A 280519-nucleotide genomic window follows, 5' to 3' on the forward strand; every position below is an offset into this window, starting at 1 on the left:
CTGGCTAGCTCGTAACTTGCTTGGTCTATGGACATGGCATTTCCATAAGAAAGAACAAAATAGCATGAAATATATACCCATGGCCTGGCTAACACGCAGCTTGGCCCAGATGGATATGGCGTTGCCATAAAAAATAACTACCAAAGTATGAAATGCTCATGGCCTAGCCAACGTGTAGCTTGGCCTGATGGACATGACGTTAATTTCCATCAGAAAGAGCAACTTGGAATTGAAAGCTTGTGGCCTATCTTGTGTGTATTTTAGCTTGATGGACATTACATTTCTATATGAAAGAACCTGCTTGACAGCACGAGGAGTATAACAATTGATCAGGTTTTAGGTTTGTTCTTAAAGATTATCAGTTCGAATTCTATAAATTTCAGGACCAATGGAGACTTACATGGTCGTTAACTTCAGGGTCCGTGGGATTAGTCGAGATGCATGCAAGCTGATCCGGATACCCATGTTAATAATAATAAAAAAAAACAACTTGCTTGAAATACTCATAACTTGACCAACATGTAGCCTGAATAACAACTAAGCATGAAATTTTCATGGTCTGATCAACACGCAGCCTGGCCAGATGGACATGGCATTGCTTTAAAAATAAAAGCTGAGTGTAAAATGCTTTTGGCCTGGCCTGCACGACTTGGCCAGATGGATATGGTGCTGCCATAAAAAAGAGTAATCGAGCATAATGAGCTCTCAGCCTAGATAGTGTAGCTTGGCCAGATGAAATATGACATTGTCATATAAAAGAATAATTGAGCATGAAATACTCATAACCTGGCTAGTGTGCAGCTTGGCCATATGAACACGACATTGTCATTAAAAAGAATAACTCGGTATAATTAAGGAGATCATGATCAGACTAGCGCACAACTTAGCCAAATAGTCATGATGTTGCCATCAAAAGGAACGATAAAAAACAAGTAGATCGTAGCCTGGCCAGCACGTAGCTTGGCCAGATGAACATGGCGTGATCTACAGGACCAACAACCTAAAAGAATCCGAGCTTAATGAGCTCACATATATATTGACCATTGATATATATGTCGGCTGGCCAAATGACCTGTAAGGGATTCGTGGATTTTCTTTTTCTCTGTCTGTGGTAGCCGTGTGTCTATTGAAAAATTACGAGAGTATGGCATCTGTGCGCCAATATTTCCATGGTCAATGGGAAAACAACCACTATTGATGTAGTCCCAACTCCAATGGTGCTGTCTACAAACAAGAGCACCGAAGACAAGACAACAAGAATGTTTTATTATTGACTTACAAAACACAGAATCTCTTCTCATGATACATAGTTATTAGAGCAAATGGAATGATCAAAAGGGCTACTTTATATCCAGTACTCATCATTGAAAAAATCAGAGATGTTCCCAATATCCATATAGGCAATTTCAACACTGAAAACTTATAAATTTCCCAAGGGTGGGAGAGAAAAACTGCTTGGCTTGAGTTTTATTCAATTAGGCTGTGAAGGGAGCGAAAACGACAACAGAATTGTGTCCTCCAAAGCCAAATGAATTTGAGATACCTGCAGTGAAACGAGGGAATAAAAAATTAACTACATCACCCTGCAATTTATGGATGTTACTTTTTTTTTTTTTGATAATACAACACGCATTACATTAGTAAAATATATCGTCCATATGAATACATATGCTGTATGACATTTTTCCTTTTCATTGCTGGTTCGACATCTATCATGTGTACATGTAGAGAGAAGAACAGAATGCATACCAACATTAACTTCATGTTGCTTCTTCACATTGGGAACAGTGTCAATTGTAACATCAAGCTCAATATTCTGCAGGGTTGAGTAATACAGAACATGAAAAGCATTAGGAAATATTGGAGTAAACTAATGTGGAGCATGACACGAGTAAGAGAAACTAGGATGATGGTACATACATCTTGATTGATAGTTGGGTGAAGCCATCCAGTGTTGATTGCTTTTATAGTTGCTATGGCTTCTAATGCACCAGCAGCACCAAGACCATGTCCAATCATTGACTAAGACAAGAAAAGACCAAATTAGCTAGCATTAATGATGTTCTCCAGCATGATCACTGTAAAATGTATTGGTCAGGTTGTCTTCTGTAGATTGTACAAAACAAAGCTGCTGGAGGAGGCTATCTTGAATCCTAGTTTAGCTTCTATTTGTAGACAGTGGAATTTTTCCTAGTTTGCTTTGTGACCAAATTCTGGTTCTTGTTTTTGTCGTAGGATATTCTCCTACTTGTTCCTATTTGATCAATGAGACCTTTTCGTTTATATATATAAAAAAGGATTTCTGTAAAATCCAATTCGTATTCGCTGGGATATTGCAAAATCTAGCTGCACAGTATCTTACCTTAGTCCCATTCATCTTGATCTCAGAAGTGTTCTTAAAGACTTTCTTGATTGCATTAACCTCAGCCAAATCCCCTGCTAGTGTTGATGTTGCATGAGCATTAACATAGTTCACCTGTAAATCAGAAATCAGGCCAGCTTCATAATCGGATCCAGAACAGCGGGGAAGATAATTTATCTCAAGAAAAGTGTACTTCAGGTTTCCTTCCAGTCAAGAAATTTACTCCTACCTCCTCAGGGGAAACTCCGGAATCTTCCAAACTTTTGGCTATGCAAGTTGAAACTCCGAGGCCATCTGAACGGGGATCTGTCATGTGATGAGCATCACAAGTCACAGCACCTCCTAAATATTCTGCTATTATATTAGCTCCTCTTTTCATTGCATGCTCTAAGCTCTCCATTATCTATTACCATAGAAGAAAAATAGTTCCAATAAAATTCTGAATGATGAAATGCTATTGATATGTATACAAGCCGAGTGAATTAATAGGTACTCAAATACAATGGAGTATGTAGTTGTACAGATTTACCAGCACTCCAGAGCCTTCACCCATGACAAAACCATCACGATCCTTGTCCCAAGGCCTTGAAGCTTTCTTAGGGTCTTCATTTCTTTGAGACAGTGCTCTGCAAGCTATAAAACCACCAACACCAGCAGGAATGACTGAAGCCTCTGTTCCCCCAGCTACCATGATATCTGCTTCACCTCTTCTAATGTGATTAGCAGCCGAGTAGAAGCAGTAATTTGCAGTCGCACAAGCAGTTGAGATGGAGTAATTAGGGCCCATTAATCCTGTATCTATAGCTAACAATGCTGAACCCATGTTGGTGATGGAATAAGGAATGAAGAATGGAGACATTTTCTTATATCCCTTCTGGACAAGAGATTCAACTCCATTGCTAAAAGCGGTTAAGCCTCCCATGCCTGTTCCCACCAGCACCCCAATTCTTGTTCTGTCCATCTGAAAGGCGTACACGTTCAAAGATTTCATATTCACAGCTTAGGGTTTGTTCCCTCAAATTTTGATTTTGATTTTATTAAAAATTATTTTTTTATATTTTTAAATTGTTTTAATATGGTGATATCAAAAATAATTTTTAAAAAATAAAAAAAATATTATTTTAATGTATTTCTAAACAAAAAACACGTTAAATCACAACCATACCACAATATCAAACACACCCTAACTCTAAAATAGGTGAACCACATTTAGCAAAGAAAAGAATACGGCTCACATTTTCAAGCACTTCAGAGCCAAGGTTGGCATCTTCAAGGGCCCTCTTGCCAGCAACCAGACAGTACCTCCAGCAATCATCAAGACGGCGATCATTTTTACCATCAATGTATCCTTTGGAAGAAAAATCACGAATCTGACCAGCGAAACGAACAGAGAAACTCGAAGCGTCAAACCTATCAATTAGGCTGATCCCACTCTCTCCTTCCAGGAGCTTGTCATAGAATGTATCGATGCCACTACCAAAAACTGAGACTAGTCCCATTCCTGTAATGACAACTCGTTTTTTGGGATCTTTTTCACGCTTGGGAGCTGAAACAGTTTGAGATACCATGGCTCTAATTGTTCTTGATTTTGAAGCTGAACATGATAAATTCAGCAAGAGTTAAATCTGATAAAAGGTCAAAGTGAAAAAATTGAAAATCATTTTGAACAATACTAGGCTTACTAGTTCATCCACCAACTTAAGGTAGAAAAATTACCAGGAAGATGGACCTATGACCAAGAAAATTAATAATCACAAACATAATTTCCAATTCTAATCATGCGTCAAAACATTGTTATAATTGGGGTTTTCTTTTCCAACTCTTGGCAGAGGCATGAGAACAATCTTAGTCCTGACATTTTCTTTCGGCTCCTATATTGCTGGCTGCATTCTATAGACTATCAAAACATTTCTAAGTAGCATCATGATTTTTCATTTCAGGTGCATTGCAAGGCAGGAAAAAAAAATGAAGCACAGATAGACTCATACCTGAAGTAGAAATGGACCCACTTGGCCTCCTCCCAGTTGGAGCCAGTTGCATGTTTTCAACTGGTCTAAGCCCCCTGTACTGTGCCAGAGAAGCTCCATCGCTCCCTACTTCTCTGCTTCCAAAGAGTACATTAGAAGAACAAGCTGCACCAGCAATGCCTGCCATGTCTCTCTCCTCCTCCTCTGTAAAACTTGAGTGATTTAAAAACTAGTTCAACTTTGGGTTATCAGAGGCAGAGAAGGACTTAACAAAGAACGAGTCTTGTTTGCTGGTTTGATTTAAGATTGGAGAATCCGCCACCAACAATTCGTGGGCGGTAGAAGCCAAAACAGTTTTAGTTTCTCTTTCATTTTGTTCAAGCCGGTTAACTACCCTGAACAACTAACGTTTGGAACTTTGGCTGGCACTTCCCAACTGCTTTGTCCATTGCTTATCGTCGATCTTGTCGGAACCGGTTAATTACATCCTCCACCTTTTTTGGGGTTTTGGTAAAAAAAAAAAGGGAAATATCGAAGTATCATCATTTTATATTTTATTGATTTAAATCAAGCCAACCATGCTACCCGATAATAGTATATTAAAATGGATATGGACGTTTTATTTTAATATATTATTTTCACTTTTTTCTAGATCCTATAAAATATAATAATCTTAATATAGTTGTCGATCAATGCATGTAATTTAATTTAAAAAGATAAAATACAAAGTGCTAGATATTTTTGGAACATTAAAGATATTTCCTTCGGATAACATCCATTATAAAAAGTATCAATACCCATAAATAGTTGAAAATAGACACATACTTGAAATTCACAAGATAAATTGAAAAAAAACTTAATTAAATTTGAAAATTAATTATACCAAAATAGGAAGAATTAATCACAAATAAACATTCGTATTCTGCCTTGTAACTGTAAGATTAATAGGATCGGTAAGCCTATGCGAACCCGTCGATTCCACCTATGATCAAATTCCGATTTTATTTTGGATAAGGATTGATTTCTGCATGCAGGATCTTGACATTCCTCCTCTTCTATGTCATCCTACAATTTAATGTCACGATCTTGACAACTGTGGACAGTATAGCTCCGGGTCAAGGGCCGGCTGCCTTGACTTTCCTGAAATGAAAACCCATGGTGTTTTGATTTTTATATATATATTCTTGAATTAATTTATAAAAGAGAACACCAGTCGTCAAATATCCATGTTATGTTAGGTTATGGGTTGGATTTGAAGGGTCAGGACTGCATTGGCTGGGAGAGTGGGATTGCGCGCCTAGTCCACGTGAGCTGAGAATTGAGACCCGCGCACTTTTTTTTTTTATTTTTTATTATTAGTGTGTCATCTGCCTTGATATTTTTTTTTTACAATTAGAAAAAATGATATGTCATTCATCTGCCGTCTTTTTTTGTCACTAAAAAAATATCTTTATTGATTAAAAAATTGAGGTACCAGATTTTGAATCCTGAAAACCAAGTTCCCAACTGTTTTTTCATCCAAAAAATAAAATAAAACAACATCTCATAAACCTTTATAGCATTTTTTTAAAAATATATTCCAATTAGTATAAAAACTCATAATCAAATCAAATTAAAAAAAAAACTCCCGGTCAGTGACTCTCTTCTCTCTCAAAATCTAAGAACTAAAATGTAAAACAAATAAAGTTTGAGATCTAAATAAAAAATCCAAAAACATAAGGGATCAATGTAAAAAAATTAAAAATCAAGAAACTAAAGAATAGATTTATGCGCCTCTTGAACAATAAACATGGGAAAGATTATTTTTTGTGGAGATTAATTTTTTTAGATTAACGTGAGTATCCATGCCAACTTATACGCACCTCGACTAATCTCACGGGTCTTGAAGCAAACGACCATGTAAATCTCTAATAGCCCCGAGATTTGTGGGACTCAAACTAGTGATCTCTAGAAAGCAAACTCAAGACCTGACCAGTTGAGCTACGTCTCTCAGGGTTGGAAATCAATTTTAATCCTTATTTTGTTTGTTTCAAACACTAAAAAAATATTAAATATGAAATTTACTATCATTTTACCTGAAAATAATTCCTGACTCCTCGTACACCTGATAGCACGCAATCCAATCTGAAGAGAATAAAAAAAACAAAGGACAAAAACATCAGAACTTCTCAGAATCAAATTGAAAGAAAATGAAGATCAATGACCAAATCAAAAGAAAGTAATAACTCAAGGGACCTAGGATGGAAATTTGCACAGTAAACGGCGGGATGCATAGGAGTGTTTCGATGTGAACAAGCCTCCCCGTTCACGGAGAAGATGGCAACAATTTCTCATTCCAGAAAAAAAAAGGAAGTAAATGTCAAAGTCATACCACTTCTTCAAGTCAACGCTATCTATCTTCACCACATGCTATGTAGCTTCTTGCCATGTGTGATAACGCGACTTCTGTGCCACCAGAAGTGTCAAGATTTGAACCTCGGGCTCCATTCTCCAAGAATCGTTAGTTCTCCTTCTTCTGTATATTTACATTTGTTTTTTTTTTGTTTTGTAAGAATCATTTCCATATAAAAATTGTAGATTAAGTTAAAAATTGTGGAATCATTTATTTTTATTATTAGCACATTAAAATAATTTTTAAAAAATTATTATTATTATTATTTAAATCAGATGCTACCGTGATACCAAACACCATCCATACGTAAAATTCACGTGTAAACTAACTATATCCCTAATCCAACTCACAAGCTCAGCAGTTTCCTTACTCAGAATCCTATCCTACGGAAGAGGAGCTTAACGCTTATGCCTTAGCCAATCTTCTCTCTTTCAAGCCTTAACACCTAAGCAAATACAAGAAGTTTCCGAAAACTCCCCGAGTCCCAAGAGTGTGAACTAAAATCCACTTGGTAGAAAATCACCTTCTAGAAATTCCACAAAAATCAACTCCCTTCTCTTTCCTCCACCTCACCCCCTACCCCACCTCACAACCGCGTTTTTGCCGTCTATCATTATTACGTTTGCTAACCCTCACAATCAATACCAATAATTATTAATTGCAATTACTTATCTGTAAAAAAATAAAACACCATAATATTTAGCAATTTTCTTTTGGTTTAGAAACTAAAGAGGTGTCCACGTTGCTTTTCCTGTTAAAATTAAAAATAATAATTAAATCAACCTTATATAAAAAAAAAACTTCACGATCATATCAATGCATTCACGAAATATTTCCAAACTCTCTTAAATGCTAAAAATTTCAAACTTTAAATAAAGATTTTTTTTTCCCGGTCCAAAAAAGGTGTGAGCATTGTTAATGTTATTTTTATTATAAAAAGTTTAATTATAAACTAAAAAATTTATACATGTATTACTTAAAATAAATTGACAATTATATATATGAATAAATAATAATAAACTTATTGATTCCAATAAAAAATTGAGTCATGCAATTAAGATAAATATATTATTTTTTTAGAAAAAAAAGTGGTTTAATAATTTTTAGCTTGAAATTAAATACTTAAAAATTTTAATTGGTTTAAAACAATAAATTGAATTTTATTTTATCAAATTTAAACAACGTTAAAACTTATTTTTAATTTTGAGAGAGATACAAAACATTAAACTCAATCATTTTTAATTTTGAGAGAGATACAAAACATTAAACTCAATCCTAAGTAAACTTAGCGTGAAACGATTAAATTGTGAATAAAAAAAGTTTGAGTAAAATAAGATTACAAGTAATTATTACAACTCAATGTGGATTGTGTCTTTTTTATATGTTGTATTTTTTTAAAATATTTCTTTCATCTCACGCTGTCTTGCATGCTCATGATTCTAAATACTATTTCATGATTTATCAAATATTAATTTTACCAAACCATATTATAATTATTAAATGAAAAGTAAAAGGATTCAATTAAAAAAAAGATGAGAATAAGAAAAAGAAGTTTGACCTGTGATGTATTTTTATTATTTTGTTTTATCTCACGTGTTCATGATTCAGAATATTATTTTATGGTTTATTTATTATCAATCTTGTGAAATTAAATTACAATTATTAAATGAAAAATAAAAAGATCTAATAAAAAATATAAAAAAATAAATTGAGTCAAATTTATGTAACGAAGTATAATCCAATTAAAAAAAAAAGATGGGAATGAAGAAAAGAAAAACATGATTTTATTCACTGTTTATATAAATAATTTTTCACACAAATTTTTAAACTGTATCGGTAATTGATAATACGTGTATTCACAAAAATATAAATTCTTTTTACCAGACAATATATGAGATTTTTTCTCTTGATCAGAAGTATAAATATCTGTTCTGTATTGTAATTTCACGAAACCAATTAAATATCCCTTTTGTAATAGTTAACATGTCACCACATCAATATAGTCCACAGTCTACCATGACTAATTAAATTCGCAGATGTTTATAACTTTCCTCTTTGACAAATCCACACGCAATCTTCGAAAATTATGCCGGACAGTGCAGTCAAAATGTTGTTTATTTAAAATTTAATTGTTTTTTTAATTATTTTTTTAATATTAATATATTGATATTAAAAATAAATTTTAAAAAATAAAAAATAAATTTTAATATATTTCTCAAAAACCAATTGTACCGCAATTCCAAAAAGCCTTGTAATTTCCTGGAAACTTCCACCTTTTAATCTAATCTTCACCTATTAATACTCCCTTTCTCACCCACTCTATCAAAAACCAAACCTTCCACTTCTTCTGCTATCTCCAGTGTTTCTTACATCATAATATTTACACTCAAGCTTCTTTATTCCTATCTTATCTCGTAAATCCAGTTGCCTTTTTATTGTTTTTGATTGTTTCTCAAGGGAATTGAACTTGGAAATGGAGAATAACCAGCAATCATTTTATCAGTTCAGTGATCAGCTCAGGGTGCAGACATCAAATTTAGCTAATCTGTCACTCAATGATTCTATATGGAGCAATTCATACGGGTCAAAGAGGCCAGATGAAAGGAGGAATTTTGATATCAGAGTTGGTGGTGAAGTTAACAATTTGAAGCAAAAAGGGTCTGATTTGAATAGTTTCAGTGATGGATGGAATCCTATTAATGATATTAAGCAGAAAGGTTCTGGTTTGAATCTATTCAATGATGGGTGGAACTCTGTTAATGATCTGAAGCCGAAAGGGTCTAACTTGAATCTGTTCGATGATGGGTGGAGTTCTGTCAATGATTTGAAGCCGAAAGGGTCTAACTTGAATGTGTTCAGTGACGGTTACAATCTGAAGCCAAAAGGTTCTGACTTGAATGTGTTCAATGATGGATGGAAGATGGGGTCTAGTGCTAACAATTATGGGGTCAGTCCAATTGGACCTATTGGTCACTTTGTTGGTGGATCTCAAAAAAATATTGGGATCAATGGAGGTTTCAATAAAGGGATCTATTCAAAGAACAATAATATCCATAACAGTAACGTTAATGTTAGTGTGAAGGGTAACAAGAACAAGGGAGATGATGATTTTGGAAGCAAGAGTAGCAAAAAGAATAGCAGCAAGAAGAGTAATAGTAATGAAAATAATGATAGTAAGAGTGCTGCTGATAAGAGGTTTAAGACACTGCCACCATCTGAGTCTTTGCCTAGGTATGAAACAATTGGTGGATATATCTTTGTCTGCAACAATGATACCATGGCAGAGAATCTCAAGAGAGAGCTTTTTGGTATGTTTGTCAGATTTCATTTCTTCTTGTTTCTGTTTTGCCTGGAATGTTTTGATCTTTTAATTTTCTCTGTTTTCTTTTACTAAGTTCTGGTCTTTTTAAGGTTTCGATCTTACTTCTTTGCTTTTGTAAACAGGTCATAGATTGTAATATCATGCAGACTAGTCTAGGTTTTTAGGTGCAAAGCTTTTATAGTTGGGAATTCTGTGCCGTAATTAATTTTAGGTGCGAAATTTGTGGTTCTTCTAAGCAATCTGGGTTGTCAATAATGAGAGGCATAATTTGATCTGCTCTACAAAATAATAAGATATGAAATCATTGCTTAATCGTTGTCTGAACCTAGTTGATTTTTTTTTATAAATCTCTTCCTTGAACTTTTTTATTCCTCTGTGCATCTTTGATATGAGCTTTTTGCTGGTCTTGAATTCTAAATTGTTGCTTGGATTTTTTTGAAGGCTTGCCTCCCCGATACCGCGATTCCGTGAGGCAGATCACTCCAGGCTTGCCCCTTTTCCTCTACAACTACTCCACTCATCAACTCCATGGAGTTTTTGAGGTTGGTTTGTCAGTTCTCTACTTCTTTGCATAATATCTAAGCAGTTTTCACTTGTCCTTGGGTTTATGGCTATGTTTACAAAAGATTTAGCGATACTTCTAAATAAACTGAAGGTGTCTTTGATGGTATGTATAGGCTGCAAGTTTTGGAGGAACAAACATCGATCCCGCAGCCTGGGAAGACAAGAAATGTCCCGGCGAATCACGCTTCCCTGCTCAGGTATATATGGGGAATCTGCTGTTTATTAGTTGGATAAATTAAATACCTGCCTGTGATTTAATGCCACTCTGTATATATTGGATCATTGAAGGTTTAACACTTCTGTTTTTTTGTACAGGTGAGAGTTATGACAAGGAAAATCTGTGCGCCACTTGAAGAGGACTCTTTCCGGCCAATTCTCCATCACTACGATGGCCCCAAGTTCCGCCTTGAACTCAACATTCCAGAGGTAATTTCATTCCGACGGTGACCAAAATGAATCCGGCATGATGTATTTGTGAAAATTCATTGCATTTCCTTAACACATGCTCTGAGTTCTGAATTATTTTTCTGATGGATTTTCAGGCACTGTCTCTCTTGGACATCTTTGAAGAACAAAACCCTTGAAAACAATATTATCCTATACAGGCAGAGAGATACACATAAAGTGAAAAAGAAGAGTTGACAAAAGAATAGAAGATCAAAAATAGTTGTTTGGCTTCAATATATTGAAGTTTTAAGGAGAGTTCGGCGAGGAATTGTGGGAACAGGAAAGAGGCTGCTCATAAGGCCTGTGTGATGTATAATCTTTTTTAATGGAGGCTGTTTTGAACACCCTCGTTTTTTTTTTCTCTGGTTTGACATATAAATAAAGGGCTTAAAAAACATAAACTTTTATTTATGAGTTGTAATCAAGTGAATTAAGGATGTATTGCTGTTTGGATATCTTTTCATTTGCATGAGAAGCAATGGAAATAAATGGTAATTAAGGAACGCGATGATTTTAAGCTCTTAGCCGTGGTTTTTTCATGTCTAAACAAGAAGTTCAGTGGATGTTCCCACTCCATTATCTTCAACACCTATGCAGCTCAACGTTGAGTGTGTAAAATGTTGTATAATCCACAGAATCCTACGTTTGCTACAGCCCCATTTGCGTTTGTAAGTTACCTTATTGTCTTTATATTTTCTTTCTCTGAATAATAAACAATTACAAGCCATCTATCTGCTCAACAAATAAATTAAAGCTCTGTCTTTTCTTGAATTTGGCTGGCTATAATAAGAGGCAAACATACAAAAATGCTTCGGCAAAGGATAAGGGTGATTGGATCACCTACTTCAAACTTTGTTTCACCACTCAAAGAAGGCAGTATTTTCAATGGGCAGTTAGGTTATCAGCCATGGAACTTCAACTCAACCCACAGATGGGATGCTGCACCGTCCTTTTCGATTATCCATGGTCTTCACCTGTTACAAGGCTGTTGTTTAAAAGTGCGATGGTAAATGGTTTGTTGTTTAGAGATTATCAGTTCAAGTTTTATAACTTTTATAAATTTTACGATCATTAAAGATTTATATGGTCATTAACTTCAGGGCTTGTGAGATTAGTCGAGGTACGTACAAACTGACCCGAATATCTATATTAATAGAAAAAAATATGATGGTAATTTGTTTTTTTTTAGAAATGTATTAAAATAATATTTTTTATTTTTTAAAATTTAATATTAACATATTAAAACATTTTAAAAATATAAAAAATTAATTAAAACTTTTTTTTTTTTAAATTTTGACCGACCTCTACTACATCAATATCAAACGGGGGGCTGGGGGCTGGGGGCTGGGAATTCAAAATGTGCCGACATCATGTGGATAGATTCTTAAAAAAAAGAAGTAGAAGAAGGAAAGGACATGGACTGTCTCTCAAAGGGTGGTGTGATTTATCTGAACCTAATAATTAGACCTATTCAAAAGCTGATTATAGTTCTCTTATTGGAATATCTGTCAAGATATTGTTAGAACAGCTCAAATCGAGTGGCAAAGAAATGATTAGAGCTTGCTAAAATCGAATGCTTTAGCAGAGTAATTCTCTATTTATTACTCAAAATCAATGTTTTTTGTATTCGGCACCGCAAACCCAATTGGCCCACATGTTGACTGTGTTAGCAAAATTGACTGGTTGGTTTTACAATTTCTTTTTAGGGTTTTGATAAACCTTCCAGCCCCAATTAATCATTCCCAGAAGCAATTCTTTCTCGAAGAGAGTCAAAAGTTTTATTTTTTATCGTAAAAAGACTCGAGGGGGCAACTCCAGGTTCTAATTTGTTCTTTACACTAAGAAGTTGGTGGGTCTCATTCAATTTTATTTACCTGCATAAATATCTTTCATCGTCGTGGCACCGTTGAGATGAACCATTGGAGTGTTAATTGTCGGAAAGGTGCAAAGTAATGATGATTATGACCGTTAACCAATAATTGCAAGCTCGAAGCATGGTGGTTGCGTGGCGGACGAATATTTCCGAGCAGGCATATTTTGTGTTCGACTCTTGTAAGAACCGTCTAATCAAAATAGTCTGATTAAGCCCATCTCGGACACCAATCTAACTTTCTCAGTGTCGCAAAAGAGGTTTTTGGTTGAGTTTTTTTTTATTATAATAGTTGTTTTTCTTGAAGTGATTTTTTTTTTAAAGATATATTAAAATAATTTTTTTAAAAAAATTATTTTTAATATAAACATGACCGGAAAATATTAAAAAAATTAATTTAAAATAAAAAATAATATTTTTTAAATATTTTTAAAACACAAAAACAATAATATATAAAAAAACCTCTCCCTCACGGGTTGTCCTTGGCTGTTGCCAAGATCAACTCGGTGAATGATCGTTGATAAGCCCTCGGAAAAAGAAGGGGCCGTGCCATTTTGTTATTGAACACTTGTATGCAATCAATTAAATCATCACCATAAACTATTCAGTCGACATTGAGGAGAAAATCATAAAAAAATAGAAAGAAAAAAACCATCATCGATCCAAACAATCACAATCATTTAATTTAAAGTTCCTTTATCTCTACTTCTATCAATCAAATTCCAAAACTCAACAATCACAAAACACATCAATTATTATTCAAACGCACCACCGCCACCCGCCAACCCGCCAACCCGCCACCACCACCCCACCCGTCTTTTTTCCCCATTATCACACCATATTCAAATTAGCAAAAGAATATATGTTCTTCTGAATTCCCGCTATGCTTTCCGTTATGCTTTCCGTTATACTTTCTATTAAAAGAATCGGATAAGATTATGATGCTTCACTATTCACATAAAGAATGAAGCAACCATTTTTTTTCACTTTTTTTTTTCCTTTTAATTATATCTTTCAATGACTTAATTAGATGGAATTAATATTGCAATTATGATAAAAGTACTAAATAAAAAAAAATTAAAATATAAAACACGAAGAAAAATAAGTTTGATTCAAATTTTTTACTAATGTTTATTTTGATCCAAGAATTCATTTTATTTATTTTTCGATCCCTAAACAAGAAAGAGATACATTGAAAAATGATTATAAAGAGAAAAAGTGGTTGGTTGTCTCGATTCATACCACAAAGTGATTCAGGTTTGGTGCTAAAATGTTTCATTTTATGAGAAGAGTTGGACGGTGGTGATTACTGACATTCAAATTTCATGAAAAAATAGATTGGGGCTTGAAAAGACATGGGGTTTTGGGTTGATTTTTTATTTGTTTTAACCGATTTTTTTGGCAAGTTTAAGGGCATAGGTGGGTTTATTGAGTTGTATATGTTGTTTTGCATATGTTTCTAGGTCAAAATTTAGTTGAAAATGAGTTGTTTTGTCCAAAAAAATGAAAGGAGAGATTCTATCTAATTTCTGACCATTTGGGTTGCCTAAAACTGGCCAAACAGACAGTGCATAATCTGCCTGAACAAACAATGTCTTTCGATTAAATTTTTTCAAAAAAAAAAAAATATAGGATGGACGACATATCATTTGTCTTCTTAATAAAAAAATAAAATAAAGCAAGGGTAAACACCCAAGCTCGTACTCTCGTGCTATTAGGGAGTCAAGTGCTAGGCCTAATCCTTTTATGTCTTTTTCTATTCTTTTTTTTTCTTATTTTTTGTCCCTCAAAATAATTTATCTTGTTGATTCACTTGTTTTTTAATTAGTTTTGACATGGTTCTTAAGTAATAATAATACAAATTTTTATTTGAATTTTAATATTTTTTTAATTATTATGTATTTGATAATAATAATAATAATAAATTGTTCATGAAAATTCAATTTATTTTTTTAAAAATTTAAATATATTTTGAATATGATTTTAGCACATGTATATATGACTTATTTAGCTTTCAACCACACAAAATATATGAACATAATATTTTGATAATATTTTTAAACTTATTTTAACTATCATATAATTTTCTCTCTCTCTATTTTTTTTTTAAGAAAAACAATGATTAAAGTTAAAAATCTTATACGGTAAGATAAATAAGTGACACGTTAAGAAAATTAATTTTAAATTTGAGAAATATATGTTTTGTGATTATTTAAATGATTTACATTTTAAAAGAAATATTATTCTATAATTAGATAAAAAAAAACTGAAAAGTTACATGCGACCTAAGATTATATATCCTAATTTGCATCTTTGTCATATTTTCCTCATTTAGTCTTTTTATTATTTATTAAAATATATAATTCTTGATTTATTTTATTAAATACATGTATTAGTTTTATTTTACAAAACAATTTCTTGATGAATTCTTTTTCAAAACCACTATATTTTCAGTAATAACAATGTCAAAGACACTCTTAGGACTTTGACATTTTTTTTTATATTCAAAAATATTTTGGTTCCTCGTAGCATAGCGTGAACATTGGAACTAGTTTTATATTGAATAATTTATCTTTAATAAAAGATGGATGTTCTTATACGCATCAAATTGACTGAAAAATACCACACCCATCGAGTTTTTTTTTTTTTAAAAAAAATCGAAAACTTCGTTAATGACAAGTTGGGCAACGAACCAACCCATTCTCATTGCACTTCCCACACCTCTCCTTGACCCCATCAACCAAAACCTTTCAACTCCCACCACATTCCAAACATGGCACAAACCTAGCATCCCCACATCCTTCACACGCTTGTCTTCCTTCAACTCGCTCCACGCGTGCCCAAACTAGTATCCTCCCGAGTCGAGCTGACTCATTCAACTCAACAACCTCATCAACTCCTCCTATGTACCTTCCCTTGATAAAAACCCTAGCTAGGCACACTCATCCCTTCTCCCGTCAAATCCCTCAACTCGTTCAAAAACTCCCCATGCAACGAGACGTCCCTCTCATAAAAAATTACATGGTGCAGCTCAAATATGGTCTTCACACGAGTACAATCTTCAAATGTCTTACGTACCCCTCGTAACGACGTCGTGTAAAGCACAACTGAGTTAGCTCCACTTGGTGGACTCTTCTCTTCGAATCCACTCAGTGGGTCCAACTTCTTCACAGGCTTCCCTCCCTTTTCCCTCTCTAACTTATCCCTTACTATGAAGATATTCTCCTTCACCGACCTGACAGCACCACCAGCACCTGACTCGATCACTGGCTCAGTCCCAACTCGTGACTCGGGCTTGCTGACAACCTCAACTGGCCGGTCCTAATGGACTCTGTTTTTTTCAACTCCTTTTCAGGTTTTGGAGCTAGTTTTGCTTCCAGCTCTTCAAGGGTATGAATAGAAACACTCTTTCTCGGTTCTTGCTTCTTTTCTTGGTTGGTTTTAGCAACTTGAGTTGGTGTAGTATAAGGCGCCTTTTGTGATGGTGGTGGTGGTGTGGCAAAAGGCGTTTTTTTACTGAGGGTAGGCTTAAGGTCTTTAAGTGCCTTACTAACCTCATCCCAAGAATGAGGAGCATCCGTTTCAAACTGGTTGAGCTTCTCTAGTATTGGAGCTTGCACATTTGATGGCATTTCTTGATTTTCTTGAACAGAATTGCCCACTACAAGCCATGGTTCTTGAATTGAGTTGATGTCGAATACTGCGAAGCTGGAAGGTGGTGGAAGATAGACATCTTCACTTGCTTCAATTCCTTTTGAAGAATTGCACCCCATTTTTTTTTAATCCGCGTCTTTTGGTTTCGGATGTTCAAGGAGACAATATATACGTAGTGATTTGCGATCCAAAGTGTAAAGGAAGATTTGGGGTATTTTTATTTTTATTTTTTGTGGTCGGAAAGTGGAATAATATGTGTGTGGTTTTAGTGGAGGCTTTGGTCTCATTATGTTTTGTCTTTTCTACTTTGAAATTGAAGAAGAAGTGAGCTTTCAGAAAATATTTGTGGGATAATGGGTTCTTAGCCTCAGAATTGATGTGTGGTGTAGCTGAGTGCCACGAAGAAAATGGTATCTTGGAACGCCAGCTGGTTGGACAATGCTGGTATGATCAAGTGGGTTGTGAGAGTACAAGACAAAGGGGATATATGTTTTTAGCTTATTTGGTTTTACTCGCATTTCTGGCTGTGAGTTTTCACTTACACTTTCCAAAGAATAAGAGTTTCTTTCAAATTGGGGTTTAAATTTGATTTTGTTTCGGGTGCTATAAATCTCAAGATTATTAAAAAAATTTATGATTATTAATTTTAAAACCTGTGAAATTACTTATGAACAAGCTGGTCTAAACGCCCCATTAATCTTAAAAACAAAAAAAAAAAAATTCTTCAAATTTCGTGGATTGCTTGTCCTTAGACAGAGGGCTAAAAGGGTGCTCTCTCACCTCTCAACTCTCGTCTATAATAATATGATTGGGTTTAGCTCATGGCTCAAATGTGGCTAGCTAAAGGTTTTTGTCCCATCAAAACATTTGGGCTTCAGGTTAGCTGGGCTCGATACAAAATCCAAAATCCAATCCTTCTAACAAAGAGTACTAGATTTGAACAATGCAACTGAAGAAGAATCCAAGCATGGAGGAGCACAAGAATAATTCCTGAGGCGCTGCTGACATGGGCATTACATCTAATGTTAAAACATTGAAAAAACCATTACATATATAGGTATAGGTTCTTGTTGCGGAGCATGCATATTTTTTGTCCCAAGTCATATTGAAAAGACAGCATTTTGTCACGGATTTTTAGAGACTACAATGCTGTTGTTACGAAGGAGTCAGTCACCAAAGGTGGTAAATTCATACCCCTCAGCGCATAAATTTGAAATTAGCCACATCTAAATTGTCGTTTCTTCCTCCTATTATTTTAACATACCATTCTACCTTGCATATTCTATTGTTTTGCCTTGGATCAACTCATAACTTAAACGCTTAAATAATCCTATCAACGGTCTAACATCACATGGAACCGATCAAGATTTTTGAATAAAGCAACACTGCCTTGTCCCTTCTGACATCTCTCCATTGTCTCCCCACTTGTTTCTGCTTGGATTCCTCAATTTCTATATATGAACTGGAGCTTGTGTGTCTGTGACTCATGTTGATGTAACAGAATTGTAGTAATGGGAAATTGCTCTCTCAAAGGGGTTATGGAAGATTGTCCTAACAACATCAGGGTTTTAACAGATTCTGGGGGTATTGTAGAGTTCAAGGGTCCTAAGTTAGCCAAAGATGTCCTTCGTGAATATCCAGGTTACAGCATTTTTAGGCAGGGTCATGCTTCATCTCCATTGTCTACCCATGAGTACCTACTTGGTGGCCAATTTTACTGTCTTCTTCCACCTCAGAATGAGCAGAAATTATGTGACACTAAAGTTATTAGCCAAGCTCAAGGCATGGGGCTGGCCACAGAGAAGGTAGCTATGGAGTGGATTAATGAGATTGAGCCACCAAAGATGTCATCCAGTACAGCAGCAATGGATTATGTAGACGACTTAGCAACCGGACCGGTGCTCGAGGTCCTGCCTGCGCTAGGGGATGGGGTTTGGAGAGTGAAGTTGGTGATCGGCACCAAGCAGTTGGAAGAAATTTTGTCTGAACAAGTGAATACCGAGGCCTTGATTGAGAAAATGAGAATGGCAGCAAGCTCAGCGAATCTGACGCCTCGGCGTAGCAAGAGTTCTTGGAAGCCAGCGCTCTCTAATGTATTCAGGGTTCCACATTAATAATTAGTCCGTCCTTTTCTTGTTGTGCTAGCAAATAGAGGATTTGAGTGGTAGGAATATTAGTGAACGAAATGCCTTAATTGTTTTAGACTTTTAGTGGCAAATTAAGCACTATTACTCTGTTACAGAAACGCTTTTCGCTTCGTCGTTTTTTTTTGGGGTCTAATGTCAGGATGCTTGAAGAATTGTCTTCAAGCGTCGTGTAGATATGCAACGAAGAGAGTTGTAATGTAAGAGCATATGCCTATGCTTTCACGGTTCATTGTTTTGTTATTTATAGTGGTTTTGGTTTAGTTCTTACTCTTTTTGATAACTTGTTTTGGTTGAGGTCTTGTAAGAAAAGGAAAAAAGACTTGTTGTTCAAAAGGCACCTGTTACTATGGTTTCAAATTCAAGAACGTGTGGTGTGTCATGTGTGTATCAGTAACTTGTACTGAAAAAGAAAAGAAAACAGTACTCTTGAAAGTTAGCTTGGATAGCAGTCGAGTTTGTTTCCCACTTCGTCATTCAAGAATCAAATTCTCGGCTGGTGAAAAAAACTAAATATAGATGGAGTTAAGATCTGATTAAGAAAAAAATTTACGAGCATTTTCTTGGCACTTGTTAGCCAAGTCTTAAAGGAGCAGAAAGAGTTGCTTCAAAAGCACTGGTTTTAAGTTTCAAGTTGCAATGGCTAGGTACCACTGTTTCATGAACATTGAACTAAAAAACGAATCCATAAATATTGATGGAATCCATAAATATCTCACTCCCCCCTTAATTCCTCTACGAGCACAACAAGAATATTTTGAGTCGAAGGGGTGATTGGAATGGATTGGCCATTAGTGGCTGTTTTTCATTTAATCAGCTGGGGTTTCTAACCAAATCTACTACTGACTGACGTTTACCACAAAAAGGACCAAAAGGACGTGGTCTTGTTATAATATCGTATATGCTCTTGAATGCAACGACTTCTTACCATATCTGTATTTTTCAGAAACCTCCACAAGCTTAGTAATGGAAACAAGGTGCAAGCTTTTTAAAAAACAGAATTATGTTGAAACATTGTGGTATTTTGAAACAGTTGGAATCAATAAATTTGAATGGTAACAAAGTGCTCCAGATCTCCTAACATTAGGCCATGGCCACCCAACAGCATTATCTTTTTTCCTTGCTCGTTTGCAACACTAAGATGCTCGCAAGGATCGACCAAGATGCTCATTTCAGTGGATCGGTGGGAAATAGTATGCACTCGATCAAATCCAACAAGCTGTTTTTCTGGAGCGCCTCTGAAAACTGTTGGCACTCTAGAGAACAACATCACCACGTGGCCTCCATCCATATTTCCAACATTCTCGACCAAAATTTGCATATAGAATCGCAATGAATCGCAAGATGTAATCTCGTTGACGTTTATATAACTTAATCTTTCTCCTCCCTGCTGTAGTATTCTCTTCCTAGAATTTGATGACAAAGAGCCTGACAAACTTAGCTTGCTTGGTGCTGACAAGATCTTGTAAGTGAAATTAGTGTAGCTTAAGCCTCCACCGAATCCATATACTCGGTTTCCAGTGTAAAACCGATAGGTTCTTCCTGGGTAACCACGAGAAGGATTAGGTCTCATGTTCATATCAGTCATCGATACCTCAGTGAATGACTCCGGATACCATGTCATTGGCAATCTTCCACCTGCAAATTTTGATGTAAAGACATTTAATGGGACTTCTGGATGAGAACAAGAAAGCATTGTTTTCTCTATGTATCAGTGAAACCAAACAATCCCAGACATTTTTCCATGGCACCTGATATCAGAACATATGTAATTTCAAATGGATTCTATTTTTTATACTTCTCATATCTTAACTGGTAACCTGCTTTCCTTAAAAAACCTGGAAATGAATCCATTCTAAATGATGAGTTTTAATAAAGGTAACTTCATGCTTTTACAAAGATGATTTTATTTTTATGCTGTCTCGCCTATAACAAATTGGAGTTTTCAATGTAGTGTCGATGAAAGATGTAGTAGGATAATTTCAATTTTTTGGAAGAGAATAGGAACTTGATGTTTGTACACATACCAACCTGGATTATATTCTCCAAAGATGATTTCTGCAAGTGCCTTTGCACCAGCTTCACCAGGGTACCCGATCCAAAGAATGCTAGCAATTCTTGGGTCTCCTTTGGCAAATGATACATCAAGTGGTCCTCCACCAGTAAGAACTAGAATCACTGGTTTTTTACTTGCTGCTGCAACAGATGATACAAGGCTCATTTGTTTACCAGGTAACAGAAGACTAACTCGGTCATGCTCTTCAGTTTCTTGTGATAAATCAAGCCCAGCAACAATAATTACAAAATCAGCTCTTTTGGCAACAATTATTGCTTTGTGGAACTGAGTATCAGAAACACAAGCTACATCAAGGCAACCGATGGCATAAGAAGTCTTCTTTACGTAGGCTTTAAGTCCCTCAAAAAGACTCTGTGGATCACATGGATATCCTACAATTAAATGTATCAATTAATAAATATATAGAGTGTTGAAGTTGAAGAAATTCTACAATGTTGACAAAACTCTGCAATTACTTGATGTAAGCGGATTTCGAGGTTTGCTATCAGTGTGATTCTGCAACTAATTTGGAAATTACAAATAGAATAATTGTTTGTTTACATCATGATAACCAGTCCATCATAGAAAGAAAACACTTCAGTTCAATGATTTTTGGTAACAATTTGCCAATACTTAATCTGACTTTTAGTTGATGAAACTAATTCACACAAAAGGATAGAATTTGAATTGAATAAGATATTATGTGCAGCAAGTCATACCTGTGTAGTCACCACCCAAACTGTTTGCCATGTTTGCCAGTGGACCAATAATAGCCAAGGAAGAAACAGCTTTTTTATTCAAAGGCAGTAATTTTTTATCATTTTTCAGAAGCACAATTCCCTGCCTTGCTGCTTCAAGTGCTAGTGTCTTGTGCTCTTTGGTACAGACATTTTTAGGTCCAAGTTTTCCAAACTGCCCTTTTCTAGGGTCTCCATCAAACAGCCCTAGCCTGAGTTGAACTGAAAAAAGATTATGAAGAGCTCGATCTATATCTTCCTCTTGTAACTTGCCCTTCTCGACAGCAGATTGAGCATTTCGTAGCACATATGTTCCACAATTAATATCCATTCCTACAAATAAGCATCCCCATAGTGACTATTAATTGGACAAACAGTGGTATTCGTTTGCTGCTAGTTATAGATACCTGCTTTAAGAGCAATAGCAACCGCATCCTCAGGGCTTTTGGAGTAGTTTTGATATTCAAAAATTGTGGCCACAGCATCACAATCTGAGGTGATGTATCTGTTTTTCCACGGGGACACGCAAATATGAACAATCAAATTCTGAATTTCGATTCTGCCATTGCATAATATAGAAAGAACTCTTAAAAACTTTTACCCCTTGAATCCCCATTCTGTTCTAGGTTTTTGTAAGAGATCCTCTCTTGCACAAGCAGGCACCCCGTTAACTTCATTATATGAACACATTAAGCAGCTTGCTTTGCCTTTTTGTATGCAACTACGAAATGGAGGCTGATACGTATCCTCCATATCTTGTTCTGTAACCTATTAGGAATGATAAACCAATTAAACTCACTTGAGATTGCAGTTAACATTCATTTTTAAGAAAGGCCAAAACACCAACAAATCTTGCTTTGTAATACCCTACAACTTATATATAAAAAAGTGAACTTGACAATCAAATATTGCTCCAGCAAACCAAAAGTCATGGGTTACAAAGAAACAAACTAAACCCAGTTAAAACGTTTCTCTATTACCTACCAACCAGTTACAAATTAAGCCAAGCCAACGGAAACCCTTTTGAAACTAGTTAACAATACTATCAAAGGAGTTCTCGATGGAGTCATCTTTTATCTTGTAATTCCAACTAACAATTATGAAAACCAGTAAAAATGAATTAACGAATTGGATTAAAAAACAAAAAACCAAGTTACCACAGCATTGAATGAATATCTGCTGAAATTGCCCCATTTCTCCAGGTCATAAGCAGTGGAATGTTTGCAACAAGCAGAGAGCATAAGCTTATCATCATTAATTTCGCCATCCTCTCCTAACAGTACCCTCTTCTGTCCAATCCCATGTCTATCAGTACTCTCAGTCTCAGTACCATTTTTCCAATGCCCACCTTGGAAACCTTTGACAAACTCAATAGCATAAGCAGAAGCCACCATAGGATCCTCACCAGGAGTTTCTTGGCCTCTCCCCCATCTGGGATCCCTAAAAATATTAATATTAGGTGCCCAGAAGGTCAACCCTGCTTGGCCAACATTGTACATAGCTCTAGCCTCGATGGCAATAGCTGATCCAATCAAGAACCAAAGAGTCCTATTAAAAGAAGCAGCGCTGACAATAACTTGAGGAAAACCAGTGGCTGAAGTAACAGGTCCTCCATTCTTAAAGGACACACCTGGGCCATTAATGGAAATTCCATGGAGAGACTCAGACCACCATTCATAGTGTGGGATGCCAAGTCTGGGGATCCCTGAGGCATTGTCTGAGAGTTGCTGGATCTTTTCTTGGAGGGTTAAGTGAGAGATGAGAGACTGGGCTCTTCTAGTGATGGGTAAGGATTTGTTACAGAAGGAGTAGGTGTTATGGGTTGGTGGTTTGCATGGAAACTGAGGATTTGCTACTGATTTAGAGTTGGAGGGGGAGAGGGAGAGGAATAATAGGAGAAAGAAAAGGCATCTCCCGTTGGCCACCATTTGCTTGCTTTTGCTTTGAATGTTTGTTAAGCTCAGCTAACTACTACGCTTCTGCTTTTATTTGTTCAACCATAAGCTTATCTTTCGTTCTCCAATCATACGTTTGGAAACAATATATTTTGAAATGTGATTCAATTACTATAATTATCAATTACGAAAAACATTAAATATTACATTAAAAGGTGAAACACGAAGATTTTAATAATTAAAAATTATAATTTATTTTCATAATTGTTTGATTGCATTTTTATATGTACCTGGATTATATATATAACACAAACAATATAAAAAATATATTAATATATAATAATAAACTTATTTAAATATTATCTTCAAGATTTAAATTTACAAAATTAAACAAGTTGTCAAACTTTCTCAATTACTTTTTATGCCAAAAGACATGATAAAAATCAAGGGAAAAAGAAGAAGAAGAAGACGTCTTATCTCGCTGAAATGAAGTGAAAATCCATGAAGTGAAAATATATTAGTAATATAAATATTATCTTATGACCATGTCAATACAAAATTAGTATTTTTATGAGGAAATATTTTTAATAATGAGATGAAGAAAACTAACAATCCATCTTGTAATGAAAATGTGAGATATTTACATAAAAATAATAAAATTAACCTAAAATGTTACAATTTAAAATCTAAAATTTAATTTGTTTTGTTTTATATTAGATTTTGAAGTATTTTATTTATGTTTATCTATAAACTTCAATTTAATAAAAAAAATATATAAAATGGGTTAGTTTAGTTATTCTATAAAATTATAAAGAGAGAATAACAATAAATATTAAAAAAAACAGAAAAAGTCCTTTATTAGAGTATTTTTCAAGTTAGATTTCACACAGACACTAGATCTAATACTAAAATAAATAAATAAATAAAAGAGCAAATATATTTAACCAACGGACTAACCTTTTAAGGTTGAAGCCATGCGGCAGAAGCATATAAGGCCAAACAAGAACAAGTTTTTTCCTTCCTTCCTTTCTTTCTTTGAGATGGGGCACTCAACTCGAGTTCTTGAGAAACCCACTTGGTTTTGTGGGTTTGGAAAGAAAGAAAATAAGAATTTATTAAAGATTAAATTGAAGAATTGAGTAACAAATCCATCTATTAACCAGCTAAACCCTTGATACATATCAAATAAGAATTTTGTTTGTTTGTTTTTATTGTAACATATACTAAAATACATCAGTGTGTTTTACTGTGGACTGCACATTATAGTCCACAGTAAAAAGGATAGAGGTTTTTTTTTTAAAAAAAAACTCTTTTTTTTCTTTGTTTTTTTAAAACTTTTTTTTTGTTTTTTTTAATGAATATTTTTTTTGTTAATTTTTTTTTCTATTTAGTTATTAAACTATCATGGCAGGGTTTGACGGGTTAATTATAACATATACTAAAACTGCTCAGTCATTTACTGTGGACTGCACAGTGCAATCCACAGTAAAAAGGCTGGGCTTTTTTTTTTTTTTTTTGCGTTTTTTTTAAAGCTGTTTTTTTTCTTTGTTTTTTTAAAGCTGTTTTTTTTTGTTTTTTTAATGAATATTTTTTTTGTTTATTTTTTTTAAAGTTAATTTTTTTTTATTTAGTTATTAAACTTTCATGGCACGGATTCCGGGTTTGACGGGTTAACCTGAATTTTTTTTTCTGGTTTTTCTTTTTAATTAATTTTTTTGTTTAATTTAGTTTGTTAATATTAATTTTTTTTCTATTTAGTTATTGAACTTTCCTGACATGGATTCCGGGTTTGACGGGTTAACCCGGTTAATTTTGGATTAACCCGTAAATTTGTTTTTTCCTATTCAGTTATCAAACTTTCATGACACGAATCTCAGGTTTGACGGGTTAACCTGGTTTTAAGGGTTAACCCAGTTAATTCTGATTTTTTTTCTTTTTCTTCATTAGTTTTTTTCTTCATTTAGGCTTTTTTTTTTCTTTGTTTTTTTCTTTTAAAATAATCTTTTTTTTGTTTAGTATTTTTTTTTGCTTTTTTCTTTTTTTTTCTTTTTAATTATTTTTTTTAAATTTAGTTTGTTAATATTAAAATTTTTTCTATTTAGTTATCAAACTTTTATAACACGGATCTCAGGTTTGACGGGTTAACCCAGTTAATTCAGATTTTTTTTCTTTTTCTTCATTAGTTTTTTTCTTCTTGTAGGTTTTTTTCCTTTGTTTTTTTTCTTTTTAATTAATCTTTTTTTTGTTTAATTTAGTTCATTAATATTGATTTTTTTATTTAGTTATCACACTCTCATGACACGAATCTCAGGTTTGACGGGTTAACCCAGTTGATTCAGATTTTTTTTCTTTTTCTTCATTAGTTTTTTTCTTCTAATTTCATCTTTTAATATTATAATTAATCCACAGTGAAAAGGTTGGGCAATTTTTTTTTTTGTTATTTTCTTTGTTTCTTTTTAATGAATTTTTTTTAGTTTGTTAATGTTAAAGTTTTTTCTATTTAGTTATCAAACTTTTATGACACAGATTCTGGGTTTGACGGGTTAACCCAGATTTTTTTTTCTGGTTTTTCTTTTTAATTTTGTTTGTTAATGTTAATTTTTTTCTATTTAGTTATCAAACTTTCATGACACGGATCCCGGGTTTGACGGGTTAACCCGGCTAATTCTGGGTTAACCTGTAAATTTTTTTTTTCCTATTCAGTTATCAAACTTTCATGACACGAATCTCAGGTTTGACTGGTTAACCTAGTTTGAAGGGTTAACCCAGTTAATTTAGATTTTTTTTTCTATTTCTTTATTAGTTTTTTTCTTCATGTAGGCTTTTTTTTCTTTGTAACCTAATTTAGTGGGTTAACCCAGTTGATTCAGATTTTTTTCCTTTTTCTTCATTGGTTTTTTTCTTCCAATTTCATCTTTAAATATTGTAATTAACTATAACTAAAAGACATCAACCTTTTTTCTTCCAATTTCATGACACGAATCACAAGTTTGACGGGTTAAACTAGTTGATTCAGATTTTTTTTTCTTTTTCTTAAGTAAGTTTTTTCTTTGAATTTCATCTTTTAATATCAATTTGATTAAGAATTAAACTTTATGATTTGTTTTGTTTATTGTTCATTAGATTATTGTGATCTCATGAGAGGATTTTACTGTACCCCTCCTTGCAAAGCTCTATTTATCAGAATAATGCTTTGCTTTATTGTTTTTTTTCTTTTCAATTATTTTTTTTAATTTCATTCTGTAATATTAATTTTTTTCCTTTTTAATTATCACACTTTTATAACATGACTTTGCAGCCAAACCCATATCCAAGGCTCCGGGTTTGATGTTGTAACTAAATTCACTTAAACTTTGGTCATGCAAGTTTGATATTATTATTAATATTATAAATATAACTTCTAGGTTAGACGTAGCAGACAAATTTAATTTTTTTAAGTATAGTTTTGTAGAAAAACCTAACACTTTTAGATCATTAACTATTTTTTCTTTTATATTTTTTATGTAAAAAAAATTAACCCCGCACCACAGCACAGCCGTGTTTCTAGTTTAAGTTCTAAGTGGACTCGGAACGAACAAGATACTGCTACATCGCACGGGATTTTCATCCTTGTGTTTATTTTTCGTCAAACTCTTACCGTCTTTTCTTTCTATGTATTGCCATGTTCTAGCAACAAGTGGCTTCCTTAGAAACGATATGGCCGCCTTGACAATGAAAGGCGAAGAACAAAATACCACTACTGATGATGGGTGTGTGACAGGCCTTTTTACTTGTTTTTTCTCTTCTTGTTTTCATCTAACATGTAGACACTCTAACCCTAAATGCATCACACGCATTAATAACTCGATAATTTTAGGCAGGTGACTTGCGATTTTATTTTTGCCCTTTTCGTTGTCTATAGGACTAGTTCAAAGAAGAGAAAATTGACAATGATCTCTGGATCATCCTATATTCCCATGGAAAAACTTGGGACGCTACAGGGCGATGATGCCCATTTTATTTGCGCAGAGAAGAAAACAGTTGGGGTGGCAGATGGTGTGGGTGGTTGGTCCCAACATGGCATTGATGCAGGAGAATATGCTAGACAACTCATGAGCAATGCTGAATATGCAGTAGTGAATGGCGAGCCAAACAGCAAAGTTGATCCCAGAAAAGTTCTGGATGCTGCTTATTCAAAGACCAAAGTTAAAGGATCCTCCACAGCATGCATTTTAACACTAGATCAAGACGAAGTACGTTGTTTATCCTCTTGAACCCCATAAATTCGTAATGTTAAAATTTCATGTAAATATTTGGTGTGTAATACGCTTTCTTTCTCTCGTTTTTCCTTTTCTTTTTCCTTATATAGGGCTTGACAACAGTGAACATGGGAGATAGTGGATTTTTGGTGATTAGAAAGGATGGAGATGTATACAAATCACCAATTCAGCAATATTCTTTCAACTGCCCTTATTAGTTGCAAGATAATGACAGGAGTAGAACCCCTAGTGGCGCACAGGTACGGTGAATTTCTATTAATTGTATTTATATTTGTATCTGTTAGTATCATTTTAGGTTTATTTTGTAGCAGGTTAACCTGAATTGCCAAGGATTTTTTTCAGCTTTTAGAAGTACAAGAACCAAAATTTCTATTGATTTTTTTTTCTTTATTGAATTTATAGGCTCATTATAATGGTGTTTTATAACATATTAATTGAAAACCACTACAAGTGCAGGTGACGACACTTCCAGTTGAAGCAGGGGACGTCATTGTTGCTGGCACAGATGGGCTGTTTGATAACTTGTATCCAAGGCAAATAGAAGAGCTTGTTAGGACAAAGATTGAGGGAGGCTCAGATCCACAGGATGTTGCTTGGGCAGTGGCTGGACAAGCTTACTGCACATCGATGGATAGAGAAGCTTTTACTCCATTTACAGAAGGTTCTTTGGAAGCTGGAAAATCAAGTGTTGGAGGCAAAGAAGATGACATTACCGTTATAGTTTCTTGCATTGTTGACGACAGTTTATGAAAGTTTTATATCAAAATTGAATTAAAATCCAGTGATTTTGCTAGAAAATCTTGTTTCCGAAACTATAAAAGTTGGGGGGGGGGGGGGGGGGGGGGTGATAATAAATAGATGCTGCAAACCTAGAGAAAAATATGCTGCAGAAAACATTCGAACACCCCCCTTGGTAATCCAACGTTTACTTTTCTACTACCACAATTTGAAATTGAATATTCTCAATTTGGACCTAATTGACAACTTTGGGGGCATGATCCATAGAACTTCTTCACAACCAATTGCATAAACGCACAGAGAACATCTCATATAACACAGCATACACAGAATTCCGAGCCACATGAGAGAAAGGGAGAAACCTTTAACAATGATATTCCTTGAATCTAAATAACCTTGGGCAGTTTGCAAAATGTATGGCACATTTACAAGAGATTTACAAACCTTTCAACTCTAAGTTCAACCAATAATGAGGTGCTCTGACCTCCCCTGTCCAGTAATCTGCACTGCAGAACAAGATGCCGAAGTATGTTTTGTAGAAAAGAAACTCTGTTTGCAAGGCTGCTCATTCGCTCAATAAGTTTCACTTCGCAAATCGCAGTGTCCACTCTGCAGCTAGTTCATCATGTTTTGCTCTATCTGCCAAGTACAAGTGGGCAATGCCAGGGACAAGAGGATTGTCTGCAGTGAGGAGAACACCCAAACGTTAGTAAAACATCAGAATATTTAATATGAAGGTGGTCTCTGGGATGCCAAACATAAATAGCCAAAAGGGTTTTCACATAGTTTTTACTGTACATATAAAACCTGAAAACTTGGTTTTCCGTTGGGTGTTCATCACAGTGTAATTGAAATCGGAAAGTGAAGACTTTCAACAAGAATATGCCCCACGAAATTTTTTTCCTTGACAAAAAGGTATGACCGTGGTTTCACAAGATTATATAAAATGTTCCCCATTGCCAACCAACAAAACTCCTATGGTCATCAAAATTGAACAAAGAAATACATATTTGTCAGAAATAATATGGAAGTAAAAATCAACCAGCCTGCAACTAAAATAGCAGTCATTGTAAAGGCCAGAACCCAAATATCTGCCACGAAACCCGAGCTAAAGGAAAAAAAAAAGAATTTATAGAATATTAAGAAGGCAAGAAAAATTACAGGGATCAGGGTGAGTGAAAATCGATCTGATTGCAAGTAGCACTTTAGTAATTGTAAGAGCTGGACTCCAACTATCCTTCAGGATGTCCAAACTAAGGTTGCCGGCAGAATCAACATTGCAATGGTAGATACGAGTCTTGAACACTACCTGTAAAATAATCTTATAAGTAAAAGAACGAACATAGAAAGTGGAGCATCAAAACACCTTACTCCTTTCACCATCACCAAAAATATGCTTTCATGCAGTTGTGCTTATATTCAATCTTCCTTGATATGGCTCAGAGTCAACTAATGATGGAATGGTTGGAAATGTACAAGTTAGCAGTCAAAGGTCCTAAAATCTAATACGATAATTCATTATATTATTAACAACACCTTGGCAATGTCACGACTATATTTGATGCGTAAAACATTATGTTAGATCCATGGATGTAAACTATACACAAAGGTTCATTGAACTGCTATAATTACATTTCAGAAAAGGAGTTCCTTTTAATTCTTAAATGTTCCATCTTCATGAGTTATCCTCGATTCTCTCACTTGCTGTCTTCTGATGTAACTAGAAATGCAGGCCATCAACAGAATAATTATCACAGAAGAGCGCACATAAGATCTAGGACTGCTATTTTTTGTAATCCAACTAGGCATCACAATGGTGCCACGGCCAACAGGGTCCAACATCACCTATTACTTCGGTAGAGTTAGAAAAGGAACCCTTGTGCTTTTGAGCTTCAACATAAAATTTTGAAAGATTTTGACTCCTATTTCATTATAATCTTTCAAGTAAGCTTACCGAGAAGTAGATCAACCACATAAATCAATAATCTCACGTCTAAGATGAAAAACTCAGCAGATATGTATATATGCATGGCAATCAACTAATTGGATGTAAATGCACATACCTTTGGAGGTTTGAATGGATAATCACTTGGAAACGTTAGGTCAAGGAAAAATATTCCGCCTTGGTATGGCGTTCCTACAAAACATATGAAGCATACCAGGAATGAAACCCTATAACATGGAAAAATAGGCAAAACTGAAAAGAGAACCCCAGTATGATGAAGAACAAGCTACCAGTTCCTAGAGGGCTGTTTAATAAGGAACACGATCAAATAAGACCTTCAATCTTATATCAAATAAGACCTTCAATCTTATATTCTCCAATTTCATTGCTAGAACCAAAAGTTGAAACTTATTTATAATCCAAACAAACTACATCCAAATTACTAGGAAAATAAAAAAGACAGTTTGATCAGTGACAGCTAGCTTTGTCTAAATTAAGCTCAGCAGCAATAACGCATGGAAGTTTCAAAAAGCATAATCCTCAAGACATACTCAGTTAAACTAAAGCTGAGAACTTTATAAAGATTAACAAAAAACAAGAAAAGCAACAAGAACCCATTACTCACAAAGACAAGAAAAGTAGTGTGAAGTAGAGGAAATAACCTGGAGGCCCGATGACGGTGGAGATCCAATGGTAAAGATTATCACCTTTGGGTCCAGCAGAGCAATCAGGAGGTGGGTCCATGTTAAGTTCAGTCATTTCTCGTTGTATTCTTTTCCCTGATGTTGAAACTGATGATGGTGATACCCAAGAACTTGTTGCTGTTGCTGATGATCCTCCACCTCCTGCCATTGAGATGCCTCCTTGGCTATTCATTTAACCACAAGAAACCTGACACTTCACAGAGGGGGGTGTAGGGATGGAGAAGCAGTGCAGAGGATTTTGTGAGGTGATGAATAACCCGACAGGTCGTTAATTGGTTACCTTGCTATTCATTTAACCATAAGAGCATCTACAATGGAAGACCAAAAGAAGAGCCAATTTTTTTTTATATTAATTTTGTAACTCTAATAGAATAATTAAGTAAAAAACTAAAATGATTTTTTTAAAAACAAATTCATTTCTATATATTTATAAAAAAATCAAAATATTAAAATAAATTATTTAAAAAAATTATTAATTGAATTTTTTTAATAGTTCTTTCTTTAAAAAAATTATTAATATTAAATATATTAAAATAAAAATAAATTATTAAAATAATTTTTTTATTGAAATGCATATAAAAAACCATATTTACATTTTTTTTAAAAAAATCATTTGACTTAACTTTCATGATTGGAGATGCCCTAGGAAACCTCAAACTTCATAGGGAGGTAATGGATAGCCGACAAGTCGTTAATTGTGACCAAAATGGGATTTGCAGCCGACCAGTAGGTTGATAAGGGAAAGGTGTATAGGAAACGGAAGCAAATATTAGAGTATAATTTTAGTTTTATTTAGATAAATATGTTTTTACATTCATACATTTTTAAAAATTTAATTCATTGTTTCAAATTAAAAATTATTATTTTTACCAATTTAACGCATCATGTGGCTACTTTGCTTTAGAAAAAAGATAATGCTAACTTCATGAATTAATGAAGTGAAAATAATATTATTCTAGGAAAATTAATACATTCAATAATGAAATAACTGATAAGAACAAAATGGAATACATTTTTTTATTGAAACAACTTTGAGACATTTGTCAAATTTTGCGTTTTGTCTACAAGAATATTTAACTAGAAACATTAACTGTGTTCGGTAACGTAATACTGTTATATATATATATATGTGTGTGTGTGTGTGTGTTAAATGAGAAGTGTAGTAATAATTATTTTCAATATTAGTATATAAAAATAATCTTAAAACATTAGAAAAAAATTAATTTAAAGAAAAAACATTTTTTAAAATAAATTAATTTTTTTCAAATGCAAAAATAAACAGGCTAAAATCTGATACATAGAAGGCCTAATCCTAAATTTTTTTTGGAGAGTCAACTTTTATTACAACAAAACAACCCTTCAAAATGATTTGACAATGTCTATGGACAACAAATCGTCATCAAATCAATCTGGAATGTAAGGAGAATTCTTTATGCTTTTTGGCGGTTTGCTTGTGAATCAAGGCAACAACGGTTTGCATTAAATTTTGGCGACTCCATAAACTGGAGAATTTATCAAGGCCAGTAGGGTAACATTGATTCACAACAAGCTGTCTACAGTAATATCACAAGAGGCACAGGCACAGGCCATAGCAGCAGTTAAATCTTGCAAGACATGAAGTATTTCAAGATGCCGACAACAGGCTGTCTGAACTTGATATACAGAAACAGTACAAAACATGGTGATAGTTAATTCTTCGAAGACACCTCCGAGCATTTGAAAACCCGGACGGCAGAATCACTCTCACATATCCCGATCCTGCATGTCCTTCACGGCTTTCTCAATTGCTGGTATATTCTTCCTCAAGGTCGACCATTGTTCCTCGTTTAAGCTTATTCCTGAGAGGAGAGAACAAGAAAGGGTTAAGCAAAACCTTCATATATTAGCAGCATGAAACACAACTGGGCTTAATGCTTTAAAGAAACAAAATAGTTATTCAACATGGCCTGACTTACACATGTCCAAGCATGTGTGCACAGAAAAAAAGAGCCTAATGACCATAATCCAATAAGGCAGAATATCCAAAGGCTTTATTGTAACAGAGTCTTCAACAAAATTTGTCAATTTTGTCACACATTTTATCTTAGATGCAGGACTTTGAATGAATATGAGCTGTGTTTCCAACAGAAATCCTTTTCAATACACACAAATGATAAAACTGACTCTTAGATAAAAAGCCAAAAACCTTGCACGGATTCCAGTAAACACTCATAATGCATAGTTGTACTCTTGGATTCTTCTTCCTTTTATTCTGAAATACGCATATTATCAAGTCCACAAGGTTTTATTTCAATGTCATTCCCATATTTTCTGAATTGCCTCTATGTTTGATGAACATGAAAAGAAAAGTAATCTCCTGAAGATTGGACTTGGTGAAACTATAGCTTCCAGGCAAATCACGCTGCATTGAGTAACTGCCCTAAAGCAGGATGCAGGACACTTCACTACACTGCATTGAGTAACTGCCTTAAAGCAGGCTGCAGGACACTTCACTACACCGAAATCAAAATCTAAGCATACCCAAATCCCTTAGGTTTCCAACGTAAATCATAGAACTGTATGAGCCATCATACAAAACCACACAAATGGAATGACCACAAGCATCAAACATTAATCTAACACCAGAAGATCCGTTGAGAGAAAATCACACAAAGATAAAAGATATTGAGTCAAGATGCCCAAAATCAGATTACTCAGGTGATAAAACAAGATTTGAAATTGACTACCGCACAACTCAACCAGATAAAATGGCTGCCCCTCACAAAATTAACCGAATAATCCTTTAAGCAGAAGGATTGAAAAACCAAACATCCATAACCAACATCTTAATTTATAACTTCTCTCAGCCTATACAATTATACACCACTGATTAATCTACCAAACTCGGAGAATCAGACAGTCGTGACTATGATGATCGTCAAAAAACTTCAATTTAACTAGAAAAAAAATCCTCCAAACCCACAACTTGAGTTACAAACCAATCTTATTTTGCATCAATACAAGAAACCCACATAGAAAAACACAAAACTAAACAAAATAATAGAAAAAAACCAAAGCAGCATATAACATTTTGAAAAAAAAAAATTCCACAATTTAATAAATAATCTACCTTTAGTAGTAGGTCTTTCTGCTCCACCGTCATAGTAATACTCCCTTATTGACACCAAATTTGCTCCTCTGAAATTCTGTATTGTCACTTTTCTCTTAGCTGACAACTGTCAATCAAAAGCAGCAAAAAGAAACATTCAATATTCATTAACAAACCTAACATCTCAAAACTAACATTTCCAAAGCTAAGACCAAAAAGGGGGGAGAAGGGGTTAGGGTTTTGCACTAACCCTGCAAATGACAAGATTGCCCTCATCATCATACTCTTGCTCCTGCTTGCCTGTTTCTTCTTCATCGTCTTCTTGTTTGGCCTTTTGTTCTTCGAGGAAAGAATTAACGACGTGTCTAACATAAGTCTTGTACTCAGATTTATCAAGGTCAAGGTCAAGCTTGTTGGATGCTAACCTACGAATCTGATGTTCAGTTGTAGTTTCCATGTCAGATTCTTCCAAGATTTCTCGTACTGTTTCTTTGATTTGCATTCTGAGTTTGGGTTCCATGTTTTCTTTCCTTTCTATTTAGGGTTCTAAGGATTCTTATTGTGACACTAAATGGAAATAAAAATCTAATACAGTGGGAGGGAGGGAGGGAGGGTAGATATAGATTCTCTAACACTAGTGATTAGGCGTGATTATTAGGTGTTAACTGTTTCGTGCTTTCGGTTTTTAACTTGCATTATTTGGAAAGTACAAGATAGTGTTCTTTTCTACCAAAGTTTGGTCAAGTTTTTCTAAATATATACATGTATAAAAAAATAATTTTATAAAAATAAAAAAAAATTATAAAACTGAATCTCCAATTAAATAAATAATAAACTTAAAAAAATAAAATCGAGTAAATTTTTTAATTCTAAATTAATTTTTCAAACTCGCAACCCATAAAATCTTATATTCAAGTTCAATAAAAAAACTTAGTTTCCAACTATTTTAATATTGAAAATAAAATTGAAAAACAAATATCAATTTAAAATTTTTATCAAAGTAAAGAAAAAAATAACAATTAGAATATAAGAAAAAAAAATTAAGGGTGATAAAATCATAAAAAAAATTAATTTAAAAAATTATCATACATAAAACAAATAACAATAAAAAAAATCAAATTTGACAGATAAAAAAAATAAAATTTTAAAAAAAATTATTTTATAGATTATTTTAAATAAAATAAATAATAGTCAAAAGAACATGAATAAAATCCAAAAAAAAACTAAATCCAATGATTGCTTTGAAATTTTGAATGGTATAACATAGAAAAAAAAAAAGAGAAAAAAAAAAAAAGGTTATAAGCATCAAAATAAAAATCTGTTGACCACATGCTCCTCTTAAAGATGAAAGACCTGCATCGATGATTCGAATTTACTTTAAAAATTATTATTTGGTCGCCGAATACCCCTCATACTTCACTTTAAGGATGAAGTCGAAACCTACACGTTAACACTTGCAATGTACAAATCAACTACCTTTTCAAAAATAATATTTATATTTATTAAATTATTAGTTTGTTTTTTTATGAATTTGATTATAACAAAAAAAAAAGATAAAAATACGAAAATACACTTGGACATGGTTAAATAAGTTTTATTTTAAAAATAATTAGGTTATTTTATTTTGCTTAATGAACAAAAATACCCTAGGATATCAATTTAAAAAACAAAATTGATTGTAAGGATAATGTAATTAACGTGCTTTAGAAATATAATTAGATCGCTTTGTCACCTAAACCTTGTAAAAATATCGTTTTACCCCAGGAGCTACTTAATTGATTTTTTTTAAAAGGGTAAAATAAATTGCTATAGTAAAAACCTACTCATTTTAGATTTTTGTTAATTAGTCGGTACGTTTTTTCTTTTTTTACCGTCAAGCGTCTCGTTCCTCATGAATTTTCAATCGGCTAAAAAACTATTTTTTATCCCTCACCTTTTTTTTTTTTTTAATTTTCCTTTTTATGGGCTGGTTGGTAAAATAATAGAAAAAAATTCGGTTAAAAAGGCAACAAAAAACCTTTTTTTTTTTTATCAATGGCTTCGGAATAAAAAATGGACAAATTTTTTGTACCTTGATATCACAAACATATAGAAAAAGGAGAACATGTCTTAAGAATATTTTGATGATTTTCTTTTTCAATAATTAATTTAGGATTACTAGCAATATTGTAAAAGAAGCTCAAGTTCCTGAAAACGTGTGAGAAATAATATAGTATCATATTGCCTGTTTAGAAATCTCGCCTTTACAGGAAAGTAAAATTTTTAAGACTTTTTTTTTTTTTTTTGGGTTTCACGGGGAGATTTACCTTCCATTGCAAAATGAGGGAGATGAAGTTCCCTGATATATCACATTCCCAATACAACATCATCACCGCTGATATATTTTACTATTCTGAGTTGCTAATGGATGAATTGATTTGTTGAACTCTAGACAATCCATTAAAGCTTAATCAGAACATAATTACTCTTAAGAAGTGAGAAATTTCTCTGGAATGTCACTTTATAAAATTTGATTAGTGACATGGAGGGCTGAATAGGTAGAGAGATCTCTCAAAAGCTGTACACAGTAGAATCAACTGCGATGAACATCAAGTTTCTTGCTCTGCACAAGGATGTAAAACAGACCAGAAGTAATGATGGTCAGAACAACATCAATCTGAGAATTCATGAAAAAGTTCTTCTATTTTTGATGGGGCAGAAGGCTAGAAAGGATCACATACAAAGCCACATCCCGTGGTCCCAACAGATATAAATCTCAACCTGTTCTCCATTGCCAGTCGAGCTATGGTCAAGTCGATCTCTTTGCAAAGTGTTACCTCCTAAATCTCCTTGGATCTTGCCTTTTCTTCCTACAGTATTCGGCAAGATACTGTGACTACATATTGTATAACTAGATTGGCATAAAACTCACAACTGTTAAACATACATTAGAATTGGAACTAAGGCTACAAAGGAAAGGTGCACACGAAAATGAGCTTGCGAACGTCTACGAAGCGCTTTATGAACTCTAGGATTAGAGAAGTGAAGTAGAGAAGAATTTGTAAGATTTTTCTGCATTTTGATACTAAGATAAATTGTGATCTCTCAGATCCCATTTTTTCCAGAAGAAGAAGAGGTTTGGAGAGAAAAGAGACCGCATGCTGAATGGATTATATTTCTTATTATGCTTCACTAAGATGCAAAAAGGCTTTTATCACCAAAACAATTGATTATTCTCATTCTCTCATAAATTAAAATTGCCAGACACACTAAGAAATGAGGAAAGCATATGAAATTGGAGTAGTTCTCTCTTACAAGCAACAGAGCCAATTCATCTTTTAGATGCCAACATGACTTTACATGGACACAATTGTCTGTTGGCCTGTATCTGGATTATAGTCCTATATGAAAATAGGCTTGACTGTACATGTAGTAACTGAAAATCACACTTGGCCAGCTCATCGAAAAATAAGCATAAAATCTAAGCCAGCTTGCTTAGGAAAAATTTCAGGAAATAATAATAGCAGGATGCACAATTGCTTAGCTAAAACTGTGCACAAATTTACCTGGTCTCACCCTCATCACTGATCCCTACAGGAGTTTCTTTTTGCTCCCTTCCAAATGCTACCTCGTCCATGCTTTGGCCTTGTCGCCTATACCTGCCTCCAGATGCTAAAAATCCAGGACAAGGCCTGTAAGCCTTTATTGGCCACCAACCGAACCCCGGAACGGTTGCAATCCCACCTTGAATTCTTCCCTCTCCATTGCATCCCTTCTCTATTTCCTCTCTCCCACAGCCCTTGCAACCACTGTAGAAAAAGAATGTCCATTAACCTCCTTCTCCAAGGCAAGCAAAAAGAGAGCATTCTTGACTGAAAATGTGTCAAAACACTCAAAATCATAGTCATATATAACATTCATTAGAGTTTCTTCCATGAGCAAAGCCTTATAAACATCTTTCACCAGCCCAAAGAATTGATCTCTTCTACTAAAAATGGGAACTTCTGTCGACCCTTTTTGTGCAATAGAATCCCACCCTTCTCCAAAAAACATAAACCCACAGTAAATTATTGGCGGGCAATATTATATGCTGTCTCACAATGAGATAGCATGTAATACAAGAACTGAAATTCATGCTTTACAGCTCCTTGTAACCCCCCTTTTGTACAGCTAACAAATTCTCCCCAGTGCCACTTCTATGTTGCCTCTCACAACAACAGTATGGATTGAGAAACTGAACATTTTACAGGAAAATTGAGCTGGACATCTCAAGTACTATAATTTATGATAAACTTTGTGCTCACTAAATAAATGAATGATTAACATGTGAGCTACTCTTCTAAGTTCCTCATCCACAACTATAACCTATTACTAATCGGTCGTTCAACTGAGCTAACCTATCCCTTAATTCTAGAATTCTTGGAAACCAAACAAATGGAAGTGCATAGCTAAAGCATTCATATATAGCTCAACTGTAAAAAAAAGAAGATATGGGAAGTACCTAAGAGGGAGCTTGTCAACATCTTCGGTGGTAGGAAGAGCATCTGATGAAGGAGGAGGGGGACCATCCTCTACAACAGAAGTCGAAGAGGTAGAGGGAGAACAAAGAGGGATGGTGATGGGCTTAGATGGGTACTTAATGAGAGTTGTTGCAGAGCTATGAAACCACGAGTTGCTGTAAGTATATGAGCGTCGAGTGCAAATGGTTTGGCGAGGTGTTGGAACTGAGACAAGAGCTATTGCCATTCTCTCTCCCTATCCTCTCTGTAAGTGGGGTGTGAGCGCGTGAAGGGAGAGGACTGAATGGTAGCCACTAGCTTGCAGCAGTATGGCTTCAAATCCAACAACCACGTATGTTTTGTGCCTGGCAAAAAGAAATGGAAGAGGTAAAAAGGTTCCACCGAGATTTGAACTCGGGTTACTGGATTCAGAGTCCAATGTCCTGACCACTAGACCATGGAACCTTGTGCCAATTCAAGCCCAATTTTTATATTATTAATATTAACCTAAGTTCACCCGCTTCATTCTCTCTCCCTTTCTTTTGTTTTTTCACCGTTCTCAAGTTCTCAGGTTTGTGGCTGATCGAGTGTCCATTTTGCATCCCAGATGATTAATTTTTTAATATATTAAAAAAAAGCCTAGTCGTTTAGGTCAGGTTCAAAATGGACAAAATTTTGTTCGTGAATTCCCTTGTTTTCTCCTCAAGAAAAAATATATTTTACATAAATTTCAAAAAATATTAGGCACACGTCACAATATAAAAGTCTTCATCTTTGGTAGTACAACACTTATTTCCTTCGCCTTCAATTGTCATCCTTTCCAATAATAGTTATCCAGCTGCCCCAACTTTCTTGACCTCACCAGAGTCACCACCCTCTCTCACTGATAACTAATAACTATCTCTTTATCAGGCTAATATCTTCATTGATAGCACAGATGATGATCATCAACTCCTCCATCAATAAAATGCCTCATTTTCATTGGTGACTAGAAATTACTCTCCATCCACGTGGTAATTTGGCATGATTAATGTTTATAAATTACTCATAATGTATCATCTCTGGACCCTGCCAGAACAGAAATGCATACCATCTTGACTCAACTGGAAAACTAAAGGCATAGCACAACATCAAATCTTCTCATGCTGGCCTCATGCGCACCACAAGGCATATGGTACAATTGAAAAACAAGAAAAAATAAAATAAAATATTTGTAAACATTAAGGCAGAAGGCAGAGGGGATCCTTCTCAAAAAAGAGAGAAGAAAAAAAAAAGGGCAGAGGCTGAACGCAAGTAAATAAATCACTCAGCGGTCACTCATCTCGCAAGTCAACACAGTTGACTTCCACATCTTCTGGCAATCCCACCGTTCAAAAACCTCCCCGCTTCATGTTCGAGCACAGAAAGATGATCACGGGGCTCATTTCCCATTATGTCCTTCAATTACTTTCTCCAATGGGTATACTGTACAAAAAGCACTTTCCAATCGATGTATGTATATGTTTATCCGCGTCCATGAATGAATTGAGCAAAATAATTACAGAACTAGAAACCGAGAGAATAACAGGATGGAGGAAAAAAAATGACCTCTTTACCACAAAGCAACCAAAACTGAGGTTGGAAAACTGAAAGTGAATTCATAAAGAAACTTGCTCTTGCTAATAAATACCGCTATTTTGCAACTAGTATTTTAGTTACCACTTGGTTTCATTCTTCTTTTCTCTTCATTTATGCATGCATAATCTGCTGGTCCACCTCCCCGTCGAGGACCATCACCGAACAGTGGTGATGCACCAGGTGCCACCGTCCATTGTGGAACTCAAAGACATTAGTTACGTTGAATGGCCCATTGTCCATCTCAACAACATACATTTTCATGGTAACCCAAGCCATGTCAGTCAGCACACGAGCCCTTACATCACGAACCTGGAAGTCCAATCCTTGCTCCCAATTAAATGCAAACTGCCAACTCTGTATTACAGCGTTATACCTGTGGGTCAAGTATGACTCAGCTCTAAGTTCACTTCAATAAAAAATCAAAAACAAACGAGTTTTTAACACAGCATACAATGGTTTTACAGAAGTTGCAAATCCAAGCAAGGCAGCAGTACAGGCAGCTACAGAATGTCATCACATAACAAGTCTTACATGAAGATATCAACTCTGGTCTATTTTCTCCCTTTCGGGAATAGAATCTTCTGCTATTACTTTCCATTTAAAAAAAGACACCCAACAATCCAAGGAACTTAAATTGCCAAATATGACACAATTACCAACGTAAATTATCTGATTGCCATTTCATCAAGTTGGAAGCAACACCATGAGATTAAGGAATAAAAAACCTATGAGTCCCTCTCCTAAGAGTAAACCACCACCAAACATAGTTTCATTAATTGATAAACATAATACTGCAACCAGTGTACTTGTGACAGAGGTGATTCACTCATACTATATAAGAAGTCATCCTCTAAGCATCAATCACTTCTTTCTAATTTCCACAACAGCAGAAGTCACAAAGGAAAATTAATTTTGGGATCTAATAAAGTACTCATTCCTAACATTTAGTTATTTTGAAATTTAATTTCCTACATTCCTTAACAAATAGGAAGACAGAACCTCACCCCTCATCTGCTTTTCCAATGTATGCAAGTACTTCTCTAACATTACAAAGTTGTTCATATTTACTCTACCAAGCAAATTCTCCCCCATCAAACAAATTCTAAACAAGATTCTCATTGCCCAAGCTAGCAGAGCTATTACTCCATCACATAATGAAAACACACTAAACACACTTCTAATTTCATAAATAAGATATGCATCTTAAAAATGCATGCCTTTCAATTCAAAACATAATTATATAATGATAGAATTCAAATCACCACTGTATTTCCATCCAGCAATGTTTCATCACGACCACACAAATTGGCTACAAGACAATCATCATCCTATATACATCCTCCTTTGCTCCCCAAATGCATTAACCAGGATAAATGTCTTTAAATTACAACATCCTAGCTGTGAAAAAACAACATCTATTAGGAAGTCTTCATGCCTAGTGTTTTTGCAATTAACAGCATGACTTGAGAACAAACATCAAAGGGGCGTCACTAAAAAAAAACACTTAATATCACGTAAACCACAGTATGTGCTGAAAACAGCAGGACTGTTGTATGCATTTTTATTGTCGCTGCAGGAAAACATAAATTTAATCTCATTAGCTAAAGTTAAGTTTTATAATCATACCCTGACAAATTTTCCCCAGATGCATGGGTGCACTTCACATAATCTGCATGAAGCCATAATTGACTCATTGCTTGAAGAGATCTTTCTCTAATGATGTTAAAGAATTCTGTATTGACATTCACAATGGCTCTTGTAGCCGCATAGTACGCCTTCCACCCATTAACAGGTGTCACACTATCTTGTTCCAGTGTAAAATCCTAACACAGGAAGCGCAAAAGAGAAAAATTCAATACACGCACCAAAACAGGAAAAACCGAGAGAAGTCAAAACTCAAAAGCAACTACTGAAAATAGGAAGCAGAGAAAGAAAATGCATCTACAAGTTTGAATCCACATTTACAACCAAGTAAATCCATCATAATAAAGAGAAATTTAAACTCAAGGACACCAAAGCAAAGGGAAATAAAAATGACACAGAATAACTTTCAGAATTCTAGGAAAGACTCAAGAAATCCTAAAAAGAGAAATGCTAACTTTGAAAAATTTAAACCTTACAGCACTCCTATACTGCCTTATTATCCAGGTTCAGGGATTCTTAAACTATAACTCTTCAACACCTACATGTTTTACAAAAGAGAACTAAAGTTTAATTCTCTGGATTCTGCAAAAAGAGAAAATGAAGTTCCGTGACAAATATGTTCTCACTTCCAAAAAAAATAGTCTTATAGTATTTCCATCGAGAAAGCCACCTAGTTTACAACACATAAGAAGATTCTGCAACTACTGGACCTTACATTATTACTGGTTAATGGCGTCACGATTAACACCCATTCCCTAATCCTCCAGATTTCACATTTTCCCCACAATTATCCAGATTTAAAACAACTAAAAGCAACCATAACACCAAAATTTAACACAATAAAACTCCAAATTAATAACAAAAACAATATTTCAGACTAAAATACCTTGTATTTCACATTAAAAAAGAATCTACAATCAGTAATAAAATTAACCGAAACATTAAAATAAATTCTCAAAATAACAACAAAAACAAAACAAATACCTTATGATAAAGCGCCTTCCACGCGTTATCATCATTAGCAGCTTTCCGCATTAGCGAATTAGTCATCGACAACCTACACAAACTCGGATAGTCCAAATAACTAAGCGCGTGTGTCGTAATCTCCGGCACTAGCTGCTCCATCATCGACGCTCCGGTCTGCTTTTCCACCACCATCTCCTCCGCCGCACCGCCACCGTTCAAGTACTTCTCCTCCGCCGTAAAAGAATCCGCACTATTAACACTTCCAATTTCACCGTTACAGGAGCAGCAACACCTGCAGGTTATCGTTTTGGTTGTTGATGCTGCTGACGTGGAGGAATGGACGGTGAGATCCGGTTTGGGTGATTTTGATCGGAGAGTGAGGAAAGCGAGTAAGAGAGAGAGGAGAGTAACAGATGAGGCTATGAGGAAAGATTGAGAGAGAGTGAAATCGAAGGCAGTAATCTCCATTTACAAGACATGAAAGCGAGTAAGATTTCACAAATGAAGAAGAACATGAAACCCTAATTTTGGAAAAATCTGAGCCGTTTTATTTGAGAGGGTGGTGTCGTTGTGTTTTCAGGGAAAGAAACCCTAGAACAAAATTGAGTAGTCGAAAGTTTTTGTTGCAGACGAGAGGGGGGGAGTTTGTTGTGAGTTGTGACTCGTGACTCGTGTGAGTCATAACTGACTGGAGAGGACTCCAACGTGCGGGAGTGGGTGTGTTACTAATGGTATATCAGTAAATAATAGTAAATTCAAATAATATTTTTGTATTTCTATTTCCTGATTGATTTTTTTTGTCTTCGTGTTAAAACTTAAAGGGTAATTTTTAATTTATCCTGTGAGGATTTAGGGGCTTCTCAATTTGTCCTGTTTGTATCAATTACTCCCTGAACTCTTATCAAACTCTTACGTTTCTCCTTCTATCCATTAAACTAACTACCGGGATTGATGGTGCAGCATATTTTATATTTCAATTGACTCCCTCAAGTTCAAGAGAATCTCAATCAGATGTCTATACTTCAATCATATTAAAATTCATAAATTCTTTCTTACCAGAAATTGCAAGACACCCCATAAATGCATATTATTCATAATATAGAATCCAAAAATAAACACAATTGCGAAATCAAAGATCAAATAGGTTTATTTTCTTTATATCATTGTCTGAAAAATACCATTAAAATTAAAATCCAGTTATAATTTGGAAAACAAAATATAATGTACTAGAATGATTAATTGGGTTTTTCTAGCATGTGCTCTTGAGGCACGCATTAGTTATATGATTTATTGATTTATTTTCATTACTGAGTAAAATTTTAATTCGTAATCCCATTTTGTTTGGTATGGAAATGAACACATTGCATAATTGATATAGTTTTTAGACCCGGACTTAGTGGCCAGCCCGGTCCAAGACCAAGGTTTTGTTCAAGTCACCCGGGTCAATTTTTTTTTAAAAAAAATTAAAGCGACGTCGTTTTAGTAAAAAAAAAAACAAAAATCAACGGGTTGCAACCAGGTTTTTAACTGGATCTTGCCGAGTCACACCGGGTTTTTTCTTCAACCCGACCTGATTTTAGCCCCGGGTCAATCCGTCGGACCGGGTTTTAAAACTATAACTTATACGGTTAATTGTTTTGTTTCCATAATCAGGTGACATTTTATTTTAGTCGTTAATTCAATGTTGCTAGATATGGAAATTAAATAATTCAAATTAAACCTATTAGGATGTGCCTTAAGGGAACATGTTAGAAAAAGGCCTTGTTTTTTTTTTTTTTCCAAGAGAGCTATAATCTAAAAAGATGGTAGCAGGCTATCTTAATTTATTTAAATTTTGTTTTTTTATCAAGAAGCTATGTTAACTTGGTATGAGCTCATTATGTTTTTTTATTAAAATATGCAAGATTTATAGGTCGAGTTTATGTATTTTTATCAATATTTCTTTATCTGTTAAAAGTTTGTGAATTTGAGAAATATAAGATAAAATAAAACGTCAATAACAATTCTATGTGTTTGGTAATATGATACAATATGTTTTTTAATATTTTATATTGACTTATTAAAATCATTGAAAAGTATAATAATATGAATTTAATTTTTTTTTTTAAAAAAAATGTTAACCATAAAAACAAATACTCCCTAGAAAACAAAGTTGGTCATGACTGAGGAATGTGTGCTTAAATGACCTCTTTTTTCTTAATTTCAGGAGTCAATTGAGAAAAACAAATTGCCACGTCATCATTCCATTAGTTTAACAAATGAAGATGGACGAAAGGTAAGAATTGAATCTTGATGAGAGTTTAGGTGGGTAATTAATTCAACGGAAAGCTCCTCCATTCTTTTTTTTTTTTTTGTAAAAAAAAAACTAAACCTCAGGAGGATATATTAAAATTCACCCTTTAATTTTTTTTTTATATTTTATGTTTTGTAGAATTTTTCTCCAATGGGATAGCTCACACCCTTTTTCTCTCTCTTATTGCAACTTAGGAACTAAGTAAACATTTAAACATTTACATTTATAAAAAATAAAGAATTTAACATCTTTTTGAATTTGAATCTATAATTATATGCAATGGCAAGATTTATTGGACATCTAGCTAATTTCATAATAAAATTCTACTATGATATGCAACACATCATCAATTGATCCTAAAATATTTATAATCATAAAAAAATAGTTGTTATATAAATAAAATTCATTTGCATGGAAAAAAATCATGAAGATCACGATTATGCGAGTGTCAATTCAAATAATAAAAAAAAAACTATATGATATAATTATATATATAATTTGTCTGATATAATCATTAAGGGCAAAATAACTAATTCATTAGTTGTTTGTTGGATGCGATTATACGTGATGTAATTTGCTTAGAGTTAAAAATTAAAGGTATCACTGTACAAAACAGAATTAAGCCAGGAGGATTAGTGGGCTTCTTTATTTTTAAGAGAAATCTGAAAAATACTTTCCAATTATTGTATTATCAATTTTGTCCCTAAACAATTTTTTTGTATAAATTTTATCTTTCAAGTTTCAGAATTTCTCAATTAAGTCTTTTCATCTATATTTGATCATGAATTTCATCTAAATTATACCTCTTTTTATAAGAAAAGAATCGTCTCATCTTGTAGGGAACTTAAAGGGTAAATAAACCTTTTTAAAGAGTTCTAATAGACCATCACAAATGTTTATATCAATTTTGTCTCCAAACATATATATATATATATATATATATATATATATATATATATATATATATATAAAATGTTTGGAGACAAAATTGATGTAAACATTTTTTTTTGGGGGAAATTTGATACTAGCTTAATTTTTTATTTAAGGGTTGATTTAAAGTATGATGGCGTAGAACCTGTTTTGTTATTTAAAAAAAAAGTTATTTTAAATTATTTTTTTATATTTTTATATTATTTTAATGTACTGATATTTAAAAATAAAAAATGTATTTAAATATATTTAAAAAAAATACTTTAAAAAATAATTTATATCACTATCTTAAACATTCCTTATTATTTATCATCAATTTAAGAACTAAATGTGTCCTTGGTATGCAACTCAAATATTAAATTGAAGAAAAGGGATAAAATTATATGTGGCGGCTAGTAATTGATGTTCTTAATATTATGAAAACAAAGTGTTAGCATTATTAAGAGTGTAAATATTCACATTTTTTTTTTTTTTAAATATGTTCAAGATGTCCTGAAGTTACATATCCTGTGGCTGTGACTGAGCTTATTTGTTTTTTTCATGTTAAGAATTTCCCGATGCATATCATCACTGCTTTTAAGAAGAAAAAAATATTATATTGTTTATGCTCTGGGCTGCATCCTTTCTCTTTACCTTCTCATGTTATCATGCATGGAATTTGAAGAAACCAAAAGGAAAAATGGCAATATTCTTCACTACCACACCTTCATTCAAGATTAAAACAAGACAGAGACAATAACAACATTCTTTACATTCGTGTAAAAGCTACAGTTACAAGGAGGCCAAAGCCAATTATCAACAAATGACCTGATTTTCTAGAGCTACAAAAAACGAAGAACACCTACAGAAAAAGTTATTGAATGTCGTTGTAGTTCTTATAATATCGCAACCCCGAAGCATTACATTAGCTGACTGCAATGCTCTGGGGAAAAATTCAAGCCACGACGAAGGGACTAGCTGGAGAGTATTGTAATGAATACTATCATGGTGCTGCTAACTAGTATCATCATCCAACCTCTGCTGGTTCGGCATGCCTTGTCCGAATTTGAAGCTGCTCCTAAATATTTTGAAACTTTTGCAGAGATTAGCATGACAGTTGAAAAGCACATGAAGAAAAGACTCATGGCTAGCACAGCGAGTTCTTTACTTTCCAGATTTGCCTGATCATTTGCAACCTTTTCGATGTCCAATCTGCTGAAAGGAATGAAGGGGGGGGGGGGGGGGGGGGGGACGGTAAAATTTATTAAACAAGAGTGAAAGCAACATGATATTAGAAGTAGAGGATCGGCAAATCATTGTAGATTATCATCTAGATGGTTAAACGACCTAAAGATTACATCAACAGGGAACAGCATGGCATGTAAAAGAAAATGCTTGATGTATTTTTCATCTAGGACAACTTGAATAAATGAGAGACAGCAGACAGTCAGGGAATATAATAACCAAAAGTATTTGAAAACGAATTTTGACTATAATATAGATGTTTCCCACCTTAGCCTTGTATTTTCTCTGACCAACGTATCCATACTAGATGAGACACCGGCTTTCCATGACTGGTACTCCATGAGCACTTTATCCTGATAATAAAAACCAAACCGATGGTTAGGAAATCGCAGAAATTAACTCTTTGAATATTTTGGAAGTCAAGCAGTACCGTGTTCTCCTTCCATTCCATGAGATCTCTAATTTCTGTTCTGGTCGTCTCCACAAGCAATGAAATTCCGGATAGCTCTTCTTCAAGCTTTGGCATAATATCTCCTTTTCTCTGATTCGTTTCTTTAATATACCCCTCAAGCATAGTTAAACTTAGTTCAAGTGACTTCGCCTTCTGCATCAAGATCTTTAGAAGAGTGTCGCCTGGTTTCCTGCTAATTGGTAGCTGTCTAACTTCAGTTACTGGTTCAGCCATTATGTTTATACTCTCAGGACTTTTCTTCCCATCGGCATGGGATTGTTGAATATCAGATAGGTTCTCGGCCCCCATACCAGCATTATCGACCCCATTGCGAACTTTTCCACTACTTTCCTTGTCAGTTAGATTTAATTCTGGCTTTAAATGTGGTGCTGCAGTTAAACTAGGCTTTGGCAATTCAATGGGAAGAGGTTCTTCGGATGGCACAAAGAAATCTTCAAGCATACGCTCAATGGCATCTACTCCATATACCTCGACAACACTCAATGTGCAGTAAAATCCTGACCCATAATGACTACGTAAATTCAACTTCAAATACCTCACCCATTTGGGTTCTGGCAGTTTGAAATCTTGAATGTGCTTGACATTTGCAGCCACAAAATTTCCCAAAGGAATCCAACTTTTGGTTGTATAGTTTAAACTTCCGGACAGTTCAAAATCCTTGAAATTGGAGGAATAATGTTCAAAATTCGCAATTTTAACAACATCAACCAGCGTCTCCTCCGAAAGCTCGATAACAACAAACTTCTCTACCACAGAACAAGGGTTTCTCAGGTACTTATCATGATCCTTCCCCAGTATGTTACATGCTCCTTTAGCCTCCTTATTATACGCAAGCACCTTTGCGCCCTTTGTCAAAGAGGCATAGTTATACTCTCTTCCATCAGGTTCAAGCCGATGGGTGATGTTAGCAAGCTGCTTGGGGATAACTTTGCCTTTTTCTTGTCTTATTATGTTCCAGAACTCGTCAAAGTTGAGATAAGTCAGATGCTGAGGTCTCCCACTCGGTAGTTCTTTCAGTTTACCTGTCGTCAGTTCTTCAGGATTCCGCATTTTATACACTGAAGATCCATAACCTAAAGCACTCAAAATTATTTCTTGTAATCTATTTGTCTCTGGAAGTGGGCACTTCTTATTTCCTAAGTCAGTATGAACTGTAGCATTCTTACTGCTGGTAGACGGATTGACCTCTAGCAGAATTCCATTTGTATCATTATTGCTTGTAATTGCATCATGTGAAGGTGTATCACCACGAAGAGTAGTATCTTTAAGATCACTAGAAAAAGGTATGCTACTGTTGTCAGGAGTCAAATTCCCTGGAAAATGTATAATCAATATCAATTGAATATCATGCATAAAAAGGGCCAATTTGGCACCCCTTTTAGACAAAATAAATAAATAAATCTTCATAGGAACAGAACATAGACATAAAAGTGTTAGATGTTAGTTTGACTGTCTTGCATAATTATTTGGTTAATTGAGTTCATTATCTTAGAAACTAAACAGCAGAAACTCAAAGGCCTCAACAATTTCATCAATATTTCCATTCCGTCAATCTTCTAGGCAACCAAACACAGGATGGTAGAAAATTAAGACATTTACGTGCATATAAAGACAGAAGAAAAGGGTTTGTAGAAATCCTAAACAAAATGATGGGTTATAACAAAAAGGAAGAAAAATCAAGCATGAAAAACTTGAAAAACAAAAAAAAAAAAAACAGAGAAATCTCACCTTGATTTTCATGACCAGCACAGAAAGAGAAGAGAAGACCCCAAAGTAAGAGAATCAAAGACAAGTGTAGCTCATACAAACTTCTCCTCCTTGAATTGCTGCTTCTGTTTTTGTTGTTTAAGAATGAGAAAGGTTTTTTCATGCCTCTTCGTCAGCACAGAAACAGGGGTGCCTCTCTGGCGTTTTCTCTTTGGTTGTCTTGTCTCTCGATGTCCTCTTATCTTATCTCCTCTCTGTAGGGATGCGGAAAAGCATGGTGGTGGTTTCCGACTTTGCTTCGGATTGTCACGTGAATCCTTTGAGTTTTAAGGATGATTACAAGAAGTCCGATGCGATGTTGTCTAACTCCCAATCTTACGGGAACAGGAAACCAACTACTGGCTATCCATATAAAAGGCGCCTAGTTCGGGGTCTTTTTGTTTACCAAACTGTCTTACTTTATGTTAGTTCTAAAGGTCACTCACAAGGATAATCTTGGAAGATTCTGACCTTCACTTTCTAGGGTTTGTTTATATTTATTGTACACCAGCATGGGAGGGAGTGTCAAAACCTACAAATAGGATGACAATACGTGGATGGGTTTTAGTGCATCCGCATCTACTCAAAACACTTACAATCATCCAACCATCCCCCGCGCCTAACCCGATCGTGAAACGCTCTTTGAGATTGTAGATGGACTATATTTGTTTTTTTTTAGTTTTAAATTATTAATTTTTATATATTTTTTAATATATTAATATCAAAAATAAATTTTAAAAAATAAAAAGATATAATATTTTAATATATTTTCAAGTAAAAAATACTTTAAAAATACCTTTTACCACTCTCTGCACGACTCTTGAACAATGTTTATAATTACGGTAGACATTGTTTTTCAAAATGTTTTTTTATTTATAAATACATTAAAATAATATTATTTTAAAAATATATATATATTTTTAACATCAACATATCAAAAAAATTTAAATATACTAAAAAACATTAATTAAAAAAAATAAAAAATTTCAAAATTCATAACTGAACTAAAAAACAAACATTACCTTAATGAGCGAGTACCCAGAGGAGTTTTTTTTTTTTTACCTTACCACAATATATATATATATATATATTAAAATAATATAGGCTCAAAAATGTTTAGAAATTTTAAGCTATATATGTTGTATGTGACTCATGTGTCATAATTAATATTTATGACTCAGGAGTTGTAATTAATATCTGTGAATTATTAATCATAAATAATATTTGCAACTTGATAAAAAAACACGTATAAAGGCAATTTTCCAAGCCTCTAACTCCTTGCAAATAAAAAAAAAAATTCACATAATCATAGTTTTTCCAGCCACAATTCAATCTAAAAAATAATTAAACGAATCTAAAAAATAATTAAACGCCAAATGTAATTACATCCATATCATATAATATAATTAACACAATTCAATCCCAACTAATTCTTATAATATTATATATGTAATTCCATCTAAAAATTATCTTAGTTCGTGGATGAGCCTACATCACCTTAAAAATAGATTTGTAGCATCCTTATAAAAGTCAACACCAATATCACCTTAAAAATAGATTTGTAGCATCCTTATAAAAGTCAACACCTATATCACTTCAGCTTATAGATAGGTTTGAGACGCTTGTTAACAATTATCTTGCATTGATATTATTTCAAAATGCTCAGTCTTGTCAACCTCTTAAAGTTCACTATAATACAAATTAAATATAGTATTGATCATAACATGTCTCATTTCATCAATGCTTTCATGAACAATAATTGCTGCTTTTAAAACCTTCCATAAAAAATAATGAATATACACATATACATTAAAAAGTAATTAATACTTACCAACCATAATAATATTAACAATATTTAATAAATATCATATCTAAAAAAAAATACGGCACCAGTCAATTTTATCTTGGATATCATAACGTGTTATAATGCATCAAATTATTGATTTAATAAACAGACAACCTTAAGGCTGCTCGGATGGCGTTGAGACAAACTCATCAATAAATGGTTAATGTGTGCGCTATTGTCGAGACTTCACCTTGGTTTTTTTCATCTTGTTGTGCCCAAAACAACAATTTATTGTCCTACCGTTCTTTATGATTACTTCCTTTTTCTCTCATTCTGCACCTTTTTTTTTTATTGGCTCCATCAAGATACATAGAGAATGGTATTGCTAGAGTTCTATCTGGATGGAGGTACTCGTGGCTCTTCTGGTCTGAACAACATTGATGCCTGCAATGGGAAAATCACCTACGATCAGATTTGGAGAAGGGTTCATTCACTCAAGAAGACGAGTGGCCTTGATTAACTTTTTAGTCAAGTGAAGATTAACAACATGTTTGGTACAAGCATCAACATATAAACATTGTTTTATCTCTAATGTCATCAAAAATTGTTTTTTTTTCTTTATCTCGGTGTCGCTCTACCCGGGCAATGACACTGGTATGCAACTAGTCAAGTGCAAAACAATTATAACCATCATCCATTACTAGACAGCAAAATTTCACGTGTCTCGCTCGTGTTCTCATACAGTGGTGAACTGCTGGGTAATCATGGGGTTTTTCCTTCTGATGTTGTTAGCAACGCATAATCTAATTCATTCTCCAGTTCTTGTTTGAAGAAGGGAAGGATTCCTGGATTTTCCTCCTCCAGAAGAAGACTTAACCGTGTTTGCGGAGGGTAATTGTTCAAAATATAATCAATTTCTTCTCCACTGATTTCCTTCTGATTAAGAAGAACCTGCAGCACAAAGTAAACAAAAAATTACTAGTCAGTTTATGTGCAGCCCCTCTTCCATGCATAACAACACACCATCGTGTGTATCTAATCATGGAAACAGCTTTCTATAGTTTGACAATATATATATATATATATAATACCACAGATTTCTTATTTTCAGTTCCCATGATGAAGCCAAAACCAGGTTCAAATCTCAGCAAACTTCCATTTCATGCCAATCCAAGTCCCAGAATGCCAGCCCAAGCCATTTTGAGATGGAAAATCCTTCAGAATCTTACATACCTCAATATTTTCTCAACATGATACTATTTATATTTCCACTGATTAATTTCACCAGCGAGGATATTTTTATTGATCTCGCTGGGAACAGAAAATGCAGATTATGAAATAACATTATAGCACAAGATGACATTCATCCAATTCATCAATATTTACAGGCAGTAACAAGGTTGATCCCTTAATAAACAAAAAATGAATAACTCCTAGAAAAAGAAGCAAAACCAATAATAGAGTTTCATTGATACTAGAGCTTTACTTTTTCAACGATGGAGAATGAATTTTCAGAATTGAATCCCTTAAAATTTTGAAGTCAAGAAAATATGAAACACAAATTGACAATCCACATTCAGTTACCTTCACAGCTTTGAGCAAAGCTGCATGGTGCCGTTTTAGCAGAGAAACTGTCCTTCCATACATATCACATATCAGCTTCTCAGTCCTTTGGGCAACTTGATCATCCAAATTGAAGTTGATAGGGGGTTCAATTAGGTCATAGTCATCATAAAGTGATCCTTCAAAATCCAGCCGTGGGCCCATGAATCTAACTTTCTTTCTCCAAGGAGGCGGTTCTCCATGTATTACCATTGGATTCTCCAAGTTCCATCTGTTGTAGGATGAAGGAAGACCATGCATTAATGCCAGGTAAGAAAGTGGGAAATCAAATAGTCTAGCAGTGAATCAAGTGGCTACATAGTTATAATTTTACGAGCAAGCCAAGATGCATCTGCAAGGTAGGAAACTGATGCCCTTGATGTATCCCGTCCATAAATGACCTCTTCAGCTGCCCTCCCTCCAAGAAAAACCTTCACACGGATATGAAATCAAGAAAAAAGAATCTGACAGAATCCGAGAAAGAAGTCTTAGCCCTAGACTAGACAACCTTAAGTTCACACCTGAAGACGATGCAGCAGCTGAGGTAAACGCTCAAACATGTATGATTCGTCATCAAGTCGATGAAACACAAGTTGTGATAATGTCTGCACAACCACTCCACACAAATTAGCAGATAGACCCAAACACATACCTAAGATAAGTATAATGAGATGGCATCATTCAGACCAGTTCAAAGAAATAGACAGCAAATGTGGTAACCATCAAATTACATGACAATGGACATGTGATGAGATGATAGAAAATTTTGAAGGGAGCATCCAGTATGCGTGTACCTCTACTGGGCATAATGTAACATGGCATGCAAGGAAAACTTGTAAAAACCGAAAGAAGAGGACAGATATTACAGGAACAGAAAAGGTACCTGACCGCGAGGGACAATTGAAATCCGATCACAACATTCAACCTTTGCATTTTCATATCGCCTAAGCAAATGAGATGTCATTACAACTCCCAGTTCAGTAGTGGCTCTACGGCACTGCCCCTGATGACCCAACTCTATTCCTACACGCTTTGGTCCAACAGTAAGTCGGTCTACTGCATCATCCATGTCTGACTGAAGAATTGCCGCATGCCCTTGCCTGACCGCCACAAGAGCAGCCTCTTGGACCAGCTGAGCTAATTTTGCTCCAGTCCATCCTGATAATTGCTCACAGGATATCAGACATTGAACTCGAAAAACAACTGAACCCAAAAGAAAATACATACCCGGTAAATTTTTTCCATAAGTAGACAAATCAACAGAATCTGACATTTTCACTTTGCTTGCATGGATTTTCAAAATTTCCAATCTCCCTTTAGCATTAGGAGGTCGAATTCTTATCTGCAAGGAGAAAAAAAAGAAAAAATAATAATAAGGAAAACAAAAATAATACATTCAGTTAAATACATATTTCAAACTCTATATATCTTCGAAACCATAAAATGCAATGGGTACTAAAAAGCAGAGCATAAAAACACCTTGCGATCAAAACGACCTGGCCGAAGAAGTGCTGGATCTAACAAGTCCCTACGATTTGTTGCAGCTAGAAATATAACACCTTTTCCAGTGTCAAACCCATCAAGCTCTATCAAAAGCTGATTCAATGTAGTTTCCCTCTCTTGAGTGGCAGCATTATACAGGTGGTCAGTAGATTCCTTGAAAATCCCTTGACGCCTGATCACAGAATAAATAGACAGAAATCATTTAAAGTTGTCATATTAAGTTTAGGCACAGGCTAAAGAGGTATGCCTAAGAATATAAGGTCAACAGTTCAATTGACCACAGATACAGTGATAGAGGTTGGGTGGTGCAATGTTATGAAGATATGAATTCAACTGGGGTAAAACTATACTATTCACTTTGAGTAACCAACAAGAGCATCCATACCTAGTTGCCAATGCATCAATTTCATCAATGAATATAACTGATGGTTTATTTACCTGCATGGAAAAAAGACATTCTCAATAATTATTTCAAAGCGGACAGACACCAAGAATTACTGGATGCATGGAATTATGCCCACAAGCTTTCAAGGACTATACATTATCAGCACAACTAAAATTGCCAGTTGAAATCTTTTCCATAAATAAAATATGGCATATGCACATGACACAGGAATTCTTTACAAATATACAACTCCAAATATGCATTCCAGAAAAATCCATTTCCTTGATATCTAAGAGAAGCAATCATGGATAGAATTACTCTTGTAAAACCATGAAATCTGGACTACCAGACAATGGACAACTAGCAACAAGGCATGATTAATGATACACTGCTAGTCAATACCTAAGTGTATTTACCTTGGCTCTCTTGAAAAGATCTCTGATACGAGCAGAACCAACACCAACTAAAACTTCAACAAATTCAGATCCAGCCATTTGGTAAAATGGAACTCCAGCTTCACCTGCTATAGCCTTTGCAACCAGGGTCTGCAAAATTATTATAAACCTTTAATTTTATATAGAAAACTTCACCATAAAATTCCCAGACTGGCAGAACAATATTACTAACCTTGCCGCATCCAGGAGCACCTTCCAAAAGTACTCCATGTGGAGGCTTTATTCCCATTTTATCAAACAGTTCTGGATTCTTCAAGTATCTCACCAACTGATTAGAAAATTGTTAAAGACCCCAATAAGCTTCAATAAAACAAAAATGCAAATTTATTCAAAGGGGATTAAAGAAAAGATATCAATAAATGACTATCAAGTTGATGTAATAAACATTAATAAACAGAATTCACAAGGAAGACATCATTAGTTTAAGAACAAATAGAAGACCTTACAGTTCAGAGGGTGGTTGAAGGAAGAATATGTGTTATGAAACTGATAAAAACAAAATACCTTCATGCTTGGAAAAATGAGACTAAGAAAGAAAAACACAACTCATGATAGTTGACAGATGATTCCTGAACCTTCAAGCATAAAACATCAATTGGGTAAAACTTATCAAGCTAATTTCCAGTAATTCGAGCTTTTGAAAAAACTTGAAACCTTAACCTTTTGTCTCACAGAAAAAATACAGCTCTAGAAAGGGAAGGGTCCATTAAATGACTCATGAAGCTGATACCAACTAGTTTGGCTTCAAGACTTAGTTGATTTGAGAATGGCCAAAAAAAAGGTGTAGCAGTTGAGTGCAAGTTCATGAGCAGAACTTCTGCTCAATGGTTTAATACTTGTGGTCAATGTAAAAGACAATAGATGGTAATTTCCAAGCTTCCTCAATTATCTTCCAGAAAAAGATGCCCAAGCTAAGTGCAAAAGTAGACATGGAAAAATTGGTAGGAAAAAATATCAAATATTTCACAATTCAGTTATTAAACATGTTTACCAACCTATCATACAAGCAATCAAGATAGGCTGTAAGAATACCTCTTGAAGTTCCTCTACTGCTTCATCAATCCCAGCCACGTCACTAAATTTAACTCCAGTTGAACCCTGAAAGAATATGAACCAATGTTTAAATAATTCACGTACAACTTATTAAGATTGGAGATAAGTGCAATAAAAATAAACTAACATCAACACGAGCTTCTGCTTTAGAACGTGAAAAATCAATTCCTTGCCATAAATCCTGCAAAACATAGATGCTAAATCAGTACAATATTCATTGAACAAATAACAAGGCATAAATTCAGAGATTACCAACCCATTGCATAAAACATCACAAAATGAGGGGCTGAAGAAACATTTACCCACTTCCTGAAGTTCTTAGGTCTTCTCGAAAGAGTGAAACGGACTAGAAGGACCATGGTTAAAAGCACGAGCATTATTGGTTTTAGCATTTCGATGCTGGCAGAGACACCACCAAAAGTGTAGAATTCATAAAACTTAGAGAAGAGCCCTCCATCACTGAAAATATCAACCACATAATCCCAAACTCCCTCTAAAATACTAAAGGTTAGACCAAGAAACAGTTTAACAAATGGCTTGGCTATAGGCCATGCAACATATACAGTTGCCACAAAAATAAAACTGGTAACAGCAAATACTGCAGAAGCTAGGAACCCTCCAACAACAACTGCTGCAGCAGCCATCACAGCAGTCACCATTCCAAGCTCTACCATCATTCTGCTAGATATGGAAGATGCCACTGGATGAGGGTACTCTGGCAACTTTCCTACTGAAGACTGCAACAAAGAAGCAGCAGTGAGCAACATACATATATGCTCCAGTGAAAAAATAATCCTCCATCTCCTCAACTTCATGTATTGATGTCCATCACATATGCGCAAGGTTTTATGATGAAAATCTTGTGACTGCAGAATACTATTGAAAAGAAATGCCTTAATTATTATGTTTTATGATGTAAACTTCATGTCTTATATACCTCTGCTAATTATTCCATATATAAATTGAAGAAAGCAAATTTCAGAATGTCTGTTATATCTATGATCTAATCTCCAATCTGGCATCTCTACTTCTATTTGGCATAAGACAAATGACTATCCAATGTTTTGCTTGGCTATATCTATACAAGAATTTGTATCAATTGACCTCACATCCGTATTTAATTTTAAGCTTTGCAAGCTCACTGTCATGTACCTAAATCATCCTGTACCTGAACATGGTTCATTGATGAGACATAACTTTCTCAGAAAAGCTCTCTTCTCAATCTGATAAATATTACAACTAAGGAATCTTTGACAAAATCAATTGAAGAGAAGCTGAAAGATTAATTACCGCCATATGCCTCTCTATTTCATAGAATGGACCCGTATACTCCTCCAAAAGTGTTTGAGCTTCATTCTCATTTAATCTCATTGTCCTACATCAAATACCACATACCATCAAAACAATGCATAAAAACATCCAACAAGCACCAAATCTTAATGCGAGCTAGCAGTCTTAAAACCCACCATTTTGTTCTATGCAAACTCTTCTCGCCAGGAATTTCCTTCAAATCAACAATAAAACCCCTATAATCATTTGCATAAGTACCCATTGCAGCTTCCTTTGAAGTCAATAACTTGACCTTTTCACTCTCCATTGCTTTCTTAAAATCTTCAAATCCCATTTTTGGCAATTCTTCCAAATTCCTATCAAACTCCTCTTCTTCAGATAACTTTACACTGAAAACCTGCTCAGGTACATAAAGCTTTCCCTTGTACTCCCTCAAAATATCCTTCAAGTACACAGCCTTTTCCTCATTTTCACTCTCATTTCCCTCTTTTTTCACTTTGCCTTTCAAATTCAAAAACCTGTCCACAATTTCAATAAACCCCACATTTTTTTTCTTGCTCAAATCCTGTTTTTCCTTCGAAGTATAAAACTTGTCACCGATTAAGTATCTGGGTTCAATTTGGCTAGGGTTTTGCTTCAAAACTCTAGTGACAAAATCTTCTTTGTTAGTGTCACCTGACTGTGCCGTGGAGGCTGAATTCACCTCGCATAAGACTGTGAGTGATCGGTTAAGAAATAGGGTTTTCGATCTAAATTTTGGAGGGGATTTTAAGGGTTTTTTATAGGGTTTGGGAAGACAAACCCTGAGAGAGAATAGAGTGTCAATGCTAGTCATTTATTTGCAGCTACAACAATTGCATTTTAGGGTTTAAGAAATTAGACCTTCATGGATGGGGTTGGGGATTTTTTGTGGAGTTGAAATGAAATGGTCAGAAGGGCAACTGGTTGATAAAAATGGATAACAACAGTTTAATCCGCAATATATATCAGAACCTTCATTTTCATCCCAAATAAAAAGTTTTATCCATGCTGTTGCTGTGTACTAAACCTAATCCTTTTTCCCAATGCAAATGTTGCTCCTCCATCCAAAAGATGCATGCCACACACACAGACAAAATCTGCCATGGACAGTGACCAAAATCAAAATTTAGTTACAAAATCTAAAGACACCCGTTTGTATTTAGTGGTTTTTTAAAATATTTTTATTTAGAAATATATTAAAATAATTTATTTTTTTATTTTTAAAAATATTTAAAAAAATAGGTTGAAATAAAAAAAATCAAAATTTTATAAAAATACTTTACCCTAACAAAAACAAACATGCCTATTTCAGCTTGCAAGAATGGTAGCGCTCATTTGTTTATTTTCATGAGCACGACTTTTTCTAAGAATTAATTTCTTTTAAGCAGAGTTCTTAGTTTTTTCAAAGTTCTTATTTTTTTCAAAAATTATCTAGGCTTATAACATTGTGTTTAGCATTGTACCTGCGGTAGGTTAAAAAAAAAAACAAGTGTTGAGAAATAAATTTTTATATGTAAAATAAATAAAAATTAGATCTTTAAAAATAAAAATAAACTATTTTAACTTCTATAAAACCAAAATTTAAAATGCACGTCCATTGAAAAAAAAAAATACCTCACTAACCAAACAATTTTTATTTTTTATTTTTTACGTGCTTATGCAAGAATAAAAAACCACCACGGATAGTCTCTAAAAGAGAAGTGTATACTTTCATTCGAGACATTTGTGTGAAAATTGCGTTGGCCTTCAAGGAGACAAGAAGAGAAGGAGAAAACCCAACTCGTTTCATCCGAATTGACTTTGTTTCAACTGGCAGATATACATGATACAAAACATACAACACATTCATGAAATCAACACAAACGAAACACTGAGCTTATGCCATGCATTTGGAATGATTTGCATCGCATAACCAGCTCTTCTTCGTTTCGGAATTGTCATGTCTGCATCTGTTACAGCATACATCTCCCTTGCAGGAGAGATTTCTTTGTTTTTTGGAGTTCTTGTGAAGTGACCGTGGTGATAAAATAAATCTGTGGATGCTTGGGTCCAAAATTCCAAGCAGATCCAGTTCTGTTGTTTTGACTGTAATCAATTAGTTGTGTTTGCATTTTCCATCTCCTGTTGTCCAGGGACAAGTAGCTCAGATGAAGAAGGGATCACCATTGGTAAAGTCTGATCGAATGGGCTAGACATTGAAACAAAACCTCCTGCTTGAACACATTTTTCAAATTTCGGTGCATACAAGAGCAGTATCAACAACGACTTGAGTTGGATCCCATAGTCATGGGTATAATACTTGGACTGGAGAACAAAAACATGCTGCAGAAGCTCTAAAGACAAGGGTTAGTCATACAGAATCACTTCTTTCCTTTTGCTGTGCTGCCTCAACATACTGCTCAGCAAGTTTCTTCACCTTCTCACCTTCCTTGATTAGGAAATTTGCATTTTTCGCATTCAAGTGGTATTTCATAACCTTATCAGTAGTTTTTGCCACAGCCCATCTATACTGTTCAGCAGTGATTATGCCACTCTTACACAGTGGCCTGACGTGCTCTTTGATGTACGCTTCAACCTATACAGAGTTAGAATGACCAGTCAACAGAAGTAGGTTTGCAAGGAAAATAATAGTACACAGATTTGAAAACTTATGTCCTCCGGTGAATTTCATTGCATCCACAGCATTGTAACACACCTTCATTAAAAAAGAAGTAACTAAATAAAAAGACAAGGAAAGAAGAGAAGTTGAGATCAACTTGTACCTTCTTAGAAACAGAATTGATAATGTCACCCTGCTTGTTAGTGTTAGTCTTAGAACTATCCTTTTTACGGCCACTTTCAGCTGTTTGAGAATGGTCACACGTGGTTTCTCCATCACAAGTGTGACCAGCAGAGGTCGCATTGGTATTCCCATCTTGTCTTGATGAATTATTTTCATTTTCTCCCGAACCTTTGTGCTTAGTTGAAGCCTCAGGGTCAGTCAGCTCATGTAGATTTCTAGATGCTTCTTCTGGAAATTTGTTGATCAGAGGCTCCTTGTCTGGACCATATAGTTCATCACATTCTGCAAGAGAAGGTTCTTCACCTTCTTCGCCAGGTAGAGGTTCTGAATCAGCACAAGACCTATTAGTTCCACCCTCCATGGTTGTGCTGATGATGCCTGCATCAACATGAATCTTTGGCGAGGAGGCAGAGTCCTTGAGTTCTTCATTATTCCCCAAAGTCAAACAACCTTCAAGATCCTGAAAATTGTTCGGCATTTCAGATTTAAGAGTGGAGAAGACTACTTTCATCCTTGACTCGCCTTCTTCCACTATTAGCTTGGGGACTGTCAAATTAGTAGCACCAATGTAGTCTTCATCTTCTAAATCATACTCAAAATCACCATATATATCAACATCTGGATGAGAATCCATTTCAAATACATTATCAGGCCCTTCTTCTTTGATCTGCATTGAGGAATCATCTACTTCATTGGAAACCTCCATTTTATGATGGGGACTACTTGGAGGAGAATCAGATAAGAGTCCTGCATTTCTCAATGCATCTAAAACTGCAGGATCCGTTGGAAGTTCATCGATATCTTGTTCTAATCTATCAACAGTGACTGCAGATGGTGAAGAATTTGATACCGTGGCTCTATTGGACTTTCTGTCATCTGAGTGACGCATTATTTCCTGAGAACAAAGATTCAAATATACTATTTTGCTGTTTGCCTTGTCGGCAACCTCCTTCTCAATATTAATTGCATCTGCAACAGCCAACTCTGTTTCTGCAGTTTTGCGAATCTCTGGCAGATTTACTTTCCTCAAGAAGTGCTCTGTCAGTCGGTAAAGTTGTGTCTGTACAACAAGAGATTGGAATTAGCCAAAGTACAGCCAAGCACACAGTTACTTGGTGAAAAATCTGAAAACCATTTGAGTGTGAGCTTAAAAATTAGAGGTTGAGAAATGGATGAGTATAGAGAACTTCGTGTTCAGTACAAGTTTGGTACGTGAAACAGCCAAATCGAAGTTAAATTTTGCCAACTCCACAACCCAATTGGATTTCCTAGAAGTGAGAATTTGACTGCTGAAGAATAGGCAACACACAGTTCTGGAGGCTAGGGCACTGAGTAACAAGAGTAGCAAATTGGTGATGGCAGAGGTGTTTGAATGATGGCAAACTGAGGAAACAATAATGTGGTCTATCCACATCATACCATCTTTCCAAATGGGCAGTTCAAGTTTAAACAGAAAACATAGCCTACTTCTGCAAATTCTTTTCTTTTTTCCATAGAAGAGCAAACCTAAAGCATGACTCCAGAAAAGTTTATTGTCCATGCAAAACAACCAGCTTAGTTACGAAAAAGCAGGCACACAATGCATTGCATACCTGTCTAACCGATATGGGGATTTTATTGTGGCGACAGGATGCTAACACCGGTCTCATGTCAATTGGCAGTTGAGCCTGCTCACAGCAACCAGGGAAGGGGAAAATAAGAAAGCATGAGTAACAGTTTGCAGAATGTCATATAGAATCAAACAGCAAGAAAAAACTGGTTTAAGGGGGAGAGGGGTACATACGAGTAAAGGATAATTTCCTTTAAGCACTGCATTGTCTTCCTGTTTTTCATCTGCTGCAGTTTTACCTGAAACTGCCTTTTTTCTTGCAAGCACCTCCAAGGCCCATTTTCTTTTATCCATCCTTTTATCATCAGATTGAGCACCTTTTTCCTTCTGTGAATTGACTTTGGAAAATCCACCCGGTTGTGCTTTGCTAGAAGCAGGCTGACAATTTGTGCTGAGAACTTTATCCTTAAGCCCTTTATCATGAATTGAAGGCACAACAAGCTTTGATGATACTTTATTTGCTCCTGCAGATTTAAGAGTATGATCATCAGGAGATAGCTTCCGAACTTTATCCATTGAAATTTCCTGAGCTTTATTCTGTTCAGTGTTACTTGTAGTTGTAGAAGCTAAGAGAGGCTTGATATCATCCTTTCTTGGAAAAACAGATGTGTCTGCTAAATATAATCTTGAAAGAATGGGATTGGTCTCCTGGAATTCATATCCCTGATCCATCTCTGAGCCTTCTGGATTCTTTCTAAGGAGAGTAAGAACTGACTTCAAAGTTGCAATTTTTTCAGGCTTTGTAACCCTCATACAGCGATACTTCCAGAATTCAACATCACAGTCTCGATCCCATGCACGTTTTCTTCTTCCATTAGAATCTCCATATATTTTCTTTGTCAGATTCTCACGAACTTTACCCTTCTGCAGCAAGGACTTCTTTGCCTTCAGAGAAGAAGGGGGCAACTTCTTCACTGGTTCCGCTGTGGATCCTGCTACAGCAGTTCGGAAGGCAGCAAGAAGCTTTGGGTCAAAAAGGTTTTCCCCAATTTCATCAGAAGATCGGTTACGCACAGCTTCTCTTATTTCTTTTCTAAGGTTTTGAACTACAACAGATGATTCCTTGTCCTCCACAGCTCTCCTCATGATCTTTTTCACTCTCAAGCCCGCTGCATTTTCCCCTTCTTTTGATGATTTATCTGGAGGACTCTGGTGAGCAAGCCCCTTCAAAGTCCTACGACCAGTCCCTTTAACCACACTCATTATATCAGAAGTGACATCTTGCTTTTCAAGAGATCGTTTTAATTTGACATTTTTTAGAACTGCTATTTTGGCGGGGCACTTTTGGGAATCTTCTGGAAGAAATGCACTGTCCTGGCCCTTAGGAGTTATTTGCAACTTCCTGCTGACTCTGGTCTTCTTTGCAAGAACGGCAGCTTCATTCTTAGCATTGTCTTCGTTATCATCAGCAGTCTTAACAGCATCATCACTAATAACCAACAAGAGTTTAAGAAAAGGAACAAGACAAAAATGATCAACAGCACAAACTTCTACTGAAAGGAGTATTCATCTTAAAAGACAAAAGCCAGTGAACCAGTATATCAACTACTTATTGCCTGTTTTTTTTAATTTAGTGATTCTTTTCTTCTGTTATATTTTTTTGGGACACAAAGAGAGAGAGGGAGGGGGACGATAATTAAGAGTTACTTTGAGTGAGAAGCACAAAGTCAAACAACACTTGACCCCCAGTTAGTGAACATGAATAGTGAGTAAAGATGAAAACACTCAATTTCAAGTAACCTGCAAGTGGCATGCTTTCTCTTCACACCAATAATTTTCATGGCCTCCTCATTAGCAACTGGTAGAATCTTCTCATCTGAAAAACATTTTAGAAATAGGACAGTTAATGAAATACACATATCCAAATGTCAACAAAATGTGAACTAGTTTCCTACAAGAAATTCATTTAACTTTCCACAGCCAAATATTGGTCTGGATGGATTCCTTTTAATGTTTGAAACAGTCTCTTCAATACCTCTTCTTAGCAAAGATTCTTCAGAAAGACTTTGCTGTTGTACTTCAATGGTCCCTTGATCTTCAGTTTCATTGGTCTTAATGTAACCTGTTAATAGCACAAAAACAATCTTGCAATTAGACACTTTCAAGCATGCAAAAGAGACAAAACTATCACTTATGTTTTATTGTGTGGATGAAAAGGAAAGATGAACAAATATTACACATGCATAATTACCAGATGAAGAACAGCCCAAAGATAAACCAAGATGAAGACCTTCACTAGATTCCTTTCCAGACAGCTTGTTTCTGGCAAGGGAATCATTAAACAACTTTCTCAAAGAATTTTTAACACCATCACCAATAATTGGTTCATTCACTGTTCCATCATCACAAATGGTCTTCAACTCAGCAAGCACCAAGGAAGTAGATAGGTGACTGAAGGATGCATCACACGATAAGGACAGTTCAAGTTCCGGTGCCTCCACGGTTGGTTGTACATCAGTCTTTTTGCTAGATTGTCTTTCTACCTTGTAGCTATTGCCATCAGGTTTAACTGCATCATCCATCAGGTCCTCATCAACTTCAAGGGTTGGTTTACTTGGTTCTTCAGTCCATTTAGTGCCTCCAACCATTGAGACAACAACAGCTGTTTCTCCAGCATCAGCGATAGATACAGACATCTTTCCAGAAAAAGCAGCCTCAGCCTCAGCAAAACTACTACTGTGAGAATTCTCTGAATAACACTGGTTGTTTGGCTTCTGTAGCGAAGCAACATCAGATTTCTGTGGCACTTCACCAACTGTGCATCTGCATCAAACCAAAAACATGATGCATTAGCAAATGACACAGAGGAACCTAGGCTTAAGTAAAACTGAGTCCAAGCTTAGAAATCTACATCAGAGCATCAGATGTCTGTAGACTGATCATAGAAAGCTTAAATAAAATGATATAATAGAAGAACATCACCAGATGCCCACCTAACAAAACATTAGAAAGGGTTATTCAAAACCCCTTGCAGGCACTCCACAAGTACTAAAAGCCAATTGCAGCATACTCAACTTTCATTTTATATACATAACATGCTTTCTATGTATAGAAGAAGCACATTTCTTCAGAGTACCATAGTTTATAGCTCCAAGCAAAAAGTCATAGGACTGTATTGACATAGCAAAGTCACATCCCAACACTGCCTAATTAAATAATCATCCTCATAGTTTTACCTCGGGCATAACCATGTATCCTCTGATGTCCCTTCAGCATCAAAGCCCACACAAAAAGCATGATACCTGTTGTATGACAAGAAAGCGTAGGAGAATTAATTTGTTTCTAGGAGGGCTCTAAGCTGTCATACCCAATATGTATCCAGGTTAAATGCTACCTTTTGACTCCTTTAACAAAGTAAAAGGAAAAAATCAACCATCTAAAACTTTTTCTCTCACTATAAGCTACATAGTGAAGTAGAATTTCTAAACACATCAACCTACATATATAAAATATACCTAAACAATATCACTTAGGTTGCGTTTGGTTCGGTGTTAAGAATTGGAGGTTAAATGTTAAGGGGTTAAGTGTTAAGGGTGTTAGAGCTACTAAACAAGGTTAAGGAGGGGTTAAATGTTAACCCACTTCAACCCAAAATCACGCACAACCTTAGGGATAAAAATTTACCAAATGTCACAAGAATCGCAAGCAATAGAGGTATCGAGATTAGATTCTTCCTCAATATTTGCTGATCCACTTCGAATCTTGCAGCCATCTCCATCCAAGCAGATAACTGCCTACAAAATGATAAAGTGCATAAGAATTATATCGTGATTACAATGACACATGAATTCGAGTTGTATAGAATAAAAACTCTAATTATATGAAACTTTGTCTTGGTTTCTGAAATATCACCGACTTTCCCAAGAAATTTTTGTACACAAAAGCATTGAAGTGCTTGGATTGATTCTGTTTATGCTAGGCACTGGCCCCCTCTCCATAAGCTGATATGCTACGAACTACGAAGGAAAGGGCCTAGCCAACTGCTAGAAATATTAACTGAGCAATTTTATATGAATGTCTTATTTGGTTTCGAACATGTATAATCATTTTGCATGTAGCATTTAATCTGGAAACAGAAAAAGCTTGGTCCTTGAGCATAAACCATTTCCAGATGAACATATCAATTTGTGAAGTCTAATGGCTTGAACCAACAACATAAATAACTTGTATACATCTAATGCTACCAGCTTAGAGCATCAACAGCTGAAATCAACTTTGCAAATTTGATGGCATGGCAAAGTTCGAGCAAACAAATGCGATCTTGTTACTAACCCTGACTGAGGAAGTCACTCTGTATAAATTAGCTCACAAGTTCACAAGTCTCAAACAGGTTCAGACTTCAGATCAGTAATTAGCTCTAAAACCTCAAAATGATAACATATGGATGATAATTACATTTTCATCGATATAGTATGATGGAAAGGAGAGAGTGTTGTTCTTCCCTTCAATAGACCAATCATCATCTCTGCAGCATAGATAACAGAAACATGAATCAATCACTGCTGAAAAACCTAAACAGAAGCAAATCCTCAGTTCTCAATTGCTGCTAAATATTACCCAGATGTCGGCACTGAATCACAAAAATCAATCACAAATGAGAAGGTAAAGAGTGAAATAGCAGTATGTCAGTAACTTGCATACTTGTGTATTATTTGGAATGTTGATAAACACAGAATAATAGATGATGCAATGGATCAAGGATCTTAAACATTATAATTAAAATGGCTTTGTTAATCTGAGTGACAACTCTTTCAGGGGTCCAAATTAATCTCCAATAGGAGGAGCTTCATGTGGATTGCGATTATTTCAATTAGAAAGATCAATTAGACAAAATATGAAGCTACCTTAATATTGTAAGGTTGCAACTTGCAACAACAGTGCTGCTTCCACTGAACTTAAAAATCATGTCTGATTGATTGATAAGAAAAGTATACACCTAAGTGTGAGGATGCAATGCCGGTAAATACCAAACATGAAAAAATGGAGCCTACCCCAATCAGGAAGAAATACCAACAACACGCAAAGCATATACTACTACTAGTACTACCTGGAAAGTGAGTCCTCATCAACTTTGTTGTTTCCAATGGTATCATATACCTTCATTAGCAAACAGAAACTGTCACGCATCAGATTGCACAAAGTTTGGATATAGATAGTTTCAAGAAAACTTCTAGAACCAAGTAACCTAATAAAGCTACTAAATTCATAAGAAACAAAAGATGGATATATACCTCGACTAAAGTTCTCAAGTCGTTTGAAAAACAACAAAATTTACTGTAAAATGAGAGGGGGGGTAATGCTTACAAAATCTTAAATCACTCACCGGAACACATGTAATAGACTGAAATTCATTCTGACAGAGTGGACAAAGGTTCGTGATTGTGGCCCAATTGTCAATGCAACCAAAACAAAACCTGAAAAATTCCCAAAACAAACCCAAGTGATCATCTTCACTGCGCATTCATTCAGTGCAATTGCTTAATCTAACAAAAAACTCAACCAAAGCTCAAAACTTTCATCTCTCTCTAGTAAAACGAAATAGCAAGAAAGAAGTTGAATTAATAATAATAAAATAACATGTACCAGTGATGGCAACAATCGAGAACGCCCCGGTCAATAACAATATCCATGCATATCCCACATCTTTCGCCCTCAAAATTATAATTATCCTGCAAATTATAAAAATGGAAATAATATTTATGTTATTGGCTAACATAAATAATAATAATAATACGCAGCAGCAGCAATTTTGACGAAAAAAACATCTAATTCATGCTTCTAAACAGAAATTTCAGCTCTCAAAACTAGAAAATCCAAAAAAAATAGCCAAAAAAATCGATATTAAAATAAATCAGTGAGTTAAAATAAAATGAAACTTACATGAATATTCTCGTCAACTTCAAGAGGCAATTCTTCTTCTAATATTCCACTTGTAACAAAATCCACCTCCATTATCATAATAATCTCGATAATAATTAAAAAATCTAAAGAAAACACCAGAATTTTAAAAAATTAAGACGCGATTAGATAATAACAAGAATAATAAGCTAAGGGAACATGAATTAAATGATTAGAAAACATTACTTCGAAGATCAGTGAGTAAGAATGAGTAATCGGAAGGGCAAAAAGGGAAATTAGAGAGGAGAGATCACCTGTGAGTGAGAATGAGAAAGCGCCATTAAAGAAGCAGGAGACAGAGAGATTTTTATTTGATTATTTTTATTTTTATTTTACCCTTTGCGGGTTTCGCACAATTGAAATGCCAAAACGTTTTATTTCTTTGGGTTCTGTTGACTTCGTTTGAATAGCAAAACGAGCTATTTTATTCTGAGACCTAGTTTGGGCCTAATAGTTCAAAAGTGAGGTTTTGGGGTCCAGAATTAGAAAGTGGATTGATTATGTAGTAAGAGCCCTAAAATTACTATTACACTTGCACTTACACTTACATTACACTGTAAATTCTATAAAAAAACACTAAAACAGATCAAGAAATCTATGCACACTGTGGATTAAACAGTGTTTTTCATTGATAATTTTATTGATCTCCCAGGATATTTGGTTTGTGTGTGCAGTTGAGTTCTTGGCAACGTGGCTTGTTTGTTATCATAATTTTTTTTTTCATTTTTGTGTTTTTGTCTCAAAATAGGGTGAGGGACAGACACCAACATACAATTTTCCTCTCATGTCGATCTTCCCTTTCCACCAACTATCATCAAACCCATCGCCAGCCCTTGTTATGCATCACCAAACACATCGCCTCTCCGTGTTAGAAAAAGGGTGGGGATTTTTCCTTCGAGGATCGGTTGTCATCCAAGGAAGAAAGGTTTTTGATCTCTTCTTTGCTTTGCTTTTAGGTTTTTTTTTTAGGGTCATTGGGCACAAATGAACTTTTTTTAAAAAAGAAAACAGAATTGTCTTCTATGGTGTATGCCCTTTCGCTTTCTGTTTTAATAGCCCAGATTTTACGTGATGAATTATGATGAAGGAATACATGATTGACAGGAGCTAAAGGACAGAACAGCCATGAGCAGTAGATGAAAGCTACTTTTCAACTCGAAAGCCTTGGGGAAATTTCTTGCATTCTTGCTGAAATAATGGGATGGTATATTATTATAAAATTATACTTGCAAAAGTTTGAAACTCGTCTCTTAAGAAGGAAAGATTTAGACTATACATTTGAAGTTCATTACCCAATAGAACCATTGTACAGACTATTGTGTTTCAACACCCTTAGTTCCAACAACCTGCAATGATGCTTGAATAATTGCTATCACAATAACATTTGTTCATTTTCATTCATGTGCACCTTTTTACATGGATTTTCTGTAGTTTTTTTCTTTTCTTTTCTAAACAATTATGGAGTATTTAGCAAAAAATGGATTTTTCAGGGGCAATATTCTTAAAGCATCGAAGAATTGGCTGGAGAGAAATATCCAAGTCATTGTTGTTACTGATGGTGAGTGTATCTTAGGGCTTGGGGATCTTGGTTGCCAGGTATTGATGCTCATAAATTTATTTACAAATTGGATGTGCATACCACTTCTTATCTCTTAACGAGTGGATCGTCGTTAATTTGATTGATGCGATTGTTTTACATTTGTTAAGGAATGGCGATCCCAATAGGAAAACTCTCTCTATAGACAACATTAGGAGGATTACGTCCCTTTGCAGTAAGGTTTGACATTTTCTAACCACTGGTATATTTGATTTTGATATTCTTTGTGTTTTTGGATGGATGAGTTTGGAAGCTTCTGGTTCCAGAGAAAAAGGGATAAATTTTCTATCAAATGCACAACAATTTCATTCACTAATTTTTTATATTATTTAGACACGCCTCAATTACTGTCTTACTAGAGCTATGAGTTGGCCCTTGCTATTTAGTTACTAAAACCTTCCAATTGTATTCAATATATGCAGTGCTTGCCTGTAGCAATTGATTTTGGCACAAACAATGAGAAGTTGTTGAATGATGAGTTCTACATTAGGCTTGGACAAAAGAGGGTAACTTTATAGGTAGAGTAATTTTACTTTATTCCATTTCCAATCGACTGATATTTCATCTTTTCTTTTCTAGATTTTAAATCATTCTACATCTCGAGATTTTTGTTTTGTTATTTGTTGTGGTATAAGAATATGCAGAGCTTCTAGATGAGTTTAGGACTGCAGTTAAAAAGAACTATGGGGAAAAGTTCCTTATACAGGTGATGCACAACTGTTCTCTTTTATTCGTTCCGGAGAAGAAAACTGCATGCACAAATTTAATGGTCATATAAAAATCTTTCAAATAGAATAGGTGATATAGAGAAACATGTTGAAATGGCAAACCAACTAAAGCAATTAGTCGATGATATTAAGAAAATAGTGACTAGAATCATATGATTTTGATGAGTCTGGGTTTGCAATAGATTAACCTGTCTGCTTTAAATCCTGCACTGTAGCTATTTGACAAATATGGTGAAAGAAACCTGCCTATTTTACTTGAAACGTTTTGCCTGGATCTCATGCTTGATTTTTCTTCAATTGTTCTTCAGCTCCTAGGATCCTTGCATTCAAGGTCTTTCCCCCCCTTAACTCTTGCAGTCCACTTCAGTGCACCTTTGTCTTAAGATTTTCTTTTTGTGGTCGAACTGATTAACTTATTGGTTCTTGACTAAATTGACTGTAGGCCAGGTGCATTATTTTAAAACTTGACAAGGATTAAACTGAAAAAAAATTATAGGAGTACTATTATTCTTGAGTAGTCTTATGGTGTTGCTAGTTGAACATGTTACTGAGCCAATGAGAATAAGTGAAGCTAATACAGATGAGGGGCTCGAAGGACAACCACAAAAGAACACAAATAAGAAAAAGAAAGAGAATTTAATGAGAGAAATATTGCAGTTTAAGTTGGCAGGGTGCATTTTAATGGGTTAAATTGTTGTGTTTGTCTTTTATTTCTTCTTCTTTGTCATTTCTTTCCACATATATTTAAAAATAAGAGATGTCTTAGGATCCAAGAATTCAGTTTCTTATGATGCCATGCCATGCCATGATGACTGGATGAATGCTCTCTCTTCTATTCTTATTCCTAAAAAAGCTAATAATTTTCTCTTTGCGTAGGAAAGTCTATTGCCTAATAACTTTATTTCTGCAATCTGCAATTAGAACATAACATTACAACCCCTGTCAATGTTAGATTTCCCTATACATGTGGGATATTCGGAATATATGTTATCAATTGATCTTTGTTTGCTAGGTGCAAAAGCAAAGCTGACATGGTTGATCTTGCTAGGAGGTCTCTTTTTTTGGACTAGAGAGGTAGATTACCTTGTCCTTGTGGTTCCGAGAAGATATCAAAATGACTTGGCTAATGGACTTCGAATATTTTATGCATCTGAACAACATATCCGGCATTATTCTTGAAACGGATCCTTATTTTTCTACCATATGTACCTCTGCCAATGTTATGTAATTTTTTTATGTGAAAAACAGGGTTGGAAACGGCTGCACATTTAACCTTTTTTCTATAAAAAAAAATGTTTGATCTTACAGTTAAGCGCAAGTCAATCAATTAGATTTTAAAAATAATTGTTAAGATTTTACTTGCAAATAGAAATAATGGTGTCTGTGTATTTTTTAAAAGTTCAGAAAAAACCCCCCCCCCATGATTTAAGTTTGTTTAATTTAAAATTTAATAAGTAAATGTATATTATATTATATTACATATATTAATTTCTTAATTTCTTAAATTAGTTTAAAATATATTTTATTTGATATTTTTTAAATACCATTAAAAGTTTTGTTTATTTTCAAATAAGATTATAGCAACCCATCATGTTTGTGTTTTTTTAAAAAAAAAATCTTAGCTTTTTAGTGAATATTTATTTTTATTATTATATAATTAAATAAAATTTAATTTAAAAAAACAAAGAAATTGAACCAGGGAGGTTTATTTATGACCTGAGGTGTGTATTTAACTGATCTTAATATAAAAAAAAATGATTTTTTTTTCAAACAAGGCTTGAAAAATAGATTAAGGATCTGTTTTTTTTATTTGATTTTGAGTTTTTATTATGATTAAAATATATTTGATTGTTATAGATAAGGTTTTAGAGGTTCATATAATTTTTTTTGTTTGTGTTATGTGTTTGTGTGTGTAGGGAGGAGGGTGTTAAAAAGAAAGGTTGAATTTCATATTTTTAGGATGTAAAAGCTTGGACCTAATTTCTCTAATTTCCAAGTTATAGAGCCACCTTCGGTGATAAAAATATATTGCATAAAAATTATCATTTCATGATTTTTTATTAAAACTTGCTTCTAATATTATAATATCTTTTTATCTAAAAAAATTTGTCTCATAAAAAAACATGTTTTTTTGTTAGAAAAAGAAAAGGAAAAGGGAAACACATGCTTTTATAAGGTTGAGATTCATTTTCTTTTCTTTCGTTTTTTTAATTCGATTTATTTTCAATTGATTTCTTGAATTCCGAGATTATTTTCAATATTTTAAAAAATAAGGTTAGGTTTTCTAAACGATTGGTGTGAAAAATAACTCCTTTTCTTTTTAAACAAAGTAACAAACTGTAACGGTGGTCACAGTTCATGCATGTTTTAGTACAGTTTTAGTACTAAAACTACTTACATGGGTTAATTTTTTTTACATAAAAAATATATATTAAAATTTAAAAGTGTTAGGTCTTTTTACAAAGCTATACCCAAGAATCTTGGGTTTGGCTGCAACGCGTGATCTAAAAGTGATATTTATAATATTAATAATAACATTAAACTTGCATGACCCAAAGTTTAAATGGGTCTAGCTGCAATACCAGACCCAATAGTCTTGGATGTAGGTCTGGCTGCAAGGTCGTGTCATAAAAGTGTGATAATTAAATAGATTAATTAAAAAAAACAAAGAAAAAAAACCAACAGGAAGAAAAAAACTAATGAAGAAAAACAAATCTGAATTAACTGGGTTAACCCGTCAAACCTAAGATCCGTGTCATGAAAGTCTGATAACTAAATAGAAAAAAATTTAATATCAACAAACTAAATAAAAAATTAATTTTAAAAAAAAGACATTAGCCTTTTCACCGTGGACTGCACCGTGCAGTCCACAGTGAAAGGCATAAAAAGAAAAAAAATAAAAAGCAAATAAAAATAAAAATAAAGACATCAGCCTTTTCACCGTGGACTGCATACAATATTAAAAGATGAAATCGGAAGAACAAAAATAATGAGGAAAAAGAAAAATAATCTGAATCAGTTGGGTTAACCCACCAAATCAGGTTAACCCTCAAAGCTGAGATTCGTGTCATGAAAGTGTAATAGCTAAATAGAAAATAGATTTAAATAAAAACAGGAAAAAAACAAAACAAAAAAAAAAACAGCTCAGCGCTTCACTATAAAATGCACTGTGCAATGCATAGTGAAACACTAAGCAGTTTTAGTATATGTTATAATTATAATTATAATAATATATAAGTAAAAAAAAAAGATTAATTAAAAAGGACAAAACAAAGAGAAAAAAAACCTACATGAAGAAAAAAACTAATGAAAAAAAAAGAAAAATATATGAATCAAGTGGGTTAACTCGTCAAATCTGGGATTCATGTCATGAAAGTTTGATAATTAAACATAAAAAATTTAATATTAAGAAACTAAATTAAAAAAATAATTAAAAAAGACAAAAAGACGAAAAAAAAAAAACTAAAGGCATCAGCTTTTTCACTGTGGATTGCACTGTGCAGTCCACAGTAAAATGCTTAAAAAGGAAAAGAAAAAAAAATAAAGGCATACGCCACAGGTTATTTTTTTTTCCTTGCATAAAAAACATCAAAAAAAGCTAAGATCTAAGAGTGTTAGGTCTTTCAGTAAAGATATACCCAATAGCCTTTAGTCTAGCTGCAACACTTGACCCAAGAGTAATATTTATAATATTAATAATAATATTAAACTTACATGACTCAAGTTTAAGTGAGTCTGGTTACAACACCGGATCCAAGAGCCTTGAATGTGGGTATGGCTGTAAGGTTGTGTCATAAAAGTGTGATAATTAAATAGATTAATTAAAAAGAAAAAAACAAAGAAAAAAAACCAACAGGAAGAAAAAACTAATGAAGAAAAAGATAAAAAATCTGAATTAACTAGGTTAACCCTTCAAATCAGGTTAACTCGTCAAACCTGAGATTCGCGTCATGAAAGTTTGATAACTAAATAGAAAAAAAATTGACGGGTTAACCCAGAATTAACTGGGTTAACCTGTCAAGCCCGGAATACGTGTCATGAAAGTCTGATAATTAAATAGAAATAAATTTAACATTAACAAACTAAACTAAACTAAACAAAAAAATTAATTAAAAAGAAAAAAAGCAAAAAAAAAATATTTCGGGTTAACTCGTCAAACCAGGTTAACCCGTCAAACTCGGAATCCGTGTCATAAAAGCCTGATAACTAAATAAAAAATAATTTAATATTAACAAACTAAATTAAACAAAAAAAATTCATAAAAAAAAACACAAAGAAAAAAACAAAAAAAAAAAGCCATGAAGGCATAAAAACAAACAGGAAAAAGAACGAAAAAAAAAAGAGCAGTATATGTTATAATTATAATATAATAATAATAATAATAATAATAATTATTATTATTATTATTATTATTATATTATATAAGTGCAATGAAAATAAAAGGCGTAGCGACTTTTCCCACGTCTTTTAGAGTATGTTATAATATAATATAATAATATAATTATAATAACAAGGTGAGAATAGTTTTAGTACCTGTTTTAATTTAATGCCTTTCGGCCCACTAAGATTATAGCTGAAGCCCTCAGTGCATGCACTCCCTCGGCCCAGTTTTAGTGGCCCATCCATTTTGTTGACACCCACACTCTCTCACCCCATTAAAACTAGATTTTCTTCTTCTTCCTCGGCCATATTTGGCATTCCTTTCACAATTCTTTTTGTGCAAAATTTATTTATTTATTTTTATTTAAAATGAATTTTTAGTTTTTTTAATTGTTTTAACGTTTTGATATAAAAAAAATTTAAAAAAATAAAAAAATATTATTTTAATATATTTATAAATAAAAAACAAAACGCCAAGGTTCCAAACAAATATTTTTTTCATGGACTGTATTTTTTTTCCGAAAAAATTCAAAATATGCTTCTTGCACTTCATGTTGATGCGTTTGTTTTTAAAAACCATGTTTTATAAAATTTTGATTTTTTGATTTAATTTTTTTATATTTTTAAATTATCTCAATGTATTAATACTAAAAATATATTTTATAAAATGAAAAAATATATATTTTTAAATAACCAAAACCGCGTATCAAACACTAGAGTTATAAACAAGTAATCAACAGAACAATTACTGTAGCAAACACCATGAGCTGGGCCCACTGTTACCTGATATGAGGAAGAAATTAGGTACAGGCTCGTACTTTAATTGCAATTAGATCCTCGAAGCTTACGTTGACTGTACTCTTATTATAGAGACTTGACTCAAAATGATAAAAAAGTTATTATTGTTATGTATCTGGTATTTATAGAGGAGCCTGTTTGTTTGTTGGAAAATATTTTTTTTTTAAAAGTGAATTCCGGAAAAGTAAATTATTTTTCAATGTTTATTAATATAATGGAAAATAAGTTGGAAAACACTTTCCAGTGTTTGGTTATGTCATGAAAAATGAGTTGGAAAATAACTTATTAATGTTTTATTTTTCTCAAGTTTATTAAAATAATGAGGAAAAAATCTTACAAATTAAAAAGTTGAATGAGAATGAAATTGAAAAAAAAATAATTTCATAATTTATCTCAAATAAAATAAATAATAATCAAAATAATAGAAATCAAATCTAAAAAATAAAAAAAATAAAAGATGAAGAAATTAAAATAATAATAATTAACATTTCATAAATTATTTCAAATAAAATAAGTAACAATCAAAAGAATGAGGACCAAATTTGATACATAAAAAATTTCAATAAAAAAATGATAAGGAAAAAGCAAACAACAATTATAAAAATGAGGACCAAAGTTAATATAAAAATTAAATTTTAAGAGATGAAATTGAAAAATAAATATTAAAAAAATAATAATATATATATATAGCAATCAAAAATTTGAGGACCAAATTTAATATAATTAACAAATAATATGACATTTCTAAATTTTTCACAACTTCTGGAAAGTGTTTTCCGTCCAAATTTTCCAGGAAAACACTTACCGGAAATCAAATTAAATTTTTCTTCAAGTCAAAAATGTTTTTTATTGATTATTTTTTTTAATATTAATTAAATATAGAAAAGTTTGAAATATTATTTTTCAGAAAGTGAATTTCAGAAAAAATCATAGTGTAAGAATAGCATGATCTTTTTTTCTTTTAAATGAAGTCACTGTTTTTTGACTGACAACCTTGAAGAATGAACGTGGCCGTGCTGCAGGATCTGTGGTGTGGAGGCGTGTATGGTGGCGTCACAAGAGAAACAAACGTTGAATATATAGAATGCCCAATGCCCAATGCCCAATGCTCTTTTTTTCTTCTTTCAATTAAAGAAATGAAATTATTAGTGTTTTAAAAATGGAGGCAAACTGGAAAGATGGAGACAGTGGAGGATGACATTAATTAATATAAAAATACAATCCCAGCACAAATGAATAGCCAGAAGAAACAAGCTTCTGTGAATGGAGAAAGTGAAATTGTCAACTCTTTTTTTATTCTAGAAGAAGCAACTTCCTCCTCAGGTAAAGATATCCAGCTCCCTGCACGGCAGTTCTTGATATTTTTTGTCCCCTCTCTGGTCATTGCTACATATGTGTGTGGTTAAATGAAAGAGATGAATCTTGAGGGCATAAAACAATCTCAAGTTCGACCCTTTTTGTAACGGGGCTTTCTTCATGTGTTTGCAGTGGAGATTGATTTAGAAAAAACGTTACCTTCAGTGCTTTGTAAGTATGGAATAGTTGTTAGAGGATAAAGCATCTTTTTTTCTTGTTTCCTCTCCCCTTTTGTATTTGTGTCCTACTTGTGTAGTTGCAGCAACACTAATAGTATCATTCAGCTACCTTGTTGTATATGTTTTTTTTCTTTTTCAAGGTCCAGTGCTTCACAATTGATGAACTTGAACAATTAAAAGGAATTGATGCCCACTAGACCATTATTGGCACTGGGGTACTTAGTGTTTTGACTTCAAAAAATGTAATCTGCTCTTGATTTTGTTGTGATAGAGTTGATTTATCACTCAACCTTGACTTGTTTGGTAAGTTAGATCTGTTGTCCTAAATGCTTCTGACACTGGAAATCTGGATTTTCTGCATGTAAACATTAGCCAAAGAAAATGCTGAATTGATAAAAATAATGTATAGACGCTTAATTGTGAGTTGGAGTAAGAATTTTCGGAGAAAATTTAGCTCTGATATCAAACAAGTCATGCATGAATTAATTAAAATTTGTCCATTATCATACATAGTTATTGACTCAAATCAAATGCTCCTAAAGATCAGATCAACCCAATTTGATGCTATTGTAAACAAAAGAAAGTGATATTTTATTTTTGCAGCTTTTTCAATCCACTGTTATGTTAGAGAACATATTTTCCAGCCAAAAGCACAAGAAATTACCCCATTCAAAATAAAATTATGTCTTATTGATTCATGTTTGGTTTTGATGTGGCAGGAAATTTATTATAAAATCCGGGATTTGCTGCATTTATTACATAAAGACTCATTGGGATCAATTGCGTATAACTGTGTATCAGAAATATGGATGCTTTCAAAGGCTGTTTTTGCTCGACAAAAACCAGTAAACTACCGAGGGATGAGGATCCTATCATACTTGCTTCTGAAACACCATGTAAGTAGAAGGTTCAAGTGCCTTTTTTGTCAAATTTGATCAACATCTTAAAATCTGATGGTTGAATATTGCATGTATCCCGTTGCACTGAATAGCAGGACAATTTTTAATACCATGGTCAACTAGATAAAATCTTACCCATTCCATTTCATGCATTCCATCCTCCATTTGCTGCACTTGCATGGAATGGTTGCAGCATGCATCCCATGTTGCCAATGTTCTTTCCTGCTTCCTTTCTAGCCCATTGCTTGCATTTTTTTCAGCACATAGTGTGGTTGTTTTGGCATGGCAGCAAGTTGGCCACATTATCCTGCCATCGTCAAGTAACCATGTAATCTTCACCTAGTTGAATACATTTATCCTGCTGGAGTTTTTTCATACATTTAATTGCCAGCTGTAGGGCATATGATTGATCACAACCTGTCGATTAACATGTCTAGGTGTTTGATATTTTTTATCATGTCACAGTTACTGTCAACGAAATAGAAGCTTTGCATGATCTATTCAAGAAGCTAAGCAGTACCATAGTTGATGATGATCTTATTCACAAGGTATCTCTATTCAAGTTCATTAAGCTGTAACTTTTTCTTGATGATGAGATAATTTTGATCATACCGTCAAATTTATGGTTAATCAAGGCTGAAGGTTGATCACAGAGGACTTTTTAGCTTGTCATTGGATCGTGAAAGATCTTTATAGTAAGTGCTAATTTATCTGTCATTTCTGAGCAGGAAGAATTTCAACTAGCGCTTTTCAGTAATAGCAGTAAGCAGAATATTTTCTCTGACAGGGTGCGCACTATTTCATTTTTTGTATTCTCAATATTGCGTTTTTAGTTTCCAGTTTGCAATCTGTTGATTTTCTGTGTTCAAATTGCTTTCATCTAAGATATCAGATCCTTACTTTTAAGGAATTATACATTATCTAGGCAATCAGAGAGCTGCATCAGTAATACCGACATCCTGAAGCATTCAATTTCTGATAATTTTGTAAATGTTGCATTTTTTACCTGGTCATTGAAGAGTCCATTTGTCCTCGTAAGTATAGAGTGAAAGTTATGAACCGGTCTATTCTGGCTTCATATTATTCATCATCGTAGTACTCCATCTAGTTTTCAAGCCACTCTAATTTCATCAAGCAGATAATATACATAATGTGTTTGCCATGCCAACCTATTGCAGGTATTTGATCTTTTTGATGCCAAGCATAACGGGGTAATCAAATTTGGAGGGTTTGTTAGGTCATTAAGTGTGTTCCATCCAAATGCTTCTGAAGAGGATAAAATTACATGTATGATATAATACGTGTGGATTTCATCTTTTCTGTATAATTCTTGTTTCAATATGATAAGTAATTTATGTCTACAAAAAGTCATTTTAGCCTATTAACTACGATTTTCACCACTAAGTTGGGAATAATCTCCTTTCAGTTGCATTCAGACTGTATGATCTACGACAAACTGGCTATATTGAGCGTGTTGAAGTAAGTACTCAGCAACTTTCCCCTTGCCCTCGTTGGCTTTTCAAGAGTATCATAAAATGTGCTTCTAACTAGAATCATTGCACTGATCAGTTGCTTATTCATGATGATTTCTAATGGTTATGTCAGTGAAGCACAGTATATTCAACTGTGTGGGAAGTAACATGAAAGCATCCTTGGTATGCTTTGTTAAATTTACAGGGCTGTGATTTCTAATCTTATTTTCCCTTCTTTTTATTTGTTTTCTAATTTTCGACTACTTCATGAATTTCTCTCATGCTGGAAGTTGAAGGAGATGGTACTGGCTATTCTGAGTGAATTGGATTCTACACTTACCGATGACGCTGTTGATTCTATTGTGGACAAGGTGTCAAAATCTTTCAACAGTTATGATTTTTCATATTTCGTTCAATCTCCTAGACATTGATCTCAGTAAATATATTCTTCTAGACAATGATTGAAGCAGATTTAAATGGAGATGGCAGAATTGATCCAGAAGAGTGGAAGGACTTTGTAACTAAGAACCCATCTCTCCTGAAGAACATGACTCTTCCATATCTAAAGTGAGTCCTCAAGATCTCTACATCATCAGTTCAAGTTTGTTCATCTGTTTCAAACCATACCATCATATAATCTGGATTTTAAGCTCCATTTGTCATTTCTCTCTCTCTCCAACTACTTTTTGAGACTTTTGAGTCCGAAAAGGTCATGAAAGAATATCTTGACAGTGCTGAAGTACACATCTGGTTGTCTCATGAAGAATATATGTACAACATTTCTCCTTCTATTTTATAGTGGCAGGAGCTTCCATATTTTGAATTCCTTCTGTTTTTACCTTTCAAGTACATGACCATACTTCTCTATATCACCTCTTGGTTTCCATTTTTCAGGGAATTAACACTAGCATTTCCCAGCTTTGTGCTCAATACCGAAGTGCCAGACTACAAATAACAGGATGGTATCAAATTCTATTCCCATAAGATGCGATAAACATTAACATGGAGATGCTGGAAGAACCTAGGCTGCTACAGAGACGCCCTTTAAGTGTACTGCATGCACAGTGTAATTACTAATTATAGTCAAAAGTATTCCGTTTCTGCTACTTTTAACAAGAAGTTTTTGAGTTTTTAATAAGCAAGTTTGGAGGTTTTTATATTGATGGAACATGCGTGAGCTTGGTTGTTCCACATTGGTTAGAAACTAACCATGTGAGTTATGAAAGACTGATAAGCCAATAAGACGGGATTTTAACAATTTCCAGAGAGTTCTCCAAAATGCCATGAAATAAATATACAATTAGAATAACATAGATTCCAGTAATATAATCTGGCTTTAGTGGGTTGAAAGCATTGATTCAAAAGAACTTGTATACTCCGAGGGACAAGTAAGCTGAACGATTCCTTTCTTGGCAGCTTTCAAGCACAGAAAGAAGAACTAGATTCTTGACTCGAATGAAATAAAATATGACAATTATTTGTAAAGGAATGCCTAGTCAATTTCAACCAGGATTTTCTAGCCACTACACACGTTCACCTGCTGGCACAAACTCCACACTGGTGGTCTTGTACCAAAGATTTGTGGAGTCCAGAAGGGAGTGTTTCTCTCTAGCCTGTCTATACCGGACAATTTGGTTGGGAAGTATTGGAAGTTCTGTAAGGACCCAGTGGTGGGGCAAAGCTGATTTTATCAATGATTCAGCATCAGAGTAGCATACGGGAAATTTTGGCATTTGATAGTTAGCACCATATATCGACCTACTAACATTTTTCTCCAGGGAAAACAAATGAGGAAAATTCTGGACCAGCCTTGTTTCTCCAGGGAAATCTAAAGCAAGATATTGGAATATTCATGTCTTCACATGCATGATATGGAAGGACAGATATTTTCTGAGAATAGTAAAAGAAGTTTTCTGGGTTTAATCATAAGATCATAATTATAAAATTCATAAGTTACCTCCTGATATTATGGTCACTAAAAAACCTAATAATCTACGAGAATCTGAGTAAGAGGACTAGTTGTGCAAAGGAAAGACGCATTACCCCCAGTGCATTCTACCTAAAATAAGCTGCATTGGTTGTCGATTGTTTTTCTAGGCCATGTTTCTATATGTTGGTCTTGTCTAAGGTACAAGGCAAATCTCTATTTTGTTGGATTAAATCATAACTGTTCTAAGGCTCATACTTATTTATTTCTTAAATGTAGCTAAATCCTACCTGAAGTAAGCTATATTGGTTGTCGATTGTTTTTCTAGATCATGTTTCTATCTATTGGTCTTGTCTAAGGTACAAGACAAATCTCTCTTCATGAGAAAATCTATATCTTATTGGATTAAATCATAACTGTTCTAAGGCCCATACTTATTTATTTCTTGGATATAGCTAAATCCTAATGCTCAGAATAACAAACTAATTATATTTGAATTTTTTATATTTTGGTCAAACCCTAATGGATAATCATAAACCGGTTACGATATTCATTTTTGTATTTTTAAAAAAACATGATAAAAACATGATTTTATCTTTTTTAAAAAATATACATGAAAAACTTTTAGGATTTGGTTGTATGCATGAAAACCAAACATTTTTTTGTATTTGAAATGAAAGTTCATTTTTGAATTTTCGGATTTTTTTTTAAATTCTGGAGAAAAATCAGATATTTTTATATCGAGTCCGTATTTTACAGTGTAAGTCTACGACCTAATATTAGACAAAATTGTTAGAAAAACATGCGAAGAACCCACAAATAATTTCAAACTAGTCTTTTGAAAAATTATTTTTTTAATATATATATATTGGGCTGGACCCAACCCAACCATCTGGGTTGAGCTAAAATAGGTCCAGCCCAAACTTACATGGTCATTAGCCTGACCTAGTGACCAAGTTAATTATCTGCATTTGCATGCAGAACAAGTTCTCGTTCTGCATGCAAATGGTTGTGATTGTTTACAACAAAAAGGGAAAGAGAAGGTTAGCTAACGTGGCTGGTTGGTGGTCATGATGGCAGGGCCGACGTGAGGCTGGTGGCAACGAGAGCATGACGAAGGAAGTGAGAAAAGGTTAGCAGATGAAGAAGAAGATTGGGGAGGCTGACTTTTTGTTTAGTTTGCACCTCAATTTATTGTCCCTCAATGCTTGAAATCCACTCCATTTATATGGGATGGAAGATGGACATTTTATCTTTATTGGGGACCAATCTTAACCCTTGATTCAAGCAGGACAAATCTCACTTGTTGGCTCAAAGGTGTCATCATGGTTTGTAAAATTAGGTTACTAAAGGCTGGTCAGGTTGGCCACTTTAGGGCGGTGTCACGGTGGCTGTAGGGGCAATCAACCAATAAGATTTACGTTGGGGTGTATGGTTTGTCCAATTTGGTTCAGAGATGAAGCATTAAATGCTCTGAAAATGTAGCTACCCGAGTAGCTTTTTTAGGCAAAAGGTAGGAGATGATGAATAGTAACCAAATGACTCTGTCTTTTTTGTTATTGTTTGGTCAAAACAGCGCCGTTTTGGTTAAAATATGTTATTTCATTTAAATGAAATGATATTTTTGACATATTAGGGTTTTAATTTAAAGACTTGACAAAAGTTCAATTTAGTCATTCGACTTTTGATTTCTTTTAATTACATTTCTAATTGACTTCAAACTTTTAATTTTATGCAGTTTTGCCCCTGTTAAACTTCAATATGAGCCCTGAATTTCAATGTCTTTTTCATTGTGGTCCTTGGTTTTGGATTTATGTAAATTGACCATTAAACTTTTCATTTCTTTAATTTCACCATTGTCTTCAACTGAATTAAGTCCCTGAAGTTTAACGCCTTTTTCAAAAAGGTCCTTGATTGTGATTTTTTTCAATTTGACCCTAAACTTTGTTTTTCTTGCAATTTACTCCTAATTTTAATCAGTTGACTTTATAAAAATTAAGTTTGGTCCTCTAAAATTTTAATCTTTTTAATTAAGCCCAAATTGGGTTTAATTTTTCACCAATTAAGTCCCTAATAAAATTAATTTGACCCATTAAAAGTATAATTAAGTCCCTGCACCTAATCAAATCTTTTAATTTGACCTAAATTAATTCTTAAACATAATAAAACTTTTAATTTGGCCCATGATTAAATTAAATTGGCTTATTAAAAATCTAATTATGTCCCTGTACTTAATATTTTATGTAAATTTGTCCAATAATTATTTAATTTGACCTTGAATCCGTATTGTCTCCCCCATCTTAGATACAATAGGAGTATAATTAGGCTCTATATTTCGTTCAAAACTCTAGCTATATATATATATATATATATATATATATATATATATATATATATCAGCTTTTGCCATGTCGCTAATCTTATTACTTTTATTTTTTATTTTTACTAGGAAAAAGGATGAATTTTGGAAAATAACTCAAAAATAGGTTTTGATAGTTGCCCTCTCTTTACAATACTTGCGACAAAAAGTCTCATAAGAAAATTTAGATAACAAGCTTGTAAAGAAGAAAAAGGAATGAGAGATAGTGGACTTACTAGATCAAGAATGAGGGCTTGAAGGCGAACTTGAAAAGAAAATAGATAGGGCTAAAATGCGCACTATTTTGAGTGATGAGAGCTCAAAGATGCACTTGAAAGGAAAGAAATAAGGCTAAAAATGCATTATTTGATGTACAAGGGCTAGAAAGCATACTTGGAAGAAAATAGATGAGGTTAGAAAGCGTACTATCTAATAGTTGAGGGTTTAAAAATGCACTAAAAAAGAAGAAGAGATAGGGCTCGAAAGCACACTATCTTAATGATAAGGGCTCAAAGGCATACTCGAAAGAGATAAAGTTAGAAAATTCACTACCTAGAAAACGAAGGCTAAAAGGCACACTCGAAAGGAAAGAGATAGGGCTAAAAAGTAAATTATCTGGTATACGAGGGCTAGAAAACATAGTCAAAAGAAGAGAGACAGTGCTAGAAAGTGTATTATCTGAGTGATGAGGGCTCAAAGATGCACTCAAGGGAAGAGAGACAATGATAAGACTAGAATGCGCACTATCTTGAATGATAAGGGCTCAAAGACACACTTGAAAAGAGATAGGATTGATAAACACACTATTTAGAAGACGAGAGCGCGAAGACGTATTTGAAAAGAGAAAAGATAGGGCTAGAAAACGTATTATCCGAGATATGAGGGCTTAAAAACGCACTCAGGGGAAATAAAGATAGGGATAGAAAACGTACTATTTGAGATATGAAAGCCCAAAAGCACACTCAGAAGGAGATAGGGTTAGAAAACGCACTATGTGAGATGTGAGGGCACAAAAACGCACTAAAAAAGAGATAGTTAGAAAACACACCATCTAGTATACGAGGGCTAAAAAGCGCACTAAAAAGAAAAGAGATAGGACTAGAAAACGCATTATTTGATGGTTAAGGGTTCAGAGACGCACTAAAACAGAAAGAGATATGATTAGAAAGTGTATTATCTAATATACAAGGGCTAAAAAACATATTCATAGAAAAATAGATAGGGCTAAAAAATACACTATTTGATGGTTGAGAGCTTAAAAACGCACTCGAAAAAAAAAGATAGGGCTTGAAGGCGTACTATCCGAGAGGTGAGGGCTCAAAGACACATTTAAAACTAACCAAATAATCTTTTCTTTGTAATTGATTAAAAAAATATAAGCTACAACAATACCAAACACTCCTTTTAGTTATTCCTTAAACGAGTTACATATACTATCAAGTTTATTTTAATATATATATATATATATATATATATATATATATATATATACACCCCATGAAGAAAGAGAGAGAAATGAAAAATAAAAATTGAAATGCAACCAAATTTATTAAACCCAGTCGGTTCAAGTTTCATGTAATAAGTTGGACGGATTAACTCGAGTTAATCTAAAATGATACAGTTTTAATATTAAAATAATATTATTTTAAAAAAATTAAAAATTAAATCATGTTTTAACAAGGTCTGAATTGGATCAGTCAAATCATGATTTGAGTTATCTAGTTGAATGACTCAAACTAGATTAATTTTTATTTTATTTTTTTAATCCTATCTAGAATAGAAATCAGGTTAATCGGCAAAACCAGAGGGCCACAAGATTAATAACTCTTTATGAAACAAAAGTAAAGGACAAAACATTTATCTATCCCAACTGTGAAACCTATTCAAGTACTGCTATTAATCAAAGATGAACAATTTATAAGCCTTTTCAAAGGTTGTGTATTAACAATTTGTCTATTACATAGTAATAGACAAACCTATAAGAAGACTTTATAGATATATATTGATCGGAAGCAATAAATGACAACGACCAAAGTATAAAACAGTGGACGTGTACGCGGACTTTCCCGACCTCAACGGCATCTTCATTAACGGCTAGACGAGAGGAGCGTCGTCTGACAATGACCCACACGTGTGCAAACATAACCTGAAAAAAAGCCTTGTTGTCTGCACGTGGGGGAGTCAAGGCCAAAATGAAATCCCATTTTTAACTCTTTTCTTCTGGCGGTGATTTTATGAATTATTAAGCTAATTTTAGGCAATTAAACAAATTATTATCGTTAAACACAACAATTTTAACTATGATATGTTAAACATAATTTTAAAGGGTCTAACTTAATTAGTCAGGTTCTAAATTTATTTTTAAGAAGTTATTAGTTCGAGTTTTACAAACCTCAAGGCTACTGGAGGCTTACATAATTGTTAATTTTAGAACCCGTAGAATTAGTTGAGGTACACGTAAAATAGTCCGGATATTTATGTTATAAAAAAAAGTAATTATAATGTATGATTTAGAGGGATTAAATGTGTCATTAAGGTGAAGATTAAGTCAAGTAGAGGTAAAGATAGTAAATTATTGGGGCAGAGTGACAGCTGGTTCCCTGTCTGCCTTTGGGGGGAAATGACGGTGAGGTAGGTAGAATGATATGGTACGGATAGCCTGTTAGCTTTTGACACCCGTACATAGTAGTAGGTAAAAATATTATTTTTACGTGGGTTCACCAATTTGGAGGTGACTGACAGATAATTGTAGAATTGTTTTTTAAAGTATTTTTTTAAATAGATTAAAATAATATTTTAATTTTTTTTAATATTAAATTTAATGTATAAAACATGATTTTAAATAAAAAAAATAAAAAAATATAGTTTAAACCATGTTTTAAAAAGCTCTCTCATAGTACCATGTCTTGAAGGGAAATGTTAGGTATGAGTTCTTTTCTGAATGCATCATTTTGGAATATAAATGGTACCTAATCATTGTTTTTTTTTATAAAGTTATTGCATTTTAATTATTTATCATAACTACATTTACTTTAATGATTTTGTCTATTAATGAATAATTTTCCTTTTTCCTTTAATTACTTTCACATTAACAACATATATATTAGAAAATCTTTCTCTATATATTGACTGTAGAGCTTAAACTTGCCAGCACTAATTATATGCTTCTAGAAATGTGAGAGGTGGTCCTACGCTCACATGGAGAAGCATGATACTTTGCTCTACGGGGTCCGCAATGCCCTTTTTCCTCTGCAAGTAAATGTTATCTTCAAATTAATCGATCACATAAATGTTATATTTATGTCCCACATAATGCAACCACTGAAGAGAAGGCCCACGAATCCACACTTTTTTTCTTGCACCATGGACCATCGTGATTCAGTTCCCTGTGTTGCGAACATTCAGGGAACATTCAGGGTGACTGCGAATGTTGTTTTTAAAAATATTTTTAATTTAAAAATATATTAAAATAATATTTTTTTAAAAATTATTTTTAATATCAACATATAAAATGATCCGAAAATATTTAAAAAATATTAATTTAAAATAAAAAAATAAAAAATTTTAATTTTTTTCAAAAACATTTTTGAAACACAAAAATAAACAAAATTTTAAATTAAATTAATGATTTCTGTCTTCTTCTTCTTCTTCTTCTTTTTGTAATAAAGAAAATAAAGGCAATCTCGATGCATTGAAACTATATTTCAGTGCATGAATGTGCTCGGCTCATCATTTCTCCTGGGAACCCTTGTTTGCGTGTTAATCTAGATGCATTCATAGCTAGTTGAATCATCATCGACCAGAGACAGAAAATTACACACAATCGACAAGAGCCCAGGACTTGCATGAATTTGTAATAAGGATCAGGAACCCTTTTCGGTCGGAACGGCAATAAAATTGGCCATTTGCACCTTAATTAATTAAGGTTTCATGAGAATAAAAACTAAGGAAAAGGGACTGCACCCCTTCTAGGTTCTTTCCTGTTTAATTGTTTATCTAATTAATCCTCCTGTTTACACACTTTTGTCTAGTAGCTTGTTTGTAGTCCATCTAAGAAAAATATAAAAAAATTAACAAACTTACTGTATTTTTTCTGTAAATCCCATTGCAAATTGCTTGATCTTAATTTCATTAATTGATTGGACCAAATTAATACAATGTTTTAGGTACAGATTATGGATGATTAAAAAATCTGTTTTTTTTTAAAATAAATAATAATCTTGATATATGAGATACCTACTCAGTAAAAAATAAATAAATGTCTCAATCACCTATCTTTTTCAAAATAACTAAATGGTTAAACTTCGCATTCGATTCCAATTTGCAAATAATTTAATTATATATTTTTTCCCATAGGAAAAATACTTTTGAATTAATTCGCATCTTTAATTAAAAAAAAATTATTCCCTAAATAGTTTTAGAAGGCACAACCTATATTAAAATATATATAATAAATTATTTTTACGTATTGACATCTTCACATTTAAATATATATAATTGAAAAATACTTTAAAATAATATAAATATAAATATAAATATATATATATATATTATTTTTTAAAATTTATTTTTGACATTATTATATTAAAATATTTTTAAAAAATAAATTTTTTAAAACCAATAATTTTGACGAAAAACAAACAAGTTCTAAATTCGCCCCTGGTTTGGCACCTAGATCGCTGAATCAGCAAGTCGTGTAACCCGGTTAGTGCAGGAGAGGACTGTTAACGTTAACGTCAACGTCTGTAAGTTCGTCATTTAAATCTGATCGTTTACTAGAATAATGCTTCCGTGCCAGGTGGCATGTTTTTGTATGAGTATATGCAATTAATGCAACGGATATAATTGCTTTTGAATGTCTGCAATACCCTTCTCCTCGTTGTAATGTATAGTATTTAATTATTTATCACTATTTTATCATCTCTAATATAACTAAATTTCGAGGTGTTATCACTATAAAATAGATGTTTTATATTCGATAAGTTTGGATATTTCTTTAAAATTATATTCAATATTTATTTCTATATCTATAATAATTCAATATTTTTTTTACTTAATTTAGCTATTTTCATGAGTTATTAATTCAGAATTTCTAAGAAATATTAAATTTTTTATTAACAATTTACATCCAAGTGAAGTATAATATACAGATATAAATGGAAAACATGTCCGATACCTCATTATCTATGAACTCGATACCAATCTGTGGTGATTTTTTTTGAAGCATGAAAACTTTTCCATTTTTCTTAAATAAATAAAAAGAAAAAAGAAAACTTTTTAATATAATGTACAGATATAAATAAACAGAGAGAGATGTGAAAGAAAAATAAAAAGGAAATGTGAAGGACATCTTAGTAAACTTCACTCCAAGTCCACGAGCTCCATTCAAACCTCCAAACGCAAACACTATCTCTCCTTAACAGAACCAAACAAACGATCGTCAAAAACAGTTAACGTCGTCCTTCAAAGCAAGAAATACGGTCCGTCAAAGACGTTGGGTCGTACATTTCTATAAAGCTAACGGCTACAATCCTGCTTTCTCTTCTCTCTTCCCTCTTCCACTTGTTTATTGTTATTATCGGAGACATGTTTATCGTTATCGATTGATAAAACCTCGGCGAAACAATCGCTTCTCGCTGCCAATCTTGGCAAACTCGAAAAAAATTGGAGCTTTGCCAATCATTCATCCAAAAAAGACTCGATTTTTAAGCTCACTTCCTCTGCCTATTCACCTTTGATTCTTTCCGTTTTGGTAAGAATCCGATTATCTATTCTACCTGGTTTCCTTTTCTTTTTTTTTTTCGTAATTTGAGGCCTTATACATTAACACAAGTTTTTAGCATGCAACAATCTGATAAACCCAGGAGCTGAAAAGGTAAAAAAAAATTTCTTTTTTGGCTTCTGGGTTTACCCAATGAACTCCATTTCTTTTTAGTGGATTTTAGATTCAAAATCTAAATCTCTTTCACCTAAAATTTGTTGCTTTCTGTTTAGAGAGGGAGAGAGAAAATGTCTGTTGTTGATGTTGGTTTGAGTCCGATTTTTAAAGAATCAGGTCATTTTCTTCCTGGTTATTGTGGTCAAAAGGGACCAGTAATCGAGGATTCATCGATTCTAATTTATATTAGCGTGGGTGGTTCTTCAATTCCTATGAGGGTTTTCGAGTCTGATTCTATAGCTGCAGTGAAGCTAAGGATTCAGACAAGGAAAGGTTTTGTAGTGAATAAGCAGAAGTTAGTTTTTGGAGGGAGGGAATTGGCAAGAAATGATTCTCTTGTTAAGGATTATGGGGTCACTAGGGGCAATGTCTTGCACTTGGTTCTCAAGCTCTCTGATCTCTTGTTTGTCATTGTAAGGACCAATTCTGGAGAGGAATTTGAGTTTCATGTGGATAGGTTTAGGAATGTTGGGTACATAAAGCAACGAATATTTAAAGAAGGTAAAGGATTTGTTGATGTTGAGGACCAGGAGATCTTTTTTAATGGAAAAAAGCTTGATGATCAGAAAATTGTTGATGATATATGTAATGATAATGATGCTGCCATCCATTTGTTGGTTGAAAAATCTGCCAAAGTGAGGGCTAAGCCTTTGGAAAAGGATTTTGAGATTTTGGTAGTGGCATCAAATTCCACTGAGAAGAGAGATAGGTCAATTGATGGAGGAGAGAACCGATCCGAAGAGGTTCTTGTTCTCTCAAAGGAGCGATCTGGCAGAAATTTCATGCTGGAACCGGTTATTGTTAATCCTAAGGTGAAGCTGAATTCGGTTTTTTGGAACATGATTAACTCTGCACTTGGTGGATTGGAGAAAGGTAATGCACCCATCCGATCTTCTGAGGGAACAGGAGGGACTTACTTTTTGCAGGATCCATCAGGTCAGGAGTTTGTATCTGTTTTTAAGCCTGTTGATGAGGAGCCTATGGCTGTGAATAACCCCCAGGGGCTGCCCGTGTCATCGAATGGTGAGGGTTTAAAAAGGGGGACAAGGGTAGGAGAAGGAGCATTGAGGGAAGTTGCGGCTTACATATTGGATCATCCAAGGAGTGGTCCACGGGCAGTAAATGGAGAAACTATAGGCTTTGCTGGGGTCCCCCCTACAGTCATCGTTCAATGCTTGCACAAAGGATTTAACCATCCAGAAGGGTTTGAAAATGCAATGGAGTATGCCAAGATCGGGTCTTTACAGATGTTTATGAAGAACGAGGGGAACTGTGAGGACATCGGTCCCGGGGCTTTCCCGGTGGAGGAGGTGCACAAAATCAGTGTGTTCGATATAAGAATGGCCAATACAGATAGGCATGCTGGGAATATATTGATTAGCACAGGGGAGGATGGTCAAACAATACTCATTCCAATTGATCATGGTTACTGCTTGCCTGAAAAAGTAAGTAATTTCAGCTATGATCCTCATGATTAAATAATCTGCCCTACTATTCTCTGCTTTCATGTTCTTTCACTTTTGTGCTTTGCTAGTAATTACTGGCTGCCCATGATGAATTTATTTAACAATATGGTCCATAGGGGTGCACATAGGAGAAAAAAAGGTTCAGAGTGGGTGTGGGTTAATCAACTAATCAGCAGATTCAGCTAATATCCTATTCTTAAAACACAAGGTTCAGACTTGTGTTTTAAGAATAGGATAAAAGGATAAAAAATTGTTGCTAGCAAAGTGATTCCCATGATGAATTTATTTAACAATATGGTCCATAGGGGTGCACATAGGAGAAAAAAAGGTTCAGAGTGGGTGTGGGTTAATCAACTAATCAGCAGATTCAGCTAATATCCTATTCTTAAAACACAAGGTTCAGACTTGTGTTTTAAGAATAGGATAAAAGGATAAAAAATTGTTGCTAGCAAAGTGATTACTGTGTAGTAGTTATCCATGAACTACATATTTTACAGATATATCTCTTTAAGCTCTGTCTTTGAAGGTCTGCAGCTCATCTTAGCTTTTGCTTCTTTTTAGTTTGAAGATTGCACATTTGACTGGCTTTACTGGCCACAAGCCCGCCAGCCGTACTCACCCGAAGTTGTTGACTACATAAACTCACTGGATGCTGAACATGACATCGCACTAGTGCAATTCTATGGGTGGAATATTCCTCTTGAGTGTGCCCGCGTACTTCGTATCTCCACTATGCTTCTGAAGAAAGGGGTAGAGAGAGGTCTCACTCCTTTTGCTATCGGAAGCATCATGTGTAGAGAGAACTTGAATAAGGAATCTGTGATCGAGGAGATTATTCGTGAAGCAGAAGATTCCTTGCTCCCTGGTATGAGTGAAGCTGCATTTCTCGAAGCTGTCTCCAATATCATGGACTACCGACTTGATGAATTCACAGGATAATAAATTCCGTTTAGGTCATGCATTCTATCTAGCTTGACAAATTCCCAATGGAGGAGTATATATGTACGTATCATTTAAATTACTAGTCCATTTTTGGATGGACTTGTAACGTGGATGGCTTATCTTGGTCATGAATGAGCCTAACACTTCGAATTTTCTTTCACTTCTGTCAACGTTGTTTGGGATATTGTACTGGGATGGTGAACAGAAATTTAAAACTATGAATAACAAGTGTTATGCCTAGATTATACTAGATTGCGGGAAGGTTGAGGTTTTTTGTGTACATAAATATCTGTCCTAAGTCTAGACTCGAGGGGGCCTAATTGATGAGCCATGGTCAACTGAGGTGAGCCTTCAAGGCCACCCAAAAGTTGTATCTGTGTTTATGTTTGTATTCAATAAACAAAGAGAGTGAGATTGGAAGAACACGAGTAAAGCAACCGTGTTCTTCTTGCACAGATCCATCCATGTCATGAATTTATTATGTACTACAAAGCTCAAAATAATGCCAAGTAAAATTTCTGATCTTCGACAGATAGAGCTACGAGGGAGCCCTGGTTTTTTTTTTTTTTTTTTAATGAATGACTTGTGTTCCAGCTGTACTCTTTCTAGTTTGCTTGCTAGATTACTGGGTTTATTTATAATTGTGGTTGCGGTTTAAAGTGTTTTTCATTTAGAAAAGTACTAAGAAAAAAATTATTTTTAATATCAACGTATCAAAACGATCTAAAAATATTAAAAAAATAATTAATTTTAAATAAAAAAATTAAAATTTTAAAAATCACGGTTTAGACAAAGAATCAATTCAACAGGGCAATGATTTCTTGCTCAATGAGATGTCTTACAGTGATACTCTATAGAGCGCTGTCCTGGTATCGAACTTTGCTCAATCAACACTCTTCCTGATTAACTTGAACATATACATTCAATTCATGAATAAAAAGAGTTAGAACAATCTTCTGCTTCTTCTTTAACTCGAACATCTTTTATATATAAAACATTAAGATTTAAAGCTAAAAAACTATTAGATTTTTATGATGGGTAACTAAAACAAAACTATGAGAATTAGTTCCGGTAATTAAATCTGCATTAGCTTTGATTCTAAAACCCTTCTGTTTAAAAACTGGTCAAAGGAAGAATGTTTTACATTGATTTCCAGTCTCTTCTTCCCTTCTGTTTTCTAATTACCTTCCTGTGTTTTAAACTTTGCTTCTTCTTTTTTGAGTTTTTCTTCTATTATGGAGCTGAGTTTCTGTTATTGTAGAGAGATAGTGAGTTACATTTCCAAAATTTATGAATCTTGTTTGTAAATGAAACTAAACAAAACGGTGTTGTGAGAAGTCTTATTAGCAGCATCATTTTATTTATACATGAAAAATAAAATTTTAAAGACAAATGTATAAATATACAGAGAGAGAGAGGTTACATGAAAAAATAAACAATTGATCTTGTGCAACCTATAAGACCGATACACTTGTGTTTGCTTTACATTTTAATCCATACATTGATTATTCTGTGATCACTGTTAATATACTGTGAAGAATTATGGTGGGGCTCCGTCCTCCGAACGGGGAAATGATATTGAAAACTCTCTTGGGAAAAGAAGAGATGAAAGAAGGACAAGATTCTTAGGAGCTTGTTGCTGTGTCAGAGTCGACCAAGGATGCCATGGAAGTGATCTTAAGCTCAGCATTTCTTGTAGTCTTTCGGCGTTCCGGTGCACGATTAGGCTTTTATTGGCTGTGCGGTAGATATTTTAAAACAGAACTTGTGCACACCAACTGCATATTGGCCTGTTGGTGATCTGATACAACAAGAAAGACTTAGAGTATATGGCTAGTGTTTCTTCTTCGGTTGCTTCATTCTTTTTCTGATGCATCCTGGAAAGAAACTTTTCATGAACTTCTAGTTTTGCTCTGATTATGAACTGCTCTTTGCAGGCAGAAAGCTGCGGCGGCATAAAAGGAATTCATGCAAAATCCTTGCATCTTACCTCATTTGTAGTTCCATTTATGTATAATGTCCTCCTTGAAGACTTTGTTCGTTGATGCATTGACCTCAGCCAAATTCTTGTATTTTATATTGAGTTTCCTGCATGGCTGAACCCAAGGCTTAGTTCATATCCAGAGAATGAAAATGCAAGGACCAGGAACAAACTACAGGTAGTAAATATTCATATTTCAACCCTCTTTTGGTCTCATAAAGAAAATTATGAAAATAATTTTACTATCCTACGAGATGAAGTCAACACCTTCTACTTTATTAATTTAAACATTGAAGGAGCAAATAATAAAAAAAATGATTAAATTTTATCACTTCAACAAAAAATGACTCATGTTAAAAACTTTTTTAGTAACATGTGATACTATGCTTGGACATCAAATATGGACCAAAGTATTTTGGCACCTGTGACTTCATCTATGCCGTCACATGCGACTCCACAAATAACAACATTTATGTATTCTTTGTTTATACTAGTATATTGACCTGGATCTTGATCACTATATATCTGTTTTATCTTATAATGATCAATATTATCTTAGTTCGTTTCCACCACCACTTTTATAATATAACATATTTATTAAATTGTGAATTATCTATGTTGATCCAAGTTTAACAAGATTTTGAAATTTATTTTTATTTGACTTATTATTATTGACAAAATAATTTCTAGTATTAATTTATGTTATATATTTTTCTACTGTTTTTGAATTATCAAAAAATAATTATAAGAAATTCAATAAATGAGAAAAATAATTTTAAAAAATCACGTTTTAAAAAATATATTTATTGGACAAGTTTTTTTTGTAAGGCAACTTATTTAATTGATGGCATGGCAGGTTCATATGCAAAGCTTTACTGGAAAAATAGTGAGAATGAAGCAATCAGAGAATTTATAGGCTTCACATGGAGCTCAAATCAGACTATCACATGTTCTATATATTTGCAATGAAACTATGTGAATGGGTACGTCTGTCTGTTGAAAATTAATAGAATCTAGTGTTTCCCACAATTTGTAGATCGAGAATGAATATGGCACAGTATAGAAAGCTTATGGTGAAGAGGGGCCGGGCTAGCATATGTCCAATGGGCAGCAGAAATGACTGAGGGTCTTTAAATTCCAGGGATGAGCAGACTACTTGGTGGCCCATGTCTGGCCCTTTCGGAATACTCTCACATTCCAGTTGCTAATAAATATCTCTAATGGTGGTGGTGGTGGGTGATTCCGAAAATCGCTTTAATTACCCATTCTTCATCTAGCATCCCATGAAAAAAAAAAGAAAAAAGAAAAAATAAATAAAGACAATATGGAGAGAGATTATATATTTTGTTTTCGTATATTTAATATTTTGAAAATGCAGAAATCCATTTCATTTGGAGAAATTAACCTTATCCATGGCACTTCCCAATATTTTCTCCAGCTTCTTTGCCATTTCCCATGTTGAATTTGCTAGCCTCAAAAGCTTGCACAGCATCGTGCTGTGGCTCGATTTGCAGGGGGATGATCTCTCTGCTTATGTACATTCCACTTATGATCATCCCTTCAACGACATTTTTTTATCGACTTTCAATCACAATTATAATGGCAGAGAGCGATGGAAAGAAATGAAAGGAAAACAGCTTCATTCCAGCAATCTTCACCTTGAATCAGCAGGGACAGGATGGATTTTTGTGGCTAATGCCACTGTGCAAGAAATAGAGGACAGAGTCTTTGCAAATTCATTTGCCAGTGTCTCCCCTTCGCCTTCGTAATTTGTTGCCTTTTCCGAAGATTCTTCATAAACCGACCTTGTTTTCTTTTCGCGACAATGTAATCAAGCGAGAATAATATAAATTATATAGATGATTTTTGGATGACACATCATAGTTTTAATGATGAAGCAACGGGTACAAATTTTACCATTTAATTTTTTTTTCTAATCAAAACTTAAAGATATATTAAAGAATGATATAAATTATATATAAAAATTGTTCATATATGATTTGATTATATAGGTTGAAAATGGTATTAGTTTGGACTTCGGACGGCCGAAACTGCATCTGACACCAGGACGACGGTGTTCATGCCCAATGACAAGCTTTTCAGCGACTTGCTTGCACGATTGACAAGCTCCGAAGGTTGATGAGTGCATCAGGAAGAAACTGAGAGAGCTTAAAAGAGGTGGTAAAGGAACTTGGACCTGTTGGAGCTTAAAGAGATCCGAAGGTGGATTTTAATTGTTTGTTCGCTGGTGATCCGGAATTAGGCTTTGTGTAGGGTGTGGAAATCTTGGATTTATCATTATAATCATTAGCATCATTGTTGCTTAATTTACCAAGTTTAACTGGACGCAATTTCAGAACTTCTTCTTTTTTCATAATAACTTTTGACGTGTAGTTGCAATTATTACATTTCAAGAAACACCATCTTCGAAGGCCTAGGGTTCTGGATTTACTTTGTTTGGCCACAATCGGTGCACTGTTGGTGAGTGTATAATTAGGACTAATATCTAGGATTTACAAATCTTGTTTTTTGAGCTTTGTTTAGTGCTTAATTACGCTTTATATTTTATGTGCGTAATGATGAAGAAGTCCAGTGCTGAGCCTAGAAAACTGATTATACCAATAAAATAGAAATAAATAATTGAATAAATTAAATGGTGAAGAAAAAATAATTAAACCGATTAAAATTTTAAAAAACCTTATCAGTTTGGTTCGGTTTTGGTTTTATAAATCTGGAACTAAAAAAACCGAACTGAACCTGAACCGAAAAAACCGAGCCAAACCGGTTTTTGTTCTAAAATAACCTAACCGAAACCGGTTGGTTTGAACCGATTCTGATTTGGTTTCGGTTTTAAAAAAAAAAAACCGATTTGATCATTTTTTTTATAAAAATCAAACCAAATCGAAAATTATCACCTTTATACGAAGGATGTGAACCCAAAGAGTTATACAGGAAAACAAAATTTCAATTTAGCTTCACTGCTCCTTCCAATTTTCAATCACAATCAAGAAAATTTCCCCGACCTTCACTCCAAAACCAAGATGGTTTCATCTCATCCAAAGCCAAGAAGATGCTGAAGCTATCTCTTCTACTAAATATCTAAAGAATGATTTTATTCCGAAAAAGAGAACATTTCCTATCCGTTCTCTTATCTATGGAGCTTAATGTGTCTTTCGGCATTTCCTGTCTGTCATCTTCTAGCCAGCACAAATTCTTCAAAACCTCCCTTTCCATTCCCACATCCTGCGGCCTCTCTTACTCCTCACCAAAATCTTGAGTTTTTCTTCTTTTTTTCTTTTACTGTATTATATAAAAATGGGAGCACCAGAGAAAGTTATTCCAAACTCCAGTAGGGTTCGCACAAATTGTGATATTGATGTGCATACATTTGAAGAAATCGGTTAAAATAAGACTCGATGATTAAAGACTGAAGTAGAAAATTAATTTTTTTATAAGAAGTAATTAAAGATAAATACAAATGTAAATACTTTATCTTAGCCATCATTTTTATTTTATACCTTTTTTTTTTATTTATCTTCAAGATTAATTCTACTTGCTAAATATATAAGATTTTTAATTTTATAATTCAAATATGCAAATATAACTTATCTAATCTAAAATTAAAGATAAAAAAAATTAAATCTAAATTAAAATAATTTGTTTGAAGTATTATGAAATTATAGAATCAATCCAAATAGTAAACTAATATTAAAAAAGTGTTAAACTAAATAGTTTAAAAAACAAGAAAAAAATATTAATTAAAAATTAAATTAAAAAAATAATTATGACAGCACAACTGGCCCATAAAAAAGAGGCCAAATGTTAATAGGCCCGAGAGCTAGACCCACGGGTTTGGTTTTTGTTTTTAAGAACCGACTTCCAATCTATTGTTTTTTTTATTTCATTTTAAATGGATAACATGTTGTTTAGCCTAGCAAATGACATATTATTTTCTTCTAGAAGTTTCAATCATGTTTAGTGACTATGTTCAAACATTAAAAATCTATTTTTAACTCGTTATTTTATCTAAAAATATCTAAAAAAAATCAATAAAAACATTTTGAAACCTAAAACACCTTCTAGTAACTTTAAAAATTCAAAATCAAACTGAATTAAAAACCAATTAACAAGTCTTGATATACTTTTTTTTTGCATGTTTAAAAGGAGAAACCATCTCCATTGAATTTTATTCTCTAAGATAAATCTATTAACATAAGTTTTGATATTTTAATTGTTGGAATGTGGTCAACCAACCACTTTATCTCTCATTGTTATTAGGGGTGAGCAAAAAAACTGAAAAATCGAGAAAATCGAAAAAAAAAATAACCGAACCGTGAAAAAAAACCAATTAAATCGATTAGAAAATCACAAAATATTTCCGATTCGGTTTGGTTTCGGTTTTTAAAGTCTGAAATCGATTGAACCGAACCGAACCGAACCGACCCGGTTCAACTAAGCTGGCTCTTGAAAAAAAAAAAAGAGTATAAATAACATATTTTCTAACCCTAAATTTAAATCACCATTCTCACTTTCTCAGCCGCCTCCTCTCCCTTCTCTCTGCCTCTCATCTCTCAAAATTGTCTTCTTCTCCATGCTCTCTGCCTCTCATCTCTCATCTCTTAAATTTGTCTCCTTCTCCTCCATGCTCTCTGTCTCATCTCTCATCTCAGACGGCGCGGGAATATGCAAAGAAAGGTTTAAGAATTCCAGTCTTAAGGCTATCCTATTACAAAATCGCTTCTTGAGGCTATCCTAGGCTTTCATCTAGTTCCAACGATTCCTAATTCTAACCACTCTTATTTCACACTTTTCAGGAAATTCCAAAACCCAGGAAGAAAGGACACTAAATCAAGATCTATTCTAATTGAAGGGGTGCAACGGCACCCAAAGCTCATTGGGCTTGAAGAACAGGAAAGAGCGGACTAGCTAACCTAACTGCAAAGAAAGCAGTCACAGCCAAGGATATCTTTTTTGTTTTGTTATGTGTATTTTTTTGCTGGATTTAACTTCTGGGCAAGGATCTATCAAAACAAAAATTGAAGTTGATTTTCTATAAAATGGAAGCAAGTACAAAACAAAAGTGTTGAAAAATGTGGTCGATAAAAAGCCCAGAAAAAACTCAACCAGAGTAATTTGGATTTGAACCGGTTTGGAAGGGAAAAAACCCGAACCGAACCGAACCGAAATTAATCGGTTTGAACCGGTTTTTGGTTCGATTCCAAAACTAAAAAAAAAAAATTCGGTTTGGTTGTTTATTTTGGTCCAAAACCGGACCGAACCGAAAATGCTTAGCCCTAATTGTTATTTTTGACAACGTTTTCCCTCAACTTCTAGTGACTAAAATGTAAAAATCTAAAATAATAGTGACCACGTGTATATAATTCGAAACATGACCAGGAAACATAAAAAGAAAGGGATAATAACACATAGAGTAATGAAAATAGAATTTGAAATGATTAAATTGAAGAGAAATTAAGTGCAATGACCAAACTATCAAAAGGTGATAACTTCTACAATAAACAATGGAATACGATTATACGAACGATGAGATGGGAGGATGGCTTACAAACAGTAGATTCACCTGAAATCCTTTAATCTATTTGTTAATGATAATATTAATTAATATTAATGTTAATTTTACCATTAAATGAAGCAGTTGTTGGACCTAATTATTCAATCTAGGCATTCGCGGGCAACAAAAACCTTCTCCTTCAGGCTTCAGTCGAGACAAAACTAAAACTAAAGAAAAAACAAAAGTCTGCCTTTCAGACGTTTTTTTCTCGCTTCCACTCTAGGCCTTCCGCTTTCGCTTTCACTTTTCCCACTTTAATCTAAGCATTCATCCCGTCTTCACCTCATCCAAACACTTCCCATTTTCCACTCCCTCTCTCTCTAGATTCCCTTTCCCTTCTTCCACCAGCCCCCTCTTTTAACTCATCGAAACAAGAAAATGAGCAAACCGCACAGACCGCCTTCAGGCCGTACAAATATTGCTTCATGCATAGTAGCTACAATCTTCCTAATCTTTGTTGTCATCATAATCCTCATCGTCTTCTTCACTGTTTTCAAGCCTAAAGACCCGAAAATATCTGTTAACGCTGTTCAACTCCCATCATTTGCCGTCTCTAACAACACTGTTAACTTCACTTTCTCTCAATATGTCTCCGTCAAGAATCCAAATAGAGCTGTTTTCTCTCACTATGACAGTACCCTTCAGCTTCTTTACTCGAGTTCTCAAGTCGGGTTCATGTTCATTCCCGCTGGTAAAATTGATGCGGGTCGGACCCAGTACATGGCCGCTACCTATTCTGTTGAGTCTTTCCCTTTATCTGCTTCGCCGGATGCAGCGGTTAATGTGGGATCTGCGTTCCATGACGGTGGTTTTGGCGGTGGTGGACAGCCCGGTTTTAATAACGGCTTTCGGGTCGGACCAACCATGGAGATTGAGTCAAGAATCCATATAGCGGGTCGGGTTCGGGTCTTGCATTTTTTCACCCATCATCTGGAGACTAAAGTTAGATGCAGAGTTACTATTTCCGTGAGTGATGGATCTGTTTTAGGGTTTCATTGCTAATAATAGTGACAATCCCCCCTTTTTTTTTAGGTTTTTAAGTGTAGTTTTTATGCTTTTTCTTTTAATTGTTTTTATTTTTTGGTTTTTAAATATGAGGCCTAGTGTGTTGAAGGAAGTGTAAAATCTTGATATTTCCACTAGTGGGTTTTGTTCTCTCTTTGATCTACATTTTGAGAATCTTGAGCTCATGTAGTTACATCCCTTTTCTTTTCTTTTTCTTGTAGCACTGCTCTCAGTTTTTGGTAAAGATCTTGAATTGTTGCCCAAGGAAAGCTGCAAACTATGATGAGGTTGGTCTCTAAAGGGAAGCTTTGCTTTTTCTTTAGTTTTGTTTGGGGCTTAATTGTGCAATAAGTAAAGGTTGATACCATGATTAGTATAACAACATGGGCAGTTAAGGTTTCTATAAGGAAACATGAGTTTGGTCCGACCGTCAAGGAAAGCTTATGGTCAGTGAATTATGAGCTGTAAAGATCCGCAAAATGCTCCATGGTTTCTGTTTACTAAAGAAGGAGTAAATAATTTTTATTTATTTATCTGAATTAGGGTCAGTAAATGACGGGAATGGGTAAAATGAAAAGGTTGACGCTTGAAAATGTCATGTTGTCGGAGTCCCGGAGAAGGGGCTGAAAGGGACGGTGTTAGTGGAGGTGGTGATTACACGCAGCAGGCAGGGTGGTAAATGGTAATATTTGCCGGTGACTAACAGTAACCAAGTGAGTGCAGTGCAGATTTTACTCCGACAGGATTGTGGGGCTGCAGGCTGCACACATTGTCCATATTGTAGACTCCACCCTCTTGGGATTGGAGATCCATGCTTTTTTCACTCATTAACTTTAAAATTAAAAGAAAAGGAAAAATTAAAAGGATCCAGAAAAACAATGTGTCCCACTATATTTCAAAATGTTTTTTTTTGTCTTTTAATTTTTATACTTTGTATTTTATTTTTTATTTTTTTTAATATTGTGCATATTAATAATTAGATTTTATAATTTATTTTGATTTTTTTTAATAAAGTTATTATGAAATAAAAAACAAATATTAGTATTAGGTTGTTGATGCTTAGTTTTGCGGGGAAAAAATCGAGGGGAGAATTAATTTCATTTTGATTTTATAATTTCATTTGTCCTTCAGTTTGAAACTTTTATATTTTGGTTAAAAAATTAATTTTATTTTATTTTTTAGTATTTGAGTTTGAGGGAAGGGAGAGTTATAAAAAAAAAAATGTTAAGGAGTGGAGAATTAGTCGGATATCGAATTTTCAACCATAAAAAATAGTGATTTTGGATTCATTGACTTCTCAGGGGAAGTTTGATTGAGGTGAGTTTTCCATGTCATTATACTAGAAAAAGTAGATTGGTGTTATTAAAGTTTTTTATAAGGATATTTTTTTATTTTTTTAAAAGAGATTACATGTAGTTTTGATGGTTGAAAACAAGTTTTTAAATACTTCTAGTGTTTTTAGATTGAAAACAAATTAAAAAATAAGTTTTTGTGATTTTAAAACTAAGATTGTTGATGACCAAAAAATATTGTAGACTATAACAAGTTGTCTACCGATATATATCGTCCAATATATATTATATGGGGCAATCCTTCACTCCATAAAAAAAATTAAATCAACTCAGGCACACCTAGATTATTAGATAGTTAATAATCTTAGCTTTCATGCAATCTTAGCTTGCTGAACCCAACAACTCAATAACTCTTGTCTTTTTATTTTTATTTTTATTTTTTTAATTTTTATTTATACCCTCCTTCTCTCTTTTTTTTTTCTTACTTTGCATTGTTTTTTATTTAAATTCTAATCAATACCCTCTCTAGCATATTTTCTTAATATTTATTCTAATTACTTTCATTTTTTATTGAACAAGCAACTTCAAAAGCTATATTAAAAAAAATTATATAAAAAAAGAATTATACTAGAAAATCATTATGTTTTGATAGAAATTAAGTTATTGCGCTACTTGCTAAAAAAATCTTTTGACATATAATTAAATAAAAATAAATAAAAAGCTTCCCGTCACACGAGATAACGAGATAAGATATCTTAATATGTATATATATTTTAATTTTTTAACTTAATCTTTGGTTAATGCTAACAATGTTTTTATATATTTATTAATGTATATAATTCTTGATTAATTTTATTAAAAATATACATTAATTTCTCAATTTATAGTTAAAAATTTTCTTTATATACGACAACTTTATTGTCAACACCTGCGTATTTTTTTAAAGTTGCAAAAATATTTTATTTACACAATCAACGGTAAAGCTAGAGTCAACTAACTAGTTCTATTGTGAAAGTATAACACCCCTTGTGACCTTTTACAGCATGACCATCCCGCTAAAAAAAAATCAGCATCAAGCCTCTACTTTCACTTGTGTGGGGGCTCAACTGCTCTTCTTCAAGAGTTCAGAACAGGTGCCAGCCATTGCCATACAAGGATGAAAATCGAGGAATCTGTTCATGGTGCTGAACATCAAGGACGCAATTTATTTAGACAGCAAAAACCTACCAATGATTTGCTTAAGCATCTTGAATATCATAACATAGGTGATGATCAATTGGTGTGGTGATTTAAACAGTGAACAAAACAACTGGAACTGCTTGCATTATCGTCTTTCAACCAAAAACTCTCAAGCAGCTAGCTTGCAAACATCTAGAAGAATTCATGACTGCTGCAAGTTCCCAACCCCAAGTTATCGAGCATTGGGAAGTGACAGCTAAATGGTTAGTTTCTGAAATCCATGCCTTGAGACCAGGTTAATGATTACCACTACAGCATGCAATTTCATACAAGATCAAAGAGATGCAATTTGAAAATAATTCACCAATAAAATGTGCTTTGGAATAAACAAAGTAATGAATCAAATTTTGATAATCCTTCCTCCAATAACACATGTACAAGAACAAGATAAAAGACACCATATACCCACAAATTGCACAGAACTATTTGTAGTTGTAAAGCTTGGATTTTATGTCCAAATCAGGTCTCCACCACTGGTGAATTCCATGAGCTTCCCTAAAATCCTGACAAGGAGTTAAATTTACAATTAGATTTGCTGAAGGGATGAGGTGGAGTGGTTCTGAATCCCTACCCATGGCACTCATGAGAAGACCGCCGAGAGAATTCTGGGTTGCTAATCTCTCAATAGCTCCAATTCCAATATCATCCATCTTCTTCCTGTGCTCAAGATACCCAATATATTCTGAGCATAAGTGATCACCTGGATTGACAAAGAGAAATGGGATCCATGCAGAAAGAGCAGCAAATGGATCGACAGATCGATTATTATGATAGCTCTTCTTTGTCGCAAATGCAAGTCCTGCTGTTATCACACTGCTTGCAATCCGGAGCCCATGTTTCACTCGCTCATCTTTGATCCTCTCAATTGGGGCAGAGAAGAATGGTGAATTGAAGAGAAAAGCTTGAAGAAAGATGCCCGTCTTGGCCATGGTCTTTCCAGCTAGCAATGCCATTGCCGCTCCCAGGGAATGGCCAGCTAACCAGACATTTGATTCACCTACAGTAGCAACCACATTTCGGACTGCTTGGATAGCAATCTCAAACCGGGATGTCTCATGGAGTCCATTTCGGAGAATGTGGAGGTCCAACTCAAGGTCCCGTGACACAGACTCTGGCTTGGTTATGGTGCCGCGGAAGGCAATTACGTAACGAGGGCTTTCATCTAATGAATTGTGATAATGAGATTTTGGTGGCTTGAATTCATAAATTGCAGCAAAAATGGAGGAATCCACATCATCTACAAGGTGACGAAGCAACTGAAAGTGAAAGAACTCCCACCAAGGAGAAGCAAGAGCTTGGGGACCTTGACGTTTCAGCTGGCGGTCTCGCTCTAGAATGTAGACACCCTGAACCAAACTGGCAGCAACAGATCTTCGATGATGTGCATTTGTCCTGCACAGTATCACAAATAACATTGTTTCCCACATGATCTTGTTTGTATAAACATACTTTTTATCTAATCACTATGTTGCTTAGCATCACAACTATTTCATTAGTAAAGATTAATTAAAACAGTAGGATCAATATGGCTGCTGCATCACATTCATAAGATAGTAATGTCCCCAAAATCATGTGATGTTGTCTATGTACCCGAGCTGGTCAATGCAAGGGGAGAATTATACGAAAGCATCAAGGAGCTCACCAGTCGACAATAGCTAGGTGCAAGGGTCCTGAGAGGCTAAAGTCTTCCTTCTCAGAGGCCATAATACCATATGTTCCTGTAGCTGCTGCTGCTTCTTGATATCCTCCAAGATGCCACTGCATTGCTTAAATAAAAACCAGTGAGTGGTTACCGGTCCAAAACTAGATTTAACAGGCACATAGATCACACGCGATCAGATTCTCTTTCTCTCACAAGAAAGATAACAAATAAGCTAAACCCATCAGCATGTTTTGAGTGGAACAAACTAAGTGCTTAATTTGCAATATTTCAAGGATGAAACTGTTTGAAAAACCATCCAAAAAGAATATTTCTCAATGAGTTTAACTTGTACAGAGTAATATATCCATTTGAAAGGTACTTGAACCTTCTCATAAGAAAGTTTCCCTCTTCAGGATACCTCTTATGTTCCAATAAAAACACAATCACCTGCCATCCAAACAGCAATCATGGTCCATCAAAATCTAAACTTGGGATCAAAATCCTTATCTCCGCCAGCACACAAACTCTTTGACTATGAACCTTGAGCCAGATTCAAAATTAGAATTTTCCTTCTGAACCAATTACAAAACAAAACTTTTTTATTAACAAAAAAATGCAATTCTTTTTTTTAAAAAAAAGAGATAAACCAACCTGAATTAAAAAAAATATATTTCGTTTCAGATAAAACTTTAATAACAGCCCATCACGACATGATTTCTAACATAGCAAAAGAATGAGAATGTGCATCCGAATATTCTATCTTTGTAACAAATGAAAGAAAGGCTACAGGAGAGAGATACCTGGATTTATTCAAAGGAAGAACAGATCTGATGGTATGATATATTGATATGGAAAGAAAGGCTTTTTTTATTTTTTATTTGGGGGGTCCTCCCTCTGTTTCTATTTAAGGTGGAAGTTGATGGGCGTTAATAGAGGTTGGCGGTGACATCACACCATGTGTTAAAGAAAGAAAGACACTTTTAGATAAATGGTGGATTTAAAAAAAAAAATATTAGCACTGTTTAAAAAAATAATAAAATAATAATTTTTAAAATTTTAATGCAAAATAATTCAATTTAGGTGTTTTTTTTTAAATTAAATTCCAGAAAAGTGAATTATTTTCTGATGTTTGGTAGTGTAATGAAAAATAAGTTGAAAATATTTTTCAGTGTTTGATTATGTCATGAAAAATGAGCTGAAAAATAACTTATTAATGTTTTTTTTTTCAAATTTATTAAAATAATGAGGAACAAATCTTACAAATTAAAAAGTTGAATGAGAAAGAAATTGTAAAAAAATATAATTTCATAAATTATCTCAAATAAAATAAATAATAATCAAAATAATAGAGATCAAATCTAACAAATAAAAAAATTAAAAAATGAAGAAATTAAAATAATAATAATTATCATTTCATAAATTATTTCAAATAAAATAAGTAACGATCAAAAGAATTAAGACCAAATTTGATAGATAAAAAATTCAATTAAAAAATGATAAGGAAAAAGCAAATAACAATTATAAAAATAAGGACCAAAGCTAATATAAAAATTAAATTATAAGAGATGAAATTGAAAAAAAAAATATTAAAAAAAAATATAGCAATCAAAAGTTTGAGGACCAAATTTGATATAATCAGCAAATAATATGACATTTCTAAATTTTTCACAACTTCCGGAAAGTGTTTTCCGCCCAAAATAAAAGAAAAACACTTTCCTGGAACCAAGCTAAATTTTCTTTTGATTGGAAAGTGTTTTTCGTTGACCAACTTTTCTAATGACAAACAAACACAGGAAAGTTTAGAAAGCGATTTTCAGGAAACCGCTTCCCATTAAACAATTACCCCCTTAATATATGTCAGGATGAAAAAAAAAGTTAAAGTATTGTTAAATAAGCTACACGAATTATAATGAAAATAGAAGAAAGAGAAAAATTAAAAAAAAAAAAAGAGAGGAAGGTAGGGAAGACACATCTAAACTCTGATTACAATATTATTAAGATTATTAAAAAAATCTTGATGAGATAAATTCAATAATAACAAAGAAAGTTAACAACGATGACTAGAGTGAGCTGCACTTCCATCCAAAAGCAAGTGAACAATTACAATGAGGAGAAAAAAAAATTTAAAAAGAAAAGGATCTTGAAGTCACAATGAAACTTCTATTAAGACATTAATGGTATCATTGAAAAAAATCTTGGCGCGATAAATTCAACAACATCAAGAATGATCTCCAACGGTGACTAGAGTGAGTCGCACTCTCCTTCCAAATGAAAGTGAGTAGTTATAATGAGAAGAGAGGAGAAAGGGGGACCCTTAAAACAAATCAAAAGTTCAATTATGCCATCATAATTATCATACAAAAATTCTCAACAAGATGAATTTAATTACGCCAAGAAAAGTCACTAATAGTTACTAGAGTGAGTCGCACTCTTTGTTTAGCTCATTTGCTTTTAGATGACGTGTATGGTCAACTCCAGTCACTGTTAATGATTTTTTTTAAGTGTTGTTATATTCATTTCATTGAGAGCTTTTCATTAATAGTAGTGATGTTATAATTAAAATTTCGATGTGCTTCTAAAGTTTCTTCTTCTTTTTTCTTTTTCTCTTCTCATTGTAATTTATATCCATTTAATAATTTATTTAATTGAATTCTAAAATGAGTTTTTTTTATGTTTCTTTTCTTATCTTTTTCTTTAAGAAAATATAAAGTTAAATAAGAACGCTAACACCCAAACCTCTCGGAGGCTATGACCCCCTCAATCTCCCATGTTTGAAACTAGGATCACAAGTTCCTGCCAGTAGCATGGAGGAATGATGCCATTAGTAGTTCTTGAAATTTTAAGTGGATTAATTTTTGACAGTTTAAAAGCTAAATATCACCAGCAGCATCTAACATGGAGAGGCTTATTTCTGCGGTTGCAAATATGTATCTACACATCCTTGCATGTTCAAGATGAAAAGGTTATCATGAAGGCATGTAAGCAAGTATCTCATAAACGCTTTTATTTTTTATTTTTTTAACTAATTAAATATTATAATTAAGTCGTAAATAATAATATATCATAATTAAAACGAAAATAAAATAAACAATATAAAAATTTAAACATCTTAAAATACATAGTTCAAATAAAAATTCAAACATGATTTTAACTTAACAATACAATACAATTATATCCATAAAATTCTATTGCCTAAAAAATTAACAAATTTAAAACAAACAATGTGTTAATGTATCATATAAACTAAATACTCATAATCTTCATCTTCCTTGTAATTTCTAAGATATTCATTAAAATTATTATTATCTAGAGAATTATTAGTACAGCTAGTAATACCAACATCAAAATCAATTTTATCAACAATATTTGACTCAAAACTGTTCTAATGGTGTCGGTACTTTTTTGGATGGTCTAAGGCACAATTTGACCACCAAACATGAGCTTATGAACATATCTTCATTTTTCTCATTTTATCCACCTCAAACTCGAGGATTTTGGTCGCTAAAAAACATCACTGTCAGAGCGAGAAAATTTCCCCTCCTTCCACAATCAACATCAAATCCAGCAAGCAAGAGAAATCACTTCAAACTTTTTTAGTTGTATCTTTCCGAACACCGGTTAAATGCAAGCCCATTGCTTCCTTAAAATGCAAGAGCAACTTATCCCCAAACCAACCACTTTCAAAGGGTTTCTGTCTAGACCCATTTCTCTAGGTGAAACTGACAGTCCTTTCTTGTATTCCCCATATTGAACTATTTATGACCTCAAATCTACGAGCAAGCATTTATACTTCCTTTAAACTCAATCATAATTTTGCATAATTTTGACTGCATTTATCAATTTTGCACGAATCATGTCCAATTTTACTAATAAATGTAAAAAAAAATTACAAATCAATTTGACAACAATGCATGTAAGCATAGGAAACTCGTAAAAATATACTCAATCCATAGTGATAAATGGTTACGGCAAAAGCAACAAATATTCTCCTATGAAGACAAATGAACTTTTTGTTACTTCTATAGCGTGTAGAAATACAACAAAATATTGCTCCCCATCTTCCCAAAACACAAGCCATAAATGAAAGAATGACACAGCCATAAAGCCAAATTCTCGTACAAAACAGATGGATGAGTCAAATGCTGCTGATCTACTTAGACCAAGCAACTGCATCAATTTCTGCTTGTGCACTCCTGTACAACTCAAGTCTCTTTGCAATGGCAGCACGGCGCTCCATGACTGCAGGATCCTCGTTCAGTAATGATGACAATTGCTTTTGCTGCAAAGATCAATTCAAAAGTCAATTGCATTCATCATCTGATATCAGCAACAGCATCAAATTTGACCAGGAATAAACATAGATAACAATTAAAGAAGATTTTCATTCCTACCTCCAGTTTTCCCAACTCGGTGAAGAAATGGTCAAGCAGGCTTCGCTTGGCCTCACGCACTTGACAATAAACAATGGACTTTGGAATGGAGTTACGTAGACTTGCACAGACCATATTGACATAAGACAAAACAGTAGATCCTGTTCGCATATTCCAATGAGAACTCTTAAGATCAGCAATAGTGACTAGTGAATCAAGCAGAAATGATACCCTGACCCACCTTTTTTTTAATGCAAAAATGAACTCATTAAACTTACCAATTCGTCTAAGATACGAGTCATTATATCTATCAAATATAGAATGGGTAGGGTTGCCGCATATTCCAATGAGAACTCTTAAGATCAGCAATAGTGACTAGTGAATCAAGCAGAAATGATACCCTGACCCCACCTTTTTTTTAATGCAAAAATGAACTCATTAAACTTACCAATTCGTCTAAGATACGAGTCATTATATCTATCAAATATAGAATGGGTAGGGTTGCCACCCTTGTCAACATCCTGAGGAAGTTTCCGGAAAAAGTCCACTGTCAGGTAGCTACACTCCATGTCGACTAGCTGAAGCGTTGCTTTCTTGCTTGTATCCTTCATTCTATCAAGTGACTCAATAGCAGCATTACTGACCTCTACTCTAAGAGCAGGATACTGCTTCAACTCCTGAGAATCATCAAAAGCAACATTATCCAACAGCCCAATGGGGACCCATGACATATAGTGCAAAACCAGGCTAAAGCATCTGAGGTAATCAAATACTCAGGAAAATGGATAAAACACTAGAAGAGGAGTGAGTTTGACTCAATCTTCTTTTAGCAGCACAAGTTTTCAACTTATTGAATATCTTGAAATCAAATGCCTACAAAAAACAAGGTGGAGAATGATTCTTGAAATCATATTATTAGAGCACATCCACAATAAAAAAAAATAGATGTTTCCGATTGATGGACAATGGTAAAACAAGAATTTTTGCTGGAGGTCCATTACATGTTGCAAGCTGAGAGAAGCAGGCACTTTCCGCCATACATTCAAAGGCATCAGTCAATATTTTGCTTATTACTTGTAAAGTGCCCTGTCAGGTTCTCAAAAGCCTCTCTCCTTTTCATCCCTTTTTCCCACCTTTTCAAATACTCCTAGGTAACAAATTCTCATACATGACAAACTGAGTTTGAAGATGTATTCATTTCTATTTTCCTAGAGAGTAATGCCTTATTTCACTGACTACACAACACTTAATACAACTACCAAAAGGTAAAACTTCTAGTGTGCTGCAATGTATTTAGCCTTACACACACAAGCATTTAAAAGAAAAGGGGAAACTGCCAGTGTACGTAAGCATGCAGGAACTTTACGAAATTCAATTCAGGGAATGTAAGCCCCTTGCTCACGTGCATATGACATATTAAGAACCTCTTTAAACCTTGCGAACAAAATGCACCAAGAACAAGGATTTTGTAGAAGCAATTAGACTTCAAAATGATACAAACTTACTATAGTCTCATTGATAGCCTTGTGAACTAAATCCTTCAGAAGGCCATGAACCTGGATTATAAACAAACAAGCATCAGCTAATTGAAAAACATGCAATCCACGAAGATTCAGAAACTGCAAATGAAAGAGGAAAACGAAAAAAGAAAAATCAGTCACTCCTGCAGAGAGAAATCTTTGCTTTCTCCATATAGAATTTTTCCCTCCAGAAATCATATGGGACCCTCTTCCCTCCCATCCTTTCTCTAAGAAGAGAGGACCTGCCCTGATTGGAAACCGTGTGCAGCCAGCCTCCCTCTCAAATTTTGTCTCTGCCCCCTGATTTCATAGGGAGAATTTTTCCCTATGAAATCTTTGCTTTCTCCATATAGAATTTTTCCCTGCAGAAATCATATGGGACCCTCTTCCCATCCTTTCTCTAAGAAGAGAGGACCTGCCCTGATTGGAAGCCGTGTGCAGCCAGCCTCCCTCTCAAATTTTGTCTCTGCCCCCCCTGATTTCATAGGGAGAACCACATCCCCCTCCCCTTGCCCCTCCTTACCTTTTGCATCTCAGCCTGGTAAAACAAGCCAGTCCAGGCCTGTTATAATGAACATAGGGCCTGGCTGACCAGCAGCATATTATGGAGGAAAGTGTTATCTGGAGATTGGAATCCCTATTTTGCACATGAACTAATTCCTAGGGCCAAACAAAATCAGCTTACAAAACAGGTTCTGAAACAGATATTTAGATCATTTGCGTTGGCTATATCCAAGATACAGTTGAGTATGATACCTAAAGGTACTTCAAACTTTTTCACCCACAATAATCTCATATTAAGAGATTCTGAACAGTTAAGTTTTGGGCAAACATATGGCAGCAAAGTCTGTACAACATCAACTCAACTAAAGCCACATTAAGTAGGAAGCAGCAGAAGAAATTTAACTTTCCAATCATGCCAAGGAAAGTCCAATAGTTTTTAAATATCATGCATACCGCATCAACAGCTGCCTCAGCAGGACCTCGGATAGTAACTACAGAAGATTCAATGAGACGACGATATCCTTGTTCAGGAGCTATCAAGTGAGGCTGATATCCATCAGCTTCAGTGATCAATTTCCGAATATTTTCCATTGAAAGTTGCTTGTCAAACTGTAACCTTTTTAGAGCAGCAGGAAGCTGGTTATCGAAAACATTGTAAATTTTATCACCACCAGGTCGGCTGCAAACAACAGTGAATATATCAAATCAAATTGCTTGCAAAGATAAATTGACAAGATATAGAAATGCACCACAAAATCAAGCTGGTCAGACGCAAGGAAACAAACAAAGCACAGTACATACACGCCATCAAGATGCTCTTTGTATATTTGATCAAAAAGGCGGCAAATCTCCATGATTGAGTACATCTTTCCCTGCAAGTTAAGCAATGATAATTAGTGATTCATATACATGCACAGAAGGGGGAGAAGGAGGGAGATTCCTTAAGATACCTAAAGGTTGTTAAAATATGTCCAAGTTAAAAGCACACTTACTCCAGCATCCGCAGCAATAGGCTTTCCAAGACGACTCAATTCCGTTTCAAGTTCAGCAATTGTTTTGTTGACAAGGGACTGAATGCCTGGAATTTTGGACTTGATTACAACTTCCAAATGCTGCAGTATTAACCATTAATAATTGGGTTATTACAATAACAGTTGAAAGTATTTCAAAATATATGGAACTTGGACACATATGAAGTAAAAGGGAAAGAACAGAAAGCTCATCACTCACCTTTGACAGCATCTTTGCTAGATGCTCTGAACCCATTCTGTGGGCAAGGTGCTTGTATTCTGGGGTGCTGGAAAAATACTCGCGTTCTCTACGCCGAGCAGCAATCATGTCCACATTCTTGTTAATATCTGCTTGTGAGCGGTTCACCACACCGACCCAGGGAAATTTTAGGCGGTAAGATTTTCCTTCCAACATCTACAAAAGCAAAACAGTAACTCATGATTGTCATGATGCTGAAGGCCTGTAACATCTCTAATAGAAAAAGAAACATGCATCAAAATTGCAAAACATGTAGAAAGCAACATGAAGCAGGGAATTTGAGGATTACACAGCCAAGTATAAGAGATTTTGACTATTTTCAACTTTTCAATGATGGGAACTTACGGCTTCTGTTATGCAGGACACCTGTGTAATCCTTAATGACCAAATGCTTACCCAGTTTTATAGCCAGGTAGTTTAGAATAAGATTAGTTTTTTCTTTTTAAGATTTCTAAGTCTCAAGATTATTTTTACAAGTCGAGGCTTTTTTCTGATAATATATATGTAATCTAGTTTCTTAAACGTCCAATGATGGATTAGAGCATTAGTTAGTTGAAGGCAAGCATATCTAGTATCTTTCTTCATTCTCCAAGAACAGGAGCTACAGAAAGCCAGGTTAAGCTCACAGTACAGGCCGCTGCCGTCAATTAAACCATCCAAACCTAATCCTTACTTCCATTGAATGAACCATGAAATCCAACTTCAAATCTGATAGTTAGCTACCCCAGAAAACCTGAAGCCTATATCCTAATTTCCTGCCACTACAACACACCCAAAAAAGAACCTTTTCAGCCGCAATTCCCTTTATAAACCCCCAAGTAAAATGTGACCATGAATCTCCAAGTTTATCAAGCTACAACCCACCAAAAAGCATACAAAATCAGACCACCCAAATAAGATAGCATGTCATCCACTGAGAGAAATTGCTTGATTAGGAATTAAAATTTCCAGGAAACAAGGAGAAGTAGGTGTTGAGAGGAGAGTGTTCATCAAATGAATTAACTTTCTTGAACACAAGATCACTTGTTACTTGTGTAAAATGTACTGACAAACATTTTCTAGCCAAATTCTAGTGAACACTGTCAGCATCTATAGGAGCATGAATTTTTATACTTAAAAACATGCCAGGTTGCATATAAGTAGAAGCATCATTTTATCTCTTGAATGCTATACAAAAAAAAAAAAAACACTAATCCAACTTACATCAACTGCATCAGTACCCTTATCCATAAGATCGATCTTTGTCAAGACTCCTAAGGTCCTCTCTCCTGAAAAAAAAAATATAAGAACCAGAACATCTAAGGAGTTATATGAACTAAATGTTTGGGCAAGCAATGAAATAACATAGATTTTGATGTTTTGATGTCAAAGTACAAATATTGCACAAGATTACCTGTAGGGTCCACTTCACGAGAGATTTTAATAGCATCAGAGGTAGCAAGATCTTGATTGGCGGGTGAAATTGCTAAAATTATACAGTTGGGCTGCATTAAATTTGAGCAAACAAAATAGCGTGACTTTGCTAAGTTTCATCATATCAGAACACAAAAGAATACAATAGCATAGAAAATGGCAGAATTTAAAACATGGTCCTGGAAATTTTCCAAGAATTATTTGCCGGCTAAGCTGAGAAATATTTTGACAAAAAAGTTAGCATCTATAGAAGTGAAAATATCCAATTTACACAACTATTCTCATAGGATGCAAAGAGCTTGAGTAATGAAATGTGCATTACCTTCTCGATATAAGCGCGAACCATGTTTTCAATATCTTGCACAATACTGTCTGGTTGACCCTCTGCATTTCAAAATAGATATTGGATATTCATACTGTTCAGAATATAACCTCATACTGATCTATAAAAACAGCGGCAAATAAAGGAGGATACTTTTTTACTTTATGCTAGTTGATTCTCAGGAAAATCTTAAAATGGTCAAACTGTTAAGTGAAAATTGAGTTGATATGAACAAAAATATTGAAGTTCAAAGGTTGCAAGCCCTGTTGCGTTTATTTTCCTTCGTCTTCTCAGCAATGAAAAGAATAGTAAAGAAGAAGGTCCCCGGGTAACCATCACGCAAGATAGAAGCACAAATGCACTTACCAACTGCTACTTTAGTAAGCCCAGGAAGATCAACCAATGTCAAGTTGACAACTGCCAAAATCCAAAAAAAAGTCAAGCAAATTCAGAAATAATGAAAAGGAAGAAAAAACTTAAATGATTGTAAAATGTGGCTAAACGCAAATATAAAAGGCATCTGAAACATAATCTTGTTTCCATACGGGAGATACAAAACCAAAGCAGGAGCTAGATAAGGATATTTCAAAGTGAAACCAGACTTACCATTAGGAGAGTAAATACTGAGATGAATTGGAACACTTGAAATTTGCTTTGATCGACCAGTCTCTCTATCAGTCTCATCTTGAATCTCCCTCCTCACAGCAGCTACACACATAAAAGCACCATTAACAACCATAATTCAACAATTACCATCCAATCAAACACAGACACGATAACAACAAGAAACAAACACAAACTCTTCAAAAAAAAAATCCTAATACTAACTATACATAAACAACACAGCATAGATAAAGAAATGTACCAAAATCAGTAAATCTTTTCCTTGGGAGATGAAGGAACTCGGCATACTCTCTACTTCCTTCATCGATCTTATGAAGCTGCAACACAAGTGGCCGCCGCGTAACGATACCTATAGGGACAAACAATCACATCACTGTCACGCTCCAATTGCAGAAAAACCCTAAATAATTCGGTAATTAAGTCAAGGTACAGAATTGTAAGCTAATTACCGGATCCACGAGGCAAGAAATCCTTCCCTACTACACTCTCCAACACCGATGACTTCCCCGAACTCTACAAAACAGAAACAAAAAGCTATCAGCCAACAAACATCCAGGTCACAAAAATTTGATTAGCTGAAAGTGAGAGAGGTAGATCTGGAGGAAAACCTGGCCACCGACGACGGCGATGGAGGGTAAGGAGTCCCACAGAGTAGGTAATGCACTAGCTTCACCATGATCACCAAGAGCAGTGCAAGCTCTTTGAATTTTATTTACTAAAGTAATCAAGTTCTCCATCAATTTAGTAGATACGGAGATCGGTGACGGTGATTTGGTAGATCGAGGCTGGATCTGGAGGAAAAGGTGGCGTTTGAGAGAGGATGGGATCTGAGCTTGAGTTTGAAGTTTGAATTTTTTCTTCTTTTTGTGTGTGTGTTGGGATGGTAGGGAGGAGGAGGAGGAGGAGAAACGATTTATTTAATGGTTTTTCAAATGGAAAGACACTTTGAGAACTAGGGAGGTTGCTGCTGCTGTGCTAGATTCCAGTTAAAAATATATTTTACGACGTTTTCTAGTGCCTACGAGATTTAATTTTGCTTTCAAAAAATTTAAATTTTTTTATTTTTTATTTTAAATTATTTTTTTATTTTAAAATAATAAAATATATATTATTTCAATATATTTCAAAATAAAAATACTTTAAAAAACAAATATTATCATAATATCAAACTGACTGTATACATACATCTACATATTCTACACCATGCACATTGTATTTCAATAATGTTATTGTAAATATTTTTAGTTTTAAATTAATTTTTTTATTATTTTGTTAGTAATATCAAAAATAAATTTTAAAATATAAAAAATTTATTTTATTATATTTTTAAATAAATAATATTTTAAAAAATAATATCTATTTACTCAAATTCAAAGGTGTGTTTTGGCTTTTAGTTTAATTTCTTTAACTTAATGGGCACATATATTTTGTTTGGGACTCACAAGAGACTCTTTTTTTTTTTTTAATTCATGAATAGTTATAATAATAACAATAAATACAGCAACAAAATCGTTTCAGGGAGTTGAAAGATGTTTGCTTCGGATTTCGCTTTAAATCTTTCCTGATTAAATACCTCATCGATGATTTAAAAAAAAATCATAATCTCAAAAGTAAATAATATCTATTTACTCAATTCCTGATATTGGAATTTAATTAATATCAAAAGTAATTGTTTATTTTTTTATTTTTTGGTTCTACATAAATAATATCCATTAGTGGAGATAATATATTGCACGTAGTATCGATAACTCAGTCGAGTTAATAAGAAGAAGGAGAAATTAAATTAAATTAAGGAGTTTAGGGGACAAAGCTTAACTTTAAGCGTCATTTATTTATTTTACATAATTATCTACGGAATTAAGTTGGAGTCGGAGTAAAATCAGTGTTAAGTCACCGGAAAGAAGACCTGATTTAAATTACCTTTATTATAAAAAATGCCGCCCTGCAGATTATACTCACTACGGACGCGTTTATGACTGTGATTTAATTATGTTTTTTAAAAAATTAATATATTTTTAAATAAAAAATATTTTTAAAAATTAACTTTTACCCAACTTCTAAAAATACATTAATGTGACTCCAAAAGAGCCGTTTCTCTCTAAATTCGAACCGTTTTTTTAAATAGAAAACGGGTCCAGCATCTTTTGAAGATAGGCAATTTCAACCTTCTCAAACGCCAACGGCTCAAAATAGCATTCCCTGGCAAATTTTCAAAAGAGAATTGAAAGGCAAAATTACTTTTATCAACTTTTCGTTGTTGACAGTTCATAGGTGTGATCATGTTAGATGTTTGAAATGACTGAGTGAATTTTAAGAACATGAGATCAACACTGCACCGTTAATTCCAAACCGTCAATTGTACTTTCCCAAGTATGATCTTGATTTGAGAACACAGTACATGATGAACAAAAACTAATTGGGGTAGGCAATCCATTGTTTCAGATGCAGACCTATTAGCAGTCCACGGTGCCAATTTCTTCTCTCTTTTTTTCAATTTCCTCTTCCCACATTTATTCTATCCAAGATTGGTGTCAATGGTTTGTTTTGACAGGCTCGCTATAAGATTCTCGGGGTATAAAAAAATTATGTCATTTAACTGGAATCGATTTTGCACAGTATTGTTTGGGTTTTTCATATTTTGAGAGATCAAAATTCAAGGCACTATAATTGATAAATGAGAACAAATAAGTCCCTGAAGGAAGAAAAAATGGAATAATCCAAGAGAAGAAGAGAAAAAAAAAAACCAAGAAGAAAATAAAGAGGAGCAAGACTAGTCATTGATGTCACCACATGGAGAAACACTCGTCACGTACCGCCTCTAATGAAAGATACACCTCTAAAGACCAAGAAATATTGTTTTTTTAGATCGAAGGATGTTACATACGCTGCCACAATATAGGGTGTCCTCCCACACATTGGCACGTGTGAAACACATGCTGGCTATTTTTCTTTGCTTGTTTTTTTTAATTTAGTCCTCGATTGTATAAGAACCCATCAATTAAATCTTAAATTTCATCCCACTTGAGTCCAAGCCCTTTTCTTTCACCTTTATCCCTAACTATCCAAATCTTTTAAATTTAGGCTTGAATTTCATCTAACCCAGGCCCAACCGAGAACAGGTTAAGGACAGGTTAACTAAAAAGATAGTTGATCGCCAAATTTAGCTCATTGCAATCGTGCCCATGACCTGCGTCGTAATTTTTGCATTAAACTTGGGTTGACCAGGGGTGATTGGTTATGTCTCTACTCCAAAAACAACAATAAAATATCATACTGATTTTTTAAAAGTTGACCCACATCGGTCATCCAGATTGCCTACAGAATCGATTTGGAGTCTACAGCTCCCGCACGATTAATTTGATGTTCAGCCAATGCAAACAATTAGATCATGTAGGTTTAAAAGTTGACACGCTAGGTTGTTTTTAATAACATTGTCAAAGAATTTCACACGGCCTCGTCATATTTTTCATTAAATATTTTCATCTTCTAATTTGTTTTTACTCATATTAGGCTAAAACCAAGTTATTTTTTGTATGTTATAAGATCACACCTAATGGTTATAAAAATAAGATCACAAAGACGTTACTAATACCTTAAAATTTATACTAGCATTAGAGCACGTACAATGAAACTAGCAAAGAGCTATTGTAGTTACCATTGCCATGGATGGTTGTACCTACACATACATTGCTATTTGTCCCTCTATATCATTAACATTAACAACTATCGTACCTCCTTTTTAGGAAAAGAAAAAAGAAAAAAAAAAGAAGTGTTGCCTTTTAACTACATCTGTTCGAAAAACAAGGTCCACTTTAAAAAATAGTCAATGCTTATTCGAGCCCAAAACTAAGAAGGCAAACCATAATTCAATAGCCAGAGACTAGAAATCAATTTATTGTGGTAGCTTTTGTGATTGTGAAAAAAAACAAGTTTAGAAAAATCATTTTTAGTTGTGGTTGGTTTGATTATAATATATGTTTAATTAAAACTATAGTTGAAATTGTTTTTGAATAAAAATCATATCAAAAGTGTTTAGTTAAAACTATGATGTTGCTAGTAAAATTTTTAAGAGAGTGTTTAAGAGTGTGGTAGCTATTGTTTTTACTCCTAACCACAAATTATACATGTTTGGTTACATAAAAAAAAATACTATGATTTGAAAGTTAGGTTCCACCCAAAACTGAGGTTTAACCTCAATTTAATATGAAGCAGACTGAAAATGTTTTACTAAGGTTAGACCTCAGTTTGTATGCTTGTGTGAAGCTTTCACCAACAACAAAAAAAAAAGAGAAACAACCATTAAAAATAATCAAACCAAAATAAACCTCATTTTCTCATTAGATTTGTTTTCATTTCTCAAGTTACCTCTTCCTTTTTTTTCTTCAAATCTTTGGTTTGTGAAAACAAACCCATTCTCTCGATTGACAATATTCTTACATATCTTGGTAAGTAAACATGATGAGGTTATTTAGCACATTGGTTTTTTTTTTATTTTAGATGTTTTTTTTTTTTGTTCTCTAAAACAACCACCTTTTTCTTCTATGTCTTAAAAATCAAAGATAAAGATCTGTTATATTTTTTGGTATTTCTCACATCATCACGTGTGTTAGTTCTTTTTCCATTTAATCTTTAAATTTTTATTTTCTATTATGAAAAAAGCAAAACCAGCTCCCTGTTGTTTGTTTTTGCACAAGAAGATGAAGACTAGCCCAAAAATTACATAGAAACAGTAGAGAAGGTGTTGATAAGCTGGTAATTTATTTTTTAGCTTCAAAAATCGTTAAGTTATAGTTAAAAATTAATGAACTGTAACATAGGTTTTTTTTTTTTGCTTGATTCATTTACTTTAGATTTTAAGTTTTTAGGCAAGATTTTTTAACTATGATTCCTTGCAAATAACTATTGGCCTGGGTTTTTATTGTTTGATTTGACAATAAATAAGATCTTATATATTTGGGTCTGTTTGAGTTGAGGATATGTTAAAATTTGTTTTTCTATTGCTCCACAAACACATTGTGTTACTCTCTCATTTGGTAAAGCTTTAATTTATATGAGTTTGGACCAATTAATGTTACCAAATGATTTAAATTTGTAAATTGATTCAATCATATTCGGTCATGCAATGTTTTTTTGTTCTAAAATCAACGATTCGGCAGGACATGGGTTGATGTTCGGCAGGAATCCTAACTTGAACGATGGACAGTCCAAGGCATGCAGACACCTCCTCTAGCAGCGTGGAAGTTAGTAGAAGGGACAGCTGGCTTGTTGGGTGGCAGGCTATGGAAGAAGCAGCAGTTGCGGGCAGTTATCGGCAGTTTTCCATGAGGCCAAACTGACCAGAACGTGGCCCATGTCTTAGGAGGCAGTTATGTTGTATTATTCCATGTAATAAACTGTACATAGGGTGTAGCATGCAATGTTCTGGTAGACAACAGAACACTTGTGCATGGCACACACACTAATGGACTTGTGTATCCTTTGTTGGCGAGACTAATAAAGGTTGGGAATGTTTTCCTGTAATATCTTGTGTGCTTGGTTCTGTACAGCTTTGCTTGTGTATTTTGTTTGTCTATATAACGGGAGAGAGTGTGGGAAACCTCTTGGTGAGAGAAACACTTAATTGCTAGGCAAACACGAGTGAGGCGAGGGAAAGGCTGAGTCTAGCGGGGCTAGACTGCCGCGCGAGGTTTGTTTTTGGGATGAAAAATTGACCCCGTGACTTGGAGTAACACAAAACATTCATGCCTGTGGTGTGTAATATCATTGGATTGTGGTTAATGAATCTTTTGTAGCAAATAATCAAATGTGTGGTTGAAATTATTGTTGAATAAAAAGCATATCATAGGTGTTTGGTTAAAACTATGATTGAAATTGATTTTGCTAATAAAATGACTAAAAAGAACATGTATTAATTTCTTAGTTTGTAGTTATATTAATATGCACTGGATTATTAATACATTATAAATACAATAATGCGAATTACAGTCCCACTTTTATTGTCTCATTAAACTTGTTGCAATCTCATCATAACCATAATTCATTCAAGAATGCCTTTGGTTTCCATGGCTTTCCGAACAATGAATCATATCGATTAAAAAATCATCAGGAATAAAAATGGGAAGGGCGATAAAATTCTATGAATGTCACATCTTTCTGCAACTTCCTTCTAATATAGTTATGTATTATCATTGATACCACTGCAATCTAAACTTGTGTTTTATAAGGAAACACAAACATATTTTGCAAAATTCTCCATCTTTTTTCCTGCACTCCAAATATATGTTCTATCACATAAAAGTGTACACAATTGAGTACTTTTTCCTGACTTCGTGGTTGTCCTTACCGATAAAAGTCTGGTAGGTGATATCTCTCATCTCTATATGGCCTTAAAAATCTATACTCTTTTGGATATCCAGAATCGACTAAGTAGCACTTCCCTATAATAACTAATAATGGATTTATAATTTACTCCCTAGTAGTTACAAACCTTCAAATTATTTGCTATAAAATGTTCATTAACCACAATCCAATGATGTTACACACTAGAGGTGTGAATGTTTTGTGTTGCTCCAAAAGAATCATGCTTAAACATCCATTCAAGTGACTTTAGAACAAAAAACATATTGCATGACAATAAACTAATATCCTTTAAAGGATGAAATTGAAATCAATAAATTTAAAAAAAAGATAAAAAAAAAACAAAAGTCAACCAATGTTAACCTCTTAAACCGGTGACTATTCATCATGAGTATGAGACTAATCCTATATAAGTCAAATCATAAAAAATAATAAAGCAAGACTCTAAAAAAATGGTAAAAAAAAACATTAGCTTTAAAAGAGGGAGGGGGGGCGGAAAACCTCATAAACCTAGTCTAATTTCTAAAACTCACAACTCGTAAAATCCTTAAATCGGGTTCAATGAAGAAGCTTAATTCCCAACCAATAGAATTTTGAAGGATGAAATCGTGAAAAAATATCAATTTAAAAAGCTTGTCAAAGGAAAAAAGATAGCAGTAAAAAGAGCGGGGATCAAATTTAATAGGAAAAAACCTATGAAGGATGAGATTGTAAAAAAACAAACCCTAAAAAATGATCCCATAAAAAATAAATAGCAATCAAAAGAGTAAGGACCAAATTAAAAAAAGGGTGAAATTGGAAAAAAAAAATTGTAATTTTATATCTTATTAAAAATACAAAAATAGTAATCAAAAGAATAAGGACTGAATTTGAAAGATTATAAAAAATTAAAAAGGGGTGAAATTGAAAAATATTTGTAATTTCATGGCTTATTCAAAATTAAAAAAATAATCAAAAGGATAGGGACCAAATGTGTAAAGGGGAATAAATTGCAGGGGTTGGTCTGATTTCTTGAAAGGGATGAAGCGGAATTCAAGGTGTGGAGAGAGAAAAAAAAAACATTGTCGGCACCAAACTCGATGCGTGTTAGAGGCACACACCGTCCCATTGTGTCGGGAGCGCTGAAACCTTTCGAACGTTATCTTAGAAGGTGTGCAGGCTTCATATGCTGGGAAACAACCCCGCATGCGTCACCTGAATGGCGTGAGGGTTGTCCACACGCTGGTGCGTGCTATGCACACCCATCAACTTTTTTTAAAATTATATTTACTTAATATTATTTACAATAATGCCCCTAAACAGCCTTAGAATTTACAATAAAATCAATGTAAAATGATTAAAAAAAAAACTTTGTGAGAGAGTTATGTTGGCTTTGTCTTTAAAGACATCAAAGTAATTACACTATTCTAAAAAATTGAAAAGTAAAAAAAAACCTGAGTATTAGGCATTATATTATTTTATACTATAGTTGAATTAGTAATTTTATTATGAAAAAAAATAAAATGGTCAAATTAACCTATAGTCTGAAGGTTTAAATGCTAAGTAGCAGTTTTGTCGTGACAACACAGTAAGAATTAAGAATAGTGCTGTGAGCCTTGATGAACAATAATTTACTTGGAAAAACTAGGTTTTTCAAATTTTTTAATTTAATTTAATGTTTAGAGTATACATGGACTGAAATAATATAAATAAAGGGTGTTAAAATCAGTGAAAGTCATGTAAAAAAAAAAAACAGAAGTCGCCACTCTTGGGCCTGCAGTGCATTTATTTTTTTTCATGAACAGAAGTTCTATATTCGATGGTTTCTTGTGCTGAACCACCTAGAGTAATGTTAAGCAAATCTGCTGTCACGGAAAAGAAGATCAAAGAATCATCAACCCACGTGCTAAATGGACTCAGAAACTGAGAACAAGGGACAGCGGATAAGTGGAAGGCTTCATCGTTAGAACCAGTGAATATTGACACTCCATCTTGAAGATTTTGCTAAAGTAAAATGCCATACGGGTAAAAGTGTTCCGCAATAGGGACAATAAATTGAACCTTTAAACAGAAGAAACCCAGGGCAGCTTATTCTAGGATGGTAATTTCAGCATGTTTATCAGCTAAAAACTCTAAAGGTAAAACTTAGATAACCTAATGCTCTGGACTGGAGGATGCCTTTACAGAACACGAGACAATAATTAGTCTATAATAGAGACAATGGATATATGAACTTTCAGTTTGTGCCGTCAGGAGATCCATAGCCATAAGGGTTCTTGCTGGCCCAGTTCCATTGATCCCTACACATCTCATCAACGCCATAGTTTGCCCTACAAGAAAATTACAAAATTTAAAGAGGAAAATAAAGGAAATTTTACAAAATCTACATAAGATAACTATGCCAAAGCCCCGACCAGCTTTTATTATCCAGATATAGTGCTCATACTTGATTTTCAGAATTTCATCTCATCAATTAATTTATTTAAACTACTAACTGCATTGAGATAGATAATTGTTTGGTTCTTCACACTTACTTCCAACTCAATTCACGTTCTGCCTTCTCTGTTGCTGCATACACAGTTTCAGCATCACCAGGTCGCCGATCAGCCATTACAAGAGGAATTTTCTGGCACACGAAGATGGGACTCTCAGGAAAAATAAGTACAGATATTTCTTTTTGGCAAAACATGGATTAATCTATTTCCAGTTCACCTATCCAGAGAGGAAAAAAAATTCATTACCTATATGATGATTAATTTTGACACAAGGATCCGCAACTGGATTCATTAAAAACAAGGCTCCGGTCAAAATTGATTCATGTTATCCTTCTATAATTATCTATGTAGTCTAACATGGAAACATCAGTCTCTTCCTTGTGATTTTTACAAAGCTCTAAACAGAGCCACATTCCAGGCACCCACAAACTATAGGTGAATGGATTCATCAAGGGAAACCAAAAACCACATTACGTGATCACTATATAAGTAGCATATTTTATTCAAGAAATATCTCAATGCAACAACAGAATCGACAACTCTATGGCAGGGTTACAATTTCCCAGTAGTGAAAAGTACTGCTGAAACTTTAAGAAGGTATAAAAACATTAAAAAAATCCAGTACCTTTCCAGATGCCTTTTCAAATGCTGCGACCATCTCCAGAACTGATGTACCTTTCCCTGTTCCCAAGTTGTACACTTCACAACCTATGAGAGGCATCAACCGGGTCCAATTTTATCAGATTTCATGACATATACTAAAAGCAATAAAAATAATCAGTTCGACTTGTCAACCATTAAGAGTTCCCAAATTGTGAACCTGCAAATTATATAGAAGAAAAAAATTGGGTTGCCATAAAGGAATTGCGCATAAGTTCATACCTATATTAGCTTCAGAGAGCTTACGCAATGCAGCAATGTGCCCATCTGCTAAATCGACAACATGAATGTAATCACGTACCTGGAAGACATAAAAGCCGTCAAGAGGTTTGAGTAAAAGGAAAAGAGTTAACAACAGATGGATTCCTAAGCCTAGTACCAAAACAGAGATCAAGTTCATAAACACCCTTTGATAGTCTTCAACCACAGAAGAGAGATTCCACAAACCAACAACTCTAGGTCCATCAAGCAAAGTGGAAAATACAGATAACAAAACTCATATTATTGTGAGGAAGCCTGACTACCGGAAAAAAAAATCAGCCCTATACCAAGTTCCTAGTTACACAAAGCATTCAGATGAACACAACCATGTATGCGTATTTCACTAAAGAAAAGATCATCCCATTTTCAAATACTTTTTAGCGCTCCTTAACCTGATTATTGACACACACTTTGAAGGTTTCTTAGCATCAACTGTGCCTGGCCAGTTGAGATATTTATAACCTGATGGTATAAACTGACCATATAACTTAAGAAAAGAATGCATGCTTTCAACTAGAGAATTATAGAAACACTGTTATGCACATATGTGAAAAAGGTAGCAAAGGTAGAATGCTGACGATGAAAACATACCCCGGTACCGTCTTTTGTTGGATAATCAGTTCCAAAAACTGTTAGATGAGGCCTCCTGCCAACAGCAACTTGCTGCACATAGGGCATGAGATTATTTGGAATTCCACGAGGATCCTCACCAATACAGCCACTTGGATGTGCACCAACTGGATTAAAGTATCTGAGTAATATGATCTTCCATTCAGAATCTGAACTGTAGATATCGCGGCAGATCTCTTCAATGAAAAGCTGAAAGATCAAACTAGTCAGATGAAAACTATGTCCTAATAAATATTTTCTATGCTGAAATCTTGAAGACCACAAAGCAACAAACTTCAGAAAGAGTCTAAGAGATCAACAGCCTGGATGCATTTAATGAAAATTAGAAGCAAACCTTGGTTCTTCCATATGGGTTTGCAGCAGACAAAGGGAACTCTTCTGTACATGGAACCTCCTTCGGCCAACCATAAACAGTAGCTGAAGATGAAAACACCAACTGAAAACATAGCAAATAAAACCAAAGATTATTCAAGCATGCTTTCACTGATATATAAGGTATCACAGATAACTGCAAAGCAACCTAGAGAAAATTACCTGCTTGCATCCATGAGCAGCCATAACTTCTAGCAGAGTAATTGTTCCAATGAGATTATTGTTGAAGTAAAGCAATGGTTTCTGCATACTCTCACCAACTGCTTTCAGCCCAGCAAAGTGAATGACAGCATCAAACCTTCAGCATATAAACAGTCAACCAAATTGAGAGGACAAAAATTATAAACACATCAAGAGTAACTATAATAGCAGTGTTAGCTGCTATTAAATTTTTTTAAATAAAAAAAGAGTAAAGTCTAATCTAACAACACATATTAATCAAAATATTCAGTGACACTTATTAGTCTGTCATGCACTGTTTAGCAATTCACTAGCCCTATATTATCATTTCAGTATAATTCCAATAACATACACAGAAAAACAATTAAATCAACAAAAAAAAAATCAAAATCAAAATGGTAATCATACTTTGTCTCGGCGAAAACATTTTCCAGAGCCGGCTTGTCCCGGAGATCAACCTGCAAATTCAAGCATAAAAATTCAAAAAACCAGCACCATAATTCACCAATCATAGCATTAAAAAAAAATTATGGCACCCTGTTGTTACGGGTCTTATCGTACATGAAAGTATAAGTGGGCCCATTGGCCCACAGTCTCCACTTCTGTTATCTTATTTCCCACAAAATCATCAAATCTAACAAAACCTAATTAACTCAAAAAATACCACAGACAATCCTAATTAAGCGCGCAATTAGTTAATTAACCAAACAAACCATAACAACAATTCATTAGCAAAAAGAATTAAAAGAAATAAAAATAAGAGCAGTAGATCACAGTAACGAACCTGGTGAAAGACGAGGTTTTTGCCGAAATCACCGGCGAGTTCTTTAACTCTTTTAAGAGCAATATCAGAGGCGTTGTCGAGGTTATCAACAACCACAGTGTTGTAGCCGCCTAATAAAAGTTGCAGCACCGTGTGGCTTCCTATGTAACCAGCACCGCCGGTAACCAGAATATTATAGGCCATTATAACAGCGGTAGTAAAAAAAACGAGAGGGAGGGGGGCAGGAAGGGTTCTGAGTGAGGGAGGGGGATTCGCCTGCTTATATAATACAGGGAGGAAGTGATCACGGGAAAACTGAATTGAAGAGCGTGGTCTTTAAGGAAGGAAGTGAAAAAGGGGAAAGTGAAAATAACGCCACCAAAAAAAATTAAAATTAAAATAAATAAATAAAGGTGGGAGTTTTGTCTGTTACAGGATCTTCGCTTGCAGAATGTATCGAAGTTCTTTTTGAGAGTTTCAGAGAATCTGTTGTATTTTTGTGGATTTACGATAACACCCTTCTACTTGTTCTGTATTTCTTTTAGTGCTACCCGTATTTTTTTATTTTTTTTATAAGAAATAATCTCATGTTCATTTTCGGATGCTTGTTAAATAAACCCTAGATAACAACGCGTTTAGGTGGAAAGGGCGGGTTTATGAATCCTATTGGTGGCTGGCTCGCAAGGAGATCAGGCTTTTATTTTTATTTTTATTTTTATTTTTATTTTTATTTTTATTTTCCTAGGTTGTAGAAGGAAGGAGTAGCTTGGATCCTATTCTACCTAGATTTTAATGGTATTAATGAGATTGTCCGGAGGTACTTTTATTACTCTAAGTCAAGCCTCCGGTATATTTAAAACTGATATATTATAAATTTTTCTTCTCACGAAAGTTCTACACGAGTATAATGTAAGAAATTATTATTCAATAACCTAAGACATTAATTAATAGGTTATTTACAATCAATTCTCCACTATAATTAAATTATTTAATTTAAATTCAATTAATAAATAAGTTGAATTCAAATATTTAAAGAAATAAAATTTATTTTATTTTATTTTCTATATTACTCAAAAATATAATTTTTCTTATATAAAAAAGCCAAGCCTCGGAGGGGTATTTGGACTTAAAATTATATATGCTCACCACCATTGCCCTTGTCTGCAAAGAATATTTGTTTGTTTGCATGGATTCACTCCTTTATTTATTTTTTTCTTTTCCAATCAAGATGGATGCTTTAGTTGGAAAAGTTGCAGCTACTTTTCAAGCCCAGAATGAGTCACGAGACAGAGCTTGAACGAGGGGAATGAAACAGAAAAACAGAGCACTTGTTGCTGCTACTTGGATTTATCCAATTAATTAAAATACGAGAAGACATAAAGTTGAATTCTAAGAGATTAAAATCTTTTTAATATATATTTATTACAAAAACTTTTAGATTTTAAATTTTTTTTTTGCTTTAAATAAATTTTTTTTTATATTTTGAATAATTTTAACACGTTCGAAAATAAATTTAAAAAAATAAAATATATATTTTTTTAATAAAAAAACATTATTCACTGTCACAATCAATTACACAAAGACACGCACCGAGGCTTGTAGCCCAGCGGTGGTAGGGTTTCCTTGTCTCTGTATCCTGGGTTCAAGCCTCAGCGTGCACGTCTGTCACCCTACCTGCCTACTGGGCTTGCAGGGTGTTCAGTGGGCCCGGGAATTAGTCGTGATGCGCGTAAGCTGGCCTGAACATCCTGAGTTATCAAAATATATATATATATATATATATATATATATATATATATATATACACACACACAAAGACATAACGCTACAAAACAGCAGGAAAATGTTGCAGTGTTAGTTGTCGTATAATATAAACTATCTTTTCTAACCGTTGTCTTATTGCCTCTGCAACTTTTCTGAGTGCTTTAATTATATGCTCATAAAACAATCAGTTTTGCCTTGATAGGAGAAGTGGGCATATTGAATGATGGGCGAGGTCCTTGGTCAGCTAATCTTGTAAAGCATTGGAACGCAGCTTGACAAGGAGGCAGAGGATGCATGGAGACGGAGACCCAAGTTAAGACGGAACAATCACTTTGATGTGAAGCTATTTCTTCCTCTCTCATCCTCTGGCAATGAGGAGATGAGAGCAAAAATAGTTTTGTGGGTATTTTTAAAATATTAATTTTGCGAGGAATTATTATTATGGTAAATCATATGAAAAAAAATAAAAAATCAATACACTTTCCACCTTATATACGTTTCTATGCCCAAAAGAAAGAGAACCTTATTCTTATCCCCCTATCCTTTGAATTTTATTTTTTTCTCTTTTGGATATTGCTCGTCTCTCTATCCGTAAGTGGAAGCCTAGAACACGAAACTGCAAAGCATGCCTCCCTTATTTTCTTTTCTTTTTATTTTGGCGATATTAGGATCACTAGATCGTTCCGAGAAACCTCCAGAGCTCAAATACATGTCCCTTTAAGGCAACAAAGAATTACAAGGTAGGTGATGAGATTGTGATATTTTATTGATTTGATTTAGCTTTTCATCGGCATCATTAGAGGCCTAAAAAGATGCTTTGAGATCCAAATTACCTTTTTATAACATTATTTTTAAAAGGGGTATCGCAATATCCAAGCCACTCGCGTACCTTTTAGACATAATTAACAATTTCATGAATTCAACTGGGTTGCATGTTGCTTCGCCGCCCTGACTTTACACAAAAGCAAAAAGGATAAAAGGTAATCACCTCTTCCGGCCTTCAACAAGGTTCCGCTCGTGTCGTCTTGCTTTTTATCTTGTAAAAAATTCCCATGCTTTACATGCAAAAATAGCTGGAGATGCTCTCCTTTAGTTTTAGCAGGTTTTGCAACCCTCAAAAGTAAAAGCCAGAGCCCTGTTTGTTCCAAAACTACGATAGGGCAAGTCCCTGTCAGCCTTTCAACCCCCGCCACCCTCTCCCTTCCGTCTTGTTCTTTTCTTAAAAGAAGAAGAAGAAGAAGAAGAAGAAATAGAAATAATGAGGCATGCGAATTAAGCCATGCCACATGCATTAGTCTTCTTTCAAATCACTGCCACGCCTAAACCCAGAGAAACAAGAAAACAATAATAAAAACAAAATGACAAGAAGAAAAGAAATCATTAGATCTAACCGATTGACTTTGCATATACTGTGTTTGCTGCTAAATTAGGTAACCGGTTGCAGTCACCATGTTGATTCAACCATGAAATAAGTGCCACCTATTTTATCTTCAACCGACTTTTGACTAAAAACAAATACAGTCGGAAAAATAAGAAATCCACTCACAGGACTACTACAGGATATCAGGTGGAGACAACTTAGCATTCTTTTTATTGTTGACCATTACCAAATAATCCAGGCTCCACAAAAGGAAACATGAAATTGTTCCAACTTCTTTCTGCAGAGATGATCAGAATTTATCTACAGTAACAAGCAGGAAAACTAAGAACATGTCCCTATATTTGTACAGACATTTGTGTTACAAAACTCACAAGTGAGGTGATCAACTTTACGATTTCCATTGCCATATGCTAACAACACATAAAAATACCTTTGTAGCTTAAGTAGGTTAATTACTCAATGGGTTCCAGAACAGTTTTCGGCTGTGGCACAACCAAGCAGCTGGCTTCTGGTCCTCCATTTAAACACATGCCAAGATTTAATTGCTGATGTGCAATGGTAGTTCTGATCACGAGTTAGCGCATTCACGCAAGCGTATTTCCTGCCTGCTTTTTAGATGATTCAACCGAGCAGATCTTCTCAAGTAGAGGCATAAGGTATACCAATGCAACACTATGCAAACTGGAGGTTGGTGGCTGAATTCTAACCAGAACCATGATTAAATCCACTCAGTAGTTACAGGTTGAGAACTAAGTAGTCTTTCAGCCTCGTCATTTGCTTCAGCTTGTAGTCTCCATCTCTGCATCAAACCAGATTTTTCTTTCAAAAATTAAAAAAAGGGAAGGAAAAGGTAAGACAGAAGGAATAAATGGAAACGTAAAGCAAACTGCGTGACAAGTAGATATTTGGATCGTTTACATAATTCACTTCACTTTCTATTGATCTATTTGTTTTCAAGCATTCCGTGTGGTCAAGTTCAAGAGTTCATGATCAAGTACAGTATGTACACTCATTTCAGATATATTTAAGTTTTAGTTTCTTCTAGGCAGTAATTATTCCAGAGTTTGACTTCGAGAATCTCAATCTAACCAATTCTCTTTCAAATATGGTAAAAACTAAAAAAAAACATGCCTCTTCAAGATTTTCCAGCTCCATGATTTGCTGTATCTGTTCAGCTATGCTTTCCTGTAAACAAAAATTACTAAGTTCAGTAACTTTGTTTAAGCATCGAGAGATCAAGGATATGAAGCAACTAAAATAGCACGCACCACATTGCTCAATGCTTCCGCAGCAAGAACATCAGAGTCCATTTCAACCTCAATTTCAATCATCGAAGAAATCTGAGAGTGAAGAGTAACCTAGTGACCAATCCCAATCTGGAGCAGAAATTAAAACAATATATGTGCATTTGTTGATGGTAATGATTTAAGGGGAAAATTTAACCCTTTTTTTTCTTTTTCTTTTTTCTCCTATATTGTCAAAAACATACTCTTGCATAGCTATCAATGAGTTCGATCCGTCCTTCGAGTGAATTTTCCAGGCCTTCTCGGACCCTTTTCACCCTAGTTCTACGGGCACTGAAAGAATGAAATGAGTGAGCTACAAAGAAGGGACTGCATGTGGATTAGAATAAATTCAGCAAGCATGATGAACTAGATTGCTAGAATGTCAAGAGGGTTTCACCGATAAGAAGGTTCTCCTACAGCAAAAATCTTGTTCTCCAGCTGACACATCCGAGCCAACATCCAAACCTATACATGCAACATATGGACATCTTACAGTCGTTTCTTCCAAATCTTTTGAACACATCTGTTGCACTTGAGGTTCCAACAGACAATGTGAACCTCAGTATATTACTGACATATCAAGAAATAGTAACAGAAGTTGTGATAGTACCAGTCACAGCACGCATGTGAATACCTCTTTTTCAGCAGCTTCTTTTAGTTCCTTAATGCGAGACTGAAGTAAGTCATACTGATACAGCAGCTTCTGCTTGATTGCAGTTGCATCCACTGACTTCTGAGGAAGCTGACACCATCAAAGAGATGATTATTCATTCTGTGTTCTCTTCAGAAGAATCTTTAACAGGTTGAATAACATCCAAATCAGTTGAACAAATTTAGCCTCATTGAATTACAACTAGCAGCCTTACAACTGCGACAGTCTAAATAAAGCATCGAAGGCAAAGGAACCAGAGAATTAATCCTCTGATACAAATGAAGCATGGACATAAACGAGAAAAGAAAAGGAGTCTAGTAGCTAAATGCTGGAACTTTTATGACATGAATAGATTAAGAGTTAGATGGATGTCTTAAACAAGTTTTTGGAATCTCAAAAGCAGAAACTAGTTAACAGAAAAATATCCAAGAAAACAGGAGAGTCAGGCTCACCTGGTTCAATCCAGGGAAAACCAGTGTATTTAGAGTAGCTCCAACACCAAGAGAAGAAATAGCAGCAACTACAAGGAATTGGGGCAAGCTGGGATCAATAATACCAGATGCAGCATCTCCAGCAACCAAGACAGCAAGGAGCGGAACAAGAACAGAAGGGTTAAGCAAGGATGGCTTTCCATCTTTTACAGGGGCTCTTAACAACAGTGACTCCCGGCCATTTTCATGGTTTGTCAGGCACATTGGTTCTCCAGGGTAGACATTGGGAGCCTTTGGACTAAATTTAAAGGGGCCCACATTTCTGTAAACATTTGATGGAACTGCTGAAGCAATGGTCACCCTTTCACTTTTTTGTGCTGGAAGGTCTACTGTTTCAGTAGCAAATCTCTGTGTCCTTGCCATACCAGAAGGGGTCTGTACCTGAAAAGTAGAAATGCATAGAAATTATTATGAGATGTTTAAAGGGAATAAGGGCATCTAATCGGGAGGGATTCTTTGTTAATACGAGGTGAAAACATTAACAGTGGACAGAGAGAAACGAAGCATAAAGATCAAATTTCAGGTCTCCAGAATGTAGCAGGACAACCAGATAAGGATAAATTTGCTATTAAGCCATATGGGACACCGAAACTTGCCACCAAAGGAAGAAGAAGAAGATTACATGAAGGGTGCCATTGAAGATGATTTTTTTAGCGCACAAAAGGCAAATTTTGGCATTAATGGTGTATACAACCTACGAATCCTATCTAGTATGAGGCCAGTGGATCACCTTGTGAAATAACTTCCTGGTACTAAAGAAAGCGATTTTACCATTTTGAACTACCATAACAATCTCGTCTTGCAACAGCAGAACTTTTTAAACCTAAGGAACATGAGCAGTGATGGCCATAAAAGTTACAAACACCACAACAATTTATATGTTTCATACCACTTCTGAAACGGCTGGTCAGAATATTAGTTTTGCATTAGAACTTAGAAGGTAGCTCGATATCAAATAATGATGAGTTTCCAAAGAAAGGCTTAAAACCTGAATAAAGTACAAGAACCAGTTGACATTCAAATTCAAGAAAAACATACCACAATGGAGTGAACAGCTGCAGGAATACTTTGCTTCATTAGTTGCAAAAATCTTAGCCCCCTTTCCCAAGCAGGAAGATCCATGCTGCGTTCGGCAGGAGTATTTCCTTAGAAAAAGTGAATATCCCAGGATCAACACCATACTAGTTATTGTAAAAAATGAATTTATCAGTTCAAACTATACCTTGTCAAATAAAAACACCGTAGCTGTGCTCTTGACTAAATATTTTAAACTTTACAAGCAGAACAGACAGCATGTAGCTTGAATGTAACAAACAGATGGAAGTAAACCAACCTGATTGCTTCTGAGTCAATACTAGTGATATCCCCAGAAACAAGCTCGTATTGGTACCGGCACTTGGAACAAGATGCAATCTACAGAAAAAGCATTATATCATCACTACAACATATCAAACAATTAAACTACAGTGCCGAGAGCAATAATATCCAGAATTGCAGGGCTGCCAGACATCCAGGCTAGACATTATATTGAAAGCCCATGTATCCAAATACCTGAATGCCATGTTGAGGTTGTGCAACAGCAACAGCTATCATACAAGTTGGACATCTCACAACCTTACCAAATGGCACCTACCAAAACCACAATCCATAACTTTATTATTACTAGACTCCCTTTTTTCATTAATGAATATTAATTAACTACAAATCACCATTTACCTCGTCCTCGCTAGGCGACACACCAACGCGGCAAATATAATCAATCATCTTAAGAGCATCAGAAACCTTCAATGCCGCAGCAAGACCTTGAACTAATGACGTGTAAACACTAACATCCGGCCGCGACCATTTCCATCTTTCTATCTCAGTAACGCCTGCAATATATATATTTTTATTTGTTTAAAAAGAACAAATTCAAATTGAATAATACTGATTAATAACTAACTAACTAACCGACTACCTTGATCGAAGCTGGAACGCATAGCGTAAAAAACAGAGAGAGCCAAATCAGTATTGCCGCGATCAATGGCGGCAGTTATAATACCACAACAATCAGTTACACTAACTAAACCGTTACTTTTATTAGTGATTACAGATATTATTTGCAGGGCTTCATTGGCGTCTTTAGCAGCGGAGACTCTGGAGAGGGAGTCTTCATTTAGTGATAAAAAAGAGTTATTGTTGTCGTTGTCTTCGTCGTCGGCGGCGGATTGGCTTAGTGAAGAAGCGAGTGGTTTTAAGGATGGTGTTCTTGAAGTGGAAAAAAATGGTGCGGTTTTATGGAAAGAAAATAAGAGGGAGAGGAGAGTGGCTGTGGTAGTGTAGTTTGGTTTTGGAGAGAGTTTAGAGAGGAGAGGAGGGGAGTGTGAGAAGCGGGAGACGTAGGAGGAGCAGGAGCAAAAGCCTAAGTTTAGTGTCATTTTTTTTATATATTGTTAAGATGAAGGAAATTGACGAGGGAGGGGAGGCGGTTTTGTTAATGGCTGGCGGAGTTTGCTGTTACTGTTTTAATTCCTTTCTCTGTTTGTTTCGGATGACGAGATGAGAAACGAGAGGTTGTCGGGCGTGGTTGATTACTATTGGATAAAAGAAAAAAGAATATTCATTTTTGCAAAACAATTTTGATGGAGCTGCGGGGAATCGAACCCCGTGCCTCTCGCATGCGAAGCGAGCGCTCTACCATATGAGCTACAACCCCATATATTTAAACTCCAGGACGCTAGATTAGTTAATATTTCACTAATCCAAATATTGCTTTTCTCTGGTTTCGAGGGGCGTGTAGAGAGATCGAGGATCTCTGTCGCTGCCGAGTCACTGTTGGAGGGTTTTTAGTTCTCCCTTGACATTTTGCTTAAAAGCAGATGGGTAGAAAAAACCAACCCCCTGCTACTGCAAAGTATCGTTTTGTTGGGAGAAGATGCCCAAAATCATGCGAAGCGACAGGCTGACTTCATTAGATGACTACAAATGCATTACTTGCTGCCACGTTCTGATTCTGCTTTATAGCTTCTGGTTAGCATTAATAGATAATAGATATCAAGAATAGCACCATGCTTTGGACAGTAAATACTTGCTACTGGACCAAAATGCAGGGCCAACTAGACATTACTGTCAATCTGCGTCAACAAATCACTAAAACATTGCGCACCAACTAGACATTGCCGCTGACCAAAAGGAATTTTTTGTCATTGCAATTGGCTGAGCAGGAGAGGTAAGAGAACATAAGTCATTCTCTACAAACCACCTAAACCCATCCATCTTCAAACTTGGTATCTGCTATTCACCCGTGAATGTCAAAACCATGCGTTCAACAGCCACAATTTACGGGGAGCTCAAGCACACAAAGGCGGAAAAACAATCAACAGTAAATTCCTGAGAAGTCATGAATTGCATTAACATCCTGTAACTGATAAAATGCCACTGGGAAAATACCAAGCTGGATATAGTTCAACATGACAAGCAAAAATGAAAATTTTTAGGGAGGCCTAGGTTCTGCAACTGAAGCACCCTTAGCACTCCAATGAACAGGGTCAGTAGGGAGGCTGAGAAGACATGATCATAGAAGACTCTGCTTCAGAGTCGCAAACACCCCGTCTGATCAACCTCTTGCAAGAGCTCGCATCAGAATCGGCCTCTTGCCCATGGCACCCTTGGCCGCCTGCCACCGCCGTTGTATTTTATAGCATTGTTTTGCCGTGACAAGACTTTCATCCTCTGCTCCTTCATGTTAGCAAACAATAAATCCAATGTTTGAGGCCTCTGCTTGGCACCCACATCCCCTTGATGCTGTTGTTGGTTCTGGCGTGGGGGTGACTGCACAACGACAACAAAAGTCAGTATGATATGGATGCATTCACAACAAAGAAGCAGCTCTCTGTTACTGTCGATGCTGCACACCCTAGCAAATCACCATTGGTGCACTACAGCCCTAAAATGATCTGGTGCATGGTTTAATCGTGTCTTGGCTGCAGACAAATCTAATAATTTCACAAATATGGAAAACACAAGCATTTAAAAAAAAAAAAAATACATCTTCCAATGACAAAGATAGAATCTTTAATTGAAGAAATCCCAACTGCTAAAAGAGAAAAAAAATACCTTTCTAGCAAAGCCTCCATTTGCAGCCCTCTTCTTAACTGTAAAACCTGCAGCCCTGCATCCAGAAACAAGAAAAAATAACTCGAGTAGGATGATGTTTCAAGCACCTGAACCCAATATAATACTCTCTGCTCTGACCACAACCAATCAAATCTTACAAAAACTACATGAGATAAAATTCCACTTGGTTGAGTTTGAGACCTGAGATTCTTACCGTAAGTGTTCAAATTATATTGAACTAAGAATTACAACAAACCCGTTTTTGCAGACAACAGTTGCTCGAATAAAAAAGTGAAGACCCTTCTCAGCAGTTTTTCCTTTAATATTCAAGAAAACTTTAAAGAAATGGAAGCTTGTCAGAACTCGTAAGTCTTTGCAATTTGCAAAAACAGAGGATAGGACCTCAATGGAAGCAGCAGATCTGAAGAACTGTGAGAACCAATTCTCATGCTGTCCAAAAAGCAGGAGACTCCAGCCGAGGTTCGAGAACACCATCCATCAACCACAAAAGCCACATACATGCTTTTGCTGGTAAAGAGACTAATGATTCTCCAGCCATATCTTAAAAAAATTCACAAACTTCCCAAGAAGGCATGTTCTAGTAATTCACTCAAACTTCTTCCCTCTTTATCATTTGGAGCATGAAATTTCTTAAACACAAAACTCTTATTCTTACGACCAAAAACAACCCCTATTTCATAACCAATAAGGCTCTGTTAACTTCCATCTCAGCCACCACGAATTGGATCAAAACCCAGTCAGGTATGACACAAATGAGAGATCAAAGGAACAGAGAACAATGAAGAATCAATCAAAATTTACTAAGAGGAAAGAAAACTCCAGAGTTCAAATCTCCTTGACACTAACTTCTAACAGCAAAGGATAGGCACCTTCATTTGGTATCCCCCAATTTTCAGAGAAGAGTAAAAAATAATGAGAATAAAGATTGGGAATGAGAGATAAGCAACAGAAAATTGCATCAGTTGAACAATCAGCCTAGATGCACAAGGAAAGGGAGCAGAGGCCAGCAGCAAGAAGAAGCCAACGACCACATATGATAACATAATTTGAAGTTTAGAACCCTCCAAATGATGGATATACACCCATAAGGTAAGAACTACCACTTGAAACTGCTGCAAGACAGGAAGAGAACTGTCCACTAAAAAAATAATGCACAGAAAACTACTAGCAAGTCATGTGAAGGATGAATTCTTTACAAAATTGCTCGTTCAACATCACTTCAACTGATCAGACATCTTTTGTCTTATTTAAGCCTGTATGCTGTTTTAAAATGCATCCATTTTTTTATCTTGTTTCATAATCCATCTCCAAATACATCTGTTTTTGTTGTGTTTCATCACCCATCTCTGAATAAAATCTCTGTGATCACATGCAGAACCCTTTTTACAGTCTACACAAATGACAAGTATCCATATCTACAGGCAATCCATATCCAAAATACAGCTATTCAATTCTGGGTGATGTGAATGGAAGCCAACAATAATTAGCAACTCCAAATGGGCCACTTGTAACCCAACCACTCATATACAGGAATTCCACAACAATATGTGAGGAAACTATTACATGGAACGCCATGTGGCAGAGTTCATCGGATTTACCTGTAATAAGTCCACAGTAAAATAAAATAAGATGGACAATTCCTATCGCCACCAGTATCATGCCAACTGGTCAAAACCATTGCTTCTTATATAAAGGAGCAATACAAAATTGCATAGCATTATACCTTGCATTGTTTGAATTGGCTATGAAATTGCGACCAAAACTTCTATTGTGAAAGGGAAACACTGCAGCCTTCCTTGCAGCCTCGGATGTTAAAGGAAATTGGTTACCATGGAAATTTGACCTTCTTTGAGCCAAGGCACCCTGATTAACCAAATTTTAATCATGTAGAGAAGAACTAAATTATGGGTCGTTAAAAAAAGGAAAAATGTATTAAAAGTTAATGTGTGTTAGCAGCTGCAAATTCATACCTGCCGGACCAAGGGCCCCATGTCCATATAACGCCGCACCTTTAAAGCTTTTTCGTGGGCAGGGTTAAATGTTTTCTGATTTTTAATCTGTCCAAATTAAAAGACATGTCATCAATAACATCTAAGAATATTAAAAAACAGAGGCAAAAAGTATTCCAACAAAAGAAAAGTTCCCTACCGGAGCCCTTTGCTGCTTCTTAGGTTTAGTTGTATTTTTAGACATTTTGATTATGTCATCTAGAAAATAACACAAAACAGAACAATATCCATGAGTAATGAATTCAGGAGGTGAAAGGAAACAATCAAATCAAATCTTGGAGCAGCAAATTGGGATACCTAATGGCATGTCCAATTTCTTTTCTGTATTAGCAATTTCTTCACGAGAAAGTGGTTTAGTAGCCATCTGCATGGAGAAACAAAATTAGTCAACTGTGTATGCAAGTAAATACAACTATTTAAAGATTTTGAAAGGTTAAAAACAAATAAATGTCTAACAGCACAAAGCAAAGACAAGTCTATAGATTGAGAAACAAAAGTTAAATAAATAAATAAACCCAAGTGTCCCAACAAAGGGGAAAACCAGAAAGCAAAATCAAACTTTGAGCTTAAAGAGGCACTGTTTCCAGTCTTAATATGCAGTTACCGAAAGAGAAAGGTACAGACCATCTACACATACCATTCAATTCCCCCACAGTTGCAATTACCTTGAAACACATTTTAATTACCCAAATAACAGTCATCAACTTGAGCGGACTGAATTGCTTTTTAGTAAATTAGACAGTAGCTAAAGCTTATCATATAACTCTTCTCGAAACGCAAAGCGTTAAGGTTTGGTTTTCTAAAAGCTCGAAAACCCTAGAAACCAAAAAACCAATCCAAAACGATCTTAATAAGGTGACTAATCATCAAACTCGTGCCTGTAGCTTGTCAAAATCGTGTTTTTCAATTCATGCACCAAAAAACTCTCACATAAAAGCAAAAACAAAAAATAAGCAACTCCTTAGCAAAGGAGACTGAGAGCTCTTTACACGTAATTATCACAAAATCAGCAACCACATAGAGTTTCACCATTCGTTGACAAAAACTATACAAGTAAAATGAAGATGTGAGCAGAGAGATGCAAAAACGACCAATTGCTGTATTAAATCAAGGCGAGAAGGTTACCAAATTAGCAGAAGAAATCTTAGACGGGATTGTTGATGGAAAAGCGGAAATCAACGGATAATTAGGGTTAGGGTTTTGTAAAAGGAGAGGAAAGAGATTGGGGATTTTATTTTAATTTTTTTGCGAGGGGAGGAGGAGATAAAGGACAGGAAAGAAAGTAAAATTTGAAAACGTGTGGGGCTGTAAAGGAGGATATTTTTACATGGAAGCAAGGGCGTAATTATCACGTCACCTCAGGTGGGGTTCGTTAAAGATCAGGTGTGGCACCAAAGGGATGGAACCCAAGGGGCTTTATGTGGCCGTATTTGGTTGGTTGTCATCCAGGTCAGCTGAGGCCAGTTAAGGAAGTAGAAAAGTAGTTATTACTTTAATTAATTACCTAAAATTGAAGGAATGGAACACATGCAAGGAGATTGGGATGTGTTGGATTATAGTAGTGGTAATAGCCTTGGTGTACGTGTTTTACTATGAGACTGAACCATTTTTTTATATAAAAAATAGTGTTTATACATTGAAATAAAGTACCGAAGAAATAAAAACCGGTAAATATGTAATAATATTAATTAGGGCTAAGTTAATACAGGAAACTTTGCTAGATCTACTATTTATATTATATGACAAGAATAATTTGATAAAAAATAAAGTAAATTATAAAGGCTTTAAAAAATATATTAACTTTTAAAACTCGTGACTCGAGTCATTAAACTCGAAGCATCCAATTTAGAAAAACTATGAAATTCAATTCCTAATAAATTAAATATTAAATGATGAAATTAAAAAAAATCATACAAAAAAAATTTAAAACATAGCAATTTAAATAATGAAAATCAAAATAATTGTTAATACTAATATTAATAATTAACATCATCACTGTTATCATAACTGTTATTATTTCAATCACTATTAAAATCATCATTGTTGTTATTATTATCATTACCATCACTTTTATTAATATTGTTAGTGTTATTGTTATTGTTGTTGCTACTGCTAGCATTATCATTTGTAGTAATAATATTAGTACTTTTATTAGTATTATTATTATTTTAACAACAATTACAACTATCATTATCACTGTTGTTGTTGTTACTGTTGCTGCCATTACTATTATCATTATTGCTATTACCTTCACTATTATTATTAGTATTTTTATTATAATCATTATTATTGTTCTTATTCTACCTTATATTATTATTGTTGTTATTGTTGTTATCACAATTACTAATATTATTATTGCTATTACTATCGTTATTATCATTATCAACATCATTGTCATTAATACTATTATTATCACTAATAATTCCATTATTACTAATATCATAACCATTATTTTTATTATTATTATCATTATCATTACCACCACAACTATTATCATTATAACAAACTATTATCACTACTATTATTACGACTATTATTATGATATCCCACATTGGAAGCGAGCGTCCAGAGTCAAGGCCTTATAAGTAGTGTTGGTGCTGACCTGTTATACGCGTTGTGGGGCGTCAGGCTCAGAAGTGGACTCACGTCATCAGGAACAAAACCGTGAGGGCAGTAAGGCCCAAAATGGATAATATAGGACAGGTTAGGCAGGGCTATTACATTTGCTATTAGAGCCGAGGATGACTCGTCTTAAGGTGGGGGGATTGTGATATCCCACATCGGAAGCGAGCATTCAGAGCCGGGCTTTATGAGTAGTGCTGGTCGTTGACCTGTTGTACGTGCTTTTGGACGTCAGGCTCATAAGTGGGCTCACGTCACTAGGAACAAAACCGTGAGGGCGGTAAGGCCTAGAGCGGACAATATACGGCAGGTTGGGTCGAGTTGTTACAATTATCATCAATATTAGTGTTATTATAAGTATCATTATCATGATCATTGTTGTTGTTATTATTTTTCTTCTTATTATTATTACATTTATTATTATCATCAATATTAATATCACAACTATTAATATCATCATCATTATTATCACTAATAGTAGCACTAGTAGTATCATTGTCACTACTAATACAACTGTCTTTACCATTATTTTTATTATCATTACCAATTTAATTCAATAATAATAATAATAATAATAATAATTATTATTATCACCACCACCACCATCATTATTATAATTACTAATTTTATTATTATTATTATTTATTAATATTGTCACCATTATTATTATTATTATTATTTATTAATATTGTCACCATTATTATTATTATTATTTATTAATATTGTCACCATTATTATTATTATTATTATTATAAAAGTTATAAATTTTATTTCAATGATAAAATTAAAAATTATAAAGATTTTGATGAAAGGACCGATGAAAACAATAAAAAACTAAAAGCTCATCTATTTTTATTTTTATTTGTATTTACTACTTTCAAACCTTTTGTTCTCTTGTTACTTATATATTAGCCATCTATGATATGTAAATAACTATGCCAGTACGAGACATTTGCATAAATCAGAATTATTTACGTTTTATATCCATTATTTCAAGGAGGTACTACAAATTTTTGCATTTAGTGTAATATAAATTTTCTAATCAAATGCATCTATATTTTACTTTTTTCGGTCGAGTGTATCTATTTTTTTCTATGTAAGTATTTAGATTTCTATATTTTCTTTTTAATGAAGTGTCTTCACTATTAAATTGTCATCGTATGCTTGATAAATAAACATATGTTATCCTTATTGCGAGACCAATCATTGGTGGGAATAGGAAAAATAAATATAAAAAACTAGAAATTAGGAATATATATATATATATTATAATAAATAAATCTAATTGAAAAAATAAAAATATTACCTACTACAACTAAAAGACCTGGGAAACTTGGTGGAGCTTCACTGTTTATCTCTTTCAACTAGACTGCCTTATGAGATAAAACTAGGCTTGAAATTGTGATTAAAATAGCAAAATAAAAGATATCAGATTAAAACATAAAACATGAATAAAATATTCGGTTAACTCTAAATTCATGATAATTTTTATTTTGATACACAAATTCATTTTGTTTATTTTCTAGTCGCTAGGTTAGAGAAATGACATATAATTTCACTTTAAAAAGGCAAGCAAAAAGAAAATTGTCAATTTTCACAATTCAAGTTGTCAAAATATATAAGTTTATGTAAAAAGGTTTCATTCAACAAAAAGAATTCATGGTGATGTTTCAGGCCTTTTTATTGCTTAAAAAAGTAGATCGAACTGGAAATAGATTTTTTTACAAGACTCGATCTTGTGTTTTTGAATTGATTTAAGGTTGTTTTGAGTTGAGAGATTGGTTTTTTATGAGATGTGCAGGGTTTTTTAGGTGTTTATATAAAAAAAAAACCCTTGATTTTCCAGTTACCATAATGGACCTAGTGACCAGGATATTGACACTTGTCTAGCAAGCGAGAGGTCGTGTACCACTATAGATGACTTGTCACCCACTTCGTTAAAAAAGAAGTGGATGATATATTGTCCGCTCCTAAGAAAAAAATTAAAAAATTCTCAAGCTTCGGACATGAGTTTTTTAATTCAAGCTAGACTCGCACTCAAGACAAACCTATTTTTTTAAAAATTAATTTATTAAAAATATTATAAAAAAATAAGTTTATTAATTTTTTAAATTAATTAAGAACATATTTGAGTTATTATATTAAATTTGGGTTTAGAATTTAGAGATTGAATTAAAATATATTTATTTTCAAATTATATTAAAATCGGATGAAGTAATATATTCTAGAAAGATTATATGAATAATATTCTTTTAATCATAATTAAATAAGTATTTTTATTGATTTATGTGTTTATATTTTCATTTGATTTGAGTAATGTATTTGGCAAGTGTATTTGACAGGATATTTCAGATTGGTTTGAGATGATTGAAGATATTGTCAATTTTTTTAATGAAAAACATTATTCTAGATACATTATATTTTTAAGTTCATAATCAAAATTCTACTTATAAATAAAAAATATATTAGTAATATTTAAATATTTTTTTATGTTTTTGTTTTCAAAAACTTTGAAGGGGTACTATCAATTAATAGACACTAAAATAGGGTAGATAAGTAAAGGCACTTTGGTTGAAAGATAATGGCAGTATAGACACTTGATTTTATAATATGCAGAAACATGGATAAAGGGATAAAAAAAATTTGACCGACCAATCAAGAAAATTGAAGGATAAAAAATAGAAAAAATTGAACCGAGATAAAAACCTAGAAAAATCAATTTAAAAATAAGAAAAATCATTTTGTTCGGTTCAGTTTCGGTTTCAGAAAGCTGAAACCGAGTTCAATCAAAATTGAACCAACAGGTATAAATACAAAAATCTTCCCTTAACCCTAATTCACTTGCAGCCACACCCCACCGCGCCCCACTTTCCCTTGCCCTCCTCTCCCCTGTTCTCCCCCATCTCTGATCTCTTACTGGCAAAATTTGATGGCATTCCAAAAGACTTCGTATTATAAAACATCAAGAAACCAAACTCAAAAATTAAAAAACAAGCTTGATAAAGAAAACTTAAAAATCTGGCTTTCTAGAGATAGAAGCTCTGACTTCTCTCTAGAAAGCTTAATATTAACTTGTTTTTTCTTTCTTTTTTATTCCAGATCTTGACCTAGTTTTCAGATCTAGGTTTTTTTTATTAGATTTGTAGGTTGGCTTTTGGTAGTGATTTGGGGGGCTGGTACTAGCTTTTTGGTTGAGAAAATCCAAAGGCTGGCCATGGTGAGGTGTTCTGGTGGCATCTATGGTGGAGGGGATGTAGGCCGGCTGTTGTGATGTCTCCTCCTATGGGTATGGAGTTGTGGCCGAGAGTGACTGATTCGAGTATGGAGGAGAGAGGATGAGGGAGTTGCTGGTGTTGATAGCGATCAACGATGATGGGGGCTGTGGTGGTAAGAGACGGTGACAGGAGAATAGATGCTGTAGCAGCCTGGTCTGGCCGGTGGTTGATTCTGGTGGGGCTGCTGATGTTGACACTTGACAGTGGAGACGATTTTGGATTTTTTTAATTTCTGAAAGATTTGATCCAGACCGAACCGAGCCAGTTCGGTTCGGTACGGGTCAAATCTTTCAGAAATTAAAAAACCTGGCTCGGTTGGATTTTTTGGCCCAAACCGAACCGGGTTTTGAACACCCCTAACGGACACTAGAGTCTAGACGCTGAATTCTTCGTTACCGTGGTTTTGATAAGTACAAAACCATAAGTCGGCGGGCCACCAAGTCTATGTGACAGTAACTTAATACGTTACCGAATAAAATAGGAAGTTGGAAGAGGATGGCCATTGGCCGGTATCCTATTATCCTACAAGAAATCGGTAGTTTTGAGAAGATTTCCTCCACAAATTGTTCCCGGGTTGCAAGTTAATGAACAAAAGAACCATACGAGCACTCATTTTGGCAACCCTAGGCGTATACCATGATGAATTAACTACTACTAGTAAACAAGCAACATGGAGGCAGAAAGAAGTTCCAAGATTGGAATCCATGACGGGACAAGGTGGAAAATTATTTCTCAGAATTCACATTGCTAGTTGTTGGTAGCGAAGAAATATAGTCACTCACCTCAACAAGGAATGATTTTATTCCAACAGTTATGCTATCCCACGCTTTACGAGGGATCTAAATCCCTGGAGATGATACTAAAACAAAAAATATCCATCAGTTGACCCCATAGATCCACTTCTCTGCATTGCCAGTGTAATTAACCAATTCCTCTGGTTTGAACCACAAGTTAACCTCCTCCTTGGCAGTCTCGGGGCCATCGCTTCCGTGAATGATATTTCTACATGAAAAAAAAAAATAGTATTCTAAGAAAAACAATCATGTACAACAAAGTAAACATATTATAAGATCCAGCAAACCAGATATTTGGACTAAATTCAATTTGTTACCTTCCAACAACAACGGCTAGATCACCTCTGATGGTTCCAGGCTCTGATTTCTGAGGATCTGTGGCTCCAATGAGTTTCCGACCATATTTGATCACCCCTTCTCCTTCCCAGACCTGCATGAGGTGGATGAGTTCATCTAAGTCAATAGTAGATGTCAAACATTTAGGTGAGAATTCTGGTTTTCAATTTTTATACCATGGCAACAACTGGACCAGAGCTAAGGAAGTCACAAAGACCATCAAAAAAGGGTCTTGTCTTCAGATCATGATAATGCTTCTGAGCAAAGTCCTTAGAAGGAACCACTATCTTAATGGCCACAAGCTTAAACCCTTTACGCTCGAAACGGGATATGATTTCTGAAATCTGGAATAAAAATGCATGTCAGAATTCCTATACACAAAAAGGCACTTCCTACCCATAAAAAAATGATAGAAAGCAAATGCTACCGTCTGAATGAAAGGTAAGATAATAAAATACAGTTAAAGTTGTTTGCATCAATGCATCTGTAGAAAGTTGCCAAGGAACAGTGTTGTTTAGGACCAAAAAATCAGATGCTTATCTTACCAGCCCTCGCTGCACTCCATCAGGCTTGATGGCAATAAAAGTTCGCTCCAGCTGAAAAAAGAATATAGAGTGAACATTTATCCTTTAACAGAATGACAGGAAAGGAAGAAAAGAGGCACGGTGACAGTTAAGATGTTGAGGGAATGCTGACTAGAGTACCTCTGCAGCATGTGCCTCCTGTTCTTGGAGCATGTATACTGTAAACATTTAGCGAAGAAGGGAAAGTTAAAATCAGATATTTTTTTTGGGGGGAAATTAATTAACAATATCAACCAACCAAAGAATTCAAAGAGTTACACTAAGATATGGTTACACTCATCCTCAATTATCAATATCTTCAGGAAATACAGAGATAATAGGCAAAAAATACAGAAAATACGCGCTGGTAGCTATGTTCCTTGCAATGTTATGTCAATTTTAGTTTGTGAGATAGACAAGGATATGAAGCTCAAAGGTATCTCGAAAATAAAAGTTCTCTCCAGTTATATGTTGCTTTACCCACATTTCCATATTAGTTGGTGATCAATTTTCACCATAGACAACCAGGAGAGATAAAGATCTTAATACATGTGACACAGAGAAGGGTGGGTGGCTGGGTGAAAGCATGAAAAAGACCATTAACAAAAACCGCTGAAAGGACCAACAGAGAAGTATAAAAACACTAAAACATTTTTGCATTTAGGGATTCAAGTACAATGTCAGGGGAAATTTAAGGAAGCAATCAAGTCTAGAGTATATCCCATGCCTAGGATTTAACCCAATACCACACTTAAGCATGAAGTTATTGTTGTCGAAGAGGTCCTGGAAGCCACAGTGCCAAAAACTTGAGCAAGGGACATGCCCCCTCTTCCCTATCCACAATAACAAAAGGTTTTCCAGCCAACACTCCATCTTTTTCTTTCATGTAATGTTGAAGAGCTACGCATCCTCTTGTATTGAAACAAGTATGAATTCAATTCCTAACAGATAGAAAAACTTCTATTTTTCTAGCAGGAAATCCTGGAGAAAAATGACTCTCAATCATGACGGATGAACCAAAATATTAAAGTTCCATTAACCTATCAGCAGTCTAGTGATTGAAAAAGACTCCAGTTTGATTAAAAAAAAGGACACGATGGACAATAAATAAGAAAGGATTTTTATTTGAACCTCCAGCAGGAATTGCAAGAGCCCCAGAAATCCACTGTCTAGCCAGATTTGAAGAACCAGTCCTTCCATAAGCCGAGGATAGGAGAGGCAACTTTCCACCAAGTGAAACTGCCACCACTGCCGCTGCAGCTCTCCCTTCTACAAAGAGGAAAACTCAAAGTATTGAAGGGTCAGTAAGAAAGCTTTGTGACTCAACTTAAATTGATCAAATACGACATATTTGTATTGGAGGAAGAAAAAATATACAGGAAAATGCAAGGAAAGATTCATCTTTAACTTATAAGTGTACCTAATCATGATATATTTATCAGTAACAAACAAAGAGACAGAAATTCAAGCCGTAACCACAATAGAACAGAAGTAACTACACACATCAAACAATCTGAATATAAAAACCAAAAATATGACATAATAAAAAACGGAGAAGCAATCTAACTCATAAACCTCAAATGCACATCAAAATTAAAGCTCAATTAAATTAATAACACAAGCTCTTGGAGGACACGCGAGAGCACATTTAAATCAGAGCTAAGAAAGATAGACAGTTACAAAAAAAAAAAGTACAAGAAGCAAGGAGTAACAAGTTACCAGAGTAGAAGCGAGAGGTTTTAGAAGCTGAAGAGAGAAGAGACCTCGCAGCTCTAGAAGCAGATCTGCAAATCTGAGAGCTCATTTTTCTTTTTTTGATAAGTTTAACGAAGAGAAATATGAGCTCAGCTTAATACAGAGTGACAAGAGATAAGACTTAAAAAGAGTGAGAGGAAGAGAGAGCTGTTATATATGCAAGACAAGTCAAACCCTCCCCGAACTGTAGGGGGAGAGGATCCGTCGAAATGTATTGATTTGATTAACAAACGGTTAGGATTCTCGGAATATTGATTTTTATTTTTAAATTAACACGGTAAATTAAAAATATGGTGAAATAATAGATAAAAAAATTTACATATCGTGCAAATTGAGAAACACAATATTTATAAATTATTGCTATTCATAATAGCAATTTCTAAAAATATATATTAAATAAGTAAGAAAAATAAAAGAAAAAAAATACCCATAATATATTGAAGTTTCAATCATAACACCATAAATATTATCAAAAAATCTTGATGAGCTGAGTTCAACAATACCAAAAGAAATCATCAACAGTAATCCAAATGAATTATATTTATCGTAAAAAACAAGTGAGTCACTTAGCATTTTGAGCCGCAAATATAACATACTCGCGTTTTCATTGGTAAATTTTATTTGTGTTGTTGAATTTATCCCATCAAGATTTTTTTTATTTTGCTAATAATGTTATAATCAAAATTTCAGTATATCTTTGATGTCTATTTTTCTCTACTCTCTCTTCCTATTTAATAATTTGTTTTAGATATCGTTATTCTTAATAATCACATGCTATAAATATCATGTTTCTCAATCATGACATATACAAACTATGTTATTTCATTAATTTTTTTAATTATGTTATTTCAAAAATATTTTTTAAAAAGGGTATTTTGGATTATAGTTTGAAAAAATAAATTTAAAAAATATAAATTTTATTTTTTTAATCCTATATTTTTATAATTAATTGAGATGAAAAACAGGTTTAAATAATGAAAACTAAATAATTTTGAGATTATAATCAGATTAAAAATATATTTAATTGCACCTCGTCGCAATGACAAAGAAGGCCATGGCTTAGCACGTGTGACAACGTGATACATGAGTTTTGGTGCCATCAGGAAAGAAAGGGAACTATTGACGTGAGAATGATTTCTTAAAGTGGGTCATGATTACAATTTTGAAATAATTAGATTATGATAAAATACAATTAATCTAAAGTTAATTTCTGTTTTCGGGTCTAAGATGGATGTGCAATGCGTTGACAGATCATGATTTTTTTGGCTAGAGTTTGACCAGTACTCCACTGCAGCAGGTAGAATCAAAAGTTCTTTTTAACGTCAAGAGATAATATGCACGTATTTTCAACCTGGTTTTTAACATTAAAAAAACTTTAATAGTAAACTCGAATGTGTATATATATTTAATAAAATAAATTTAAAATTATATACCTAAATAAATATAAAGAAAACATTGTTAATTACATGGGGTGCTCTTCATTTTTTTTATTAATTACACGGCAATAATTTATTTTGTAAAAAGAGTAATAATCTAAATTTTATTAAAACAAAATAATTTTCTAATACAATCCCTCCTTTTCTTATTAATATATCGTGTTGACAAAAATATGTAGATTTACACGCTATCTTATTTATTAAAAAAAAAACTAAAAGCCATTAGAATAAATATAAAAAGTTGATTTGATATAAGAATAAAGGGTATTTTTTTATTTAAACCATTTCATCTTATTAATGCGTTCCCGTTCCCTTTTTTGATGGTTTTTTACTAGAATAATTATTTTTCAATAAACATTTTATTAAAATTATAAAAGCAAATGTATCAGAAAAAATTATACTTCCATAATTTTGATACTAGATAATATAATGCTCACACATTGAGATAGGGAACTTTTTGAAATCTATTTTTTAATTAGTTATATCATAAAAAAAATACATTCACATTCAAATAAAATTATGAAGAAAAAATATATCTTTTTTTTTGTCAGAACATTCTTTTCTAATCAAAGTAATTTTAATATTTTTAGACAAAAAAAAAAGTGTTTTTTATAACAAGCATAGTTCATTGAATAAAATGTAACAACAATGTAGAAAAAAAAATATGCAATAACTAAAATGATTTGAACTTCATTTTCATAGAATATTTATGACCATAAACATATATAAAAAAAAGACTACATGGTAAGTTCACATATAAGAATTAATGAAATTATTGCTGATATTATATAAAAAAGTAGAATGTTATTTGAAAATAAATATTAAATTGAATGATATCTAATAAAATAATATCTTAAATATGATTTTATTTATTAAATTATAATTAATTTTGATTGAATTTAAGAATAAAAAACAAACATAAAGGGATGCACAAAAATAGCATTTGGTAATATTATAAAGAAAGTTAGAATATTATTTGAAATCAAATTCATAATTCAATGTTATTTAATGGAATAATATCCAAAATATAACTTCAGTTGTTTTATTTAAGAAGAAAAAAAAACCCTCGTAAAAGGGACCTAGATGCCTATTGCCTAGGCTAGGGTGGGTTAACTTTTAGCCCAAAACATAGAAGGCTGGAGTTAATGGGTCTACAAGGACAAGCTTGTGTGCCTGAGTCTTGTTTATTTATTTAATTTTTGTTAAATTGAATGAACAACATGTTATATACTAATCCAATTTGGATCCTTGGAGAGATGGTAAAAAACTCGAGCCTCGTGTTTTTTGGATCCAAAACACCCCCCCCCCCCCCCCCCAATAAACATCTTTATAGTCTCAACAAACCACCTTAAAACTTTACAAATCATTAAAAAAAACACACAAAATTAACCCGGAAAACCCTTATCTACCACGACATGGAAGCTTAAAAGCACATCAATGGTATTTCTTTCATAAAAATAAACACATCAATACTAAATTCAACTTTTTTATTCTTGAAATTTGTCTAATTGATCACTTTCTATCTCCTTCAATGACTTTTTCTCTTTTTAAAAAAATCAAAAACTAAAATGCAGAACGAAATAATGAATAAATACGCTAAAACCTTAATAAACATGGATAAAAAAAAACTTTAGGCGCTAGAATTTTAAAAAAATGCCCCAAGAACATTAAAAAAGTAAAGAAAAAAGACTTTTTATTTTTTATTTTTAACAATAAATTTTATTTTTATTTTTTCAAATCAAGCATTAACTTAATGCCATGATATTTTTTCAATATCCAAGAACCTCGAAGCAAACTAATTAAAATAAATTATCAAGACATAATATAAAATAAAAAAAATCAGTGAATAAAATAAAAATATTTAAAGAACCAAGAAAGAAAAAATAAATATTATCCCAATTCATAATATATAGATTGCAAAATTAATGAGATGATGAGTGCAAACTGCAAACAATAAGTACCTAGAATCTGACAGCATGGTTGCGATTTTTCTCAGGTTGATGATTGGCTATGGAGACTACTCCAATTCAAAACTTGTTGGCTATTACTAGGTGTGCCTAATCAGTTGAGCTATGGGCAAGAAGAAGAAGAAGAAGAAGAAGAAGAGAGTGCCTACCCATCCACTTAATTAAGAGCTAGCGTCACGAGCAACAAAACATGACTACTCCGTTGAAAATTATTGCTATTAATGAGTTATATAGTTCAGGAAATTACTGGATAATAATTATTTTTAAAAATATTTTTTATTCAAAAATATATTTAAATAATTTTTTTAATTTTTAAAATTTACTTTTAATATTAACACATGAAAAAACATTTAATAAAAAAATTTAATAAAAAAAATTAAAATTTTGCAAACCTCCATTTACAACCCCACTCTAAAACGGGATCAAAATTTGCATTTTAATTTCCACCAATTTGCAATGCATCACCGCTCTATTATTCACAGGTAATGTTACGGGTAAACCCCGTTTGGATTCTCTCATGTTTCTAAAACAACATAACCGTTATATGCCCTCAGTTTGCATGTGGCCCAGCACGTGCTAGCACATTTTTCCAGCCCATGTGCGTTTACTATTCAATTTTTATTTATCTCATTATTTTTTCTTTTCGCATTTTATGATTGGGTTCTTTTTATATAAATTTATTTTAAATGATGTTTAAATAACTATCTAATTTTTATTGATTTTTTTAATTCTATCCTTTAATATTTGGTTGATTTGAAATTAGATTTTATAATTTTTATTTTTGTTTTATTTTATATAAAATTATCTTGATCATATCATTTAGATTTTGAATTTAATGAATTAACACTGGTTCTCTTGAGTATATATATATATACACACACATCCCTTAACATTAAATTTGCTTATTTTGGGTTGCGGGCTAACTTAGGTTTTTTTATCCTTTTTTTAGTTGAATATTTTTCTCAATTTCATTATGAAACATTTGGTTGGTTAGAAATTAGATTTTTTTTCCATGAGATTATCATGATCTTATTACCTAGGTCATAGGTTTAATATATTAACCTAAGTTGACTTGGGTCTTTTTTAATTTTTTTTTTTTCAATTTCATTCTTCAATATTTAATTGATTGAGAAAAGAAAGCGATGACAATAACACGAGAAAAAAACCTTTATTTAAAGAGCAAAAAGACAATGCTGTTTAATCTTTAGCCAATTAAACATGGAATGATGAAAATAGGGTAAAAAAATTTGGTACGAGCCAATATGGCAAACATGTAATCTATACATTACGGGACGAGATGGTACGGATTAATCTAACAAACTCGTGTTCTAGGTCATGAAGTCAGGATAATTCAATAGAAAAAAAAAATTAAAGAAAAGCACAAAGTCATTTTTTAAAAAAATGTCAAACGGCGATATCATAAAAGAAAATAAGACAAAAAAATATGTCAACCCTATTAATTTTTTAAACATGTGACCTGGGTCATCATACAAGAAGCATTACACATGAAAAGATCATGAAACCTAATCCCTAGAAACTGAAACGTTGAAGGATGAAATAAAAAAAATACACAAAAAAATCCAAAATAAAAAATAGCAATTAAAAAAAACAAGGGTTAAAATCAAATCAAAAATAAATTAAAGGGCAATAACAAATTTGCAATTTAACTCTCAAATTGAAAAGAATAATAACAAAATGAAAGAAAATAAAAAAAACAAGGACCAAAATAAAAAAAAACAATACACCAACAACTTGGATTAAAAGATGAATTAAAAACAATAATTTTTTTTATAAAAAGATCAAGAAAAGAGATAATGAACAAGAAAATCATCGTCTTTTTAATTTATATATAATGTTACGGGTAAACCCCATTTGGATTCTCTCATATTTCTAAAAAAAATAACTGTTATATTTGAAATCTTAATTAAATTCTGAAATTTTTTCCATTTTAAAAAGAAACCTATTCGGTTTTAATTTAATGATTTGGATTAAGTGTGATAATATATATATATATATATATATATATATATATATATATATATATATATATATATATATATATATATATATATATAAAAGGTAGCTCAATTGGGCCTTTAGACTATATCAGGTTGAATCTCTCAACCTGACCAAGCTACTTTGAGCCAATTTGCAATAGCCTATAACTATAGCGAGACTCATCTATTTACTATTTCAATAAATAGTTTTATTTCATCATCTTCAATGAATAAAATATTTCAGGCTCTTCCATGAAACTCATCAATGAATAAAATATTTCAGGCTTATTCTTGAATAATACTATTTTAGGCTTATCCTTGAATGGTATTGTTTTGAGTTCATTTGTGAAGCTCATTCACGAATAATGTTATTTCAAGCTTATCTGTAAAACTCATCTACAAATAATATTTTTCAGCTTCATCTATAAATAGTACTCTATCGAGCCTCACCTCACTTTCTCTCCCCTCTCTCCCTCTCTCTCGCTTCTCTTATTTTTCAAGCTACCACCACATCTAGCTCTACAAGTTATGACTTTAACTAGAGTTACTGCAATGGAAAATTTCACCTTTCATGATGAGTTGCTCCAAATCTTTTCTAGATATATTTCAAGGTAAATTATATATTCTTAAGTTGAGGAAGAGAGAGAGAGAATGGTTTCATCTCAACAACACTAAAAGACACTCTACTAATCTCTCTCCATATAAACAATACAACTTTCATCTTTTTGATTTTCATGCTTGTCACTTTAGCATAAGAAACTTAATACTAACTTAAACACCGAAGTATCCCTAGAGACTTGTTTTGCAAGTACAATTCAGTCCAGAACTCAGTAAGGGAAAATCCATTTATGTGATATGTATGCTTGGTCGAGGGCAGAGAATTTGTAAGGTCTGCTTGCTTGGAGTCTTGGTAATTGGCAAGCAAAGAAGCTCAAAACCTGTGTCTTTTGGCCAGTCATTAATGACATCTTGCCATAAGCGAAAAATGCTAAAACGGGAAACAAACTGTAACGAAATAAAATAAACTATGAGAAGATGATGTAACCATGTATATTTTACTTCTTGGGAGAGACAACAGCGTAACAGGTCACCTTTGATCTGCTTTGTTCTAGTGCAAGCAAAAGAACAAAATGATCTACAGTGGGAACTAACGATAACAGTGCATCCAAAAGAAGAAGGGCACTTTGTAACATGCCGAAATGGATAGAACAAGGATCATTTACCATTCATACAGGATGAAGAGCTCAAAGGCATAACAACACGCAAGAATGGCAACTTCATGTTAAATTTAATTCTGTCAAGAATGAGTGGTACAACATTAACTACAACTCAAATAAAGTATATCAATTGTTCTGTACAGAAACACAATGAATGAGTTAGAGATATCATAACCAAACTGATATTCATATATCTAAAGCTTACAGTTAAATTTTGCAATGTACAGCTTACGGTTAAAAACATGCAGATTTTACACATCACTGGAACCATGAGGGAACTTTTGTCTCAGAAACCAACTTGATGTCAGTTTGCAATACCTTTAGCCATGAATCAACCTGAGGCAGGAGGAGGGAAGGGCTTGAAAATCAAATCACAACTTAATGATAATTATAAAAATTATATAAAAAAAAGGCTCTCTTAAAATTTAAAAATCGGGCATTAAAGTGGGAAAGAGATGGTTTCAGACATGAACTAAAGATAATCCCAACAAGTTCTCACAAACAATCATCCAAATGTTATTCATTTGAAGCTGTAGACTATTTGGGGTCATTTGATGCTCTGGAAATATCAAAGCACCTTCAGGCGCACAATCTTTAAATGACAACTACGTGCATATGATTGACACACAACGCACAGTAACAGCAACAAACAGAAGCAGGTCACTCAACTGCAGGCCATTCATATTCTGTACTGCCTCCCTAAAATTGTTTAGTACTTAATCATCAAACAAATAAGAAATGACATGACATCAAATAAAATGCCATCATGGTGGTATCAATAGAAGGTTCGTACGCAGACAAAGATTCAAGTTCACTGCAATCACCCCCCATCAATCAAACAGAGGGCAATACCAAAATATTGCACAAAAAGTTGCAGTAGGTCAAGCAACAACTTGTACCATTCACACACACACTGGTGATTGTGTGTGTTATGCGCCCACATTTGCATATGCTTGTAAAAGTATTGGTTTAAATTAAGTAGAAACTAGAATACATTGGCAACTACTGACCACATTGAATACTGTACAGTGTATGAACAATACTGAAGTACCTGTACTTCGGAAACACTTGAGCACTCATATCTCAGACCTTGACGAGTTAAGATATATGAGGAATACAATGTCTCTTCATGCTCCCGTGTAAAGCTTGGCAGAGAGCCTACTTCAACAATATCGGCAAGTAGAGTGGAATCTTGAGGACTGAAATCTGCACAAGTGTCTTTCAATCAGCAAAGAAATTTGAATGTGGATTTGAATAACAATATCAGATTGCAAACTTAAATGGGATTTGAAATCCAAATAAATAAAAAGTGGCAGTGGCAGTGGCATCACCAACACAAGTGGAGCAGGTAAAAGCTGGGAGCTTCAAAATTTCTATAGAGCATAATATTCCTGGACGAAGGATGTCTCATGTGCTCATTTATCATCATTTATTGGCAGAAAATGAAAACACAACCGGATTGATAATTAGAACATGCATTAAGGCCATAGGGAGCGCAAGGGTAGGGATGGGTATTATTATGATAGCTGTCCTTCTCGATCATAATTGCAGATTTTGAGACATGAATCATCACAGGCACTCTACAAAACGACATATGGCTAAATGCATGGGTACACTACAAATGAAACAAGGGAGATAAGTAAAACATCTGTTACCTGTGGACAACAAATAGAAGAAGATGCATGGTCCATTAAGGACAACAAAGCGAGGAAGCCAATCGTCCACATCAGTATCATCAAGTGGCGGCGGCTCCCCAGGTAGAGCTGTCCATCTCTGTAAAGGAGGGAGAACAGGAGGAAAAAACCTGTTACTGCTAGGTGCACAAAAGATTGCAGTAAGAACTGAAAAGAAAGTAACATAAGCAATTTGGAGAAATCCACTACAGTTCGGATGTACAAATAACCAGAGAACCGAGCAGAGCGCAGAACTTCATCAACATGTTCCAACCTGCACAGACAAAAGAAGTTACTGTTGTTAAGCAAAAATTAGTTTTGCTATAACCTAAAGCACAGTCTAAACTTATCAAAAATTAGAAACTAAGCATGCTGACTTTCATGTTTCTTTACATTGAGATAATAAAGAGTGGAATTATAAAACATGGTTCAGCACTTGACAGTATATAATAAATTGGAGCAATAAAACATGCAAAATATGCAGTCCATCATGAGAGGAGCATGCGTACAAGTTCTTTTTATTGTCAAATCTTGAAACTGAAATTCTCAAACAAAGTGGAAGATTGAGGACAATATCTCGGACAATATTTAGGCTTAAAACTAAATTTTAATCACAGCTGAACCCGCCTTCATCACTTGTCTGGGTTCAATTATGCTGGTCACTGCCAATTATATAAGTAAAGATTTGTTATTTGCTAGCAAAATCTCTCATTAGTTTTAAATTCCAGGATCAAGTTTCCCTTACTGAGCTTTCAAGTGAGCTTCCCTCTCTTCTAAATATGCAAGTTCTGATCGAAGTGATTCTAACTCTGTGACGGATAACTCGACCTGCAAATAAAAATACAATGTGGTGATTAGGACCATATAAACCTCAAACTAATCGATAAGCATGCTAGAAAGGGTTGTTCCATAAACCTTTTCCTGAACATCAGCGCTAGAACCCCATGACAGCCTCTGTAGGTTAAACAAATTCAGCATGAATGCAGCACTTCTTAGTTTTCTTCCAGACCAGAAACGACTATTTGAGCTATTCTAAATCAGAAAAAGAAACAAAATCAATACAAATTTCACCAGTCATTCTCTTCTCCGTTTCCTTTTCTTCAAGGAAAAAATAAGTACCTGGATGAATTATCAATTCTGGGCTGTTGGATAGATGAAGTTATGTTTTGAGGAGTGTCCTCACTAGAAGTTGATACATGAAAGTGATCAGGGACTATATTCAACCTCCCAGGAATATCATCCATGAGGCTATATGTTCACTTGAAGAAGATGGTACAAGCCCTATAGCATGAAAAAACAGATCAAAATGAGAGATAATCCCACTTGAGCAGACAATAAATTATAAAAAATTCAGCACGTAAAAACCAATCCCTCCAATCATTGCATAACTGAATACGCTTTAAAAGCTTAGACTATATATTGCCAAGGGGTAGTACATAAATTATCATATAGGAAACTAAAAAACCACCAAAAAACTCAAAGGACAGACAAGTTTTATGACCAACGACTAAATTTTTAGCAAATCTAAAAATTAAATGAAGCATTCTTGCAATGGATGCATTCCAATGGAAATCTATAAAATAAAAGCTATCCAAACAAACTAAACACAAAAACAGGCAATCCCATAAATTCTTCTCCATGAAGCGCTTAGAAAGAAGCCTAATTAACATCAGATCACCAATATCAAAAAGTTGTTGGGATTTTCCAGATAGCACAAAGCTCCACTGAGATCACGGCAATTTCTAAACTAAAATCAACAACTAACTCACACCATCAGATCAAAATGAAAAAAGCAACCAACCCACCACCCATCAAGTCAAACTCAAAGAATCTAATCAAATCTCATAACAAACAATTCTTTTGAAACAAAAACAGAACTTAGTTACATAGCCACATAAAAAGGAAAGGAATTTCTTGATTGTCAAACAGATAAGATGATAATTTAAGTATAGATGATTAAAGACAAAGTGGCGTACTTTACTCACCGTATGTATGTCAATGTCTATTGTAGAAACTATAAAGAGACTTTTTTTGGTTTCTCTTTATTATAGAGAGAGAAAGATTAGTGGATGTTGTTGTGTTGTGTTGTGCTTCTTCTTCCTTGAGTTCACGGAAAGTGGTTTGACCCACCAACAAAGTATTTATGCAACATCATGACTGGCGGGTATAGTAGTTTTCTGGGTGGGTAAACTTCATTTTTGTCCTTGCAATTTACCAAAATTCCACTTCAATCTCTATAGTTTGAAATTTATCAATACCATCCTTTTATGTTCCAGAAAGTTTCGATATTGCACAAAACCATTAAAAAGCCCCTTTTTATGAGGTTTTTATTTTTTCAAGGGATTTGAGAGAGAGAAAAAGATAAAACAAAAATATGAACAAAAGTGAGCTTTTTTTAATAATTGTTGGTACAAAATGGGCAAATTTGCAACTTCTTAAAAATTATAAGGGTGGTATTGATAAATTTCAAAAAGTAGGAATAGAAGTTTAATATTGATGAATATAAGGACAAAAACATATTTGATAAACTAATTTGATTGTTCTGATGAATTGCTATAAAAAATAAATTTAAAAAATAAAAAATATATTATTTTAATATATTTATAAATATAAAATATTTTAAAAATTAATAATTACTACAACACCAAATACTATATTTATGCAATAGGTATTATTGGCCATGGCCCAGGAATGTGGAAGGTTCCTGTGTCCTTCCCTCTTCTTGTTTTTTTTTTCTTAAAAAGGAAAGAACCTTCTATTTTCTGTCCTTGTTACACAAGCATTTAAGATCCGATGACCCTATGGATAAACATGATTTAAACAGCTGCGATAGAATAATAAATATGAAGGTTTCATATTTAGTTTGCTACTCTCTCTCTCTCTCTCTCTCTATTTTTTTTTTCACACAGCAAGAAGTAAAAAGTAGAGAGAATAAACTATTCAGTTTGCTTTCAGAATTCTGTGCACTAACATAAGTCTAAGATTTAAAATATTAAAAAACCTAATGGAGAAGGCGAAACTACAATGCAAGCAACACATTAACAAAAGCTAATCGTGTGGAGGTTTTACAGTAATTCTACAAATAGATTATTGTATATTGCTATAATGAAATTATTAATTTTGAGTATATTAAATTTAAGCCTTTAGGGTTTTTTTGTTTTTTTCTCTGGCTTAGTGATCAATAAAAGATTTTTTAAGGGTGTATCTGTTTTTCTAAATTTTTTAACATAGTAAAATACTCTTTTACCTAGATTAATCATTTTGTTTTTTTCAAAGTAAAATTACTAATTTACCCATATAACAAAAAAATAGATTACCTTTGAAAGGGTGTTTTGAACATTTTTTTATTCTTCAAATAGTTAAATTACTTTATTGCCTTTAAAACATCCTTTCTTCATAAGTTGCTTTAATATTCCTCCTCTTAGTTTCAATGACATTGCTAACGCAGCAATTCTATCTGCTCGAACAAGGGAAGAATTACAGCAGAAATGTGATCAGAGACATCATGGAGCTGTGTCTAATTCATCTTTGAATTACTAGTTTCCTTCCCCCATTTATAAGTTGCTCTATGGTTTGAGTACAGTGGTGCATCGTGACTTTGATAGGACTAGCCGGGATGTCTCGAGTTCTTCTTCTTTTAAATGCAACTGATATGTTGACAAGCATGATCATTGGTTCAGGCAGGAAATTTCTGGAGCGGCCATGGCCACTTCCTTTGAAGGCTGGAGTACAAGGAAGCACAGAATCTGGTGGCATGTTTCTCAGACCAACCCAACAATTTCGAAGTTATAGTTTGAATGAAAGATGAAATAAGAGAGGCTACTGCTATTCAAGACTTCAAGACAAACGGGGTAAGTTGTGTGGATGACATAAATTTAATAGCAGTTATTTTAGAACATGACTTTGTTCTGATTGGAAAAATGAATATTTTACATCCTTTTTAATCTGCAACAAAATCCTGTTCTCTTATTTGTGATTTAAAAAAGTCCTGCAATGCTTTGAACAAAATTGATTTGATGTTTCACTCATAGAACAATAACTTCACGCGCGTGGAAAGAAATTTGATGGTGTTAAAAGAATTATTGGCGAAGGAGAGAATGCAACAGCTTAACGAGGAACTTCTAAGATTATGGATCAGTTGCCATAGAAAAAAAAGAGAGATTCCAAATTGATAGACCTCAAAAATAGAGGATTTTTCTTTCCATGACTAATCATCCTTACAAAGTGAAGATCAATAGATACAGTCATACAGCATACAGGTTTAGAAACAGCAGTTCCTTGACAACCATGTACATGACGCAGGCCACCCATCCTCCATACCAGTGGACGCTCCCAACAAGGGTCACTGAGAAAATAACTAGAGCACAAGAATTTGTGCATTTCAATCCTCGTTACGCAGAAAATTGCTTCTGCGTGATAATTGGGTTGCGACACTGTCAAAATCTTTAAACTATAAAACTGGGTCGTCGGATCAAAACCAGGGAAGCATGCTTCATGGTGCGGAAACAGAAAGCATGGCAGGGCAGCAAACAAACATAGAACTAAAGTGAAAGAAGAGCAACATGTGTCATTTCCATAATAAAATGAACGACCTGTTCATGAAGAGCAACATGTATCTCTCACTGATTATCATCAAGAGAATCATTGTGTCTTGAATTTCAACAAATAAAAAGAAACCCATCTTTGCAATTCCATAAAAGTTAAAAGATCAGTAAAAAAAGAGGGTTCATTTAAAAAAAAAAAAAACCCAGCATAAATCGCACTCCAAAAATTACAATTAGCAATGAAAAATTATTTTAGCTACCTTACTTACCCTCACATCACTGCTTCCTTTGAGGCGTCGTTTCTGCATCATCTCTTGTCTTTCTCTCTCCCCTTCACGTCCTTATCGTCTCGAGAAGAGATAGTTGTTTCGTTTCTAGCAAAGAGAAATCGATGAAGATGGAATGGAGGGGAGAGTGGCAGTTGTGTAAAAGTGAAATGGAGGGAAATTGATTTTGTTTTGCTTTTCAATTAAAATAATAGTAAAAGTAAGACATTGCCCCTTCGAGTTTCCAAGCCTTAGGCCCAGCCTCAAGCAGGTCAAAATGGTGCTTAAATTATCTCATGGGCTTGCCCTATAAGTTCCCTGTACTTGTTGGCCCAGTAAAAAATAGCAATAAGAATTAAGAAACGTTTTTTTTTTCCTTTACAGGAGCCATGATGACCCAGTCAGACAATACAATAGTAACATAAATAGATTAGTGACAAGCATTGAGTGACAGGACACGAGGACTATCCATCAATATAGCATTTGTGGCTAAGATTAGAAGAGAAGGCCCCTCTCCTTTCACTCTTCAAGGCTGGCTTCTGTAATACCAAACTATGGCTTCTTCCATCACCCTTCAAAGTACTCTACTTAGGTCCAGCTTTCTAGGTCAAAACAACTTCCCCAATCATCCTCACAAACCATACTCTTTGATCCCCAAAGAACATAGGTTGAAAATAAAAACATGTGCCAAATTCGACCCTTTTGAGATCTTGGGAGGCAGAGGGCTCTGCAATGGAGAAAAAGGCGTGCAACAAGAGCTACAGAGAAACATTGAAGAGGAGGCACCACCAGCTGCTGGTGAAGAGGAGTATTCAGGTAACTTGGAAATATCAAGTGTGCCGGAAGATGGTTTCGAAAAGGAGCTGATGGGATTAACAGGGGGCTTTCCTGGTGGAGAGAAGGGATTGGAAAAATTCATCGAGGAAAACCCCCCTCCAAAGAAACAACCAGCTGCGAAGCTTACAATCACAAACAAGCCAAAACCACCAGAATTGCCACTGTTGTTGCCTGGTATGATTGCCATTGTGAAGAACCCAAATAACCCATTTTACATGTACACTGGCATTGTTCAGCGAATCACTGATGGAAAAGCTGGGGTTATCTTTGAAGGAGGAAACTGGGATCGGTTAGTAACTTTCCGCCTGGAAGAGCTGGAGCGTAGGGAGAAGGGCCCTCCAGGCAAAAATCCCAGGTCCGCAATAATTGAAGAATTCTATGGAACTGAATCATAATCGACCACCTGGTTGCATTTTCCTGTTGCAAATAATGTTTGTTCATCTGCTTTATGTATGTGCCAGTTCCAGTTTAGACAGGGCAATAAACTCCATTTAAAAAAAAATTCCACGCCATGAAGGATCAATTAAGTACGTGTGCGCCAAGAAAACTTTAATTACATTGAAAACTCAATTAGTGATTGTTCTGTTTTTGTTGTCTTGTCCCCTTATTGCCCCGTGAATCAGATTAAACACATGCACCCACTTGATCATAGTTGCGAAACTCAGTCATATGTCCTTGCATATACATATAAAAATTCAGAAATAGAAAAGAATTAATCCTTGCATGCTTTAGGAATGGAAATAAAATCGAATTAGATTAAGTATCTTATGTTAACACATCGTACCTGATAAAACAGTCGTGTCCACGTGGAATTCCCTTTTCTTTTTTATCGCTTTACATATAAATATAATATTATTCTCATTTCACAACTTGGTAATCCATTTCTTATAACATTGGTTCAATTAAGGTAATGAATGACATGTACAGATTTTCTATTCATGATCAATATCCAACCTTCATGTATTTGTTTTTTAATCAAGTGTCTCTACTATAATTTATTACTTTATTTTCCTGTGTCTATTAAATATAAACATGTAATATTTTTATTGTGAGGCCCATTATTTATAAATTGAGAAAAATCCATATTAAAATAAAAATCACAAGAAAACTGATTTTTACGGAAAGAAATTTAGTGCTGAAAAATGTTCCATGTCTAATTATTTTTAAATCTTGCATTCATATTTTGTGATGGGATTACAAGGGTATAAGTTACCTAGAGGTGGTTTGGAAACATATTTGGAACGACATCTTTTAAAAATTTATTTTTTATTTAAAATTAATATTTTTTATTATTTTGATATGTTAATATCAAAAATAATTTTTTAAAAATAAAAAAATATGTTATTTTATTTTATTTCAAAAAAAATATTAAAAGAAAAACCGTGATAATTTTCTTAAACAATCTTTTAAACTGTACTACAAGCAATGGGAGCTCTATGGGCATGAGGCGTTGTACTCTTTCTTCATGGGTTGGGTTTGATATGCTATTAATCGAGGATATATCTCCTTAAACTGGACTCTAAAGTCTTATACTTGTTCTAAACTCATTCCATGTTTAATTATTAGCCTATTGTATCCTTCTTTGTTTATTAACAAAGCTTCAAACGTTAGGCCGAACGATTCCGAGCCCACCTGGCAGTCGGGGGGCATCAGGCCCATCACTGTCAAATCTCTGCAGTAGCCATGCTTTTACCCTCTTTTTTTCCCATTTTATAACAACAACAATGGCAGCCTAGCATTCATCAAACTAAAAAAAAGATTTGATCACGAAATTTCAAGACAGTGTTTGAGAGTTTGTTTGATTTAAAGTATTTTTTATTTTTTATTTTTGATATAAAAATGATAGAAAAACATAAAAAAATTAATCTTAAACAAAATAAAATATTTAAATTTTTTGGAAAACGTGTTTCCGAAACGTTGCCCAAGTCTTTTTGAAGCTAGGAATTAAATAAAACCACCTCAAACGTGTAACAAGGGCTTGACTACGATATGTTGCTGGCCAGTAGCTTATGCCATGACAAACATCGATTTTAGCCCAGTTGTCTACGGCAATGTCTCCTTCACGGCGAGTTCAATAAAACGGTCAATAGCGTCGTGAAACGCAATGGCAAATCAGGACACGCGAGCTTTCAGGCCACCGCTATAGTCTTCTCTTGTTATCAAAACCTTTACTACGCCCAAGTACACGAATTTTCAAAAATTGGTATTCTGTTAACAGTGAAATTGACTTTTCAACATGACGTTGCTAACATGTTCTGCTATTTTTACTTATTAGCAACTTTTCTAAAAAACTACGGTAAAATAACACAATTTATTCATATTACAAATTAAAAAACATGACTATTCAAAATCATAATATTTCAAAAACAAAATTGTGAAATGGGCTACATATAAAGACAAAGAAGAGAGAAGATAGAAAAAAAAACCTTCAAGACACATTGAAGCTCTGATTACGAAATCATCAATACCATGAAAAATATCTTGACAAGATAGATTCAACTATCGCAGGGCACGCGGGGTGTTGAGTCTGCCTCCTGAGAATGTGTGTTGAAAAAAGAGTTTAGGTATAATTATAAAGTTATGATTATAAGATTCAGGAGTCGCGCAACCTAGTATTATGGTTACTAGAAAACCTATGGTCTACAAGAGTTCGGGTAAGAGATTGGTCGTGTAATGGAAAGACACATCACCCTCAGTGAACTCTATCTAAGGTAAGCTACATTGTTGTTTGATTTTTTTTCGAGGTCGTGTTTCTATATATTAGTCTCATATAAAGTTTAAGGTAGATCTTCTTTCATGAGGAAGTCTCTACCTTACCAGGTTAAATTCTCATCATTCTAAGACTCAAATTTTAGGATCATATTTATTTCCTAAATATAACTAATTCATAACATTTCAAACAGAAATAATTGTTGTGGGTTATTTGTATTTTGGTCAAACCCTGATGGATAAATAAACTGGTTACGACATCCATTTTTGCATTTTTAAAACATGATAAAAATGCGATTTTATCTTTTTTTAAAAATATGCATGAAAAAACTTTAGGATTTGGTCGTATGCACAAAAACAAAATATTTTTTTTGAAAGAGAAAAATAATTTTCTTGAATTTTTTTAAGAAAAGTTTAAGATAAAACCAAGTATTTTAATATCGGATCTGTATCTTGTAGTGTAAATATACAGTTTGACATTATGCAAAATTGATAAAAAAAAACATGCGAAAAAATCATAAATTTTTAAAAGGATGTTTGAAATTTTTTTTGTTTTTTTATTAATATTATTAAATATAATTTGAGCTGGACTCGGCCTACCATCCAGGCTAGGCCGAAACAGGTCCAGCTCGACTGAGTCGAGTGGGGCCGACTGACAGCCCAACAAACCCTTCTTCTTCTTCTTGTTTTGAGGGGTGGGCTAGACCTGACCCACCTATATGGTCTGAGCAGAAACAGGTTCATATCACAACCCACATGATTGCTGACCCAACCCAGCAACCATGTTAATTATTTTCTTCCATTTGCATGCATAATATATGCCGCGGGCATGGAAGGCGCTCACCTGGCGAGGAAGTGAAGTGGCCTATCTAGTAGCTTGGCTCGTGGCTGGTGGCCTATCTAGTAGCTTGGCTAGTGGTTGGTGGCTGGTGGTGTAACTAGAGTTGTGTCGGAGAGAGAGAGAAAGTTGAAGAAAAAAAATTAAGGAAGATAGGAATTGGAGGTAGGAAGTGGTTTTTTTGCCGACTCTGAACCTTGATTTTTTCATTGAAAAACTATTTCATAGATAAATATGCATAGATATTTATTAACCTATGAATTTATGAGGAAATTTTTAATTCAAGGGATAAAGAAATAAGATTTAATATTTAATTAAAATATGGAATTCCAGCGCACAGTGTGAGAAAACATGGATGAACAATAATAGAAAAATACCCGCGATAATAAATTTATTTGGGCCAAATATTAAATTAATAAGAGAACTGGGAATTTTTGTAAATCAAACAAAAACAACCCCTGCCTCTGTTGTGTTGCAAGGCCGACTGGAATTAAAGAAACATGAGGGAGCATGTTCAATTTATCTTCATTTTCAAATATTAAATTAATAAGAGAGAGAGGGGTGTTTTTATAAATTGAACAAAAACACCCTTTCATCTTTGTAGTATTGTGGCATCCCAAAACCGACATCCCTCGGCTTTAGTTTTTCCTTAAGGTGAAGAACAACGAACGTACTGGTTTGCTGTTCGGTTCTCCAAAGGTGATATGCTCTTCTCTTTCCTACTGCAACTCACATAAAAATTTGGAAAATGGAAAAGTAGACCATAAAAAATTCTTCGGCTCAAGGAATGTTGTTGTCAAACATTCTAGGACAGGTTGCATCACTGTCCGTATTACCACTCAAAGAAAGAGAAGGGCTTTCTATCAGGATAGGATTAGGATGTTGATTGATTTGATTAGCACTTAATTAGCCGGGACGCGTAAAAGGACTTTCATTCATGAAACACATCGGTCAATACAAGGTGTCTTTTTTTTCTTTTTCTTTTTAACACAGTATTTTTTTTTTGATAAAGTAACATTTCTGAAAACATATTTGGAAAATTAGCACCGCCTCGTAAATGTGCTATTTACGAATTGTTTTGAATTAAAAACTAGATATGTTCAGTAGCGTTCTAAACTTTTTTTTTTTTTATTTGAGAAAATCTCATCTCCAGAAAGCGTATTTTGTGGGTCCAGGTGAGCGAGTAAAACCCCGGCTGTTCCAGGCTCTTACAAGAGGTGCACGCCCTGACTCGAACTCGAGACCTGCTGTGCAGATTTCAAGCCCTTTGCCATCACGCTACGCCCATTGGGGACGTTCTAAACCTATCTATAAGCAACCTAAATTCATCTACAAGTTAAAATGATATTGATCCTCTTCGAAACCTTCTCAGATATTAGAGACCCGACCTTAAATTAGATGAAATGGAGTGATTATAAGATATAATTATATATTATTATATGTTATGATAATTATGGATAGATATATAGTTGGTTTAGTTTTTAGTAAAATATTATATTGTTTTAAATATATGTGTATATTTGTTATTTGTAATTTAATATATTATGTGGTGCTTATATAAATTATGTTTTAATGATAAAGAATCAATTATTTGTAATTGTGTGAATTATTGTTTTTTGTCCGGGAATTGATGACAAGATCGACTGCTCCTAGATGCCTTTATTAGAGGGGTGGCATATATAACATCTCCAAAATACAAGTCGCAAATGACATCTAGCATCTACGATAATTAAGTCGTATATATTATTTGTGATTCTTTCAATTGTGTTAGATTTTTAATTATTTTTTTGCTTGTATTACTTTACGAATTATTTTTTAAAATGTGTTAACTTACCAAAACACGGTCAAAGTCTTATTTCCATCCTTGTCAGGAACATGATAAGTTTAATGCGGCTTGGGAACACATTTGAAATTATATTTTTTTTAAATCTGATTTTTTTTGTTTAATTTTTTTTTAATTTTTGAATTATTTTGATGCATAGATGTCAAAAATAATTTTTTTAAAAAAATAAAAAACATAAAATTTTTATATATTTTTAAATAAAAAATACTTTAAAAACTAACTATTTCTATAATTCCAAACATTTTTAACAGAATTGGCTTTCGAGTTTAGAAAAAATACTTATTGATTCTACTTGAATATTCTTTCCTTTTACCGGGGTTGAGTTTTGAACACCATGATTGCTAATATAAGATACAGTAGTGTTTGATTTTGTAATTAAATTTATTTTTTAAAATACTTTTTATTTTTTAAAAAAAATATTAAATTAATATTTGAAGGTATTTAAAAAATATATATACTAATATGAAAATAAGTATAAAAATCATTTTAATATATTATAATTAAAAAAACATTATACACCACGTTAAAAAAAACACAAAGTCAAACAAGAATATTAACAAACAAATTAACTTGTGGTTTGGGGCACGGAAAATCTTATTTTATTTTTTGTTATAAAGATAAATGGTGTGTACAGGCAACTTCGTGCTGGCTGCACTTGCTAGCACACAGATATAACGTGGAGTTCTCCCACGTCATCGTATGAGAGCTATTAATTATATTTATCTATGGCAAGACTCGAGTTTAAATATAAATAATATTTTAATTTAAATATTTTTTTAATTTAATTGTGGATGTCTGGACCAACTTGCGTGCATCTCGACTAATTCTACGGGTTCTGAAGTTAACGACCATGTAAGCCTTCAGTGACCATCATATAAGTAACCACAGGGCTCGAACCTGAGACCACAAAAAAAACAAATCTTTTAGTTCCAAATTTTTATCCTGTGGCACACTAGGTGATTATTTTAATTCAAATATTGAGTGGGAAGAAGGAAGGCGTTCTTACTGCACCAAATGGTTGTTGACACATGGTTTATTTTATTTAGGCTTTAAATATTTGAATAAAAAAACATATATCACAGTAGAAAGGGCATGCAGGATTCGAGCTTCAATTGGTTCCAATCCTCTATCCTTGCTGCCTGATATCATCGTATGATTACAAATGAATTCCCATTTCAACCGTACAATATGAGGTTAAAGCTTTCGCAGCAAATGCAATTAAATTATCCCAAAATAAAGGAGCATGTTTCTGATATTCCTGCGATGTTTGAGAGTGTGGTTACAATTATAATTTAAAATGTTTTTTATTTTTAAAATATATTAAAATAATATATATTTTTTATTTTTAAAAATTATTTTTAACATGGCACATCAAATTAAACAATATGAAAACATAAAAAAAAATTAATTTTAAGCAACCTTTTAATTTCAATCACATTACTAAAATATATAGCATATGTTGCTTCATTGAATATATAATTATTTTCTAAATTAAGTTTGTTAGTATAAATTATTTTTTAAAAATGGATAAGAGAACAAATTTATTGGAAGGTAAAGGAATAGGTAAAAAATACAGAGAAAGCTTGGAGCCAAAAGGCACAAAAAGTCTTGAAAACTTTGTCTACCTCAAGACCAAGTAATTGTGATGTTATCTCAAGTTGATTACAAAGAAGACATTGAACTTTTCAAAGATGCTAAAGATTTCGTCTTCTAAGGTTTCCCCTAAAATTAAATTAAGTTGATAGATCATGACTTTAATGATCGATGTACAGATAGATATTATTAAATATTTTTTCATATAGTGTAATTAACGGTTTAGGACTTGTTTTTGGGGTGTGGTATATGTTTTTTTTTAATATATTAAAATAATATTTTTTAAAAAATTATTTTTAATACCAGTAAATAAAAAATCTAATTTTTTAAATTTAAAACTAAAAAAAATAAAAAATAAATTAGAAACACGGCTGGACCGTCAACGGGGTCATTCACTTGTCTTGCGTAGCAAGACTACTCTCTTTTCACGTGTAAATCACAACTGCCTTTAAGTTGCAAGTGGTTTCAAATTACACTAGTGCCCTTTATAACAGTACTCCATGCTCTATTTACCTAAGCCAATATCGCCCTCTATAGTCTATATATACACTCTTCACTTATAGCTTCAAATGCCACAAAACATCCCTCGTAAAATTTACATCTCCATTTTCCACTCTACTCGTCATTTTTCTTGGTCTCAAGATGCTTTCCTCCCTGACCTCTTATTTTAGTAGCATAGTATTAGACAGTACAGAAGGCATTAGAAGAAGGAAGGGAGCAAACTTGATATATAGAGATGAGCTGATGAAGAAGACATCAGTACCAAAGAAGATAAAGAAAGGCGGTGATTGCTTGGCAAGTCAAGAAGACAATGAGAAGAAGAAATTGGAGAAAAGAGGCTGTGCCGGCAGTGCTGTGGAAGAAAAAGGTGTGGTTAGAGTGAAGGTTAGAATGACAAAACAGGAAGCATCTCGATTAATGTCCAAGTGCAAGGAAGGAGGGGTTCTTGAATTCAAAGATGTAGCGCATGAACTTGCACAACTTCCTGTTGATCGTGTTAGCGTTTTATCCTCTGTCGGTGGCTATGGTGGTGTGCTTCATTCTATCCCCGAAGAGAACTAGTTTGAACGACATGTACTTGTTTCCTTAATGGAAATTAAATTCCACAAATAGAAGAAGTTAGTGATTGTTGCTAACATACATACATACACACATACACACATACATATGTATGTATATGTATATGTATATGTATGCATATGTGTGTGTGTGTATTTCAATGGTCGATCGACAAGGGGGTAGTACAAAAATTTTCATCGCAATGGTGGATTATAGGATTAATTAGTTTGCTCCTTGAAAGTCATAGGTCTCGTTAAGGATAGACTTGGGCTGAGAAAGTTAGCCCAAAATACACGGCAACAAGGCCCATTCAAATTGTCATCATTCAAATTGTCATTCTGAATTCGAACAAATTATTTTTATCTATGGTTCTGTTTAAAAATACTTTCTTGGAAATGCACCTCGCAATTAACAGTACACTGAAACTAATGTTGTTTTTAATTTAATAATTTAATATTAAATTTGTTTTTTATTGAATTATCTCATTTTTACGAGACAAATCGTGAGTTTGACAAGTTAACCTGGTGGCTAGAGTTTTGTTTTTTTATTTAATTTTTTTTTTAATTTCATACTTTAATATTGAGTTAATTGAGAATTAGGTTTCGTGATTTATTTTATTTGCTTTTTATTAGATTATTTTAATCTCATGACCCGAGAATAATGCTCCATAGGTTAACCCGAGTTGATTCGAGTTGTTTTTTTATTTTTTTTAATTGAAATATTTTTCAATTTTATCATTCAATATTGAGTCAGTTGAGAATTAACCTTTATAATCTGTTTTGATTTGTTTTTTATGAGAATATTTTGGTCTCATGATCATGGTCGTAGATTTTAGTATTTTAACTCCAGGTAAATCAGATCATTTTTTTAAGAGGTTATCCCAGTCTCATGTCCTTCAACATTAGATTTGTTTTTTATCGCGTTGTTTTTGTCTCATGACCCGGATTACAAGTTTGGTAGGTTAATTCAATTATCTCGGATTTTTTTAATAGATTTTTTTTAATTCTATTATTTAATATTCTATTCGATTAAAAATTAAATTTTATAATTTATTTTAGTTTGATTTTTATAAGATTGTCTGTATCTCGTCAAATTAAAATCGTGTAGTTTTCTTTCAATTTATTTATTTTTGAAACTAGTTACTAACCAAAACAAGTCAAAAGGAGAAAAAAGGTGCAATGCGAGAATGGTACGAGGGAAGGCGGTACGAAAGAGGGAGGAAAAGGAAGCACAAGAAATTAAGGCATTGAATCATAAACAATCCACAAAAGCTTCACAACATCGAAAGATAGAATAAGAAAAATTGACATAATTGTCCTGAAGGAAATTGACATAATTGTCCTGAAGGCACATCCAAATTGTTCATTCTCAAAAAGGGCAGTGGATGGTAAGAGGTTACTTGTCACACCCACCAAGCAGCTGGAAATGGTCAAAATTAGGTGCTTAAAACCATGATTTGCTTTATTTGTTTGATTAAGTCTTCCACTTTTTCACTGGCCAGTTATATTTGATTTGTCATAGCACCATGATTGGTGCATACCCTTATTATTTAGAAAAAAAAAAAAAAAACTTCAAGTTTGATTCTTCTGCCGGAGACCGTAAGGCCAAGCAACTTAATCGGTCATGTATAATATATGTGAATACTTTTTGTTTGAAGTGCTTGTTGGAGCGAGAAATAAAAATAATTTAATAATATTAATGTTGTGAGCCTGTAGATCTCTTGACGATGTGATTAAGCAACTTCTAATAAAATAAATAATAATATGAAGAGTAAAAATTAAGATTTGATAGAACCTTTACTTAGAAATAACCATATATACAAGAACCAAAAATATAAAAAAAAAATTTGGATTCAAAAATAATCTTGTATCTAAGAACCCTAAGTATGTGAATGATGCCATAAAGTTAATTAATCTTCAATAAATCAGTATATGATCTTTGTCCCTACAAAAAATGATTATTTTTTTACAAACAAACAAAAAAAAAATTCATATTCATTCTTTAACTTGCTATTCACAAAAACATAATATAGTCTCTTTTAATTAACCCTAATGAATCTCTTTTGGGTTACAAGCTAATGAGTATAAACTAGTAATCAACTAGTATAAGTTCAATAATAAAATAATCCCTAAATAATATTTGATGGGCCAGAACAATTCAAATTAAAAAAAAATATTCAACATTAAATAAATAAATATAATATAATAATAAAAAAAATTAGCTAAAATTTATTAATGTAGCTCAAATCTCTAATTTTTTAATTTTCATATATTATTAATAGATTTCAATCATGATTCTAAATATGTTGGCATGCATGGAAGAAGAGTATAAATACCATTGAATCATAAGATTTATTAGCGATTTAGACAAATTTTGTACTATAATTAATGCTTCAAAACTTATTGTTGAGCACAGGGAGTCGGCATGCATAGCATTTTTTAAGTCTGCTCTCAATTTCATTTTGCAAAAGTAATATAATTAATGAAGCTAAAAATTACAACCTTCCTGATAATGATTAAGTATCCATTCATCAATCTATAACTCTTCGTAAGCAAAAGCGTAATTACATGTACATTTGGGTCATGACCCAAATGAAAAAACCTCACATGAGAGGACTCAAAATGGGAAAAAAAAAAAAGAAGATAATATATATCCTCTTCAAACGACTCGTCTCTCGTTCTCAAGCCCTTCAGGACTTTCCATGATACTCTCCAGAGAGGGTTTCCATGTCTTAACTTTCATTGATCTCCCTCTCTCTATCTCTCCCAAGACATCTTCTAGCTTCTTTCCTCCATTGACCTTTAGCTGAAACAGTAACCACTCTAGCTCCTCCTTTGTAAGCACGATCTTAACCTTAAGACTTGAACCTTTCTCAAAGTTACCACTTTCCTTCACGAACTCTAGTTCTTTCTTTTCCTGGTGAAGCTCCTTCATGTTATCATCCTCTTCATGCTGCCTTCTTGTGCTAGGCTTTATGCAATTTCCCATATTTTGAAGTGAAAAAAGAAGAAGAAGAAGCTCTCGACGTATAATTAACAGTACCCAAAATGGTTTTGGGAGCTCAAAAAATGAAGAATAAAAGGGAAAGGTACAACAATGGAAAAGTCGGTGCCGAACGCTTCAACTTGTGAATATGAGGTTGGAGGGAGTCATGGTATTTATAGGGGTTAGGTGCCCATAATTTACGTAGAATTTCTTAAACATGAATATATAATAATGATTTTTCTATATGCTAAGAGACAAACTAAATTTCAAGGAATAAGACACAACTACTTGTGTGCCATTTTATTAAATTAGTTACGTACGTACATTTATTTATTTCTCTTTATAAGTAGTTGGGTGCTAGCCAAAGAGAGAACTGCCTGCTCTCTTAAGTCTTATCAGCTTCTATATTTATTCATTGTAATTACTTTCCGCTATTTTTAAAGAATCCACGGTCCCATTGGGAGAATTTACTTCCTAACAATGAAAGATTCCTCGGGAATAGCTATACATCCAAACACAATAAAACACCTTTCGATTCGAAAATGTTTTTATTACTCCCCAGATAGACAGGAAGCCGATAGAATTATTGTTTGAGACCTTGAATTATGAATATAATTAATGGAGATGATAGCGACTTTGAGTATTAAGCTATGAGAAAGAGGCAGCATTTAAGTAGAAAGTATATAGTATATCTTTTTCATGATCTCGAGATTTTACCAACCCTAGATTATTAGACTTCAACGCAGTGAAAGTTGAATTACGAGGCCCATGATTTATTGGATGAAGAGAATTTCAACTTTCATTAAATTAAATTGATATTCATAACCAATATGTTTGGTCATGTGGAGGAGATTCTATTATTGTTTAATTATTAAGGTTGTCGCTTTGCAGCAGAGCTAGGGCACAGTACCTTGGGCAGGTTCATGGTAACATGACCTAATCACTCAAAGCCATAATTAATAATTCACAAACTTTTTTTTTAATGAATTTATAAATATTAAAAAAATAAAATAATTCACAAACTTGAGATTTTCCTAAACGACCATGCCTAATTTTAACTTGAAGGATGTCTCACGCTGACAATATCTTTGAACCAGTATTTATACTCCAATACTAGTTAGCATTGTCAGCTGCCCTCCATATTTGAATTAATGCATTTATAAATAATAAAAAGATTGTTTTTTTACAAGAATTTAAAATTTAAATACTAACGATAATAATAAATCTATTTGGTTTCTTACTTTTCCCATGCATTGTGAAAACATTCAGCATCTTGGGCATCTTTTTCTTTTTTTAATTTCCTGAAGTGACCCGGGTTTGTCTGCCATCGCTTTGGATCTTGCTAAAGCATCAGAATACTTCAGAGACATGGGAAGGGAGAAATGGTTTCTTTTCTTGATATAGAATATTGAAAAGCTGAAGCACACTGGACTTGTTTTCCACAATTGCGCATGGTTATGAGAATTTAAAGCATAATTTTTTCTGCCAGACAGTGTGTTACCCAGAGGTCAACAAAACCCGTTCTCCAGGTGTGAACATGACTACGCACATGAATATCCCTCCTGACCATGCGCAATGTCAAGGTTTGATATGGTAAACAAAGTGGACTGTTTTGGCCATTTGTCTGTACTGATGTTCATCGGAATGACCTCAGCTCCTCTGTTCTCAATTTTCTTGTTCGGAGCCACTAGTTATTCCTGCTGAATTCTCGATTGTCAAGTATGATTCGTGCGTCCATCATGCTCTTTACGGTCATTTGCAAGGGCCACAGAAAAAAAAATTGATGTAAAATATCCTCTCTGAGTTTCTTGTTAGGCTAATGCTTCCTTAAACTGAAACAGTCAAGCTGAAGTGCAGCGTTCACTTTAATATAGGACCTCAGATCTTGTGGAAGAGCATTGTCGTGGGAACGTTAAGCTCGGTTGCTTAAAAACTTGATTATGATTTATTTAGTAAAATCTCAACATCTTTTGCTAGTTTCAACTTATGATTGCGCACTAAAAAAAGAGACTCTTGGATGTCTTTACCCCTTGATGGCTCTTTGGAGAAAAAGGCACCCTTGTAGTTATTGTTGCAAACCTTGTTATCGTGCAGTTGTAAACCGACCCAAAATGATTATTTGACAGTATTGAGGGGAGTCAGAACATGTTATTTGAGGTAATCGTGACATTCAATGACGTTTTAGAGAAAAGTTCAGTCTGGCGGTAGTTTTTGTTTTTTATCTGACAATGCAAAAAAAAAAAAATTTGGTTAGTTAAATAATTTTTTTGTTTTTTTATTGCATCCTATATATAATTATATTTTAATTTTTTTATGTAAAAACTTGTTTTTCATTTATTTTATTTGTAAAAATCCATCTCGTGACAGTTTTAACCTAATATAATTTTGAAAACTTTTTTTTTAATTATAATTAAAAGTATTATTTTTAAAACATATCTTTTATAAACCGCAACCTCAAAAGCTATTATAATATCAAATACACACTTAAACTATACCCAAAAAAAAAAATACAACAAATGATTCCAAGTCATTTAAGATATTATTAAAACAACTAAAAAAATATAAGTCAATTTAACTGTTTATATGAATAATAAATCAGGTTAATATATTATTTTAATCATTAGATTACCAAATTCGTGTGGTGGCTTAATGGTTAATATACGTGTGAAATGTGGAGATTGCGTATTCAAGGCTACAAGCATGTTTTATTAATTTTAATGTCGTTTGTCTCTATTTTTTATATAAAAAAAAAAGATGAATAATAAGTCGTCAGAAAAAAAAAAAAGCTCAGCCCACCCACACAGGCTTTGTTGGGACATGCTCTTTGGGTTTCTGTATTAGTTATTTGGTTTTAAATTTTATTGTTTTTATTTTTTTAATTTTATTCTTTAATTTTCTTTGGGTTTTACAGCCTTTTTTTATCTTTTTTTTTTTAATTTTATCTTTTAATATAAGTTTTTTATTTTTATTTTATCATTTAATTTTGGGTTGATAGTAAATCTATTTTGATATTTTTTATCATATAATAAAAGTTTTTAGACTTTTTTTGTATCTTTTGATTTTTAGTTTTTAAATTTCATCATTTAATATAAAAATTTTATTTTCTTTGTGTTTTTTTACTTTTTTTTTAAATCATATCTTTTAATATAAAATTTTTATTTAATTATATCTTTTAATATTGAGTTTAAGTTTTTTTATTTAAACCTATCCAATAAAAAATGGCTAAATAAAAATAGCGAGGTAAAGATTTTTCGAGGTTAAACATTTACTTTCAATTTATTTTTTTCTATTCAAGCTGCAAGAAGAGCGCGTTCAATACTCTAGTGAATTGCTACAACAGAAGCTTGTTCAAGGCATCTTTTTAAAAGGAAATTCTAGGACGCTCTGCTTTAGCAGAGTTTTACTCACATGAAGCTGTCATTGTTTTATTAAGATCAAGGAAACTTTGCTTTCCAAAGATCGGTGGAAACCATAATGCTCACTCGACAGTCTCAACTTGTCCAGTATTTTAATATTTTTGTAAGACTGGTAACTGTTCAAGCATGAGGACATGGTCTTAAATCTTCGCAATGGGGCGACAACAACCTACTTTGGGCCAGCTTGTTTTGACAAAATGACACTTCCCATCAGGGAAAGAGTTTGTCAACGAGAAAATCAGATTCTTTCGATATTTCACACCAACCATGCATGGCAAAGGAAAAAGGAAACAAGCCAAAACCCCTCGAGCTCGACTCATAATTAGGCTCACAAAGTACACTTGCAATCTAGGCCTTGATTGATGAACCTCATGTGGCGCAACCGAAGGTGAACTAGGATCTGTGTGAACACAACCAAATCCTAACCCTTATTACCTAAGCTGACCCCAGGATCTGGCTTGCTTTCTACCAAGATCAGAACATCACACACATGACATGCAAAGATCTCTCAAGTCAAAGCACGGTTGTATCAAGATTCCACAGTGCTCTGTTCCATCTCAAATTCAAATGCCCATTACACAACCAAGAACAGAGTAAGTGCCATTGCCAGCAACCAACAAAATGAAAACTGGTGCAAAGGAACTGTTATTAGAAAATCACTAGATATCATGCATAAAAAGGGACACGCACCTTAGCCTCCAACAAAAAAAAGTAGCCAAAACCACCAGATCAAGAGAATTCACTAACCATAAGGAATATCGCAATTCCAATACATACTAGAAAAATCCAAGTTAAATCTTAAAGTTAATAAGCACATAAGCCTACACAGTAAATGGTTTATACTTTATACTGATGGAGCATGCTAACTAAAATCATCAAGTTCTTCACAGGATTTTAGAAGAGGCACAGCTCCAAAACCAACAAAAGGAGGTTAAATTAACATACATGACCAAAATATAGAGATCCAAGTACAACTCACTGCATTCGCCGACGCTTCTTTGCAAGATTTTCAAAAATCTGGTGGACATCAGAACATGTGATTGTCTTTGACATATCAAATGACTCCTGCAGAAAAACATGGATATCTGCATCAGTGCTGCATATTTGCTTTCAAAATATAAACTTGAACCAAAGTAGAGGAAAAGCTAAATTTTACAGCTTCGTTTGCAAGATTTCATATCACAGAGTAAGCTATAAGGTGTGCTATCAAGGACATACCAAAAAGGAACAGAACTCATCCTTAAAGTCTGCAATACCATTTAGAATCTCCACCTTCTCTATATGGCCAAGTTTATTGAAAAAACTCAACTCAGCACCCTCCTGTTGCTGCAATTTTTCTTCCCTCTTCTGTTTGGCCATTTTCTCATACTCAGCAATTGTGTCCTCCCTGTCAAGGAGATAATTTATTTGCTTCTGGTTGTACATATCCAAGCATTTTTCACATCTGCACAGGATGTCCCTCCAGCTTTTGGAAAGAAATAATGGTTTTCCTTCTGAAACAGGTGAAGTAACTTCCACATTGATTCCAAGAACACACGTAGTATGAAGATTGGTATCTTTTGTGCATTGGTCTGAGTCATTTGGCCCACTACTCTTCCCAGAACTTTCTCCAACAACAGATGCATTTCCAGCAGCCACAGATTGACAATTAGAATTAGCTGTTGCATTATCCTTTTCAGAAGAATCATGAGCACAAATATCAATCTCAAGCTTCCCAGAACCACAAGCTGAAGAGACATTTTCCAACACACCTTTATTTTTAGCATTACTAGCAGTGGCATCACCTTTCTGCCCCCCAGCTTCCCAAATCGTCTGAGGATATAGTGTCAGAAAAGAACAAACTGTTGAGCATGTCTTGCATATAAAATCCTCATACAGAGGTTCTCCTTCCTCGTCTCTCGGGATCTGTAAACCAAGGAAATGTATGGGTAGCTCATAATCACACAACTTAATCAGAACCATTATGGCTCAAAGAGTGCCAAAATTATAAAAAATACCAGCTATCCCTTTACAAAGGTGTGGTCCTGGGGAGGGAAGTTCAAACTGGGAAGACAGTTATTGAAATTGTGTTTGCAAGAAGTGCAATCTGAAGCCTAAAATATGCAAACCCCTTGGTTGTGGACCCTACACAAAATAATTGGATGTCGCTGATGATTACATCTTGCATTGTGAACTGAATTAACTTGATCATGTCTCCAAAATAATGCCAAGTATGATACCATCAAACTTATTAACCATGAAAACCATAAATCACAGAATCACATGAAAGTTGCAGATATATCAACCAGATTTTTCTACCAACAGTAGGCCGTAGTGAGGGTAGGGAGTGAAGGGTGTTATGAATCCCAACTTACAAAAGAAAAGTTTGGGAGAGAGACAAACTGAAAGTATGGTTGTCCAACAAAACAACCATAAATAACACATACAAGAATTAAGTGAACATGGAAGAAAACATCAGCTTGTCAACCTACTTTATTATGCATCTGAGGATTATCCCCACTCGGACAACACAATTTTTAGGCTAAACAATGATGCCAAAAAGTAATTGCGTGAAAGAAAGAGGCAAAGATATTGAGATCAAAGAGGGAACAACCAGGCTACCAACCTCATTGAAAGACTCTAGACCAAGATGCTCCTCATGGAACCAGTCTTCGCACATAATGCACTGTATCATCTCTTCTTGTGCCTTAGCATCTGGATCAGGATAGGGCCGATCACAAGAGCAGTATAAACCTTTAAAGTTATGATTATACGAATTTTCAGCATTTTCCACATTTTTCTTCGGGAAAAGCTTGCAGACGAACTCCCCAGATTTTGAATTGCCACAATCGCACCGAAAATTTCTCTTGGTCCATAACTCCACAATCTTTTTGCATGTGGAAACAGCAAAAGGCACCAGTAAATGTACGATAAATTTAACCAAACAGATGTTATTTAAGAGAAGGCATGGGGAGTGGAATGCTGATGAACTGCCACAGGTGTGGATAAATACTTAATTTCGAAGTTGTACATTCAGATTATAAGTTTGGTTTTGAAGTGAAGTTTTCAACCTCCTTTTAAAAATGCTAGAATGTGATGAAGATTTTATCAATTCTGGTGTAACTTTATTTTTATATGTTGCAATGTTTTTGTATGGGTAAATCTAACTTTATTTTTGTAAACACCAGTCCACCAGTGGTTTTCAATTTCTATTAAACACTTTTAAGGGCATGAAATTAGTTTTGATCTTGCATTATGGTTTGCAAGGAAACATCTTCCTCCTAATCATGCCTCCATATTTCAAATTTGGATCCAGGTGCCCTGTAAATTTGTTAACATTTCATGAAAGTAACAAACATCACATTACAAAGCTTTTAGCATTCGCAATATTATAAAAGGATTCAGCAGCTATATTTATAGAATCTTGTTTCATCTCATGATGTGCTTAAACATTGCCTCATTTTGCCAGTGTTCTTGCTAATGTAAATAGCATCTTTTTAGTCAGTCAATATGAGATCATGTCATAGGACCTCACTCTCAAAGAATATTAATTTACAAATTGGTTTTAAATCAAATTGAAAGTTGGGACATTAAATTTACGAGGAATTAACCCAATCAACGATCAAACCTCTATACTAAAAGGAAAATAAAACAAGTACCTCATGGCCATCATGGCAAGACAAACTGCAAGCAGTGCAAACTCCAGCATTTCCATCCGGAGTGCAAGTCAGACATGAAAAAATAGCTTGTCTCTTCATATATCCCATGTTATAAGTGCACTCCTCTCCTTCATCTCCACCCAAAACCAAATCTGCATTCTTTGAAATCAACAACCGAGATAAAAAGCACAGAAAAAAATTAGAGAGTAATTTTATTGAAATCTAACAAGCAGACAATTAATTGAATTATACATATGTAATCTACCCACACGATCAAAGATTACATCATCTTATGGAGCAATACCAGAGCAACCCGTTTGAAACATAATGCATTTTCATTGAGATTACTGCTAGAGGTAACATATTTCATGATAGAAAATTTAAATAGAGATAGCTGCAGTTATCATAATCCAAATCAACTTTTTGCCTTTTATTCACTAAGTCTAGTCATGAACTTGTGGTGTTGTGATATCTATCGATTTTCCTAAATGTTGGAAAAAGATCAAAACTTTCTTGTTTAGCAATTAAGAACCAATTACTAAACCAATTTGTACCCTAAAGTTTCAGATGTCCACTCCACTTTGCAAATACAAACATCAATCTCGATTAAAAGACTTTTCATATGTACCAAAACCCTAAACAACACAAAGCATATGACTCAGGACCCTAACTTGATTTCCTCCTAGCAACCAATCAAATAGCACAAAATCAACAATAGCAACCAAAAGGGTAAAAAAAACAATTGGTACTTTCACTCAGCTAAAACAAACGAAAGATTACCAATTCCTCTGCCTCAACGTTGTTGAGGTACTCATCAATAGTAACAGTTTGTTCGACCTCATCATCAAATACACCATCCATCCTTTCAATAAAGTCCGAGAATTTGAAACTTTATGCTTTCTACCTGAAATTAAAGCAGAGAAAAGGAGATGTTAATGATAGTTTCCTTCAAAAAAGCGTTGGTTTTGATTTGGGAAAATTTATGGGCTTGACCTAAAACTAAGAAACCCTAACTTATTTATTCACTATTAAATAAGTAAATGAGTTATTGGGATAAAGGGAACCTACCTGATTGAATTTTGTTGATTTCTAATATTTTTTTTGGGTTTGGTGATAGGATTATGAGAGGGAGGGAGAGATGTGTTGTCTGTGTATTGAGAGAGAAACAGAGTTTGTTAGTCTTATATGGGAGTGTTAAGGACTGCACGGACAGTTTCCCGCCATGAAGAACGGTATGTGGTAGTTGAAGGTGCATCCTTTTAACAAGTTGAACTTTTAATGCTACTTTCCCTCCAATTTGAGGTTTGTGTGTGGAATGGCTTGTCTCATGTTTTCCTTCCCATTTGAAGTAGAACACTTCAAATTTTTCCTCTTTCATCCTTTTTAACATTAGATTGCGATTGCATTGCTCAAGAAGGATGTACTTCTCTCATTTCCGTACATTATGAGACCGCTTCAAATAACGTGGAATGGTACTGTAGTTATATTAAGAGAGAGAAAAATATGAACATGTATCCATTCGAATTTAGATAAGATCTTGGAGATCTAATTGAGGAAAAACTTAAAAAAATATTTCAAGATTATTCTTTCTACCCAAAAAATTATATATTAATATTAATGGATGAAGATTTATCAAAAAAATTCAAATAATTTTTCGTTGGCCTAAGCTTACTTTTACAAAGATTTAGGCCTCAGAAGGAACACCTGAGCCCAAGCACGAAGCAACTGTCTGGCGCTCATAGGCTTAGGCTCCACACCTGAGTCTAGTCGCCGAATACATGCATAGACCTTGTCTTTTGATCTAACCTCGACACTTATTCCATTAAGGAGTTTTTTCAAACTTAATCCTTTTTGCCTAAATCTTACTTAATTTGCACTCCTAGGTATACAAGAATCTCTCATGGTCTATCATATTTCCATCTCATTAATGTTTGCGTGAGGGATATTTATCTCTTATTAGTGCATGTATAAGGATATTTATCCATTGTTAAAGTTATTGTGACAAAATAACTTTCCAACTCTTTTCCTCAAGTAAAAAAACTAGGTTCACGAGATATAAATATTCTTGAACCACTTAGGCAAGGGGTGAATAATCTTTTTATTCTCAATATATACACATATCACGATCTTCTTTTTTAGAGAATTCATTACACAACAAAACAAGATACATACAACTTTTTTCTTAGAATTTAATATTTGTTTGCATGTTTATTGCAATTTCTCTCTACAAAGATATCGACTTAATGTAAACCCTCGTGTAAACATAGGATTTAAAGTAGTAAAATCTCAATAGGTAACGAAAACCTAGGATGAAAAAGAAAGATAAATGGTGATAAAAATAACAAATATGATGCGTAATGGATAGGATGACCTCAATAAATAGATATAGAAGCATTGTGAAGGTTAAAAAATAGAGGATTTGAATTTGTGCTTAAAATTCATAACATCGACAAAATTGATAACGAGTTTCGACGAATAAAAGAATTCAGATAATTTAAAATAAATGTGTTACAGTAATGAGAAATAGTTCCGGGGAATTATAATGGACATGAAATATAAAAGTTGAGAAAGAATTGCACGTAAAAGTGTTAGCGTAGACCCAAATAAAAATCGATAACGTTACTGCGAGCTAGTAAGAAGATAGTAAATGAAATAATTAGTAAAAATAAAAAATAAATATACTTGGGATAATAAAATGGTACTGAGTATTTATTAAAATAATCAGTATAATTTTATGCAATGATTGTATAATTTTATGCAATGATTGAATAAGAAAATTCGGATTTTCGATGAAAAATCATAAATTGTCAAGTTTTATACTATAAGTCATAATTCTCAGTCCGATCGTTTGATCGAGGTCAAATTTTACGAGTAGCCTCCTAACATGTTTTTATATCTTGGTTTAAAATTTTAGGTAAATTAAAACTCAGGAAGAACTCACGATTTGGAGGGATTTTTATCATCTAACCTCCAGCTGAAATTAAAACTAGATGATGAAGGAATTTGAAACATGTTTTTACGAGAAAGTTATAGTTAAGGATGTTAACTTTTAAATAAAATTTGTCTTCTTGATTTTGATTTTTTAGGTTAATGAGAATAAGAAATACTGAAGAAGTGATTATGGTGAGCTAGTGAATTAGAATTGGGTTATATGGAATGAGAACTTATTTGATGAGAGAAAGGTTGGTTTGTAGTGTAGAATGGAGAATGTCCGTAAAGATTTATAAGGAAAAATATTTGATTTTTGAGATGTGTTGTATGAAAATTTTTTTGGATAAATTTCTAAATTATGGCAAGGATAATAATAGTTAACGACGAGGAGTTTGTAGGAGAAGCATCTAGAACGAGATTCAATTTCTTGGGAGCTTGGATAGCTGGAGTAAAGGCAAGGGATTAACCCTCCATTACCTTTTTAATTGTTTATACATGCTTTTATAATCATTAGAATTACAATAATAATTAAATTGTATAGTGTATTAATAACTTCGAGGTAGAAATTGGTTGGGTAGTTTTTATTTTATTTTTTGTTAATTGATTTTTTTTAATTTTACATGTTTATACTAGGTTGATTATGAATCGAGCTTCATAATTTTTTTAATTTTCTTTATACGGTTTTGTTTTTATTATTTGAATTGTATATTTGATAAATTAACTTGGATTTTTTATTTACAAATGTTATTGGATTAATTTAAAATATATTTTGAATATTATTTTATTAAAATCCATTGAATCTTCACTTTATTATGCTGCGAGATTATAATTTTCTTTTAAAAAATATTGTCATGTGTTTTTTTTTATCATTTCATCATTTTCAATTTTTTTTGTTTAATTTGATTTATTTATTATAGTTATCTATTTTTATTAGCTTATAATGAAACAAGATAAACTTATTAAATAGTCGGATCTGAATCTTTTGTATCAGATAGAGCCATCTATATTTTAACAAAAAAAAAAAATCAAAAGTATTTGTATTTTTGTACAGCTTATGATGATAGCTGGCGGCAAACAGATCGATATCTAACTTTGATGCTACGTGTAGCTTTCGTCACTCGATGCTATTATAAAATTGCTTTCACCAGCCATTTCCTCGTCCTTTTCTGGCCTCCTTCCTCACTATTTCTTTATTCGGGGGAATAGAAAATGTCAGTTGTTTAACAGCGACATCGCTGCTGCCTCGACACGGTTTTGACTTTACCAAGGGAGGACCTGGGATACGAGTTGCTATAGTTTTTTTTTTAAAAAAAATGTATTAAAAAAATATATTTTTTAAATTTTATTTTTGATTTTGACATATTAAAACAACCTAAAAATACAAAAAAAAAAATCATAAAATTTTGATTGTACCGCTGCCTCATAAAAAAAAAAAACTCTAACTACCAAATTAACCACTTACTAAAAGAATTTAACATCTTTGAATTATGTCATCACTTTTAAATAATATTGAAATAAATATGTCATGACTTTTAAATAATATTAGAGCTTTTTATAATAATATTAAGAGCTTATTCTTCAATAATTATGTATGAATCTATAATATATATATATATATATATATATATATATATATATATTTTAAAACTTTACTCGTGAATATTACTAGCTAAATAAATATTTATTTTGTTATTTTCATCATATTTTTTTTTTAATATATTTTTTAAATTGTTATTTTATATTTTTTAATACTTTAACGTTAAATTTATCAATTAACTATTTTTTAGGTAAAACTTACTTTTAAGATTACGGTGTTTTGTCTAAAAAAGAGGGAATGCATGAATAAGAGGAGATAGGAGATAGTTTTTATTAAAAAAAAATACATTTTTCTTTTATATTACAAATCATTAGAATTTTTTATAATATTTGTGTTAATTGACTTTAGTTTTTACCCAATAAACCAAACTCTCAATAAAAAAAAATAATGAAAAACTTTAATAATAAATATGACAATTTGACAAAAAAAATTATGTTTTTCATATAGAATTTAATTATTATTTTTATTATGAATATCTATATTTACTGATATATAATTAAAAAATATAAAAAAGTGCTCCATAACAGGAGATCAATATTTTTTTTCCTTCTTATAAGAAAGATAAAATTTCTATTTTAATTTTTAATTACTGCTATTTTTTATTTATAAATTCTTAGTTCATGTATCTTTTTTATATATTTAATTAAGCATGGTCATCATCTTTCTAATTCTTAATTAAAAAAAAATTTACAATACCAAAAAAAAAAAATCCACCACGCAAGCACCTTCTTCTCTTGCATGAAAAATTGATTAAATTGTAATCCTATTCACAATGTAAAATGGATATCTAGCTAATGAAATACTAATTATGCTTATAGATCGCATTAGTAGAGCAGGATTGTTGGAGCATAATAAGAAGGATTAAGGACATATAACAACATATTTTTGTTTCAGATTTTTTTATAATTATGATCATACGACGTGTGTGTTTGGGATTGGAGTAACAATGACAGTTTAAAATATTTTTTATTTATAAATATATAAATAAAATTATTTTTGATATTAGTATATCAAAATAATTTAAAAATATATAAAAATATATTTTTTAATTTTTTTAAAATATAATTTATACCACGTTGCCAAATAAATACTGTATCAGTCGTGCTGTGTAAGTTAATTATTAACCCGCTAGCTCCCATACATGTAAAGCCAGTAGAAGGTCTCTTTCGGCTCTCTGTTATAAATAATTAAACCAGGGGTCGCATCTGTCTGAAATGCAAGTGCTGGCAGACCCGTTCAGGCCGACACTGTAATTTTTGGGTCAGCAGGTGTCCAGTACTTCAGCTGCAAAAAATAATCGATGATTTTCACCGTCAAGAATCAAGAAAAAGAAAGAAGGAAAGGATAACAGTTGTCCGTCAAGAAATCGTCAATTTTTCCTTGTTGGAAACAGAGTGAATTATTCTTTAGTCTCTTGATTGTAAAAATGACTCCTTCATATTTAAAAATCTACAACTTAGTCCCTCAACTCTTGTTGGCCGTTGTCCTATCAAAACGTTTTTTCTGTTCTCTTTAAGAAATTAAATTATCAAATGGTGAATTTGAGATTTAGAAAAACAAGAGCATGTTTTAATTGAATCCAAAATACAGGGAAACAAGAATAAAGGGACTGAGTTATAACTGGATTCAAAATCTAGAGACCGAAGAAAATTCAAATTGTGGAAATATCATGTTGACTGCTGAAATTCTAAAATATACGTGGGGATTGTTTTTAAAATGTTATTTATTTATTTGGTAATACACTGAAATAATATTTATTTTAAAATTGATTTTTGACATTGTAAATTAAAATAATTTTAAAAAAATTAAAGTCAAGAAAAATGAATAAATTTAAAGCGTTTTTAAAAGGAAAAAGAAACCGCTCTTCTTTAAATGTACGGAATCACTAGAATCAATAAAACCATAGCATTTTTTAGTTCCCGAAAAATGGCTCCTCCAATACTCTTCCTCCTTTTACTCTTCCTTCAAAAAGCAACCAGCAACAACACCACTTGCCATAATCCATGCCTTAGAAACAGCCTAGAGGTTCGATTCCCTTTCGGATTTGACAACAATAGATGCAGCTACCCAGGTTTCAAACTCTCATGCGACAGTAAAACCCAGATCATAACCCTCGACCTTCCAAACATAGGCAACTTCACTGTCCGAAACATCAACTACGGAAGCCAAACAGTAACCATAACAGACCCACAAAACTGCCTTGCGAAGAAATTCATAGACTCGTCATTTGACCTGTCAGGATCCCCTTTCAATATTCCTGAATACTACAATCATTTCTTCACCTTCCTTAATTGCTCAACAAATTCTACCACCGTTATATCAGGGATAAGGCGCGTTAATTGCCTTAGCAACGAGAATTTCACTGTTGTGACCTTGCCAACAAATATTTACGAGTCGTTTCCTGATTTCATGCCACCTTTTTGTACAGAACTGAAGAAAAGAGTGGCGGTTCCTCCTTGGTATCGTTGGTCAGATAGTGAAACGAGATTAATTTGGAATGAACCCTATTGTCTGCCGTGTGAAGTGGACGGTGGGACTTGTCAATTCAAGGGGAATACTGGTCTGACCATTGATTGCAACGGTCGTAGCAAAGGTATGTTTTCTGAAAAACGTTAATAGCTGGTCGGAGCAGTCGTGCCTGTAGCGACTTTTCCATCTAAACTGTTCATAACCCCCACATGCTCTAAAGAGGGAGTCTCCACCTACATGCTACACTTGGGAGTCGCCACAAGCATGATTTGCCTCCAGAAGTTCTCGACTAAAATGATACTGTGTGTATATATTACATCTAGGATTGAACATGGGATAAAATGATGATGATTCTAGGGTGATTTTTTGCATGATGTTATATTATTTTCGCTTTATTAATTACAAGATTAAAAGTAGGCACGTAGAGAAATAGAATCAGAAAATTTATCTTGATTGAATTTTTAGTAATAACTAATAACTTACTAAAAATTCATCCATTGGGTACTCAAAATTGAAAATGATCCTGTACACATTATTTAACAGTGCATATGATTTTAGTGGTCATAAAACGCAACAGAATGTCTTGAAAGGGTCTTAGCTACTAGGGGAAGAAGATGAATATTGATCGACTGAGCTTCAAAGTCAAATTGCTAGTAAAAAAAAAAAACGGACAAGGGAGAGGTTGGGTGGTCACATGATTCCGTAGGGTGGGGAATCGCTTTCTGTATGAACGCTGAAAATGCAATTGCATACGTGTCAGCTCTTTATAGGGAGACGTGGTATACTTTTTTTTGGTATGACGATGGCGTTCGGATTCCACGCAAGAACTAAAAGTCAAGAAACCCAGAAGTTAGATTTTTTAATTTCTCAGAAAATCTTGCACTCTAATTCTTGTTTGTTGTGTTAGAATCTTCCTATTCTTTGCTCATGAGATCAATGAATGTCAAATTTTTTAATGTTATGTGGGAATGGTGAATTTCCCCAAAGTCATTGGATTTTTATTTTTTTTAATTTAAGTTTAGGTGGAATGTTTGGTTGTTATGCTGTCTCACATCCTTGTGATTTGTAAATGACTAAGGATTTGTTCACCAAATGATTTTTTTTAATGAATGAATACATTTTGGTAGCGTTTAGTTTTTGTTTTAAGTGATAATATTTTTCTTATTTTTAAAAATATTATTTTCGATATCAATATATTAAAAATAATTTAAAATTATAAAAAAAATTTAATTTTTAAAAACACGATTACATCAGCAGGAAACAAACACATCCATTTATCAGTCCTGCTTACAAACAGAAAGCTGTGAAAGAAAACAACAGGCAAAAAAAAAAAAAAAAACAAATAGGTATACAAGGTAACTGTAATCAAGACCCCATAATTGATATATCTCTAATTCTTCAGGTTTCATTACAGCTTCCTTCCGTGGCTTGGTATTACAACCTGTTTGGCACATCTTAAATAATGGACTGAGGCTTTAAATTTTACAGCAGCTCCCGCAGTCTGCACTCTTTCATTCCATTTGTGATAAATGAAAGCACACCATGTATTTCACCTAAAAATGACTGAAATCGAAGAAAGGGAGGAAACTCTTGGTTGACCAAATTGTTTAAATTAAACCCGTGAATAGATGAGAGGCCAAGATTGATTCGAAATGGTAGATTTGCAACCTAGAAAGAATATCATCTGAATATTCATTGCTCCTTTTTCCCTTTCCTTTCCTCTCTTTCTCTCTTCCTCTCTTCCTCCTCCTCTTTTTTTTTATTCTAATCCTTGTTCATGATTTTGCCTTGCTAGGTCCTCTCCCAAGAAGTGCAAAATATGGCATCATAATAGGTGCTGGAATACCAGGACTGCTATGCATCATTGGTATTGTCTCTTACGTGTTTGGCAGACTTAAGGCACGTAGCAGCGGCAATGAACCCACCATGGAAATGTCTACCTCAGTTGCTCCACAGCCATGTGTGGTGGTTACTGGTCTTGATGGACCAACAATAGAATCTTACCCCAAAACCCAACTTGGTGACAGTGGAAGATTGCCTAAGCCTAATGACAACACTTGCCCTATATGTTTATCTGAGTATCAGCCCAAGGATACACTAAGGACTATTCCTAACTGCAACCATTACTTCCATGCTAACTGCGTAGATGAATGGCTTAAAATGAATGCAACATGCCCGTTGTGTAGAAATTCACCGGACGGGTCATCTGTAATGACCCATTCCTCTTCATTGACCTCATCATACTCTTCATTATCAACACCATAGATGACTAATTACATTTTACAAGGTGTATATTTTTGCTGGAGTTTTGATGTTCTATTGTACATGAGAGTTACTTGATTTGCATATGTTTTTACAAGTAGTGACCAATAATGGAAGCACTTCATTTGATTTTGGTAAGTTTATACGAAAAAAATAATCTATTTTTTGTTATGTTAAAGAAATCTAATAGATACAAAGCCTACTAATAAGAACTTTAAAGTTAACATATTTCTAAATAAAATAAAAATAAATACTTAATCCACGTACTATCAAATATAAAAAATATAGAGTATACGGATTGAGTAAAGCTAACAGGGTTTTAAAGAATCTCGACCCTTATCCTGGAGGGTAAACAGAAGAACCCAATGCTTGTAAGCAAGCATCTTCTTCCTTGACTTGAATTTGATTTCTACTGCACCTTTCAATCCACATGAGTTTTTTCTTTGACCATGCCATGTGATGTAATATACAATCCATAGCATAAGGAGGTGCTACATAACCAGAAGCAATCATAAGAGGCATTAAGCTCCAATACCACCAGCTGTATGATCATCGAGTTCTTTTGGAAACTTGTTATCAAAGATCCCAGTGGAAAGGAAGAAGTCAATAACATTCTTGATTATATATAGTCTCGTGGAAGAACAAAGCATCTTGCTTCGTTAAAGTTTTGCCAGCGAGCGAACTATCATGTGGTCCCAACGAGAAAGCAAAGCTGTATTTTTGGTTTCCCAGCTCAACTTGGAAGTTACCTCCGCGATTGAATTAGTTTGCATAAAGAACACAGTACCACTTCAACTGTCCAAAGCTTGATCCTTCAAAAGTAAGAATTTCCTCTCTGGCACAAGCAATAAAGTCTTTTGCTACGTGATATTACGAGAGTCCCACCGTCAAATACTTTGAAATATTAATAGTTAAATGGGACAATATTTGTCCAAAGCATGATAGTTTCAGGGATGAAATTGCTAAAATTAACAGCAGAGGTGTAAAGGTGGCACAATCTGTATAGTTGAAGAGGAAAATTGCCATTAAACCGTAGAATTGACCCCTTCGATACAAAATTCAAGCTTCTACAGGTGCCAGGAAGTGCTACGCTGACGATACAGTTTTGAAAGAAGGGGAGAAATAAAGAGGAAGAAACGTAGAAAATGTGAGAAACTTTAATAATACTCAACACGCCGTTTTACATCGTTCCCTATCGGTTATATATGCACCAGCTCGTAAACAATTCAGAAATTTTGTAGTGATAATTTTTTTAATGTATTTTTTTATTTGAAAATGTATTAAAATAATATATATATATTTTTAAAAAATTATTTTTAATATTAACACATCAAAACGATATAAAAACATAAAAATAATTTTATTTAAAATAAAAAAAAAGGATAAAATTTTTAAAATATTTTTAAAATATAAAAACAAACAACCCCTAACAAGCCAAAATGACAAATACTTATTGATCCAATTTCAGACTAAGGATTTTACGGCCTTGGGTTTTTTAATAATTAAACAAGATAATTTTTAAGACATATTTGTTAAATTCAAAATGATAGAGAAATTCAAGATCTAAAATATTATTTAATTTGTATTTCTAATTAAATCAAAGATGATATTTATTAAATTTAACTGATTTATTCATATAATAATGCAGGTAATTTTATCAAACTCGACCAAATAAAAAAACAAAACATTATTTTTTAATAAAAACTACTGATTTGATAACTTATAGATTTACCCAATTATCTAAATTTTTTCCAAGGTCAATCCTGGAGTATCTAAACATTTTTAGTTGAGAATTCCGGTTTTAGGCAAGCAATATGCACCGTTTTTTCATTATATATATATAAAATCAATCTGCGCCGAAAATAATTTATTCACAAAAAAAATTCTTACTGATGTCATTTCCTTACATTATTTGAAACCCACACGATAACTAAAGAGCAAACCCGATAAATTGACGAGCTTCAGACTAGAGTTAGGCCTATATTTAATACCCGAGCCCATTTAGGTCCAGTCACGGGCTCACATATAGTCCAACGCATATAACTACAAAATTACCCTCATAAACCCTAGACCCTGTAATTGCTCTGATCTGATTAGCTAAAAAACTCGATGGAATGGCCACTCTTAAGTGAAATTCTTTCTCTCAAGCACTGAGAACGGTAGTCACTCTTCATAATTCAATGTTTCTAGTTGAAGTTTCCAACTATTTTTAATTGTTTTGGGTGTTAATTTTCCTCTACTTGTTGGGTTTCTGAGAAAATTGTTAGACACCACAAACCCGTTAAAATTTCCAATCTCTGATTTGGTGCTTAAATGTATTGGAACCTTAAATGGTTGAAATTTCTGATCTTTTAAGCTTATAAAGAGCTCTATGACCCCCATTTTTTCTTAATTGGAATTGAATTGTTGTCGAGTCATGATTTAATTGCTAACGCACAACTATAACACGTTTGTATGATAATCATGTCATTTAAGTTTTTTTTCTTTTTTTATCAAAAAAACATTATTATTTTTTTATAAATTGAGATGCACATATAATATGATGCTGATTATAATTTGTATTGCTAATTTTGTCGGTTATTGATTTCTGGTAGAGGAATTTTGTTCTTTGAATCAATGGCTTATGTGCGGAGTCTGTCAACAAGAGCAAACATTGTAAGAAGAAGATATAATGCTTCGTTTAGCTACATTCTCCACGACGATGATCGCAAACATAATTCTATTGAAGAGGGTCCTTCTTCAAAAGGAATGAGTAATTTATTTCAGCAGAGGTCATTTGGAAGCAGCAGAAAAAGATTTGATAATAATTTGGCTGTATTTGGTTTCTTTCATAATAGGAGATGTTTGGATTTATCTCTTTCGCCAAGCATTGGGGTGTCTTTTTGTCGGGATATGTCAACTATTGGTGGAGGGTCAGAAAACATTGAGCTGATAAATGATGTTGCTGATGTTCTCACAGACACGACTTTTGAGGCTGTGTCTGCTCAGGCTCCTGTGGTGAATGAGGTTGCCATTGCTGCTGCTGATTCTTACTTTCCTGTTGCGGCTCTCCAGCATGTTATTGATGCAGTGCATTCTTTCACTGGTTTCAACTGGTACTGGACTATTTGGTTCTGTTTGCTAATGCATATTTCATTAAATGTTGAAAGAGTGATTTCGTAACATGGACAGATAGGACAGTGAAAGAATGCCTTAGCCCAATAATTAATCAGAATATGAGTTTCTAAGAATCTGCCAAACCCATTTCTTTTAGAATGTTTCAGGCTTACTCGCATGCAGTAATTTATGTAGATGTTTCATTTGTAGCAACTGGTATTTTGATCTCTTTTTCTCAAAGAAATAAAGTTACCCTATTTTGGGGGTTCCCAAACGCCAGAGGGGGGTATTGCATAATTAGGCTCAAATCAGAAGCCATGTCTCAGCCATTGACAGAATAGGGACTTAGCCAGTGTATGGTATTAACATGATTCAACCTGAAAGAACTTTTATAGCATTCATCTACTTGTGGATCATATTAAGTTGTGTTTTCAATGGTCATGAAGTCAAAGGTTATTCATTAATGTGCATTTTGATTCAATGGTTTCTTAGTTCCCTTTAACCTGGAAGTTCTGGAAGTTTTAGTAATATGTGACATAAAGCCAAGCTATTCTATTTATCTAATTATGTTTTCTTTTTTCAGGTGGGCTTCCATAATTGTAACAACTCTTCTGATTAGAGGGGCAACCGTTCCTCTTTTAATTAATCAACTGAAAGCCACTACAAAACTCACTGTATGTTGTTTTAGTTGCTGATGCATCTTCAATTTCTCCCCATCTTATTTGATTGTTTCAGTGTTATGTGTGTTAGCACCTTGATGTCTTTGCACAGTCACACACTTCCACAGTGGGTAAAAAGTAACGTCATCTGAATTGAGTGCAAGCTTTGTATTTTGGTTATGGTGCTTCTGACACGATCTATTTACATGATTGCCTATGGTGCTTGTTATATTTTTTCTTAACTTCCATCTCTGTTATTGTTCTTCTATCATTTTCATTACACTTCTTCAAACTCAAAACTGACAGATATGTGCTTGTGCTTCTAAATTCTGAATGCCACATCTGCTTTATGCTTTAGAATCCTAAGCATCACCAGTCTCTGTTCCCAATACTCAACCCCTCCTAGACATGGAGGTTGTGCTTCTTTTTTAATAGCTAGTCTATTATTCATCATCTTTTACTTGCTTTTGACTACATTTTTATGTAGATGATTAACTTGCTTCCGGTGGCAAGAATTATGTGCAACTGATTAATGGTTAAGCTATTCCAGGATTCTGGCATGCAAAAATATGTGGTGCAGTGTGTTCCCCCCTTTTGGTTGCTTTACTTCCTGCCACTATTTTGTTTGGGTGCAACCTTTTCACTTGTGAAGATTTTTGCGCTCCCATCAATCTGTTAAATGTAATGATTTATGACCCCATGTCTTCTCTGCAGCTCATGAGGCCACATTTGGAAGAGATAAGGCAACAGATGTCTGATAAGGTCTGATGCCTTCCTCCGAGCATGTGTCACTTGTTACATGTGAAGCCCCCCCATCACACACAAATTTGATGTACTGGGAAATCTCTCCTTGTCATTTGGTTGCATGTTTATAAACCTTTATTTATTTGGCATCTCTATTGGCATCTTTTGGATGGTAAACTTACATTGTCACGTTATCATTAAATCACGCCTCCTGGTATTTTGATTCTACTTCACCTAACCTCCTACTTGCTAGGTTAAGCTTGAAAGATCTATGATATGCAATGCCTGGTCTTTTTATTTGAATGAAGGGTTGCAGTTTATATAATAGTTTTAACAGTGCGATAGACCTTTATTCACTTTGGACTTGTTCATGTGAATGCAAACAATACATGCTTTAACAATATGTTGGGGAAATGCTTCCTTGACGCATATTAACTCCCCCCTGCTCTCTCTCTCAGGCTATGGACCCCATGGCTTTAGCTGAAGGCCAAAAACAAATGAAGAAGCTTTTCAAAGAGTAAGCAACTCTCCATGTATTTAAACATGTAGCAAATATAATTTTCATGCATGGTTTCTCCAGTTTGAGATTGCCATAATGAAAAAATGCTTATGGATATTGTATATATTTATGCCGGCTTTAATTATTGTTAGGAACTCCATTTTTTATTGTGGCACATTTCTCTATGAGGATCTTTTTTTTTCATGTATCTCAGTTCATTGTGATTTTCAAATTGCAGATATGGTGTGAGTCCTCTTACTCCATTGAAGGGGCTCTTTATTCAAGGTCCTATCTTCGTCAGTTTTTTCCTTGCGGTAAAATGCTTTTCTATACTCAAAACATCCTATAGAGTTGGGTGTTCATTTTAGATTGATCTTTATATCTGAATATGTCTTTGATATATATATGTTCGCAGATCTCGAACATGACAGAGAAAGTACCATCTTTTAAAAGTGGTGGTGCATACTGGTTTCTTGATCTGACAACTCCAGATAGTTTATACATCTTGCCGATTCTGACGGGTTTGACCTTCTGGATAACAGTGGAGGTAGGGCCTCTTTTAGTAAAGTTGAGCAAGGAGCACTTCCTTGTATTTCTTGTTGTCTTGGAATTAATTGAGTTTTCATCTTGTTTTACTTGGTGTTGCTTTATGTTCTTATCAGCTTCTAATTATCCCACTTTTGATCCTTTGTCAGTGCAACATGCAAGAAGGTCTGGAAGGAAATCCCATTGCTGCCACCATGAAAAAAGTTTCAAGGGTCTTTGCGGTTGCTTCAGTTCCACTGACTATGGGTTTCCCTAATGTAATATTGCCATCACTTTTTTATTGCATGATATCTTGTATTTTACATCTGTTATCTGAGCTTGCTGTGTATCCTCATGCAATGGGCAATATGGATGTACTATGAAGTTATATTTAGTTTGTTGCATTGTACGATGCTGCATTTCTGTAGGCATGTTAGGCTAATAGCATCCTTGATGCAGGACAGCTTAGGGGCTGTTCTGAATCTGAGTTTCAAAGGCTGTTTAGGGTTGTATTGAAGTCGATTTCTGCTGGAATATGAGAAAGAATATGGGATGGAGTTCTAGGAGTCACACCTAGGGTTCTTAGGAGTCACACCCAAGGGAGATTGAGTCACACAATCAATAGCAAATTGCTTGAATTTTATTCATAAATTTCTATGCATAATATAGAAAGACTACATATTTATAGAGTTCTAGTAGTCCAATTCTAACAAGGACATAAATTCATAAATAATAACATATTAAGTCTATGTAGAATGGGAAAAACCTAATAAAGCTGATTACTCCTTAGTTCTAATAAAATACTATATAGAAAATAAAATTTAGACACAAACAAATTTCCAGATTTTCCATAAATTACAGAAATACCCTTCTCTATAAAAAGACACAAGTTTTGCTTCCTTTGTTGTCCCGCGTCAATCCTCTTACTGTATGTTGGGAACTTTCACCATGGAGAATGGACTGCCAAATGTGAAATAGTTTTTGAGCCAACTTAATATTTCACTGGCAGGTTCTACAGATTGTCATGGGATTGTGATTTTCAGTTTGTCTTTCCCTTCCCCCCAACCCCTCCCTCCTTTTCATTTTGTGTCATTATGTTTATTTTGGCATCATTAGATAGTAAAAAAACGACATGGAATTCTGATTGCTATAAAGTAACACAAATGCTGAAGTTCACTTCCATTTATTTTTGCAGGCCATATTTTGTTATTGGGTCACATCCAACTTATTCTCACTCTTTTACGGCTTAGGTGAGTCCTTTAAGTTCCTTTTATTTTTTTTGGCAGGTAATCTCGGGAGCTTTAATGTCCAACAGTTGCTGGATTTCTGTTATTTCATGAACCAACAAAGTCCTTACATTACGGATTTTTTTTTCCTTTCAAAATAACTGTTTTGTTTCTATTTTCAGCGCTTAAAGCCCCTGGGGTAAAGAAGTTCTTAGGTCTTCCTGAAATACCTGTGGCACCAGCAAGCACCACTCCACCCTCTTCCTTCGATCTGCTTGAGGCACTCAAACAACAGGTGGCAGCAAGACAGGAACCTGCCTCCCCATTACCTGTTGAACCATCATCAAAGCCTGGTGTCCCAAGAATATCACCGGCTTCAGTTCTAAGCCAGAGGCTTAGAAGTCTAGAGAAACAAGTAAAGGGAAGGAAGAAAAACAACAACAAGAGGTGAGAGTTTATTCAATTTAGTAGCCAAACCATCACGGCTATTGCTATTATAACGACCGTACTCTGTAACAATGAATGAATGGAGGCACGCGAATTATTTAACAGGCAAAAGAAGAGTGCAATTTTTGACTGATAGTATTTTTTCCTTGTCGAGTTCAGAATATTGGTATGTGAAGTTGGGGTTCCGGCACATGTAATAAATGTCTTACTGGGTTTCATAGACTGTAATATTAGTATTTTTTTGGATGAAGCTTTTTGTATGCTTGAAAAGTGAATCACGCTACGATACAGATTCTTGGTTATTATAGTTGAAACCATGTTTGGTTGAGCTGCTGGCAATCCTTGTTGAATTTGTCAAGTGTGACATGCTTGAATTAGGTACTCGTAATTTCATGCTAATACTGGACGGATTTAAACAGGTTTGTTGATCGGTTCAACCACCTGGTTCTCTTCGAGAGTGTTCTGAATAATGTGCCACTACTACTTCCAAGGGTTTTTTTTTTTTTTTAATTTATTTCCACCGAGCCTTTTCACTTGATAGGCAGTTCTCTTCCACGCACACATCCTCCCCTCCTCCCTCTTTTCAGCCATGGATGGTTGTTTTCTAGTGAGTGAATGAATGGTGGCTCATAAATTATTCGATTCCTTCCATAATCTTTGGGAGGATTCGAGAGCTTGAAACTCTTGGAACCTACAATTGAGCAGGGTGTAGGCGTTTACCTATATAGGAGGGTGAGCCAGCATATCATAATAGTCATGGCCAGGCCCAGCAATGCCAACTAGGTGATTATATTAATTTCACGCTAGTTATTCCAGTATTAGCTCTTCTCTCCACATAATTAAAAGACCAAAAGAGTAAATGCTCCTCCTTCCATCTTTTTTGTAGGGGCCGCTCTCTTTCATAAGAATTTAATACAAGCTTTAATTAAGTAGATTTAAAGCCACGCTTTTGGCCATGGCTAGCCGCTAGCCTCAATCAAATATTTACAATGGAGGGGTTGACGATAAGGAGGACCGACCGTGGCCTAAGCATAAACGCTTTCATAAGAAATCGATGATACGATTTAATTTTGTTATATTCTATATACACTACGATTATTTAAATGTGAACTTTGAAAGTTGCCGCCCACAAACCGCAATTTTTTTCTTTTGCCTTGGGCGCACGTTGGTTTAACAAAACAATGAACTAAGTTGAGATTTAATTTATTGAGATATTTCCTTGTTAACAAAAACTAAAGCATGTAAGGAAAATATTTATCCTTTCACAATTTATAATGGATTGTAATACTTTTTTTTTTAATTTTTATTTTGATTCTCAAACTTTTTTTTGGCATGATTGAGCCATTTTGAGCTAAGATTTGAACCCAATTGCATGTTTTTTTTAAAAAAAAAATTGTTGAATTGAAAGAAAGAGAATTGAAGTGAAAAACACGGGTAATATAGATAGCGGCTTTGAAATTTGTTTTAAAAGTTCATTTTCTTCTCCCATTTTTTTTAGATATTAGGTGATCGGTGCCTATAATTTTCAAAAAAAAATTGCTACCAAACTTCATTTTCCTCATTTTTAGTCCTTTTTTTTGTTGGAAGAGAGAGAGGGGGTCACTGAATTCCGGCTTAGAAAGAGAGAGAGTTGTCGTTGGTGATGACTTCGGCCATCAAAATGATCGATTTTTATGTCAAATGATTTCATAGGATGAGAAGAACTAAGATTAGGTGTTCTTTTTTTTTAATCTTGAAAACGACTAGAAAAACATATTTGAGTTAGGAAAGATTTTTTGTTTTGGTTTGATTTTGGGTTTTAGGGCGGGTTTTTACGTTTTTGAGACCGTAAATTGGTTTAACAAGACTCCTAGGATGTTACTTGGTATTGAGTTGTAGACTTATATTGTAAAATACAAATCTAGTATAAAATATATACATGTCTTTTCTTTTCTTTTCTTTTTCTCTAAAAAAAAAAAGGAAGGACCCCTCGTTGCAAAAATAGAAAAAATATGTTTTGCTTTCAATTAAAAAATTTACTTGTTTATTCACTAGTGTCAGAGTCATGAATATTTATATTTACTAATGTCAGAATTAGAAATACCATTGATGTTCACTGATGTTAGAATTATGAACCGGACACTAGAATTAGAAATTATTCTGAATCCTAATATTCACTGATGTCAAAGTCAGGAATACCATATTTTTTTACTCAATATTTACTAACACCAGGGGTGGAGGTATTTGTGGTTGAATATTCAAATGACATCAGAATTGAGAATATTATAGGCAGGCCATTAAAAGCAAAATACAACAAATTCTTAGCAATTTTAAAACAAAACCAGCAATGTAGCTTACCTCAGGTAGGACGTTTAAGGGTTGATAGTATCTTTTCTTTTGCGTAATCAGTCTCGTAACATAGATTTTTTGTTAACTAGTTAAGGTTCTTAGTGATCATAATACTAGGTTGCAACTCCTTAAACCAAACTTTTTTTCCCTATAAGAATAAGATGCCAGATATTTATTCTTTTTCTTAGAAACTGAAAAGTTATTGCGATGTCAGGTGCGACAGAATGACGATTTTACTGAGAACTTTTGACCAAGCTTTGCTTTTTGTCTTATTATTATTATCTTGTTTGTTGTGCTTGTTTGTTTATTTTCTTACATTTACTACTTTAGCACATATTTTTATTGTCATGCATCACTTTAAAGGCACACACCTTAAAATCTAAGATAGGTGGGGAAGTAACGTTACTCCAATGATTTTAGCATAAACAAGACTCGTGAAACCATCTAACTCTCGCTTGATTGTTTACTTAGAAGTGGTTGGTATGTCAATATGATATTATTATTACAAAATGAAACTTACTTTCTCATCACATGATAAATAAATTCAATTTCCCTCAAATCCTAAAAAAAATAATATAATAAATTTCTCTAGCAAAAAGCTGTAAAATACTTAAATATATAAGTAAACTACAAACACTACAAAACAATTTCAATAAATTAACCGAAAATATTAATGGGTTGCAAGAGAAAATGACAGGCTTGCTTGCTTGGTTCGGTGAAGTTTCATAAAAAGTTAAATCAAAAGAGCGATATGTGAACACTGGTGGGTTGGGTGGCCGTATTTTCAGGTTGGATTGTTGTGTTTTTGGTAAGAAGAACTGTCGGCTGTAGATCTTTTAAAATTGTCGATGAAATATGTCGACTAAAAATTTCCGTCAGCAATTTAGTCAGAAAATACTAATGTGTCATACTAATGGTTTGATCTACTTTACTCCGCATGAATGCCGGCCGGGGTTGGTTCAAATAAATTTCTTGAAAATGACCGGTGATTAAAATAGTTTTATGTGCTTATCTTCTTAAAGTGGCAAATTCCTCTGATTATCAGATGATTTGATTACCTCTCATGTTTAAATAAGGTTGAGACTTTAAATAGGACACGATGATTTCAGCTGTTTCTGTCAAACGCTTGCATGCCCAGAAGATTGTGTTGAAATTCTTGTGATTTGTTTTTTGTTTTTTTCTAAATTATTCCCTTTCCTTCTAACTAATTCTTTTATAAAACTAGGATTATCCCTGGAGAGAATGAATCAATGTGGATAACATGCTGGAGGGTGGATGGTTAGAAGTCATTAAATATATCATTAATAAAACCAATTTATGAGGTATAAATGCCTCAATTTTGCATGGGTCAAAATACTAGGAGCTTGAAATTTTTTTTAACAATATTATTAAACACAATCTAATAGGTCAATTTTGAAAACTTCTAACTTAACTCTTTACTTAACTTGAGTTTCTAATTAAACTATGCGGGAGTTAGCCTGAATTAAATTAATCGATTTCAAAAAAATTAAAAAAATAATAAAATTAAAGTTTGATACCAATTTTTTTTTTCTAGAAGTAGAGGGATTGGTCACTTGGTAGCTAAAAAAAATAAGAGAATCAAATGTACTTTTCAAACAAAGATGAAAGTTACTACCTACTTCACCTGTGTTTTTCACCCCAGTCTTCTAACTTTCAATTCAATTATTTTTTGAAAAAAATATGTAATTAAGTGTTAATTTAGGCTAAAAAGAACTCAATAGTACAAAGAAAAAAATTTAAGAATTAAATAGAAAATTTTGAAAAAATTCACTACTCCAATTTAGAGTTTTAATCTAGAGTGATTTGTTTGAGAACGAAAAATAATTTCAACTATAGTGATGACCGCACATGTTTTAGTTGTATATTTAATAGTTAATAATAATTTTAATGAAAAGCTAAGATCCAATCTCGTTAATTTATAACTAATACTGCAAAAATATTGATTTGACAGCTAATTAGTGTGGGTGTAGATATTATTTTTTTCTCACAACAGCGAATGATATGAAATCTTGATGCAGTATATGGTCTTCCTCCTTCGTGGCTATCGCGTTCTATTATCCCATTATTTTATAGTGGTCAGGATGGCATGTGTGTTCCTCTCCATATATGACTTCATCTTGGAATTTGTTGAAAACATCATATTTTTTTTAAAAAAAAACCTTGAATTTAGGAAAATCACCGGTAATTTGTTCTTGTAGGACATCATGATCAATATCTGTTTAATTCACGCATCTGAAAACCATGGTAGGGAATCGGGCTATACTTGAATGCAGCATACCGTTTTTTTTTTTTTTTTTTTTTTTTGTGGAAACGTTTGTTTATCTATAAGAGGGGGAAAAAAAAGAACATAGGGGTTATTCATTTTAATCAATAATGGTTTTGAATTAATTTTTAACATTTATCAATATTTTTCTTAAAGTTTATATCCACAATCTAGATTTAATGTATTTTTTTTAATTGCCAAGCCATCTTTGGATAAGTTTTTATTATCAAATAGATCTTAGGAAAATCACCTATAACGATTCAAAATATAAAATTATGAGAAATCTCTTTCCTGCCACCTTCTCTTCTATTAAAATACAAGATAGTAACTTGGAGAGCAAATCTGCCCATCAAAGGAGCCACCACGAAAGTCGATTGCATTAGAATCATTTCATTTTAAAGTTAATATTGTTAGAGAATAATATAAATCATATCATGAGATCTCATCTAAAAATTTAGACTATTGGGTTGAGATGATTTTTTGACATGGTATCAGAGCCTTGATGACCAAACGGTCACGGGTTTGAATCTCACCATTCTCATTTATTTGATAAAAATTAATCACAAGGTAATGTGGATCTGTGCAAGTTTCAAGTTTAAAGGGTTTTTACTTAAAGAGGTGTGTTAGAGAATAATACAAATCATATCCTGGGACCTCGCTTAACAATTTAAACTATTGAGTTGAGATGGTTCTTTGACAAATATTATAAATAAACTTAGATTCTAAAAGAAATCAATAATTATAAGAAAATGCATAATTTAACCATTCTAAAGCTCTCGACCTCTCCATTGTAAAAAAAAGAAGAAAAAGTTTGAGGGTAAATTTATTGTCCCTAGAATTTAAGAAAAGAAATTCTATGAGGAATGAGGAAGGATAACAATTTAGAGTACAAGTGTGGACTTTTTAATTATTATTATTTTTAAGCTAGCAAGAGCGGCATGACTTGAGCTCCACATATGCTGGAATAAATCCTGCTAAAAATGGTTTCAGCTACTCAGCATCACCCGTAGTGTCATGCACGAAAGTGCAGCCATTTTAGGCATCTTTTAGCCATTGGTTTGTCATGAAACGACGACTCTTCCCACAAATTAACAAAACAACCAGAGAATCTGAACTGTTTGAGTTCTTGTAAAAACCTTCGCAGAAACCACTCTCAGTAAAAATTAGGGCTGGAAAATGTGGTTGCTGGATTCTTCAAAGAAAGTGCTTTCATTTTAAGCATCTTTTAGCCATTGGTTTGGCATGAAACCATGACTCGGCCCACTAATTAACAAAACAACCTTCATAGAATCTGAACTGCCTGAATCCATTGATTGCCAGCCAGCCAAACGGAAGTTTTTAATGTGATATTGTAAAAACCTTCACGGAAATCACCACGGAATAAAAATTATAATAAGTAAATCTAAAAATATATATTGTAGTCCCTGAACTTTTCAAACTATAAATATTAGGTCCCTTAAGTTTCCAAAAACTTAAGGGTAAAATCAATTTTGGATCAAAATTTCTTTTTCCTTATTATTTAGTCCCTTATTTGAGAGAGGTGAAAAAAGGTCGTCGGAATCCAACATTGAAAAGGGAAAAATTATGTTGGCATCGATTATAACCATAAAAAACGATAAATATTAGCGTCAGATTGTTCCATTTGATGAAGAGAATTTACATTTGGTGTTTTCTCATCTTGAAATTGTTTAGAAAAAACATATTTGAGCTTGAAAAGATTTTTTTTTATTTCGGGTTGATTTTAGGTTTTGAGATAGTTTTTTAGGGGTTTTGAAACCATAAATGAGTTTATCGGATTGCCTAAGATGTTTTCTAGGTGTGTTGGGCCAATAATGGGTTGAAAATGAGCTTTCAGGTCGAAAAAACTTCCGATCTAATTTTCCAGCCACAACATTGACTGAAAATTAGGCAGAATATCAGATAGCACGCCATTTGTGTCTGCCGATAACATGTCTAACTTAGTTTTTTCAAAAAAATTTGGGACGGATGCATGTCACTCGCCCCATCTAAATTCAGAAGAATTTGGTCTTTTTCTTTTAAAAAAATATTTTTTTAATTAATGCCTTTTATATGTATTTTTCAAAATAATTTTTAAATTTATATGTAAATTAATACTTCTTCTCTCTTTATTTTGTTTATTTAGCTTATTTACATAGAGATTATGTTTTTAGCTATTTTGTATGCATTTAATTTTTTAAGAGATTGTTCTAATTCATATGTATTTTCTTTATGTTTTATATAAATGAAATTTATTTTTAAAATAAAAAAGTATTTATTTTTTGATAATATTTTTAATATATGTAACCCTTCATAATATTCTTTGTCTTTTATTTTATTCAATTAATTTCATGTGTGTCTAATTTTATTGTCATTTGATTAAATAAAAATATAATTTTTGTGAATAAAGTCATTAAACACAACCGTGTAAAAAACTCGAGTTGGAAGCCAAATATCTTAGTTTATATCCACCTCTCAATTTTTCAATTTTCATCTTTATTTATCATTTTTATTTATTTGTTTGTAACAAACATAGTTTCAATTTATTTAATTAGATATACACACAAGCTTTTAATACTCGTTTAACATTGAGGTTAAACTTACTTTTCATCAAAATCTGATTTTTCTTGTTGAAATTAATTTTTAGTGTTTTTTTTTATCATTTTGATGTAAAAAATAATTTTTTAAAAAATTTTAAAAATATATTATTTTAATACATTTAAAAAATATATTTTTTAAAAAATATCTATAACATTCTTAAACAACCCCTTTAATTTTGATATAAATTTTTTATATATATAAAAGCACTTTAAAAAGCTTGTATATCATTTTAAAAAAAAAACAATTTAACCCGTGATAAATCACGGTTAAAAACTTAAAATAGCTAGTTAGAGCTACACATGTGATTGCTGGATAATTCAAAGAAAGGGCATCAACTAACCGCCACCCACCTAAGAAAGAGCAAGATTTATGTACAACTTCCAATTAAATTGCAGGTTCGCCCCCCTACTATCAAAAACTGCAGGTTTGTACCCAGTACTCTACAGTACATCAATCCGCAATGCCATTTTTTGGCCTTTTCTTTTCTTTTCATTTTGATCATTTTTTTTCTCTCTCTTCGAGTCTTATGTGGCCAAATTCATCAACAATTTCATATAATTTATTCTGTGAAGAAAAAAAATAAAAAGAGACGAATAAAGTGTAGAACATGGAGAACACGCATGGCCACTCTAAAATTTGCATACAAATAGTTTTTGTCCCATATTTTCTTTTGATTACCTTTTCAGTCCCTTTAGTTTTGTATAATCTTATTCTAGATCCATAATTTCATTTTGTTTATTTTTTTAATTCCTAGTTTGAGAGAGAAAAAATTGTAAATTTTTCATCTATGATAGGAATTTAATGGTGGTGAGTTTTTCATATCAAAATGCATAAAAATAAGATTATGGTTTTTTTTAATCCGGTTGATTTTTGTATTTTAGGTGGTTAAGAAGATTTTTATAGTGTTTATTAGGTTTTTTGGGTGAGAATAAGTTTAAAAATTAATTTTTTTACAAAAAAAACAAAAAAAACCTAGCCCTAATTTGTTTTTGCCACCACATGCCAGAATTTGAGCATTAGCAAGCAATGCGTTGCTTTTCCTTTTTTTTTTTTTAAAAAAAAAGAAAATAATGAACAACAAAAAAGACCTAGATACACGGGTCTGAGAATATCTTTAGTGTTCTACACAATAAATAAATTCGAACACCAAAACACGAGAAGAGAAGAGAAAAGTGACAAAGAATGTGCCTAAAGGAAAATTTGTTTTTAATTTTGTCTAAAATAATAGATTTATATGTGACAGAGAAAGTGACATCGAGAATGTGATATATTAGAGAAGATGAGGGATAATGAGGGGTGCGGTAATGATGAGATTTTTTTTTTTTTTTTTTAAAAAAAAATGATGAGATTTTTTATTTAATACATGGTGGCTATTTTGTTAAAATTATATGGGCAGTATTTTTATTTTTAATAAAGAAAAATAACCATGTTCTCTTATAAAATATAAAAAACTTAATGTATGATTTATTGTAATTGGTAAGGTTGAAAATTCAATCTCACAAAATTGTAAAACTAATGTCTGCAAGAATTTTAAATTTAAAACCGGAATAAAAACCAAAACCAAAACCTAGTTAAGATTAGAGATTGGACACTTTAACACTCTCTCTCCTCTACCTCTATGTATATAATAATTAATGACAGCTCAGGACGACATACTAGTCCTCGTCTTGTCTTTTCTTTAAGTTATTTTTTTCCAAGTCTCACGTCCTCACCCAAAAAGGAAAAAAGAAAAGAAACGAAAAATCTTTGATTCTAAATTCGAAGGACGAAGAAAATGATTTATTTAATAATTCAACTCTTTTACTTTCTCCTCTTTGGCCACCCACAGCCACCCACCTCCCTTTCAAACGCACTATTTAAAATCTCTCTCAAAATCTTCAACCCCATTCCATTTACTCGTTCATATACTTTCACAAGTACATAGAAAATACGTTTAGAGAGCAGAAACCGTGATCGATCGAATGGAGCAGAGGAAGTACTTGGTTGAAGTAGAGAAAGCAAAGGAAGCTATAGATGGAAGGCCATCGACGGGTCCTGTGTATCGTAGTCTTTTTGCTAAAGATGGGTTCCCCCCTCCGGTTCCTGGACTTGAAAGTTGCTGGGATATTTTTCGGTGAGAAAATCTTTCTGTTTGGTTCCTGATAAAATCTTGTTAAACAAGGGGTTAAAGTATATGCCGTGATTCGTTTAGATTTACTTTGATATTTGTAATCTGTTTGAGATTTAGTAAAAAGGCTTTATTTTTAATGCTTGTTTGTGATTCGTCCAAAGTATATGCCGTGATTCGTTTGAGAGAAAATAGATCCCTTTTCTTTTTTTTGGTTAATTTTTAATCCTTGGTATTTTTTTTATTAAGTCATTTAGTTGTGTGACTAATATTCATTGGAGTTGTTTGCAGGATGTCTGTAGAGAAATATCCAAATAACCCAATGCTCGGTTGTCGTGAGATTGTGAATGGCAAGGTAGGTTTAGCTTTGCTGTTTCTTGCCATGTCTTTTTGTGGGTTTTTTTTTTAGTAACCGTGGGTTTGTTGTTTTTGTAGGCTGGTAATTATGTGTGGCAAACTTACAAACAAGTTTATGACACGGTGGTCCAAGTTGGAAACTCAATTCGAAGCTGCGGTGTTGAACCGGTTAAGCATTGGACCTACTTTTTTTGAAACGAAGTCTCGGTCTTTGTAATCAAAATTGGGTTTGTACTCGTGTCTAACTCTGTGTTGGTTATTTGTAGGGCGCAAAATGTGGTATTTATGGTGCTAATTGTGCAGAATGGGTTATGAGCATGGAGGTAGTTTCTCCTTCTTTGTGATCGATTCCCTGATAAGAGAAAATGTTATTACAGCCTGTTAATTCATAAAGCACTTGAAGGATGAATAATGAGTTTTGCCACTGTTTTTTGAGTATATGCTCTTTGATTATCTTAGTTTGCTGGTCAAATATTTGTTTTTTTAAGGAAGTCTTCTGCATTTTCCGCTCTATACCAATCACGCTCCATTTTGATTCTTCTTCTAAGTTTCTGGACCATTTAATTTATAGGTTTGCTGGTCATATATTGGTTTTTTTAGGAAGTTGTCTTCTTCAGTTTCCACCCTATACCAATCACGCTCCATTTTGATTCTTCTTCTAAGTTTCTGGACCATTTAATTTATAGGTTTGCTGGTCATATATTGGTTTTTTTAGGAAGCTGTCTTCTTCAGTTTCCACCCTATACCAATCACATTCCATTTTGATTTTTCTTCTAAGTTTCTGCACCATTAACTTGTAGGCATTTTTTTTTACCTTCTATGGGATTGGATTTCATATAATGTTGGAGAATTCCTTCAAAATATTCCTTCTGAAATATGTGGTTCAACATACTTTTTAATTGTAGAGTGAGGGAACTATGCATTGTCATTGGTTTTCAATGCTTAACTCAAAAATAGACTATAGCCCTTCTAATCATACTCTAATCATCTTTAAAGCTTGATTGTCTATTTATTTACTTGTTTGTTTGTTTATTTTTTGGATAAAAGGTTTTGTTTGATTACTGTGGCAGGCTTCCTCATCACTTGCTGGTTTTTTTAATTTATTCTTTCTGTATTAGTATGGTTTCCCTTCTTCGTGAAGTTTCTGATTTATACCGCTAAAACTGATGCAGGCCTGCAATGCTCATGGGCTCTACTGTGTTCCTTTGTATGACACATTAGGTATGGTCTTCTTCCTCATAGATGAATTTGGCATGTAACGATCATTGACTAACCTGCAATTTTCATGCATATCTCTTCTACATCAAGGCCAATTAGTGCTTAACTCTCTCAAATTACATTCTAGGTGCCGATGCAGTGGAATTCATTATATGCCATTCAGAGGTCTCAATTGCTTTTGTAGAAGAGAAAAAGATCACCGAGGTATATGTTTTATGTCCATGCATCCAAAATCCATTATTGACAACACTGCTTTTCATCATGTCTTCTTGAATTTAATATTCAAGAGGTTCACTATTAGCTGGTATACAAGCTCTTTAGGAATTTTAATCTTACATGCTGATATCATTCTAACTGATCCGTGGTTTCCTCTGTTCTCTCAGCTGTTGAAAACATTTCCCAACTCCACACAGTACATGAAAAGTAAGTTAATATTCACAGATTTTTTTTGTTTGTTTTTTACCCATGTTACCAAGAAATCATTTTGTTATTTATTTCCTTATGCAGCAATTGTGAGCTTTGGCAAGGTTGCTTCCAAAGAGAAAGAAGAGATTGAGAAATTTGGTTTGGCAGTATACTCTTGGGATGAGTTTTTAAACCTGGTAGCCTAGTCTTTCTCAATCACTCTTGTCCTATCCAACTATTGCATCAATATTAGTAAAAATTTGAGCTAGAAAATGTATGCACAGATAAGTTACTCTGTGAGTGATATTGTATCCCAACTGTGTTTTTGGAATATTTTTGGTAGCAAGCATGCTTCATGACCAGTACTGTATTGTATCTCAACCTTTAGCTTGCGAACTTGAGCTTAGAATCTATTATTACATTTAATGGATGGGTGTCATCTCCTTGTTTTGCCAATTTCAAGAAACAATTCTAGTATCTCACTAATTGTGTTTCATAAAATGCCAGCGATGAAACATGGATGGAGTTTTGGTTCAATTTTATTATTTATTAATATATTTATTTAATGTGCATTTACATTCATTAACCACAATAAGATGCCTTTTCTTCTTAGATTTTAAAGTTTGTTTTTAGTTTCTGATTCTTATTTAAGCTTAAATGAGACCAACGAGTAATGGTCTTTTTATATGTCCCTTGCAGGGGGAGAACAAACAATATGAACTCCCAGTGAAGAAGAAAGAGGATATCTGTACAATAATGTACACTAGCGGAACAACTGGTGATCCCAAGGGAGTGATGATTTCAAATGACAGTATTGTCACTCTTCTAGCTGGGGTGAAACGGCTACTAGAAAGTGTGAATGAAGCGGTAATTTTCTCTTATATTCTGTGCATGTCATAGATGAAGATATGACATTAATTATATGACGTGTAAAGCATAATTTTTTTGGTCCTTTTTTCTACCCAATCTATTCACTTGACTCTTTTATTTGTTTTGTATAAATTTTGCAGTTGACTTCAAAGGATGTATATCTTTCATACCTTCCTCTTGCTCATATATTTGATCGGGTGATTGAGGAGTTATTTATTCAACATGGTGCCTCTATAGGGTTTTGGCGAGGGGTAAGCCCTATTTGATTTTTTATTTTCATTTTTCTTCTCATTGGTTTCATGAGAATGATGCCACTGCCAAGGATGCAATGGGTGTCCCAAATTGCAGAGGTGATTGGGATGGTAAAACCATTCAGCCTCACTAATTAAGAATCAATATGGTGAAATGTTTATTTCTCACAAATCTGTAGGATGTAAAATTATTGCTCGAGGACATCGGGGAGCTGAAACCATCTATTTTCTGTGCTGTGCCCCGCGTCTTAGATAGAGTTTATTCCGGTAAACTCTCTTCTAACCATGCATTCTTGAAATTCAGCTATTTCAACTTTCATATAAGAGCAAAATTTAATTATAGAGGCATTCTAGTGTGGATAAATTAACACCCTTCTGCTTTGTTAATGATTGGTGTTCTAGGCACCGTAAGCCAACTTGGATTGGGTTTATTTGGAATGCTATCACTATGATGTTTCCCTAGCGTACTCAATGAATAAATAATTAGAGCTCCATAATTGTTAAATATCTTCATCTTGTTCAACTGAGGAATGAACTGAGTTAATTCTTGGAATTTTTTCTTATTCAATGTTTATACCACAAATTGAAAGCATAGTTATTCTGTATCTCCCACAGTAGAACTATCATAACTGCTGTGCACATTTTTAGGTTTGCAACAGAAAGTTTCTACAGGTGGCTTTCTGACAAAGACATTATTCAATCTAGCATACTCACAGTAAGTTCTATTCCACACTCTAGTACTTTTTTTGGACAACAATTCATGATAAGACTTTCCTGTTGAGTTTCACTCATTTTTAACTTCAGAGAGACAGATAATTGTTCCCTTATGCTTGTTGTTGGTACATTTGGCTAACCATCTTGTTAGGATTACATGATTGCCAAAATTTAAATATTTGTTTTTATTATTTACTGCAGCAAGTTCAGTTCTATGAAGAAGGGGTTTGCACATGATGAAGCATCTCCAATCTGTGACAAAATTGTCTTTAATAAGGCAATTATTCTTCTATCCTGATTGCCTCGAGATCCAAAACTCATAATAGTGATTGTAATAAAATTATGCTTACTCAACTCTCTTTGGCTCTGTGTCTTACTTAGGTGAGGCAAGGGTTGGGAGGAAATGTGCGGCTTATTTTATCTGGAGCAGCACCTCTTTCTAACCATGTAGAAGCTTTCCTGCGAGTGGTGTCATGTGCTCATGTTCTGCAAGGATATGGTATGTTTTCCATATTATTTGATGCAAGCTATACTAGTGTTTTAATTCATCAATTTCCTCTTTAGTGTTAGAAAATTTGTGGTTATAATTTACTGCCTCCAGGACTTGAAATATTTGCAATTGAATTGTTGCAGGTCTGACAGAAACCTGCGCTGGGACCTTTGTCTCACTACCTAATGAATTGCCAATGCTTGGAACAGTGGGCCCTCCTGTACCAAATGTGGATGTCTTCCTAGAATCTGTACCTGAGATGGGATATGATGCTCTTTCAAGCACACCACGTGGAGAAATTTGTATTAGGGGGAAGACCCTGTTTGCAGGTTACTACAAACGTGAAGACCTTACTAAAGAGGTCCTGATAGATGGGTGGTTCCATACAGGTTTTCCTAGACTATTCCTATGATGATTCTTTGGCTCTGATATTTAATTTTATTTTCTTAATCTTACCATTTTCATGATGATCTTTGCATCAGGGGATATTGGTGAATGGCAACCCGATGGAAGCATGAAAATTATTGACCGCAAGAAGAATATATTCAAACTCTCTCAAGGAGAATATGTTGCTGTTGAAAACTTGGAGAACATTTATAGTCTTGTATCTGATATTGATTCGGTATATTCCTTTCTGATACTATTTGATATATATTTTTTTCTGAGTATGTCCATGTATTTAATATTTGTTATGAGCATCTTGGCTGTTGATAACTATGTCTTTTTTTAGCTTTCTATTTAGACACTGATGTGTTTTTTTTTTCTGTAGACTAGCAAATATCATAATTTTATTTATGATTCCGCCCCTTTCATAAGTATGGCAGTAGTTTCTAGATGGCAGGAACTGCTTTTTTTTCCAAATTGGAACTAAGTAATTACTAATTTCTTAACGATTCATATATTATGTGATAGGTTTAATCTATTACTGGCAAGAGACTCTTATCTGTTTGCTTCAGTTGTCAATTCCTCCGAGGACTTGCATTGTTTGCTTATGCAATCATTCTGTTTTTCAATTTCAGATATGGGTTTATGGGAACAGCTTTGAATCATTCCTTATTGCTGTTGCCAACCCCAATCAGCAAGCACTTGAACATTGGGCTCAAGAGCATGGTATAAGTGGGAACTTTAAATCCCTTTGCGAAAATCCAGAGGCAAAAAAATTCATACTCGGAGAGCTGACCAAGATTGGGAAAGAAAAGAAGGTTCCTACTTAATTTGCTTTTAGCATATCGTGTTAACCTATTGAAAGAGATAGTTAGATCTTCAAGAGCTAACTGAACATTTTTGTGATCCGAAATACTACTTATGGCAGTTGAAGGGCTTTGAACTTGTAAAAGATGTCCACCTTGATCCCGAGCCATTTGACATGGAGCGCAATCTCATCACTCCAACATACAAGAAAAAGAGGCCCCAGCTTCTCAAATATTACCAGGTATCTCTTCTTTATATTTTAGGGGATTTGATTACACCGGTTTGTATTTGGCACTAACTGCTTCAGTTCAGTAACAGAAATTTGGACTGACAATGACTTGAATCATTATTGATTTTCCCCTTCTTTACTAATGCAATATAAGAAACATGGTTAACCGATTTCATGGCCATGGCGGCTAGTTCTAGATCTCGGTTCTTACCATCCCGTTTAGTTTAGGCCATGCATCGAATCTTAAAGGAATTGTTAAGTTACACTTTAATGTTCGTGTTGGTCAAGAGGAAATTTGTGAGTGGAAAGTTACTAACCCAAAATTCTTTGCACAGAATGTTATCGACAACATGTACAAGAGTGCAAGCAAGCCCAACGCCTAAGAGATAACTTTATGTATCTTGATAACTTTTCTGTTCAGCAGGACCGTTGATAGTATTTACTTTTTGTTTTTGTTTTTTTTTTTTCTGTACATAAAGTTATTTCTATTTATAAACGTTGCAATTTGTATCAAAGAGTAGCATCTTTGCTTTTGGTGACAATGGCAAATGACTTTTTTTTCTCTCTTTCCCGGTGAATGAATGTGGATATAAAACTTCATAAACCTCTCTGACCTAATTTGGAATTATTGGATGGTCATTGGTCACTCTAATCACATCTCAAAAATTCCTTCCTGTATCCACGAGCCATGCCAGCTCGAGGGTTGAGACAAAGGAAGGCAACATCTAGCATTTCAGCTTTAAGAGGACTAACAACCTAGGTGAGGCTTTAGCCACAAAGCCATGAAAAGCCACTCACTTGCACGATCAGAAATGTTTTTAGTGGGATTAGTCGAGGTGTGCGCAAACTGACCCGGACATTCATGTTAAATTAAAAAAAAAAAATACTTTAGTTGAGGCTCTGTATTATTCTTGAGCAATTCCCAGTCGGTTTAACCCAATTCACTACCTTCCACAGCCTCCCATCCTTACTATTAATACTCAATTGGTGCATTCCACAGACGGACGAGAGTTATCTTTAAAATGAGAAAAGAAAAAAAAATTATATTCAGCTAGCAGACAATTAGCAAATATGGTCCTGATTTTTTTCTTTCGAATTTAAATTACAAATTTACAATAAAAAAAAAGATTTTATCAACCACCAGCATCATCATACTATAATGATGAGAACATAACTGCATTATATAAGTTCCTGGATGGAACAAGACTCGTATCTCTCCCAGGGCTCTCAGTGGACTTGTTTTCTCTTGCTTGAAGTTGAAGGCATTCTAATTGGTAGACCAAATTTGGCACGTTCAAGTTCCAGAATTTTGGCTGGAGTCAAATCGAAGCACGAAATTTTCCAGGAAGATAGTTGCCAATCCAACTCGCCTGTGCAGCACTGCACTAGACGCCATTCTCGCTCACCTAAATTAAATTAAATAATTCACTACATCCCCCAAAACAGTTCGGCCAACTACAGTTTACAAAAATCAATACACTGGCCTCCTTATTAGAAGACTCAAAACTAAAACACCTATGCTCTGGCATGATACAGTACAGTTGTTGTCACAATAACAAAATATTACACATGGCATTTGACCTTTAAGTCACCTTTTCAATCCGACTGCATCTGGGGTTTGGCATGGCTTTTGTCAAAAGGAGACCCGAGAGATGAGGATTGAAACTGTAATGCAAGAAGCTCCTCTCTGGTATACTTCAGTCTCTGATCTACTTCCAAGAGAACAAAAAAAAGAAAAGAAAAGAGAGAGAATGAGAAAAAACAGATTTAAGCCATATAAGCAGAAATTGTTGCAGTAAGTATCTCAACCTATAAAATACTGAGACACAATCAACTTTTCCTGTTTCTGGTTTACTTGTGGAGGTCTTAGAAATGTTCGTGGTGGAGTCAGACGGTGGCGGGCAGTTTGATCTGATGTAGAGACAACATGCTCATGCCTTAATTCAATTAGAGGATGTCTTTTACGAAATGACAAGATAGCATCCTCAGTTAAGAGCCAACAACCCCTGAGGTCCAGCATTTCGAGAGTTGCTGGTGGTCTGAATGAAAATAGCCCAGAGTCAGTCAGCACGGCATCGCGAATGCCTAGATTTCTTATCTTTGGTAGAGATGACAAGTGGTAAAGGGAGATGTCTGTAAGGGAAGGACTTTTGAGAGATAAAAGCCTCAATTCTTGAAAGTTTGATAAGGGGTCTACAGCTGCATCCTTGATGTTGGCGCATTCTAGATTCAAACTTTCCAAACCTTTAAGGCTATGTAGTGCTGTCAGTGAGGAAATCAAATTTGGCCCAGCACCATCCTGGTGAATGAAACCTGAAAATAGGAAACATTAAAAGTGACAAACAAGTACTAAACCCATGCGATTGTAGACAGACATTGCCAGATGATAATAAGCCATTTATTAAATGATTCAGCCTGCCCCAAATTCTGAATTCATTAGCTGATATTAGATAAATATTTTTTTTTTAAGATAACAACTTTGTCTGTGTGAAAGAATTCATACCATTGATGATTGTATTGTTTAAATCAACAAGCTTCAGCGAAGGCATCATGCCAATATATGACATGGCCAAATCATCTACTAGAGTGTGAGATAATGATAAATTCTCAAGCTTTGGAACATGACCAACTAATATTGCCACCCCAGCAGAGGTGACTCTTGTTTTGCCGAGATTTAAATTTCTCAAAATTGCTCCTATACTTGCAACCGCTTCAATTGAATCATCACCTATCATGCTACTGCTGAGATCCAAATATTCCATTGCTTTCAAATGATGTAAGAAGTAGAATCCATTGAGAGATGAATTGGATACATCCAGAAAAGATAGGAAGCATGTATTGAAATACAAGAATGCTTCAGCCTCGTTGGTGAATGTAGCTCCAGAGCATATAAGCTTAGTCAAATGAGCTTTATTCCCATTACCTTGAAGTACAGAATTAATGGTGCAGTTACTCAAGTTTAAGCATTCAAGAGATGACAAATTTGGCAATATTGTAACATTGGTCCAGGCCAGACCGAGAAACTTCAACTTGGGAAATTTTTGAAGAACAGTAGCCCCTTTGTTAGATATGTTACTTCCCCAAAGGTCAAGATACTCTAGCTTTGTCAACGCCTAAAAGAACAATAGCATGAAAGTCAATAACTTGCAAACTCACATAGCACAGGATAGCTGGCAAATAATACCTTAAACAGAAACTTCCAAAATTTATACACAATTTGAACCCTAGACTGATAAAGAAACCATCAAGCGCGGACTTCAGATCTCTCAACAATAACAATATGACAGCAAATGTTTTGGGCATTCAGATCTGATACTTTAGCTATGCATTTTATAACTATCCAAAAATATTGAAGGAACATGCATAATTGAACAAGTTATAGGAAATCGATAATGGGAACATTCAAATACAGTTAAGAAAACGATTCAAAACATAAACTCAAGTTATGAAAATATGAGTACCTGGAGAGAACTCAACGCTGTATCAGTGACAGGCAAATCACCCAAGTCCAAAACAAACAATGTTGTAAGTGAGGAGAGAAGTTTAATACCATCAGCAGTTACTCCTGTTTCTGAAATCCGTAGTATTTGCAAAGTTGAAATTGATACAAGATGCCTAATACCAGCATCAGTAACCTTGGCACATCTAGAAATATCCACCTCCTTTAAACTAGTCATCCCTAACCAATAAATACAGGATATACATTAAAATTCTCAACAACAACAACAGTTGGCAAAAATTAGACATCGTTCATCACTGCTATGAAGAAGACAACATACCAACTAGAGACCAAAGGGCAGAATTATTGATTCTATGGCAATCAGCAAGATTCAAGGAGCGCAAGTAACGAAATGCTCCTAAGTACGCCATCCACTCCGCATCCACATTGTTTTCACCTTTAAGATCAACGACCTCCACACTACGTTTGAAAACTCTACAAGACCACAAAAATCTAGTTTAACAGAAATCTCAATTTTCATCTGTCAACTGTAGCCATTCAAGCTCCATTAGATCATTAAAAACCTCGATAAACAGTTGCAAGAGAATTCCATATTCACAAACTCGATTATGATAATCAAAACCGTAAATTGTTTAAATCTTAATTATTCAATCTCTAAACCTAAATTTCCTATTAGCGAGCAAGCAAACTAGATTTATGTTCTAAAACCAAAGTTTAGTGATTTACTCCAGAAGAGAAGGGAAGAGGAGGCGGCGGAGGAAGAGGCGGCGGAGAAGTGCGTCGGCGAGAGGAGAAGGCATAGAATTGAGAGTCCGTCGCTGTTTCCTCCATTTTTCAACGCTTTCTCTGCTTTCACACGCTGCTTCTATGCATAAGCGAACCAATCGAGACTCTGTCTCTATCTCCATTCCCTTGCTCTCTCTCTCTCTCTCCCCACCCGATTTTCTGCTTCTCCGTTTTTCTCCCCTTTATCGGAGGGACGGTGGTGGATTGATTAATATATTGCCAGGTTTGATTGGGAAATTTAACAATTATAATGAAGATTTCCTTCTTTTTATTTTCTTTTCTTTTTTAAGTTTTAAATGAAAGGATATCTTGGACCAAACTTTCATGAATTTGTTTGAAAACTAAAAGAGTTTGAACAAAATTTGGTAAATTAGCATGAATTGAATAAATATTTAATATTGGAAAAATATTATAATTTGTTAAAATCATGGTTCACATACAGATTTTAACTCTAACTATAAATAAACTCTAAATTACCTTAAATCTAAATTAATCTTAAATAAATCTTAAATATATATTTTCTAATTATATTTAGAAAGTATTTGAAAGTGTTATAGTAATTGCTTAAAAATATATTAAAATATTTTTTTTAATTTTTAAAATTATTTTTAATATTAATACATTAAAATAATATATATAAAAAAATAAAATAAAATAATAACTTTAACAAGGTCATGGATTCCAAACATGACTTTGGCCTAGTCCAAGTGAAATATCTCAATGTCTAAAGAGCGGTTGTTTGGAATTCAGTTACAACATGCATTTCATAATTTTTTTAAAATTTGTTTTCTATTTAAAATTAATTTTTTAATAATATTTTTTATCATTTTGATATATTAATATTAAAAATAATTTTTAAAAAATAAAAAATATTATTTTAATATATTTCTAAACAAAAAACTCTTCAAAAAAATAACCACTGCAATACAATACAAACACCACTTTTCACCCAATTATAGTATTTTAAAATTGGATTGAAAACATACGCCAACTTTCACTAGTTAAGGAGCCCCTCTGCATCAGGGAATTGTTCAACAAACTATAATTTCAAACATTATTTTAGTGTATTTCAATATAAAAAATATTTTATAAAGTAATCACTTTTAAATAATTTTTTATAAGGACAAAATCGAACGATAATTCTTACGATGGGTCTCATATTTTTAGGAAAGATGACAACTCATAATATATTTAATAAATTTTTCTCTGATCAATTCTTAATTCATCACCACGTCTGTGTATTAAAAGCACGTCAATGGGCTCAATCTATCTTTATATAATAAAAAATAGTCATGTTAATGGGCTCACTATATTATTATATAATAAAAAATAGTCATGAGCAGATTTTTGGTAAAAAATCTTGTCACAATAATAAATTAGAAACTTAGTATATTTAAAATAAAATGGGTTGAATTAGAGATATAAGGATTAACCTTTGTTATATATAAGGATAGCTTGAGCCACTACATTAAAAAATAGATGGATTATCAATTCAATTTTTTTTGTTTTGCTAAAAATTAAATTTTTTTTTATGTTTTGGATTGTTTTGATGCGTTGATCTTAAAAATAATTTTTTAAAAATAAAAAAAATATTATTTTAATACATTTCAACACGAAAAAAACTTTAAAAAATAACCGCAACCACATTTCCGAACAAATACTAATTATATTTAAAGACAAAACGGGTTGAATCAAACACATAAAAATAAATTTGATATATATAAAAGGACAATCTGAGCCATTGCCCCTAAAAAAAAAAAAGTATAGATAAGTACATTTTTTAAGATAAATGGCCAATAAATTATACAATATTCTTTAGACCAATAAATTCAGTTTTTAAGTTTTTCTTTCGAATAAGTTAATATCTTCAAATAGTTTTCTCCACAGTCCTTAAAATACATTTAAAGACTTGTTATTCATCTTTCTTTTTAAAAGTACTTCACGAAAACTTTTATTATGTCACCTTTTTAATTTATGTTTTTTGCCTAAAACATTTCCTCTTATTTTTTAAAAATTTAAGGATTTATTGTTGTACAATTTAATTCTTGTTAGTATTTATAATTCTTAGAGAAGGTTTAAGGCACCTCAGTATGCCAATGATCTATAGAACTTTTTATTTTTAAAAACAAGATTTACAAAGATGAAGGATTATATTTTCTATTTTACTTTCCTAATTTGGTTTGATATTAGAAACATGATTACATGTCCCCGTTGGCTCTTTCGGTAAATTATTAATGTTCAATTTCTTAATCTTAATGCGTTTTAATTCATAAAAACATTTTATACAATCTTAATCAAATTTGCACTAACTGATTGTTGAATGATCTTTTAATTGTCACTAACAGAAAATTATCTAATAGCAACTAAAATATCCATGAAATATTTTTCAGTTGTACTTTTTACGATAATAATGACAAAACATTTCTATTGGAAATTTCCAATGTAATAATCGACGAAAGTTTTTTGTCGGTGATTATTGATAGAATCACTGTCATAATAAAAATAATTAAAAATTAAAAAAAATCTTGTCGGTGATTTTGTAGTTAAGATGACACGTTATCATTTACCAATGGATTGATCACCAATATTTCTCGTTGCAATATTCTAATGAAAATCCCATCAGAAAATTTAAAACTGTTATAACTAGCACTAGTCCCATTTTCTTTTTTTTTCTTTTTCTCCCTCCTCCTCTTTCTATTTTGCCACAAATCTAGATCCTGTCATCACAAATTCAGCCACTCAATATTTTGTAGTGTCAGTATCATTATCTGGGTATAGTTTTTTCTAAATATTCCCTATACCAAGTAAACAAACATACTCATTTATGTTTTAAGTTAATGTATTGATATTTTTTTTAGTATTAATAGTGTATTTTGCTTGTATATTTTTAAGTGTTTTATAGCCTTTTCATATAGGATTAAAGTTCGATTTGTATGTTAGGGTTTGTTTGTGATTTAGAAAAATTTAAATTTGTTTGTAGTTGGATGAAATTGATTTTGATCTTGTAACTTAGGTATGTTATATTGAAAGAAATGATGTGTTATTAATGAGTAACAATCATATTTTGTCAATTTTATTGCTATGTTGGAAATTTGAGAATTTGAGTTTTTATGGAATTGATAACAATTAAATAGTATTATTTTAGATTGAATAAGTTTGAATTGAAAAAATAATAGATAATTAGTTGGGTACAAATTACTTGTTGTTAATTGGATTTATTCACTTAATATTTTGACACATCATTATATTTTTGTACAAAAATAATAATTTGTTATTAGATTGTGAATTCATTTTTATTTACCAAAGTTGAGTTTTGTACAAAAATAATAATTTGTTATTAGATTGTGAATTCATTTTTATTTACCAAAGTTGAGTTTTGAATTGATTGTTACATTATTAATAAATGTTGTCATCATTATTCTATATAGATTTTATAAGTAATGAATGATTGTTCTTGAATGCATCAAGATTCACCCCAAGAGTTATATAGGGAAAATTATTATAAAATGGTTGAAGGTTTTATTAATTTTGCACTTTTAAATCCGAAGAATATTAGTGAAGACAAAATTAGATGTCCATATGTAAAGTGTAAAAAACAAAAAAGTTTCACAAATTAGATGTTGTGATTATGCATATTCCAAATAAAAGGTTTGTTAAGAAATATTTGTGTTGGTTTGCACACAAAAAACTCTATGTTCCTTACGAGACCATGTTAGAAAGGATTGTTAGCTCAACATCTAGTTCTAGTAACATATATTAAGTTGTAAATGATAAGATATATATATATATATATATATATATATATATATATATATATATAATGTATTGAGTATTTGAGAAAAATCAATAATGAGTTCCTAAAAATCCAAGTAGCTTGGAAGCAATGTTAATATGTTGAATAATCAGTTAATCTCTTGATTCTAATAATCTGATTCATTCTTCTTAGCCAAGATAATTTATAACTTGTACTCGGTGCCTAGTAAACAAAGGTGGCTGATACCTGTAAAATATATCTTTTTATAGATTTAAGAACTCATAGATGCTTAAGTATCTTTTTAGATAGAGAAAATGCAATGATATTTTAAAGAGATAAACTCTTAAAATATATATGCTATTGTGAACCTGAAGTTTAAAGGATTTATTATGTATTTATAGTCCATGAGTTTTGTTTTTTTATGGAGAGGAGGGGCTAAAATGTAATTTTACCTTGATAATTTTAATGAAGAGAAAGTATCTTCGACATATGTATTAATGAGAAATAAATATCTCTTACACAAATATTAATGTTATAGAAATACAGTAGGTCCTTGAGAGATTTTTACACGCTATCCCTTATACAACATTAATATTGATGGAAATATGGTAGGCTTTTGATATTTTATAAGCAAAAACCTTGTAAGAATTTTTGGTATGATGAGTATGTCAAATTTTCTTTGTATAAGAAGAGGGATGAAAACCCTGGGTATATATTAAGGAGCCCCGTGTGTGGGGGTATGCACCATGCTTGAAAAAGAATTTCTAAGCATGTTGTAAACCCTTAGATAAAAATCTTATATTGAAGTAAAAAAGAAAATTAAAGTGGTAAATATAGTTAGAGAAATATTAGAGCCATTGTATAAATAAAAGATATGATGGGGTCAATATAAAGAAAATAGGATAAAATATGAGGGGTTAATATGAAAATTAAGAAAACATAAGGGGCTAATGTGTAAATAAAAAAGCAAGTAGCAGGGAAGATGTATATAAGGAAAGTTATAGCGATAAATAGAGAAGAATTGCCTAGAAATCGTTAAAATTGGCCGGCTATAAGAGGAGAAAAAAGGGAGGAGAAAGTGAGCTTGAACTTTTATAAAAATCACACTAAAAACACCGAAGAAAGTTAGATTAGGGAATTAAAGGGTGTTAGGAGGAGATTTACACAAGAAAAATTAAAGAACTCCAAGGGATTCAACCTTGATAAGGGAGGCATAAAGAAAAGAAAATAAGGGTGGAAGAAATTTGAATCATCCTAGGATTTCTCCTTTAATTTCTTGGTTTTAGGAGGTAATGAATTTTCTTAATAAGTTGTTTTAACTTGTTTTATGTTTTTCTTGAATAGTTGAGTTGTTAGAGTATTTGGTAGAGGTTTATGATTTATGAAGTTGAATATGAAATTGTGTTTTGATGATGAATGACGATATTTGATATATGTGATGAATGAAAAATAGGTTAGTAGAGAGAGTTTTCATTTTAATGAATGGATTTGATGAGGTTGATGGGTTTAAGATTTATGTTAAATGATGATATATGAAGGTATTATATGTTATGATTGCTGAAAATGATGGAAAATGCATGGAGGAAACAAGTATAAACTTGTTAAACTTAGAAATAAAAAATTGGACAACTTGTTTCTTGGTTTCTCCGTTAAGATTAAGACCATGAGATGATAGAATTTGAGATAATTTTATTCATAAAAGTTGTATAAATGGATATTACCTTTTAAAGAAAACTAACCTTACTTAAATCAAAGTGACGAAACGTTAGATATAAGATAAAAACCAAAGAAGGGTCTAAACCGAAATCAGCAAGACAATTATCTTTATTACTGTAATTTGTGAATTTAGACATGTAGATGACAAAAATAGATTTATTCATATTCATAAAATTTACATACCTATGTTTTATATTCTCAAAAAAAGAAGCCACACATAAAACCAAGTTTTATAACTCCAGTTATAATCAAAATATTGAACAATGTTTTGAGTTAATTATATTGAACTACCTGAAATTGATAAATTGTTAACTCTTGTTTGGAGTTGTTCTTGATTGAAAATGTTGAGTTATTTAGGGAATGAGAATGAAAAGTGTGTGTGTGCATAGACAAAGCTTGAAATTAATAAAGTGTACATGTTGGTACAGGTGAGACTGTGGGCACTAAACAACAGCAGGGAACAACCAGTAGAGCATAAATTTCAGGTAAATGCTCGCCACCTTAGACAATTATTTTAAAAGTCTCTTATAAATTTGTTATTGAGGTTCTTGTAAAATGCATGTCAGGATTTTTATTATGCAAGTTTATTATGTGAATATTGGTTAGACCAATTTCCTTGTGATAAGATTGGTGCCCTGTGAATACGCTATTAGTTGGACCATTTTCCTGGTGATTGGACTAGTGCATTGTGAATGGATTGTTGGTTGGACTAGTTTTCTAATAATATGACTGGGTTTCCTGGTTTGGAACTGGTGCCTTGTTGAATTGAGAATTGTGAAAATTTGTTATTCAATTAATTGGAATTAGAACCCTGAATAATGAGCTGCTTAAAAGAAATTGATAGAGTGTTGTATAAATTCTTAAATTGTTTAATTAATTTTATAGTGCTTTTATAAATTAATGTGCATGTTCATCTCAACATTATATCTCCTAGTTAATGTATTAATGCATCTTTTGTACATCTACTTAGTTTAATAAGTTAATGGGAAAATTTCTTTTTGGATTGTAATTAACATCAATTCTGACTTATATGTGTAAGTTTATGTAATAATTTATTTTGTTAAACTTTTATGTAATAGATTTATGTTTATTATCTAAATTATATGATGTGTGAATTCCAATTATTATGAGTAGTTAATTATATTGCATGTATTTTTCTTAAATTTTATTAAATGAAAGTATGGAAAATCATTGGTTAAATAACGATTGCTTAAGTCTAGGATGTTGAATTGTGAATTTAGTATACTATTAATGAGAAACTAAACATTATTGATGATATTATGGTATCTACTCATAAAACAAAAATGTTGTCAGATTTTCATTGTATATATACAAAATTCTTGTTTTGTTTCTTCTTATTATTCTGGAATCCATATGAACATTGTTCTAAAAGTCAGGGTTGTTACACCATCAAAGAGAAATCATAAAGGAACTCGTACTAAGAAAAGTTTTCTAATAGATGGAGAAACCCATGAGGGTGAAACCCGTACCTAGAAAAAGTTTTGAGAGGCAGAGGGGACATATCCATGTTGATGCCCATACGCAGAGCAATTTTCAAGGGGTGGAAGAGACAGACTCATGTTTACACCTATACTTAGAAAAACTTCTAAGGGGTGGAAGGGACGAACCTAAATAAAGTTGTGCTATCGCACTAGAAGGCTTCAGATTCATCTCTTTGAAAAAGAGTTATGTTGTCACACTAGGGAATCTTTAGATTTATCTCTTCCAATGAGAGTTGTGCTATTGCACTAGAGAGATTTTAGATCCATCTCATCCAAGGAGAGTTGTCATATTTATCCCATCCTTGGAGAGTTGTGAAATTGCACTAGGAAGACCACGTTGATCCCTTCCAAGATAGATTTTGCAATCACACTAGGGAGACCGTGGAGATCCATTCCAAGATAAATTGTGAAATTACACTAAGAAGACTAAGTCAATCCCATCCTTGAAAGGTTGTGAGGCTATTGCCTTGGGGAGAACGTGTCCATCCTCGTTGTTGAGGTAATGTCTATCCTATCATTGGAGAAATATACAATCGCATTAGAGAAACCACGTCGATCTCTTTCAAGGTAGATTATGCAATTGCACTATGGAGACTTTAATCCATTCTAAGGTAAATTATGTAATCACACTAGGGAGATTGAGTCCATCCCATCCCTAAAAGTTTTTGGGGCTATTGCCCATCCTTGAAGAGTTGATGAAAAACTCTTAAGCATTACCTGAAGAAAATAAAAAGTTATTTTGAATAAGTCATTTATATACAAGAAACTTACATTCTTATTCTTAATAGCTATGATAAATCTTTATTTGATTAGAGTGTTAGGCGTGATGAAGATTCTTTCTTTTCTCTTGGATTGTTGCCAAAGATACTTCTTATGTTTTACGATTTAAACCAACATTCCACTTATACTAATTGAAGGCTTTCCAAAGTCTTGATGCTCCAACTGCATTTGTGAAATTAGTAAATGCATAGCCCAAATTTAATCATCTCACTAAGTTTATGGACAAGTGGAAAAAATTATACTTTGACTTGGAATGATAAGATTATTACATAGCCTTTCCTACTCCTTATTTGAAGAGTTGTTGAAGTTTTGATGAAACAGATGTACCAACAACTATAGGGAGGTTCGTGGCACGTCTCATTCCATGAATGTCTTAATTATTTATCTTTGATTGTGATTAGGAATGTCAATAAAATAGTTCTAAAAGAATAATCGATGACTTTTTTATTAGTTCCCACAGACAATGCCAATGATGAGTTTCTAAAATACCCAAGTAGTTTAGGAGCAAGGCTTATATGTTGGATAATTAATTAATCTCTTGGTTCTAGCAATCTGATCCATTCTCTTTAGCTAAGATGGTTGGTAGTTTATACCTGGTACCTAGTAGTTTAAGATAGTTGGTTACTAGTACCTGTTAAAAAATCTTATTTTATAGATTTAGAAACTCTTAGATGATTAAGTATCTTTTTAGAGAGAAAAAATGTAATGATATTTTAGAGAGATAGACTTTTAAAATATATATGCTAAAAAAGTTAATAATAAAAAGATTGTGAACCTAGAGTTTAAAGGATTCATTATGTATTTATAGGTCATGAGTTTTATTTCTTTATGGAGAGAGGTGGCTAAAATATAATTTTACTTTGATAGTTTTAATGAGAAAAAATATCTCTTACACAAACATTAATGCGATAGAAATGTAATAGGTCATTAAAATATTTTTATACATTATCTCTTACACAACATTAATCTTGATGGAAATATAGTAAGCATTTAGAATACTTTTATATACTATCTCTTATACAATATTAATGCAAATAAAAATATGGTAAGTTCTTAAAAAAATTTATACACTTAAGAATATAAAAAAATAGAATTCAAAATGTAACTAAGTCCATAAAAACTGAGCTCATGACGCTAGATTCTTTCTCAGGGTTAATCATATAAAAGCCGAGTTTTTCTTAAGATTAGCTCATAAAAGATGGACTCCTAAACTCATGATATTGGATTCTCTCCCAAAACTTTTTTTTTGTTTAAAGCTGAACCCATAAGAATTTTACTCTTTTACAAATTGCTTAAGATAAGGAATTTTTAAAACTTGAAAGGTTTTTTTTTTTTTTTAGCATTAAATTTAAGCTTATTAGTCATGAGTCCATGAATAGCCGGGAGGGGCCAAGAAAGCAAACAATTCGAAATTCTCGAGAAAGAACACGTAATAAATATTGTTGACTGTTGAGCCCCCAATCCATGGATCTTTTAGCTACTTAATTAGTGAGCCCCACTTTCTTCGTTTCCTCTTTCCAAACATAGCACTCCAGCCAAAAACCCAACAGCTACCTTTAATGGATGGATGCCAGGTGATATGTTCTCAATCTCAGCCGCCCACGTCCTTCTTCTTTTTTTGGAAAATCCGACTCGCCTGCCCTAGCCCTACTCTTGTAGACAGGACAGACGTCACTTGCAGACGGAAACTCCTGCCCTTTTAAAGAAAAGAAATGTTAAACCCTTTCCCCTGTGTCTGTCTCATAAAAAAAATCATGAAAAAGTGAAAATAAATTAAGAAAGACTCAACTAATAATTATGAGTGGGATTCTGTTAAAATGATGGCACTCTACCGCTTCTAGCGAAGTAGCAGCAAAATACACGTCAGGACATTAAGAAACTGTCGCAGGAGAAGCTTGGACATTAAAATGATGGCTTCTGCTGCTACGTATTCAATCAATACCTGTTTTCTTGATGAGGGAAAAAACAAGAACAGAAACATCAACGAAGTAACACCTTGTGAAACAACAAAACCTGTAACACCGGTGAAAGAATCCAAGATTGATGATCAAGATTTCAAGCACCAAAATTTAGAGAAGTACTCTTCATTATTACCACCGTCAATATCTTCTTGTTCAGATAAAGGAAAACAGGTGGTGACACCACTTGGAATCATAGAGGCTGGCATCGATGGAGAGGAAGATGACAATAAGACTCTAACGTGCAAATCGCACGGGATGATGTCGGTGATCGGACGGCGAAGTGTGATGGAGGATGCTGTTACAATGGTCCTGGGAGTTGCTGTTGGTGAATCTGGTAGTTATGACTTTTTTGCAGTTTATGATGGGCACGGAGGCGCTAGGGTGGCGAACGCGTGTAGATATAGGATGCACCAGCTGGTGGCGAAGGAAGTGGAGAAAGAGGAAAGGGTTGGCGGCGGCAAGGGATTGGAGTACTGGGAGAAGTTGATGGGGGCGTGTTTTGAGAAGATGGATGAGGAGCTGGTGATCCATAATGAGTGTGGTGGAGGAGAGGTGGAGATAGGGAAGGAAGCGTTGTCAATAAAGGATATGGGTTCGACCGCAGTGGTGGTGATGGTAGGGAAGGAGGAGGTGGTGGTGGCGAATTGTGGGGATTCAAGGGCGGTTATGTGTCGCGGTGGCTTGGTTGTGCCTTTGTCTCATGATCATAAGGTGACTGTTATTGCCATCACATAAAAACTATTAAGCAGACTAACTTTATGTAACGAGCTTTTCATTTAGGTTAAACCAGTCACTAATTCCAAATCTTTGAATTATGGCTACCGCACATAATTTAAAATGTTGAACTTGAATACATAATAAATTCCACTCCTAATATAAATGTTTCATTAAATTAATAAATTTAAACTCTAAATTGATGTCGGCTAAGAACCAGTGTCTAGTTCAATTCGTAAATTAGACAGAGTCAACTTTGTTGCATGTAGCCGTAGATTATATATGATGCATGGTAAAGGTCACATTTTGATCAAATACCTTAAGATAAGAAACCCTCAGATAAATTATTATTATTATTGTTATATTTATTAATACATCAATCACACCTTAAACACTCTAATTGCAAGCGCATGTTCTGTGAGTAATGGTTTTAGTAGTAGGGAGGGCTAGAAAGCAAATTCCAGAAAACTGTTTGGTAGATTACTTTTGTCTCCCTTATAAGGTTTGTAAAATAATTTAACATCTTTTAGGTCATGTTGGCGTCGCCTCTTGACTGTTTTGCAAATGAATTCTTGAAGCTTCTGAATCAAATTTGGTCCAAGCTTGGATTTTGTTATCTGGGATTTTTTCTTTAATAACATAAGTTTAGAAGTTGGGTTTATGGCTGCTCCTCTTACACGTGGAAATATGATCCTGATTGCATGGGTTTTACATGAGGCCTTGGTTCCCTTGCACAGCCTGACAGGCCTGATGAAAGAGAGAGAGTGGAAGCAGCAGGTGGACGAATCATAAACTGGAACGGTAGCCGCGTCCAAGGAGTCCTCGCCACTTCAAGATCAATAGGTATGTTGGAATCACTATTTTACCGCACTCATTATTTTTGTAGGATAGGAGCTTGCTACTGTTTAGATTACAATTTGTGGCATTATGGTCCACTCTGCAAAACTCTTGGCCCTTGCCTAGCAATTCCATGGCTTATTTCATTATTTTCAGTAACTGATTGTTGGATGATCTTGTAATTCTACGGAAAAAGAACATTAAGGAAGTTTTTCTTTTTTCTTTTACAGGAGATCACTATTTGAAGCCATTTGTGATCTCCGAACCCGAGGTTACTGTTAGCGAGCGAACTGAGTCAGACGAATTCGTTGTCATAGCAACTGATGGCTTATGGGATGTAGTTGCAAATGAGACTGCCTGCAAGGTTGTCAAAAAGCTCTTTGATGGCCAACTAAAGAGGAGGCTTCCAGATGAATTTAGTGGAAATTGTTCTGCAGAGGCAGCAGCAAAGCTAGCCAAATTGGCAATGGCTCGAGGGAGCAGAGACAATATCAGTGTCATAGTAGTTCAGCTGAAAAAAGGCTGATAGCAGGTCTTACTAATCGTTTGTATTCTTGCCATTTTCTTTATGTTTTTCAGAGGTTTACTGTATGGAGTTTTTGAAGGAATGAAATGTCCTGTGGAAATGTTTGATTTCATCGCCTGTCCCCATCTAAGAGTTTCTATAACAGTCTATCTTTAAATTTTGTTATGATTGACTAATACTTCTTGAAGTATTGCCTTAAGGCCCTTAACATTTTCCGAACAAGCACTGGTCTACCTCAATGGTTTTGTCGGGCAGTTTTGTTTTCTTGTTGAATTAGGTGTCTGAATCTGTGTGTGTTGGTTTGTTATGTATGGCGTTTGTTCAATGCCAAGAATAGGGTCAAACTCTCCTTTTAAGATCTCAAGTTAAACGCTTTCACCTCTGCTTGAAGGGCCATCGTATCACATGCTGAGCTTAAATTTGTCGAGTGATCTAAATGCCAGGTGATACCAACACAAAACCTTGTGTTATGTTAGGGTAATGCTTGTTATGTTTGGTATGAGATCAGGTCCAAAATCAAATGTACAAGTAGATAGTTTTGCAAGCCCAGAGACAAAATAAAGCGTAAAGTTTAGTGATCTCTACATAGCGCATACCTTTTCAATTAGAAGGCAAAAAATAATTTAATGTCAAACCAAGAAAATATATTCATACGAGAAATTCAAGTGCTGCGAAGCTTACATCACCATCCAAAAAAAAAATGACATTCAAAGCTACTTGAAGTGCAAAGAAAGAAAGCGCTTCTCTATTGAGAAGTCACCTTTTTGACTTCCCAACTCTCATTCTGTAATTGTCTCTCAATCTATATAACTATTGATGTGGATGGAGGAGAGAGAGGATGAGCACTACTTTATAGTTTGTCTCTTCACTCCTTTCATCCTCCAACCTTCGACCTTATTTGACCTGATATGACTGAAACCCTAATCAGATACTGAATCGCCAAGTTGAAAATCCCCAAAAGGAAAAAAAAAAGACCTTTTCTGGACTGCATATTTTGTATAACTGCACAATTCTTACATTACAAACCCAGAAACTATGAAACCTCTCTCTTTCTGTAATTGAATTCCTTCTTTTTTCAGGCCAAAGTGTAGCTTGAAACAGAGACATCTGCAGCGGAGGCAGAATGAACGTAGACAAACTCAAGACTTTTTCCCGCTGCTAAAGAGGTGATCCATGATGGAAAAGCATAAAAATTTCCGGATTTTGTCAGACCCCACAGAGGACCATAAAGCTTTGATATTGAAAGCTTGATATCCTTTAGTTCTTTAGCAGATTTGTTGGTCACAATAGTAGAATACCTGTAGTACGTTTTTCCCTTGGCAATCCATGTTGCTGTCGTCTTTTGTACAATGGCAACAGGAGCAGAAGTTGAAGCTGAAAAACAAACTCCGTAGTTAGAGCTTTGCAACACTATTACAAAAGGACACACCCAATTATCCATTAATCAATCAGGTAATCATGTTCCATACAGATATATGCATTAACAGTTTTTCCCAAGTGGGATATTTCTGTTCCATACAAGCGTGACTGTGAGAGAGCAAAATATACCTGGTGCTGGAGTTATTTTGGTTTGTGGTGCTGGTTTCTTTTCAATAGGAGCTGGAACCACCACTGTAAGATAGGCGAGCAATAATTATTACATTGAGTTACTCTACATTTACAAGAAAATGAAATCAATCGGCATATATCATATATATACCTGGAAGGAGCTGGTTATACCCTCCATGACCACCACTTAGCCTAGCCAATAAACCAAGAAGAGGGGCATTGTTGTAGGTAGCAGGTTCTGTTTGCTCATAATTGTCTCTTTCATCAGCAAAGTTGTCGTAGGCATCAGGACCACCAACAATGGCACCAGTGAGGAGATTGGGATCACTTCCTTTCCTGCTAAACCACGTAGCATAACCTCCACGGCAGGTAACAAATGTCGGGTCAACCTTATAGGAAACAATTGAAGAACCCCTGTGGTGAACCTGTCGTGGATAGTTGTTTCCATAACCAACCATGTAACTTGTAGCTCTTGGGTTGTCTCCAAGAATGTAATCCACCTGCCAGATTTGAACACCGTTTCGTAAGCGCTGCTTCATATATATGCATACTTTAAATATCATTAAACTACTGAATTTCCTGTGATTACATTATACCTGAGATTTTGCGAAAGCTAGAAGCTGGGTTGGTGCCACATTGCCAGCAGCACAATTCAAGTTCCTTCCAGCAGAAGCAAGATAGTCGGAGTAGACAGTGGTCAAGAATGAAGCACTGGTCACAAACTGCATATTGTTCCATCTCTGGCGGAAAATTAGACCACCGGGAGTTTTCTGAACGTTGCGACTACCCTTTCCAAGGCATGAGCACATGAAGTACTCAGCCTTCTGTTGGTACTTCTCAAAGACTGGTGCATGGTGGCCAGCTTTGCCTTGCATCAAGAACTGTAGCACAGAAAATATACTTAGAAGTTCGGTAACAAGAATTTTATTATTAAGCTTTTGTTAATGGGTAATCGACATTGAAGTCAGCTTAGGAGACAATTTTACCTTGGCAACAAGGGTTTGGACCCCAGCATACTTAACATCCCAACCAAATTCAGTCATACCCCACCCAGTTCCTCCCATAGAGTCACCATTGTTTCCAAGGTAGTTCAAGTAATACTGATTGTTTGTTGCTTGGTACATCCATGCAGCTGCCCATAGCAACTCATCCTGCACGTGCCAAAATTAAAAATTAAATAAAAAATAAAAATAATTCTAAGAAAAGGGTAGAGAAATCAATTAATTTTTTATACTTACATTGTAGCCACTGACAGAGCGGTAATATTTTTGGGCCACTGTAATGCTGCTGTCATATTTACCTCTGTACCTGTCTGCAAAATCAAATAGCTGAAAGCCAAAAAAGAAAAAGAAAAACACGAAATGAAAAAAATCAGTGGCAGTTTGTGTAATTTAATAATTAAAACTGGTTACTGAAAATGCTGAAAGAAAATGGTATGATGCGTGTGGTTCTAGTTCTAAGCTCGGGGAATAGGAAACCACCGACAAAGCTATCACGTGACATATCTAACTCTGCTCTTCATGGATCGAACACGTGGACACGGTTAGAAGACTGTAATCGTAATGGACGGACAAGTATGCCACCAAGCCATACATCTTATTCGCATTTATTTAATTGAAGAGCATGCATATTACAATGTAATTGAGCAATTAAAATTATGGTATTTTTGGACCGACATGGAAGGCCAATACACTCCCTAAATTTAGTTAAGAAAAAAACAATAAGAAAATACATTAGGGCGAAACTTGATTAACAAGGCAGAAAAAAAATATTTATTCTAAATTAATTGTGTTATCTCTAAATAAGTTTGTGTTTTTGCAATGATTTACAATGACCCACGTCTTTTCTAGTCATTTTTTACAAGTCCTTGTTTGTATCAATGGTTAAGTAGGTTACGAGTAATATTAGAGTCTTGCAGACAAATTAACATTAACGGTTTTAAGTGTTTTTTTTTTTTTTTAATGCTTTGGTCCTTCATCCAAGCCATCCCCACTTTCATTGATTGGACAGTGAAAGAAGGACAAAATAACATGAAAGGGACCCTTTTTCCTCTTTTATAAAATTCTTTAGAACAAACTCTATGGTTAATTTGGGATTTTAAAATTTCATTTTTTTGCTTATAAAATTACTTTTTTAATGTTTTTTTTTTCATTTTAATGTGTTTAGAAATAAATTTTAAAAATTAAAAATATATATTTTAAACCTTCTCATCAGACTTATATTTATATCTGGACTCTGCTAAGCTAAATGGGCTATTACCAAAATTTTCTGTTGAATGAAAAAGAATAGATGGGACTCCTAATTGATAATATGGCTATGCTAACAAATAACTCCTTAATTATTATGATAATAAATGCGCGCACTAACTTTCGCTGCAAAGTTTGAAGTTTGAACGACCAGCCTGACAAAAAGCTAGGAAAAGTAATCGCCTATATTTACCACGCATAATTAATTTTTTTTATTACAACTACGCATAATTAATGCTAATAATAATACGCATCCAAAACCGCTTCACTGAAATACGCTTGCCATAAAAACTTTACCTGGCGTGCATGAGTGAGGAGCTCATTGGCATAGGAAGGGTTAGAGCGGCGGAAAACGATGGAAGCGGCGGCCATTGCGGCTGCTGTTTCTCCAGCGAGATCCGACCCGGGATTACTTGGGTCAATCTTGTAAGCCCTACGGTCAGTGGTCATATCCTCTGGTCTTTGCCAACAGTGGTGGTCAGTGTTGCCATCGCCAACCTAATCAAGAAAACAGCAAAAATCGTTAACAGAAATGGTATTAAATTAATTTTTGGTGGTGTCAGTTATTTAATTTGTGTTTTTGTTAACTTATTATGCTCTAATGGGGTATAAATCTCCGTCAAAGCAATATATAATCTTCTTGAAAAGGACAAAATGAAAAAGGTAACACCAGTAAAGAATTTAAAAATGAATAAAAAGATTAAACATGGAGCTCTTTTACGAAACTATGCTATCATACACTATAAAAAAAATGGGTTCTCGTTCAAATTGCAAATGAAGTCAATTTAATCAAATTCTAGAGCTTTTTTTTTTTTTTTGCCATTCAAGTGGGCTTGAAAAAGCGAGGTGCCAAGAGAATAATAATAATAAAAAAATGAGGAAGTTGGAAAATGAGTAAAAGCTACCTCTCCATATAGAACATCGGGCTGAGGGTGAGCTTTAATAAGGTAGTCAGTTCCCCACTTAACAGCATTCATGGCATGGCCAAGCTCACCACTCGAACCCAATTGCTTCCCATATTCAATTATGCTCCATGACATCATTGTGATTGTGAACGCCATTGGCAAACCAAATTTCACATTGTCCCCTGCATCGTAGTACCCTCCTACCAGATCCACCTGCCCTTACAAAAACACAATTTTTAACCATCAAGACTTACTTGTAGATTTGTAAGATAACAAATAAAACCCAATTAGCAAATGTAGACAAAGATTGAAAGGAAAAAAAAACATAAACCCAGTGGGGTTTTAAGCTTACCCCACTAGCCTTGCCGTCATTCAAACCAGAGTTAGATCTCCAAGTGACTCTCTGGTTATGGGGAAGGTAACCAGATCTTTGGGCTTCAAAGAAGAGAATACTCTTACTTAAAGCTTGACCATAGTCATGACCAGCAAGAGCAAAGGGCAAGCAAAGGAGCAGAAAGAAAGGAGCCATTGAAATGAGCCTCACAAACTTCTCCATGTTAACAGCTTGGTCGATGTATAAACAAAAACACAAAGAGGAACGGATCTCTTTTTGCAGTAATTACAAAACGGGGATCTTTTCTTGCCACGAGAAGATAAAATGGCAATGGCAATGCCAAATGCAGGGAGTGATTTATCAGTTATAACTTCTGATAAACCACCAAAGACTCTTAAGAAAGAGAAAAGAGTAGAGAAGGGGAAAAGAGAGAGGAGGGAGTGGTAGGATACGAAGGTGCTAAAGCATGTATATATTGAGGAGGGAAAGGAAGGTACCAAGAGCCTAAGAATTGGCAGGGCTCAATTAATGAAATTTATTTTATTATTTGTTTGGTTTATTTTAAAAATTATTTCTCTTTGGGAAGGACACAAAAACAGTTGAGAAAAGAACAAAGTCATGTGGGTGTCCTTTGGGTCTTCACTGGAAGAGTCGGTGTGGATTAAATGTAGTTTTTGGAATTAAAATTTACCATTGCCCATGAAAGACTTAAAGAAAACAGAGACAGAAAAGGTGAGGTTTTCTCTTGGCGTCGATTATTTAATTATATGTATTAAGGTTATAAAAAAAAAAAAAAACATGGCAAGTTTAGCCCAAACCAGAAAAAAAAACTGAGCCAAATCGAAAAAACCAAGATCAACCGGTTTGAACCAGTTTTTGTCCTTAAAAACCAAACTAAACCAAAACCGGTCGGTTTGAACCTGTTTCGGTTTGTTTTTTTTTTTTAATTTCGGTTTGATTATTTTTTTGGATAAAAACCGAACCGAATCGAAAATAATTACCCCTAAATTTAGGACATGTCTGATGACTACTGTTATTTTTTTTCCAACCAATGAAAAAAATATTTGGTGCTTTTTTTTATTTTTTATCTGATCTCATAGATAATTAATTGTTTTTTAAACTTGATAATGTAAAAATAATTTGTTAAAGAACTGATTTTTATTTATTTTATATTTAAAAATCAAACAAGTATTTTTTTAAATTTACTTTTTAAATTTATTTTTAAAAAATAAAACTACAAAATCTATCATAATATTAAATCTATCATAATATTAAACAAGTTGTTTGTTGTTATTTTATTTGAAAATAAATTAAAATAATATTTTTTATTATCAATTCATTAAAATAATTTTAAAATAAAAAGAAATAATTTAAAATTAAAAAATTAAAAATTAAAACATAAAAATAAAAGAGAATCTTGAGATACCTCACAGGTTAAGAATCAGGAAAGTGACTTGCAGTGCAGAGTAGTCAAAAAAAAATCAGGAAATTGTCCCTGGTATGTCCCCCGATATGAATTCTCTAAAATGCCCTTAACCATTTTGTTTAAAATATTGTGTTTCCTTTGCCTGGTTAACAATTTACATTTTACATGCGCCGATGAATTATTTGGTAGATTTAGAATATGTACGGTAACGCGGTGTAAAAATTTAATATTTTTTTATTAAAATTTAATATAATTTATATATTTTAGATCGTTTTAGATTTTATATTAAAATGCTCTTAATCATTTTATTTAATATTTCACGTTATTCATAGAGTTAGTCAATTAATACAAGATGCAAACAAAAACAAATCATGTAATATCTTATGTCATCATATGGGATCACTGTATTATATCTACAGAGCTTTTATTTACTGATCTATATATTCTATGTAAATGAGATGAGATTAAATCTATTTAACAAATTTTATCCGTAATGGCCTCTTTGTTTTATCACTTGAAGCACGACGAAAATCTCGACTTCCTAATTTGACCCATAAAAGCTCTGTTTCTTCCTCCTTTTCCTTCCGGCTAATCCATGTTTTTCCAATAATAATAATAATAATAATAATAATAATAACTGCAGTGCAAGGAGTAACAGAATGAAAGTTTTCCTTCCGGCTAATCCATTCATGGTCGTTAACTTCAGGGCCCGTGGGATTAGTCGAGGTGCGCGCAAGCTGGCCCGGACACCCACGATAATAAAAAAATAAAAAAAAAAAGGCCACACACGTACGGACCTAGGAATATTTAGAAAAAACTTTAAATAAGTCATTAATCTTTACATTGATCCTGAAAAGACTCGAACTTATGATTATTGAAAAGTAAACTCAAGATTTAATCAGTTGAACTGCCCCTCATGATTGTAAGTGAACATTTTTTATTATTATACGTGATAGATTCACGTTGTTTTGAAGAAAAACTTGATGTTGTCCATTAAAATCTATCACAATCTTAGATGTGTCAAAAAACCATCTCAACCCAATAACTTAAGTTATTAGGTGAGGTCCCAAGATATGATTTATATTATTAATTCTCTAACACACCCCCTCAAGTGAAAGCCCTTTAGACTTGAAACTTGCACAGACTCATATTACTTTGTACTTAATTTTTAACAAATAAATGGGAATGGTGAGATTTGAACTCGTGACCGCCTGGTCATCAAGGCTCTAATATCATATCAAATAACCATCTCAATCCAATAGCTTAAATTGTTAAGTGTGGTCTCAAGATATAATTTATATTATTCTCTAATAAGATGGAAGGGTCCAATAGAGAAATGTCTTATATGGTGGGGATCAATGAAATTGATTAAATTCTTTATTTCAAGGTGAAATCCAGTATAAAAAAAATGTGGACTAAGATTAGATGTTGTAGAAAAATAATTGGGTTAATTGAAGAGGTCAGTCAAAAACATTGCCATGCTTTCCTTTGAAATAAGATATTGAAGTGTTTTTATTTTTTTTGACATATTATAAAAAAATAGAAAAACAACACAATTTGAAATATTTTTGAAAAAATAGCATAATTTTAAAAAATTTATATTCACAATAATGTTTTTTTTTTAAAAAAAAAATCGTGGTTTTAATTAATATAAATCAATAAACCATGATTCAGAGAATTAAAGATTTACTAGAGTATTGCAGAAAAAGATCAATTTGGTACCTTCGTGCCTCATGTAAAGATATTGGTATTTTACCTTGGAAACCCACATGTTTTCTCTTAATCATTTCCTCTTTCCATACAGTACCAGGAAATTATCAAGCTTAAAAAGCGAGGGTGGGCATCCTTCGTTTCGAAGCAAAAACCTGCCACTATTGGTTGGCACTCTGTCCACTTAAATCTTTAGCTATTTTATGTATTTTCTTTCACATTTTGTTTTCTAGCTGGCCAGAGGAAATTGATCGTAAACATGCTGAGCTGGTTGCTGCACAAGTAGCATCGGAAAAGCTTCATCAGTTACTGAAAATGGAGAAAGAAATGCCTTGCACTTTTCCTTTTCAGTGGATCAGCTGTTGAGCTACTTCCCCCCTCTATTTTTTGGCTTGGTTTCTTTTATTTCCTTCATATTTCTGTTCAGATGGAGAACGTAAATCATAAGAAGAAGGTGGTGGAGCTTGAGGGGGAGGTAAAGAAGCTGTCCGGCCAGCAAAATATCCAGCAGCGTATACATCATCATGCAAGAATCAAGGCAAGATTATATATTTTCTATAATGTGTTCTGTTTACACAGAAAATATGCTAATTAAATTTAAGAGAATTTGGACCTGTTAACTTGAGCATCAAAACATGAGGACGTGGTGCATCGTCAGCAAAATGGGCCACAGACCGTTATACTTTAAGGAAGAAATGACTGTTTCAATTGAGAAAAGGAAACATCCCATTAAGTTCTCTCGCAGGTCACAGCACCACCGCTTTATTACAGTTTGATACTCGTGCCTGCCTAGAATAACATTCATGTTTCACACCTTCTCACCATCTAATCATTATGAAGTCCATGAATTTTCGGGTGAAGTAATTAATTTCATCATGGCTAGAGTGAGAGGAAAAGGTGTATCAATTTTGGAAAAGAGAAACGAAATACAAAGACAATCCTGTAACTTTCAACCTTTATTTAAAGATATTTTCAATTTTTAATTATCATAAAATTTTAACCTTATAGAAAACATGATTTTTAAATCTTCCATTAAATTTTCAGCTTGATACAAACTCATAATGCATTTTGAACTCTTAAACTAGAAAATCTTAACGAAAAAACACAATATACATATTACGCAAAGAATAATAATAATTTAAAAAAATACCCCACGTCAATAATGTTTAATGTTTGTTGTACCTTGTTAGACAAACATATCTCAATGCACTCCAGCTTCTAGCTTCGTACATAAAAAATTCGGTAGAAACCCTAAGTGTTGTAGCGAAAGAAGAATTAGTTGAGACTTTAACCATCAATCACCTTGGAGAGTAGATTTTAAACGTGACCAATAAAAAAAAAAAAATTAGTTGTGGTGGTATAAAGTTCTTTTCACTTAAAAGTATATTAAAATAAAATTTTTTATTTTTTAAAAATTATTTTTAACATTAGCATATCAAAATAATCCAAAAACATAAAAATATTTTTTATTTTAAATCAAAAAAAAATTAAATTTTAAAAAAATACCGGTTTGCACCGCATTCCCGAATACTAGTCATTCCCGAACACTAGCCAACCACCGGAAACGTGATATGTTATACGAGCAACAATTAATTTAGCCCCTGTTCAGCTAGCCAGCAATGCAACTAGAGTTATATAAAATCTTTAATTTTTTATTTTATTTTTATTTTTTAACTTGCTAATATCAAATATTAATTTTCAAAATAAAAAATTATATTATTTAATATATATATTTTAAAAAATAACAGTTATTATTATTGCAAATAACCCTTAAACTGTAATGATTATCCTCTGAGTATATTTGATGAGGCATAAAGGACATGAAAACGTGGGAATGTCCTGCACTTACACATGTATCTTGCCTGACACAGTTTTGCAGAAGATTGACCTGTAACCACACCAACTAAGATTTGAAAACCCGACAACTTGGCTAACAACACTTACCCCTCATCTCTTTTTTTTTTTTCTGGTGATTGAGAATTTATCAGTAATTATTTTTTAAAGTTTTTTTTAATATGAAAATAATATTTTTTTTATTTTTTTAAAATCTATTTTTAACATTAATATATCAAAATAAATTTTTAATATAAAATTAATCGCACTATATCGCATGTAGGATTCCAAATGAATTTCTAAGGCAGTTAATTTTAGAAAGCTGAAAACCTAACCCCACTATAAAAATAGCCTTTTTCGCATAACCCCTAATTGCTTCCTTCCTCCCCCACCGCAACCACCCCTCTCTGATAATGTAGGCAATTATTAATAATTATTTTTTTAAAAAAATAAATTTTGTAGCGACTTTCACTTTATTTCATTTTTTATTTCTTTGTTGTTTTACTTGTTGGAAAATAAATTAGGAAGGTGACATAGATACTTGAGGTGATTGATGACTTATATCATTATTTATTAAGAATTGACTAAAAAATTAATGCCTAGCTACCAATATTTTTTAGTACATTTTATATAAATAAAAAAAATTGACCAAGACACCCTTTCTTGCTGCCATGAAATAAAAAACAACGATGGGAGATGCGGTCAAAAAGAGCATCCCATTGTCAGAATGCTGTATTCCAACCGCAATCAACGGTCTCCGCCGAAAAAGAGAAAGAATCTTAATTTATTATTGCTCTTTACTCTTTTTTCTTTTTTTAATGAAAGTGAAATCTTTAATTCCGAGAGAAAAAACCAAAGGGAACAGTTAAAACTTAACTTAGCATCAAGTCAAAGAAACAGGCCTCCGCAATGACCGGTTGGCTCCGGCTCTGTCACGGCAGCACTGTCCAGTTCCCACACGCTTGTAATAACCGGCTGTCGGTGGTCCTAAAATAAGACTTCCTCTCCTGTTTGGTATTGTATATTTTTTATTTGAAAATATATTAAAATAATATTTTTTAAAAAAATTATTTTTAATATTAACATATCAAAATAATCTAAAAGTACTGAAATAATATTAATTTAAAATTAAAAAACATTAAAACTTTTAAAATAAAAAAAACAATCATTTACTAAAAACTGCATAGCCGGTAACTCTCCAAAAATCTTTCAGTACCCTAACTAGATCGTACCCGCCTGCAAAAAGTACTAATTCCTAGGAAATGGGTCCCATCTAGACGTGGAAGAGGACAGATCTTGCAAATCAAAGATTGTCGTAGTAGTTTTTAGGGCAAAAATGGTACAATAATGCAGCACGACTCTAAAAGTGAAATGTGAATGCTACCATGGCCAAAGGTAACGTTTTTGTTAAAGATTGTACTGATTATTAGAAAAAAAATAGCTAGGAATCGAAAGTCTTCCTTGCTTTCATGGAAACCAACTGTTTATGGAGACCATGGCAGATTTCGCCCCAAAATAATGCGCAATGTTCTGGCTTTTTGTGGGGTTGAGTCTCCTAGTTTAGAAATCCTGACGCATGCATTCCCACTTAGCTTCAATTTCATAGTTTGAGACTTAATTAGTTAGTGGTGAGCCTTTTTTATTTTTTAATTCAGTCAATGAATCAAAGCTCAAATGAACAAAGCCATATCTCTGTACGTATTCTACAATTTTTTTTTAATTATTAAAAAAAAACAAGTGTACGCTTGAATCAGCTTCTGCATAGTTTTTTTTCTTACAAGTCGATCCAGTTGTGTTGCCACTTGTGGATTTTCTTCTAATCTGAAGATTTATTAGTTATCACTCCAAGTATTGTTTGCTTCTCAAGTTATCAGGACTTGTTAATCAGAACTGACTGCCAGGGACATTACAGTACCGTGGAGCACCGACAATAGAGAGAGGCAATAAGAGTACAGCTCATGCAGTGAGGGGTAACAGAAGCATTTGTATGGATTGAGGATTATTGGCAACATGGGGATATTAATTTGTGTTTCATATCTTTTGGCTACGGTCACTTTCTTGCACCTCAACATGGCCCAACAATCTGACTGAAAAAAATCTTGAAAGAAGATGCTAATCCTTAGCGGCGGTAAGATAAGTTCTGGAATATTAGCCTGTTTGTTTTGATATTTTAAAAGTATTTTTAAAATATTTTGATTTTATTTTACTATAAATTAATAATTTTTTTATCTTTTCAGATCATTTTGTTATGGTAATGTTAAAAATAATTTTTTAAAAATAAAATAAAAATTATTTTAATGTATTTCTGAGAAAAAAATATTTTAAAAAGTAACCGCTACCACACTACTAAATACTTCTAAAATGTAAACGAATACAGTAAAACAGCCTAGTATTTTTTTGAAAGAAAAATTTAACACCAACATGACAGGCCAGTGAATTAGCAGCCGGCGATTGTGATCTTATCTGGAATCACATACACATGTTGATTTGGCTAGAAGTTTCGATCTACTAGGATTTCATTCGGCAAGTTGTAGAACGTCGTCCCCGTCAAGATGTCAAAATCCAATTTAATTAGCACGTATCCAAAAAACTTAAAAAGCCAATTAACTTGATTATAATCATAATAAAAAAAAGTAAAATTCATTAAGAATATTTTTTTAATGGAGACCTAGTTTATATGAAATAATATTATAATTGATTAATGCTTTTGGTATTGCATTTTTTTGGCTACAAGGGAAATATCCATATATGAGAATTTTTGAATGGAAGAAAACATGAACTAAAATAGAAAGGATATAGATATTCATCAATTTAATATGTTCATGGATGAAATAAAAACAGCTTTTTAAAGATTTTACGTAAGTTGATACAGACATTCAATGAAAAAAAAAAAAATCACTTTGCATCCTGTATCTACTCTTCCCAGAGGATCATAAATCCTCACGTCACTAGCTGGAACTGGAAGGACCCTTCCCATTCCCCAATATTCATTGTTTCAAAAGGTGAAGTTAATGTTTCCATTGAACTTTTTTCCATTTTTCTTTTAACTTCTTGTTCACAGGATCGCTAAAGGATAGAAACCAAAGGCATTTGGTTCTCTGACAATCCAATGGGTTATTCCAAAAAAGAAAGGTTTTTGGGTGCATCAAGTGCTTCGTTTGAGGTTGCTCCATTGAAGACTCGTGCGTTTACATCAATAGAGACGCGCATGGAGAAAGATTTTTAGATGGTACTATATAGGTTCATAGAATTCTATGCGGCGCCGGGCCAATTATTTTTTATAAAAATAACGCTTCCAACATTATGTATTAACTATTTTTTTAATAATAATTATATTAACTAAAAGATCAAATTGATGAAAAAGTCAGATGTTTAACAATTTTTATTTATAATATAATCTTTATACTATGGTTTTTAAAACATAAAAAGACCGATAGTCCCGTACAACCTTTTAAATATTTTAGTTCTTTTAAAAATATAGTCATTACACTATATATTTAAAAGGTAAAAAGGCTGAATTGTCTTTATAATGACTATTAAACCATAGAAAAAGATCATTTTACCTCAATAATAAGTTTATTGATTTTTTATTAAAAAGGTAAAATCATAATTACAATATTATGGTGAATAGTGAATCCAATCAACCATGGATCTCAATTTGTTTTAATTCCAGGTCATATATATATATATATATATATATATATATATATATTTTATTTTTTTATATTTTAAATTACAAGTAACAGGGATTTTTACCTTAAAAAACGTGGCGAACCTGATGTCGATCGTAGATAAGATATAGAGGTTTAATTACTCTTTTTTTTTCATGAAGCGTGAAAATTAACGAGGAAGCATTTGTAGAGAAAAAAACAAAAGACGTTTTATCCTGTTAAATAGACCTCTGTTGACATCACTAATTCAATTCAACCCTGGTTCCTTTGTTTTCATCCCCGTTACCAGCTAGAAAAACCAAGAGCATGCTAATAAAAGATATTTCCTGCTTTTTAGACATGAAGGCCTCATCCTCATGGCGATAATAATTGCGACTTCGCCATGAACAACCATAGGTTCCCTGCTCGTCTAATCCGCATGCAACCGGAGGGGGGGGCTCCGTTACCTTTAACACTGCAGTTAACAGCATCAAGAGCAAAAGGTAGTCGCACGCTTGACGCTGGTAGAACCTTTGGGTCCACATTTACACGTGCATATGAACCCTTCGCAGAGACACATGGGCCTATGTTGATCTCTTATGATACGTGCATGTCTTCTCTGTTGAGAATGACAGAAGGTGAAAGCTTTTATGGTGGAAGAGCTAAGGGTCCCCTCCTAACAACAGGATTCCCTTCCAAGGACATTACGGGAACACAATTTCAAAGATATATTTGATTTTTTTATATATATATAAGATTTTTTATAGGTACAGTTATTAATTATCCCCCCTTTTTTTGCCTTTGGATGTCTAAAAAGTAAAGGCTTTTAAATAATTACTTCGTGAGTTTTTAACAAAAATTGAAAATTCAAGTTTTTAGGAGACTGTTATGAAAAGTTCAAGAATTACTTCACACTGGTGTAGGTGTACACGCTTTGTTATTGGGTCAGATTTTTTTTTTTTGAGTTAAAAATAATATTTAGGTTTTGTTATAGGTTAAAAAAGACATAAAAAAACCTAGGTATAACAAACTTGCAACCACACTAATTAGGGTTTTGCCAACTATAAATATCTCGTCAAACCTGCAGTCCAAATCATGTGTAATTGGAATAACTTGATAAAAAAAAAATATAAAGTTTTTTTTTCTAAACCCGAGTCATTAGACTCGAAGCACCCAATTTAAAAAAACCATGAAGACAATTCTCAATCAATCATATATTGAAGGATAATTTTTTTTTAAAAAAACTCAATTATACAAATGGATTTTACAAAATAGAAATTAAAAGGATAACGATCAAAATTAAAATACAAAATCAATTTTATATTTAATTGAAGTGTGAGACTAAAAAAAAATCAATATAGTAAAAGGAAAAAAAATTTAAAAGAAATGAGACTCAAAATTGACATGAAAAATAAAAACAATGTTGTAATTAAATGGTGAAAATAAAAAGAATAATAATTTTTAGAAAAGGACCAAGAAAAAAAATTAAAAATCAAAACAATAAGAACCAATTGGAAAAAATAATACAATCTATTTGAATTAAAGGATGAAATTGAAAACCAATAAAAACTTTATAAATGAGCCAAGGTAAAAAAAAATTAGAAATATAAAGAATAAGGACCAAATTGGAGAATATAATATATCGTAAATTAAAATTTAACGATGAAATTGAAAACAAATAAAACTTCTACAAAAGAACCAAGACTAAAAATTAGAAATCAAAATAATAGAGACTGAAGTTGAAATATCAACAACTAAGAGGGTCAAACTGTAATTTTCAAGGGAAGAAAAAGAGAAGAAGGAAAAAAAATGAAAGGCTCACCGATGATAAATCAGACGTCCATCGAATACACACGTCACACCAACAGGAAGAGGACACAACAATGATTCCATAGACACTATGAAAAGGTATTTTTAGAGGTTAGAAGGTGCTGCATGCATCACTCGAAGGGCTCAAACGCCTCTCATGCACCTCCAAGTTTTCCACATGTGTTCTACATGCTCAGAGTTATAACGGGTCAAATCACAATGATCAATTGAGATCATGTTCAAGCTCAAATTATACTCAAAAAATATTTTTGATATTTTTTATTTTCACATTCCTTTATCAATTAGATTTCATAATTATTTTTTATTTATGTTTTATTATCTAGGTCAGTTTTAGCTATATTTAAATAGTTTGTATGTTATTTTTAGAACTATTTATTAAGGTTATTATTATTGACATTCAAAATTTATTGAATCAAAATTTTTTCTATAGTTTGGTTGTAACTTTAGGGGTTGGGAAACTTTATTTTATTTTTCTACAATTTAACAATGTAATTTTTAAGTTGCGACAACCCCTGACTTTCTATCAATATTGACTATAAAAGCATCAACTGGTATTAGAACTTGTTGACTTATTCGATGGACAAAGATAATGACAACATCATCCCACCCTAAGATGCAAATCAAGGAGTGAAGGTTATATGGGGCATTACCGAGTCTACGAATCAATTGTGAGAAAATTATAATGCTAATTTTACCATAAAAAATATTTTTATAAAATCACTTTTCGAAAAATTTCGTATAGGAGATAGGTGAAATTCTTAAATTAATTAACATGCTCGTCTATCAAATGATGTATTTGTGAAAATAATTTCTGATGAGGAATAATTAGCATTATTAATTACCAATAACCACCGGAAGAAGCCCCCCGGCCCCTCCCTCCTCAAAACTACATTAATAATAGCAAAATGTCACTAATTGTGCAACTACAAGCCTGTCCTCTCATTAAGAAACATATTAAGAGAATCATGTTCCAATTAATTAACAACTTAGAGTAAATTACTGAAAGTTAAGCTCTTGATGAAATCCGACAACATGCTTTAATCTCTGGGTCTTTCTTTCTTCGTCGTGACATTTGAAATCCTTTTACCCCTTATTAACATTACACAGCAGCAGACACAATCGTAGCATTCATAACATAGTGATTAGGGAATATACCCCAAACTAGCATAGTTGAAAACCTATTTGCGTCGTTTTCATGGTCGTTTGTGGTCTCCTTATTGCGTGAATATTCAAAATATTATAGACACCATTGATGGACCCACCCAACACATGCATGAAGATTCCTCATGACCTCGTATGAGTTCGATTTGGTACTTTAATTTCATACGCATGCAGTCTTTAATCAAGTTCAAAGATCCCAACTTCTTATAGTTTATAAGTAAAAAGATGTGATATGGGAGAAGAGAACCATCGAAAGAGACTAGGTGCCCACCTCTCTATGGTTTTTTTTTGCTAATTAAAAACTTTTTTTAAGAAATTAATTTCTAGGTTTCCATTTCAAAGCTTGAATCGAAGATTACCGGGAAAAATCTCTAAATATGCCACCAATCTTGATTGAAAAAAAAAATATTAATGCCAGAGAACTAACTCAATACACTGTTTTATGTTGATATGTTGCCGAATCCGTATTAATGTGCTGTAAGCAATTGATTAATTAGTTTTTTATACCACCTTAAATAATAATTGAGTTCTTGTCTTGAATCGATTTATTTAAGGTGAGGTCTTGACTCTTGGTTAATGATTTTGCTAACGATGTCAATTGAATTATATAACTAATTAGTGTGTTATTGACCTCATTGGTCCCGTTATTTATTTTTTCTTCACGGTCTTTATTATATATAGTATTTATTAAAATTGTTAAAAAAAAAACTATCAGAGGTTTTTCGAAAGCATTTGATTTTTTTTAATAACTTCAATAAATGCTGTCTACAATAAATAAATAAATAAATAACTAACAAGACGTCAAAGGGCACATGTCTCTTGTTACTTTCACTTAAAAGAGGGTTTTTTTTTTCCTTTCAAATGAGCATAGTAAATTTAAAAATATATTATTTAATTTTTGGGTAAAATGACATATATATATATATATATATATAAAATTTGATTTTATTGTCTTTTTAAAGCGCGGCATTAACTAAATGGATCCGGTCATGCTATTGATAAGCCCAAATCATCCAATAGACGACTTAGATGTAGATAAATAAATGAGTTATGTTTATATATTTTAGAATTACTTAAATATTGTATTATTTTATATTCATTTTGCATGTAAATATGTTGTTGTTGTTTTTTTTTTTTTTTGCATTCCTAAAGCAACTTGTGATTATGAAATGTGAGAATATGTTGAGTTTAGTTAGAATTTATTGATTACAGCTATTGTAGTTTTTTGCAAGTTTATTTAAGAGTGATAAATTTTTTGGTATAATTTATGTATAGAGAAAATTCTGTTCAAATTTTGATAAATTTATAAATATTTTAAGTCTTTAAAATCATAAAGTAAATAAAACTTTATATTAAAAAAAACTATAATTTTATAAATTTTTTCAAGCTTAATACATAAAAATGATCCAAAACCTTATAGCAGCCGAAATGATCTGATCATTTTGCCTATAGTTTAACTATTTTATTAAATATTCAGTTGTTTTTCGAAACGATTCACAGTTTTAAAATATTTTATTAATATTACGATTATGAACATAATATCAGTTGTCACCATTCTAAACTACATTATATATTAAATATTATTTTTTAAACTGTGACATTATATATTAAATATTATGTTTTAAAACTGTGACATTATTGAAATGTGATTTTTATATTTTTAAACTATCCTATTTCACGTAAATTTGTTTATCAAATACTATTTCAGCATTTTGGGGGCTGAGGTCATGGAGCCCCACAATGAGCGCAGAGTCCCAAATTTCTTGTTTTTGGGACTCTTTGAAGTGCGTATGTTGGAGACTGGGGACTGAAGGTAGATTGCGAAAGATTTTGACTCAAAAATATGATATGATATATTGTACTTGTTATCTTCGCTATTTTAAAATTTTAGAAATAAAATAAAAGGTGAGTTGTACATTGATGATGAAATTTAGATTGACCGTATTTGTATAGAGTTTCAATAAAATTTGATTTTTTTGAATTATTTTAAAGTGTTAATACCTAATTTTTTAAAAATAAAGAAATTATATTAATATATTTTTTAAAAAATACTTTAAATAACAACCAATATTACAATTGCAAAGACTTGTGTATCCTACACTAAAATCCGAGCTTCTATCGGTCCCCCATAAGCGTAATCAAATTTTGGGTCCGAATATTTATCTGATCATGTGCAGGTTGGCCGGATTGCATGCAATTTTGGTCTTTTCCAACTGTCTATGAAAGAATATCTTCAATTTAAAATGGCAGCTTGTAGGTTTACTTCAAGATCATCTGATCTGATTGTCAATGAAATGTACTTACTGCTAAGTTTGGTCGCAATGATCATAGAATGGAATGCCTTCGGTCGAGTTGATGGGCTTCTGTGATTCTGGGTTAACTAAGTGTTCCATTTAAGTGCTAACAAACAACATGCATTATTGAGATTGGTCGCAGTCCATCATTTGAAGGAAAATCCATTTTTGATGCAATTTTCTTAAAAATTATCTAAAAAATCCTTTCATCATAAAAAAAAAAAGTAATTGTTTTCACTCAAAGCGGATCTCAGCCGTCAATTTTCCACCGTCACTTCCGTTGACTTGCGGGGCCCATACCCACGATCTTTAATCGCAATCAACGGTGATTTCCTGGCCCTATAAATTAGGGGAAACAGGACACGTAATAGGATGGACTCACTCATGTGAGTGCACGTGCCAATCTGACAAACCTGCCTGTTGGGACCCACAACGTGCTGCTCCTCCTCAGACCTCACATGGAGGGCGATTGCACGTGCTTCGTCTAGGTGGTCTAATAAAACATTGACACGTAAGTACACGGCCAAGTTGAACCTAGCTCCGCTGTCCTAGCTGTGTACATGAAAAATAGGAGAATTATTTTGCTTTCTTGTAAAAAATAAAACACGGATGATTTTAATAAATATTGTTGATGGCGAGTTTGGATAAAAAAGACAAGGTAGGGCGATAGAAGAGACGGAAGGAACATGATATGAAAAACAATGCGTTTTGTCCTCCAAAAGTTATGCAGACAGATTCCTAAGAGCTACAGATTTCTAACAGCATGTATGGAAGTATGTTACGGTTATTTTTTAAAGTATATTTTATTAAAATTATATTTTTTTTATTTTTTAAAAATTATTTTTGACATTAGCACATCAAAATAATTTAAAAACATAAAAAAATATTAATTTCAAGTAAATAAAAAAATAAAAAAATTTTAATTTTTTTCAAAAACACTTTTAAAACACAAAAACAAACAAGGCAATTAATATACAATTGCAGTGAAAAATTCTACTTCAAATTACTGTTGTCTGGGGATGATATTGTTAATGCTAGAAAAACCTAAAAGAATCAGGGATGCACTGTAATATAAGACACAAAATGTATCATGTTGATTGTAACAGTATATTTACTGTTTTGCTCTTCTTTATAAGAAAGAAAGGAAAAACATACCTACAGGGCAATTTCGATCGCCGGAAAAGTCCTCTCTTTTCCATCATTGGATCACTTCTGTGTTTGGATATGTGGTGTGCCTATATGTTGTCTTCGTTATGGATGGTAGAGATTGAAAACACACACACTCACTGGAAATGTGTTGCTCATGTTGAATAGTAGCTCACCAAGTTTCAAGTTAGCTCGGTTTTATTACAATCTAGGAAGATTTAACCGTTGGATCATTCTTAGTTTGAGATATATTATGCAAGACTCCAATGTTTATATTCTGACCATTGGATGTAAAAATGAAATCTAAGGAAGATGATTTATTGCTTTTTGAATCTATTGCTAGTTTTGGCAAAATTTAAAAAATTTGATTAAATACATGTTTTGATGAAATTAGAATTATGTGAGTGTTAGGGTTTATGGAAGATGTAGTGGTAAAATATGTTCTTGTTATTAATATTGCTATGAATTAATTATGTATTTTTTGTATGAGGGGAAAAATGATTATGGTGTAAGAATAGAAAGGAACATTGTTATATGAACATGTTGAATGAATAAAAGGCTAACTTATTGGTTGTGTCAATGTGAATGAGGTGGAACCATGAAGAAATTAAAATGAAAGAAATTTGAAAAATAAAACATATTTAAGGCTAGCCATAAGTATATCTTTGGCAAATTGATTAGTTTTTGGCAAATTGATTAGTTAATAAAAATTACCATAAACACAATACATTAAAAATTTTCTCTCTCAAATGAAATTATTTTCATTAATTATGTAAAGTCAAAGAAAAATATTACGAATTTGTTAACTAAAGGTTTTCCAAAAGAGTTTGTATATAATTCATTGAGAAAAATAGGCTTAAAACCTTTAAATAATAAAAGAATGGAATGATGATAATTATACATAGTTAATTGGAGATCCCAATATCTAGATTCAAATGAAAAACTAAGTCATATAACATTTTTAGCAGTACTTGAAAATTATTATTTTCTATTTATTCTTATGATGAAACAAGTGCTAGTTGTAATGTGATAAATGGTGAGCAGTGCTCTTAATGATTTTCATATCTTAATATACAAAATGGAGTATAACAGAATACTTTTTATGAAAGATCACTTATATGCGTGAGAAATATGGCAATTTTTTTAAGAATTTCGATAAAGGCTGAATTCTTTAAAACACTCATGAATCCAAGAATTGTTCAGGGCCAAAATAAACACAACAATGAGAACCAAACAAAATCTCTAGGTAGAGAACTATGTGATTACTATAATCTTGGTTTGCATAAAAGGCCGAATAGTTCAAGACATTGCGTTTGCTATTTAGTTGAGTAAATCCGATAGTATTTCACTAAGGAATGCTCAAAGCCAAAAGCTACCTATCATGTTATAGTGCTATATCAACAAATCTTTGAATCATTTTAAAATTGATGAGACAATTTCCATTTATATTGGGGATTGTTGGAGATTTGCTTAAAGAACATGGTTAATAAGAACATTTGAGGCCAAATTAAAAGTGAGATCCACTCACTTTTAGAGTTAAAACTTTGTTGGACTTTAATCTCCAATATATGCTCTTTAATATAGAATATTAACATGATTTACAAATTACAGATGAATGAGAAATTATTCTCAAAAAACCCTAGTTTAACATGTTTTGGTGAAACCCAAAACTTTTTAAAAAACTTTATCCCACATTGTAACTAAACAAAACTTTTCTAGTTTTTATATAATAGGTAGTTGAAGAGTTAAGATTGGGCCTAAAGACACCCAAGTTTTTAGAGAAGAAAGGACATAAGCAAAGTGAGTTTTAGGTGTAAAGCCACATGTGTGTGCTGGCCCAGCTCATACTCGAGATAGGGCTTTAGGCTCTATTTGGGTTCATTGTAAAATAATTTTCTAAGCCACAAAAAAATATTTTTTAGCAACTTAGATTTAGTCAATGAAGAATTATTTCTTCCAATCGAATTCACTGTTTTGTCCAACCCATGAAAGGAAAATTCTGATAAGTTTTTTCAATATTTTTTCATCAAAACCTTAGTAGGTTTATTCAACTCAAAATATAGGTTCTATTATGGATTTATGGTAATTAATCAAAAGTTAATGATGTTGAAATTAATGCTGGGTAATACCAAAATTAATTCTTCAATTGTTTAACTTTCAAAATCAACTACAAACAAATAAAAAATAAAGTGAAGGGAGAGTTCAAGACAATATTTTTCCCAGTTTTTCATACCCTGCCTTACCTCAATTTTAATGTTTTCCTTCTCATTTCTTAAGTTTTTAAATACCTTTCAAATCTAGAGCTTAAATTTATTTTGTTAAAAGATTATTGAGTCTATCTACTTTTTACTTTATTTAGAAATATATCTAAACTAAGATAATGTTGTTATATTTTAAAAGGCTTATTACAAATAACTTTTGCTCTAATTTTATATATATATATATATGATTTTGTTATAATAAACTAAACAATCAGGCGTGTAACTTTCTTGAAGTTTGTGTGTCCACTGGGGAAAAGAAAATGAAGAGGTTGCCAAAGAACAAATCAGGAAACAAAAATTGATGAAAAGAAACTGCATGAACTAAGAATTTTCCCCTGTAAAACGTTTACGTCAACCTAGGCAGCTAATCTTTCCACCCATCCTTACTCAACCGTCGCGAAGCAAGGCCTTTAGATGAAAGGCTTGGAGTAACAGGTAGCGAGGGCGTCTTAGGTGCCTCCTCATCATCCCAATCATCACCCCAATTATTATCCCATCCATCATTAGTTTTGGACTCTGTTTTCCCCCCACCTGACACCGGCAGCTCCATCTCTAGCCTCTGATATCGAGGGTTATTGTAGGAAAGGTGCTTCCTTCGGAAGCTGATGCACATCCAACCTGATGCCAGGATCAGCAGTGCAGCAAAGGATAAAACAGCAATGGTGGAGGTTCGTGACATGGAGTTTATTATATCAGCAGACTCGTGGGACTTGTGAAGCTCCTTGCCCAAATAGTGGGCAATCGTATCCTTTATATCAAGCTTGCACTGACCTTTACCAGCCGTCAAAACAATCAGGTTTTCACTTCCTCCACCAGTGATGGAAACCTTCACCTGAACAGCAGCGTCAACCAAAAGACAGTAGATAAATTCAAAATAATTTCAACGGGGAGATTATCAGATATTTTTCATATCTAGGAAACAAGGCAGAAATGCAGATCGTATTCAAAGCACAGAAATTTTTAGATTACCTATTTGACTGAAAATTATCAAATATTACATGAAAAATCTTTGTGCAGGAAACGTGGACCATTACCAAATTAGCAAGGCATGCTCAAAGCACAGAAACCCTTAATTTTAGTTGGTTGGTCACAGAAGCATTCACACGCCTTTAGAAGGCAGGTCTTCCATGCTGGATAAATTACAATAACAAAGCAACACATTGTTCATGCAGATCAAAAACTTCATTCTCAACTCAGTTGTTTTCAAGTCTTACATGACATCGCAACAAGACTGAATACCTAATGAATTGCTAATTCTTTCTCCTGGTTTAAACCCAAAATGTAGTTCTATGGCTTGAAGGGTTGAATATACTTGTAAACGAATAATCAGAGTTTATGTTGGGAGAGGATCCCCTTGGCATCGCATTCCCTGTTCTATCAACAATCAATGAGGTTGCCACTTCAGTTCCAGTTTACCAACATGAATAGACGTCCCCATGCTATCAAGTTACAATGGAGCTGTGAGCTACATTAGATTTTAATAATTTCTACCTCATCACCTTTCATTATTTAGATTCTTATCATCATATTTCCTCATTTAGATTCTTATAGAAGAGATCAATCCCTCCAAGATTGATATCTAGAAAAGCAAGATAGTCTTAATCTACGACAGTTCTGTAGAAAATGAACCAGAAGACAACAAAAAATCATGATACGAAAAGGAAAAATAATCCTCAGTATTAGTTCAGCTTCAAAAGTGGGGCAGAAATTGATGCTCCTCCGTAATCTTTTCAATAACGATTTGGTATCAGTCATAAATACCTTTTTGTTATCTTTTTCTTGGAGTTGAATCTTTGTTTTCTCCAGGTGAACAAAATCTGGAGCAGAAATTGTAACATTAAGCGGGCCTTTCCCCTTGTTCTGAATCAACAGTGAAAGATCTGGAGATTCTGGAAATAGAACAGAAGTCAATCCAGATATTTCAACACCAACAAGCAATAAACAAAACATTCTTCAGTCTCATGACAGAAGGTTGTCCAGAATGATAATTCCCATACTGCACATCGAAATTCTACTAAAAGCAGCTTTCCGTTTTCTATTTTCATTATGTCCAAAATGATAATTCCCATACTGCATATAGAAATTTTACTAGAAGCATAACAGCAAGTTCTACCAAGACTCGTATCGTCTAGACATTCCAAGGGTTATTTAATTTAGTTGATTTAAGTTGTAATGAAAACCCTCATTTTGGTGAAAAACCGAAAAAAGGATTGGCACAGATAAAATTTACTTAAGGAGTCCAATTTTTTCGGAATCAAGAACATGCAAAATTTACAACCTTCATCCTCAAATCACACTAGAAGATTTCAAGTGGATTCCCTCAAACATTCTCACAAATTTGGCTGCAAAACAATTGAACAAACTCTTCATAGAAAGAGTAGCTAACAATGAGATTTCAAACAAGGATCACAAAATTCATTAACAGAAAAGGGCCAGTTAATGAAGTCAACTTCAATACTTCATACACATATAAAAGCAGGCATCAGAAAGGTTGTCTGTGAACACCAAAAAGTGTAGCATTATCGAAACCAAGATGAAACATGTCAGTACCAATTAGACGAAATGCATACCATTTCCCGGGACTCTTAAACAAGCAACCAACTTGTTTTCCTCGTCCGTGCACTTATTAGATGGATCGCATTCTTCAACATGAGGACCCTCCTTCCTTGATTGAGTATCCCTTTCATCGTTCTTCTCTTCAGGGAAATCCTTGGATTCTTCCCCACCACTCAAACCCTTCTTTTTATTATGATCACCCTCCTTTGCTTGAAATTCCTCACTTGAATTACCCTTATCCTCCTTCGCATTTTCATTATCTTTGGACCCAGATTGGCTATCCATCTTAATATTATTCAAATCATCAGCTTTATCCTCCTTAGATTTATCAACTTGACCTCCCTTTCCCTTTCCTTTATCATCCTCAGTTGAATTGGATTTTAAGTTTGACCCTCCTGCTTCTTTTGAAGCATTAGTGGTAGCATCCGATTTCGGATCTAAACCAGTGCCTGCACTTTCCTAGTTCAACCAAATCCATAATCAATTAATCTAAATCACTGACATAATTAACAATAGATACCCGTCAAAAGTCCAGTTTAATTCTTTTTTAAGTTACCTTCGAATCAGCAAGAGAGCAAACAACAACTGCAAGTAGTACTAGAATCAGACCCAGAAACCGAACTTGATTTGTTTTCATGTTTTGAGATAATCCCAGTTTGCTACACTATAAATTGACACTGTTCACAGAGTTCAGGCAAAAAAAAAAAAAGTTTCAGATTTTTACATCAGCGTCTTTAAGAAAAAAGAACAATAAAAGCAAAGAGTTTAATCAAGGATGGAGTATTTGCTAACCTATGATTTGACAGTTGTTTGCATCTATTTTGTAAGATTTTGCTGCTTGAATCTTTCACGAAACAAACTCCGATTCTCATGGAGCTGAGCTCCCAAGCAAAGAAGAGTTCCGTTTGTTTTGTAGGGGTTAGCAGTTGAAATAGATACGAGGTACGAAGCGGTTGAACTTAAGTTTCTTGGTTTCTTCGGTTTGACAGTTGACTCTTTCACTTCCCTCTATTGTTTTGGACGTAGATGCAACACGCACCGTTTTGTGCCCCCGGGAGTTGAGTCGCAGACCGTTTTTATGATTTATGTTTCACTCTGATGACCGTAAGAAAATCTTATCTTCGAGTTAGTTTTCATACCAATCAAAATGAATTTACTCTCGGATAATCTCTATAATGCATTCATATTTTGTTAGATAATGGTTTCAGTATTTAAAAAAAAAAAAAAACCAATCTCCTCAATCACCGTATCGATCTCTTGAGATTGGTATGAAACTCTTTGAACCATACGGTTATATCTAACTTAGAATTCTAGAGGAGCTGCTAGAAATCAAGATTTTTGGGATAATTGTCAAAATTCCTTTATATTTTTACCCAAAAAATCAATTAAAATATTTTTGTATCTTTAAGACTCCATTATATATATATATATATATATATATATAACTCGAAATCTAATTCTCACTTAATTAGTACCATTAATCCATTTGATTTTTTTTATTAAGAATTTATTTTGAAGTCTTTTAAATTTAACAGCATTTCATCGTACGTTTTGAATATAAATTATTACGATATTATATTTCTAAATTACATTATATGCAAAATTGTATAGCATACATATTATCAAATCTAATTGCATAGAGAGTATAATTAATATTATAGATATATAATCTTTGTAAAACACGTACTTTTTATATAAAACTCAGTGAATGTTTTTGTACTCCTAAAGTAAAAAATGTCATATCAGAAAATGCAAATGGATAGACATAAAATATCTTGATGTGCGATAAGAAAAATTTACAAGGGTGTTTGAATAATCTTATCAATGGAAGGTTTAATTTTGATAGAGAAAGCTGTCAATATAATGGCTGCATATATTGGTCCGTTGAGAACTCTCTCTGCTTTTTTGGTCCGTTGAGAACTGCTATAAATCTAGTGGCTACATAATAAGCCTTGCCACCATGCCGCCCAAGAAGAAGAAGAAATACCATTGTTTCTTAATATTCACCTGGTGAACAAATTAATGCCAACAAACGGATGTGAATGCCCAGATGCTTATGTTTTTAGTAAGAGATGTGAGGAGCCCAATGCCTATTTTTGCAATTTGATATTTACCTCTGAGTCTGAATTCCTAGCTCTCCTAACAGACTTCCCCATCCAAACTAGAAGGAGCCCATTTTTGAGACGTGATGGCTTGCTGGGAAGAGCATATTTGCTGTACTCTATATCGCTTAGCAAGGAAAAACATATTCTGAACTAGGGTTTTGAAGCTGGCAGATTGCTTTCACCATGTCTTCTTGTTCGGGAGCCCATAACCTTCGAGCAAAAAGGAAGGCTCGTTTCAGATATGAAATCAGGATAGATAATGGCCCATTTCCAGCAGTGCTGGGCTTAGAGCGACGAGGTCTGAGAGCTAGTCCACATTCGGGTCTCATTATAAGCCACCTCTGTTATAGTGGAGGTCAATTTAAACCCCTTTTCGGTTGGGGGTTAAGCAGATAGTCTACAAACCCGATGGGTGCAGGCTAGGCTAGGCTAACCTAACCCCACCAAAGCATGCTATGACTGAACACGGTATGTTATCCTCTTCACGGTGACATGGTTTTTCACGCTCGCAAGCCACACGAGGGTTGACTAGAGGAGTGAAAATAGTGTCAATTCACCTACAAATTGGCAAAAACATTAAATGAGCTAATTAAAACCATAAGCACCTTGTCTCAATCAATGAGCTGCACGGCAATGTCCAAGTGGCGTCGGCGGTGCACGTCGGTCACGTTGCACTCAAGTCAGCTTACCCTGTTTTGAGGGTTTTATACTAGCACAACAAGTTGCAAATAGAAGTCTTGGCTATTTATGAACAAAGAAGAAATTAATTTCAGGGATCAAGCCTGCTTAAGGAAAGGTTGTTATCATGGATATATTATTGGATGGGTGCCAAAAGTCTGAAATTTTCAAAGGTAATACTTGGTCTAAATTTGTACGACTTGTTGAAATGAAATCTTAACCCTGTTGATTTATGTTAAGAATTTAATTTTATAATTTAATCCATTTATTACTTGTTCGGGAGTGTAATAAAAACTAATTTTTAAATTATTTTTTGTTTGGAAATGTATTAAAATAATTTTATTTTTTATTTTTAAAATTTATTTTTAATATTAGCACATCAAAACAATCTAAAAATAAAAATTAATAATTTAAAGCTAAAATGTTTTTTAAAAAATGTTTTCAAAAATAAAATTATATCAAAATACAAAATAAGACCTTGACAAATAGTTGTCATCATCACTGAATAAAAACAACCAGTTAGTTAGATGTCATGAGTCTATAATTTTTTTTTTTATTCGCTGCTAGGAAATGAATTTCTCTTTAGAATTAGGTTGACATGCAGCTACTAATAATACTGGGGTGTTTGAAAGTGTGGTAGTAATTATTTTTTAAAGTAATTTTTATTTCAAAACATATTAAAATAATATTTTTTATTTTTAAAAAATTATTTTTAACATTACCACATCCAAATAATCTGAAAACATAAAAAACATATTAATTTAAAGCAAAAAAATAAATAAAAAGATAAATTTAAATTTTTTCAAAAACAGTTCCGAAATGCAGTGTCCAACACTGAATTTATTGTAATTATAATAATTATATGTGTTGCTTTTAAAAAAAAAATCCATAAAAAAAGTTTACTGTTTTTGTTTAAAAAATACAACTTGAAAACAAAAAACAAAAAATGGAAATAGCAAATGATCCATAAACTTTATTCTTGTATGATTTTTTTTTTTTTAGTTTAGTGATTAACCAGCTAAGCATGTTTTTCTCAAAAGTTTCCATGAAATAATAAAAGCTCAAGTCATGCCTTCTTCGAGAGGGCAAATGTACAACTAAATAAACACTCATGGGTGTAATTACTTGATAAACAATAAAAGATGTGTTATCTTCTACAAAATTGTATTTGTCCCTCCAGTCTCAAAGTACTGTATAATTTTCTTAACTATCACCTACAGAATATCCTGCTGCAGAATTCACTCAGCAACCAGTTGAAAAGTCTTTTATGGTTCCGATACAGCTTAGTTAATTCCAATTATGTAAATCTATACTGAAAAGTATATGTTCTCAAGTACTGTATAGTTCATGTTTAGCTCCTTATTTTATTCTTTTATTATTATTATTATTAACGTAGGTGTCCGGGTCAACTTGTATGCATCTCGATAAATCTTATGGGTCCTGAAGTTAACGATGATGTAAGCTTCCAGTGACCATGAGTTTTGTGGGACTCGAATAAGTAATCTTTAAAAAACAAACTCAAAACCTAACCAATTAAGCTACACTGTATCCTTATTTTACTCTCATTTGCTACGTTGTATGCCTATTTATTTTGATGAATACAAATATTATCCATGTTATGATGGACAAAACTCTTACTTTTTTTCATTATGTTACTTGGTATTAAAATTAAAAATAACTCACGTTATACTTCCTAGATCACACTTTGACACCATATCAACTTCTTTCTCTTCCATTGATGTCAAAAGCACCAATCCACTCTCAACCTTTCTCATCCCTACTTGTCAGTATCTTTTAAGCTTGATGGCCTAAATTATTTGGGCTGATAATCTCAGTTTCTTTCATTCTTTCACAACAATGATCTTTTTAGGTTCATGGAAGGACCTGAATCAATTCTTGAGAAACTTAATATTGATAATTCTCCCAATCCTTCTTATACAACCTGGTATAAGAAAGATCAAGCTCTATTGGGTATTCTCTTTCCCTCCATCATTCCAAATCTTGTGGCTTCTGTGTATGGTTTAAACACTTCGAAACAAGTGTGGACTGCTCTTAAAACACTGTTTTCCTTTCAATCTCGTTCTCGCATTGTTCACATGAAGTGCCTATTATAGACCATTACTTAGAGGTCTCATAATTGTTTTGCCTATTTAAAGAGTGCCAAATCTATATATTGGCTGCTGCAGGGAAGCCTGCTGATAATCAAGATTAATTTGATCTCTTGTCTTCTTGGTGGTCCGAGCTAGGATTTTAACCCCTTTATTACATCTTATAATTTTGCTTCCAAGAATAAAAACTTTACCATTGAAGATTTTAATGTTGAGCTGTTGAGGCATGAAGCTCTTTTTGAAAGTCGGCATAGCACAGTGGTCTTTAATACCACTTTTGCTTTTGCTATCAACAAGAAGCCTTCATTTGGACAAAAGAAAAGTCCATTGGTTCTTGTTATCGCTCGACCATCTTGTCCATCTGAAATAGATGTTCCCATCAATGGTCCTAAGAGTGAGAGGTGAGAAAAAAAATCAAAAAAATCAAAAAAAATCAAAAAATCAAACCATGAAAAAACTCGATTAAACCGATTAAAATATTTTAAAAAATATTAAGTTTAGTTCGGTTTCAATTTCATAAGTCTGAAATCGAAAAACCTCAACCGGACCGAATTGGTTTAGTTAAAAATAAACCAAATCGAACTAGAAATAACCGAACAGAACCGAACCGAACCGAAATCTATCGGTTGGGTTTTGGTTTTTTATATAACATAATCGAATCGAACCAAACCGAAACCGGTCAGTTGGAACTGGTTTCGATTCGGTTTTGGTTTTATTTTTTATATTTTACAAAATTTTAATTTACTTATTTTTATAGGTAAAAACCGGACTAAACCGAAAATAATCATCCCTAAATGGTCGTGCCCCTGGTTCTTCATCTCTTCGATCAACTTCAATTCAGACCTCCAAAGGCAATCAACCCATGTCAAATCCATGAGAGTAGGTCAAATTGCTATAGAGTGCTATCATATATATATATATAGTTTAACGTGGGTGTCCGGGCCAGCTTACACGCATCTCGACTAATCCCACGGGCCCTGAAGTTAACGACCATGTAAGCCTCCAGTGGCCATCATATGAGCAACCACAGGGCTCGAACCTGAGACCACAGAGGAAGCAAACCTCTTGGTCCCAAGCTCTTATCACTGGACCACCACCTAGATAGTTATGCTACCATATATCATTATCCACTAACCTAGCTTGCAGGAATGCTAGCTGAGTTTAATACACAATTTGAGCACCAAGTGTGGTGTACATAGACAACGTTTTTGGATGATAAAAATCGCACTCATTTGTTGCCCTTAAATGGAACAGACTTTCACTATAGAAAATGGTACAATTATGTTAATTAAAAGTACTAGCTCTATTTCTTTACAAATTAGCTATTCTAATTTTCAACTATCCAATATTTTTGCACTACCCGCATACCTCCACCAACTAATTTTGTATCAATAAATTTTCTTTAGACAATAACTGTTACTGGTACTAATTTCATAGTGAAGGAGAATCAGAGATATTGAATATTACTCTATAGATAGGTTGAGAAAAGTCTTTATACTTTGGAGGATAAAGAAGCTACAATCAAAAGGTTTTTGAATATATTGAATAAAGAGATGGATAATGTGGTTGAGTTATAATATTATATTGAGCTTTATATTATATTGAACTTTATGATATGATTTATATATATAATTATCAAAATAAAAGAACTGTGAAAAGAAAGAAAGGGAAGTACTTGAGGCTGAATTTTAGAAGAGAAAAGATTGTCACATCAAAGCTAAATATTGGGGGAAATTAATTTCGATAATTAGAGATTTATTTTTTTTCTAATACATAATTTTACTCTAATAAATATAATTTTTTATCTGACTATTGGATTTGACTAAAACTTTACCAAATATTTCTTGAGGTCTTTTTTTATAGTGGGTTAAAATTTCAAGCTAATTAGAAAAAGTCTTAATATAAAATCTAAAAGCTACTATGCAATAGTTATATTAGTTTCCTAATTAATTTATGATTATTTTTCATGTTCTATTTAGAAATTTTTTATTATTTTTTTAGCATTTTTAATAATGTTTTACTTATTATAAATAGGGTCACTTACATTATATTTAGGTTTTTCTGGGACATACTTTGATTTATTGTGTATGTGATGTTTTATTAATACTTTTTGGTTCTTCATTTAACTATTCTGATTTATTGAAGAATTAACCAATCTTCGTGATGTCTTTTATACTTATGGTTTGCGTTTCTTAATTTATAATTGGTGGGTGGGGGTTTGGTTATTTATTATAATCTTGGTATCTTAATATAAATTATCATTAATTGTGACAAAGCTCAATTCAAAACCTAATTTTAGTTTCTTGGAAACGATTAATTTGGTGGTAGGTTTATTATCTTTATATCATTCAAATCACCATGTTTAGCTCTTTATTTTACTCCAATTGTTTTACTTTTATTTACTACGTTGTATGCCTATTTATTCTGATAAATACAACACTCCATGCTATGCTGGCCAACACTCTTCTTTTTATATTATCTTGCTAATTGTATTCATGCAGCTATTTTACCGACTAAACTTGACCTTTTAGAATCATCTTTCACATTAGAACCACCTTATCATATGGAGTACATTATGAGACGTATTGATTGCAATAGCTTGATCTCTTCACAATAAATCCTCACAATCCCAAATGAAATCAAATGAAGTTGAAAACATACCTCATGAATAATACAACAAAAAAACTCAAAATATTCCCAGATGACAAAGACAACTTAATGAAATGAAAAAGGTGGGGTCTGGGGAGACACGAGTCACACCCGTTCTCTTGTTTCAATCTACTGCCATGTTTGACCTTTATGGATGCATTAAGTAGCCTATGGATAACAATATATTGTTGCGAGACACAGAAGCATAATGTTCACTTGAGTTTTCTACAATTCGATAATCGCACGAATTATTTCCCATTTCATACCAGAGATTCAAAGAGGAAGGAAATAAGGGCATTAATGATTCGTACAAGGCAGCAAATTGGTTTTCCATTGCAATATACACTATTTGAAGTACTCTCCACGGTCAGTGGTGGAGTCAGACTTTTTTAAATATGGGGGCAAATTATTAACAAATATCATATTATATAGCTTTGATTGACTCTTCATTCTCAAGGAATTTACGCTTGAAATACTTGTCTAGTGACATGTTAATTTAATATAAACCTGCTGAATTTTTTTTATCATCATTAGTGTCTACATAATAATTAACACAACTACACAATAATTCACTGTTAAATAAAAATCAGTTGAGTTACATAATAATTCTAAATCTTTCATATGAAATTAATAACAAAATACACGTCAATTCATCAAAATCAAAACATATTTCAATTCATATCTATATGCATATAATAAATATGTTGATTAAATTATACTTAATCATTTCTAGACATTTAATTAAGGAACAATGCCTAGTGTATGTGTAAGAGGAACAATGCTTGAAAAACATGCTTTCTACTTGATATTTTACTTACAAACAAATCATGTGAAAATATTAAATTTCAATATACTACTCTGTCAATGCAAGAGATGTCAAGAATAGTGATTTTGCATGAATATTAATTTATTTTTTTATAATAAGAAAAGAAACACTTAATTGATTAAATTAGCAGATTTAAACATTTATTTTGAACATATTTGAATATATTCATATCAAAACCTCTAAATTATCATAAATCCTAATATTTTTAATAACTAATTATAAAAGAATAAAACTAAAATTAGATAATGAAACAAATAGAAAAGATGAAGAAAATTTACTTAAAGTATAAAGTAAAAGACAAAAAAAATTAATTAATAAGAAATTTGCAGGATTGGCGAGGCAGGGAACGACAGCTGAACGAAAAAACCTTCTTTATTAGACAATGGAAGATAAAGAAAAAACAAAAGGGGAAAAGGGAAAAAATTGGGGTAGCTGTGTGTGTGTGTGTATTAACATATGTCAAGTCAGTTAACAATAAAAACCTTCCTTCGTGTAGCAATAACTCATTAAAATAATATATATAAAAAAAATAAGGGGACAATTGCCGCCTTTTGACCCATTGTGGCTCCACCACTGTCCACGGTAACATCACAGCGTTGAAATGTACTCAACCCGAGTGTTGAAATGATTGATTACAATATGGATCTATTTAGGTAGATTTAACAATTTTAATGAGTTAAAATTCTCTTAAGTTATTGGAGAAATGGTGGGTTATGTTTGAGAATTTTTTTTTTATTAATGTGGGTGTCTGAATCAGCTTGCATACACCTCAATTAATTTCACGGACCCTGAAGTTAACGATCATGTAAGCCTCCGGTGGCCCTGAAAGGACTCAACTCGTGATCATTGAGGAGTAAACCCAAGACCTGACCAGTTGAGCTACCCCTCAAAGTTATATTTGAAAAATCTTAATCATATAAGTTATGATATTAATAGGTTTTTTTATCTTAAATTCAAATAATTCTCCACTTATTATCGAAATAAGTTAAGTACCCCTATATGAAATCAATTTTCAACCATTTATTTTATAACTCAACAATTAAGTTCTTACCAGCACAACCCATCATTTTTTTCATAATTAATATTTTAACTTCAGCTTTGTAGAATAATAATTTTGCTTCTCAAGACCTTAGGTCATTATGAGCTGCATTTAAGTGAATCAATATCTGTTTTAGGGTTTGCACAGAAGGCATGTTATGAACTTATGATCATTCCCTACAATATGAACTTGTGGTCTGAACGAAACACTATTATTATTGTCTCTGTTCTTTCTTCACAGCCTCAAAACAAGACAAAGCCATGTACAGTAGGCCCCAAATGCGTGCCTTGGCACATGAAACAGCACCAGCGAAAGCTAAGATGAGAGGGGGACCGTATATATATATATAGGTTGAAAATGACACCGTATCATCAAAAAACTTTTCTACAGTTTTATTGATAATCTATACGTTTCTGCTTTGCAAAAAGACGTCTCATCAATGAATGCAAAGCCACCTGTGTGTGAAGGAGGCGGTGCGATCTTGCATGGATTGAAACCTGCCATAAGTTCTCGAAGGCAATCCCATTTCATCAATCTCTGGTATCACGCCTAGTTTGAGGGATAGGCTGGCAATGATTATTATCGAGCCTTCAACTATTTGAGATATCTAACTAATCCCATTCACGTGGAAGAAATTTAAGAGTACACTTGTTCTAATTGTGTATCCCACTAAAAGAAAAGATTTAATTAGCTTAATTATGCTACCTACCAAGAAAATAAACAAGACAATTAAATTTTTTACAATAATCATCTTTTTTTAACCAAATATTAATATTATTTTTTTTACAATATTAATTTATTGTAAGAAAGAGCAAATAAGCAGAATGAAAAGGAGTGCTCCAGGCAATATACGGTTGGGGGTCTCTCTACTGTTGAAAGAAAAGGAAAGGGTGACTTGGTTTTTTAATGAGAATTTGTGGGGCCTTATTAACCATGAACTGATCACTCAAAGCATCGATCCTAATCAAATGTTAATAGTACAGTAGAGTGAAAATTTTGATTTAATTTTCATAAAAATTGACGGAATATTTATTTTTTTATTATTATTTATTTTTCTCTTGTTATTTTTTTAAATAAATTTTATTTATTTATCGTATTTAGTTTCTATTATTCTAATTACTATTTATTTTATTTAAAATATTTTTTTTCATTCTCTTTAATTTTTCATCTGTTATTTTTAATTCTTATTCTTTTAATAAACTTGAAAAATAATATTAATAAGTTATTTTTTAGTTTATTTTTGTAGTATAGTTAAATATTAAAAAATATTTTTCAAATTATTTTTTATAACACGGTCAAATATAAAATTTAATTTATTTTTAAAAATATATTTTTTTATAAAAATTATTTTCCAAAAAAATCTACTTTCGCAAACAAACGAGCCTGACATGGTATTTGTACCTGCCTCGTTGTGGGGGCCATTGCTACCAAACTTGGGCCCACTTCGAAGCCACCCTGTAAGGGGCTTCAAGCGTATCAAATAATGTTCACGATCTCACTTACGTTGTCGTGACGTTACACTTCAATAGACTCAACGTGGAATGGCATCTGTAGCTAAAAAATGACTTCGGTGTAGGGCATCAAAAAATATCACGAGAAATTAGGAAAGAGAAAATTGGCCTTTTCGGGGACTAAGAAAAAAGACACACCGACACGTGGCCCGTAGTATAGTGACGAGGCTGGCTCAGGAGACAGGACCACTTGGATAGTCGGCGTCCGTTTGCAGCTGGCTGTGTGTTTGTGTGACCAAGTCTAGAACGTCTATAGAAACTGACAAAACACAACTTTTTGGAAAGTCAAATGTAATAAAGTTATGGACGTAAATTGCCTTGACCCATTCTACTTCCTTTGTGACTTTCTTTCACCATAAATAAAACTAAAAGTACTATAATGCCCTTTAGATCTACTCGTGTCGGTCTTGAGGAAAAATAAAAATAAAAATAAAAATTGCACCGGACGAAATATATATATATTAATTAAAATTAGAAAGATCAAAGATTTGGGCATTAAACATTCCGCATTTTTTCTCCATCCTCTCCACTAAGCTAAATTTATGTCTCCCGTTGCTTCTTTTTTTTTTTCAATTAATGGGAGATAATGCATGGAGGATGATTTCCATCCCTCTCAATCTTTTTTGAAGGGCATTTATTTTGTATAAAATATTTCATATAAAAATATTTTTATGATTTTTTTTTATATTGGTTTTGTAAAAAATATTTATATGAAAATAACCAACTATAATTAACCTTAGTTCATTTGTTTAAAGTATTTTCAACATATTGAATTTTGTAAGATATTTTGTAGACATTAATCAGTTTCATAATATTAATAAACTATTTCATCCATCATAATCTATTTGGTTGGTATCGCCATCGTCATACTATAACAAACCAGTATCATTGTTCTTGCTACAACCATCACTTTTACCATCACAATTACTTTGTTACCATCACCTCCTTTTTACTTTTATATTTACCTTCATTTTTCTATCATCACCTCGCCGTTATAACACTTTAAACTAGTGTATTTTTTATAATTTTAATTTATTAATATATAAAAAAATTAAAAATATTTTCATATATTTTCAAAAGTAAAACCTAACTATTCCTAACAAGTCTAATAAATTAGATTTGCGCGTTGTTGCAAGTGAGGGCAAACGTCGACTTGTAGCAGAAGGAAGAATTGAAGATCTAAAAAGGACGGAAAGGTACCGTACATAACATGAAGATTAGGAGAACACTATTGAGAACTTTTTTAAAAAATAAATTAATGTGAATATTCAGTTAATTTGCATGTGTCTCAATTAATTTTATGAATTCTGAAATTAATAATTATATAAATCTTTAGTAGTTCTAAAATTTATAGGACTCGAACGGGTAACTTTTAAAATTTAAATTTAAAATTTAAACAATTAAACTATATAATTCAGAGTTATTATTAGGGATCTTCAGGGTTAGTATTGAGGATTTGACTTGGGGGAAATGGTTAGGTTGGTTCACATGCACATAACTTTATTTGTGGCCTTTGAAGATGTGTGTCCTTTCACGAGCTTTGTCTTCATAGCTCTGTATCACTCGTCTTTCGATCATACCTTTACGTTTTTAATGCACCATAGTCCCATTTTGGATGTAGATTCTGTAGCTTTCTGAGCTGACGACCCTTCTGAAGGGAAGGTCTTTCTAGCCTCATTCGATCTGTGCACCTCCTTGGCTCGGTTTCTTGTGGTCTCTCACGCTTCCATATCTAGCCAGTATGACTAAAATGGCTGGTGTCTTAATATCGGCTTGTTTAGCTGTGTATTTATATCCCATTCAACTTGAGTCTCAATGCTAACTATGCATACTGAATTATGTATCAATATTGTTAAATATTTTTTATATATATATTTATGGAGGATTTATATCACTAAATAAAGTATCTTAAAAGATGTATTAAAATAATATTTAATAAAAACTCTATGACAAAACCGTTACTTTTCTTTTTTACCAATTTGTCTTGGTTTTGTTTCAAGATTGATTTCCACAAATTTTCCTTAGAAAGGTTGAATCTTTTTATTATTGTTGTTGTTATTTCATGTTTATTTAGTGTTTTTTTATTAAATAACATGACGTGTAAGTTACAGTTGGCATAATCTATTTATTTTTAATATATTATTTCAAAATAATTTATTTGATGATATAGGTGCTGTGTGAATATAAAAGTTATTTTATAAATCAAACATATTTAATGCTACATATACATGAATAACTAATATCAAAACTTAACGAAAGAAAGTTATTGGGTAAACGAGATAAATTTAGAGAACAAGGACTAATTGAACTAATTCAAACAACATAAAAATTGATAAACCAAATTAAAAACGCAAGTAAAAATAAGTTATTGACACAAACATGAGAATAAGTTTAATCTGGAAATTTCAATGCTCAATTTCTCACTAAAATCATCAAAACATGGCATTCTATGTATAACTTTGAATGTTTCTTTGTCTTTTCTTCGGGGGTTATAGGTTTTTTCTTTTTTTATATCTAAGTGGGAGGAAAACCTTTACAAACAACATTAATATTGATTGTTGATATCTCTTTACACGGCATTAATTGTTAATGTCAGTATCATGTGCTTATAAAAGAAGACTCTACATCAATTTATACACGATTTAATATTGAGATCATTTTTATTTTATTTTTAAAATTTTATTATCCTCGGGTTTTTTTCTGTCAAATTTTATTCCCATTTTTTTTTTTGCTGCTTTTTTTTTTGCAAGTTTCTTTTATTAATATTTTTATGTGATTTCATACTTTAAAATTAAATTTGTTAATAGTTAAGTTTTTTTATTAAACCCGGTCCAAGATTTCACAAGTTATAAATTTTAGATATTACACTATGTTAAGAGGGTCGTCTAGGTTTGTTTGGTTTTTTTTTTTTTTCCTTTTTTCTTATTTTTAATCTTTTATTTTTATTTTTTGGGTTTGATTCTATTGGGTTAACCCTATATAATTATTTTTAATTTCAACCATATTATTTTTTAATCTATAAATAATCTATCAAATTACAAATATTTTTTTAATTTCATCCTCTATGATTTTTTAATCTTTCAAATTTGGTACTCATTATTTTATTTACTATTTCTTTTACTTGTGATTTTTTTTAAAATTTCATCTTCCTTAACTGTTGTTTTTCTCTCAAATTTTATCATTTTTTCTAATGAGTTACAACAAGTTGATTATTTTGTTTGGTCCATGATTCAATGAGTTACGAGTTTTTAAAATTAGACTAGGTTTAAGAAGGTTCACTTTGTTTTCTTAGTTTTTTTTTAAGTTGATGTTTTTTTTTTTTTTTTTTTGAAGTCTTACTCTTTTTTTTATGGTTTTCCTCCTAGTAGATTAGTATTGGGTTATTTGATAATTTATATAGACTCATATACAGTTCTTTTTATTTATTTTTTCATTATTTTTTAGTTTATTTATTATTGTTGTTGTTTTTTCATATTATTTAAAGTGTCACTTGAATTGATGACGCGAAAATTAGATTTTTTTTAGCCTAACACTTTTTTACGTTAAAACAAGTTCTTGGGCCGCCTACAACATATGTAGTTATTAACTAAAGGTGCACACGAGGAGAGACAAAGGGAAAAAAGGGTAGCATATGCTAGCTCCATACAAGATATAATAGGCTCTCGATTAGTGTTTGTCCTTGTAGTTCAATTTATTTTTTAAAAATATCAAATTGATATTTTTATTTTTTTTAATGATTTTAATATACTAATAAAAAAAATTAAAACAAATTATTATAGTGTATTTATAACCAAAATAATATTTTTAAAAAGTATCTTACACCATATTACCAAATATCCAAAATTACTTGTAGATCCACTAAAAGACAAAAACAATTGATAAGTTATTACAACTAAGAAAAACAAATATCACAGTGTGTTTGTGCTAAGTAGCACAATCAATTAAAACTCAATAAATTGTGCTCCTTTCAATAGTTTAATTCTATACTACTAGGAGTAGTGCAACTCCTAAAAATTAGAAAAAAATTAAGATTGCGCTGTGGGGTGTGCCGCAACCTTCCCAATTTTGAATTACCTCATTTCGTGCCCATTTTGACACAAATGGGTATTTTATTCATTTGTCTCAAATTTTGCACCATTTAATGGTTGCGCTCCTTAAGAATTACCAAGCAGCATAATCTTTATATTTATTTATTCAGAACCTCTTTATTTTTTTTTAAGATTGCGCTACTAAACATCCAAGGTAATATATATATATATATATATATATATATATATATATATATATATATATATATATATATAACCAATTTTTCTATTTTTTTTTCTCAACTGGTTTATTAATTATTTTTGCTGCAGTGCTATTTAAGAGGAAAAAGGAAAATAATTCTTTTATTTGATAATTAATGAAGTAATTATTCTTAGACCAGATTGTAAATTGATTGAGACTAATTTTTTTTTAGCATCCCTTAATTATATCAATATGATATTCTCATGATAATTTAATAAATTCCAATCACTTACAACACTAGAATCATACATTATTGCTCTCATTTTGTGATATGTGCTATTTTTATGCTAGTTTTTACATATAAAAATAAATAAATTTAATTCTCTAATCAAATCAAACATATACTGATCACTTTAAATAAAAACAATTCAAGGAATTTACGAGAATTCTACTCACATGCTTTAAATTTAAAGTTGATAACTAAGAAATAGAATCATGATAGGGAAAAAGAGAGCAAAAGATCGTTCTTTTTTAACTTCTCCAAACATTTAATTCATTTTTTTTTCTTTACTTCCTAACATGTCAAGAGAGAGAGAGAGAAGAAAAGGAAAGAGCTTAGCCGGCTACAAAGCCGAGCAGAGCTTGAAGTGCAGCTTAGGATAGGAGTGCAGAGTGTATACTGGAATATAAAGAAAGGGCGAAAAAATTAAGGACAATTTATCCGGCACGAGTAGAAACAGAAAAGCAAAATGTCTTCGCGCTGCGAAAAGCCAAGACGCGTGGCAGAGAAGGCTTTAAATGTGTAAGACTTTTTAAATACACAGAAAGCTCTGACTTCTGTGTAATAAATAGAAAGGAAAGATTTTGAATTTTTCTTAGCTTTGGATTAATTTTTATTTTTATAATTTTAAATTGTTTTGATGTGTTAATATTTAAAATAAATTTTAAAAAATATAAAAATATATTATTTTGATGTATTTCTAAGTAAAAAGCATTTTAAAAATCAATTTCTATCCACCAGCATATAATAGGTTTGTGGGCATCTAATGAGATCACATGTAATTTTGAACTTTACAATTTGAAATTGTGATGTTTTGTTTTTAAAATTGTTTTTTATTTGAAAAAAATGTTAAATTAATAATTTTTAAATGTTTTAAATAATTTTAATGTACTGAAATTAAAAATAAATAAATTATTGTAATGTATTTTTAATTAAAAAATATTTTCAAGATACATGCTGGACTATTTTACCAAAAACACATTTAAATAGAATGCAATTTGAAGCCGCACCACAAAATCTCAAGTGGTGATCTAGAGTAACTTCACGTGCTTTTGACACATAATTCCTTGTTTATTTACTGCCTTGTATTTGCTTGAGATAGTTAAAAGCCTAGATTTCAACAATTCCTTTCTCGGTTGATATTGTTAAGTTTATTCATTAATTTCTTTTCTTTTCTTTTGTCTAATAATAATTAGATGTTTTGTCTAAATATTGTCGAACACGCCTCTTATACTATTTTTTTTTTTTTTTTTGGTTCTTTTCTTTTCTCGTACTCCGAGAACAAGTCACCCCCAACATTAAATGTACCATAAATCAATAAGCTAACCAGTGGAGTTTGGGGAGAACTTACATAACTCCTGTTGACCATATATATTTGTATATTTGTAGTATACAAAAATTTTAAAAACTTAATTAGTCTCACTTTTTGGTTAAATCAATGAAGATTTTTTTTTATATATAAAAAAAGGTCAATTTTTTTAGGTTTTTAACGCCTGTTTGGAATTATAGTAACGGTGACGGTTTAAAGTGTTTTTTTCTTAAAAATAATCAAAATAAATTTTTATTTTATTTTTTTAAAATTATTTTTAACATTAACATTATATATTTATTGTTTCAACTTCGAGGCGGAGACATGACGAATCACTCATGGTCAACCCCAATTTAATGTAAATATCACGACTTTACGATGTGTGGCATCTTTTTTCTTACAGTGGTGGTGCTGACAATAAGTTTTCCTTCTATTTTTTTTTTCTTTTTTTTTTCTCTTCTCCCTTTGAATTCTGCAGCCTTTTGTTTTTCTTCCTTTTAAGAGATTATTTTTTTCATTTCTCATAGTGGTGGTGGCTGTTTCTCCCCGTGGTGGCGTCAGCGACCGGTTTTTCTTCTTCTTCTTTTTTTTCTTTCTTTCTTTCTTTCTCTTGAATTCAGTAGCTTTTTGTTTTTTTTCCTCCAAGGGATTGATTTTTTTCCATTTATCAATTATAGTCCCTTGAGTTTTGATCTCTCAAGAAACAAAAAATTATAGTCCATTTATCAATCATGAATAAAATAAATATAAAAGGATCAAATGAAAAAAAAAAAAAAAAAGAAGCATTCCTGGAACCCGCAGCGTCAATGAGTCTGTTTCTACGGTAATTGAAATAGTGGATTGCCTAGCCCCATTAGTTTTTGTCAATACCATGAGTGCATTATTGTCATTACGGCATAGGCCAACCTTTACTTGGACTAAAATTTCAAAATATGAGGAATTTCATAGCTGTAAAATACGGTAAGGCCAAGGAAAGCCCTCAACTTTGCTCTGCAGCTATAAATACACCAACTTGGACCCAACCACAAACCACTCTAACCCAAAAACCTTCTTTGAAATACTTCCCCCAAAAAAATCCGACGCCCTCTTCTTCTCTCAAAGCCGAATTACTTTTGTTTCACCATCGCCAATCTGCTCTTCATCAAACACTTTACTATTCCGTTTGCCCATTAAAGCTCAAGCCTTAAGCTTTCTCTTCATCTCTCAAAACCCCTTCATTGTTTTCTAGCAAGACCGTTTCTTTTTTACTATGATCTCATTTTTCTTTTGAAAACCAATATTTTGAAGGAAAAGGGACGGTTTTTAGTGCCCATTTTACTTGTCTTTTATTTTCTCTCTGTTTTCCGTTCTAAAAGTTTCAGATAATCATGGAAAGAATGCAAGAAAACAACTTTTCTTTTGCATTTAACAACACAACTGATATTGGTTCCTCACTGTCACAACTTATATTGGCAGGAGGGACCAACACTTTGGATTCAATTTTCTCGTATTGCCAAGCAGCAAGTACTCTTACTAGTCCAGCTTTTGAGCCTTTAGGCTCTTCAGTCTATCTCCGCCAGAGAGATCTATTGCAAAAATTCAGTGAAGAAAACAGAACAAACACTTCCTTTTCTCACAATTGGCTAACAAACCCTCTTCAAAACCCTGGGCACACCAGCAATTATTTGGCTCCGATCAAGAAGAAACTATACAGAGGAGTCAGGCAGAGGCATTGGGGCAAATGGGTTGCTGAAATTAGACTCCCTCAAAACAGAATGAGAGTCTGGTTAGGTACGTATGACACAGCAGAAGCTGCAGCTTATGCTTATGATCGTGCAGCTTATAAACTTAGAGGTGAATATGCAAGATTGAATTTTCCAAATCTAAAAGATCCTACTGAGCTAGGATTTAAAGATTGTACTAGATTGGATGTTTTGAAGAGTACCGTAGATGCCAAGATTCAAGCAATTTGTCAGAAGGTTAAAAAAGAGAGGGCTAAAAAGAATGCAGGAAAGAAGAGCAATGTTAATGGTAAAAGCACAGAAAGTCAAAAACCAGTGAAGGTAGATTCAAATTCATCAACACCATCACCGTCGTCGTCGTCGTCGTCGTCGCCGCCGCCGCCGCCTTTGCTTTCGGGCAATAATTGGGGTTGTAGTGAATTGGTGTCGCCGGCTGTTTCTGAAGAGGCGCTTTGGAAGTGTGAGAGTTCTTCTCCTTCTGTGTCTACAGATTGTCCTGTAATGGTGCCGCAAGATTCGGAATTCGAAGGCTGTTCCCTTGCAAGAATGCCATCTTATGATCCTGAGTTAATTTGGGAGGTTCTTGCTAATTAAGTATCATTTCTGTTACCAATCTGAATTAGGGACGGATGATTATTAATTTGGAGAAACATTTGCTCTTTGTATCTCTGGATGTTTTCTTAGTGCAAAATGTAAATGGTAGTTGCTATCTAAGTATGCTATCTCTATGTACTGTCTTTGAGCTTGTTCTAGTTCAGGTAAAAAGAATTCTTAATATGGTTGTGTACTATTGTGGCCTTTGTTTTTGTATGAAGGCAATTTTAGGGCTATCTCTTGCCAGAGTACCAAAGTGGGTATTGTAAGAGAGAGTTTGGCATCTACTGTTGTTTATAGTAGCAGTTTTGTTATATGATTGTATTTTGAGTTTTGAATGGATTTTACAGTTTCCCCTTGTTGCTACTTTAGACAGTAACCCTCTTGCTAATAAAGAGAGGCTTCTTGTGGTTATAGTTCGGCCTCTTTGTTTCCTTGTGAAGGCATTTGTTGCATATTCCCGTGCTCCACAATTGGTTATTGCAAAGCCTGGGTAACATTAGTTGTTGCAAGTAACAAATTAGGGGTGTTTGTAGGATGCCACGAGTTGATTTTTAAAGTGTTTTTTATTTAAAAATATATTAAAATGTATATTGTTAAGTTTTTAAAATTTATTTTTGATATCAGCATATCAAAACATTCTAAAATTATTATATAAAAAAATTTGAAACAAAAAAAATTAAATTTTAACTAAAAAAACAACCTCATTACCTAGCAATTATATTTGTAGTTCTTTACTACTTTCCCTTGTCTTGCTCGATACTAATTTAGGTGCTTTTCAAATAATAATCGATGAAGTGAACCTTTACATGGATGAATAGGATTCAGGGATACAAATCAAAGGTGGAGTAGATTACCCATGTATTTGTATGATAAATTGTTCTTTTTTATATGATGAGGAGCTTGTCTTTTAAATGATTAAGAGGTATTGGATCGTTATTGAGAATAGCAGTCGAAGATAACTGTTATTCAGATAATGATTGTTTCAATAATTATCTCTGTATTTAATTAATATGTTTAGAAGGTCAATTTAAAGTTTTATGAAGACAAAATGATTAAGAAAAAATAATTCATGATAGTCATAACAAAGTTTTATTTTTAATTAATCCAGTAGTATCATTGAAAAAATTTCAACGAAATGATTTTAATTATGTTTCAAAAAACAATTAAGCATGGTCGTAATTTATTAGAGGTTTTGTTCGGGGTTATTTTAGAATTAATTACAATCTTATTTGGTGTTCTTTCAAGGTCTATCCTTGATCAACGCCTATTTTTATCACTAACACTAATATTCTGTTGGTTTATTCATTGACATTTAAATCACCGATTGAATTATTGACGGTTCCAAAATTATCGATGAACAATCACCGGTGACATATAATTTTTATTAGTAAATTTATCGGTGATATTTATACCAATAAAAAATATAGCTTTTACATTGAAAAAATATTACATGGTTGTAAATCAATTTTGTGATTGTGTTTAGAACATGATTAATTATCGACAAGAATTGCGAATAAATTTCAACTTTCGTCCAAAAAAAAGTGTCCCACGCACCTTATAAGGCAAAAGAATTAATATTCAACTTGTATAACAAGCCACGTAAATGGGTATGAATCCGTAAGTACATCCATTAATTTGTTGTGTTGGAACTTATAAAAACCTGAATATTCCGTTACAAATGGTATAGCATAATTTCGACGAAAAACATATATTTTATCTTAAAAAAGGGAAAAAATATTATTTATATTGTATCAAAACTGTCTCTTAACGATTACGAAATGTTGATTTATTTTACTTAATGCATCGTATACGTATCTTGTAAACCTGAATACACTACAGCATAGTATAATTTTTAAGTAGATATAGAAATTGCCTTGCACAAATCCATTTCTTGTGCTTTATTCTTGTTTCCCGTGATCCAGCTTGGGCCAGTAAGATACTAAGATTCATAATGCTTCAATAATGGAGTGAACTGATTGTAAGACAACGTACAATCTCCCAAAAAAAAAGAAAGTATCTGATAGGCAATGAGGATTTAAAAACTAAAAACTGCAACGACCAATAGGATGCATTAATGTCGTGAGACAACTCCGTACCAAACAAGGAAGAAAAAAGGAAGTCAGGGAGCCAAGTTTGATCGGATGAGAACACTTGGTTGGATCACAGGTACAGGAGATTTTAAAATTGCTTTGACAAATCAACAGGTACAGGAGATTTTAAATTTGTTTTGACAAATCAACAGGCACAGGGGAACTACGTGTCTCCGATGAGGCTAGAAATATATATCACCAGTTAACTGACGTGTTTTATCATGAAAACGAGCATGGCCACATTTTGTAGTTCATCTTCCATGCTTCTTAATGGCGAGAAGGTTGTTTGAGAAATAGCTATTTAAGAAACGACAGAACACATACACACATGCTAGTCCAGTCGCTGTTCAGAAATGACAACAAGATGTAAACACGGTTCTGTGCAGCATCATCCTTTGTGGCATCACATGGTAGTTGGATACCGGTGGAAAACGACGGCAAAACTTCAGTCAATAAAAAAACGAAATTTACACGAGTCCTTAGTTTGGCGGTGTGTTTTTTTTTTTTTTTTTTTTGGATCATGGAGATGAATTTAACTCAACATTTAAAAAGTTCGCCTGATAAAATCCTTAATTACCCATTAGAAAAAGAAGCTAAATCTTGAGATTGAAGAAAACGAACAAACTGTAATTGAGGTTGGCCTGGGACAATTGATCAGCTGCTTTCTATTCGGATATAAAGGAAGGCCCAGAAAGTAATAATTACCAAGAAAGGTATGCACATGCATTGGATGAACAATCACCCTGGAACTTCCAAGATGATGGAAATTAACTGGAGGGAGCTTCTTCAGATCATTGAAGCTGCATGCTGTGTGCGTCTGCAGGGGGTCACAAATATTCAATGAAAATTGATCTCTGAATATTTCTGATGAGCAAGCAATCGATGCAGCCAGCCGTTTTGATATATATATATATTTTGAGATAGCCTCACGCAAATAATTGAAATTCCAACTCAGAATCAATATGGTAAAATCTAGTGCGGTAGAGGGATTCAATTCACAACGGTTTGGTCTGTAGGAACAAGTAAACGGTTTGGTATCTGAATATTTCTTATGAGCGCGCAACTCTTGTAATTAATCTTAGTTATTTTTTAATTTTTTATTTTAAAAAATCATTTGATTGGAAATAACTTTTAATTTTAATTAAGAATTTGTTAATTACAGAATTGAGTCAAGTTTTGCTTTAATTAAAAGTCAATTTCTTTAAACTATTAACCTATTAAACTATAACTTTCCCAAATCGTTGTAAGGTAACTATCAACTGATCAAAGTAAAATAATTTTATAAATATCTAATAATTTTATATCTCTCTACTTTTGAAAATCTTTACACAAATGATCGAGTGCTGTAAATTAACTCACTTTCATTCAATCGATGGGCATTGGATGTCAATCTTACTGGTTCTAAATAAAGTTAATTTTGCGTATAACAAAACTGAAGAAATGAGGATTTTATAAATCCTAAAGTTATAGTTAAACTAATTAGAAAATTAAGGAATAAAAAAAAATCTAAAAGAATACCCTTTGTATCTAATTTGGGCACAAAATGACAACTAATTACAGCAAGATGATCCCCTATATAATCTTTGTATATAGTATTGGTTTGCTGTAATTTATGTATCATATTCGCTTGTAAAATCTGTGAATGTTCTAAATGATATAACAATCTAATATATGGTATCTCATTTCTTGAATATTTTGGTGAGATGTATAGTGTTTATCAATAGTCTTATTATATCTAGCATTGGTTTGCTATAATTTTTGTATCACCTCTTCTTGTACATCTTATGCATCCACAGTCATCTTCTTTCTGACAATATTATTTTTCTAAACCGGTCTAAGATCAAGTACATGTCTACTATATATATATAAAGTATAATTAAACAATTTATCGTCCCTATCAAAAGTAATGGTTTGAGAAACCTATGAAAACGAACAACTTCCTTAAAAAAGATTAGCAATTATAGAAACATCATTTATCTTATTATAAAGAATAAAATACTTCATCTTTGAAAACTTATCAACTAAAACAAACATAAGATCTATTCTCTTTGTATAGGATAATCCAAGCACGAAATCCATAGACAAACTCATATAAACCTATATTTTATGTTTGCTTTTTAGCGATTTCACAAATATAGTTTTTTTTTAAGGATGTTCATGAATATAGTTAGGTTGAGTCTGGATCCATAATTATATCCAACTCAACTTCTAATATTTTATAAATTATAAACTCGATCCATTCAATTTTTTTAAACCTAAACAAGTTAGATATATAAGGTCGGGTTAAATATTTTATAGATATTACAGATATTCATGGGTTGAATTTATATTACTAATTTTTATAGGTTCATATTTAGAGGCAAACCTACAACATAGAATATAGATGTCATTGCACCCCTAATATAAATCTAAAAGAAAACCTACTAACAAAAATTTAGAGTTGAAATGTTTCTAAATAAAATAAAAATAAAAGCTCAATCTATAAACTAACCGACGAGGTTTCCTTTATACTTAAAGTATTAATAATCTTATTTTAAGCCCCTCCTTTATGTATAATTTTAAATATAAATTGTTGAAGGTAAGTCACCCTCTCGTATGCAAATCATTACTAGTTCTTTTCTGACCATATGTACAAATTTTAGTGCTTTGTAATCAAAATACAACACAAATCTTTTTTCCATCAAATAATATTCTCATATCTTTAGAATCCTAAAAATAACATACTCATGAAAGAATCTTTTTTCCATTAATCTCTCCTCTTTTGTCTCTTGTAGGTGATTACTTTTTGCTGGCTTATAAAATTCAATAGCATACTCATTAAAGAATTTATTTTCGAGCGAACAATCTTCACATTATACCTGATAATACTTGAGAACATGGTTGAAACTGTATTTTTAAAAAATTTAAAAATATTTTTTTTATTTAAAATTTATTTTTTTATGTCTTTAGATTGTTTTGATGTGTTGATGTCAAAAATAATTTTTTAAAAATAAAAAATATTATTTTAATATATTTTTAAATTAAAAATATTTTAAACTATAATTATTACCATATTCTCAACTAACTTTTTTAATTTGAGTAAGGGTACATTAGGGGATTCTAATTGTACTTCTATCCTCTCTTTTTTTTACCTGTGGGTACCATTACTCATTGTAGTTCATGTACTTTGCATGTCTTTTAATTGGAAGAATAAAGTCAAATGGCATCTTTTTAAGTAAAGTTGGGATTACATGCAAGAAATAAACAGTGTGAGCGTGGATTGATTGGCACGAATTTATACTTATTTCCCCTACCTTGTGAGCGTTGCTGCGGCGAAGAACAGTCCAACTGGGATTTGTTTGTAATTATATTGGTAATGGTGATTTAAAGTATTTTTTATTTAAAAATAAATTAAAATAAAGTTTTTTTATAAAAAAAATTATTTTTATATTAACACATTAAAATAATCTAAAAATATAAAAAAAAATATTTTAAAAAAAAATTAAAAAAAATTAAAATTTTTAAAAATACAATTTATACCCGTTACCAAAGAAAGAAACGAATTTAACGTTTCCATGGAAAGAAAGCTCGTTATTTTCCCGCATCAACTATTTGAGTACTTAATTAAATCTAGAAAACAAATAAAAAATGTTTGCTTGCTAGCAAAGCTATCCCGAGGAATATTCCTGGGAATAAAAGGCTGCAAGTTGCATCAATTGGGATCTGAAATTATTGATATTATCCGGTCCTCTCTGAGCTTTTAAACACACTGAGCTACATCCTCTTCAAAAACTAGTTTAGAAACAGCTCTTAATTATAGAAGATTAGCATGCTTTCCATCTTATTATTCAAGGTCTAGCTCAAGATCAAGTGCTTCTTTTGTTTTAGATTCCCCCCATAAATGACATATCTTTAAATAAATGGAAAGAAGAATAATAAGTAAATTTAAGAATATCACTTAATCTAGTAATAATTATTATCCGGTTTGGTAGGTCAACCTGGTAACATGAGACTTGACTTTGAAATAAAAATTAGTTATTATTATATCCTTACCAAATCAAATACTTACTATTATTTAACACAAAATAAAAAAATATTTGATAAGATTATATATAACAAGTTAGTTTCAGATTGGATTTAATATTATTCATTATCTATCGAACGAGATAACTACCAAAAAAATATATGTATCAATTGAGATTGGTTTTGTCAATACACATTAAGTTCAAAATAAGTTATCATCCTTACCGAGTCCAGGAATAATAGATGAAATTTTTTAAAATTAAAATAATATTATTTTTATTTTTTTTCAAAAAAAACCAAATATTGGTTTTACTTAGGTACCCCCAACCCGAGTCTAGTATTTAGCTAGGTCAACTCTCCGGTCGGGTCTTATAGCTATGCACTTGGCTGTCAAATGAAAAGGGCAATAAATTCTTTAAGGACTAAAACGTTACGTCTTCAAAAAAGAGAGACTAAAATGTAGAAAGTACAAACAAAGGAAAACAACACTAAAAAATAGGCAACTTGCCTATTTATTACTTATTTATTTTTTTAAATAAATAAATAATAATAATACTAATAATCAAGTAGTAGTAAACGATGAGATGAGAAGAAGCTCTGGACCTTTCGCTATTGGAGGAGCTGCCAATGGCGGTGCGCTTTGTCCTTATCTTCTTCTGCTGAAACCACCACCACCACCACCACCACCGGCGGCTGCGGCGATCTTTTAACCTTTAAAGATGGTGACAAATGATTATGTGACGATTGCGAATGGAATGATGGAAGATGAGTTTATAAAAAGACATCATAAACATGATGTTAAAGAACATCAGTGTAGTTCTTCTCTTGTTAAACACATTAAAGCTCCTGTTCCTCTTGTAAACACCGGCTCCTTTGTCTCTGTCTCTGTTTTTTTAATGGTTAAAGTTAATGTTTAGTGTTGTTTTTAGATCTGAGAACATTTAAGATTGTTTATATTGTTCATTGGATTTATTTATGGTTCTATTTTGTTTCAGATTTTAGTTTTAGGGCATGTTTGGATGAGTTTTTGTTTAAAGATAAATGATCTTATATGTTATTTAAATAAGTCTGTAGCATGTTTTTTTTTTCTTTTAAGTGATAAATTGATTCAAACTTGAAGCTATGATTGAAATTGGTTCAGTTTTTGGATTTATAAGAATGAGGTCGTTACTTGTCTGCGTTGTTTCTTACTTTAAAGGTTGAAAGTTTGTGTAAATTGTTGTGTTTCGATCAATTTGTGCTAAAACAATGAAAAATTGTGGAGTTTTAATGAATTTGTTCCGAAGCTGAAGCTATGAAGAATATTTACTTTTTTCGTGATCATTTAAAATTCAAAATTTGTGTAATGGTGGGTAGAAATGGCATTACCGCTTCTTATGTTATGGCTTGAATGATTTGATTTCTATGGAGAAGATGAAAATGTCTTGATAATTTTATGCCTGTGTGAATTATTGGTGGTGTTTGCATGATCAGGTGTGGTCTTTGGTGAGGAGATTTGATCAACCACAGAAGTATAAGCCATTTGTAAGCAGGTGCATTGCGCAGGGTGACCTTCAGATTGGAAGTGTTAGAGAGGTGAATGTTAAGTCTGGACTTCCAGCTACTACTAGTACTGAACGTTTGGAGCTATTAGATGACGATGAGCATATTTTTGGTATGAAGATTGTTGGTGGAGATCATAGACTCAAGGTACATTTTTCTTTGTTCATTCAACTGTCTTGCATAAGCATGAGCTGGATTGTGTTTGATGAAGCAATTTTAAGTATTGAAAGTTCAGCGAATTCAAATAATCACATGTGTGTTGGTGGGAGCTGAATCTTAGATTAATCTGACAAGATTAGACTGGTTGCATGATGTGGATAGCATTGCATAAACCATGCCTATATAGTTTGTGTGGCTGGTCTACCTTGTTGTTAATGCGGTTTTGCTAAAAATGTTATAATATGGTTTTTGGGCATTGCAGTTTTGCTCTGAATTCTAGCATCATGTTCTAAGGTTATTTGCCACATTACAAAATAACCTGTAAAACTTGTGTCACAATTTGGCTGGATATATTTTGTTGAGTAATTTTTGTGTTAGGTTACATGAATTGAGAATCGAACTTTACTGTACCATTGGGGCTCTGAGTTTGAATTTCAGGTTAAGATTTAACTATATGAAAATTTGAAAGCTTCTGAAGAGTAATGTCATCGTAAACAAGATTACATACAACGTGATTGATCTACCATCATTGATCGGTTTTAGAAACTAGGTTATTCAATTTGTATGATTCATAAACAAGATCTTGCTTAGTGACTAGCTATGTACCAGATTTGTATGATAACTAGTAAGAATTTTCTACCATATGCATTTCTATAATTCACATTTGAGGTTGCTAGATTTATTTCTATGATTCGAACAACTTGTTGGTCTTTTATCCTCTCATACCATCCTTACCATTTTGTTCTGTCGGCTAAAAACGCTTCACTCTCATTGTTTGTCTATTATTTTACAGAACTATTCGTCCATTGTTACTGTTCATCCAAAGGTCATTGATGGGCGACCAGGTACGTTGGTGATCGAGTCATTTGTGGTGGATGTGCCTGATGGAAATACCAAGGATGAAACATGTTACTTTGTTGAGGCCCTGATCAAGTGCAACCTGAAGTCACTGGCTGATGTGTCAGAGCGTTTGGCTGTGCAAGGCCGGACAGAACCCATTGACAGAACGTAAGTATGTGGGGGCTGATTCCTGGTGTAGAGAATGTAGGTGGAAACGTAAGGTTTTCATTGCCAAAGAATGGAGAGTTAGGCATCCAAGAGGCGAAGTCACTTTTCTTTTCCTTACACTTTTGTTCAATCTCATTGCACTATTTGGATATCTTTCGTCTATAGTAGTGGGCAAGCTCATCTACTGCCTATATAGGATTCCTAAACAAAACCAACACGCCAGATTGTCTTTTGTTCTTGTTCAGTGCTTTAATAATGTGGTATGTATTCACATCTGATTGTAAATATGCATGCACGATGACACAATCGAACATTAGAATGTTTGTTTTGCATTTGATCAACTACTTCTAATCCTTTTTTCTGGCTCGTTGGTTTATGCATCTCTGTGTCACACTCATGGGCGAGTCTCCACTCAACCTAGTTACAGTTATCGACCTGTTTATGTTAGGCATGACCATAGACTGCCCATAGAAACCAGAACCCAGAATGATAAGTTCACATTCTGCTCTCATCCTGAGTGCTAGTGCATGATAAAACTTTCAGGTTTCAAGCTGCGAATTGAGCACACGGTTAATCCTTGATAGTGCCTCTTTTTGAACGAGTTGCTAGTGACCAAAGCCCAAATGAGATGACTGTCGATAAGGTTTAAGCTTTCTTCTATTACTCTAATGTGGGATTGAAGATGTTGAAGCTTTTGAGATTGAGCCTCCTTCGGTAGGACAATTGCCTTGTGCATTTGCGGCCGTACTACTACTGCTTCCGCAGAACTAGTAGGGGTGGA

General features: G+C 33.3%; 33 protein-coding genes, 2 long non-coding RNA genes, 2 other non-coding genes and 1 pseudogene across 62 annotated transcripts; 14 read left to right on the forward strand and 24 right to left on the reverse strand.

The window, feature by feature from the left end:
• Window positions 1-1247: 1247 nt before the first annotated feature.
• Window positions 1248-4858, reverse strand: LOC7467069 (3-oxoacyl-[acyl-carrier-protein] synthase I, chloroplastic). Its single transcript, XM_024610915.2, has 8 exons — window positions 4351-4858; window positions 3598-3956; window positions 2892-3323; window positions 2592-2765; window positions 2363-2476; window positions 1921-2022; window positions 1750-1816; window positions 1248-1543 (listed from the first exon to the last, which is right to left on the reverse strand). Exons 1-8 carry the CDS (start codon window positions 4514-4516, stop codon window positions 1476-1478), a joined length of 1482 nt encoding a protein of 493 aa, XP_024466683.2. The 5' UTR covers window positions 4517-4858; the 3' UTR covers window positions 1248-1475.
• A 4093-nt stretch (window positions 4859-8951) lies between these two features.
• LOC7467070 (DCD domain-containing protein NRP-B) lies at window positions 8952-11578 on the forward strand. The gene is made up of 5 exons (XM_002297931.4): window positions 8952-10029; window positions 10485-10585; window positions 10721-10804; window positions 10923-11033; window positions 11150-11578. Exons 1-5 carry the CDS (start codon window positions 9195-9197, stop codon window positions 11189-11191), a joined length of 1173 nt encoding a protein of 390 aa, XP_002297967.2. The 5' UTR covers window positions 8952-9194; the 3' UTR covers window positions 11192-11578.
• Window positions 11579-15455: 3877 nt separating this feature from the next.
• LOC18094456 (uncharacterized) lies at window positions 15456-16955 on the reverse strand (annotated as a pseudogene).
• A 377-nt stretch (window positions 16956-17332) lies between these two features.
• Window positions 17333-18985, forward strand: LOC7467071 (uncharacterized). Its single transcript, XM_002297932.4, has one exon. It carries the CDS (start codon window positions 18090-18092, stop codon window positions 18690-18692), a length of 603 nt encoding a protein of 200 aa, XP_002297968.3. The 5' UTR covers window positions 17333-18089; the 3' UTR covers window positions 18693-18985.
• A 644-nt stretch (window positions 18986-19629) lies between these two features.
• On the reverse strand, window positions 19630-23485 carry LOC7472700 (probable beta-D-xylosidase 6). Its single transcript, XM_024586132.2, has 6 exons — window positions 22673-23485; window positions 22117-22283; window positions 21923-22020; window positions 21498-21848; window positions 20754-21170; window positions 19630-20360 (listed from the first exon to the last, which is right to left on the reverse strand). Exons 1-6 carry the CDS (start codon window positions 23441-23443, stop codon window positions 19762-19764), a joined length of 2403 nt encoding a protein of 800 aa, XP_024441900.2. The 5' UTR covers window positions 23444-23485; the 3' UTR covers window positions 19630-19761.
• A 3531-nt stretch (window positions 23486-27016) lies between these two features.
• On the forward strand, window positions 27017-28483 carry LOC7467072 (probable protein phosphatase 2C 55). Its single transcript, XM_024595399.2, has 4 exons — window positions 27017-27159; window positions 27312-27642; window positions 27759-27908; window positions 28126-28483. The coding sequence occupies exons 1-3, from the start codon at window positions 27062-27064 to the stop codon at window positions 27864-27866; spliced, it is 537 nt and encodes a 178-aa protein (XP_024451167.2). The 5' UTR covers window positions 27017-27061; the 3' UTR covers window positions 27867-27908; window positions 28126-28483.
• A 194-nt stretch (window positions 28484-28677) lies between these two features.
• On the reverse strand, window positions 28678-31368 carry LOC7472701 (constitutive photomorphogenesis protein 10). Its single transcript, XM_002299422.4, has 4 exons — window positions 31015-31368; window positions 30471-30544; window positions 29569-29716; window positions 28678-29088 (listed from the first exon to the last, which is right to left on the reverse strand). Exons 1-4 carry the CDS (start codon window positions 31226-31228, stop codon window positions 28991-28993), a joined length of 534 nt encoding a protein of 177 aa, XP_002299458.2. The 5' UTR covers window positions 31229-31368; the 3' UTR covers window positions 28678-28990.
• Window positions 31369-32529: 1161 nt separating this feature from the next.
• On the reverse strand, window positions 32530-34764 carry LOC7467073 (RNA polymerase II transcriptional coactivator KELP). The gene is made up of 3 exons (XM_002299423.4): window positions 34395-34764; window positions 34166-34271; window positions 32530-32894 (listed from the first exon to the last, which is right to left on the reverse strand). The coding sequence occupies exons 1-3, from the start codon at window positions 34662-34664 to the stop codon at window positions 32800-32802; spliced, it is 471 nt and encodes a 156-aa protein (XP_002299459.1). The 5' UTR covers window positions 34665-34764; the 3' UTR covers window positions 32530-32799.
• Window positions 34765-36597: 1833 nt separating this feature from the next.
• Window positions 36598-38973, reverse strand: LOC7467074 (uncharacterized). Its single transcript, XM_006368724.3, has 3 exons — window positions 38625-38973; window positions 37690-37932; window positions 36598-36993 (listed from the first exon to the last, which is right to left on the reverse strand). Exons 1-3 carry the CDS (start codon window positions 38867-38869, stop codon window positions 36957-36959), a joined length of 525 nt encoding a protein of 174 aa, XP_006368786.3. The 5' UTR covers window positions 38870-38973; the 3' UTR covers window positions 36598-36956.
• Window positions 38974-39015: 42 nt separating this feature from the next.
• On the reverse strand, window positions 39016-39087 carry TRNAQ-CUG (transfer RNA glutamine (anticodon CUG)). The gene has a single exon. It is a non-coding gene; the product is annotated as a tRNA-Gln (tRNA).
• A 707-nt stretch (window positions 39088-39794) lies between these two features.
• On the reverse strand, window positions 39795-43584 carry LOC7467075 (F-box protein SKIP8). The gene is made up of 3 exons (XM_002299425.4): window positions 42868-43584; window positions 41866-42062; window positions 39795-40612 (listed from the first exon to the last, which is right to left on the reverse strand). Exons 1-3 carry the CDS (start codon window positions 43315-43317, stop codon window positions 40351-40353), a joined length of 909 nt encoding a protein of 302 aa, XP_002299461.2. The 5' UTR covers window positions 43318-43584; the 3' UTR covers window positions 39795-40350.
• Window positions 43585-46745: 3161 nt separating this feature from the next.
• Window positions 46746-50001, reverse strand: LOC7467076 (SUN domain-containing protein 5). Of its 2 annotated transcripts, none has more exons than XM_024594014.2 (4): window positions 49497-50001; window positions 47727-49081; window positions 47564-47649; window positions 46746-47263 (listed from the first exon to the last, which is right to left on the reverse strand). In XM_024594014.2, exons 1-4 carry the CDS (start codon window positions 49636-49638, stop codon window positions 47026-47028), a joined length of 1821 nt encoding a protein of 606 aa, XP_024449782.2. In that variant the 5' UTR covers window positions 49639-50001; the 3' UTR covers window positions 46746-47025. The 2 variants fall into 2 exon arrangements, with proteins under 2 accessions (XP_024449782.2, XP_024449781.2); XM_024594013.2 differs by having other exon boundaries at window positions 46746-47266; window positions 49497-49990.
• A 1788-nt stretch (window positions 50002-51789) lies between these two features.
• Window positions 51790-58649, reverse strand: LOC7467077 (probable inactive ATP-dependent zinc metalloprotease FTSHI 1, chloroplastic). Its single transcript, XM_024588639.2, has 15 exons — window positions 57765-58649; window positions 57589-57673; window positions 56601-57035; window positions 56426-56479; window positions 56278-56343; window positions 55418-55513; window positions 55207-55335; window positions 54791-54843; window positions 54382-54577; window positions 54130-54244; window positions 53786-54060; window positions 53424-53507; window positions 53221-53333; window positions 52885-53134; window positions 51790-52251 (listed from the first exon to the last, which is right to left on the reverse strand). The coding sequence occupies exons 1-15, from the start codon at window positions 58421-58423 to the stop codon at window positions 52063-52065; spliced, it is 2799 nt and encodes a 932-aa protein (XP_024444407.1). The 5' UTR covers window positions 58424-58649; the 3' UTR covers window positions 51790-52062.
• Window positions 58650-59372: 723 nt separating this feature from the next.
• LOC7467078 (uncharacterized protein At4g10930) lies at window positions 59373-68304 on the reverse strand. 3 transcript variants are annotated; one of them, XM_024592640.2, is made up of 15 exons: window positions 68153-68304; window positions 67881-67984; window positions 67584-67669; window positions 67324-67414; window positions 67048-67097; window positions 66396-66465; window positions 65625-65734; window positions 65177-65242; window positions 64192-64763; window positions 63976-64062; window positions 63741-63816; window positions 62175-63429; window positions 61984-62058; window positions 60372-61451; window positions 59373-60184 (listed from the first exon to the last, which is right to left on the reverse strand). In XM_024592640.2, exons 2-15 carry the CDS (start codon window positions 67956-67958, stop codon window positions 59960-59962), a joined length of 3921 nt encoding a protein of 1306 aa, XP_024448408.2. In that variant the 5' UTR covers window positions 67959-67984; window positions 68153-68304; the 3' UTR covers window positions 59373-59959. The 3 variants fall into 3 exon arrangements, with proteins under 3 accessions (XP_024448408.2, XP_024448416.2, XP_052310414.1); XM_024592648.2 differs by lacking the exon at window positions 67048-67097; XM_052454454.1 differs by lacking the exons at window positions 65177-65242; window positions 66396-66465; window positions 67048-67097; ... (2 more) ...; window positions 67881-67984; window positions 68153-68304 and having other exon boundaries at window positions 65625-65709.
• Window positions 68305-71528, forward strand: LOC18094455 (uncharacterized). Of its 6 annotated transcripts, none has more exons than XR_002979640.2 (6): window positions 68305-68403; window positions 68647-68823; window positions 69003-69102; window positions 69389-69494; window positions 69606-69675; window positions 69918-71528. It is a non-coding gene; the product is annotated as an uncharacterized LOC18094455 (long non-coding RNA). The 6 variants fall into 6 exon arrangements; XR_002979642.2 differs by lacking the exon at window positions 68305-68403 and having other exon boundaries at window positions 68411-68823; window positions 69918-70201; window positions 71236-71528; XR_002979643.2 differs by lacking the exon at window positions 68305-68403 and having other exon boundaries at window positions 68411-68823; window positions 69918-70013; window positions 70131-71528.
• Window positions 71529-76560: 5032 nt separating this feature from the next.
• On the forward strand, window positions 76561-80470 carry LOC7467081 (calcineurin B-like protein 7). 4 transcript variants are annotated; one of them, XM_024592653.2, is made up of 10 exons: window positions 76578-76724; window positions 76890-76928; window positions 77656-77832; window positions 78301-78383; window positions 78564-78623; window positions 79014-79122; window positions 79262-79314; window positions 79598-79678; window positions 79762-79874; window positions 80202-80470. In XM_024592653.2, exons 3-10 carry the CDS (start codon window positions 77742-77744, stop codon window positions 80260-80262), a joined length of 651 nt encoding a protein of 216 aa, XP_024448421.2. In that variant the 5' UTR covers window positions 76578-76724; window positions 76890-76928; window positions 77656-77741; the 3' UTR covers window positions 80263-80470. The 4 variants fall into 4 exon arrangements, 3 of the variants coding, with proteins under 3 accessions (XP_002297970.2, XP_024448421.2, XP_052310450.1); XR_002979636.2 differs by having other exon boundaries at window positions 76561-76928; window positions 79778-79874; window positions 80202-80251; XM_002297934.3 differs by lacking the exon at window positions 76890-76928 and having other exon boundaries at window positions 76577-76724.
• An 8645-nt stretch (window positions 80471-89115) lies between these two features.
• LOC7472702 (phosphatidylinositol 4-kinase gamma 2) lies at window positions 89116-92394 on the forward strand. Its single transcript, XM_002297935.4, has 2 exons — window positions 89116-90976; window positions 91559-92394. The coding sequence occupies exons 1-2, from the start codon at window positions 89603-89605 to the stop codon at window positions 91934-91936; spliced, it is 1752 nt and encodes a 583-aa protein (XP_002297971.1). The 5' UTR covers window positions 89116-89602; the 3' UTR covers window positions 91937-92394.
• A 7252-nt stretch (window positions 92395-99646) lies between these two features.
• LOC18094454 (uncharacterized) lies at window positions 99647-101488 on the forward strand. The gene is made up of 2 exons (XM_052452548.1): window positions 99647-100458; window positions 100719-101488. The coding sequence occupies exons 1-2, from the start codon at window positions 99871-99873 to the stop codon at window positions 100794-100796; spliced, it is 666 nt and encodes a 221-aa protein (XP_052308508.1). The 5' UTR covers window positions 99647-99870; the 3' UTR covers window positions 100797-101488.
• A 1836-nt stretch (window positions 101489-103324) lies between these two features.
• On the reverse strand, window positions 103325-105617 carry LOC7472704 (GDSL esterase/lipase At4g10955). 4 transcript variants are annotated; one of them, XM_002299431.4, is made up of 3 exons: window positions 105471-105617; window positions 104671-104786; window positions 103325-104420 (listed from the first exon to the last, which is right to left on the reverse strand). In XM_002299431.4, exons 2-3 carry the CDS (start codon window positions 104730-104732, stop codon window positions 103451-103453), a joined length of 1032 nt encoding a protein of 343 aa, XP_002299467.1. In that variant the 5' UTR covers window positions 104733-104786; window positions 105471-105617; the 3' UTR covers window positions 103325-103450. The 4 variants fall into 4 exon arrangements, with proteins under 4 accessions (XP_002299467.1, XP_024458580.1, XP_024458577.1 ...); XM_024602812.2 differs by having other exon boundaries at window positions 104671-104794; window positions 105471-105603; XM_024602809.2 differs by having other exon boundaries at window positions 104671-105242; window positions 105471-105591.
• Window positions 105618-108584: 2967 nt separating this feature from the next.
• Window positions 108585-115676, reverse strand: LOC7467082 (dynamin-related protein 5A). Of its 2 annotated transcripts, none has more exons than XM_002299432.4 (16): window positions 115301-115676; window positions 115142-115205; window positions 114934-115041; window positions 114675-114776; window positions 114435-114485; window positions 114069-114130; window positions 113727-113817; window positions 113537-113601; window positions 112295-112489; window positions 112057-112176; window positions 111866-111936; window positions 111518-111743; window positions 110546-110596; window positions 109489-109717; window positions 109062-109201; window positions 108585-108949 (listed from the first exon to the last, which is right to left on the reverse strand). In XM_002299432.4, exons 1-16 carry the CDS (start codon window positions 115427-115429, stop codon window positions 108821-108823), a joined length of 1833 nt encoding a protein of 610 aa, XP_002299468.1. In that variant the 5' UTR covers window positions 115430-115676; the 3' UTR covers window positions 108585-108820. The 2 variants fall into 2 exon arrangements, with proteins under 2 accessions (XP_002299468.1, XP_024443056.1); XM_024587288.2 differs by having other exon boundaries at window positions 109062-109281; window positions 109452-109717; window positions 115301-115664.
• A 7296-nt stretch (window positions 115677-122972) lies between these two features.
• Window positions 122973-126846, reverse strand: LOC7467083 (UDP-glucose 4-epimerase GEPI48). The gene is made up of 9 exons (XM_002299433.4): window positions 126411-126846; window positions 126035-126084; window positions 125609-125744; window positions 125409-125510; window positions 125036-125263; window positions 124406-124484; window positions 124149-124231; window positions 123563-123654; window positions 122973-123358 (listed from the first exon to the last, which is right to left on the reverse strand). The coding sequence occupies exons 1-9, from the start codon at window positions 126591-126593 to the stop codon at window positions 123265-123267; spliced, it is 1047 nt and encodes a 348-aa protein (XP_002299469.3). The 5' UTR covers window positions 126594-126846; the 3' UTR covers window positions 122973-123264.
• A 2875-nt stretch (window positions 126847-129721) lies between these two features.
• Window positions 129722-134492, reverse strand: LOC7467084 (uncharacterized). 4 transcript variants are annotated; one of them, XM_024598113.2, is made up of 12 exons: window positions 133921-134482; window positions 133680-133834; window positions 133515-133592; window positions 133297-133376; window positions 133002-133086; window positions 131925-132344; window positions 131455-131562; window positions 131218-131285; window positions 131024-131111; window positions 130803-130874; window positions 130666-130719; window positions 129722-130333 (listed from the first exon to the last, which is right to left on the reverse strand). In XM_024598113.2, the coding sequence occupies exons 1-12, from the start codon at window positions 134378-134380 to the stop codon at window positions 130253-130255; spliced, it is 1749 nt and encodes a 582-aa protein (XP_024453881.2). In that variant the 5' UTR covers window positions 134381-134482; the 3' UTR covers window positions 129722-130252. The 4 variants fall into 4 exon arrangements, 3 of the variants coding, with proteins under 3 accessions (XP_024453881.2, XP_024453891.2, XP_024453886.2); XM_024598123.2 differs by lacking the exon at window positions 133921-134482 and having other exon boundaries at window positions 133002-133108; window positions 133680-133750; XR_002981063.2 differs by lacking the exons at window positions 129722-130333; window positions 130666-130719; window positions 130803-130874 and having other exon boundaries at window positions 130942-131111; window positions 131431-131562; window positions 133921-134490.
• A 93-nt stretch (window positions 134493-134585) lies between these two features.
• TRNAA-CGC (transfer RNA alanine (anticodon CGC)) lies at window positions 134586-134658 on the reverse strand. Its single transcript has one exon. It is a non-coding gene; the product is annotated as a tRNA-Ala (tRNA).
• A 671-nt stretch (window positions 134659-135329) lies between these two features.
• On the reverse strand, window positions 135330-139382 carry LOC7467085 (uncharacterized). The gene is made up of 7 exons (XM_002299435.4): window positions 139214-139382; window positions 138386-138452; window positions 138228-138286; window positions 138050-138136; window positions 137803-137942; window positions 136059-136113; window positions 135330-135773 (listed from the first exon to the last, which is right to left on the reverse strand). The coding sequence occupies exons 2-7, from the start codon at window positions 138450-138452 to the stop codon at window positions 135582-135584; spliced, it is 600 nt and encodes a 199-aa protein (XP_002299471.1). The 5' UTR covers window positions 139214-139382; the 3' UTR covers window positions 135330-135581.
• Window positions 139383-144658: 5276 nt separating this feature from the next.
• On the reverse strand, window positions 144659-147567 carry LOC7467086 (nucleoside diphosphate kinase 3-like). 2 transcript variants are annotated; one of them, XM_052455445.1, is made up of 7 exons: window positions 147398-147567; window positions 146810-146962; window positions 145820-145857; window positions 145661-145711; window positions 145292-145459; window positions 145097-145209; window positions 144659-144987 (listed from the first exon to the last, which is right to left on the reverse strand). In XM_052455445.1, the coding sequence occupies exons 1-7, from the start codon at window positions 147480-147482 to the stop codon at window positions 144864-144866; spliced, it is 732 nt and encodes a 243-aa protein (XP_052311405.1). In that variant the 5' UTR covers window positions 147483-147567; the 3' UTR covers window positions 144659-144863. The 2 variants fall into 2 exon arrangements, with proteins under 2 accessions (XP_052311405.1, XP_052311406.1); XM_052455446.1 differs by having other exon boundaries at window positions 146810-146947; window positions 147398-147566.
• Window positions 147568-154086: 6519 nt separating this feature from the next.
• LOC7467087 (uncharacterized) lies at window positions 154087-157856 on the reverse strand. 4 transcript variants are annotated; one of them, XM_024589751.2, is made up of 8 exons: window positions 157709-157856; window positions 156843-156982; window positions 156639-156750; window positions 156469-156551; window positions 155934-155997; window positions 155706-155823; window positions 155102-155256; window positions 154087-154386 (listed from the first exon to the last, which is right to left on the reverse strand). In XM_024589751.2, the coding sequence occupies exons 2-8, from the start codon at window positions 156965-156967 to the stop codon at window positions 154309-154311; spliced, it is 735 nt and encodes a 244-aa protein (XP_024445519.2). In that variant the 5' UTR covers window positions 156968-156982; window positions 157709-157856; the 3' UTR covers window positions 154087-154308. The 4 variants fall into 4 exon arrangements, with proteins under 4 accessions (XP_024445519.2, XP_002299473.3, XP_024445512.2 ...); XM_002299437.4 differs by having other exon boundaries at window positions 156843-157004; XM_024589744.2 differs by having other exon boundaries at window positions 156843-157004; window positions 157700-157856.
• A 2013-nt stretch (window positions 157857-159869) lies between these two features.
• LOC112326926 (uncharacterized) lies at window positions 159870-160703 on the reverse strand. The gene is made up of 2 exons (XR_002980929.2): window positions 160537-160703; window positions 159870-160264 (listed from the first exon to the last, which is right to left on the reverse strand). It is a non-coding gene; the product is annotated as an uncharacterized LOC112326926 (long non-coding RNA).
• Window positions 160704-160975: 272 nt separating this feature from the next.
• On the forward strand, window positions 160976-161841 carry LOC7467088 (NAD(P)H-quinone oxidoreductase subunit S, chloroplastic). Its single transcript, XM_002297937.4, has one exon. It carries the CDS (start codon window positions 161088-161090, stop codon window positions 161763-161765), a length of 678 nt encoding a protein of 225 aa, XP_002297973.1. The 5' UTR covers window positions 160976-161087; the 3' UTR covers window positions 161766-161841.
• A 14684-nt stretch (window positions 161842-176525) lies between these two features.
• On the reverse strand, window positions 176526-180822 carry LOC7467089 (uncharacterized). 2 transcript variants are annotated; one of them, XM_052450639.1, is made up of 6 exons: window positions 180516-180822; window positions 180232-180351; window positions 179452-179610; window positions 178419-178679; window positions 177032-177718; window positions 176526-176878 (listed from the first exon to the last, which is right to left on the reverse strand). In XM_052450639.1, exons 2-6 carry the CDS (start codon window positions 180310-180312, stop codon window positions 176789-176791), a joined length of 1278 nt encoding a protein of 425 aa, XP_052306599.1. In that variant the 5' UTR covers window positions 180313-180351; window positions 180516-180822; the 3' UTR covers window positions 176526-176788. The 2 variants fall into 2 exon arrangements, with proteins under 2 accessions (XP_052306599.1, XP_024457515.2); XM_024601747.2 differs by lacking the exon at window positions 180516-180822 and having other exon boundaries at window positions 179452-179603.
• Window positions 180823-185859: 5037 nt separating this feature from the next.
• LOC7467090 (RING-H2 finger protein ATL20) lies at window positions 185860-188848 on the forward strand. Its single transcript, XM_002297939.4, has 2 exons — window positions 185860-186572; window positions 188244-188848. The coding sequence occupies exons 1-2, from the start codon at window positions 185906-185908 to the stop codon at window positions 188711-188713; spliced, it is 1137 nt and encodes a 378-aa protein (XP_002297975.4). The 5' UTR covers window positions 185860-185905; the 3' UTR covers window positions 188714-188848.
• A 1867-nt stretch (window positions 188849-190715) lies between these two features.
• Window positions 190716-196234, forward strand: LOC7472707 (mitochondrial inner membrane protein OXA1). The gene is made up of 10 exons (XM_024594788.2): window positions 190716-190869; window positions 191305-191805; window positions 192390-192480; window positions 193180-193227; window positions 193668-193726; window positions 193947-194022; window positions 194124-194255; window positions 194404-194511; window positions 195429-195483; window positions 195642-196234. The coding sequence occupies exons 2-10, from the start codon at window positions 191327-191329 to the stop codon at window positions 195908-195910; spliced, it is 1317 nt and encodes a 438-aa protein (XP_024450556.1). The 5' UTR covers window positions 190716-190869; window positions 191305-191326; the 3' UTR covers window positions 195911-196234.
• An 8686-nt stretch (window positions 196235-204920) lies between these two features.
• On the forward strand, window positions 204921-211514 carry LOC7472708 (long chain acyl-CoA synthetase 4). The gene is made up of 19 exons (XM_024598201.2): window positions 204921-205229; window positions 205515-205578; window positions 205659-205748; window positions 205847-205903; window positions 206753-206801; window positions 206926-207002; window positions 207182-207221; window positions 207306-207400; window positions 207903-208070; window positions 208214-208324; window positions 208504-208591; window positions 208973-209039; window positions 209240-209315; window positions 209420-209537; window positions 209672-209917; window positions 210011-210150; window positions 210548-210730; window positions 210841-210960; window positions 211284-211514. Exons 1-19 carry the CDS (start codon window positions 205078-205080, stop codon window positions 211329-211331), a joined length of 1989 nt encoding a protein of 662 aa, XP_024453969.1. The 5' UTR covers window positions 204921-205077; the 3' UTR covers window positions 211332-211514.
• Window positions 211515-212010: 496 nt separating this feature from the next.
• LOC7472709 (receptor-like protein 19) lies at window positions 212011-215412 on the reverse strand. Of its 2 annotated transcripts, XM_024598210.2 has the most exons (7): window positions 215135-215412; window positions 214728-214882; window positions 214410-214627; window positions 213452-214061; window positions 212758-213261; window positions 212541-212657; window positions 212011-212354 (listed from the first exon to the last, which is right to left on the reverse strand). In XM_024598210.2, the coding sequence occupies exons 1-6, from the start codon at window positions 215314-215316 to the stop codon at window positions 212545-212547; spliced, it is 1782 nt and encodes a 593-aa protein (XP_024453978.1). In that variant the 5' UTR covers window positions 215317-215412; the 3' UTR covers window positions 212011-212354; window positions 212541-212544. The 2 variants fall into 2 exon arrangements, with proteins under 2 accessions (XP_024453978.1, XP_052308018.1); XM_052452058.1 differs by having other exon boundaries at window positions 212011-212657.
• Window positions 215413-224690: 9278 nt separating this feature from the next.
• Window positions 224691-227149, forward strand: LOC7467092 (protein phosphatase 2C 51). The gene is made up of 3 exons (XM_024593747.2): window positions 224691-225618; window positions 226359-226464; window positions 226689-227149. Exons 1-3 carry the CDS (start codon window positions 224854-224856, stop codon window positions 226982-226984), a joined length of 1167 nt encoding a protein of 388 aa, XP_024449515.1. The 5' UTR covers window positions 224691-224853; the 3' UTR covers window positions 226985-227149.
• A 457-nt stretch (window positions 227150-227606) lies between these two features.
• Window positions 227607-232472, reverse strand: LOC7472710 (endoglucanase 6). The gene is made up of 9 exons (XM_002299442.4): window positions 232036-232472; window positions 231684-231896; window positions 231076-231276; window positions 229771-229860; window positions 229519-229683; window positions 229129-229413; window positions 228684-229032; window positions 228533-228595; window positions 227607-228358 (listed from the first exon to the last, which is right to left on the reverse strand). The coding sequence occupies exons 1-9, from the start codon at window positions 232237-232239 to the stop codon at window positions 228060-228062; spliced, it is 1869 nt and encodes a 622-aa protein (XP_002299478.3). The 5' UTR covers window positions 232240-232472; the 3' UTR covers window positions 227607-228059.
• Window positions 232473-249527: 17055 nt separating this feature from the next.
• LOC7467093 (uncharacterized) lies at window positions 249528-252882 on the reverse strand. 2 transcript variants are annotated; one of them, XM_024602187.2, is made up of 5 exons: window positions 252677-252882; window positions 252441-252548; window positions 251899-252343; window positions 251090-251217; window positions 249528-250160 (listed from the first exon to the last, which is right to left on the reverse strand). In XM_024602187.2, the coding sequence occupies exons 2-5, from the start codon at window positions 252519-252521 to the stop codon at window positions 249693-249695; spliced, it is 1122 nt and encodes a 373-aa protein (XP_024457955.1). In that variant the 5' UTR covers window positions 252522-252548; window positions 252677-252882; the 3' UTR covers window positions 249528-249692. The 2 variants fall into 2 exon arrangements, with proteins under 2 accessions (XP_024457955.1, XP_002299479.1); XM_002299443.4 differs by having other exon boundaries at window positions 252441-252561; window positions 252677-252881.
• Window positions 252883-269627: 16745 nt separating this feature from the next.
• Window positions 269628-271300, forward strand: LOC7467094 (ethylene-responsive transcription factor ERF061). The gene has a single exon (XM_024608431.2). The coding sequence runs from the start codon at window positions 269987-269989 to the stop codon at window positions 270932-270934; it is 948 nt and encodes a 315-aa protein (XP_024464199.1). The 5' UTR covers window positions 269628-269986; the 3' UTR covers window positions 270935-271300.
• Window positions 271301-277575: 6275 nt separating this feature from the next.
• On the forward strand, window positions 277576-280079 carry LOC7472711 (abscisic acid receptor PYL8). Its single transcript, XM_002297944.4, has 3 exons — window positions 277576-277886; window positions 278503-278718; window positions 279524-280079. Exons 1-3 carry the CDS (start codon window positions 277749-277751, stop codon window positions 279740-279742), a joined length of 573 nt encoding a protein of 190 aa, XP_002297980.3. The 5' UTR covers window positions 277576-277748; the 3' UTR covers window positions 279743-280079.
• The last annotated feature ends 440 nt before the right edge of the window (window positions 280080-280519 follow it).

The sequence above is a fragment of the Populus trichocarpa genome, chromosome 1 (genome assembly GCF_000002775.5).
Source record: "Populus trichocarpa isolate Nisqually-1 chromosome 1, P.trichocarpa_v4.1, whole genome shotgun sequence".
In the NCBI taxonomy this organism is placed as follows: Eukaryota; Viridiplantae; Streptophyta; class Magnoliopsida; order Malpighiales; family Salicaceae; genus Populus; species Populus trichocarpa.

Bases quoted from the DNA above. Each gene is read 5' to 3' on its own strand.
- LOC7467077 (XM_024588639.2), bottom strand. From the start codon at position 58,423: ATGACTAGCATTGACACTCTATTCTCTCTCAGGGTTTGTCTTCCCAAA. The intron at 57,036-57,588 runs GTAATTAATCTT...TCTTTGTTGCAG, and splicing joins AAATAGAGAGGCATATGGCG to TCTTCAGTAGGAAAGTTGCC. The intron at 54,578-54,790 runs GTATGGATGCTC...TTCTGTGATCAG, and splicing joins ATTGATGCATTGGCAACTAG to GCGTCAAGGGATTTTCAAGG.
- LOC7467086 (XM_052455445.1), bottom strand. From the start codon at position 147,482: ATGAGCTCTCAGATTTGCAGATCTGCTTCTAGAGCTGCGAGGTCTCTT. The intron at 145,858-146,809 runs GTTCAAATAAAA...AAATGTTTACAG, and splicing joins TCTTGCAATTCCTGCTGGAG to TATACATGCTCCAAGAACAG. The intron at 144,988-145,096 runs GTAACAAATTGA...TTTTTCATGTAG, and splicing joins CTAGCCGTTGTTGTTGGAAG to AAATATCATTCACGGAAGCG.
- LOC7467073 (XM_002299423.4), bottom strand. From the start codon at position 34,664: ATGGAACCCAAACTCAGAATGCAAATCAAAGAAACAGTACGAGAAATC. The intron at 34,272-34,394 runs GTTAGTGCAAAA...TTTGATTGACAG, and splicing joins GCAATCTTGTCATTTGCAGG to TTGTCAGCTAAGAGAAAAGT. The intron at 32,895-34,165 runs GTAGATTATTTA...CTCTCCTCTCAG, and splicing joins AGAAAGACCTACTACTAAAG to GAATAAGCTTAAACGAGGAA.
- LOC7467094 (XM_024608431.2), top strand. From the start codon at position 269,987: ATGGAAAGAATGCAAGAAAACAACTTTTCTTTTGCATTTAACAACACA.
- LOC7472710 (XM_002299442.4), bottom strand. From the start codon at position 232,239: ATGGAGAAGTTTGTGAGGCTCATTTCAATGGCTCCTTTCTTTCTGCTC. The intron at 231,277-231,683 runs GTAGCTTTTACT...TTTCTTGATTAG, and splicing joins CCGATGTTCTATATGGAGAG to GTTGGCGATGGCAACACTGA. The intron at 228,596-228,683 runs GTATATATATGA...CCTATCTTACAG, and splicing joins GTATAACCAGCTCCTTCCAG to TGGTGGTTCCAGCTCCTATT.
- LOC7467082 (XM_024587288.2), bottom strand. From the start codon at position 115,429: ATGGAGAACTTGATTACTTTAGTAAATAAAATTCAAAGAGCTTGCACT. The intron at 113,818-114,068 runs GTAATGCACATT...AATTTAATGCAG, and splicing joins TTCGCGCTTATATCGAGAAG to CCCAACTGTATAATTTTAGC. The intron at 111,744-111,865 runs GTATGTACTGTG...TGTTGTTTGCAG, and splicing joins AAAGAGCATCTTGATGGCGT to CCGACCTGGTGGTGATAAAA.
- LOC7467089 (XM_052450639.1), bottom strand. From the start codon at position 180,312: ATGGATGGTGTATTTGATGATGAGGTCGAACAAACTGTTACTATTGAT. The intron at 179,611-180,231 runs GTAATCTTTCGT...TTGATTTCAAAG, and splicing joins ACGTTGAGGCAGAGGAATTG to AATGCAGATTTGGTTTTGGG. The intron at 176,879-177,031 runs GTATGTCCTTGA...GTTTTTCTGCAG, and splicing joins ATGAGTTCTGTTCCTTTTTG to GAGTCATTTGATATGTCAAA.
- LOC7472701 (XM_002299422.4), bottom strand. From the start codon at position 31,228: ATGAATAGCCAAGGAGGCATCTCAATGGCAGGAGGTGGAGGATCATCA. The intron at 30,545-31,014 runs GTTATTTCCTCT...TATGTTTTGTAG, and splicing joins CACCGTCATCGGGCCTCCAG to GAACGCCATACCAAGGCGGA. The intron at 29,089-29,568 runs GTAATTTTTCTT...TCCTCACTGCAG, and splicing joins TTTCACTCACCCTGATCCCT to ACAATCCTCTTGTCCCTGGC.
- LOC7472709 (XM_024598210.2), bottom strand. From the start codon at position 215,316: ATGGAGATAGAGACAGAGTCTCGATTGGTTCGCTTATGCATAGAAGCA. The intron at 213,262-213,451 runs GTATGAATTCTT...TCCTATTTTCAG, and splicing joins AAACAATACAATCATCAATG to GTTTCATTCACCAGGATGGT. The intron at 212,658-212,757 runs GTTGAGATACTT...TCTTGGAAGTAG, and splicing joins TGTGTCTCAGTATTTTATAG to ATCAGAGACTGAAGTATACC.
- LOC7472708 (XM_024598201.2), top strand. From the start codon at position 205,078: ATGGAGCAGAGGAAGTACTTGGTTGAAGTAGAGAAAGCAAAGGAAGCT. The intron at 205,749-205,846 runs GTTAAGCATTGG...GGTTATTTGTAG, and splicing joins GAAGCTGCGGTGTTGAACCG to GGCGCAAAATGTGGTATTTA. The intron at 208,071-208,213 runs GTAATTTTCTCT...TAAATTTTGCAG, and splicing joins TAGAAAGTGTGAATGAAGCG to TTGACTTCAAAGGATGTATA.
- LOC7467085 (XM_002299435.4), bottom strand. From the start codon at position 138,452: ATGGCTACTAAACCACTTTCTCGTGAAGAAATTGCTAATACAGAAAAG. The intron at 138,287-138,385 runs GTATCCCAATTT...GTTATTTTCTAG, and splicing joins GAAATTGGACATGCCATTAG to ATGACATAATCAAAATGTCT. The intron at 138,137-138,227 runs GTAGGGAACTTT...TAATTTGGACAG, and splicing joins AGAAGCAGCAAAGGGCTCCG to ATTAAAAATCAGAAAACATT.
- LOC7472704 (XM_024602812.2), bottom strand. From the start codon at position 104,792: ATGCAGTGGCATCTTGGAGGATATCAAGAAGCAGCAGCAGCTACAGGA. The intron at 104,421-104,670 runs GTGAGCTCCTTG...GATACTGTGCAG, and splicing joins CACCTAGCTATTGTCGACTG to GACAAATGCACATCATCGAA.
- LOC7467090 (XM_002297939.4), top strand. From the start codon at position 185,906: ATGGCTCCTCCAATACTCTTCCTCCTTTTACTCTTCCTTCAAAAAGCA. The intron at 186,573-188,243 runs GTATGTTTTCTG...TTGCCTTGCTAG, and splicing joins TTGCAACGGTCGTAGCAAAG to GTCCTCTCCCAAGAAGTGCA.
- LOC7467078 (XM_024592640.2), bottom strand. From the start codon at position 67,958: ATGATAATGGAGGTGGATTTTGTTACAAGTGGAATATTAGAAGAAGAA. The intron at 67,098-67,323 runs GTGAGTGATTTA...TTGCTAATGAAG, and splicing joins AGTCTATTACATGTGTTCCG to GTATATGATACCATTGGAAA. The intron at 64,764-65,176 runs GTAAAACTATGA...GGTTTGATGCAG, and splicing joins GATACATGGTTATGCCCGAG to ATGCACAGTTGGTGAAGTGC.
- LOC7472702 (XM_002297935.4), top strand. From the start codon at position 89,603: ATGTCTGTTGTTGATGTTGGTTTGAGTCCGATTTTTAAAGAATCAGGT. The intron at 90,977-91,558 runs GTAAGTAATTTC...GCTTCTTTTTAG, and splicing joins GTTACTGCTTGCCTGAAAAA to TTTGAAGATTGCACATTTGA.
- LOC7472707 (XM_024594788.2), top strand. From the start codon at position 191,327: ATGGCTTATGTGCGGAGTCTGTCAACAAGAGCAAACATTGTAAGAAGA. The intron at 192,481-193,179 runs GTATGTTGTTTT...TCTTCTCTGCAG, and splicing joins AAGCCACTACAAAACTCACT to CTCATGAGGCCACATTTGGA. The intron at 193,727-193,946 runs GTAAGCAACTCT...TTCAAATTGCAG, and splicing joins ATGAAGAAGCTTTTCAAAGA to ATATGGTGTGAGTCCTCTTA.
- LOC7467075 (XM_002299425.4), bottom strand. From the start codon at position 43,317: ATGGAGATTACTGCCTTCGATTTCACTCTCTCTCAATCTTTCCTCATA. The intron at 42,063-42,867 runs GTATTTGTTTTG...TTCCTGTGTTAG, and splicing joins GGAAGGCGCTTTATCATAAG to GATTTTACACTGGAACAAGA. The intron at 40,613-41,865 runs GTATGATTATAA...CTTGACCCACAG, and splicing joins TCTGGGGAAAATTTGTCAGG to GTATAACGCTGTAATACAGA.
- LOC7467071 (XM_002297932.4), top strand. From the start codon at position 18,090: ATGGGAAATTGCTCTCTCAAAGGGGTTATGGAAGATTGTCCTAACAAC.
- LOC7467070 (XM_002297931.4), top strand. From the start codon at position 9,195: ATGGAGAATAACCAGCAATCATTTTATCAGTTCAGTGATCAGCTCAGG. The intron at 10,030-10,484 runs GTATGTTTGTCA...ATTTTTTTGAAG, and splicing joins TCTCAAGAGAGAGCTTTTTG to GCTTGCCTCCCCGATACCGC. The intron at 10,805-10,922 runs GTATATATGGGG...TTTTTTGTACAG, and splicing joins AATCACGCTTCCCTGCTCAG to GTGAGAGTTATGACAAGGAA.
- LOC7467084 (XM_024598113.2), bottom strand. From the start codon at position 134,380: ATGACACTAAACTTAGGCTTTTGCTCCTGCTCCTCCTACGTCTCCCGC. The intron at 132,345-133,001 runs GTATGTTTTTCT...TCTACTTTTCAG, and splicing joins CAGCTGTTCACTCCATTGTG to GTACAGACCCCTTCTGGTAT. The intron at 131,112-131,217 runs GTGAAACCCTCT...TCATTCTTTCAG, and splicing joins GTAGGAGAACCTTCTTATCG to TGCCCGTAGAACTAGGGTGA.
- LOC7472711 (XM_002297944.4), top strand. From the start codon at position 277,749: ATGGTGACAAATGATTATGTGACGATTGCGAATGGAATGATGGAAGAT. The intron at 277,887-278,502 runs GTAAACACCGGC...TTGCATGATCAG, and splicing joins TTAAAGCTCCTGTTCCTCTT to GTGTGGTCTTTGGTGAGGAG. The intron at 278,719-279,523 runs GTACATTTTTCT...ATTATTTTACAG, and splicing joins GTGGAGATCATAGACTCAAG to AACTATTCGTCCATTGTTAC.
- LOC18094454 (XM_052452548.1), top strand. From the start codon at position 99,871: ATGAGCAAACCGCACAGACCGCCTTCAGGCCGTACAAATATTGCTTCA. The intron at 100,459-100,718 runs GTGAGTGATGGA...TTTTTCTTGTAG, and splicing joins GATGCAGAGTTACTATTTCC to CACTGCTCTCAGTTTTTGGT.
- LOC7467088 (XM_002297937.4), top strand. From the start codon at position 161,088: ATGGCTTCTTCCATCACCCTTCAAAGTACTCTACTTAGGTCCAGCTTT.
- LOC7472700 (XM_024586132.2), bottom strand. From the start codon at position 23,443: ATGGTGGCCAACGGGAGATGCCTTTTCTTTCTCCTATTATTCCTCTCC. The intron at 22,021-22,116 runs GTAAAAGTTTTT...GTGGAAAAACAG, and splicing joins ACAGAATGGGGATTCAAGGG to ATACATCACCTCAGATTGTG. The intron at 21,849-21,922 runs GTATCTATAACT...GCTTATTTGTAG, and splicing joins TGCTATTGCTCTTAAAGCAG to GAATGGATATTAATTGTGGA.
- LOC7467076 (XM_024594013.2), bottom strand. From the start codon at position 49,638: ATGAAAAAACCTTTCTCATTCTTAAACAACAAAAACAGAAGCAGCAAT. The intron at 47,650-47,726 runs GTACTGCTTGAC...TTTTATTATCAG, and splicing joins TGGAATGGAAGGAGAACACG to GATAAAGTGCTCATGGAGTA. The intron at 47,267-47,563 runs GTGGGAAACATC...CATTCCTTTCAG, and splicing joins AGAGAAAATACAAGGCTAAG to CAGATTGGACATCGAAAAGG.
- LOC7467093 (XM_024602187.2), bottom strand. From the start codon at position 252,521: ATGAAAACAAATCAAGTTCGGTTTCTGGGTCTGATTCTAGTACTACTT. The intron at 252,344-252,440 runs GTAACTTAAAAA...TGGTTGAACTAG, and splicing joins GCTCTCTTGCTGATTCGAAG to GAAAGTGCAGGCACTGGTTT. The intron at 251,218-251,898 runs GTATGCATTTCG...TTCTATTTCCAG, and splicing joins TTTAAGAGTCCCGGGAAATG to AATCTCCAGATCTTTCACTG.
- LOC7467083 (XM_002299433.4), bottom strand. From the start codon at position 126,593: ATGGCCTATAATATTCTGGTTACCGGCGGTGCTGGTTACATAGGAAGC. The intron at 126,085-126,410 runs GTTCGTTACTGT...TTGAATTTGCAG, and splicing joins AAAACCTCGTCTTTCACCAG to GTTGATCTCCGGGACAAGCC. The intron at 123,655-124,148 runs GTACTGGATTTT...TTCGTGTGCCAG, and splicing joins TTGAAAAGGCATCTGGAAAG to AAAATTCCTCTTGTAATGGC.
- LOC7467087 (XM_024589751.2), bottom strand. From the start codon at position 156,967: ATGGATGATATTCCTGGGAGGTTGAATATAGTCCCTGATCACTTTCAT. The intron at 156,552-156,638 runs GTTTATGGAACA...TTTTATTTGCAG, and splicing joins GCGCTGATGTTCAGGAAAAG to GTCGAGTTATCCGTCACAGA. The intron at 155,824-155,933 runs GTAGTGGATTTC...CCTCCTTTACAG, and splicing joins GTTATTTGTACATCCGAACT to AGATGGACAGCTCTACCTGG.
- LOC7467074 (XM_006368724.3), bottom strand. From the start codon at position 38,869: ATGGCAATAGCTCTTGTCTCAGTTCCAACACCTCGCCAAACCATTTGC. The intron at 37,933-38,624 runs GTACTTCCCATA...CTTTTTCTACAG, and splicing joins GTTGACAAGCTCCCTCTTAG to TGGTTGCAAGGGCTGTGGGA. The intron at 36,994-37,689 runs GTAAATTTGTGC...CGAATACTGTAG, and splicing joins AGTGATGAGGGTGAGACCAG to GAAGAAAAGGCAAGATCCAA.
- LOC7467092 (XM_024593747.2), top strand. From the start codon at position 224,854: ATGATGGCTTCTGCTGCTACGTATTCAATCAATACCTGTTTTCTTGAT. The intron at 225,619-226,358 runs GTGACTGTTATT...TCCCTTGCACAG, and splicing joins CTTTGTCTCATGATCATAAG to CCTGACAGGCCTGATGAAAG. The intron at 226,465-226,688 runs GTATGTTGGAAT...TTTCTTTTACAG, and splicing joins CGCCACTTCAAGATCAATAG to GAGATCACTATTTGAAGCCA.
- LOC7467081 (XM_002297934.3), top strand. From the start codon at position 77,742: ATGGATGCTTTCAAAGGCTGTTTTTGCTCGACAAAAACCAGTAAACTA. The intron at 79,123-79,261 runs GTATGATATAAT...ATCTCCTTTCAG, and splicing joins TGAAGAGGATAAAATTACAT to TTGCATTCAGACTGTATGAT. The intron at 79,875-80,201 runs GTGAGTCCTCAA...TCCATTTTTCAG, and splicing joins ATGACTCTTCCATATCTAAA to GGAATTAACACTAGCATTTC.
- LOC7467072 (XM_024595399.2), top strand. From the start codon at position 27,062: ATGTATTGCCATGTTCTAGCAACAAGTGGCTTCCTTAGAAACGATATG. The intron at 27,160-27,311 runs GTGTGTGACAGG...CGTTGTCTATAG, and splicing joins AATACCACTACTGATGATGG to GACTAGTTCAAAGAAGAGAA. The intron at 27,643-27,758 runs GTACGTTGTTTA...TTCCTTATATAG, and splicing joins TAACACTAGATCAAGACGAA to GGCTTGACAACAGTGAACAT.
- LOC7467069 (XM_024610915.2), bottom strand. From the start codon at position 4,516: ATGGCAGGCATTGCTGGTGCAGCTTGTTCTTCTAATGTACTCTTTGGA. The intron at 3,957-4,350 runs GTATGAGTCTAT...TATCATGTTCAG, and splicing joins TGGGTCCATTTCTACTTCAG to CTTCAAAATCAAGAACAATT. The intron at 2,023-2,362 runs GTAAGATACTGT...TTCTTGTCTTAG, and splicing joins TCAAGATGAATGGGACTAAG to TCAATGATTGGACATGGTCT.